This window comes from Phocoena sinus, chromosome 13, assembly GCF_008692025.1.
Source record: "Phocoena sinus isolate mPhoSin1 chromosome 13, mPhoSin1.pri, whole genome shotgun sequence".
Classification (NCBI taxonomy): domain Eukaryota; kingdom Metazoa; phylum Chordata; class Mammalia; order Artiodactyla; family Phocoenidae; genus Phocoena; species Phocoena sinus.
Genome location: NC_045775.1, coordinates 59,228,696 through 59,517,053, shown reverse-complemented (window position 1 = coordinate 59,517,053; position 288,358 = coordinate 59,228,696). Strand labels below are relative to the sequence as shown.

General features: G+C 41.2%; 2 protein-coding genes, 1 long non-coding RNA gene and 1 pseudogene across 9 annotated transcripts; 2 read left to right on the top strand and 2 right to left on the bottom strand.

Moving 5' to 3' along the window:
• Nucleotides 1–30,714: 30,714 nt before the first annotated feature.
• LOC116764342 lies at nt 30,715–57,557 on the top strand (annotated as a pseudogene).
• Nucleotides 57,558–96,997: 39,440 nt separating this feature from the next.
• Nucleotides 96,998–113,191, bottom strand: LOC116764355. Of its 2 annotated transcripts, XR_004352854.1 has the most exons (4): nt 112,442–113,191; nt 112,116–112,267; nt 110,501–110,638; nt 96,998–97,253 (listed from the first exon to the last, which is right to left on the bottom strand). It is a non-coding gene; the product is annotated as an uncharacterized LOC116764355 (long non-coding RNA). The 2 variants fall into 2 exon arrangements; XR_004352853.1 differs by having other exon boundaries at nt 112,116–113,191.
• A 91-nt stretch (nt 113,192–113,282) lies between these two features.
• On the top strand, nt 113,283–284,684 carry AAK1 (AP2 associated kinase 1). Of its 6 annotated transcripts, none has more exons than XM_032652898.1 (19): nt 113,283–113,456; nt 113,752–114,143; nt 184,551–184,669; nt 199,947–200,055; nt 201,765–201,907; nt 211,951–212,072; nt 213,431–213,512; nt 214,020–214,152; nt 217,100–217,203; nt 219,524–219,603; nt 223,474–223,628; nt 224,602–224,900; nt 229,570–229,818; nt 234,315–234,544; nt 235,762–235,919; nt 237,222–237,326; nt 244,362–244,457; nt 267,444–267,554; nt 278,446–284,684. In XM_032652898.1, the coding sequence occupies exons 2-19, from the start codon at nt 113,981–113,983 to the stop codon at nt 279,573–279,575; spliced, it is 3,588 nt and encodes a 1,195-aa protein (XP_032508789.1). In that variant the 5' UTR covers nt 113,283–113,456; nt 113,752–113,980; the 3' UTR covers nt 279,576–284,684. The 6 variants fall into 6 exon arrangements, with proteins under 6 accessions (XP_032508789.1, XP_032508788.1, XP_032508790.1 ...); XM_032652897.1 differs by having other exon boundaries at nt 234,312–234,544; XM_032652899.1 differs by lacking the exon at nt 267,444–267,554 and having other exon boundaries at nt 234,312–234,544; nt 235,744–235,919.
• LOC116764351 (60S ribosomal protein L36-like) lies at nt 237,342–243,538 on the bottom strand. The gene has a single exon (XM_032652919.1). The coding sequence runs from the start codon at nt 238,120–238,122 to the stop codon at nt 237,805–237,807; it is 318 nt and encodes a 105-aa protein (XP_032508810.1). The 5' UTR covers nt 238,123–243,538; the 3' UTR covers nt 237,342–237,804.
• Nucleotides 284,685–288,358: the final 3,674 nt, after the last annotated feature.

The window sequence follows — 288,358 nt, the reverse complement described above, 5'->3', positions numbered from 1 at the left end:
TTCAATCCCTGGTCAGGGAACTAAGTTCCCACATGACTCTCGGCCAAAAATCCAAAACATAAAACAGAAGCAATATTGTAACAAATTCAATAAAGACTTTTTAAAAAAGTACCTCATCCAAAAGAAAATCTTAAAAAAAAAGAAAGTAAACAAATCAACAGCCTCTGAGCAGTTTAAAAAAATAAATAAATAATTAATGTAACAGTTGAAATTAAAGATTCAAAGGAGACTTTAAATTAAAGATAGCAGAATGAACACATGCATTTGCCTTGCTCCCTCTTGAAATCTCACTAAAGCAATAGTAGATTTTTTTAAAGAATGAAATAGGGCAAATTTGTAGCAACATGATGGACCTAGAGATTATCGTACAAAGCGAAGTAAGTCAGAAAGTGAAAGATCAAATACCATATAATATCACTTATATGCAGAATCTAAAATATGATGCAAATGAATATATCTACAAAACAGAAACACTCACAGACAGAGAACAGACTTGTGAACTTGTGGTTGCCATGGGGGAGGGGGTGGGAGAGGGAAGGATTGGGAGTTTGGGATTAGCAGATGCAAACTATTATATATAAATACGATGGATAAACAACAAGGTCCTACTGTCTAGCACAAGGAACTATACTCAATATCCTGTGATAAACCATAATGAAAAAAATATGAAAAAGAATATACGTATGTGTAACTGAATCACTTTGCTTTACATCAGAAATTAATATAACATTGTAAATCAACTATACTTCAGTAAAAAAAAAATTTTAAATAGTAGATTAAAAAAAACTCTCAAGAGGGACTTCCTGGGTGGTCCAGCAGTTAAGACTCCACGCTCCCAATGCAGGGGGCCAGGGGTCAGGGAACTAGATCCTGCATGCCTCAGCTAAGAGCCTGCATGCCACAACTAAAAGATCCTGCATGCCGCAACTGAAGATCCTACATGCTGCAGATCCCGTATGCCTCAACAAAAATCCCGCATGCCGCAACTAATACCTGACACAGCCAAAAAACAAACAAACAAACAACAAGAAACTAACCCCCTCTCCCCAAGAAAACCTCACAAGAACAAGAGAGGAAAAATAACAAAATTTTGGAATCCCGAAAGCAGATAGGTGATAATTGACATAGCAGACGTGAGAAAACTGACTCCTAAGCCAGGAGTAGGGAAAGCCAAGAAGCAACATGATATTGTAGAATTTCCCAGGGTAATGCAGGTATTGCGTGCTGTACCAAGTGCTTCTAAGAGTGGGTATATAATTAAAACTAAAAACAGGAGGATTTTTTGTAGGTCTGTACTGGAAGCAGCCAGTCTCCTCCATCTCCTTCCCAATAGTACACAGCTGCCACTGCCCTCTCCCACCTGGGCAGCAAATCAGAAACATAGTCTCTGAAGGGGATAAAGCAGAGGATCTCTGGAATGGGGCATACCAAGTGTAGTCAAGATGTTCTGGTTATCTAAGGCTGACTAACAAACTAGCCCAGAACTTGGTGAATAAAAACAATGACCATTTTATTATATCTCCTGATTTTTTAGGTCTGAATTTGGACAGGGCTTGGCTGGGCATTTCTTCTGTTCCACGTGACATCAACAGAAATCACTTGGTCTCACACAGGTCAGGATATCTATTATCAGAAAGACAACCGATAACAAGTTGTTCGTGAAGGTGTGGAGAAAAGGGACCCCCTCGTGCACCGTGGGAGGGAATGTAAATCGGTGCGGCCACTATGGAGAGCCGTATGGAGATTCCTCAAAAAATTAAAAATAGAACTACCATACAATCCAGCAATTCCACTTCTGGCTATTTATCCAAAGAAAACGAAAGCACTAATTAGAAAAGATATATGCACCCCTATGTTCATTGAAGTGTTATTTACAATAGCCAAGATTTGGAAGCAACCCAAGTGCCCATCAATAGATGAATGGACAAATAAGATATATATATATATCACTCAGCCATAGTAAAGAATGAAATTTTGCCATTTGAGACAACATGGATGGACCTAGAGTATATTCTGCCAAGTAAAATAAGTCAGACAGAGAAAGACAAATACTGTATGATTTCACTCACATGTAGAATCTAAATGACAAAACAAATGAAAAAACATAACCAAACAGAAACAGAGCCATAGATACAGAGAACAAACAGGTGGTTGCCTGAGGGGAGGGAGGGGAGGGAAGGAGAGAAATAGGTGAAGGAGATTAAAAGGTAGAACTTCCAGTTACAAAATAAATAAGTCACAGGTATGAAATGTGCAGTGTGTGGAATATAGTCAATAATATGTAATAATATGTAATAATGTGTAGTATGTATGGTGACAGAGGACAACTAGACTTATGGTGATTATTTTGAAATGTATAGAAATATCAAATCACTATGTTGTATACCAGGAACTAATATATATATATACATATATATGTACATATATACACATATATATATATACACACACACATATATGTATATATATACATATATACATATATGTGTGTGTGTATATATATATATATGTATGTATGTTAAAAATATACACCAGACAAAACTTTTTTAAACAAGTCACTTGATGGTATTCAGCTGGCAGATGGGCCAGTCTGGAGGATTCACTCACATGTCTGCCACCATGATAAGGTGAGCTAGAAGGCTGATCTCAGCAGGCACTGTCCACAGGAGCACCTACACATGCCCTCTCCACATGGCAGTTTCAGGGTAGTCAGATTTCCTGTGGAGGCTCAGGGCATGCGAAAAGGATACTCCAAGAGATCCAAGCAAAAGTTACTAGGTTTCTTATTATCTAGGCTTGGCAGCCCCTGGACGTTATTTCTGTTGCATTCTATAGGTCATGGAAGTCACTAAGGCCAGCCCAGACTCAAGGAAGGGGCATTAGGCTCCATCCCTCAATTGGGAGACTAGCAAAAAATTTGCAGCCACCTTTAATCTACCACACAAGGCTGGGGGAGTGGCTCTGAAATTGATGATCTATATGAAACTTAATATAATGAATGTTGAGCTGCTCAGTATTCCTCCTTCACTTGACTCCTACAACCCTGGCAACCAAGATGAGGAGTTTGGAATACTCTCCTCTGGGGAAGAGAAAAGACCTAAAGAGACTGTCATCGGTTACTCAATGAAAGCAGAGCAATCCTTTAGTGACTTCACCATAGTCAAGCCCCACCCCTTACCCAGGCATACAGAGCTTCCAGGCAGCATTTTATTTTAATTTTTAAATGTTTGTATGTTATTTTATTTTTTCTTCCAGTTTTATTAAGATATAATTGACATACAACACTGTGTAAGTTTAAGGTGTACAGCATAATGATTTGACTCACATACATCATGAAATGATTATCACAATAAGTTTAGTGAGCCTCCATCATCTCATATAGATACAAAATTAAAGAAATAGAAAAAAATTTCGCACGTGATGAGACCACTTAGGATTTACTCTCTTAACAACTTTCCTGTATAACATACAGCAGTGTCAATTATATTTATCATGGTGTACATTACATCCTTACTATTTATTTAACCTTATAACTGGAAGTTTGTAGTACCTTTTTTTTTTTTTTTTTCGGTACGCGGGCCTCTCACTGTTGTGGCCTCTCCCGTTGGCGCACGGGCCCAGCCGCTCCGCGGCATGTGGGATCTTCCCGGACCGGGGCACGAACCCGCGTCCCCTACATCGGCAGGCGGACTCTCAACCACTGCGCCAACAGGGAAGCCCTGTAGTACCTTTTGACTGCCTTCATCCAATTACCCCTCCCGGCCCACTGCCCAACCTCTGGTAACCACAAATCTGATCTTTTTTCTTATGAATTTGTTTGTTGGTTTGTTTTTGAAGTATAATTGACCTACAACACTATGTTAGTTCCTGTTACTCAACACTGATTTTTTCCATACGTTTCAAAATGATCACCATGATAAATCTAGTTACATGTTGCTATACAAAGCTATTACTTAGTTATTGACTATATTCCCCAAGCCTTCATACCCATGACTCATTTATTTTGCAACTGGAAGTTTGTACCTTTTAATCTCCCTCATCTATTTCTTTCTTCTCCCCAGCCCCCTTCCTTTTGTTAACCACCTGTTTGTTCTCTATATCTATAACTGTGTTTCCATTTTGTTATGTTTGTTCATTTGTTGTTTTTTAGATTCCACATATAAGTGAAATCATACAGTATTTGTCTTTCTCTGTCTGACTTATTTCACTTAGCATAATATCTTCTAGGTCCATCCATGTTGTCCCAAATGGCAAGATTTCATTCTTTTTTTTTAATTTTATTTTTTTTAACATAGCAAGTTTTTATTAGTTATCTATTTTATACATATTAGCGTATATAAGTTGATCCCAATCTCCCAATTCATCCCACTCTTTTTTATTCCAGGCAGCATTTTAGACCTCAGTCTTAGGGCTGCTAGATAAAATACAAGACACTTAAAGTGGAATTTCAAATAAATAACAAATAATTTTTTACTAAATTATAAAATTCTTGTATACAGTATGTCCTAAATATAGCATGAGTGTATTTATACTAAAAATTATTTATTGTTTATCTACAATGAAAAGTTAACTAAGTGTCCTGTTTTGTTTGTTTTACTAAGTTTGACACTACTAAGAACAAACATCCAAAGGTCATCAGAATTTAAGGGAAGGATCTGTTATGAAACAGAGCAGAAAAAAAGAAACTTGGAAGAAACAGACTATATGGAGAGTTGAAAACTTTGAAAAATCTTTCATTGATCTCCTTTGAGAAACAAAAATAGAATAAAATAGAATAGAAATACAATAGATTCTCTAAAAAATGAACACTCAGAGAACCAAACAGAGCTCTTTTAAATTAAAACTATGATAGCAAAAATGAAAAACTCAGTAGAATGGCAGGAAGATAAAGTGAGGAAATATCCTAGAATGTGTAGATAAGAGACCAAAAAAAGAGAAAGATGTAAGAAAGAATAAGAAAATTCAAAAGTCAGCCCAGGATATCTGGGAAACAGAGTGGAAGAAATCAATTAAATAATTCAATCATATATTTTTAGAACTAAAGGACATGAGTTTCCACATTGAAAGGGCTCACTGAGCCCAACAAAATGGACAAAAACAGAACCACACCAAGGCACATCATGATAAAATTTCAGAACACTGGGGACATAGAATAGATCGTAAGCACTCAGAGGGAAAAATGAGGTTTCACACAAAGGATCAGGAAGGATCAGAGTGGCATCACTTCTCCATAGCAACACATGAAGCTGGAAGACAATGGAATAATGTCTTTACAATTCTGGGAGAAAATTATTTCCAATACAGGTTCTTATACCCAGCCAAACTATCAGTCAAGTGTGGGGGTAAATAAAGATATTTTCAGACATGCAAGATTAAAAATATTTTTTTATCTTCCAAGAATCTTTTCTTAAGAAGCTTTCAGATGGTATGTTCCACCAAAACAAGGAAGTAAACCAAGAATGTTTAAAAAAAAAAAGTGACTAGTGGAATGGACAACTGAAAATTGAATGGCAGGGAAGGGTGGTTAGTTAACACTATAGTTATTGAGTCTAATTTACTTAACTGTAGAGTATAGCTAACATTTATATAAGCACTTATCATGCGCCAGTCACTATTCTAAGTACTTTAGATATGCTGTTTTAATCAGTTAATCCTCACAAGAGTTCTATGAGTTAGATACTTGCATGGAGTATGTGTCAGTAAGTATTACTATTGATGGTATACAATCACTTACTAATTGAACAAAATTGTATTAAACTTCCTGTGGCAGATTGTATTTTTCAGAATTGGTTGTAATAATATATTCAGTCTCTCATGCTGTTCCAACACCACCCTCCTCACCCCAGTCAAGAGATAGCATCTGTGTCCCTACTCTTTGGACCTGAGTGGACTTCTTGGGTGAACTTCCGTGATTGCATAACAATAGTAATGCTTTTGAAGCTGGGTCTTAAAAGATGATATAGCTTCTGTCTAGTTCTCTCACTCAGAGCATATGCCTGTGGAGCCCTGAAGTACAGCTTCCCTGAAGCCACCATGCTGTGGAGACTACGCGGACAGACCACATGAAGACAAAGAGAGTCGGAGGAGTCCCAGCTGTTTCAGCCCCAGCAGTCTGAACTTTCCCAGACCCAGTGGCAGACAAGCTAATGAAGAAGCCAGATGACCCCAGCATCATCCCTGTCTCACAGCAGCCAGATGAGAGACACTGAGTGAGAACCATTTAGCTGAGCTCAGCCAATCCCCAGACTCCTGAGAGATGACAATAGTAAATGATTATCATTGTTTCATACTGTGAACTTTGGGATGTTATTTTATGGCACAACAGATTACCAGAACACTTCTAGATAGGAGTGGGGGTGTCTAACCCAGACTTCTGAATCTCCCTTCCCAGTACTCACTGAAATGGCCCAGAGCCTTTGGAGGGGGGGGCGGAATTTTTACCCTGAGTGGCAAGCTCCTCTCTGATATTCATTCTGGCTGCTGGCCGAGAAGGAGGTGAGGACAAAGGCCAGATAACCTTCAGCCCTTTGGGACAGTGGCTTTGCAAAAACATTGAGAAGAAGCCTTACAGGGGTGACCTTCCTTGCCAGATGGCTCTCTTCACAATCCTTACAGGCTACCGGAAGGTAATCAATCCTTCAGCCTAAGATATGAAGAAGATTCTAACAGCATCCAAATAGACAGGCAGGGAGCCAAGAAGCATTAGCTCATCCTGTTTGGGAACAAGTGCAAAGCATGGTTAAATTCAAGGATGAGTAAGCGTAAAAAAGGTTATAAAACCATGAAAAAATTTTGGAACAAAGAAAAGAAAACAGCATCTAAGAGGCAGAAGAAGAAACTAGTTTTCCAAGTTTTACAATATGAAACAGAAGTAAGTTTTAAACTGTCTCTGCTATGACTTTGATAGAACAAACACCAAAAAACATACAAGTGATTGGAATAATATTATTTATGAGGTAGAATAAATAGTTATGAACTGGACTGGACTCCATGTTCTACAGAGAAAGCAGCTTCCTTTCAATCATCTACTGAATATTCACAAAAACTGACAAAATATTTATTGCAAAGAAAACCTCATAAAATTCCAAAATAAAAATAGAGTTTGAATCCCAGCTATACCATTTCTTAGTTGATGACCTTAAGAGAGTCACTTATCTTTTCTGTGCCTTAGTTTTCTCATTTGTAGAATGGGAATAATGATAGTACCTACATTATAGGTGCTATGTTATAATAATTAAATGGCATATTTTTTGAAGAGTTTGTTGTAACTCTATGTTAGTGTTAGCTATTTTTCTGATCACAGTTAATAAAATTAAAATTCAATAACAAAACTATTAACCAATCTTTCCCTTTTAAAATCAATAGTATTTGCTACCACCTAATTATATTAAATGCCATGTTTGGGGGCTTATAAGGAAACTAAATTTGACACCGTCCTTCAAGATATCTCTCCATTGTCTCCTAGAATCCACTGGTATCAAAGAAAAATTTGATACCCAACTGGTTCTTGTTCCTTAGTTGATAATCTAGTTTTTCTCACAAGAAAAACTTAAGATTTCCTTTTTCCCTTGAAGAATGTGTTTAGGAGTGGACCTGTTTTGCTTGTCCTGGTTGGCACTCTTAGGTTGTTCACTAAGACTGAAATATTTTCCAAACTCAGAAAAGTTCACCTATATTATATCTCTCTTCCATTATTTCCATTCTTTTGTTCTGGAATTTCTATTTGATGCTGTGGGAACTTTTGACTTTATCCTCCATGTCACTTAACCTTTCTTTCATTGGCTGTTTTTGTTTTATTTTGGCTTTGTTTTCATCCTTTAGCTCTGAGTTTGAGAGAATTCTTAGTATTAATCTTAACTCAGTTCATTAATTCTATTTTTAGTTGTGTCCATTTTATTCAGCCCATCTACCAACATTTTTTAATATACAGCTTTGATTTTTATCATAGTTGCAAATGCACATTGTTTTTTGTTTTGCGGTACACAGGCCTCTCACTGTTGTGGCCCCTCCCGTTGCGGAGCACAGGCTCCAGACGTGCAGGCTCAGCGGCCATGGCTCACGGGCCCAGCTGCTACACAGCATGTGGGATCTTCCTGGACCGGGGCACGAACCCGTGTCCCCTGCATTGGCAGGTGGACTCTCAACCACTGCGCCACCAGGGAAGCCCAATGTACATCGTTTTAAAAGACAAATAGTTCTACAAGATTTGTTACAAAAAGAACAGCAGTTTTCCATCTCCTCTCTCTCTCCATCTTTCTGCCAGGGAACTAGTACTGCTTTAGGCACAAACCCATCTGGGGCCATAGAATCCATTGATTCCTGAGATTATATAATAGGTATCCCAATCACAAGTCACAGCAGTGTATAAGGCTTGCTAAAATAAAGTCTGTGAAAGGTTTGCAAGAGGGATTCTCATGAAGAAAACCTGTGTTTCCCAATTTGAAAAGATACATTCACCACCACATTCCTTGTAGCATTATTTACAATTGCCAAGATATGGAAACAACCTAAGTGTTCATTAGTGGATGAAGAGATAAAGAAGATGTATATATACACAATGGAATATTACTCCGCCATAAAAAAGAATGATATCTTGCCATTTGCTACAACATAGATGGACCTCAAAGGCATTAAGCTAAGTGAAATAAATCAGACAAAGATAAATACCATATGATCTCACTTGTAAGTGGAATCTGAAAAACAAAACAAACAAACAACAGCAACAAAAACCAAGCTCATAGATACAGAGAACAGATTGGTGGTTGCCAGAGGGAAGTGTGTGTGTGTCGGGTGGGTCAAAATGGGCGAAGGGTGTCAAAAGCTACAAATATCCAGCTATAAAATAAAATCATGGGCATGTAATGTACAGCATGGTGATTGTAGTTAATAATACTACAGTACATATTGGAAAGCTGCTAAGAGAGTAGATCTTAAAAGTCCTCATCACAAGAAAAAAAGAAAAGAAAAGAAAATTTCTGTAACTCTGTGGTGATGGATGTTAACTAGACTTATTGTGGTGATTATGTCACAATGTATATAAATACTGAATCATTATGCTGTATGCCTGAAAGTATTGATAATATAATGTCATATGTCAATTATACCTCACTTTAAAAATAAAATTAAAAAAATTAAGAAGATCTCTGTTTCCAACCTGCTAAATTGAAAGTAAGGGAAAGAACAGTGGTAAGAAAACAGACAGGAAAACAAGTCTGCTTGGCGACACCCCTGCCCAATGGTAGTGACAGTTCTACCTTCAGTGATTAGCATTGGACTTCCCTTTTCCCCACCTCCTCAAACCTGAGCCAGCAGATCACTGCCTCCATGGAGAAGGTGACACTGCAACTTGCTTCACTTCCAGCCTGGGCTCCTTCGAGAAATTTAAGGCATAACATGGCAGCAGATGAGCAACATGCCTACATTAGTACAAACTTTGGATTAGGTCCTCTTTTGGTACTGTAATAATATTTATTCAATGAATTGGTGTTTGGAAAGAGGTATTGCCCAACTTATCTCATTTTTAGATATTAGGATCTCAGAAATTTATGTTTGCCTAACAGACAGACTCGTAAGCAGTGGTGATGAATCCTCTATGAACCCCATTCCCCATCAGGAGATAGTCTAATTCTACCAGAAATGTATCAAAGAAAAACGTGCAGCACTTGCTCTTTTCCTTTTTCAATGACCCAAAAGAGGAATGCCTTTTTTCTCTTCTTCTCCAAAACCTATTTTGGCTACCATAAGATGCTGCAGCTCAACAAAAAGAGAAAGCTGATGTGAACTCAGAGAGGTTAATCACTTGCATTACAACAGTATAAACTTTAGCAAAGTTTGACAAGCAAATAACAATGCATTTGTAGATCATTGGCTCCAGGGAAGTGCCCATTTCCACGTTTCACCCCACTCAGAAGCCTGGCAGCTGATGAGGAAGGTAATTTTCTTTCAAGATTGTTGACCTTTTTTTTTTTTTTTAAGCATCTGCTCTTCTAGCTTGTACTTTTCCTGCTGCTGTCCTGCAGCTCACATATATGCCTCATAAAATCAAACCATCATTATGAAAATTAGCTCTGATCATAGGAGTCATCATGGTCTCATTTGTTTTTGCAAATACTCCAGATGAACGTGGACAGCCCTGAAGTGATTGCAGGTAAGTCAGCTATCACAAAAACACAGCAGCTGCAAATAGTATAGGGTGAGAGCTAGCATGATAATCCATTTTTCTATACAGCTGTCCCTTGGTATCCATGGGGAATTGGTACCAAGACCCCCCCCCCCCACCGACACCAGAATCCCTGGGTGCTTAAGTTCCTTACATAAAATGGCATAGTACAACATACAAGACTCAGAGCGGCCAAGATGGCAGAGTAAGAAGACCCTGAGCTCACTTCCTCCTATGGGCACACCAAAATTATTATTTACAGAGCACCTGTTGATGAGAAAGACTGGAATCTACCAGAAAAGATCTTCTACAACTAAAGATATAAAGAAGGAACCACAACAAGATGAGTAGGAGGGGTGGAAACACGGTATAGTCAAGCCCCACACCCCCGGGTGGGCAACCCACAAATGGGAAGATAATTACAATTGCAGAGGTTCTCCCCAAGAAGTGAGTGGTCTGAGCTCCACATAGGGCTCCCCAGCCTGGGGGTCCTGCACCAGCAAGATGAGCCCCCAGAACATTTGGCTTTGAAAGCCAGCGGGGCTCACTTTCAGGAGAGACAGAGGGCTGTGGGAAATAGAGTCCATTCTTAAAGGATGCATACAAAATCTCACATGCTCTGGGACCCAGGGCAGAAGCAGTAATTCAAAACGAGCCTGGGTCAGGCTTACCTACTGATCTTGGAGAGCCTCCCAGAGAGGCAGGAAGCAACTGGGGCTCACCCTGGGGTCATAGACATTGGTGACAGCCATTTTTGAGAACTCCTTCTACCAGGTGGACACTGGTGTTAGTAAGCACCATTTTAGAATCCTCATTGTTAATTAGCACCAGGACCAGGCCTCACCCACTAGCCTGCTGGCACAAGTACTGGGACACCTAGGACCAAGCAACTAGCAGTGTGGAGAGACAGCCCCATCCACCAGCAAGCCTGCTGCCTTAAGACTCCATGAGCCCACAGTACCACCTGGCCCTGGCCATGAACGCCAGTGCACCAGCACTACCCCCTGGACCCATGGGGACTTGTAGCCAGGGACCCTGGGACAGGCTCTGCCCACCAGTGAGCGGACACTAGCCCCAGGACCCAGCCCTGACCATCAGCAGGCAGACACCAGCTCCAAGACACCTTGGACCCCACAGCCAGCCATGTCAGGAAGCCATCCCAACCACCAGCAGGCTGACACTAGGTCTGGGACTCCTGGCCTTGCAACCGCCCACTCACGAGCCTGGCTATGCCCAACCGTGGGCCAGCACTATACCCCTAGGGCCCACAGTCAGCAGGCTTGTAACCCAGCCCCCACCCACCAATGGTCAGCAGGCTCCACACAAGGCCGGGCCTGAAAGCCAACTAGACCAGTGGCCAGTCACACCTACCAGGCTGCCCACAGTAGTCAGCTCATCACAAGAGAAGGACACACACAGCCCAAATAGGGGACACTCTTAGAGTAACAATTCTGGTGACCAGAAGGGAGTGCCCTCCTGGGATGCATAGGATGTCTTCTACAAAAGGGCACTTCTCCAAGGTCAGGAAAAATAACCAACCCACCAAATACATAGAAATAAAAACAGCAAATTAGGCAAAATGAGGTGACAGAGAAATATTTTCCAAAGGAACAAAATTAATTCCCTGAAGAAGAACTAAGTGAGGTGGAGATAGGCAATCTACCTGATAAAGGGTTCAAGGTTATGATAAAAAAGATGTCCAAAGAACTCAGGAAAAGATTGGGTGATCAGAGTGAGAAGTTATAAGCTTTTAACCAAGAGTTAGAAAATATAAAGAACAACCAAACAGAGATGAAGAATACAATAACTGAAATGGAGAAAACACATGAAAGAATCAATAGTAGATTCAATGATACAGAGGAATGGATCAGTGGGCTGGAAGACAGAGTGGTGGAAATCACTGAAGCTGAACAGGAAAAAGAAAAAAGAATAAAAATAAATGAGGAGATCAATGAGATTTAAGAGATCTCTGAGACAATATTAGGCCTACTAACATTCGCACTGTAGAGGTCTCAGAAGGAGAAGAGACAGAGAAAGGGGGCAAATAATATATTTGAGGACATAACAGCTGAAAACTTCCCTAACTTGGGAAAGGAAACAGACAACCAGGTGCAGGAAGAACAGAGTCCCAAACAGGATCAACGCAAAGAGGACCACACCAATATACATTGTAATTAAAATGACAAAAGTTAAAAATAAATAGAGAATATTAAAAGTAACAGGGGAAAAGCAACAAGTTATACACAAGAGAATGCCCATAAGGCTATGATCTGACTTTTCAGCAGAAACTTTGCAGACCAGAAAGGAGTGGGATGATATATTTCAAGTGATGAAGGAGAAAAGCCTACAACCAAGAATACCTGGCAAGGCTTTCATTCAGATTTGATTTAGAAATCAAAAGTTTTACATAAAGGCAAAAGATTTCAACACCACCAAACCAGCTTTACAAGAAATGTTAAAGGGACCTCGCTATGAGAAAATGAAAAGACAGGCCACACAAAAGGAAAAAGCTCATTGTTAAAGACAAATATACAGTAAACACAGTAAATCAGACACAGCTAACATCACACTCAATGGTGAAAAGCTGAAAGCATTTCCTTTAAGATTAGGAACAAGACAAAGATGCCACTCTCACCACTTTTATTCAACATAGTATTGGAAGTCCTAGCCACAGCAATCAGACAAGAAAAAATAAATAAAAGGAATCAAACTTGGAAAGGAAGAAATAAAACTGTCACTGTTTGCAGATGATATGATACTATATATAGAAAATCCTCGAGACACCACCAGAAAACTGGTAGAGCTCATCAATGAATTTGGTAAAGCCACAGGATACAAAATTAATATACAGAAATCTGTTTTGTTTCTATACATTAACAATGAAATATTGAAAGAGAAATTAAGGAAACAATCCCATTTACAATCAATATCAAATAAATAAAATACCTAGGAATAAATCTAACTAAGGAGGTAAAAGACCTGTACTCAGAAAACTATAAGACATTGATGAAAGAAATTGAGGATGACACAAACAGATGGAAAGATACATCGTGTTCTTGGATTGGAAGAATTAATATTCTTAAAATGTCCATACTACCCAAGGCAATATACAGATTCAATGCAATCCCTGTTAAAATACCAATGACATTTTTGACAGATCTGGAACAAAATAATTCTAAACTTTGTATGAAAGCACAAAAGACCACAAATAGTCAAAACAATCTTGAGAAAGGAGAACAAAGCTGGAGGTGTCATGTTCCCTGATTTCAGACTATACTGTATTACAAAGCTACTGTCATCAAAACGGCACAAAAACATACACATAGATCCATGGAACTGAATAGAAAGCCCAGAAACGAACCCACACTTATATGGGCAATTAATCTATGACAAAAGAGGCAAGAATATACAATGGGGAAAAGACAGCTTCTTCAATAAGTGGTGCTGGGAAAACTGGACAGCTATATGCAAAAGAATCAAACTGGACTACTCTCTCACACCATGCACAAAAATAAATTCAAAATGAATTAAGGGGGCTTCCCAGGTGGCTCAGTGGTTAAGAATCCGCCTGCCAATGCGGGGGACACGGGTTCGAGCCCTGGTCCGGGAAGATCCCACATGCCGGGGAGCAACTATGCCCGTGTGCTACAACTGAGCCTGTGCTCTAGAGCCCAAGAGCCACAACTACTAAAGCCCTCGAGCCTAGAGCCCATGCTCTGCAACGAGAGAAGCCACTGCAATGAGAAGTCCCTGTAACCCAACGAAGACCCAATGCAGCCAAAAGTAAATTAATTAATTAATTTAAAAAAATAAATTAAGGACTTAATGTAAAACCTGAAACCAGAAAACATCTACAAGGAAACATAGGCAGTGCACTCTTTGACATCAGTCTTAGTAATATTTGTTTGGATATGTCTCCTCATGCAAGGGAAACAAAAGCAAAAATAAACAAATGGGACTATATCAAACTAAAATCTTTTGCACAATGAAGGAAACTATCAACAAAATGAAAAGGCCACATGCTAAATAGGAGAAGATATTTGCAAGCAATATATCTGATAAGGGTTAATACGCAAAATATACAACGAACTCATACAACTCAATATCAAAACAACAGCAACAACAACAGCAATCCAATTAAAAAATAGGCAGAGGATCTGAACAGACATTTTTCTGAAGAAGAAATACAGATGGCCAACGAGCACATGAAATGATGCTCAATGTGGCTAATCACCAGGGAAATGCATATCAAAACCACAGTGGGAAATCACCTCACACCTGTCAGAATGGTTATTATCAAGAGGACAACAAATAACAAGTAACAAGTGTTGCCGAGAATGTGGAGAAAAAGGATTCCTCATGTACTATTGGTGGGAATGTCAATTGGTGCAGCCACTACGGAAAATAGTATGGAGAGTCCTCAAAAAATTAAAACTAGAACCACCATATGACCCAGTAATTCCACTCCTGGGTATTTATCCAAAGAAAACAAAAACACTAATTAGAAAGCAAAGTCTATGCTGAAGAAGATGAAATCTAGAAGTATAAAGATATCAAGACTTAATAATAAGGTCTTGTGACTTCCCTGGTGGCACAGTGGTTAAGAATTCACCTGCCAATGCAGGGGACACGGGTTCGATCCCTGGTCTGGGAAGATCACACATGCCGTGGAACAACTAAGCCCGTGAGCCACAACTACTGAGCCCGTGTGCCTAGAGCCTGTGTTCCACAACAGGAGAAGCCACTGCAATGAGAGGGCCGCGCACCCCTGCTCACTGCAACTAGAGAAAGCCTGCGCGCGGCAACAAAGACCCAACGCTGCCAAAAATAAATAATAAATTTATTTAAAAATTAAAAAAATAATAATATGGTCCTTAAGTCAGTGTGGTACTCACACAAAGATAGACAAATAGATAACTGGAACAGAAGAGAGAGGGCAAAAATAGACCTTCACCCACACAGTCACCTAATTTATAACCAAGGTAGCAGTGCAGTGGGGAAAGTGCACCATTCATTTTCCATGAATGGTGATGGGCCAATTTACAGCATATGAAAAAATAATGAATCTTGGTAGTTACCTAAAAGAGAATCAATTGCAGATGGACTGTAGATCCAAACATGAAAGAAAAAAAACAATAAAGCTTTTAGAAGAAGACAAGTCAATGTTTTAGAATAGGTGAAGATTTCTTAAGTAGGATACAAATAATTCTAATCATACAGGGAAAATGATCAATTTAATAATATTAATCTTAAGAACTTCTGTTCATCAAAAGACATGAAGAGCATGAAAAGGCAAGTCTTAGAGTAGGGTATGATATTTACAATACACATATCAAAAAGAGGACTAATAACAAGTATATATATATAATGCTATAAATTTAAAGCATTTTAGAGTAAAAGAATGGCCAGAAACAGAATATTTATGTACTACCTTACTAGATATTTACTAACTACAAAGGGAAAAATGGTAACTTTATGGTAGAGACACCTGACAGATATCACCTTAAACCAAGTGATCAAAGTTGACATCACTCCGGAGAAGACAATTGACATCATGTTCCTCCTGCTCTCATGCACTGAGAAGGATACAACATCACTCCTCCAAAGATGCATGACCTGAATTTAATCATGAGGGAACATTAGACAAATACACATTGAGGGCATTTTACAGAATAACTGACCAGTACTCGTCGAAAGTGTTAAGGTCATAAAAGACAAAGTAAGACTGAAGAATGATCCCAGATTAATTGGCACTAAGGAGACATGTCAGCTAAAGGCTATGGGTAATCCTGGATTGAATCCTGGTCCAGAAAAAATCATTAGTGAGACAATTGATGAAATTGTAATAAGGTCTGTAGTTGAGTACCAATGTTAAATTATTGGTTTTGATAACCAGACCATAGTTATGCAAGATATCAAGATATGAAGCTGGGTGAAGGGAAAATGGGATTTGGGGGTACTATTTTGAAATTATTTCAAAATAAAAAGTTAAAAATAAAGAAAAAAATAACAACTTTGGTAAAACACCTGTTCAAGTGTTTTGCAGAAAATTGACACTTTACAAAAAGGGATATTCAAATAGCCAATATAACATAAGAAGTGCTCATCTTTATTAGTCATAAGAGCAATGCAAATTAAAGCCCTGGTGAGATACCACTGCACACACCAGAATGTCTAAAATGAAAAAGACTAGTTCTATCAAATGTTGTCAGATCAGAGCAACTACTACTCTCCTACACTGCTGATGGGAGTGTAATTAGTACACCCACACTGAGAAACAGTTTGGCAGCATCAATTTAAGCTGAACAAATGTAGATCCTATGACCCAGCAATGTGTAGGTAATGTGCATCAATAGATATTTTCAAAAAATTTTATAACAGCATTATTTGTAACAGACAGTAACTGGGAACAATATGTATGTCCATCAATGGTGGAATAGATAAATAAATTGTGGTATGGTGACACAACACAACACTCTACAGCAAGAGCAAGAACAAATTACAGCACAACAGTATGAATATCTTCTCAAATAAAACATTGAGTGGGACCAAATGTAAAATAGATAGCTAGTGGGAAGCAGCCACATTGCACAGGGAGATCAGCTCAGTGCTTTGTGTCCACCTAGAGAGGTGGGATAGGGAGGGTGAAAGGGAGATGCAAGAGGGAGGAGATATGGGGATATATGTATATGTATGGCTGATTCACTTGGTTATACAGCAGAAACTAACACACCATTTTAAAGCAATTATACTACAATAAAGATGTTAAAGAAATATTGAGTGAGGACATCCCTGGCGGTGCAGTGGTTGAGAATTCTCCTGCCAATGCAGGGGACACTAGTTCAATGCCTGGTCCAGGAAGAGCCCACATGCCGTGGAGCAACTAAGCCCGTATGCCACAACTCCTGAGCCTGGATGCCACAACTACTGAAGCCTGAGTACCCTAGAGCCCACACGCTGAAACTACTGAAGCCACCGCAACAAGAAGCCCGCGCACCACAACAAAGAGTGGCCCCTGCTTGCCGCAACTAGAGAAAGCCCGCATGCAGCAATGAAGACCCAATGCAGCCAAATATAAAGAGAAAAAAATTGAGTGATACAGATAGAGAACAGACCGTGGTTGTCAAAGGGGTGGGGGTTGGGGGAGGGATGGATTGGGAACTTGGGGTTAGCACCTGCAAACTATTATATATAGAATGGATAAACAACAGTGTCCTACCCTATAGCACAGAGAACTATATGCAATATCCTATGATAAACTATAATGGAAAAGAATAAGAAAAACTATATATATATATATATATATATATATATATATATATATAATTAAAAATAAAACATTCGGTAATAGAAGCCGGGCACAAAGCAGCACCTAATATATGATTCTATTTAGGTGGAAAGTCCAAAAGCAGGTAAAATCCATTTATGTTCTTAAAAGTCAGGGTAAAGGTTACCTTTGTAGAGACTAGAAGGGCTTGTGGGGTTCTGGTAACTGTTAATTGATCTGGGTGCTGATTACATGGTGTGTTTACTTTGTATAAATTCATTGAACTGTGCACTTTCCCATATGTATGCTTTGAATTTCTCTAGCAGAGCAAAAAAGGCACAGCCAGTGCAGACTGACAAGTGAATCAAAACTCTTGGGCTGACGAATGCTTTGATTGGTTCTTCAGGAAAACTTAATTTCAAAACAAATCAGTTGTCTCACTAAACAGTTTTGATAATTTTCTCAGCTGCAGCCCAACAATTGCATAGTAAAAGAACTTTATAAGAACCAATGACTTTACAAAGCAAGGACTAAACATATTTTAGAGAATTTCATATTTTCCATGTCATATCTGGAAGAAAATTACATTACTAAAATGCTGGGTAAAATGAAATGGTTCTTAAATGCCATTTCTTTCTTAACAATAAACGGTTGTTTGAAAACCAGAAAACATAAGATTGTGAGTAATTAAGAATTTTATTTAGTTTCTTCCATAGCAAACATCAATAAAACTAAAAGCTGGTTCTTTGAAAAGATAAACAAAATTGATAAATAATTAGCCAGACTCATCAAGAAAAAAAGGGAGAAGACTCAAATCAATAGAATTAGAAAAGAAAAAGGAGAAGTAACAACTGACACTGCAGAAATACAAAGGATCATGAGAGATTACTACAAGCAACTATATGCCAATAAAATGGACAACCTGGAAGAAATGGACAAATTCTTAGAAAAGCACAACCTTACAAGACTGAACCAAAAAGAAATAGAAAATATAAACAGACCAATCACAAGCACTGAAATAGAAACTGTGATTAAAAATCTTCCAACAAACAAAAGCCGAGGACCAGATGGCTTCACAGGCGAATTCTATCAAACATTTAGAGAAGAGCTAACACTTATTCTTCTCAAACTCTTCCAAAATAAGCAGAGGGAGGAACACTCCCAACCTCATTGTATGAGGCCACCATCACCCTGATACCAAAACAAGACAAAGATGTCACAAAAAAAAGAAAACTACAGGTCAATATCACTGACGAACATAGATGCAAAAATCCTGAACAAAATACTAGCAAATAGAATCCAACAGCACATTAAAAGGATCATACACCATGATCAGGTGGGGTTTATCCCAGGAATGCAAGGATTCTTCAGTATACCCAAATCAATCAACGTGATACACCATATTAACAAACTGACGAATAAAAACCATATGATCATCTCAATAGCTGCAGGAAACGTTTTCTACAAAATTCAACACCCATTTATGATAAAAACCCTCCAGAAAGTAGGCATAGAGGGAACTTACCTCAACATAATAAAGGCCATATATGACAAACACACAGCCAACATTGTCCTCAGTGGTGAAAAACTAAAACCATTTCTACTAAGATCAGGAACAAGACAAGGTTGCCCACTCTCACCACTATTATTCAACATAGTTTTGGAAGTTTTAGCCACAGCAATCAGAGAAGAAAAAGGAATCCAAATCAGAAAAGAAGAAGTAAAACTGACACTGTTTGCAGACGACATGATATTATACATACAGAATACTAAAGATGTTACCAGAAAACTACTAGAGCTAATCAATGAATTTGGTAAAGTAGCAGGATACAAAATTAATGCACAGAAATGTCTTGCATTTTTATACAATAATGATGAAAAATCTGAAAGAGAAATTAAGGAAACACTCCCATTTACCACTGCAACAAAAAGAATAAAATACCTAGGAATAAACCTACCCAAGGAAACAAAAGACCTGTATGTAGAAAACTATAAGACACTGATGAAAAAAATGAAAGATGATACAAACAAATGGAGAGATATACCATGTTCCTGGATTGGAAGAATCAACATTGTGAAAATGACTCTACTACCCAAAGCAATCTACAGATTCAGTGCAATCCCTATCAAACTACCACTGACATTTTTCACAGAACTATAACAAAAAATTTCACAAATTGTATGCAAATGCAAAAGACCCTGAATAGCGAAAGCAATTGTGAGAAAGAAAAACAGAGCTGGAGGAATCAGACTCCCTGACTTCAGAATATACTACAAAGCTACAGTAATCAAGACAATATGGTACTGGCACAAAAACAGAAAAATAGATCAATGGAACAAGATAAAAAGCCCAGAGATAAACCCACACACCTATGGTCAACTAATCTATGACAAAGGAGGCAAGAATATACAATGGAGACAAGAGAGTCTCTTCAATAAGTGGTACTGGGAAAACTGGACAGCTACATGTAAAAGAATGAAATTAGAACAGTCCCTAACACCATACACAAAAATGAACTCAAAATGGATTAAAGACCTAAATGTAAGGCCAGACACTATAAAACTCTTAGAGGGAAACATAGGCAGAACACTCTATGACATAAATCACAGCAAGATCCTTTCTGACCCACCTCCTAGAGAGTGGAAATAAAAACAGAAATTAAGAAATGGGACCAAATGAAATTTAAAAGCTTTTGCACAGCACAAGAAACCATAAACAAGACAAAAAGACAACCCTCAGAATGGGAGAAAATATTTGCAAATAAAGCAACTGACAAAGGATTAATCCTCAAAATATACAAGCAGCTCATGCAGCTCAATATCAAAAAACAAACAACCCAATCCAAAAATGGGCAGAAGATCTAAATAAGCATTTCTCCAAAGAAGATATACAGATTGCCAGGAAGCACATGAAAAGCTGCTCAACATCACTAATTATTAGAGAAATGCAAATCAAAACTACAATGAGGTATCACCTCACACCGGTCAGAATGGCCATCATCAAAAAATCTACAAACAATAAATGCTGGAGAGGATGTGGAGAAAAGGGAACCCTCCTACACTGTTGGTGGGAATGTAAATTGACACAGCCACTATGGAGAACAGTATGGAGGTTCCCTAAAAAACTAAAAATAGAACTACCATGCGACCCAGCAATCCCACTACTGGGCATATACCCTGAGAAAACCATAATTCAAAAAGAGTCATGTACCACAATGTTCACTGCAACGCCATTTACAATATCCAGGACATGGAAGCAAGCTAAGTGTCCATTGACAGATGAATGGATAAAGATGTTGCCCGTATATACAATGGAGTATTACTCAGCCATAAAAAGAAATGAAATTGAGTTATTGTAATGTGGTGGATGGACCTCGAAACTGTCATCCAGAGTGAAGTAAGTCAGAAAGAGAAAAACAAATACTTATGCTAACACATATATATGGGATCAAAACAAACAAACAAACAAACAAAAAGGTTCTGAAGAACCTAGGGCCAGGACAGAAATGAAGATGCAGACGTAGAGAATGGACCTGAAAACACGGGGAGGGGGAAGCTGGGAAGAAGTGAGAGAGTAGCATGGACATATACACGCTACCAAATGTAAAATATATAGCTAGTGGGAAGCAGCCGCATAGCACAGGGATATCAGCTCGGTGCTTTGTGACCACCTAGAGGGGTGGGATAGGGAGGGTGGGAGGGAGACGCAAGACGGAGGGGATATGGGGATATATGTATATGTATAGCTGAATCACTTTGCTATATAACAGAAACTAACACAACATTGTAAAACAATTATACTCCAATAAAGATTTTTTTTAAAAAGAATTCTTTTTAATTTCTTATAATGCACGTTATCCTCAAGGCCACACACTCCCTGCTCAACCCACTGTTTGCACTCCCCTGGGCCTTAAGTCTTCTTCAGGTCTTGGGGGTTGACTTTGAAGGCAGGCAAGAGACCTTACCATCATGATGGATACGTTCTATATCCTAATTGGGGTGGTGGTCACACTGGCATATATATTTATTAAAACACACTGAACATTACACTTAAAAATTTTGCCTTTAAGCAGGGATGGGGGAGATAAATTAGGAGTTTAGGATTAACATATACACACTACTTTATATAAAATAGGTAAACAAGCACAGGGAACTATATTCAATGTCTTATAATAACTTATAGCAGAAAAGAATCTGAAATATATATATATATGTATAACTGAATCACTTTGCTGTACACTTGAAACTAACACAAATTAACTATAAATTAACTATAGTTCAATGAAAAATCATAATCAAAATTTGACTAAAAAAATCTTCTCCTTAAAAAAATTATACTTTTAAATATAATGTAAATTATGCCCCAATTAAAAAAGAAGAATGCTAAAATGATTAATAGATATTGGTTGCCTGGAATCAGAATTTATGAAACCAACACCCCATGATGTTATCAATAAGGCCTTGTAGTATTTCCTAGAAATACTAGTTTTCAGGGAACTGGGTTCCCTGTGGCTTGACCTGTGTCTCGTGGATTTAAACATCTGTGGATTGAAACATATCCAGACGAACAAGAAAAAGAGGCTCTATATGAGCTTGGTGAGTGCTGTGAAACTTTTATTCCATTTAATAAAATTACATGACAGGATGATAAGGTATTTTCCAAATCACATAATAAAAAAAAAGCTGGTATCAAACTAAAGTCCTTTCTACACAGGCAGCCCCTGCATCCCCACTTCCTCTGTCTCCCCACTTTAGTCCTCAGTGAAGTCTCTTTATAGTACCTGGGGGAGGTTGCCATCTGGTGGCAGGAGAAGCAACTGCAGGGCTACAAGAAGCATGGGGGAAATGAGCTTATCTTTGCCTTTTTACAGAACTCAGAAGGTCTCCTGGCAGAGGATAATTCTCCATCTGTGGATTGCCAGTGATGCGTTAGTCATCCACCAAAGGGCTTGCGAAGATCCTCTGAAAAGATACTTTGAAGTTGAAGAGAATTGAGGGAGCTCTTTTGAAAGGAAGACTCTCAGGGACAGGGAAAACCTCAGGCATGACTCTTCTCCCAGCTAGAACAGCACAGTGATGACAGCCAAGGACACAGGGCTGCAAGTAGCCCCTACTCATTGATGCATTTGTGCCAGATTAAAAAAGCGTTCTTTCATCTGGGTGGACAAAGCCCCAGGGTGCACAGCTTGGTAAGTGGAATACAGGCTGTATCTCATCCCTCCTCACCACCTCTGCCAGGAGCTCTTGTGCAGTGGACAACCTGCACAACCGTGACTGCAGCCCCGATGCAGCTATAAAACCTTCTCTTGGCACCTAAAATGCCTACAGCAAACACCAATGCCCAAAAGCTGGGGCAGAAGATGGGCACATCCCACCCTCATATGTATGCATAAGGTAGTTGGGCAGCCACTGTTACACGTGAATTTCAGTTTTCTTTCCAACAGGCACTACCATTTCTATTCAGGCCAAGGTGTTTCCAGGTGAAACAGAAAAAATGTTGTGAGCTTCTAACGTAGGGTCTTTAGGAAAATAGCATCACACTGCTTTGCCATGAAAGACTGTAGAATGGACAAATTTGAAAGTTATAGGTAAGGGGCTAAGGAAATTTTACATTCTAAAAATCCCTGGACAGGGGCTTCCCTGGTGGCGCAGTGGTTGAGAGTCCGCCTGCCGATGCAGGGGACACGGGTTCGTGCTCCGGTCCGGGAGGATCCCACATGCCGCGGAGCGGCTGGGCCCGTGAGCCATGGCCGCTGAGCCTGCGCGTCCGGAGCCTGTGCTCCGCAATGGGAGAGGCCGCAGCAGTGAGAGGCCCGCGTACAGAAAAAAAAAAAAAAATCCCTGGACAGACAAAAGACACATTGGAGAAAAAGACAGAGAAGATGTTTATTCATTTAGCAAACATTCCTTAAGCACCCTGATTTGAGACGCTGGGCTAGGAAGGCGTTACAGTGATGTTTAGAACAAGAGTCTCTCTGCCTGGCAGACACACACACACACACACACACAGACACACACATACACACTCTGTGCCCTAGAAAACTTCTCTCCCAAGTTCACAGTTCAAAAAGCATGTCTTTGTGAAGACCTCTACTTCCCTTTGCATTTAGGAGTTTCTTCATAGCATTTTTATGAGTGTATCACTTTTAGTACTTATCACATTTTGTTATAATTACTTCTTTTTATTTGGTTGTTTATATTTATTGTTTTATTAGCTTTCCTCTTCCACCGAATCGGCTTTTGGCTGATTTGATTTTCTCTATTGTTTCTTTGTTTTCTATTTCATTAATTTCTGCTTTTATTCTTACTATTTTTATTATACTTTCTTTAGGTTTGCTCTGTTGTTCTTTTTCTGCTGTCTTTCGTTGAACTCGAACCAATTTGTTTATTTATTTTATTTTATTTTTATTTATTTATTTTTGGTTGCGTTGGGTCCTCGTTGCTGCATGCGGGCTTTCTCTAGTTGCGTTGATTGGGGTCTACTTTTTGTTGCAGTGCGCAGGCTTCTCATTGCGGTGGCTTCTCTTATTTATTTTCTATTTTTTTTAATGTGGTCCAATTTTTAAAGTCTTTATTGAATTTGTTACAATATTGCTTCTGTTTTATGGCCACGAGGCATGTGGAATCTTAGATCCCTGACCAGAGATCGAACCCGCACCCCCTGCATTGAAAGGCGAAGTCTTCACCACTGGACTGCCAGGGAAGTCCTATGGTGGCTTCTCTTGTTGCGGAGCACAGGCTCTAGGAGCATGGGCTTCAGTAGTTGTGGCACACAGGCTCAGTAGTTGTGGCTTCTAGGCTTAGTTGCTCCGTGACACGTGGATCCCGGACGAGGGATCGAACCCAAGTCCCCTGCACTGGCAGGCGGATTCTTAACCACTGCACCTCCAGGGGAGCCACCTATTTATTTATTTATTCATTTTTATTATGGTCAAATATATAAAACAAAACTTGCCATCTTAACCATTTTTAAGTGTACAATTCAGTGGCATAAATTAAGTACACAGTGTTGTGCAATCATCACCACTATTTCCAAAATTTTTCACCACCCCATTAAGCAACAACTCCCTGATTTCAACCTCATCTCCAGCCTCTGGTGCCCTCTAACTTACTTTCTGTCTCTATGAATTTGTCTATTTTAGAAGTTTCATGTAAGCAGAATGATAGTTTTTGTCTTTTTGTGTCTGGCTGATTTCACTTAGCATAATGTTTTCAAAGTTTATCCATGTATCAGAACTTCATTCCTCTTCTTGGCAGAATAATGTTCCATTGTATGTACATACCACATTTTGATCATCCATTCATCTGTGGATGGACACTTGAGTTGTTTCCACCTCTTGGCTGCTGTGAATAATGCTTCTATGAACATTGGCATACAAGAATGTGTTCAAGTCTCTGTTTATAATTACACTATTCTGTGTATATACCTTATAATAATCTCTTTATACCACTGGTACTTGGAATAGACTATAGACCCCTAGGGCTTGTTTTACTCATTTTATATCCCCAAGCCAAACACAGTAGGAATGGGTATGAGGGGGGGAAATAATTGAATAATGATAGTTCTTTACATCTATGAATCACTTTGAAGTTTATAAAGCATTTATCATATATATATATCTTTAACATATTTATTGGAGTATAATTGCTTTACAATGGTGTGTTAGTTTCTGCTTTATAACAAAGTGAATCAGCTATACATGTACATATGTTCCCGTATCTCTTCTCTCTTGCATCTCCCTCCCTCCCACCCTCCCTATCCCACCCCTCCAGATGGTCGCAAAGCACTGAGCTGATCTCCCTGTGCTATGCGGCTGCTTCCCACTAGCTAGCTGTTTTACGTTTGGTAGTGTATATATGTCCATGCCACTCTCTCACTTTGTCCCAGCTTACCCTTCCCCCTCCCCCTCCCCATGTCCTCGAGTCCATTCTCTAGTATTCTTGATTCCCGTCCAGGCCCTAGGTTCTTCAGAACCATTTTTTTTTTCTTAGATACCATATATATGTGTTAGCATAAAGTAATTGTTTTTCTCTTCTGACTTACTTCACTCTGTATGACAGACTCTAGGTCCATCCAGCTCACTACAAATAACTCAATTTCGTTTCTTTTTATGGCTGAGTAATATTCCATTGTATATATGTGCCACATCTTCTTTATCCATTCATCTGTTGATGGGCACTTAGGTTGCTTCCATGTCCTGGCTATTGTAAATAGAGTTGCAGTAAACATTGTGGTACATGACTCTTTTTGAATTATGGTTTTCTATGGGTATATGCCCAGTAGTGAGATTGCTGGGTCGCATGGTAGTTCTATTTGTAGTTTTTAAGGAACCTCCATACTGTTCTCCATAGTGGTTGCATCAATTTATATTCCCACCAACAGTGCAAGAGGGTTCCCTTTTTTCCACACCCTCTCCAGCATTTATTGTTTCTAGATTTTTTGATGATGGCCATTCTGACTAGTGTGAGATGATATCTCATTGTAGTTTTGATTTGCATTTCTCTAATGAATTATGATGTTGAGCATTCTTTCATGTGTTTGTTGGCAATCTGTATATCTTCTTTAAAGAAATGTCTATTTAGGTCTTCTTCCCATTTTTGGATTAGGTTGTTTGTTTTTTTGATATTGAGCTGCATGAGCTGCTTATAAATTTTGGAGATTAATCCTCTGTCAGTTGCTTCATTTGCAAATATTGTCTCCCATTCAGAGGGTTGCAAATATTTTCTCCCATTCAGAGGGTCTTTTGGTCTTGTTTATGGCTCCCTTTGTTGTGCAAAAGCTTTGAAGTTTCATTAGGTCACTTTTGTTTTTATTTCCATTCTCTAGGAGGTGGGTCAAAAAGGATCTTGCTGTGACTTATGTCATAGAGTGTTCTGCCTATGTTTTCCTCTAAGAGTTTGATAGTTTCTGGCCTTACATTTAGGTCTTTAATTCATTTGGAGTTTATTTTTGTGTATGGTGTCAGAGAGTGTTCTGATTTTATACTTTCACATGTACCTGTCCAGTTTTCCCAGCACCACTTATTGAAGAGACTGTCTTTTCTCCACTGTATATTCTTGCCTCCTTTATCAAAGATAAGGTGACCATATGTGTGTGGGTTTATCTCTGGGTTTTCTATCCTGTTCCATTGATCTATATGTCTGTTTTTGTGCCAGTACCATACTGTCTTGATTACCGTAGCTTTGTAGTATAGTCTGAAGTCAGGAAGCCTGATTCCTCCAGCTCCGTTTTTCGTTCTCAAGATTGCTTTGGCTATTCAGGGTCTTTTGCGTTTGCATACAAATTGTGAATTTTTTGTTCTAGTTCTCTGAAAAATGCCAGTGGTAGTTTGACAGGGATTGCACTGAATCTGTAGATTGCTTTGGGTAGTAGAGTCATTTTCACAATGTTGATTCTTCCAATCCAAGAACATAGTATATCTCTCCATCTATTTGTATCATCTTTAATTTCTTTCATCAGTGTCTGATAATTTTCTGCGTATAGGTCTTTTGTCTCCTTAGGTAGATTTATTCCTAGATTTCTTTTTTTTTTTTTTGCAGTAAGTGGGCCTCTCACTGCCATGGTCTCTCCTGCTGCAGAGCAACAGGCTCCGGAGGTGCAGGCCCAGCGGCCATGGCTCATGGGCCCAGCCGCTTCATGGCACATGGGATCCTCCCAGACCAGGGCACAAACCCATTTCCCCTGCATCGGCAAGCAGACTCTCAACCACTGCGCCACCAGGGAAGCCTGATATTTTATTCTTTTTGTTGCAATGGTAAATGGGAGTGTTTTCTTGATTTCACTTTGAGATTTTTCATCATTAGTGTATAGGAATGCTAGAGATTTCTGTGCATTAATTTTGTATCCTGCTACTTTACCAAATTCATTGATTAGCTCTAGTAGTTTTCTGGTAGCATCTTTAGGATTCTCTGCGTATAGTATCATGTCATCTGCAAACAGTGACAGGTTTACTTCTTCTTTTCCGATTTGGATTCCTTTTATTTCTTTTTCTTCTCTGATAGCTGTGGCTAAAACTTCCAAAACTATGTTGAATAACAGTGGTGAGAGTGGGCAACCTTGTCTTGTTCCTGATCTTAGTGGAATAGGTCTCAGTTTTTAACCATTGAGGACGATGTTGGCTGCGGGTTTGTCATATATGGCCTTTATTATGTTGAGGAAAGTTCCCTCTATGCCTACTTTCTGCAGGGTTTTTATCATAAATGGGTGTTGAATTTTGTCGGAAGCTTTCTCTGCATCTTTTGAGATGATCATATGGTTTTTCTCCTTCAATTTCTTAATATGGTGTATTACATTGATTGATTTGCATATATTGAAGAATCCTTGCATTCCTGGGATAAACCCCACTTGATCATGGTGTATGATCCTTTTAATGTCCTGTTCGATTCTGTTTGCTAGTATTTTGTTGAGGAGTTTTGCATCTATGTTCATCAGTGATATTGGCCTCTAGTTTTCTATCTTTGTGACATCCTTGTCTGGTTTTGGTATCAGGGTGATGGTGGCCTCGTAGAATGAGTTTGGGAGTGTTCCTCCCTCTGCTATATTTTGGAAGAGTTTGAGAAGGATAGGTGTTAGTTCTTCTCCAAATGTTTGATAGAATTCGCCTGTGAGGCCATCTGATCCTGTGCTTTTGTTTGTTGGAAGATTTTTAATCACAGTTTCAATTTCAGTGCTTGTGATTGGCCTGTTCATATTTTCTATTTCTTCCTGGTTCAGTCTCGGAAGGTTGTGCTTTTCTAAGAATTTGTCCACTTCTTCCAGGTTGTCCATTTTATTGGTATACAGTTTCTTGTAGTAATCTCTCATGATCCTTTGTATTTCTGCAATGTCAGTTGTTACGTCTCCTTTTTCACTTGTAATTCTATTGATTTGAGTCTTCTCCCTTTTTTTCTTGATGAGTCTGGCTAATTAGTTATCAATTTTGTTTATCTTCTCAAAGAACCAGCTTTTAGTTTTATTGATCTTTGTTATTGTTTCCTTCATTTCTTTTTCATTTATTTCTTATTTTACCTTTATGATTTCTTTCCTTCTGCTAACTTGGGGGTTTTTTTGTTCTTCTTTCTCTAATTGCTTTAGGTGTAAGGTTAGGTTTTTATTAGAGATGTTTCTTGTTTCTTAAGGTAGGATTGTATTGCTATAAACTTCCCTCTTAGAACTGCTTTTGCTGCATCCCATAAGTTTTGGGTCTTCGCGTTTTCATTGTCATTTGTTTCTAGGTATTTTTTGATTTCTTCAGTGATATCTTGGTTATTAGTGTATTGTTTAGCCTCCATGTGTTTGTATTTTTTACAGGTTTTTTCCTGTAACTGATATCTAGTTTCATAGCATTGTGGTCAGAAAAGATACTTGATATGAGTTCAATTTTCCTAAATTTACCAAGGCTTGATTTGACCCAAGGTATAATCTATCCTGGAGAATGTTCCATGAGCACTTGAGAAAAATGCGTATTCTGTTGTTTTTGGGTTGAATGTCCTATAAGTATCGACTAAGTCCATCTTGCTTAATGTATCATTTAAAACTTGTGTTTCCTTATTTATTTTCATTTTGGATCATCTGTCTATTGGTGAAAGTGGGGTGTTAAAGTCCCCTACTATGATTGTGTTACTGTCGATTTCCCCTTTTATGGCTGTTAGTATTTGCCTTATGTATTGAGGTGCTCCTACGTTGGGTGCATAAATATTTACAATTGTTATATCTTCTCCTTGGATCGATCCCTTGATCATTATGTAGTGTCCTTCTTTGTCTCTTGTAATAGTCTTTATTTTAAAGTCTATTTTGTCTGATATGAGAATTGCTACTCCAACTTTCTTCTGATTTCCATTTGCATGGAATATCTTTTTCCATCCCCTCACTTTCAGTCTCTATGTGTCTCTAGGTCTGAAGTGGGTCTCTTGTAGACAGCGTATGTATGGGTCTTGTTTTTGTATCCATTCAACCAGTCTATGTCTTTTGTTTGGAGCATTTAATCTATTTACATTTAAGGTTATTATTGATATGTATGTTCCTATTCCCATTTTCTTAATTGTTTTGGGTTTGTTATTGTAGGTCTTTTCCTTTTCTTGTGTTTCCTGCCTAGAGAAGTTCCTTTAGCAGTTGTTGTAAAGCTGGTTTGGTGGTGCTGAACTCTCTCAGCTTTTGCTTGTCTGTAAAGGTTTTAATTTCTCCATCAAATCTGAATGAGATCCTTGCTGGATAGAGTAATCTTGGTTGTAGGTTTTTCTCCTTCATCACTTTAAATATGTCCTGCCACTCCCTTCTGGCTTGAAGAGTTTCTGCTGAATGATCAGCTGTTAACATTATGGGGATTCCCTTGTATGTTATTTGTTGTTTTTCCCTTGCTACTTTTAATATTTTTTCTTTGTATTTAATTTTTGATAGTTTGATTAATATGTGTCTTGGCACGTTTCTCCTTGGATTTATCCTGTATGGGACTCTCTGCACTTCCTGGACTTGATTTCCTTTCCCATATTAGGGAAGTTTTCAACTATAATATCTTCAAATATTCTCAGTCTCTTTCTTTTTCTCTTCTTCTTCTGGGACCCCTATAATTCGAATATTGGTGCATTTAATCTTGTCTCAGAGGTCTCTGAGACTGTCCTCAATTCTTCTGATTCTTTTTTCCTTATTCTGCTCTACAGTAGTTATTTCCACTATTTTATCTTCCAGGTCACTTATCTGTTCTTCTACCTCGGTTATTCTGCTATTGATCCCTTCTAGAGAATTTTTAATTTCATTTATTGTGTTGTTTATCATTGTTTGTTTGCTCTTTAGTTCTTCTAGGTCCTTGTTAAATGTTTCTTGTATTTTCTCTATTCTATTTCCAAGTTTTTGGATCATCTTTTCTCTCATTATTATGAATTCTTTTTCAGGTAGACTGTCTATTTCTTCTTCATTTCTTAGGTCTGGTGGGTCTTTACCTTGCTCCTTCATGTGCTCTGTGTTTTTCTGTCTTCTCATTTTGCTTAACTTACTGTGTTTGGGGTCTCCTTTTCACAGGCTGCATACTCGTAGTTCCCATTATTTTTGGTGTCTGTCCCCAGTGGCTAAGGTTGGTTCAGTGGGTTGTGTAGGCTTCCTGGTGGAGGGGACTAGTGCCTGTGTTCTGGTGAATGAGGCTGGATCTTGCCTTTCTGGTGGGCAGGTCCACGTCTGGTGGTGTGTTTGGGGGTGTCTGTGGCCTTATTATGATTTTAGGCAGCCTCTCTGCTAATGGATGGGGTTGTGGTCCTGTCTTCCTAGTTGTTTGGCGTAGGGTGTCCAGCACTGTAACTTGCTGGTTTTTGAGTGAAGCTGGGTCTTGGTGTTGAGATGGAGATCTCTGGGAGATCTTCGCCGTTTGATATTATGTGCAGCTCGGAGGTCTCTGGTGGACCAGTGTCCTGAAGTTGGCTCTCCCACCTCAGAGTCACAGCACTGACACCTGGCTGGAGCACCAAAAGCCTTTCATCCACATGGCTCAGAATAAAGGGAGAAAAAATAAAAAGAAAGAAGATAAAATAAAGTAAAATAAAAGAAAATAAAATTATTAAAATAAAAAATATTATTAAGAAAAAAATTTTAAAAAGTAAAAAAAAAAAAAAAAAACAGACGGACAGAACCCTAGGACAAATGGTAAAAGCAAAGCTATACAGACAAAATCACACACAGAAGCATACACATACACACTCACAAAAAGAGAAAAAGGGGAAAAAAATATATCTTTGCTCCCAAAGTTCACCTCCTCAGTTTGGGATGATTCGTTGTCTATTCAGGTATTCCACAGATGCAGGGTACATCAAGTTGATTGTGGAGATTAAATCCGCTGCTCCTGAGGCTGCTGGGAGGAATTTCCCTTTCTCTTCTTTGTTCGCACAGCTTCCGGGTTCAGCTTTGGATTTGGACCCGCCTCTGCGTGTAGGTCGCCTGAGGGCGTCTGTTCTTCGCTCAGACAGGACGGGGTTAAAGGAGCAGCGGATTCGGGGGCTCTGGCTCACTCAGGCCGGGGGAGGGAGGGGCACAGAGTGCGGGGCGAGCCTGCGGCGGCAGAGGCTGGCATGACGTTGCACCAGCCTGAGGCGCACCTTGTGTTCTTCCGGGGAAGTTGTCCCTGGATCACGGGACCCTGGCAGTGGCGGGCTGCACAGGCTCCCCGGAAGAGGGGTGTGGATAGTGACCTGTGCTCGCACACAGGCTTCTTGGTGGCGGCAGCAACAGCCTTAGCGTCCCATGCCCGTCTCTGGGGTCCGCGCTGATAGCCGTGGCTCGCGCCTGTGTCTGGAGCTCCTTTAAGCGGCGCTCTTAATCCCCTCTCCTCGCGCACCAGGAAACAAAGAGGGAAGAAAAAGTCTCTTGCCTCTTCGGCAGCTCCAGACTTTTCCCCGGACTCCCTCCCGGCTAGCCGTGGTGCACTTACCCCCTTCAGGCTGTGTTCACGCCGCCAACCCCAGTCCTCTCCCTGGGATCTGACCAAAGCCCGAGCCTCAGCTCCCAGCCCCTGCCCGCCCCAGGGTTTGGACATTCCAAACCAAACATCTGCAATGAAATGCACAAGCCTCTCGGGCTGGGGAGTGCTGGTCGGCACCGAGTCTGTGTGCGGGAATCTCTCCGCTTTGCCCTCCGCACCCCTGTTGCTGCGCTCTCATCCGTGGCTCCGAAGCTTCCCCCCTCCGCCACCCGCAGTCTCCGCCCGAGAAGGGGCTTCTAGCGTGTGGAAGCCTTTCCTCCTTCACAGCTCCCTCCCTGAGGTGCAGGTCCCGTCCCTATTCCTTTGTCTCTTTTTATTCTTTTTTCTTTTGCCCTACCCAGGTACGTGGGGAGTTTCTAGCCTTTTGGGAGGTCTGAGGTCTTCTGCCAGCGTTCAGTAGGTGTTCTATAGGAGCTGTTCCACATGTAGATGTATTTCTGATGTATTTGTGGAGAGGAAGGTGATCTCCCCGTCTTACTCTTCTGCCATCTTGAAGCTCCTCCTATCATATATTTTATTTGGTCTTCACAATGACCCTGTGAGGCATGTAGGAGAATCTGATATTATTTCCACTTTACAAAGGAGGGCAGCAAAGGTAAGGGGATCAGAGTCAAAGTCACTTAAAATTTCCAGATATTTTGCCTTCTAATTCAATTCTATTGTCATCCTGTTATTTTGCTATTATTTCTGAAAAATTACTGGTGAAAAGTATCCATTCTTAAAAAATTGATTACACGAATGTAATTGATTACAGGAATGTAAGAGAGCTGCAGGAGGCTGAGGGGTCTTAATTTGTCTTCGTTATCTCGTACAGTAGTTCCTGTACTTGGAATATAAACAATCCAGGCTGATCATTTAACAGCACAGATTTCATTATATTATTGCTCTGTATGAAACCTTTCAATGGCTTCACACTGCTTCCAAGGTCAAAAACAAAATCCTTAACAAGTCTCCCACCCTGTAGAGTTTAGCTCTTGACTTCCAAACTCTAATCCAGATAAGGACCAGGCAATTGAGTTAAAATTTGAGTGAGCTGGCTGGGTGTAAGATGCAATAGCAACTGGCCTTAGCTGCAGTGGTGGAAACTGATAGCCAGTGGTGGGGACTGCGATGGCCCGGGGAGTGTTGACAGTGGACAGTCAGTGTTTGGTTTGTTGCCGTGGAGTCATGCAGACCCAGTGTGGCCAGATCTTACAACTTTCTTAGAGAAGCAGAAATTTGGATATTTTGTGTGAATTTTGCGTATTTTTTAATATTGGCAATTATTCACACTTTTAATAGGCTATTTTTTAGAGCGGTTTTAGGTTCACAACAAAATTGAGAGGAAAGTACAGAGATTTCTCATATACCTACTGTCCCCAGTCATGCATAGCCTTGCCCCACTATCAACATCAGTCACCAGAGTGGTGTATTTGTTACAATCCATGAACCTACATTGACAGGTCATAATCACCCAAAGCGCATAGTTTACATAGGAGTCCACTCTTGGCGTTTTACATTGTATGGGTTTGGACAAATGTATGATGACATGTATCCACCATTATAGTATCATACAGGATGGTTTCACTGGCCTAAAACCCTCTGCACAACGAATTAAAATTTAAAAACCATTTGGGCCAAAAGTAGTGTGAATCAGAGAAAACAGAACAGGTTGATCACTAGCCTAGTGAACCGGGACTCTCTGCGTGTTTCTCCTGCCTTACCCTATGTCCCTCTATACTCCAGCTGTACTGAACATCTTCCAGTACCTCTAACGGCATGGCTCTCAACCCTGGTTGCACGTGAGAATTACTGGTGAATTGGAAGAAAAGAAAAATGATGTGTGGTTTCCACCTCTACATGTTTCTTCATGGGTCCCCAGGTGATTCTCATGTGCAGCCAGGATTGAGAACATGTAATTGCCAACTGAACGTCCTGCCTCCAGCTTTGCCCTCCTCTGGGCAATTTTCCACACTATTACAAGAGGAAGCTTCTAAAAACATAAATCTGATCAAGTCGCTCCCCTGTTCAAATCGTCCTTTGGCTGCTCCTTGGCATAAGGATACATTCTTTTGCATAATCGGAAAGTCCTTCAAGAGCTGGCTCCCGTCAAGAGCCTTCCAGCCTCATCCCTTCCCATCACTGCCTCTGCTCCTTTCCACATGAATGCACTTTGTTTCAGCTACCCTTGATTTCTTGAGTCTGGATTTTCCGTGGATTTCCATGCATGCTCTATACTCTTTCACCCATGAGCCTTTGAACACGTGCAACTGGAGGGGCTTGAATGAAAGTGGTCACCAGGGCACTGCTGGAGAGGGAGTCGGGGCTTGAGAGGGTCTGACGCCGTGCAGGGAGGTGACCAACACTAGTACCATCCGCAAAAAGATGGAAAACTCCTTAAAGGCAGAGATTACAGTTAGTATTGCCAGTTTCCTTTTCTCCTATCCCTCAGGGCCAAGCCTTGAGGATATGAAGCAAATTCTAATTAGAATTACATTCTCTGGAAATACTCCCTAGTTTGTTTAGTTATTTTGGAAGCGAGCAGCAGGTCTAAAGTATTAGAGTTAAAGGAAAACGTGGCAGGTTCTGGAAAGTACAAGTAATTCTACAAGTCTGAACCTGAATGATTCTGTGACCTCTTCCAGGGATCTCGGGTTCTGGCTTCACATAGCTGAAACAGTATCTAACTGAGAAGGTTAAATATAATTTTGTTTATGGTTAGTGAATTACATCCCCTAAGTATCTCTTAAGAGACTGTAGGAAAGAGAAGAAGGAAGGCTGAAATGACAAACATCCAGAGGATGGGGGTGACCTTTATATTGCAATTTATAGCCTTCTTTGGGAATTCTAACCATCAGGGAGGCCCTTTGCCCAACAGTTCAAGCTTTTATCCAGCAAATGTGGAGTCCTTGCTTCTGTTATGTAGATGAAAAGCAAGGTTCTCCTGGGGTCACACAGCAGGAGCTTGACATTTGGGGAATGTGATTGATGAGTTCTGTCCTCCCACAGAGGAGTTCCATGGTGAGAGAGGACTCCAGAAGCCAAAGAGCCAAGGGACATTCCAAACCAAACATCTGCAATGAAATGCAGAAACTGTTGAGCTGTGCCAGACCCAGCTAGACACACAGCCCTGTGTTCCCATGAGAACATCTCCCAGCCAGACTTTCCACCATTAAAACAGCTGTTTTTAATTCCAGCTTTCTCCCGAGAAGACTCCTTTGATAACATCCGAGGGGGAAGGGATCACATAAATTGTGTAAGTTTCTCAGCTTTCCTGTCACCTGATAGAAATCCAATCCCCAAGAGCATACACTGTAGAAGTCCAGGCAAATTCAGAGTTTAGGCATCACCTGAGATGAGTGAATCAGATGAGGTACCATTCCAGGGCATCATGAGGGCCCAGGCTACCTGATGTTGAGGCAAGTCTTTGGCGGGGAGGGGCCACAGGGAATAAGATATTCCAAAGAAGAAAAGAGCACGGGCCGGGGAGTTCCTTAAAGGCACCTAGCCTACTTCCCAATTTTCTCTAGGACTGGCCAACACTCAGAGTCATTATCAAATCCATTATCTTTGTCCCTCCTCTATTCTTCTCTTAGGACCCTATAGAAAAAAACATTAACAGCAAAGATTAGGCCCAACAGACATCAGCAGAACACTAAATTTCACCCTGATTTCTTTTTCATCAGTGAATTGTTTAGATTGTCTAAATTGTTAAATTTTTGCCTTAAACCTTTAAAAATTAAAGTATGACATGTATACAGTAAAGGGAATAAATTGTAAGTTTGAGAAATATATATAAGGGCACAAATTAAATGAACCCATCCAAATAACCACCTACCACCCAGGCCAAGAAAAAGAATATTACCTTTATCCCAAAGCTTCCTTGTGCACATTTCTTTTTTGGCCACACTACATGGCATGTGGGATCTTAGTTCCCCAACCAGGGATCCAACTTGTGCCCCCTGCAGTGGAAGCACAGAGTCCTAACCACTGGATGGCCAGGGAAATCCCTCTTTGTTTGTTTTTTTAATTTGTTTTTGTTTCTTGTCAACAGTTCATTGATTTTAAGTACATGTATACTGTTGTGCAACCTTCACCACAATCCAGTTTTAGAACACTCCTATTGTGACAAAATGTCCCCTCCTGCCCGTCCATAATCATGGTCTACTCTTGCCTTCAACCCAGGCAACCACTGATCTGCTCTCTCTTTATGGTTCTGCCATTTCTAGAAATTTCATATAAATGGAATAATATAATACATAGTCTCCTTTCCTTAGCATAATACTTTTGAAGTTCATCCTTTTTTCTTTGCATGCACCAATAATTTGTTCCTTTTATTGCTAATAAATACTACATTGTATAGATATACCACAACCATTTATCTCTTCACTAGTTGGTGGACATTTGGATTGTTTCCAATTTGGGGCTCTTAAGGATAATGCCAGGACTTCTCTGGTAGTGCAGTGGTTAAGAATCCACCTCCCAGCGCAGGGGACACAGGTTCGATCCCTGGTCCAGGAAGATCCCACATGCCGCAGAGCAACCAAGCCCGTGCACCACAACTACTCAGCCCACGTGCCACAACTACTGAAGCCGGCACGCCTAGAGCCCGTGCTCTGCAACAACGGAAGCCACCGCAATGAGAAGCCCACGCACAGCAACGAAGAGTAGCCCCCGCTCGCCACAACTAGGGCAAGCCCACGCGCAGCAACGAAGACCCAACACAGCCAATAAATAAATACATTAAAAAAAAAAAAGGAATAATACCATTTGGAATACTTGTGAGCAAGTATTTGTGTAGACGTATATTTTCATTTCTCATGGATACATAGGTAGGAGTGGAATTGCTAGGTTGTAAAGTATATTTAGCTTAAGAAACTGCTAAGCTTTTCCAAAGTAACTATCATTATACACTTTCACCAGCAATGTATGAGGGTTCCAATTTCCCCATAACCTCAACAACACTTGTTATATTCTGTCTCTTTGATTATAGGCATTCTAGTGAGTCTGTTGTGGATTCTCTGTAGTATTAACTTGCATTTTCCTAATGATTAATGATGTTGAGCATCTCTGAGTGTGATTATTAGCCACTTGAATATTTTCTTTGATGAAATGTTTACTCAAGTCTTTTGCCTATTTTTTTAATAGATGTGTTTGTCTGATTAAGTTGTAAGAGTTCTTTTTGTGCTCTGGATACAAGTCCTTTATCAGATATATGATTTAAAAATATTTTGTCCTAATCTATACCTTAATCATTTTCTTAATGATACCTTTTGAAGTGAAAAACTTGAATTTTTATTGATATATAATTCACAGACCATAAAATTTACCATCTTAAAGTGTAAAATGAAGTGGTTTTTAGTATAGTCACAGGTTGTGCAACCACTCCCACTATCCAATTCCAGAACATTTCTATCATCCCTCAGAAGAAACCCTGTTCTCATTAGCAGTCACCCCCATTCCTACCTCTTCCCACCCCCTGAACCACTAATTTATATTCTGTCTCCATGGATTTGCTCATTCTAGACATTTCATATAAATGGAATGGTATAATATGTGGCCTTCTGTTTCTGGCTTCTTTCATTTAGCATAATGTTTTCAAGGTTGTAGCATGTATCATTACTTCATTTCTTTTTATGGCTGAATAATACTCCATTGTATGGGTATGCCACATTTTATTTATCCATTCCTCAAAGTATAAGTATTTGTGTTGTTTCCACTTTTTGACTACTGTGAATGCTTCCATGAACACTTATGAGCAAGTTTTTGCATGGACATATGTTTTCAGTTCTTTTGGATCTATACCCAGAATTACAAAGCCATGTTGTAATTCTAACTTTTTTGAGAAGTGCCAATTTTTTTTCACAGCAGATGCAACATTTTATAGTAATAACAGCAATGTACAGGGGTTCCAATTTCTCCACATCCTAGCCAACATTTTTCATTTTCCATTTTTTGATTCTAGCTATTCTAATGGGTGTGTGGTTGTATCTCATGTGGTTTTGATTTGCATTTCCCTAAAGAGTAATGATGTTGAGTTTATTGGCCATTTTTTTGTCTTCTTTGAAAAAATGTTTTTTAAAATCCTTTGCCCATTTAAAAATTAGATTATTTGTCTTTTTATTATTGAGTTGTAAGAATTCTTTATATATTCTGGATACTAGACTTTTATCAGATGTATGATTGCAAATATTTTCTCTCCTGTAAGTTGTCTTTTCACTGTCTTGATGGTGTCTTTTGAAGTGCAAAAGTGTTTAATTTTGTTGAAGTCCAACTTATCAATTATCTCTTTTATAGATACTTTTTCTGTCTGAAGAAATCTGTGCCTAACCCAAGGTCATAAATATTTTCTCTTATGTTTTCTTCCAGTTGTTTTTTATAGTTTTAGTTCTTACCTGTAGGTCTATGATCCATTTTAAATTGGTTTTTGTGTATGGTATGAGGTAAGGGTCTAAATTCTTACTCTAATTCTCCTCCCCTTTCTACTCCTCCTTTTCTTTCTTTTTCTTCTTTTTTCTCCTTCTCCCTCATCTTCTTCTTCCACCCCTTCTCCTTCTCCTTCTCCTCCTCCTTCTTCTTCTCCTTCATGCGTATGTGTGTGTATAGATATCCAATCAGCATTACTTGTTGAAAAGAATATCCTTTCTGCATTGAATTGCCTTGGTACATTTATCAAAGATCAACTGACCATAAAGGAGGGTTTTTTTCTGCACTGTATTCTGTTCCATTGATCTACATGTTTATCCTTATGCATTGTCATGATTATTGTAGATTTAGAATAGCTGCCTTAAAATCAGGTAATGTAAGTCTTCCAACATATTCTTTTCAAAATTGTTTTGGCTAGATGTGTTGAATACAACTGAATTGTACACTTTAAAATGGTTAAGTGTTGCATCCAAATTGGAAGGGAAGAAGTAAAACTGTCACTGTTTGCAGATGACATAATATTATATATAGAAAACCCTAAAGTCTCCACCAAAAAACTATTAGAACCAATAAATGAATTCAGGAAAATTTCAGGATACAAAATTAATATACAGAAATTTGTTGGTTTCCTTATACACTAATAATGTACTATCAGAAAGAGAAAGCAAGAAAACAATCCCATTTAAAATCACATCAAAGAGAATAAAATACCTAGGAATAAACTTAACCAAGAGGTGAATCACTTATCCTCTGAAAACTACGAAACATTGATGAGAGAAACTGAAGATGATACAAGGAAATGGAAGGAAGTTCCATGTTCATGGATTGGCAGAATTGATCTTGTTAAAATGTCCAAACTACCCAAAGCAACCTACAGATTTAATGCAATCTCTATCAAAATAGCCATAACATTTTTCACAGAACTAGAACAAATAATCTTAAAATTTATATGGAACCACAAAAGACCCTGAATAGCCAAAGAAATCTGAGATAAAAGAGCAAAACTGGAGGTATCACATGCCCTGACTTCAGAATATACTACAAAGCTACAGTAATCAAAACAGTATGGTACTGGCACAAAAACAGACACATTGGTCGGTGGAACAGAATAAAGAGCCAAGAAATAAATCCACACAGAAATGGTCAACTAATCTATAACAAAGGAGGCAAAAATATACAATGCGGGAAAGATAATCTCTTCAATAAGTGGTGCTGGAAAAACAAGACAGCTACATGTAAAAGAATGAAATTAGAACACTTTCTCACACCATATACCAAAGTAAACTCAAAATGGGTTAAAGAACTAAATGTAATACCTGAAACCATAAAACTCATAGAAGCAAACATAGGCAGAACACTCTTTGACATAAGTCATAGCAATATTTTTTTTGGATCTGTCTCCTAAGGTAAAGGAAACAAAAGCAAAAATAAATAAATGAAAAAAAAGAAAAAGAAATGGGACCTGATTAAACTTAAAAGCTTTTGCACAACAAAGGAAACCATCAACAAAATAAAAAGACAATCTATTGAATGGGAAAAAATATTTGCAAATGATATGTCATATATCCAAAATATATAAATAGGTCATACAACTCAATATCCAAAAAGCAAACAACCCAATTAAAAATGGGCAGAAGACCTGAAGAGACATTTTTCCAAAGAGGACATACAGATGGCCAACAGGCACATGAAAAGATGCTCAACATCAGAGAAAGACCAATACTCTATGTTATCACTTACATGTAGAATCTAAAAATTAAACAAACAAATAAATATAATAAAAACAGACTGTGATGGGAGGAGGGGCAAGATGGGGTAGGGAACTAAGAGGTACATACTACTATGTATAAAATAAGACACAAGGATATATTGTGCAGCACAAGGAATATAGTAAATATTTTTACTTTAAATAGAATATAATTTATAAAAACATTGAATTGCTATGTTGTATACCTGAAACTAAAATAATATTGGAAATCAACTGTACATTAAATAAATAAATAAATATTTTAACAACAACAACAAAATAAAATGGTTAAGGGTTAATTTTATGTTATGTGAATCTTATCTCAATACAAAAAAAAAAAATTAGGAAGACATTCGGGGGATGTAACCAGTACAGAGGCAGAATTAAAGTGCTTGGGACTTTTGACTAGCAAAAATGCCTTCTAAGCTACTCTTGAGTTGAACTAGGCTGCATATGTTGGTTTACAAGTGTGTTTTGCTTAAACCAGGAGGTAAATTGTTAAATTCTTTGATGTTTCTAAACACAGATCAGAATTTTATTTCTCTAAAAATGTTGAATAATTAGTAAAATTTATATCTTGAAAAAAAAAAAAGACTGCAGCTTTCATCTTGGGTTCTCCCTTTCTTCCTCTCTCAAATCACTCTCTCTGGGGTAAGCCAGGTGCCATGAGGTTAGGCAACCCTATGGAGAACTTCATGTGGTGAGGAAAGGCCTCCAGCCAATGACCAGCAAGGAACTGAAGCCAGCCAGCTGCCACCTGAGTAAGCTTGAAAGCAGATCCTCTCTTAGTTGAGTCTTCAGGTAAGACTGCAGCCCTACCAACAGCTTGACTACAGCCACATGAGAGACCTTGAACCAGAGGTACCCAGCTATACCACTCCTGGATTCCCGATGCACAAAAACTGTGAGATGATAAATGCTTGCTGTTTTAAGCAGCTACATTTTGGAGTAATCTGTTACACAGCAGTAGATAACTATTACAGCTATAGATTTCCACGGTTCCTATCTGAAGGTCTAGTAATTTTTCAAGAATAAATGTTTCCTAATTTGTTTTCTGCCTGTGGTCAATTTCCAGAGCCCTAACACTTTATTTTATTTTTTAAATAATTTAATCCAGTTTTATACTTGTTTTGTTTTTGCCAAGAAGATTCACCAACCTCTTCACACAGCCATAGCCAGAAGCCCCTAAGGCTGCCTGATTTTTATCTTATGCATAAACTCCATGAGATTATTCAAAATGATCTCATGGCAGTCCTCTTTAGTTTGCATAAACATTTCCTCAAGAAAGAGAAATTGTTTATTACACTGACCAGGCTTCCAAGGTAATACCATCATTTCAACACAGCCCCAAACAATCAGCCCCCTAGATGGTGACCTGAACTTCCCAGCTTTTGAGGAAACCACCCAAACCAAAACCCCTGCCCAGGCAATCTAAAAACACAGGAATTCACCTTAACTACTTCATGAATTTTGTGCCATTATACAAGAGCCCCTAAAAAAAGAAACAAATTGTAATGTATTTTGAATTTTAAGTAACACTTCAATTTAAAGAATGTTCTGGGAGAAACACTGATTGGCTTGAGTAGCAGACCTGGAGTAGGTGGGATAAAGCAACATGACTTCAGGGTCCTTGAAGAGAAACCAAGTTTTTAGATGCTTGGGTTCAAAGAGGAAACAATTATAATAGAAAGATATGGGGATGGAGATTCCAGAAAAAGAAAGGACCAGACAGCAAGTATTTCTGGTTCAACTCAAAATAAGATCCTTTGACTCACAAAATAATTTTGTCTGATTCCCTGTAATCCTTGGCTTTTGTTGCCCTTATTTATGATGCAGGGATAATGATCAGATACCACCTGCTTGTGCCAATGAGCCAGGCCTGCCAATCGCAGAGCAGATGCCAGGATGGGCGTTGGGAATGTGGGATGAAAGCCGCTGGATAAACAAAGAGGAATTGATGGGAGTTTCCCAAGCACTAGCCTCAGTTTTCTGCCCTGAAGCCTCTTGTCACATCATGGCCAACCTTGAGGGCATAGCCAGGTAAAGAAGGCAACTTTACCAAATGGATGGATTTTTTACCAGACATGTTCATATTTGCATGAATTTGGGAACATTCATTTTGTGGCAGCCTCCTGCACCCTTGGGGCTTCTGCATTTCCTAGCAGCCAATCACCTAAGCTAATGAAGCCCCTGCTCTATGTCCATCTCTATCACACGATGATGCTTTATTGTTTACCAGGCACTTACCTATTTCTTTGTCTGTTTATGATCTGTTTTGCCTTTGCTGGAGTGTAATCCTGGGGCAGCATAAATCTGACTGTATTCTTCTCAGCACAGTGCTTGACCAGTAGTAAGCATGTAGTAAATAGTTGAGTTGATGACTCAGAACTCTAAAAAATTTTCCAACTCAGGCATCTCTTTTAATATACATACTGGACAACTCCATTTCAAAGTCTGGCACATACTTCAACCTTGCAGTGATGAAAATGCAATTCTTTTTGTCCCTGCCCTTCCCTCCAGCCAATGGCAAAGCCAAGAACTTGGGAGTCATTTTCCATCCTGACCTCTCTCCTGGATTCCTGGAGCAGCCTCCTGTTGAAACTGCCTACTGCTGTGTTCTCTCTTACGTTTATCTCCCGAGTGACCTTCTGAAACAAGTTTGATCACAGCATACCACTGCTGAAAACTCCAGGGTGGGCCTTTAGGTTGCTTCCATGACCTAGCTATTGTAAATTGTGCTGCAGTGAACATTGGGATGCATGTGTCTTTTTGAATTATGGTTTTCTCTGGGTATATGCCCAGTAGTGAGACTGCTGGGTCATATGGTAATTCTAATTTTAGTTTTTAAAGGAACCTCCACACTCTTCCCCATAGTGCCTGTATCAATAAATATTCCCACCCGCAGGGCAAGAGGGTTCCCTTTTCTCCACACCCTCTCCAGCATTTGTTGTTTGTAGATTTTCTGAAGATGCCCATTCTAACCGGTGTGAGGTGATACCCTATTGTAGTTCTGATTTGCATTTCTCTAATAATTAGTGATGTTGAGCAGCTTTTCATGTGCTTCTTGGCCATCTGTATGTCTTCTTTGGAGAAATGTGTATTTAGGTCTTCTGCCCATTTTTGGATTGGGTTGTTTGTTTTTTTAATATTGAGCTGCATGAGCTGTTTATATATTTTGGAGATTAATCCTTTGTCCATTGATCCGTTTGCAAATATTTTCTCCCATTCTGAGTGTTGTCTTTTGGTCTTGGTTGTGGTTTCTTTTGTTGTGCAAGAGCTTTTACGTTTCATTAGGTCCCATTTGTTTATTTTTGTGTTTATTTCCATTACTCTAGGAGGTGGATGAAAAAAGATCTTGCTGTGATTTATGTCAAGGAGTGTTCTTCCTGTTTTCCTTTAAGAGTTTTATAGTGTCTGGTCTTACATTTAGGTCTTTAATCCATTTTGAGTTCATTTTTGTGTATGGTGTTAGGGATTGTTTTGATTTCATTCTTTTACATGTAGCTGTCCAGTTTTCCCAGCACCACTTATTGAAGAGACTTTCTTTTCTCCATTGTATATCCTTACCTCCTTTGTCATAGATTAGTTGACCATAGGTGTGTGGGTTTATCTTTGGGCTTTCTATCCTGTTCCATTGACCTATATTTCTGTTTTTGTGCCAGTACCATATTGTCTTGATTACTGTAGCTTTGTAGTATAGTCTGAAGTCAGGGAGTCTTATTCCTCCAGCTCCATTTTTCTTTCTCAAGATTGCTTTGGCTATTTGGGGTCTTTTGTGTCTCCATAAAAAAAGATTTTTTGTTCTAGTTCTGTAAAAAATGCCACTGGTGATTTGATAGGGATTGCATTGAAGCTGTAGATTGCTTTGGGTAGTAATTGTCATTTGCACAATATTGATTCTTCCAATCCAAGAACATGGTATATCTCTCCAACTGTTTGTGTCATCTTTGATTTCTTTCATCGGTGTCTTATAGTTTTCTGAGTACAGGTCTTGGATAAAGAAGATGTGGTACATATATACAATGGAACATTACTCAGCCATAAAAAGGAATGAAATTGGGTCATATGTAGAGATGTGGATGGATCTAGAGACTGTCATACAGAGTGAAGTAAGTCAGAAAGAGAAAAACAAATATTGCATATTAACGCATATATGTGGAATCTAAAAAAATTGTACAGATGAACCAGTTTGCAAGGCAGAAATAGAGACACAGATGTAGAGAACAAACATATGGACACCAAGGTGGGAATGTGGTGGGATGAATTGGGAGATTGGGATTGACATATATACACTAATATGTATAAAATAGATAACTAATAAGAACCTGCTGTATAATAAATAAATAAATAAAATAAAGTTCAAAAATTCAAAAAAAAAAAAAAACACCAAAAAAGAACTCCAGCATGGCTCCACATTGACCTCATATAAAAACCAAATCACCTCAGCAGGGCACTAAGGCCTTGTCTATCTCTCCACCCCTCCACATGTCTCAGCTCTAGCCATACTGAGCTGTCTGCAGTTCCCCAAATGTAGCTGTTAGTACGCATCTCGGCCTCTGTCTCTCTTCTCTTCTTGTCTTTCTTGTCCCTTCTTTCTTCGGTTATCTCATCTATGAAGATTTTTTTTTTTAACCAATATTATATTTCTCAAAACTTGCTTTTAAGTGACAGAAACCCACCACAAACTTCAGTTTAAAAGGGGGGATGTATTAACTTATATACGTGACGACTGGTTGGAGTCAGCCTCAGGAATGGCTGGATCCAAACACTTGAATGGTGCTGTTAGCTCTGTCTCTGTCTCTGTCTCTGTCTACACACACACACACACACAAACTTTGGTTTCTTGTTATGAGTTTATCTCATTTTCTCTTGCTTGGGGAAAATGTGCTCCAGGCTTATATACAGTTCAGACATCTCAGGGGAGAGCAAAAATTTCTTTCTCCTAGTTTTAGCTTATAAAAATTATGGGAAAAACTAAGGTTAGCATGGCTGCAGACATATGCACAGTCATTGACCTCTGGATGGAGGGATAAAGTTATGATTGGCCAGGCCTTGGACCATCCCTCTGGACCTGGGGAGGGAAGATGGGTACTCCCTTTGTTGAGGAGCCATTCTCCAATAAAAGAGAAGGTGCTGTTACCAGGAAAAGAAAGTAGACCACCAATGTCTACCACGATCATCTTCTCACCCTCCCTACCGCTCCGTTCATGTTCCCACTGCCTTCTGTGCAGAGACAGCGGGCCTAGTGGGGGATAAAACAGATTTTTGAGTCAGATGAACATAGATTCAATTATTGTCTTAATAATAACTCTATGACCTTGAGCAAGTTCTAAGCCTCTCTGTGCCTTTACTTTCTCATCTGTACAATATTTTAGGATTCTTGTGAGGATTAAAGACAACATAGGTAAAGTATCTGGCATACAGTAGGTAGCATTATTAATAACACCCATAATAATTAATTGTATTTGCCTATCTCTTCCTTCTAGGTCATGAATTCCTGAGGCAGGGCCTTGTTTTAGGTACAGTAAAACTTAGTTATAATAGCTGGGTTCAAATATATCATAGACTGATGATGTATCAGTTTGCTAGAGCTGCCTTAACAATTACCGCTGTAAGGTTGGGCCACCCAAGATGGCTGTTCTCTTGCTCTCTGTACATCCCCTGCTTGACAAGTCCCTGCTTCACCCACACCCTACTCACATGACTGACCTTCCCCCTTAATCATAGAGCCTAATCAGTAAGTGCCTATGCACTTGCCTCTGGCCCCAGCTAGTGATTATTCTAATCTTTAAATCAGAACTATCTCCACTATGATAGTTTGTCAAAGGGGTTGTGAGGGGTGCACCACTCTGCTGGTTTCCCTGGCAACCAGTGAGTGAACCAGATGTCAATTCCTCCTGTAATTGGTAATCTCCCTCTTCCCCTGGGAGCGAAGACTGCCGCCACGTCCTGCCCGCCATCTGCCACAGACGCAGGGGTGTCGCTCCAGGACCTTGCTTCATATGTGTAAGCTCCCCCATCCATTAAACCATTGATGTCTCAGCCATTAACTCCAGGCTCTTCTTCAGTTTTGAGGCTGGGCGAGTACAGGGCTTACAGGCCTGTGGGGTGCAGCCCAACACCCACAGACTAGGTGGCTTCAACAATAGAAATTTTTCTTACAGTTCTGGAGGCTCAAAGTCTGAGATCCAGACATGAGCAAGATTGGTTTCACCTGAGGCCTTTCTCTTCAGCATGTAGATGGCTGCCTTCTCTCTGTGTCTTCTCATGGTCTTCCCTCTGTTTGTGTCTACATCTTAATTTCTTCTTCTTGTAAGGATACCAGTCACACTGAATCAGAGCCCACCCTAATGACCCCATTTTACTTCACTACCACTTTAAAGGTCCTGTCTTCAAATACAGTCACATTATGAAGAAATGGGGGTTAGTACTTCAACATACAAATTTTGGGGAAAAACAATTCAGTCCATTACAATTGATTTCTTTCCACTGAAATAATATGCTACTGAAAAGGTATACAGGAGAAGGCAAGTTTTGAAGACAAGGGAAGTGTTTACTTCTGTCCACCTCAATCTTGGCTTTACAATAATGATCCATTGCATTTATATAGACTTCCTTTTTCAGTTCTCCAAAGCATCTTCACATCTATTATTTGACTTCACCGTGTCACTCTAGAGGGTCCTGGATTAGTTTCATGAACCAAATTGACCAGAGATCCAGAAGACACAAGGTTAACCAGAAATGGTCAGCAGGGGGCATTGTGAATAAGCCCCAGAAACTCCAAGGAGAAAACTGTTGTGGTTTTGAACTCAGACCTGGAGCAGGCCCAGCGTCCTACCAACTGACTCAAGCACCTCTGGACTTGGGTGCCTGGCTATTGGTTGGGCTCAGGTTGCCTTCCAGGGCATCTCAGCACAAATTAGGTCCCAGCCCAGGGATCTGGCCCAACATAAGTACTTTTCCCATGCTCAGGAACTGAGTGGACAACATAAGTTCGATGGGAGCCCAGCCAGCCTTTCAACCCTGCCTGGGTCCCAGGAAATAAAGTGCTGATGTCTGGGAAAGCCTGTATCTCCAGGAGTAGCAGTGGGCCCAGCGGTGGACACACTGTGGACAGTAGGCTGGCTGAACTGGGTTTGTACCTGGATGCAGGCTCTGAAGAAGGCTTTAGTGCTTTGAGAGGTCTCAGTCACTTTCCCTCACTGAAGCCCCACTGTCTGATTTTCTTGTGCTTCCCTGGCTTTGATTATTGGGAGTAGATGCTTATATTCTATCAACTCATTTATGCCTGAAGTCCTGTGGTGGATGCCTTTGGTCCTCACGTCATCCTTCTTTCCTTCTGGAAACAGTATACTCCCCTCCTTCGGAGAAAGTCAACCCCCATTCCATGGGATCTGGATGGGGCTGTCAATCATGATGCTCTCACATATCTGCCCTGACCCCCCAGCCCAGGGCCCAGCCTCAACAGACAAGAAGGAACCAGGGCTTGTGGGATGGTAAACCTGGCAGGAGAAGAGCCTCCAAAAGGGGGAGGTCAGAAATGTGCTCAGAGTCCAGGCTGGAGTCTTACAAAGATGTCACCCAGCACTGGGAACTCATTTAGGACAGGGACGCAGACTGAAGACTGTCCTTGTCCCTTCCTTGTGGAGGACAGAGCAGCAGAGAGTGAAGTTTCTATGAACTGGGTTTTGTTCATGCTATATTAGATTTTTCCTTCTTTTCAAGGCAGGTAGCCTGGCCTTGGTGTTCCTTCATCAGGTGAAGTCTGTGTTGTAAGGTAGAAAGCAGAAAATGCTAAAAAAAGACATTTCTTTCTTTTCTTTTCTTTAATTGTGTGTATGTATGTGTGTGGGTGAGAGAGAGAGAGAGAGAGAGAGAGAGAGAGAGAGAGAGAGCGAGAAGGAGAGAGAGAAAGGCTGAACTTCCCCAAGTCCCAAACTCATTAAAGAGTTAGGTGCCCCAAGGAAACAGGTGATGCTTTTTGGGAAGAAGTGGAAGCAATGGAGCAACAGAGGAGGAGATCTGGGGTCTGTTAACAGCACGGAGCTGAGGCCCACATAACCATGTTACGTGGGTGTTGGTGTGCTGGTGCCCCACATAACAGCTCATGGGAGCTGAGTGTTCAATTTTCAGGAATTTTGCAAACTAGTTGGCCTTACTTCAGTAGCTTGAAATCAGCCATGGTGGAGGTGTTTACACCATGGGAACTGGCCTGTGCTGCAAGTCAGGGCTCTTCCCCCATCCCAAAGCCAATTACTAAACATTTGCTGCCGCATGTAAGAGTGACCTTTCTCCTAATCTCATCATTCTGGCAAATGGCTCCTTCCTTGGGGAGAATGAGTGGCAGGGGTGGGAGATAGTGCTCTCCTCTAAAAAGCAGACTGGAAGGTTCTTTATGAAAACATATGGAAACAGAAGTAGAGGACATCCCCCTCCCTCCCTTCCCTCTCTCCCTTCTTTTCTTCCTTTTTCTTTTTTACCTATAATAATACCTATACTGGAGATTTTCGAGAAGGATAGGAGGCAGCAGAGTATGACGGCTGAGAGCAAGGCTTTGCAGTTAGACAGAATCTGGGCTCACCCCCCGGCTCGCACACTCTCTAGCCATGTGATATTGTATTAAGTGGAGTAAAGTTGGAGTGAGAAGCATCTTGATATGTGTTTGGGGCAGAAGCCAAGCCGCTCTGTTCATCGGCTCTCTCAGAAGATCTTGATGACCCCAAATAGTCCTACCCTGTCCTTCTCTGAGCCATGGCTACTAATGTGATAGCAGTCCACAAACCTGGTCCAGAGAAGGTGGATAGGATCTCAGCGCTCTCCTGACAACTCGTGGAGAACCCAAGCCTCAACAGCCTGAGAAGCTCTGGTCTGCCTTTCCTAAAAACAAAATGCCAAACTGCCCCGAACATCTGTCCTTTGGTCCCTTTTATGAGGGAGTGGGTAGATTCCATTGCTTTTCTAAATTTTAATTTCCTCAACTGTAGGATGGAAATAAAAATAAAGCTTCATTGCCTTTCGTGGATACAGAATGAAAGGCCCAGAACCATGGCAAATTTGTTATTGAAAATTTTTGGAGTTTCCCAGTTGGATTCAATTAGGATCATGACTGGTGTGGTTGCCACCCCCAGGTTGAAAGAAAAATGCCATCATTAACCTTTAATTATTCACAACAAACCCATAGGAAAAGTCCTTGGCCCAGGTCCTAATGGAGTTATTAAAGCTCTTTTCCTATTCCACTGTTTAAACTCAAGGCAAATAACCTGGTACTTTTCTGTGGCTTCTCCCTGTAGAATGTGAAGGACCAATAGTGAACCCTCCCTACCAATGCATGTTAGGGCAGGAGCTAAACATCTTTAGCTTCTTGGAGTTTTTTGCTTTACTTTGTCCACCTATTGTTCTCATTTGGTTGTGTTATTGTTGATGTGTGTGTGGTCTGTTTAGAGGGAGACTTTGGAAGCACAGAATGGTCACACATGGTGTGTAAGAACCCCTGAGAAAAGGAAACACCAAGATAATAAAGAGGGAAAAAAAGAAATTAAATTAAGACAAGAACAGGCAACACAGAAAAGCCTATGTACAATAATCATCTGTCCTTTTCTCAATTTTATGCTTTCTTTCTTACTGCATATGAGTTTTTTTTCCTTCTCATTTCTATATGTCTCTTTTCTCTCTCTGTGCCCTCATTAACTCAACCTCATTAACACGTCCAAAACCAGAAGTCATTATCCTGATACCATCCTCCGCATCCCTCAAGTCCCACTTCTCTTTCTGAATTTCCCCATGTGTTCTCGGGTTCTACTTCAGGTCAGCTGCCCAAGTGGAAAACAACAACAACTCAGAATCATTCCTTATTTTAAAAATCTGCTTATTGAGATGCAATTTACATACAAGAAAAATTCACTCATTTTAAGCACACAAATTTAATGTGTTTTAACAAATGTACAGTCATGTAACCATCACAACAATCAAGACATTCCCACTACCTCAAAAAGTTTCTTTCTGTCACTACAGTTTTGCCTTTTCTAGAATGTCATATAAATGAAATCATATAGTAGTCTTTTGTGTCTGGCTTCTTAGCTTATTGCATTTGAGATTTATCTATATTGTTGCAGGTATCAATAACTCACTCATTTTTATTGCTGAGAAATATTGCATTGTATAGATATATCACAATTGTTTGTTTACCCATTTACCAGTTGATGAACATTTGCATTGTTTTGTTTTGGGTTATTATGAATTAAGTGCTATGAATATTCACATATAGGTCTTTGTGTGGACATATATTTTCCTTTTTGGGGGGAGTAGAATTTTATTTCCTTTCTAGGAAGACAATTGCTGAGTTGTATGGTAAGTGTAATTTAACTTTATAAAACACTGATAAACTATTTTCCAAAGGGACTGCATCATTTTCATTCCCATCAGCAAAATATGAGAATTCCAGTTGCTCCTTATCATTGCCAACACTTTGCATTGTCAGTTAAAAAAATTTTAGCCATTCAAGTAGATGTGTAGTATTACTTCATTGTCCTTTTAATTTGTGTTTCCCAGATGACTAACATTGTTAAGTATATTTTCATGTGCTTATTTGTCTTGAGTATATCTTCTTTGGTGAATTGTCCACTTTCTTTCCCATTTAAAAATTGGGTTGTTTGCCTGTCAGAAAGGCTATCCTCAAAAAGAATGCAAATAAACACAGCAAAGGAAATCATAAACCAATAGAAAAGACAACCTACAGAATGGGAGAAAATGCTTGCAAATGATATGACTGACAAGGGATTAAATTCCAAAATATAGAAAGAGCTCATACAACTCAATATCAAAAAAACAAACAACTCAGTCAAAAAATGGGCACAAGATCTAAACAGACATTTTTCCAAAGAAGACATACAGATGGCCAACAGGCACATGAAAAAAAAGTTCAGCATTGCTAATTAGAGAAATGCAAATCAAAACTACAATGAGGTATCACCTCACTCCAGTCAGAATGACCATCACCAAAAAGTCTATAAATAATAAATGCTGGAGTGGGTGTGGAGAAAAAGGAGCCCTCCTACACTGTTAGTGGGAAAGTAATTTGGTGTAGACAATATGGAGAATAGTATGGAGGTTCCTTAAAAAGCTAAAAATAGAGTTGCCATGTGATCCTGCAATCTCACTCCTGGGCATATATCCAGAGAAAACCATAATTCAAAAAGATACATGCACCCAGTGTTCACTGCAGCACTATTTACAATAGCCAAGACACGGAAGCAACCTAAATGTCCATTGACAGAGGGATGGATAAAGATGTGGTATATATATATACAATGGAATATTACTCAACCAAAAAAAGAATGAAATAATGCCATCTGCAGCAACATGGATAGACTTAGAGATTATCATACTAAGTGAAATAAGCCAGACAGAGAAAGACAGATATCATATGACATCACTTACATATGGAATCTTAAATATGCTATAAGTGAACTTATTTACAAAATAGAAAGAGACTCAGAGACATAGAAAACAAACTTATGGTTACCAAAGGGGGAGGGATAAATTAGGAGTTTGGGATTAACGTACACACACTACTATATATAAAATACATAACCAACAAGGACCTACTGTATAGCACAGGGAACTATATATTTGTAATAACCTGTAAGGGAAAAGAATCTGAAAAAGTATATATATGAATCACTGTGCTGTAAACCTGAAACTAATACGACATTGTAAATCAACTATATTTCAATTAAAAAAAAAGAACACAAGTAACAAATGTTGGCAAGTATGTGGAGAAAAGGGAGCCCTTGTACACCGTTGGTAGGAATGTAAATTGGTGCAGTCAGTGTGGAAGACAGTATGGAGGTTTCTCAAGAAACTGAAAACAGAACTACTGTATGATCCAGCAATTCCATTCCAAGGGTATACATCTGAGGAAACAAAAACATTAATTCGAAAAGATACATGCACCCCAAAGTTCATAGCAGCATTACTTACAATTGACAAGATATGGAAGCAACCTAAGTATCCATTGACAGTTAAATGGATGAAAAAGATGTGGTATACGTACACAATGGAATACTACTCAGTCATAAAAAGAACGAAATTTTGCCATTTGTAGCAACATGGACGGACTTGGAGGGTATTATGCTAAGTCAAATAAGTCAGACAGAGAAAGACAAATATTGTATGGTGTCATTTACATGTGGGATCTAAAAAATACAACAGGGACTTCCCTGGTGGTGCAGTGGTCGAGAATCCGCCTGCCAATGCAGGGGACACGGGTTCGATCCCTGGTCCGGGAAGATCCCACATGCTGCGGAGCAACTAAGCCCATGCCCCACAACTACTGAGCCTGCCCTCTAGAGCCTGAGAGCCATAGTTACTGAAGCCCACGCACCTAGAGCCCTGCAACAAGAGAAGCCACCACAAATGAGAAGCCTGTGCACCACAACGAAGAGTAGCCCCCACTCTCCACAACTAGAGAAAGCCTGCGCGCAGCAACGAAGACCCAATGCAGCCTCCCAAAATAAAATTAAATAAAGTTTATTTAAAAAAATACAACAAACTAGTGAATATAACAAAAAAGAAGCAGACTCACGGATACAGAGAATGAATTAGTGGCTACCAGTAGGGACAGGGAAGGGGGAAGGGGGAAGGGGCAATATAGGGGTAGGGGATTAAGAGGTACAAACTACTAGGTATAAAATAAGCTATACGTGTTTATATTGTGCAACATGGGGAACATAGCCAATATTTTATAATAATATAAATGGGATATAACCTTTTAAAAGTGTGACTATTGTACACCAGTAACTTATATAATATTGTACATCAACCATACTTCGATTTTTTAAAAAATGGGTTGTTTGGTCTTTATTATTGGTTTGTAAGGGTTTTAAAAAATATTCTGGATAGGGAATTCCCTGGAGATCCAGTGGTTAGGACTCGGCGCTTTCACTGCCAGGGCCTGGGTTCAATCCCTGGTCGGGGAAGTAAGATCCCGCAAGCTGCGTGGCGTGACCAAAAATAAAAAATTCTAGATACAAGTTCTTTATCAGATACATATTTTGCCTATGGAAATAACCCAAAATACAGACAAAGAGTCATTCATGAGGTTTTTCACATCAATGTTATTTACAATTGTGATGAAATTGGAAATAAGTTACAATCTAATAAAAGGGAAACTGTTCACTTCTTTACGATTCAAAGGAATATTTTACAGCTATTTATTAATATTAAAAATGTAAAGACATAGAAACCTGCTTTTGATATAATTTTAGGCAGAAAATAAAATTATGTATAATATCAGCTATGCATTAAGAAAGCCTGGAAGTATATGCCAAAGCAATGAGGGTAACACTGTCTAACTGGTAAGATTATGGCTGGTGTTGAGATTCTCGATACTTTTCCAAACTTTTCAAGATTGATATGGAAAGCCTTAGTTAAACAAGAAAAAACATCTCATAAAGAGGTAAATGGTTAACACAGTGGTTGGTGCTTCCTTTACATGCTCACCTAGACTGAGGCATGACTTGTGATACCATTAATAACCAGGTGGGTTAGTCAATAGCATAGCAGACCAGCCAAAAGCTTTGAGCTGTAATTCCAGCTCTGCCCTTGAACTTCAGGCTGTTTTTCACTCCTGTTTAAAATGGGACTCAGAACTGTGAAGTACTTAGCAAGACTGCCATGTAGCTTTCTGGGGAACTGCTTCCCAGGTATGTACTCTCAAATATGCAACAGCTCTTGAGATTTGTTCAGTGACTTGGGAAGATAATCTTGAGAAGTCAGGCATGCCTTTAATATTTAGAAAAGAGAGCCTCTGTGCTTCTGCCGATACACAGATACAAAGAGCTGGAGGGCAAGCAATAGGGGTAGTTAAGGAGAAAAGCCTTGGGTTGAAGAAAATATTGGAGGCAAGAAGAGAAAGACAAGGGTGAAAAGAGGAAATGGATGAAAGAATTGAGAACCCAAGAAAATAAGTCTCTGGACTGAGAACTGTCATACTTTGAATAAGAATTTTGTAGCTACATTTTGCACCTGTAAAGTCTTACTCTGTAAACGATTTGTATCCTTTTACTCATTTTCCTTTCTAGTTCTACAGCTATTTATGTCATCCTCTGGAGACTGGAAAGAGAGGACAATTACTACTGGGTTTACTGAGAGGAAGGAATTTAAGGTGCTTCTATAGGAATGACTCTCATAAGAAGGCAGTTTCCTAAGGCAACATATTTTGTCAAGATGAGTGATTCAGCTCATATCAGAGATATTTTTGAACCTGGTCAATTACTTTACCTAAGGCAGCCACACTATATATGTTTGCTGATGTGTAACTCATGAAACCAAGAAATAATATTCAAATGATTATTTAGAAGATCAAATAGAGGGTTTTAAAAAAAATTGGTAGCCAACAAAATCTAGCCAAAATTCTTTTTTGAAACTTGATAATATGGAAATGCAAAGGGCCTAGAATAACGCACACAATCTTGAAGAAATACAAAGTGGGAGGACTTACTCTACTGTACATTACATATATTATAAATAATTGTGTCACAAGGATGGACATACCGACCAATGAAATAGAGTATAAATCCATAAGAAGATCCATGCCTATGTGGATATTTTATTTATGACAAAAGAGACACTGCAAAGCATTAAAGAAAAGATAATCTTTTCAATAAATGGTGCTGGGAGCATTGAATAAATTATGTGGAGAAACTTGACACCTACCTCATACTATACATGAAAATTCATTCCATCCCCATGCACTTGGAGTCCATGAGCCAAAGGGATATGCAAAGATGCTTAAACATTTCAGGGCTGGTTTCTCTGTTCATATCCAGTTCTGGTGCTTAGGAACAGGGACCCATGCTGATGCCCAAGGGCAAAAAGCCCCACTTCCTTTAAGGAAGGGGGCAAGCCTGACCCTGATGCCCAGTAAGGGGCAACCCTGGGCTTTTTGTTTTTCATGCTTTTCTTTTTGTTGGCCTTGTGCTGAGTTTGTTTACAAAAGATGTATTTTGTTTAACCAAATATTAAAAATGGAAAACTCGGTACATTAAAAAATTCATTCTAGATGTATCATAGACTTAAATGTAAAAGGCTAAATAAAGCTTCTAAAGGAAGAAGAGCTTCATGACTTCAAGATAAGAAAAGATTTTTAATAAGTACTAATCATAAAGAAAAAGATCATTTGAGTACATTAAAATTTAAAACCTCATTAAAGGCAAGGAAAGACATTTAAAATAGGAGACAAAAAGAACTGATCATAAAGAAAAAGACTGACAAAGTTGAGATTCATTTAACATTGGTATAAATACTTTCCATTTATTAAATGATACAGAATATGCAGAAAATATTTGCAAACCTGTAACCTACAAAGAGCTCATGTATGAAATACATAAAGAAATCCTATAAACCAATAAGAAAATGACAGTCAACCCAGAAGAAAAATGGGCAAAAGATTTGAACAGATGCTTCTGGGGAAAAAAAAGGATATCCAATGGACAATAAACATATGAAAAGATACTTAACATCCCTAATAATTAGAGAAATGCAAATAAAAACTGTAACCAGACATCATTATATACCCACCAGAATGGCTAAAATTAAAAGACCAGCACTACCAGGTGTTGGTGAGGATGTGGACAGCAGATACTCTTATATGGTGCTGGAAGACTGCAGATTGATGCAACACTTTGGAAAATTTTTTATAGTATTTAATAAAGTTGAAGGTACATATAAATTTTTACCCAGCAATGCCATTTATAAGAATATACCCAATAAAAATATGATTACATGTTCTTTTTTTTTTTGGTACATGGGCCTCTCACTGTTGTGGCCTCTCCCGTTGCAGAGCACAGGCTCCGGATGCGCAGGCTCAGCGGCCATGGCTCACGGGCCCAGCCGCTCCGTGGCATGCGGGATCTTCCCGGACCGGGGCACGAACCCATGTCCCCTGCATCGGCAGGCGGACTCTCAACCACTGCGTCACCAGGGAAGCCCCTGGGTGAATCTTAAAAACATATTGTTGAGTAGAAGAGGCCAGATCCATAAGAATATATATTAGCTTTTTTCCCAACGGGTTTGCCACCAGGACACGAGTGTCCTAAAAACCTAAGCAAAACCTAAGCAAAAATGGGAAAGGAGAAGACCCACATCAACATCGTTGTCATTGGACACGTAGATTAGGGGAAGTCTACCACTACTGGCCATCTGCTCTACACGTGTGATGGGATAGACAAGAGAACCATTGAAAAGTTCGAGAAGGAGGCTGCTGAGATGGGAAAGGGCTCCTTCAAGTATGCTTGGGTCTTGGACAAACTGAAAGCTGAACGCGAGAGTGGTATCAGCATTGATATCTCCCTACGGAAATTCAAGACCAGCAAGTACTATGTGACCATCATTGATGTCCCAGAACACAGAGACTTCATCAAAAACATGATTACAGGCACATGCCAGGCTGACTGTGCTGTCTTGATTGTTGCTGCTGGTGTTGGTGAATTTGAAGCAGGTATTTCCAAGAATGCGCAGACCTGTGAGGATGCCCTTCTGGCCTACATTCTGGCCACACCCTGGGTGTGAAACAACTAATTGTTGGAGTTAACAAAATGCATTACACTGAGCCATCCTACAGCCAGAAGAGATAGGAGGAAATTGTTAAGGAAGTCAGCACCTACATTAAGAAAATTGGCTACAAACCCGACACAGTAGCATTTGTGCTAATTTCTGGCTGGAATGGTGTCAACATACAACCATTCCAACATGCTGGAGCCAAGTGCTAACATGCCTTGGTTCAAGGGGTGGAAAGTCACCCGTAAAGATGGCAAGGCCAGTAGAACCACACTGCTTGAAGCTCTGGATTGCATCCTGCCACCAACTCGCCCAACTGACAAGCCCTTGTGTTTGCCCCTCCAGAACGTCTACAAAATTGGTGGTATTGGCACTGTCCCTGTGGGTCAAGTGGAGACTGGTGTTCTCAAACATGGCATGGTGGTCACCTTTGCTCCAGTCAAAGTGACAACTGAAGTGAAGTCTGTTGAAATGCACCATGAAGTTTTGGGTGAAGCCCTTCCTGGGGACAATGTGGGCTTCAATGTCAAGAATGTGTCTGTCAAAGATGTTCGTCATGACAATGTGGCTGGTGACAGCAAAAATGACCCACCAATGGAAGCAGCTGTCTTCACAGTTCAGGTGATTATCTTGAACCATCCAGGCCAAATCAGTGCTGGATGTGCACGTGTGCTGGATTGTCACACAGCTCACACTGCTTGCAAGTTCGCTGAGTTGAAGGAGAAGATTGATGGCCATTCTGGGAAAAAGCTGGAAGATGGCCCCAAATTCTTGAAATCTGATAATGCTGCCATCGTTGATATGGTTCCTGGCAAACCCATGTGTTTTGAGAGCTTCTCTGACTATCCTCCTCTGGGCTGTTGTGCTGTTCGTGACATGAGACAGACGGTTGCTGTGGGTGTCATCAAAGCAGTGGACAAGAAGGGAGCTGGAGCTGGCAAGGTCATCAAGTCTACGCAGAAAGCTCAGAAGGCTAAATGAATATTATCCTCAATACCTGCCACCACAGTCTTAATCAGTGGTGGAAGAACGGTCTCAGAACTGTTTGTCTCAATTGGACATTTAAGTTTAATAGCAAAAGACTGGTTAATGATAACAATGCATTGTAAAACCTTCAGAAGGAAAGGAGAATGTTTTGTGGACCATTTGTTTTGTTTGTGGCAGTTTTAAGTTATTAGTTTTTAAAATCAGTACTTTTTAATGGAAACAACTTGACCAAAAATCTCTCACAGAGGGCTTCCCTGGTGGCGCAGTGGTTGAGAGTCCGCCTGCCGATGCAGGGGACACGGGTTCGTGCCCCGGTCCGGGAAGATCCCACATGCCACGGAGCGGCTAGGCTCGTGAGCCGTGGCCGCTGAGCCTGCGCATCCGGAGCTTGTGCTCCACAACGGGACAGACCACAACAGTGAGAGGCCCGTGTACCGCAAAAAAAGAAAAAAAAAAATCTCTCACAGAATTTGAGACCCATTAAAAAAGTTTAATGAGAAAAAAAAGAATACATGTTATATAATTCCATTTATATAAAGTTTAAATACAGGTCAAACCAAACTATACTGCTTAGGGTTCCATGCTTAGGAGAAAAACTACAATGAGAAACAAGGAAATAATTATCACAGAAGTTAAGGTAATAATTATCTTTCAAAACAAAAAGAGTAGTGATTAGGGGGAATCACTTTTGGGATTTCTGGAATATTGGCAATTTTGTATTTCTTGACCTGTGTGTTGCTTTGTGAAATGTCATCAAGCTGTTTCGTAAACTTCACTGTTTGTCTGTTAGACTGGCCCAAGAAGAAATACAAAAATTGAATAAACCAATATCCATAGAAGAAACTGAAATGGTAGCCAAAGATCTACTTCCTAAAAGAAATCAGATCCTATAACTCTATGATTAGATTCTATGAAACTTTTAAGGAACAAATATTTCCTACCTTATCCAACTCTTCCCGTGCTAGCATAACTCACATCAGAACTAAATTTAAAAGCAGAAGAAATTTAAAATAATAAGCTCATTTATAAAAAGATACCAAGATTCTAAATAAAATACTAGCAAATTGAATCTTGCAATTCATTAAAAGAATAATTATCATGACCCAGGATTGAAAGGATATTTTAACACCAGAATATCAAGAATTCTACTAACTAGAAGGATGATGTAAGCATGAACTTAGTAGATGCCACAAGATCATTTATGTGTGGTATAGCCATGCAATGGGATATCATTCAGCCATAAAAAAGGAATGATGTACTGATACATGATACAACGTGGAGGAATCTTGAAAACATGCTTAGTGAAAGAAGCCATGCACAAAAGTCCACATACAGGCATACCTTGGAGATACTGCAGGTTCAGTTGCAGACTACCTCAATAAAGCGAGTCACAGGAATTTTTTGGTTTCCCAGTACACATAAAAATTATGTTTACACAGTACTGTAGTCTAATAAGTGTGCAATAGCATTATGTCTAAAAAAAATTAAACATTGAGAAAACAGCCTTAATTAAGAAATAGTGCTGTTGGAAAAATGGCATCAATAGACTTGCTCGATGCAGGGTTGGCAGAGACCTTCAATTTATAAAAAACACAATATCTGTGAAGCACAATAAAGTGAGGTATGCCTGTATCGCACAATTCCATTTGTATGAAATGTCCAGATTAGGCAGATCCATAGAGACATAATTTTTCTACCAGCTGTAACAAAAAACACACCCCGGTCAAATCAGACTCATGCCAGAAATGTAAGTAGGTACTGGGCATATACCCTGAGAAAACCATAATTCAAAAAGATACATGTACCACAGTGTTCATTGCAGCACTGTTTACAATAGCCAGGGCATGGAAGCAACCTAAATCAGCAAATGAATGGATAAAGAAGATGAGGCACATATACACAATGGAATATTACTTAGCCATAAAAAGGAATGAAATTGAGTTATTTGTAATGAGGTGGATGGACCGAGAGTCTGTCATACAGAGTGAAGTAAGTCAGAAAGAGAAAAACAAATACCGTATGCTAACGCATATACATGGAATCTAAAAAAATGGAACTGATGAACCTAGTGGCAGGGCAGGAATAAAGACACAGATGTAGAGAACGGACTTGAGGACATGGTGGGGGAGGGGAAGCTGGGATGAAGTGAGAGAGTAGCACTGACATATATATACTACCAAATGTAAAATGGATGACTAGTGGGAAGCTGCTGCATAGTACAGGGAGATCAGCTTGATGCTTTGTGACGATCGAGAGGGGTGGGATAGGGAAGGTGGGAGGGAGGCTTAAGAGGGAGGGGATATGGGGATATATGTATACGTATAGCTGATTCACTTTGATTCACTTTCTTATACAGCAGAAATTAACACAACATTGTAAAGCAATTATATTCCAATAAAAAAATGCAAGTATGGTTCATTATTTGGATTTGTATTAATATGACACTATATTAATAAATCAAAGGAGAAAAACAATATAATCATCTCAATAGATACTTAAATACCATTTAGCAAAATTGATTTCTGACTAAACAAAACAAAATCAGGACTTCCCTGGTGGCACAGTGGTTAAGAATTTGCCTGCCAATGCAGGGAACACAGGTTCGAGCCCTTGTCTGGGAAGATCCCACATGCTGCAGAGCAACTAAGCCCATGTGCCACAACTGAGCCTGTGCTCTAGAGCCCGCAAGCCACAACTACTGAAGCCTGCATGCCTGGAGCCCTGCTCTGCAACAAGAGAAGCCACTGCAGTGAGAAGCCCGTACACCACGACAAAGAATAGTCCCCAGTCACCACAACTAGAGAAAGCCCACGCACAGCAACAAAGACCCAATGCAGCCAAAAAAACAAAACAAAACAAAATCAAAACAAAAACCAGAAAGGCTTACTATCATGAATAGCTAGATTTTTTTTTTGCCATTATAGACATCCAGTATCATACTTTAATTACCATTAAAGTAAGGAAGAAGACATTATACCTTAATAATGTTCTGGAAATCCTAACCAGTACAGTTAAATAAGAAAACAATTTAAGAGATATCTCTTAAGGTAAGAGATACCTTTCATACCTTAAGTAAGACACTCTTAAGGTAAGAAAGGTTTACTATTTGTAATTGTATCAAAGGATAACGAGAAACCTGAAGAGTAAAAAGAACTGTTAGGAAGTTGTGGGAAATGCAAGAATGGCTACGATATTTTGAAGCTCTTCTCAGGAGTGGAGTATATTTCTTCACACTTTGAATTCGAGTTGAACTATAAGACTTTCTTTAGAACATTGGGAAATTAGCAAGTTTGAAAAGTGCTTGTGCATTGGAACTTGCCCTCTTTTATGTTTTAAGGAAATCTGAGACCACTACTCTGTGAATTAAGCCTAGGTTAGCTTGCTGGATGGTGAGACACATGTGTCAAGTCATTGACATTACCCAAACTGACACAGAACAAACTCCCAGACCCATGAGGCCATCCCAGACTACTTAGGCCAGTTGAGGTTCCAGTTGACTGCAGAGATAAACTGAACTGGCCTAGACGAGGACACCAGTTGATCTGCAGAGTCTTGAGGAATAACACATGCTTGTTGTTTTGAGCCAGTATGTTTTGGGGTGTTTTGTTATGCAGCAAAAGCTGACTGATACAGAAATTATAAGTGAACTTATTAAAGTGGTCAGCTACTTTTTTACAATTAGTGTACAAAATTGACAAATGGTTAGAAAATATAATGGAGGAAAGATCCCATTTATAACAGCAACACTACCACCAATATACCTGAAAATAAACGTAACCAGAAATAGACAAGACCTATATAAAGAAAATGTAAAATCTCTATTAAGGAATATTAATTCTTGCTAAATTAATCCGTAAACTCAATGTGATCTCAATCAAAATGTCAAAAAATGTAAACATTAGAAAATCTTAATGGGTTCATTAGTAGAAATAAACAAGAAAACTATCTGAATGGAAAGATATTTGGGGGGGCAGTCAGATTAGATATTTTATTGCATTTTGAAGTTACAAGAATTAAAAACAGTTTCATTCCAGAAAAATGTAGAGAGACCAACAGAATCAAATAGAGAATCCAGAGCAGACTAAAATACACATGATTTTAGTAAATGGTAATGGTGACATTTCCAATTCATGAGAGGAAAGATAGATTATTTTTAAAAGTGTTGGGACTAGTTGGGAGAATAAATTCAAGCTGTATAACCCCACTTCTTTTATCAAAGTAAATTCCAGAAGGAATGTAATGTAAAATGTTAAAATGAAACTATAAAAGTACTAGTAGTAAAGAAGCCAGATACAAAAGGTCACATTTTCTATGGTTACATTTATGTGAAATGTCCTGGGAATCCATAGAGAAAGAAAGTAGATTAGTTGTTGCCGGGGGTGGGGGGCGGACAGGGAAATGGGGAGTGACTGCTTAATGAATATGAGGTTCATTTCAGGGTGATGAAAAATTTGTAAAATTAAATCGTGGCAATGGTTGCACAACTGTGAAAATACTAAAAATCACCGAATTGTATACTTTAAAAGGATCAATTTTATGGTATGTGAATTATATTTCAGTAACACTCTTCCTTAAGAAAAAAAGAGGAAGAAGAAAATGAAAAGCCCAGAGACTGGAGAGTCCAGGGGAGGCTCTGACCCAAGTAATGAGGTCAGGTACAGCAGAGCTGGGTCTGGAAGGGTATTTTTCGGAAGTAGATGTTTTATACGAAGAAAGGGGGCAAAAGAAATTACCTCTCTTCGCTCTGATTACTGCATCACTCAGCCTCTTCCCAGGACTTATGGACTCTGCATGCCCTGGATAATTATTTTAAACTTAATAAATGGTCTTCAGTAAAAAAAAAAAAAAATTACTAGAAGAAAACATAAGTGAATTCATTTATAATCTTGTAATGAATACCTTTCTAAGCATGACACAAAACCCAGAAGTCAAATGGAAAATGATTGATCCATCTGCAGTTTTTATATTAAAACACCACATACAGGTAATAATAGTATTATAGTTATGTTTTTAAAAGATTTTTTGTCTTTAGAGATACGTACTGAAACACGTGTGGATGAAATGATATGATGTCTGGGATTTGCTTCAAAATAACTTGGGATGGGAGTGAAGTTTGGTAATGAGTCCATGGGATACTCTTCTCTCTAATTTTTTTAAGTTTGATTTTTCCATGACAAAAAATTAAACAATAAATAGTAAGAAAAATGTATGTACAACATAAAAAGATAAACTGGGAACAAATATTTGCAGCATAAAACATTAAAAGGGCTTGGGACTTCCCTGGCAGTGCAGTGGTTAAGACTCCATGATCCCAATGCAGGGGACATGGGTTCAAGCCCTGGTCTGGGAAGATCCCACATGCCGCTGAGCAACTAAGCCCGTGCACCACATCTACTGAGCCTACACCCTAGAGCCCGTGCTCCACAACGAGAGAAGCCACCCCAATGAGAAGCCCATGCCCTGCAAAGAAGAGTAGCCCCTACTTGCCGCAACTAGAGAAAGCCTGCATGCAGCAGCAAAGACCCAATGTAGCCAAAAATAAAATATAAATAAATTAAAAAAAAAAAAGTATGGCATTTATTGCCAAGCAAGAAGAACAGGTAGCTTGTGCTCAAAAGACCCAAACTCCCACGTGGCTTTCGGGGAAGGGTTTTTAAAGACAATGTGAGGGAGAGGGTCACAGGTTTGCGTGATCAGCCCATGCATATTTCTCTGATTTGTTGACAGTGAGATAACAGGGTGCTGTTTTGGGAATCTCAATTATCAACCTTCTGTGTCCAACTGGTCTGGGGTCTATGTGCTAATGGTCAGCATGCAGTTAACTTCCTCCACCTGGTGGGGGTTTTAAGTATCTGCAAAACAACTCAAGGATATGGCTCAGGATATTATCTATAGCCCTTGAGGAGGAACTAAAGGTCCTTGACTTTGTTTTATGGCTAAACTATTATTATTTTGTCTTGCTTGACTGCTTTTCTTTGTTTCTGCATTTTCTCACTTCTCTGATTAAATTTGTTCTTTGGAACGAGGGGAAGGCCTAGGAGGTTAAAACTTTTCTACAAATAAGAGGCAGGGGACACGGGGGTGTGTCCCCGAGAAAGCCTTGCAGGATCCTGCTCATTTTCAGGTTCATCTCTAAGATACATTATTACGAAATCAAGGCAGTAGAGTTTCACAGAGTGTGTATTGTATGGCCCATATGTACACAGAAATGTGTGTGTTGTATGTGCATGTGATATGTTTATTATTTTTATATAACCATAACACATTTTTCTAGAGTTATAAATAAATTATTAATAGTGGGGAAAGGAGTAGTGATGTTGGTGGTGAAAGTAAGATTTAATTTTAAAACTTTTTGTAGTGCTTGGATTCCCCTCCCCCCATTTGCATGTCTTCATTTTAACTTTTTCTAAGTTTAAAGGAAATGGAAGCTTTTGCACTCAAAGGCTGTGAACCTTGGCATATGGTTTACAAGATAAAGTTCCATTTGTATGTAGTAGCTAACCATCCCTTTTTTTTTTGTCATTTTTCCCTTGCTGCTTTCAATAATTTTTCTTTGTCTTTAATTTTTGCCAGTTTGATTACTATGTGTCTTGGCGTGTTTCTCCTTGGGTTTATCCTATATGGGACTCACTGTGCTTCCTGGACTTGGGTGGCTATTTCCTTTCCTTTGTTAGGGAAGTTTTCGACTATAATCTCTTCAAATATTTTCTCTGGTCCTTTCTCTCTCTCTTCTCCTTCTGGGACCCCTATAATGCGAATGTTGTTGCGTTTAATGTTGTCCCAGAGGTCTCTTAGGCTGTCTTCATTTCCTTTCATTCTTTATTCTGTTCTGCAGCAGTGAATTGCACCATTCTGTCTTCCAGGTCACTTATCTGTTCTTCTGCCTCAGTTATTCTGCTATTGATTCCTTCTAGTGTAGTTTTCATTCCAGTTATTGTATTGTTCATCTCTGTTTGTTTGTTCTTTAATTCTTCTAGGTCTTTGTTAGACATCTCTTGCATCTTCTCGATCTTTGCCTCCATTCTTTTTCTGAGGTCCTGGATCATCTTCACTATCATTATTCTGAATTCTTTTTCTGAAAGGTTGCCTATCTCCACTTCATTTAGTTGTCTTTCTGGGGTTTTATCTTGTTCCTTCATCTGGTACATAGCCCTCTGCCTTTTCATCTTGTCTATCTTTCTGTGAATGTGGTTTTTGTTCCACAGGCTGCAGGATTGTAGTTCTTCTTGCTTCTGCTGTCTGCCCTCTGGTGGATGAGGCTATCTAAGAGGCTTGTGCAAGTTTCCTGATGGGAGGGACTGGTGGTGGGTAGAGCTGGCTGTTGCTCTGGTGGACAGAGCTTAGTAAAACTTTAATCTGCTTGACTGCTGATGGGTGGGGCTGGGTTCCCTCCCTGTTGGTTGTTTGGCCTGAGGCGACCCAATACTGGAGGCTACCTGGGCTCTTTTGTGGGGCTAATAGCAGACTCTGGGAGGGCTCATGCCAAGGAGTACTTCCCAGAACTTCTGCTGCCAGTGTCCTTGTCCTCACAGTGAGACAGAGCCACATCCCGCCCCTGTAGGAGACCCTCCAACACTAGCAGGTATGTCTGGTTCAGTCTCCTATGGGGTCACTGCTCCTTCCCCTGGGTCCCGATGCACACACTACTTTGTGTGTGCCCTCCAAGAGTGGAGTCTCTGTTTCCCACAGTCCTGTCAAAGTCCTGCAATCAAATCCCGCTAGGCTTCAAAGTCTGATTCTCTAGGAATTCCTCCTCCCGTTGCCGGACCCCCAGGTTGGGAAGCGTGACGTAGGGCTCAGAACCTTCACTCCAGTGGGTGGACTTCTGGGGTATAAGTGTTCTCCAGTCTGTGAGTCACCCACCCAGCAGTTATGGGATTTGATTTTATTGTGATTGCGCCCTTCCTACTGTCTCACTGTGGCTTCTCCTTTGTCTTTGGATGTGGGGTATCTTTTTTGGTGAGTTTCAGTGTCTTCCTGTCGATGATTGTCCAGCAGCTAGTTGTGATTCCAGTGTTCTCGCAAGAGGGAGTGAGAGCACGTCCTTCTACCCCGCCATCTTGGTTCCTAATCTGCTACCCATCCTTTTTAATAGGTAAAATTTCAAAATCGTAACATTAAATCTTATTTTTGCCTTTCTATGCCTTTCTTCCATTCCTCCTTCTCTCCTTCTGTTCCCCCTAGGTGTTCCCTTCCCTGTCTAAGCCCAAAACTACTGAGCATGTAGCTGTTACACAAGGCATTGGGATGTCTTTGGAAGTGCTGCCTCATACTTTTTCACAGCTCTCCTTGCATCTGGTACACTCGCAGCACGAACTGAAAACTCAATACCTATTTGAAAACAAAAATTTTCTTAGGCACGATTGATACCCTTGCTTTGAAAGTCGCAAAGCTGTAGTGCTGAATCCTTCATTTCCAGCACGTCAATCATGCACTTCTTTTCACTCAGGACCCCTCACTTTTTAGGGATATCACGTCCACTGCAAGTGCCAAGCCCAAGCCTCTCACTATGTGGGCATCCACTAACTTTTCACAGATGGTTTTCCATGTCTTTATAAAGGATCTTTTCGCTTCCTTCTCAGGGTGGGCCAAGTACAGAGAAGAGCCCTGGACCCTTGAGCCAATAGAACAAAGTTTAGCCCCAGCTTGGCCACCAACTCTAGACCCAATGTCCTCGTCTACAAAATGCAGATGAACTCTAGAAACCCTCCCACCCCTGATCCCCGCATTCTCACTTCCGGTGCTAATGCTCTGCAAAGAGCATCACGCCCTCCTCTTCCCTCATCATGTATATCTTAGTTATCCCCTGCCCAGAATCTTTCCTTCAATTTACTAGCTCTTTAAGATATTAGCATAGTATATTTTCCAGGCTTTGTTGTTTAACTTTTTCCCCTGTTTTCTCTCCTTATCCTCTTATTTTCTTCTGAAGGATAATGACTCCTTCACTCAATAATTCAAATCATAAATATCAATCTAGTTTGATTGCGTCTAGGTAGACACCTCTTCTTCTCCCTCTTAAATGAAATCACAACTCAAAACCACTCCCTTGTAGAGCATTTGTAGTTTATATCACAGCCTTGAGAAGCAAGGGATAAAGATTGAAAGGGCAGAAAGCATGTGAGTCTTAGAGCAACAAGGACGAGAATCAACTCCTAGCACCACTACTCCTTCTCTTAACCTGCCTCACCCTCAGTTTTTTCATCTGTATTATAGAGGCAATAATAGTTCACTCTTGCCCACCTCCCAGTCCCTCTGCCCCACCTGGTCAGAGCTGACAACTCAGTCTGTCCTCAGGATCCGTTGTCTCTATAGGTGGCACCCCCAGTGCCCAGGCCTTCCAGGAATCCTTCTCTGCTGCCGTCGTTCCCCACTCACTGCCCTCATGGCTTGCCTCACTCAGCCTATCCTCCTCAGGGAACCGGAGCTCCCTGTGTAGAAACAGTGGGGAGAGGCAGGTGGAAGGAGGCCACAGAGGAGACAGATGAGTGGAGAGGGCTGAAGGGCAGTTCTCCAGCTCCAAAAAAATTCAGTGTGAACAGACTCCTCATGTAGTCACTGTTCCCCCAAATGGACATTTAGAATTATCTCAGAGGTAGGACTGCTTTTTGTTTGGAGATAAATCTTAACAAGGTGAGGTGACTCATGCTTTCATTCCATTGTTTGGGAGGCCTGAAAGCAGATACCATCTCTCCCTGCATGGTTTCTCCTTCACTCGGTTGCTTCCATCTAAGCATCAAGAAGAGCTTGCAGGTGTTGTTTTATTTCACACTCATGGTGCGCTGTTCTGTGTTGTTTGTTACAACGCTTCCCACAACTTTCTTTTTCTCCCCCATCTCCAAAAATAGCAAATGACATTGCTGACCCGGATTTTCCACCTGAGTCTGTTTTTCATTTTGAGAGAGCTCAACATGGGTGCTGAGTGTTGCCTCAGCACCAACTAAATACTGGTATTTAACTCTAGGACAAAGTCAGAGGTTATCCCTTTCTGCTATGCAGCTGCAAATCTGTCTTTATTCTTGGCATGAGAAGAAAGGATGTTATTTGTGATGGAAGAACTACATATGGGAAAAGCTTGGACGTGCCTGGATTTCTGCACAAAATATGTTCCTGAAACTTAATGTGTACATAGATTTATCTTAGAGCAAAGTCAAGCTTACCACAAATGACTGGTAAACACAGTTTCCATGATAACAAGTATCTTGAGAGTAGACCTACCCTTTATATGACACGTGTAACTTGGTTTCTGCAGGCCACACCACCCAGGGCATTCAAGGGGGGCCAAAGGACCAGTGATAACTCCCTGGCAGGACCAACTTCATGGGTGGGCACCCTATGTAGCTGTCCGGGCTCCACCCTCCGGAAGGTCCTGTGCTGTAACGTGCTGCTGTCACCATCATGAAATCCTGAAAATTTAAAACAAAGGGTCCACATTTTAATTTTGCCCTGGGCTCTGAAAATCATGTAGCCAACCTTGTTCCCTGACTCTTGGTCCATCTACTTTTGTTCCCCATTGCTACAGCCTCTGAAATCCAACCCCAGTGATGTCCAGGAGCCCTCTGCGGGTGGGTTTCGCAGAGGTTGATGAAGCCATCTGGTCACCTACTTTGTGCCTACTTCATTTCCTTCCTCTCCTGCGCTCACAGGCACTGTGACCAGGATTTGTGGCAGCCCTCGGGGAGCTACAGACAGGGTGCCGTGTCCTCTGGACTCCCCAGAGGGCTGCGTATTCCGGCAGAAGTGTTCTCCACTCTCTTGGTAAATACATTTTACCTTTCGCCCCATCTGCTTGCGCCCCAAATGCCTCACACAGCTTAGTGAGAAAATGTCCCTCCAAGGTCTGCTTGTGGCCCCCTCCCTTGTCTCAGCCCCTAGACAGCAACCTTCTACCTTCCCCGTCTCCCGGTCAATGCCTCTCCTCCAAACCTTCCCTTTTCCCCTTCCAGCCACCTTCCTCCCACCTAGAGCTTCACCATCCACCCTTTGGTTCCTGTTTTCCTCGGAAGCCGTCACGAAACATGGATGAGCACTTTTCAAAGAACCATTGCATTTACCAACTCTCTGGGTGTTTTTCAGAACGCCTTTTCTGGCATATGTTAATAAATGCAACAAAACAGAGGGAGGTTCACTTATCATATGAATTGGGAAACACTGCATATTAGATGCTTTTCTCGGAGATTTAACCAATCACTGTTAAGTACGTTGAAAGTTCAGGGAAGAAACTATTTAACTTAACACAGTGTTTACCAAATTGAATTGGGCATTCAACACTTACTGCAAACACACACACACACACAATTAAGTTAGCATTCTGCAGACAGTATACTTGGGGGATGCTCACTAAGAGTGTAATAAACTTAATTTATGTAAATTCATTCTTAGCATAATTTAATCTTTTCTTGAGGACTCATAAGGTACCGGTATTTATCATTTGATCTCTGGACAAATGGAAATTAAACACACTCTGAATCACACTTAAAACACGCTAAGGACATTTAGCCTTACATAGAGCTAGGTACATAGATAGCAAAGACTTGCTGCATTACTGAATTTAAAGAAACTCTTTGAGCCTCAGTTTCTTATAGGGGTTGGGTAGTTGGTCTCTAAGACCACTTAATAAATGTTGAGTCTTGTATGCCAGGCACTGAGATGTGCAGAATAGGCTCCTCCTCCAACAGAACTCACAGCTCAGTAGAAAACAAGCAAGAAACAAATAACGATACTACAACATGATATTGTTACGAGAGATATATACTTAGTGATATGGGACACTGAGTTGGGTCTTAAAGTGAGCAGGTATTTGTTAGGACGAGAACATACGGGGAAAGGGACTTCCAAGCTAAGTGTACAGCACATATAAATGCATGGAGGCTTAAAGCACTAAAACTTTTAGAGACACTCTAGGTCTAAATTCCTTGACTTTAAAAAGTTTTAATAAATATTAATAAATTCCATAATGCAAAACATCATGCCCCAAATCAGAGTTTGATATGTTAAGTCTCCTTACAGTGGAATATTTTGAGCTTTCCAGAATTCAGGTAATATTCTGAGGTTTTCTTAACATGAATTACTGGATAGTAACTAATCCCACACCCCTTCAAAGTCTGCATATGCCAGGAAGCCCAGCAACAGTGGCCAAATAGCTCTGGTCCTGCTAGTGATTCCCATTCTGCAGACTTTTGTCCTGCCCGAGTGACATCTGGACGGCTCACGACGGTCAGTCCAGAGCCTCACGTCCCAGGCGTTTTCCAGTTGTGCTCCACAGCTCTCTGGGTTTCAACAGCAGCTTCTACGGTTCTGTGGCTCGTTCCAATGAAATAATGTGTGCGTGTGTGTGTATGCCCATGCACGTGTGTGTGTAAAATTACTGAGGCTTCTCATATTTGACCTTTGAGCCTATAATTTTGAATCTGGTTCCTTTTTCTCTTCTGTCTCCAGAAGAGAATGCAGAGCAACTAAGCCCGTGTGCAACAACTACTGAGCCCACGTGCCACAACTACTGAAGACCGCGCGCCTAGAGCCAGTGCTCTGCAACAAGAGAAGCCACCACAATGAGAAGCCCGCGCGCCGCAAGGAAGAGTAGCCCCCGCTCGCCGCAACTAGAGAAAGCCCACGCGCAGCAACAAAGACGCAACACAGCCAAATATAAATAAATAAACATTAAAAAATTAAAAGGAAGATTAAAATATAAAGCACATCATGATAATGCTTTCAGAAAAATCTATTGGAAAAACTGCTGCCACAGCCTCCATTCCTAGCATTCATGTGTACCTATGACTTATCATTATTCTTTTATTTATTTTTATTATTATTTTTTTTTTGTGGTATGCAGGCCTCTCACTGTTGTGGCCTCTCCTGTTGCAGAGCACAGGCTCCGGACGCGCAGGATCAGTGGCCATGGCTCACGGGCCCAGCCGCTCCGCGGCATGTGGGATCTTCCCGGACCGGGGTACGGACCCGCGTCCCCTGCCTTGGCAGGTGGACACTCAACCACTGCACCACCAGGGAAGCCCTCATTATTCTTATTTATCAGTCATTTCAGGGTGTTTCTTCCCAGCAAGGTCCCAGGATACATTTTGATTATGAGTTTCTTTGTTTGCTTTATAAACAATACTAAACCACTATCAACTAAAATATGGTGCTTAATAAAGCAACCAGTGATGCCCTGATATACGTGCATTTTAAGTCAAGGCCTCGTTACTTAGGAGAGGTGACTCATTAGGTGGGTAAAGCTTCTGCAGGAGTTATTTTTAAATGAACTCCTGAGCATGCATTGTCACCTAAAAAAAAGAAGGGTTTTTAGAGGATGGACAAAAAAAAGGGCTAATTTAGATGTCTGAGAAAATAGCTTGAAAAATATAGGCCATTTGCTCAGGCTAGAGAGGGTGCCTCAGGGGTAAGGACATAGGAACTGGACAAACAGAGCAGAGCCACTAAATAGAAGGGAGAGAGGAACTGAGGGAAAATTTTGAGAAGTGCCTAAATTTTACCTTGGTTGACCATGCTTAATGTTATAATGCTTTAAATTTTTATTTTGATTAGATGTGTCTAATGTTAGACTTGGAAGTCTAACATCCAAGTAACAGTATGTTCAATCCACACAACAGAGTACTACACAGCTGTAAACACCAATGAGTACTATATGGAACAATCCTGCAAATATAGGGTTAAAGAAAACAAAGTAAGGTAGGAAAAGTGTCTATGCAAAACCACTGTTTTATTTAAGAAGGGAGATTAAATACACAAAAATATTTTCTTTTCTTTTTTTTTTCTTTTTTTTAAAACATTTTCATTGGAGTATAATTGCTTTACAATGGTGTGTTAGTTTCTGCTTTATAACAAAGTGAATCAGTTATACATATACATCTGTTCCCATATCTCTTCCCTCTTGCGTCTCCCTCCCTCCCACCCTCCCCATCCCACCCCTCCAGGCGGTCACAAAGCACCAAACTGACCTCCTTGTGCTATGCGGCTGCTTCCCACTAGCTATCTACCTTACGTTTGGTAGTGTATATATGTCCATGCCTCTCTCTCGCTTTGTCACAGCTTACCCTTCCCCCTCCCCATATCCTCAAGTTCATTCCCTAGTAGGTCTGTGTCTTTATTCCTGTCTTACCCATAGGTTCTTCATGACATTTTTTTCTTAACTACCATATATATGTGTTAGCATACAGTATTTGTCTTTCCCCTTCTGATTACTTCACTCTGTATGACAGACTCTAGGTCTATCCACCTCATTACAAATAGCTCAATTTCGTTTCTTTTTATGGCTGAGTAATATTCCATTGTATATATGTGCCACGTGTTCTTTATCCATTCATCCGATGATAGACACTTAAGTTGGTTCCAACTTGAGCCTATTGTAAAAAGAGCTGCATTGAACATTTTGGTACATGACTCTTTTTGAATTACGGTTTTCTCAGGGTATATGCTCAGTAGTGGCATTGCTGGGTCATATGGTAGTTCTATTTGTAGTTTTTTAAGGAAACTCCATACTGTTCTCCATAGTGGCTGTATCAATTTACACTCCCACCAACAGTGCAAGAGGGTTCCCTTTTCTCCACACCCTCTCCAGCAGTTATTGTTTCTAGATTTTTTGATGATGGCCATTCTGACTGGTGTGAGATGATATCTCATTGTAGTTTTGATTTGCATTTCTCTAATGATTAGTGATGTTGAGCATTCTTTCATGTGTTTGTTGGCAGTCTGTATATCTTCTTTGGAGAAATGTCTATTTAGGTCTGCCCATTTTTGGATTGGGTTGTTTGTTTTTTTGTTATTGAGCTGCATGAGCTGCTTATAAATTTTGGAGATTAATCCTTTGTCAGTTGCTTAATTTCAAAATATTTTCTCCCATTCTGAAGGTTGTCTTTTGGTCTTGTTTATGGTTTCCTTTGCTGTGCAAAAGGTTTGAAGTTTCATTAGGTCCCATTTTTGTTTTTATTTCCATTTCTCTTGGAGGTGGGTCAAAAAGGATCTTGCTGTGCTTTATGTCATAGAGTGTTCTGCCTATGTTTTCCTCTAAGAGTTTGATAGTTTCTGGCCTTACATTTAGGTCTTTAATCCATTTTGAGCTTATTTTTGTGTATGGTGTTAGGGAGTGATCTAATCTCATACTTTTACATGTACCTGTCCAATTTTCCCAGCACCACTTATTGAAGAGGCTGTCCTTTCTTCACTGTACAAAAGATAAGGTGACCACTTATCAAAGGTAAGGTGACCATATGTGCGTGGGTTTATCTCTGGGATTTCTATCCTGTTCCATTGATCTATATTTCTGTTTTTGTGCCAGTACCATACTGTCTTGATTACCGTAGCTTTGTAGTATAGTCTGAAGTCAGGGAGCCTGATTCCTCCAGCTCCATTTTTCGTTCTCAAGATTGCTTTGGCTATACGGGGTCTTTTGTGTTTCCATACAAATTGTGAAATTTTTTGTTCTAGTTCTGTGAAAAATTCCAGTGGTAGTTTGATAGGGATTAGATTGAATCTGTAGATTGCTTTGGGTAGTAGAGTCATTTTCACAATGTTGATTCTTCCAATCCAAGAACATGGTATATCTCTCCATCTATTTGTATCATCTCTAATTTCTTTCATCAGTGTCTTATAATTTTCTGCATACAGGTCTTTTGTCTCCTTAGGTAGGTTTATTCCTAGATATTTTGTTCTTTTTGTTGCAATGGTAAATGGGAGTGTTTTCTTGATTTCACTTTGAGATTTTTCATCGTTAGTGTATAGGAATGCTAGAGATTTCTGTGCATTAATTTTGTATCCTGCTACTTTACCAAATTCATTGATTAGCTCTAGTAGTGTTCTGGTAGTATCTTTAGGATTCCCTATGTATAGTATCATGTCATCTGCAAACAGTGACAGCTTTACTTCTTCTTTTCTGATTTGGATTCCTTTTATTTCCTTTTCTTCTCTGATTGTTGTGGCTAAAACTTCCAAAACTATGTTGAATAAGAGTGGTGAGAGTGGGCAACCTTGTCTTGATCCTGATCTTAGTTGAAATGCTTTCAGTTTTTCACCATTGAGGATGATGTTGGCTGTGGGTTTGTCATATATGGCCCTTATTATGTTGAGGAAAGTTCCCTCTATGCCTACTTTCTGCAGGGTTTTTATCACAAATGGGTGTTGAATTTTGTCGAAAGCTTTCTCTGCATCTATTGAGATGATCATATGGTTTTTCTCCTTTAATTTGTTAATATGGTGTATCACGTTGATTGATTTGCGTATATTGAAGAATCCTTGCATTCCTGGAATAAACCCCACTTGATCATGGTGTATGATCCGTTTAATGTGCTGCTGGATTCTGTTCGCTAGTATTTTGTTGAGGATTTTTGCATCTATGTTCATCAGTGATATTGGCCTGCAGTTTTCTTTCTTTGTGACATCCTTGTCTGGTGTTGGTGATGGTGGCCTCGTAGAATGAGTTTGGGAGTGTTCCTCCCTCTGCTATATTTTGGAAGAGTTTGAGAAGAATAGGTGTTAGCTGTTCTCTAAATGTTTGATAGAATTCGCCTGTGAAGCCATCTGGTCCTGGGATTTTGTTTGTTGGAAGGTTTTTAATCACAGTTTCAATTTCAGTGCTTATGATTGGTCTGTTCATATTTTCTATTTCTTCCTGATTCAGTCTTGGCAGGTTGTGCATTTCTAAGAATTTGTCCATTTCTTCCAGGTTGTCCATTTTATTGGCATAGAGTTGCTTGTAGTAATATCTCATGATCTTTTGTATTTCTGCAGTGTCAGTTGTTACTTCTGCTTTCTCATTTCTAATTCTATTGATTTGAGTCTTCTCCCTTTTTTTCTTGATGAGTCTGGCTAATTGTTTATCAATTTTGTTTACCTTCTCAAAGAAACAGCTTTTAGTTTTATTGATCTTTGCCATCGCTTCCTTCATTTCTTTTTCATTTATTTCTGATCTGATCTTTATGATTTCTTTCCTTCTGCTAACTTTGGGGTTTTTTGTTCTTCTTTCTCATATTGCTTTAGGTGCAAGGTTAGGTTGTTTATTCAAGATGATTCCTGTTTCTTAAGGTAGGATTGTATTGCTATAAACTTCCCTCTTAGAACTGCTTTTGCTGCATCCCATAGATTTTGGGTCGTCGTGTCTCCATTGTCATTTTTTTATTTCTTTTTAAAAATTTCCTCTTTTTTTTTTTTTTTTTTTAATTTATCTTTTTCTTTTTTTTTTTTTTTTTTTTTAAACATCTTTATTGGGGTATAATTGCTTTACTATGGTGTGTTAGTTTCTGCTTTACAACAAAGTGAATCAGCTATACATATACATATGTTCCCATATGTCTTCCCTCTTGCGTCTCCCTCCCTCCCACTCTCCCCATCCCACCCTTCCAGGCTGTCACAAAGCACCGAGCTAATATCCCTGTGCCTTGCGGCTGCTTCCCCCCAGCTATCTACCTTACTACGTTTGTTAGTGTGTATATGTCCATGACTCTCTCTCGCCCTGTCAAAACTCACCCTTCCCCCTCCCCATATCCTTAAGTCCGTTCTCCAGTAGGTCTGCGTCTTTATTCCTATCTTACCCCTAGGTTCTTCATGACATTTTTTTCCCTTAAATTCCATATATATGTGTTAGCATACGGTATTTGTCTTTTTCTTTCTGACTTACTTCACTCTGTATGACAGATTCTAGGTCTATCCATCTCATTACAAATAGCTCAATTTCATTTCTTTTTAAGGCTGAGTAATATTCCATTGTGTATATGTGCCACATCTTCTTTATCCATTCATCCGATGATGGGCGCTTAGGTTGTTTCCATGTCCTGGCTATTGTAAATAGAGCTGCAATGAACATTTTGGTACATGACTCTCTTTGAATTTTGGTTTTCTCAGGGTATATGCCAAGTAGTGGGATTGCTGGGTCATATGGTAATTCTATTTGTAGTTTTTTAAGGAACCTCCATACTGTTCTCCACAGTGGCTGAACCAATTCACATTCCCACCAGCAGTGCAAGAGTGTCCCCTTTTCTCCACACCCTCTCCAGCATTTATTGTTTCTTGATTTTTTGATGATGGCCATTCTGACTGGTGTGAGATGATATCTCATTGTAGTTTTGATTTGCATTTCTCTAATGATTAATGATGTTGAGCATTCTTTCATGTGTTTGTTGGCATTCTGTATATCTTCTTTGGAGAAATGTCTATTTAGGTCTTCTGCCCATTTTTGGATGGGGTTGTTTGTTTTTTTGTTATTGAGCTGCATGAGCTGCTTGTAAATTTTGGAGATTAATCCTTTGTCAGTTGCTTCATTTGCAAATGTTTTCTCCCATTCTGAGGGTTGTCTTTTGGTCTTGGTTATGGTTTCCTTTGCTGTGCAAAAGCTTTGAAGTTTCATTAGGTCCCATTTGTTTATTTTTGTTTTTATTTCCATTACTCTAGGAGGTGGGTCAGAAAGGATCTTACTGTGATTTATGTCATAGAGTGTTCTTCCTATGTTTTCTTCTAAGAGTTTGATAGTTTCTGGCCTTACATTTAGGTCTTTAATCCATTCTGAGCTTATTTTTGTGTATGGTGTTAGGGAGTGATCTAATCTCATACTTTTACATGTACCTGTCCAGTTTTCCCAGCACCATTTATTGAAGAGGCTGTCCTTTCTCCACTGTACATTCCTGCCACCTTTATCAAAGATAAGGTGTCCATATGTGCGTGGGTTTATCTCTGGGCTTTCTATCCTGTTCCACTGATCTATCTTTCTGTTTTTGTGCCAGTACCATACTGTCTTGATTACTGTTGCTTTGTAATATAGTCTGAAGTCAGGGAGCCTTATTCCTCCAGCTCCTTTTTTCGTTCTAAAGATTGCTTTGGCTATTCGGGGTCTTTTGTGTTTCCATACAAATTGCAAACTTTTTTGTTCAAGTTCTGTGAAAAATGCCAGTGGTAGTTTGATAGGGATTGCATTGAATCTGTAGATTGCTTTGGGTAGTAGAGTCATTTTCACAATGTTGATTCTTCCCATCCAAGAACATGGTATATCTCTCCATCTATTTGTATCATCTTTAATTTCTTTCATCAGTGTCTTATAATTTTCTGCATACAGGTCTTTCGTATCCTTAGGTAGGTTTATTCCTAGATATTTTATTCTTTTTGTTGCAATGGTAAATGGGAGTGTTTTCTTGATTTCACTTTCAGATTTTTCATCATTAGTATATAGGAATGCCAGAGATTTCTGTGCATTAATTTTGTATCCTGCTACTTTACCAAATTCATTGATTAGCTCTAGTAGTTTTCTGGTAGCATCTTTAGGATTCTCTATGTATAGTATCATGTCATCTGCAAACAGTGACAGCTTTACTTCTTCTTTTCCGATTTGGATTCCTTTTATTTCCTTTTCTTCTCTGATTGCTGTGGCTAAAACTTCCAAAACTATGTTGAATAAGAGTGGTGAGAGTGGGCAACCTTGTCTTGTTCCTGATCTTAGTGGAAATGCTTTCAGTTTTTCACCATTGAGGATGATGTTTGCTGTGGGCTTGTCATATATGGCTTTTATTATGTTGAGGAAAGTTCCCTCTATGCCTACTTTCTGGAGGGTTTTTATCATAAATGGGTGTTGAATTTTGTCGAAAGCTTTCTCTGCATCTATTGAGATGATCATATGGTTTTTCTCCTTCGATTTGTTAATATGGTTTATCACATTGATAGATTTGCGTATATTGAAGAATCCTTGCATTCCTGGAATAAACCCCACTTGATCATGGTGTATGATCCTTTTAATGTGCTGTTGGATTCTGTTTGCTAGTATTTTGTTGAGGATTTTTGCATCTATGTTCATCAGTGATATTGGCCTGTAGTTTTCTTTCTTTGTGACATCCTTGTCTGGTTTTGGTATCAAGGTGATGGTGGCTTCGTAGAAGGAATTTGGGAGTGTTCCTCCCTCTGCTATATTTTGGAAGAGTTTGAGAAGGATAGGTGTTAGCTCTTCTCTAAACGTTTGATAGAATTCACCTGTGAAGCCATCTGGTCCTGGACTTTTGTTTGTTGGAAGGTTTTTAATCACAGTTTCAATTTCAGTGCTTGTGATTGGTCTGTTCATATTTTCTATTTCTTCCTGATTCAGTCTTGGCAGGTTGTGCATTTCTAAGAATTTGTCCATTTCTTCCAGATTGTCCATTTTATTGGCATAGAGTTGCTTGTAGTAATCTCTCATGATTTTTTTTATTTCTGCAGTGTCAGTTGTTACTTCTCCTTTTTCATTTCTAATTCTATTGATTTGAGTCTTCTCCCTTTTTTTCTTGATGAGTCTGGCTAGTGGTTTATCTATTTTGTTTATCTTCTCAAAGAACCAGCTTTTAGTTTTATTGATCTTTGCTATTGTTTCCTTCATTTCTTTTTCATTTATTTCTGATCTGATTTTTATGATTTCTTTCCTTCTGCTAGCTTTGGGGTTTTTTTGTTCTTCTTTCTCTAATTGCTTGAGGTGCAAGGTTAGGTTGTTTATTCGAGATGTTTCCTGCTTCTTAAGGTGGGCTTGTATTGCTATAAACTTCCCCCTTAGAACTGCTTTTGCTGCATCCCATAGGTTTTGGGTCGTTGTGTCTCCATTGTCATTTGTTTCTAGGTATTTTTTTATTTCCTCTTTGATTTCTTCAGTGATCACTTCATTATTAAGTAGTGTATTGTTTAGCCTCCATGTGTTTGTATTTTTTAAAGATCTTTTCCTGTAACTGATATCTAGTCTCATAGCATTGTGGTCAGAAAAGATACTTGATACAATTTCAATTTTCTTAAATTTACCAAGGCTTGATTTGTGACCCAAGATATGATTTATCCTGGAGAATGTTCCATGAGCACTTGAGAAAAATATGTATTCTGTTGTTTTTGGATGGAATGTCCTATAAATATTAACTAAGTCCATCTTGTTTAATGTATCAGGTAAAGCTTGTGTTTCCTTATTTATTTTCATTTTGGATGATCTGTCCGTTGGTAAAAGTGGGGTGTTAAAGTCCCCTACTGTGAACGTGTTACTGTTGATTTCCCCTTTTATGGCTGTTAGTATTTGCCTTATGTATTGAGGTGCTCCTATGTTGGGTGCATAAATATTTACAATTGTTATATCTTCGTCTTGGATCAATCCCTTGATCATTATGTAGTGTCCTTCTTTGTCTCTTCTAATAGTCTTTATTTTAAAGTCTATTTTGTCTCATATGAGAATTGCTACTCCAGCTTTCTTTTGGTTTCCATTTGCATGAAATATCTTTTTCCATCCCCTTACTTTCAGTCTGTATGTGTCTCTAGGTCTGAAGTGGGTCTCTTGTAGACAGGAAATATATGGGTCTTGTTTTTGTATCCATTCAGCCAATCTGTGTGTTTTGGTGGGAGCATTTAGTCCATTTACATTTAAGGCAATTATCAATATGTATGTTCCTATTCCCATTTTCTTAATTGTTTTGGGTTCGTTATTGTAGGTCTTTTCCTTCTCTTGTGTTTCTTGCCTAGAGAAGTTCCTTTAGCAGTTGTTGTAAAGCTGGTTTGGTGGTGCTGAACTCTCTCAGCTTTTGCTTGTCTGTAAAGGTTTTAATTTCTCCATTGAATCTGAATGAGATCCTTGCTGGGTAGAGTAATCTTGGTTGCAGGTTCTTCTCTTTCATCACTTTAAATATGTCCTGCCAGTCCCTTCTGGCTTGAAGAGTTTCTGCTGAAAGATTAGCTGTTAACCTTATGGGGATTCCCTTGTGTGTTATTTGTTGTTTTTCCTTTGCTGCTTTTAATATGTTTTCTTTGTATTTAATTTTTGATAGTTTGATTAATGTGTGTCTTGGCATATTTCTCCTTGGATTTATCCTGTATGGGACTCTCTGCACTTCCTGGACTTGATTAACTATTTCCTTTCCCATATTAGAGAAGTTTACAACTATAATATCTTCAAATATTTTCTCAGTCCCTTTCTTTTTCCCTTGTTCTTCTGGAACCACTGTAATTCGAATGTTGGTGCGTTTAATGTTGTCCCAGGGGTCTCTGAGACTGTCCTCAGTTCTTTTCATTCTTTTCTTTATTCTGCTCTGCAGTAGTTATTTCCACTATTTTATCTTCCAGGTCACTTATCCGTTCTTCTGCCTCAGTTATTCTGCTATTGATCCCATCTAGAGTATTTTTAATTTCATTTATTGTGTTGTTCATCACTGCTTGTTTCATCTTTAGTTCTTCTAGGTCCTTGTTAAGTGTTTCTTGCATTTTGTCTATTCTATTTCCAAGATTTTAGATCATCTTGACTGTCATTATTCTGAATTCTTTTTCAGGTAGACTGCCTATTTCCTCTTCATTTGTTAGGTCTGGTGGGTTTTTATCTTGCTCCTTCATCTGCTGTGTGTTTTTCTGTCTTCTCATTTTGCCTATCTCTCTGTGTTTGGGGTCTCCTTTTTACAGGCTGCAGGTTCGTAGTTCCCGTTGTTTTTGGTGTCTGTCCCCAGTGGCTAAGGTTGGTTCAGTGGGTTGTGTAGGCTTCCTGGTGGAGGGGACTAGTGCCTGTGTTCTGGTGGATGAGGCTCGATCTTGTCTTTGTGGTGGGCAGGTCCATGTCTGCTGGTGTGTTTTGGGGTATCTGTGGACTTATTATGATTTTAGGCAGCCTCTCTGCTAATGGGTGGGGTTCTGTTCCTGTCTTGCTAGTTGTTTGGCATAGGATGTCCAGCACTGTAGCTTGCTGGTCGTTGAGTGAAGCTGGGTCTTGGTGTTGAGATGGAGATCTCTGGGAGATTTTCGCCGTTTGCTATTACGTGGAGCTGGGAGGTCTCTTGTGGACCAGTGTCCTGAAGTTGGCTCTCCCACCTCAGAGGCACAGTACTGACTCCTGGCTGCAGCACCAAGAGCCTTTCATCCACACAGCTCAGAATAAAAGGAAGAAAAAGTAGAAAGAAAGAATTAGTAGAAGTAGAAAGAAAGAAAGGAGGGAGGGAGGGAGGGAGGAAAGAAGGAAGGAAGGAGGGAAGGAAGGAAAAAGAGAAAGAAAGAAGACAAAGTACAATAAAATAAAGTAAGATAAAATATAATAAAGTTATTAAAATAAAAAAATAATTACTAAGAGAAAAAAAATTTAAAAAATAAAAAACGGACGGATAGAACCCTAGGACAAATGGTGGAAGCAAAGCTATACCGACAAAACCTCACACAGAAGAATACACATACACAGTCACAAAAAGAGGAAAAGGGGGAAAAATCATAAATCTTGCTCTCAAAGTCCACTTCCTTAACTTGGGATGATTCGTTGTCTAAGTTGATTGTGGAGCTTTAATTCCCTGCTTCTGAGGCTGCTGGGAGAGATTTCCCTTTCTCTTCTTTGTTCTCACAGCCCCCAGGGGCTCAGCTTTGGATTTGGCCCCGCCTCTGCGTGTAGGTTACAGGAGGGTGTCTGTTCTTCGCTCAGACAGGACGGGGTTAAAGGAGGCGCTGCTTCGGGGGCTCTGGCGCACTCAGGCAGCGGGGAGGGAGGGGCACGGAGTGCAGGGCAGGCCTGCGGCGGCAGAGGCCGGCGTGACGTTGCACCAGCCTGAGGCGCGCCCTGCGTTCTCCCGGGGAAGTTGTCCCTGGATCCGGGGACCCTGGCAATGGCGAGCTGCACAGGCTCCCCGGAAGAGGGGTGTGGACAGTGACCTGTGCTCGCACACAGGCTTCTTGGTGGCGGCAGCAGCAGCCTTAGCGTCTCCTGCCCGTCTCTGGGGCCCACGCTTTTAGCCGCGGCTCGCGCCCGTCTGTGGAGCTCCTTTAAGCGGCGCTCTTAATCCCCTCTCCTCGCGCACCAGGAAACAAAGAGGGAAGAAAAAGTCTCTTGCCTCTTCGGCAGCTCCAGACTTTTCCCCGGACTCCCTCCCGGCTAGCCGTGGTGCACTAACCCCCTGCAGGCTGTGTTCACGCCGCCAACCCCAGTCCTCTCCCGGTGCTCCGACCGAAGCCCGAGCCTCAACTCCCAGCCCCGCCCGCCCCGGCGGGTGAGCAGACAAGCCTCTTGGCCTGGTGAGTGCCGGTCCGCCCTGATCCTCTGTGCGGGAATCTCTCCTCTTCGCCCTCTGCACCCCTGTGGCTGCGGTCTCCTCCGCGGCTCCGAAGCTTTCCCCCTCAGCCACCCGCAGTCTCCGCCCGCGAAGAGGCTGCCTAGTGTGTGGAAACATTTCCTCCTTCACAGATCCCTCCCACTGGTGCAGGTCCCGTCCCTATCCTTTTGTCTCTGTTTATTCTTTTTTCTTTTGCCGTACCCAGTTACATGGGGAGTTTCTTGCCTTTTGGGAGGTCTGAGGTCTTTTGCCAGCGTTCAGTAGGTGTTCTGTAGGAGTTGTTCCACGTGTAGATGTATTTCTGGTGTATCTGTGGGGAGGAAGGTGATCTCCACGTCTTACTCTTCCGCCATCTTCCCAGAAGCCCCCGCTCAAGTTCAGATTTTGTTGCCGCTTGATCTTCCACTCAGTCTTGAATTGTATCTGCTAGTTTAGGAGGGTCTCCTGTGGAGGCAGGGGTGGCTGTGGCTCAGTGCAGCGGCAAGCACACAGGCAGCAGAAGTTATGCTTTTCTTTTTTAAAATGGAAGAATAAACCATAAAACTTTGTTTTTTAAAAAAGATTATCTTGGAGCTTCCCTTGTGGTCCAGTGTTTAAGAATCTGCCTTCCAATGCAGGGGACACGGGTTCGATCCTTGGTCGGGGAACTAGGATCCCACATGCCACGGGGCAAGTAAGCCCGTTCACTGCAACCACTGAGCCCGTGCGTCACAACTAGAGAGACTGTGTGCCACAACTAAGACCTGATGCAGCCAAAAAAAAAAAAAAGATTATCTCTGTTGGGGGGAGGGGTCAGGTGGAGGGGACTGGAGAAGAAACCACTGTCATATGAATATGCCTGGTTTGAGGACTTGACTTCAGAAGCTGGTAAACATTTTACATACTTTCATTAAAAAATATTTTTCATAAATTTTTAAAAAACTAAAATAAAAAATCAAAATGAAACAAATGAACTATAATGTACTTGGAGAAGTAGCAACACAGAAAGGCACTATTTCAAGGAACTATTTCAAGTGACTAATTTGATTTTGTTATTATATACCTTAAAAACAAAAGTAACTACACAGCAATCTTAAATGGATTCCAGTAATCATATTATGGGTGGAAGTGTTAGAACAGGTTTTCTAAGACAGCTGCATGTTTATTGTAAAATAAAACAAATAAATAATGGTGTTGATGTCTTTGAGGACTGGGATTTTTGGTAAGAGAGAAAGAAAATACAAATGTAACATTGGTGAAGTTAGGAAACATCCTGTGACTTCTCTGGCCATCTAGTGGTTAAGACTCCGTCTTGTTTGAAAATGTCATATAAACTCATGACAGATCTTCTCTTAAAGAAGAGGAGTATTTCCTAACTTTCTACTGAAATGACCCAGAAACCATGATCAACCCTGTAGCCTGACAACCCTAGAGCTCAGAGTATTGTCTCTAAATCTCATTGCCCCTTAAAAGGAATCAGGGCCCTTGGAGTAATGGCTGATTCCAGATCTGAGGCCGAAAATTCATGAGCTGAGACCGGAATGTAAAGAATCCTGTTATACTAGAAATCAAGAAAATTACTAGGATCATATTTAAAAGACTCAGAAGCCAACCTGAATAAACTCCCACTGGCCAAATATGGCACAAATGAATAGTAATAATAATAATAACGGCAATGGATTGAAATACATTAAAAACCATGAGTTCATGATGATACTTAAAACAAAAAATCAAACACTCACTGGCCAGCTTTGGCAGATGCTAGGGAACAAATTCATTATTTTGAAAATTAGTGAATAATCATTTCCTGTATAATCTGTACTTCAGGGTACAAATAATTGATGAGGGGTACTTGTTTAGAGAAGTATTTCGGCTAATAAATGGGGAAAGAATGATAGAATATCACCATTTGCAACTCTTAATTAATTAACGGACCTAGACACTTATCAGTGGCTGCTGACACAGCAAAAAGAGAGCCAGACTTTCTTTGCTTCCTAATGAGAAATATACAATACCACCCATGAAGTATTCTGCCCCCTAAAGTCAAACATAGATCTGATCACAGGAAATATAGGGGACGGAGGAACATGTTAAAGACATCCTAATAATATAGTCGGAAAAATACAGTCTGAGAAATTCTACAAGACAGATGACTCAGCACCTTCAGCAAATAAATTGCCAGGGAGAAAAAATAATGAAAAGGGAAACCTATAGATTAAAAGAAACTTAAGAAACACATCAACCAATTGCAATGGGTGGACCTTAGACTTATCCTGATTTGACCAAATTCAAATTAAAAAATGTATGAGACAAATGGGAAAGTTTAAACATTGACTGGATATTAGATGATATTAGGGAATCAATATTAATTTCTTAAGTGTGATAAAAGTACTGTGGGTATAGTTTCAAAGAGTACTTGTATTTTACATTTTTTGTTGTTGTTGTTACCCTGGGCTGGAGCCTGGATGCACAAATTTCCAAGAGCTAGGTGTTACATTTTCAAGAATTCTGTAGGCCAATTGTTAAAGGCAGTCATAATTAAAATTTAAATTACATAAACTTACAATTATGTGTTATATTAAAAGGTAAAAAATACTTAAAATGTATCACTTCCTTATTAGTTTACTACATATTACTATTATCTCTTCCTTTGAGGTTATTTTCTTTGACTGCATTTGTGTAGTGGAAATACTGTAATGTACTGGTATGCTACTGCAAATCTTCCAAACTGGATTCAGTGACATCATTGGTAACTTGAAACTGGCCATTGTGGGAGTATTTACACTACAGAAATTGGCAGGGGCCATGAATCAAGGTGTTTTCTTCCTGCAGAGAGCTAGTTGTTAAACATTTTACCACCACACCCCTAGACACAGCCTGAAGTTTTAGGGTTTTTTTGGCAGCCACGTTACACTTCTGACTCAAATTAGGCTAAGGCGCTTAGCTTCTGCTAAAGCAAGTATGACCCATTCTTACTGATACAAATTAGTTCGTCAGACCTCATATTAATAATTTTCAAATTGCTTCCTTTTAGATTCAACTCACTAATTCTGATTTTGTCATCCAAGTATTCATTAGACCTCCAACTTCAGGTTACCAATAAATTTAATGAGCACACCTTCTGTATATTTATTCTGAAAGCATTCATGAGGGGAAGAGGGACACAGCCCTTGGACTCATCATTATATATTGTACTTTCTTACAGTTTGATATCAATTTGTTAGTCGGCACCTTGTGCATATAATCAACTGGTTACTAATTCATCAAGAATGCCAGAGTCCAGTTCGTTATTTCCCCATCTGGTCCAAAAGAAAATCATGAAAAACCTCATTAAATGTCCAACCAATGATGAAATACTCTCTCCATAAGGGCTTTCCTCGAGCTGCTGGGCAGGTAACCTTGTCAAAGAGGAAAGGAGATAATCAGCCTTGGCTGATTCTGAATGAGCTCATTCTGAGTCAACCATCACTTCACCTAGAACCTGAAACTGTTCGTCTAGTCACACATTCTAGAGTTTTGCCTGAGATTGAAGTTACAGACAATGGTCTACAAATTTTCTGGTTCTGCCTTCTCTCTCGTTCTGGAAAATTAAGATATCCCACTGTCTCCAGTCTTCTGATAACTCGCCTACTTTCAGTGATGTCCCCCAAATCACTGACAATTGGTGATCCCATACTAAGTTTTCCTCGGGGCCCTAAGATGTTATTTTTCAAAGCTGGGGATTTGAACTCACCTGGAGCAGTTCTGGGCTTTTTCACATTCTATCACTCCATCTTGGGCTTCCATCTTCCCCTACTAAGGTTCATTCTTTTCTCTATTCCTCTTCATCTTACTCCTTCCATGTGGAGAAGAAATGTCTCTGCCATGAAAGTCAGAAACAAAAGAAGATGGAAAAGCTCTATTTTCTTTGTATCGCCCACTGGCAGTGGTCCCAAGCTGAAGATCCTATCCTTTACTTGATGTTAGTGGTCAAACTTTACTAAAATGACAGCAATAACAGAACCTTGTAGTTTTAGAATAACTTGAGCGTATTGGGAGCTTTAGCTTTTCTGATACTTATGACTGTGTCCACGAATATTCCAGCACAAAGAATGACAATTTGATGGTAGGATAGATATATGATGAGATTCCTGACCTTTCAGAAGTTGTGGCATCACATCCTTGTTCGAATTTGCAACAAGCTCCCTACCGTAGAGCATGGTATATATTAATTTTAAAATTTTCAATTAATTTGGTCTTCAGAATTTTTCACCTTGAAGTGTTTTAATAAAACACTGTAGATTGTTCTGATAATTACAAAATTACAATCAAGGGGAACGGCAAATATGGAAGAACTCAGTATACTTAGGAGCTTTTTTCTTTAATTTTACTTAGCTGATATTTAATATAAAAACACCTCTTAATATAACCAACTCTTGTTATTCAGCATTTTTTACCTGGAAGTCTGTAAGTTGCCCTTATACACAGTTCCAAAAAATGTTAACGAAGTTTATGGGTTTTAACTTGGAGGCCCTGAACTAAGAGATATGAAACCTAGGTTTTCCACTTTCTTCTGCTACTAATCAGTTGTGCCATCTTGAAAAATCCCTTTGCCTTTTTTGTTCACATCTAAATATTGTTGTAAGTCCCTTCCAGATCTAAGAGCAGAGAGCAGTAAAATGCCCAGCTATCCCGTCTGCGGGTTCTTGGCTGTGTCCACTCACTCTCTGTAGTTGATGTGAGTATGTGGGTATGTATGGGGGGACAGGGAGGAAAGGTTTGAGTTGGGAGCCTTGGTAGGGAAGGGGGGAAGAGGAGGAGGAAAATAGCCCATATCATTCCTCTGAGGTTTTTCACAAGAGGTAATTTCAAAACAAAACTAAGTCAACCTATCAAAACAAGATAATGACAAGGGAGAAAGTAAAAGTTATTGGCCAAATCCATCTCACAATCATTCTTTCCTGTCCCCACAAAGCTATCTGAACTGAGATCTTGTTAGTGGACCTCCATTTCCAGTAAACATCACTCACTTAGAACAAAAACTGGAAGCTCCCACATGTAGCCACTGGAAACAGTCCCAGATGCAGGAAGAGGTTTGTATGACATCATCCAGAAATTTATGCAGTGGGAAGGTCTGCAGATTAGAAGACTAGCTCACCTAAGGGTTCTTTTCACTAGGAATTTTTATCCAGTTTTAGAAGTCCCAAGTTTCCTGGAAAATATATTTATTGGTAAGTGTGTATATTTCACCCATATGTTGAAATGTATATACCTTACTGGAAATTGCTCAAATGCTAAAGAAATGTTATTCATGTGTGTAAACATTTAATAGTAGGAAAAAAAGACAAATATTATTGTTCCTCTGTATGTGAAAAATTTTGTTCATGCCTTTAAAAATAACTCGGTTGTTTTAGTAAAAATGATATGTGCTTATTGCAAAATATTGAAACAAATCAGAAAAGCACAAAGAAGATAACAAAAATCTGCTGAAGCTTCATTAGCCACAAATAAACATTGACAGAATTTTGGTAGACTCTCCAGACATTTTTCTGTGCATATGCACGTTTAATTTTACAGGAGTGGCATGTTTTTTATTTGCTGCGTTGTATTATTCCTTCCTCCTCAATAATGTCACTAACATCTTTATGTGTAACCAAATATAGGTATGTGGTGTGACTTTTGAGGACTCCATAATTTTTCATTTTATTTTGTTTGTTCCATATAGTTAGTCGATTCCATGTGGATGGAAATATAGGTTGTTGAGAAAGAGCTTTTTTAAGCTTCAAAAGAACAGTTATGTAAAGAATATAAAGTTATGTTAAGTAACATATTTGCACAAGAATCTGGTTTGGTTATTCCTCCTGCAAAAGCTTGAAATATAGTAAATGAACAGTGAGTGTTATAGACATGTAAGATGTATCTGAGCCGTTAATACAATTAAGTGTTTTAAAAAGCAAGAATGAATCACAAAGTAAAACTCAACATATTTAACAACACATTGAATAAAAGAGGCTGCACAAAGCTCCCTACCCACTTCTGCCATTTGAAGATACAGGAGACCTGCGACCAGTAACAGGGTCCTCACCCGACCACCCTGGCACCCTGATCTCTGACTTCGAGTCTCCAGGACTGTGAGAAATAAATGTCTGTTGTTTGTAAGCCATCCAGTCTCTGGTATTTTGTTATAGTAGCCCAAATGGACTAAGACGGACTTTGAACAAGTTAACTAGTTACCAATTCTGGGTCTCCCACAATTCCAAAGTCTTCTTCATTTCCCATGAATCTACAAACCACATCTGTTAATTTTAGTTTTAATTTCCTTTTGAGGCAAAATTCCTTGATTCATTTGTTTCTGAACCTACAATTCTGAAACCCAGTGAATTTTAACATTAATGTATTTATGATTTACATATTGTCACATTTCAAAACAAATTTGAGGCAGTAAATGTTATTACTTAGTAATTAACTGTTTAGGTTTTTTTTTGTTTTTTTTTTGTGGTATGCGGGCCTCTCCCGCCGCGGTGCACAGGCTCCGGACGCGCAGGCTCAGTGGCCGTGGCTCACGGGCCCAGCCTCTCCGTGGCATGTGGGATCCTCCCGGACCGGGGAAAGAACCCGCGTCCCCTGCATCGGCAGGCAGACTCTCAACCACTGTGCCACCAGGGAAGCCCCATTTTAATGATTTTTAAGTTCAGTGGCATTAAGTACATTCACATTTTTATACAACCATCACCACCATACATCTCCAGAACTTTTTCATCTTCCCCAACTGAAATTCCCATTAAACAATGACTCCCCAGTCCCCCTTACTCCCAGCTCCTGGTAACCACCATTCTACTTTCTGTCTTTGTGATTTGACTATTATAGGTAACTCAACTTTGTTCGGTTTTAAGCCTTAAATAAATCTCTTCTCTATCTTGGTTGAGAACGCTGCTAGTTTGAAAGAGCCAACTTTAAAAAATCCAAATGTTTTTTACGTGGAGGTGACATTTACATACCACAAAATGCTTACAGATACTTTAAAACATACAAAATTTTACCTATCTTTATGTGAATGTATATGTGACAATGTATTATCAACATGATTATAAAGTCATGAGACTCGTGTGCCATTTTATTTTGAAGTCACATCATACCCCTAAACGAAATAGCAGAATACAAATCTATATGCTGTGATTCCACCATGTAAAAAAGAATATCTTTGTATAGAATAAGACTGGAAAGTAAGAACATGGGAAAATAAAAATGGCTTATTTTTAGAGTGGTGCAGTTTTTGCAATGTGATTTTAAAAAAAATTATCAATAGTGTTATCAAGTTGGAGAACAGTTTTTTTTAAAATAAATTTATTTATTTATTTATTTTATTTATTTTTGGCTGCATTCGATCTTTGCTGTGCGCCGGCTTTCTCTTGTTGCAGCAAGCGGGGTTACTCTTTGTTGCCACGCGCGGGCTTCTCATTGCGGTGGCTTCTCTTACTGGGGAGCACGGGCTCCAGGCGCAGGCTTCAGTAGTTGTGGTTCGCAGGCTCTAGAGCGCAGGCTCAGTAGCTGTGGCGCACCGCTCCGTGGCACGTAGGATCTTCCCGGACCAGGGCTCGACCCATGTCTCCTGCATTGGCAGGCGGATTCTTAACCACTGCGTCACCAGGGAAGCCCCTAGTTTTTTTTATTATAAGAGGATAGCAGAAAATAGATATTAAATTCACAGATTAATAAATGAGAAGAGAAAGGGCTGATGTTGTCTTATATCTCAAAGTTTCTAGAAAATCATTTCCATGAAAACTTTTCCCAGGTCCACCCAATTTGAATGTGGAAAGCATTTTTTTTTCCCTCTCTGAAAATAGACACAGAAATTATTGAGTACACCTATAGAAAGGCTGACCCACAAAATGTCCATTATACTTCTACACATTAGGCATAAATTATAAGCCAAGGGGAATGTGGGCATATAATTTTAGGAAAATTAACTCAAGATTTTTTTCCCTTTTTAAAAGGAATTGTGTCCTAAAATTGACCTAAAAGGTATGTGCTGACTCTTTCCCACCTTTCCTTTCACAATAGTCTTTCTCCCACTTTACAAAAGGAAGGCATACCTGTCACCATTTACCTCACTGTGCAAAACCCTCCAGACAGACAAACAAAAAGACTATGCAAAATAATTGGTCTCTGGGAAGCATCTTAATCACAAATCAAGTCACTAAATGCACACACTAAGGCTTATACTTATTTCTGTTAAAGGAGAAGCTAGGGGTTCGAAATGGAATATTTGGTTCTTGTTGAGGTGTATCTAACTCAGTGTGAATCTAGGACTTTTATTTAATGACTTTGCCTCTTCTATTCCTTAACTATTGTCAAAGGATGCAGCATTTTTTAGGAGAAGTTCCATGAGGGGAAAGCAAAGACAGCATTGGTGAAAAGTATTGAAGTGTGTAAGCAGCTTTTTAAATACAAGCGATTCTTTTAGGCTATTCTTAACACTCATCCTTAGGCCATATCATTAGCTGGAAAGAAAAGCACGTTCAAACTGAATAAGCAGAACAAGCCTGTGGCACTGACTCTTCAACATAATTTGAGGGTTTTCTGGGACTACTGTATATGATTTTAGATGAAAATTTTACTTAATTTGTTTAAAATTCAGCGTGAATCAATACGCTACAATCTGTTTTATAAAGCATATAATGAAAATTTTATTCCAGCTATAGTCAACCTTCATCTTATTTCAACTAATTAAATATTTAGTATTTTCTAAATCCTAATAAAAACAAAAAATAAAAGTAGATGCCAGCTGCGAGGCCAACTAGTTTTAGTAGTATCTTTCTTTTTTATTAGATACACAAGGAAAGTTTGAACATAATATCTAAGGAGTTAACAGGGCTATTTCTGATTTTTATACATGATTCTTATTCTGAAAAGCCAAACACTTGTATTTGATACATGGCACACATATTTAACAAAAAGCATGCAGTGACTTTTATCACACTCCTTGCTTAATAAGTAACTTACCTGTAACTTCAGCTACACATGCTAGTTCATTATTTCAAAATAGTAATAAAGAAATACCGTATTCCTTTCATCTGGTTTTATAACATAAAAAGGAAAAACACCAATTATATTAGATATACATTATTTTAATCTCAAATTCTTTCAGTAATGTTGCCAGATACTATCTATAATTTACTTCACAATGCTTTATAATCTTTCTTGAAACATATAAATACATACTGTATATGTATTAAATAAAGTTGGGGGAGGAAAGAAGCCAGACTTTTCTCACAAACTAAGTCTGATTTACATGGTTTCTCTGACCAAGAGGACTGATTTTACCAATTAGATTACATGATGTACTCATAAATTAAATGTATTCACAAATTAAATGAGTAAAATCTATCTCCACAATTTTGGCAAAAATATATTTAAATCACGTTATAAAAATAGCATATTATTAATAAATATTATATTGAAAAGGGTGCTTTGAAATTTACATTATTTCTATTACCTCAACCCTTTTTTTCTTTTATTTTTTTATACAGCAGGTTCTTATTAGTTATCCATTTTATACATATCAGTGTATATATGTCAATCCCAATCTCCCAATTCATCACACCACCACCAACACCACCACCACTTTCCCCCCTTGGTGTCCATATGTTAGTTCTCTGCACCTGTGTCTCTATTTCTGCCCTGCAAACCGGTTCATCTGTACCATTTTTCTAGGTTCCACATATATGCGTTAATATATGATATTTTTGTTTTTCTCTTTCTTACTTCACTATGTATGACAGTCTCTAGGTCCATCCACGTCTCTACAAATGACCCAATTTCATTCCTTTTTATGGCTGAGTAATATTCCATTGTATATATGTACCACATCTTCTTTATCCATTCATCTGTCGATGGGCACTTAGGTTGCTTCCATGACCTGGCTATTGTAAATAGTGCTGCAATGAACATTGGGGTGCATGTGTCTTTTTGAATTATGGTTTTCTTTGGGTATATGCCCAGTAGTGGGATTGCTGGGTCATATGGTAATTCTATTTTTAGTTTTTTAAGGAACCTCCATACTCTTCTCCATAGTGCCTGTATCAATAAATATTCCCACCCACAGGGCAAGAGGGTTCCCTTTTCTCCACACCCTCTCCAGCATTTGTTGTTTGTAGATTTTCTGATGATGCCCATTCTAACTGGTGTGAGGTGAGACCTCATTGTAGTTTTGATTTGCATTTCTCTAATAATTAGTGATGTTGAGCAGCTTTTCATGCGCTTCTTGGCTATCTGTATGTCTTCTTTGGAGAAAAGTCTATTTAGGTCTTCTGCCCATTTTTGGATTAGGTTGTTTGTTTTTCTAATAATGAGCTGCATGAGCTGTTTCTATATTTTAGAGATTAATCCTTTGTCAGTTGATTCGTTTGCAAATATTTTCTCCCATTCTGAGGGTAGTCTTTTCCTCTTGTTTATGGTTTCATTTGTTGTGCAAAAGCTCTGAAGTTTCATTAGGTCCCATTTCTTTATTTTTGTTTTTATTTCCATTACTCTAGGAGGTGGATCAAAGGAGATCTTATGTGATTTATGTCAAAGAGTGTTCTTCCTATGTTTTCCTCTAAGAGTTTTATAGTGTCTGGTCTTACATTTAGGTCTCTACTCCATTTTGAGTTTATTTTTGTGTATGGTGTTAGGGAGTGTTCTAATTTCACTCTTTTACATGTACCTGTCCAGTTTTCCCAGCACCACTTATTGAAGAGACTGTCTTTTCTCCATTGTATATACTTGCCTCCTTTGTCATAGATTAGTTGACCATAGGTGTGTGGGTTTATCTCTGGGCTTTCTACCTTGTTCCATTGATCTATATTTCTGTTTTTGTGCCAGTACCATATTGTATTGATTACTGTAGCTTTGTACTATAGTCTGAGGTCAGGGAGTCTGATTCCTCCAGCTCCGTTCTTTTCCCTCAAGACTGCTTTGGCTATTTGGGGTCTTTTGTGTCTCCATATAAATTTTAAGATTTTTTGTTCTAGTTCTGTAAAAAATGCCATTGGTAATTTGATAGGGATTGCATTGAATCTGTACATTGCTTTGGGTAGTATAGTCATTTTCACAATATTGATTCTTCCAATCCAAGAACATGGTATATCTCTCCATCTGTTTGCTTCATCTTTAATTTCTTTCATAATTGTCTTATAGTTTTCTGCATAAAGGTCTTTTGTCTCCCTAGGTAGGTTTATTTCTAGGTATTTTATTCTTTTTGTTGCAATGGTAAATGGGAGCGTTTCCTTAATTTCTCTTTCAGATTTTTCATCATTAGTGTATAGGAATGCAAGAGACTTCTGGGCATTAATTTTGTATCCTGCTACTTTACCAAATTCATTGATTAGCTCTAGTAGTTTTCTGGTGGCATCTTTAGGATTCTCTATGTATAGTATCATGTCATCTGCAAACAGTGACAGCTTTACTTCTTGTTTTCCAAATTGTATTCCTTTTATTTCTTTTTCTTCTCTGATTGCTGTGGCTAGGACTTCCAAAACTATGTTGAATAATAGTGGGGAGAGTGGACATCCTTGTGTTGTTCCTGATCTTAGAGGAAATGCTTTCAGTTTTTCACCATTGAGAATGATGTTTGTTGTGGATTTGTCATATATGGCCTTTATTATGTTGAGATAGGTTCCCTCTATGCCCACTTTCTGGAGAGTTTTTGTCATAAATGTCTGTTGAATTTTGTCAAAAGCATTTTCTGCATCTATTGAGAGGATCATATGGTTTTTATTCTTCAATTTGTTAATGTGGTTTATCACATTGATTGATTTGTGTATATTGAATAATCCTTGCATCCCTGGGATAAATCCCACTTGATCATGGTGTATGATCCTTGTAATGTGTTGTTGGATTCTGTTTGCTAGTATTTTGTTGAGGATTTTTGTATCTATATTCATCAGTGATATTCGTCTGTAATTTTCTATTTTTTAGTATCTCTGTCTGGTTTTGGTATCAGGGTGACGGTGGTTTCATAGAATGAATTTGGGAGTGTTCCTTTCTCTGCAATTTTTTGGAAGAGTTTGAGAAGGATGGGTGTTAGCTCTTCTCTAAATGTTTGATAGAATTCACCTGTGAAGCCATCTGATCCTGGACTTTTGTTTGTTGGAAGATTTTAAATCACAGTTTGTTTCATTATTTGTGATTGGTCTGTTCATAGTTTTTATTTCTTCCTGGTTCTGTCTTGGAAGGTTATACCTTTCTAAGAATTTGTTAATTTCTTCCAAGTTGTCCATTTTATTGGCATAGAGTTGCTTGTAGTAGTCTCTTAGGATACTTTGTATTTCTGCGCTGTCTCTTGTAACTTCTTCTTTTTCATTTCTAATTTTATTGATTTGAGTCCTCTCCCTCTTTTTCTTGATGAATCTGGTTAATGGTTTTTCAATTTTGTTTATCTTCTCAAAGAACCAGCTTTTAGTTTTATTGATCTTTGCTATTGCTTTCTTTGTTTGTTTTTCATTTATTTCTCCTCTGATCTTTATGATTTCTCTCCCTCTGCTAACTTTGCGTTTTGTTTGTTCTTCTTTCTCTAGTTCCTTTAGGTGTAAGGTTAGATTGTTTATTTGAGATTTTTCTTGTTTCTTGAGGTAGGCTTGTATAGCTATAAACTTCCCTCTTGGAACTGCTTTTGCTGCATCCCATAGGTTTTCAGTCATCGTGTTTTCATTGTCATTTGTCTCTAGGTATTTTTTGATTTCCTCAGTGATTTCTTGGTTATTTAGTAATGTATTGTTTAGCCTCCATGTGTCTGTGTTTCTTAAGTTTTTTTCCATGTAATTGGTTTCTAATCTCATAGTGTTGTGGTCAGAAAAGATGCTTGATATGATTTCAATTTTCTTAAATTTACTGAGGCTTGATTTGTGACCCAAGGTGTGATCTATCCTGGAGAATGTTCTGTGCGCACTTGAGAAGAAAGTGTAATCTGCTGTTTTGGGATGGAATGTCCTATAAACATCAATTAAATCTATCTGGTCTATTGTGTCATTTAAAGCTTGTGTTTCCTTATTAATTTTCATTTTCGATGATTTGTCCATTGTTGTAAGTGAGCTGTTAAAGTCCCCCACTATTATTGTGTTACTGTTGATTTCCTCTTTCATAGCTGTTAGCAGTTGCCTTATGTATTGTGGTGCTCCTATGTTGGGTGCATATATATTTATAATTGTTATATCTTCTTGGTTTGATCCCTTGATCATTATGCAGCGTCCTTCCTTGTCTCTTGTAACATTCTTTATTTTAAAGTCTATTTTATATAATATGAGTATTGCTACTCCATATTTCTTTTGATTTCCATTTGCATGGAATATCTTTTTCCATCCCCTCATTTTCAGTCTTTATGTGTCCCTAGGTCTGAAGTGGGTCTCTTGCAGACAGCATATATATGGGTCTTGCTGTATCCATTCAGCAAGCCTGTGTCTTTTGGTTGGAGTATTTAATCCTTTCATGTTTAAGGTAATTATCGATATGTATGTTCCTATGACTATTTTCTTAATTGTTTTGGGTTTGGTTTTGTAGGTCCTTTTCTTTTCTTGTGCTTCCCACTTAGAGGAGTACCTTTAGCATTTGTTGTAGAGCTGGTTTGGTGGTGCTGAATTCTCTTAGCTTTTGCTTGTCTGTAAAGCTTTTGATTTCTCCATTGAATCTGAATGAGATCCTTGCTGGGTAGAGTAATCTTGGTTGTAGGTTCTTCCCTTTCATCACTTTAAGTATATCATGCCACTCCCTTCTGGCTTGTAGAGTTTCTGCTGAGAAATCAGCTGGCAACCTTATGGGAGTTCCCTTGTATATTATTTGTCACTTTTCCCTGCTGCTTTCAAAAATTTTTGTCTTTAATTTTTGCCAGTTTGATTACTATGTGTCTCAGCATGTTTCTCCTTGGGTTTATCCTGTATGGGACTCACTGTGCTTCCTGGACTTGGGTGGCTATTTCCTTTCCTTTGTTAGGGAAGTTTTCGACTATAATCTCTTCAAATATCTTCTCTGGTCCTTTCTCTCTCTCTTTTCCTTCTGGGACTGCTATAATGCAAATGTTGTTGCGTTTAACGTTGTCCCAGACGTCTCTTAGGCTGTCTTCATTTCTTTTCATCCTTTTTTCTTTAATCTGTTCTGTAGCAGTGAATTCCACCATACTGTCTTCCAGGTCACTTATCCGTTCTTCTGCCTCAGTTATTCTGCTATTGATTCCTTCTAGTATATTTTTCATTTCAGTTATTGTATTGTTCATCTTTGTTTGTTCTTTAATTCTTCTAGGTCTTTGTTAGACATTTCTTGGATCTTCTCGATCTTTGCCTCCATTCCTTTTCTGAGGTCCTGGATCATCTTCACTATCATTGTTCTGAATTCTTTTTCTGGAAGGTTGCCTATCTCCACTTCATTTAGTTGTCTTTCTGGGGTTTTATCTTGTTCCTTCATCTGGTACATAGCCCTCTGCCTTTTCATCTTGTCTGTCTTTCTGTGAATGTGGTTTTTGTTCCACAGGCTGCAGGATTGTATTTCTTCTTGCTTCTGCTGTCTGCCCTCTGGTGGATGAGGCTATCTAAGAGGCTTGTGCAAGTTTCCTGATGGGAGGGACTGGTGGTGGGTAGAGCTGGCTGTTGCTCTGGTGGGCAGAGCTCAGCAAAACTTTAATCTGCTTGTCTGCTGATGGGTGGGGCTGAGTTCCCTCCCGTTTGGTTGTTTGGCCTGAGGTGACCCAACACTGGAGGCTACCTGGGCTCTTTGGTGGGGCTAATGGCAGACTCTGGGAGGGCTCATGCCAAGGACTACTTCCCAGAATTTCTGCTGCCAGTGTCCTTGTCCTCACAGTGAGACATAGCCACCCCCCGCCTCTGCAGGAGACCCTCCAACACTAACAGGTAGGTCTGGTTCAGTCTCCTATGGGGTCACTGCTCCTTCCCCTGGGTCCCGATGCACATACTACTTTGTGTGTGCCCTCCAAGAGTGGAGTCTCTGTTTCCCACAGTCCTGTCAAAGTCCTGCAATCAAATCTCGCTAGGCTTCAAAGTCTGATTTTCTAGAAATTCCTCCTCCCGTTGCCGGACCCCTAGGTTGGGAAGCATGACGTGGGGCTCAGAACCTTCACTCCAGTGGGTGGACTTCTGTGGAGTAAGTGTTCTCCAGTTGGTGAGTCACCCACCCAGCAGTTATGGGATTTGATTTTATTGTGATTGTGCCCCTCCTACCATCTCATTGTGGCTTCTCCTTTGTCTTTGGGTGTGGGGTATATTTTTTGGTGAGTTTCAGTGTCTTCCTGTCGATGATTGTCCAGCTGCTAGTTGTGATTCCAGTGTTCTCGCAAGAGGGAGTGAGAGCATGTCCTTCTACTGTGCCATCTTTCTACCTCAACCCTTTTTGGAAATATTGGGTTGAAAAAGGTGCCACTAAGGAAAGGAATAGCAATGATATGTTAAATTTTGGTAAGACCTTTTTTATATATTTCCCAGAAACTGAGGAAGTAAATGGCTCTAATGACTGGGTAATACATTTCTGCAAGTGGTAATTTTCTTTTTTTTTTGCCTTTGATAGAATTTTAAACGGATCAATCAAGTTAAAGTTGATATATTGTTAAAAGTAATTTTTGAGACTAGATCCCTTTGTTTTTGTGTGTCTTTGGCTTATATTTCAGTCATGCAAAGAAATAAGTGATGTTGCCAAAAGAAGACTTCTTCAAGTCCGTTCCGTGTATGTATTGAACAATTTTCCCCAGTGCTTACATCTATAAAAATAAAAAGTAGACATAGAATTGATGGAATTAATGAACTGAATTGTTAAAAGCCCCATTCATCTTGTAAAGAAATGCATTTCCTGTAAATTGGTGCAGCCACTATGGAGAACAGTATGGAGGTTCCTTAAAACACTAAAAGTAGAGTTACCATATGATCTAGCAATCCCAGTCCTAGGCATATATCCAGAAAAGATGAAAACTCTAATTTTAAAAGATACATGCACCCCGATGTTCATAGCAGCACTATTTATAATAGCTAAGACTTGGAAGCAACCTAAGTGTCCATCCACAGATTAATGGATAAAGAAGATGTGGTATATATGTACAATGGAATATTACTCAGCCACAAAAAAGAATGAAATAATGCCATCTGCAGCAACGTGGATGGACCTAGAGATTATCATACTAAGTGAAATAAGTCAGATGGAGAAAGACAAATATCATATGATATCACATATGGGGAATTTAAAAAAATGATACAAATGAACTTATTTACAAAACAGAAACAGACTCAGACATAGAAAACAAACTTAGCTTACTAAAGGGAAAGGTTGGGGGGAGGGATAAATTAGGAGTTCAGGGTTAACAGATAAAAAGAACTACATATAAAATAGATAAACAACAAGGACCTACTGTATAACACAGGGAACTATATTCAATATCTGGTGATAACTTATGGAAAGAATCTGAAAAAGAATATATACAGGGCTTCCCTGGTGGTGCAGTGGTTAAGAATCTGCCTGCCATTGCAAGGGATATGGGTTCGAGCCCTGGCCTCGGAAGATCCCACGTGCCGTGGAGCAACTAAGCCCGTGCACCACAACTACTGAGCCTGAGCTCTAGAGCCCACAAGCCACAACTACTGAGCCCACGTGCCACAACTACTGAAGCCTGTGTGCCTAGAGCCCATGCTCTGCAACAAGAGAAGCCACGACAATGAGAAGCCTGCACACCACAACGAAGAGTAGCCCCCACTCACCACAAGTAAAGAAAGCTCGTGCACAGCTACGAAGACCCAACACAGCCAAAAATAAATAAATAAATATTTTAAAAGTATGTGTATATATATATACAGCAAATTGATTCATCATATATATATATGAATCACTTGGCTGTACACCTGAAACTAACACAACATTGTAAATCAACTATACTTCAATTTTTAAAAATTCAGTCCCAATATAGTTTTACTTTTTGTCAATTTATCAAAATTGTGTTATTATTTATGTTGTTTTAATTAATTGTATAAAGCTAATAATTGTCAACAAGAAGAAAATTTTTAAACACTTAGAGACTTATAGGAAATTAAAAACTAAAAATCAATTTTGTAGTGTAGAAATAAAATGATCCAATCAATGAAAGAAAATCCAAGCATATCATTATATTACTTTGGGATAAACTTCTATGGGGAAATTAGAAATATGTGTTCTAGAAGAAAAAAGAACAGTGTGAAATTCCTAGCTGTTGGAGAAGAATTTAAGTATTTTTAAATGGATGATGGTATTTATATTTCATCAAATATATGGTATTTAGTCTCCATTCCATACATTGAAAAGAGTGATGGAACACTTTTATTTTTAAATGACAGTATTTATGAGATGCCATAAAATATATCCTTTGCAATTATTTAGACTTATGATGAAAATTTTTATATGTCAACTTTAAAACATATGAGGGAACATGGGGTTTTTAAAAATGAACTTAGTGATTATGTCAGTGAAAACACTTGAAGACCACTGTAATAATTCCCAAGTAACGCATGATATTTCACAGATGCTCCCAGCTGAAAGACTGTTGTTGATTTCTACTGTGGTCTAATCTCTGCCCTCTTGTTAAACGAAATCCACCAGGACTATTTGGAAAATACTTGCCAAGAAGCACTTAAACTCTGAAGTTTCTAATGAATTGAGGTCACTGCTGCCTTCAGTAGTTTATTTAATAGTCATGACCCTGGGCTTCCCTGGTGGCGCAGTGGTTAAGAATCCGCCTGCCAATGCAGGGGACACAGGTTTGATCCCTGGTCTGGGAAGATCTCACATGCTGCGGAGCAACTAAGCCCGTGTGCCACAACTACTGAACCTGCGCTCTGGAACCCGCGAGCCACAACTTCTGAGCCTGCATGCCACAACTACTGAAGCCCACGCACCTAGAGCCCATGCTCCTCAACGAGAGGAGCCACCGCAATGAGAAGCCCGCACGACAACCAAGAGTAGCCCCTGATCACCGCAACTAGAGATAGCCTGCACGCAGCAACGAAGACCCAATGTAGCCAAAAATAAATATAAGTAAATACGTAAATTAAAAAAAAAAAAAAGAAGCTCATGGGCAAGAATGTTAATTTTGAATGCCCAGAGTTTCAGCTGTAAACAGAAATGACTAAATAAAATATCATTCACAATTTTAAAAAAAGAATACATGGGGCTTCCCTGGTAGCACAGTGGTTAAGAATCCGCCTGCCAATGCAGGGGACACGGGTTCAATCCCAGGTCCGGGAAGATCCCGCATGCCGCGGGGCAACTAAGCCCGTGCACCACAACTACTGAGCCTGCGCTCTAGACCCCGTGGGCCACAACTACTGAAGCCCGTGGGCTTAGAGCCCGGGCTCTGCAACAAGAGAAACCACCGCAGTGAGAAGCCCACGCACCGCAACGAAAACCCAACGCAGCCCAAAAAATAAATTAATTAATTAAAAAAAAAGAAGAATACATGACTCACTAAGGTTGGGACAGGGATATTTCGGGAACCCCAATTTATATTTTATGTCAATTATAGCAAGTACATCTTAGTTCAATACTTTAATGTGTCAATTTCAGTGAATACAACAGATTTCCAAAATGAAATGGTTGAGTCGCAGTTTAAGAAGGCATCTGGCTAGGTGTCCATTAGCTTCTCCCAACAACCCATTAAAATTCCTTAAATGACTTAGGAAAAGATTAAGACTGTTAACAACAGGTGGATAAGGTAAATGGCATCTGTAAGGAAACTAAAACACAGAATTTAAAACTACATTAGAAGCAAGAAAAAGCTGAATGGTATGGAGGGCAAACTTTAGAAGCTTATCTTCTCTATCATTTTTTAAAAGCAACAGAAGACGTTCACAGATAATCTTTAAAAGCATATCAGCCTCATATCTCTATCTAAGAGATGACTCAAAAAAACCCTCAAAGATCATGTTATAAAAGAACTCTCTGGTGGTATTAAAATAAGGTGAACAAAGAATTTCATCAATGTATTTTTATAATTGTGGTTTCAAAACAATTCAACTGTGAAAAATTACTGAAAGACGAAACAATAATTTCATAATAGTAGCAACTAACATAAAGTGTTAGTCTCTGGTCTAAATGCTTTACATGAATTACCTCATTTAACCCTCCGAACAGCCCAATGATGGTAGATACCATAATTATGTCTATTTTACAGATGAAGAAACTGAAGCACAGGGGAGTTTAGTAATTTGCCTAAAGTCACACAACTAGTGTACTTGCTATTTAACTATGTCTCTATGCTGTGACCCTGAGATTGGAACTCTGCTAATCATACTTCCTAGACTTCCTTGCGAACTGGCTCCCTGTGTCTGCTAATAAGAGGCACTGGAAGAAAACTGTAGGGAGAGAGTAGGAAAGAAGGCTTGTGCTTTCTGTTTTCTAGTACTGTCAATATTGTTCCACCATTAGCAGCAGACAGTTGGCTCTCGCTCCCAACTTTTTGGGCACTCCTAGCATGAATCTTGCTTTGCCCCTCAGAGGAATCTTCAGCAGGGGTGGGGCAGGGAACCCTCTCCTCCTCTGAAATCCAAGCACCAGATCTGAGCACCAAACCTACAGGGCCTCTCCTCTGAGCTCCTAGGTTCTAGAAACTTGATTTCTTCCTTTTGTTCTCACAGTCCTAAAGGTTGAAGCTTCTTCCTGCAGTTACTAATCTCTGGTTACCTTAGCTTCTTGTTTTTTCCTTTTAGTCTTCTAACTCCTCTGTAACCAATTCCCTGTATTTAATATCTTCTGTTTGAAATACTTAGTGTGTTTCTGTTTTTCTAATTGGACCTTGACTTAAACAGTTAGTAAATGACAGGGCTGGGATTCAGATCCAGTAGCCTGACTCCAGAGCTCATACTCTTAATTGCTATTCATATTATTCTAAGTGCTTAAAAACAAAACAAAAATAAGACAAAAAAGTAAACATGACTTTAAATAACCCTTGGGACAAAGAGGGACCAAAAATTGTAAAATGTAATTGGAGTATTTAGGTCTTAAATAATGATTAGAGAAAAATTAAAACACCGTGACACACAAAAGCTATATTTATTGAGGGTGAAGCTCTTAGCTTTAAATGGTTTTATTTTTAAACAAGAAAGAAAAAAGCAAATACACCAAATATTTATCTAAATAATTAGAAACATAATAAAATAAACCAAGGTAGGGAATTCCCTGCCTGGCAGTCCAGTGGTTAAGACTCGGTGCTTTTACTGCCATGGGCCTGGGTTCCATCCCTGATTGGGGAACTAAGATCCCAAAAGCCACATGGTGCAGAAAAAAAGATAAAATAAAATATACCAAGGTAAAACCAAAGGAAAAACAAAATATAAACAAAAGTAGAAAATATGCAAGTCTCATGTCTACTTTTGCTTGTCATTTTACCATTTTTTAAAATCCTCAGTGCCTGTCAGACCTCAGAGCTCCTTGCACGTAGTGGAAGAAGTCGGTTTTAATGCAATATTTTCTCTATCAACTAAAACTATTCACACACACATACATAGGTAATATACATGCATACTGAAAATGACAGGGAGGATATCCATCTAACTGTCGTAGGGTTTACTTATGAGTAATGAGATCAATTATTTTTATTCTTCTTCCTTCTGCTTTTCTTCTTCCTGCTTTTCTATATTTCCAAATTTTACAAAATGATTATGCATTATCATAACTAGAAAAAATGTTTTTAAAATAACCTTTCATCAAAAAGTTTTAGAGTCCTTTGTTATAAAGCAGAAACTAACACAGCATTGTAAAGCAATTTTATGCTAATAAAGATGTTTAAAAAAATTTTTTTTAAAGGCCTAAGGTCAAATTGGGGAAAAGTGTTTTCCATTTATGTGACAAGGGTGTTTTTTTCTTTTAATTAATTTATTTTTTATTTATTTATTTTTTTGGCTGCATTGGATCTTCGTTGCTGCACGTGGGCTTTCTATAGTTGCTGTGAGCGGGGGCCACTCTTCGTTGCGGTGCATGAGCTTCTCATTGCTGTGGCTTCTCTTGTTGCAGAGCACGGGCTCTAGGCACGTGGGCTTCAGTAGTTGCGGCATGCAGGCTCAGTAGTTGTGGCCTACGGGCTCTAGAACACAGGCTCAGTAGTTGTGGCGCACGGGCTTAATTACTCCGTGGCATGTGGGATCTTCCTGGGCCAGGGATCAAACCTGTGTCCCCTGCATTGGCAAGTGGATTCTCAACCACTGCACCACCAGGGAACCCCAAGGGGTTTTAATTAATAACATTAATATATAAAGACCGGCACATCTAATCTAAAGTAGTCACTCAGACAATTTCTATCATATCACTCTAGTCTAATTATATTATGGTATTTACCATTATCCAACATTTTTCTTGACTTGTTTGTTCATTTACTGTGTTTTCCTTACCCTGACCCTAACATAGGCTCTCTTACAAGGAGAAACCTTGTTTATCTTGTTCCACATCAAATTGCCTATTCCTAGAACAGTGCCTAGTACATGCGAGGAACTCAGTATATACCAACTGAATAAATAAAAGAGTACTTTCAATCAATTCTTAAAAATGAATGCTCCAACAGAAAAACTGTATAACAATGTGATTTTAAAATGAAGAAATATACATATCCAATAAGTTTTAGACTATAAACTCTGTAAGGAAAGGAATATGTCTACCTATTTATCATTATATTTCCAGTTCCTAACACAGTTTTGACATGAAATAGATACTTAATAAAACAATCAATGAATAAATGATTGAACATAATGTTAAAGAAAAAAATTTCATGACACTTGTCAAAGACAGTAAAGAAGACTTTATTCAGGAGGGACTATTGCAATGAGGATTTGGTGGTAGGGAAGAGAGACCAAGCTCAAATCCAAATCCAATCAGGATAAGTAGAGATCTATAGCCAAAGAGCAGGGTGGATGGAAAATTACTAAGAGGAAACATCAAGGCTAGGGGGAGTCTTGCTGGTCAGACTCAACAGGATTCTTGCCTTAAGGCAGCCCAAGGTGATAAGATATTGAGAGTGAAGGATAGGAATGTGACCAGATTTCCAGAGTGATCATCTATCAGGGATGAGGGATGTTCACGCAACTGGCCCAGCAGAATTCTTGCTAAAACTGGACTAACTGGGCCAAGAACCGAGCCCAAGGTCAAAGTCTAGTCAAAAAGAGGACTCAGGGCTTCCCTGGTGGCACAGTGGTTGAGAGTCCGCCGGCCGATGCAGAGGACACGGGTTCGTGCCCCGGTCCGGGAAGATCCCACATGCCGTGGAGCGGCTGGGCCCGTGAGCCATGGCCACTGAGCCTGTGCGTCCGGAGCCTGTGCTCCACAATGGGAGAGGCCACAACAGTGAGAGGCCCGCCGTACCGGGAAAAAAAAAAAAAAAAACAACAGGACTCAGAGGAGCTGATTCAAGTTTGGTCAAGGAGAGTCTTTCTCAATGAGTCTTTGAAAAATGTTCACTAACTTAAACAATGACAATTAAAGCGACGAGCACCATCTCTACTTATCAAAATGTAATAGAGGGGCTTCCCTGGTGGCGCAGTGGTTGGGAGTCTGCCTGCCGATGCAGGGGACGCGGGTTCGTGCCCCGGTCTGGGAAGATCCCACATGCCGTGGAGCGGTTGAGCCTGTGAGCCATGGCCGCTGAGCCTGCGCGTCCGGAGCCTGTGCTCCGCAACGGGAGAGGCCACAACAGTGAGAGGCCCGCGTACCGCAAAAAAAAAAAAAAAAAAAAAAAAAAAAAAATGTAATAGAGGGGACTTCCCTGGTGGCGCAGTGGTTAAGAATCCACCTGCCAATGCAGCGGACATGGGTTTGAGCCCTGGTCCAGGAAGATCCCACATGCTGCAGAGCAACTAAGCCCTGTGCGCCACAACTACTGAGGCTGCGCTCTAGAGCCCACGAGCCACAACTACTGAAGCCCGTGTGCCTAGAAGCCTGTGCTCCACAACAGGAGAAGCCACCACAATGAGAAGCCCACACACCACAAGGAAGAGTAGCTCCCTGCTCTCCACAACTAGAGAAAGCCCGCGCGCAGCAACGAAGACCCAATGCAGCCAAAAATAAATTAATTAATTTAAAAAAATGTAATAGATCTCTCTTTTTTTTTTTCTTTTTTTTTTTAAAGACAGGTCACCAGTAGAAAGTGACTGGGGGCTATTTTTTTTTTTTTTTTTTTTGCGGTACGCAGGCCTCTCACCATTGTGGCCTCTCCCGTTGTGGAGCACAGGCTCCGGACGTGCAGGCTCAGCGGCCATGGCTCACAGGCCCAGGCACTCCGTGGCATGTGGGATCTTCCCAGACCAGGGCACGAACCCGTGTCCCCTGCATCGGCAGGCGGACTCTCAACCACTGCACCACCAGGGAAGCCTGGGGGCTATTTTATTTATCTATTTATTTTGACCATGCTGTGTGGCATAAGGGATCTTAGCTCCCTGACCAGGGATTGAACCCATGCTCCCTTCATTGGGAGTGCAGAGTCTTAACCATTGGACCACCAGGGAAATCCTAGATTTCTCTTTACACTGTACAAACTCAGTGTTCACAAGGGTACAGAAATACTTAGGATTTAACGTCTTCTTTTAAGACCAAAAACTTCTTGAGTTACAAGGAGTGTATCTATTTTGTTCATTGTAATAAACTTTCAAAGGCATAGCCCAGGGCCTCCCTGATGGCACAGTGGTTGAGAGTCCGCCTGCCGATGCTGGGGACACGGGTTCGTGCCCCGGTCCTGGAGGATCCCACATGCCGCGGAGCGGCTAGGCTCAGAGAAGATCCCACATGCCGCGGAGCGGCAAGGCGTAGCCCACGGTGGGCGCTTTAACATTTGTTAACTGCATCACTGAGTGGGGAGCAAATTAGTATTAACTTTCCTAGAGGGTACTTTGGCTCTATAGCTGTAAAAACATTCATACCTTTTGACCCAGTTATTCCATTAAAAAAAAAAATCATAGGCTTAGGAAAAAAGTCAAAGAAGCACAAATAAGGATATTCATTCTAATCATATACAGTAAGTCCCCTGCATACAAACCTTCAAGTTGTGAACTTTCAAAGATGCAAACATGCAGCCCATCAACATCAGGCATGAGTGAAATTGAAGCTTGCCCTCTATCTCCTATTGCTGACGATCCTTCAGCTCTACCATCTCCCACCTCCTCTCCCTCCTCCAGTCAGTAACTCTTCTTGCCTCTTCACTTGATGCCAGCCCCTGTATGCCAGCTGTTGTACTGCACTACTCTACTTTTTAAGGTACAGTAGTACAGTACAGTAAGATTAAAAATGTTTTCTTTATTTTTTGTGTTTGTTTGTTTTTTATGTATTATTTGTGTGAAAACTATTGTAAACCTATTACAGTACAGTACTACGTAGCCAATTGTGTTAGTTGGGTGCCTAGGCTAACTTTGTTGGACTTAACGAACAAATTGGACTTACGTATGTGCTCTCAGAATGAAACTCATTTGGATGCAGGGGACTTACTGTATGTATAACAGTAAAATTTTAAAATAAAACAATACAGAACGTATTGTATTGTTTTATTTTAAAATTTTAACAGGTGTAAGGTGATATCTCATTGTGGTTCAAAGAACGTATTATTAAGAGCAGCCATTAAAAATAATGCTTCTGAAAAACATGTAATGAAATGGGAAACTATTAAATGAAAAAAAAAGTACCAAATATGTATTGTGATTCAATATGGTAAAAAAACAAAACAAAACAAAACAATTTATATATGGAAAAATGCTAACAGGAAATTGATCAAAATGTCAATAGCACAAATAAATGGAAAGATATTCCATACTCATGGATTGGAAGAATTAATATTATTAAAATGTCCATACTACCCAAAGCAATATACAGATTCAGTGCAATCCCTATCAAAATTCCAATGGCATATTTCACAGAAACAGAACAAAAAAATCCTAAAATTTGTATGGAACCATAGAAGACCCTTTATAGGCAAAACAATCTTGCGAAAGACGAACAAAGCTGGAGGCCTCATGCTCCTTGATTTTGAACTATATTACAAAGCTATAATAATTAAAACAGTATAGTATTGGAATACATACACATAGATCAATGAAATAGAATACAGGGCCCAGAAATAAACACATGCATGTATGAAAAGGAGCCAAGAACATACAATGGGGAAAGAACAGTCTTTTCAATAAAATGTTGGGAAAATGGACAGCCACTTGCAAAAGAATGAAACTGGACCCCTATCTTATACCATATACAAAACTCATCTCAAAATGGATTAAAGATTTGAAAGTAAGACATGAAATCATAAGACTCCTAGAAGAAAACATAAGCTACTTGACATAGGTCTTGGCCATGATTTTCTTGAATCTGACTCCAAAAGCAAAAGCAACAAAAGTAAAAATAAACAAGTGGGGCTACATTAAACTAAAAAGCTTCCGTACAGCCAAGGAAACCATCAACAAAACAAAAAGGCAACATACTGAATGGGAGAAAATATTTGCAAATCATCTATCTAATAAGGGCCTAATATCCAAAAATATAAAGAACTCATATGACTCAATAGCATAAAACAATCTGATTTAAAAATGGGCAGAAGATATGAAGACGTATTTTTCCAAAGAAGACATATGGATGGCCAATAGGTACATGAAAAGATGTTCTACACCATCAACCATCAGGGAAAGGCAAATCAAAACCACAATGAGATATCACCTTACACCTGTTAAAATGGCTATTATCAAAAAGACTAGAAATAACAAGTGTTGGTAAGGATGTGGAGAAAAGGGTATCTTTGTGCACTGTTGGCAGGAGTGTAAATTGGCATAGCCACTATGGAAAACAGAAGGAGTTTCCTCAAAGAAATAAAAAATAGAACTACCATATGATCCAGCAATTCCACTTCCTGGTATTTATCTGTAGAAAACGAAAACACTAATTTGAAAAGATATATGCACCTCCCTGTTCATTGTAACATTATTTACAATAGCCAAGGTATGTTAACAACCTAAGTGTTCACTGATGGATAAATGGATAAAGAAATTATGATATATATACACAATGGAATATTATTCAGCCATAAAAAAGGAAATCTTGCCACATGTGACAATATGAATGGACCTCAAGGGCATTATGCTAAGTGAAATAAGTCAGAGAAAGACAAATAGCATGTGATCTCTGTTATACATATATGTACGTATCTCTTAGATGCAGAGAAGAGATTGGTGATTTCCAAAGGTGGGGGTGGGGTGAGGGGGGCATGGTGGGAGAAACAGGTGAACTGTTTTCTTCCTGTTGTTTTTAAATAAATTGAGTTTTAATAAAAGATGAGGACGGAGAGCTGCCTATTGGACATATTAATGTGGAGAATTGTTGGAGACAGCAAGAATAGACAATCGTATTGAGGTGTTTTTGCAGGAAAGAGGTACAGAAAAATGGGTAGTTGCTGGAGAAGGATGAAAATTCAAGGTAAATTGATGTTTAACTAATGACATCAAAATGAACTGCAGGAGAAGGTGGAAATATGAGAGACCTAGAATGTTTCACCTGCCTTTCATGTTATCCAAGAGGACTGAATATCCTATACACTTTATTCATCCATTGAGATTTACTAGTCTCTAACTTGGACTTTTAGGTCTAGCAACAGTTTTGATAAAGGAATTCTGCTAAGAGAACATTTCTATGGTTAATCAGACTATTAGAATTCTATCTAATTAGGGCCCTGATAAGAAGCATTGAATATGTTTCAGCAATTTTGTTTGATTTTTCGTTAAATTACTAATTCATTTGTTCAAAGTATTTATTGAGCACTCACTACGTATGTGTGAGTCAGTTGCTAAGGACAGAAAGATGAATTGTGGTGTAATCCTGAAGGGATAAACATGTAAACCAGTAACGACAGTACAAATTGATATGGGCTATAAATGAAGGTATAGTCGTCCCTCAGGATCTGAGGGGGATTTGTTCCAGGACCCTTCTCAGATACCAAAATCTGCTGATGCTCGAGTCCCTTACATAAAATGGCGCAGTATTTGCACATAACTTATGCACAAGAGATGATACTTTAAATCATCTCTAAATTATTATAAAACCTAATACAATGTAAATGCTATGTAAATAGTTGCTGGCTAAGGTAAATTCAAGTTTTGCTTTCTGGAACTTTCTGGAATTTTTTTTCCTGAATATTTTCCATCTGTACTTGGTTTAATCCTCAGATGTGCAACTGTCAGATACAGAGGGCCAACTGTACATTCAAAGTGCTGTAGTAACAGTAAATAGCAGAACACAGCAGAAGGGGTAGTTGAAAGATTTATAGGGCAACTAAAGGGAGAAAGGGGATTTAGAGTTACAATAGGGCATTGGACTGGAAAATGTTGAGAGGTCCTTGAAAATTTGAGCTTCATGAAAACAGTGAATGCAAAAAAAAAAAAAGTCAATAGCAATTATCTCTGAGTGATTTTTATTCTGAGTTGACTTCTTCATACTTTCTTCAAAGATTATATAATTACTTTTCTAACCAGAAAACAAAACAAAACCAAAAAAATCCAAGAAATCTTTTTAAAGAAAAGAAATGGTTGTTACTATGTCCCTTCTGCTAAACAGGGGCTCTCAAACTTGAAAATGCATCAGAATCACCTGGATGGTTGGTGAAAAGAGATTGTCACCTCTGCCCCTCCCTCCTATTCAACAGATCTAGGTGGGGCCTGATAATTTGCATTTCTAATAAGTTCCACTGGACTAAAAGATTGCAATATAGAATGGCTATATGGTACAGTGAAAATGAGTGGGTTTTGAGGTCAGGTTGTGACTCTGGTTCTGCCCTTTGCAGGCTGTGTGTAGCAACAGTTGACATACTTTAACCACACTCAGCCTGTTTCCACATTGATAAAATAAAAGTAACACACACGTCAGAAGTGTATTGTGAAGGCTGAATGATATGATTAAATATCCAATGCAGTGCAGGCCTTAGTTAAGGTCCTTAAATAATGTTGGTCCCCTTCCCTTTGATTTCCTCTACGGATGAACCAGACATTTGCCATAACTGGGTTTACTGTGACATGGTTTAGTCACATCACAGGTCAAATCATTTCCTCCGAACCTAACAAACCATGCACATCCCTCTGCTACTAACAAAATCTTCATTGTTCATTTATAAAATTGGGGATAATAGTATAATAGTGTCTACTTTGCACAGGTGCATCCGTGAGGGTTAAACAAGATCCTATGTTAAGTGCCTAAATCAGTAATTGGCATGTGGAAGATGTATAGTAACTTTCCTTTCCCTTTCCCTTTAATTGGATATTTCTCCATAGTATCTCCTTGACCAAGTTCAAAATGGTCTAGAATAACTCAAAACAACTTTTCCACCCTAATCAGACTGTTTTCTGTGTCACATTTAATTTTATTTTTTTTATTTTTTTATTTATTTTTTTTATTTATTTTTTTTTTTTTGCGGTATGCGGGCCTCTCACTGTTGTGGCCTCTCCCATTGCGGAGCACAGGCTCCGGACGCGCAGGCTCAGCGGCCATGGCGCATGGGCCCAGCAGCTCCGCGGCATGTGGGATCTTCCCGGACCGGGACACGAACCAGTGCCCCCTGCATCGGCAGGCGGACTCTCAACCACTGCACCACCAGGGAAGCCCTCACATTTAATTTTAAGTCAATTATTTGGTTTATTTAAATACTGGTAAGGACAGACTATGTAAACTATTGTACTGGATTTTCAAGGAGATTAGTAGAAGACTGTTACCTGATTCTGAGTAGTTGGTTGAGGTGACAATATACTTGAAAAGCTGCAAGGCCAGGGAGGACAAATCATACAGAAATAAGTGTGGTAGGAGTTTTGAGATTACAGTGGTTGATCTGATTATCTTACACTAAGATCTAGAGAATTACTGAGCTGTAAGAGAGCTATGGCTTTATGGCTGAGAAAGTAGGTCCAGAGAGCTAAGTGGTCTAGGGGCACAGCTATGGAGTGGCAGGGGTCTCCCGTCTCCCAGTCCTGTGCTGCTTATAGATATGTTTCTTACCTTAAGGAGGCAGTTTGGTGTAGCTAGTTAAGCACTGGGTTCTGAAGTTAAAATGCTTGGATTTGAGTCCTGGTTTTTCCAGTTACTATCTGTGTGACTTTGGGCAAGTCACTTATCTCTATGCTTCAGTTCCTCCATCTATAAAGTGAAAATAATAATAGTACCTTATTTCATAGGGTTGTTGTGAGGATTCACTAACTTAATATATGTAAAGCATTAAAAACTGTAGTTTTGACATTATAACTGCCATTAGTCTCTAAGAGAATGGAAGACAAGAAGTCCAGTCTTCTGTTTTTTCCTTCTTTTTCTTCTTCTTTTTAAAACTTCCTCCCTCAGATTCTGATCAAAGCATCCACATGAGTGCTCAATAAATACATGTTAGCTACCTTAATCTTATAGGATAAAAACACATTTTTGTATCTCAGAAGTAAGACTTAGGATTTGCATAAGTCAGGCCTAGTCTGGTAACAGGAAAGTCTAGAGAAGTAAAAACTGAGATAGCAACAGATTCCAGGATCCAACAGGGCTTCTTTTAAAAAGCCAGGCAAGGGACTTCCCTGGTGGCGCAGTGGTTAAGAATCCACCTGCCAGTGCAGGGGACACGGGTTCGATCCCTGGTCCGGGAAGATCCCACATGACATGCCGAGACGCAACTAAACCCATCTGCCACAACTACTTAGCCTGCGCTCTAGAGCCTGTGCGCTGCAACTACTGAGCCCCTGCGCTGCAACTACTGAGCCCCTGCGCTGCAACTACTGAAGCCCACGCGCCTAGAGCCCGTGCTCTGTAACAAGAGAAGCCACTGCAATGAGAAGCCCATGCACTGCAGCGAAGAGTAGCCCCCGCTCTCCACAACTAGAGAAAGCCCACGCGCAGCAACGAAGACCCAACGCAGCCACAAAAATAAAAGAAATTTAAAAAAGAAAATAAAAAAGCCAGGCAAGATCAATAGATGCAGAGAAAGATGGAGGTCAATGAATCTAATTTCAAATATGCTTTCCCATCTATTTTAAGATTTATTCCAAACTTCCTTGGAGAAAATCTAGACTTTTAAGGAAAGTGCAGAGAACATGCCTCCCATGGGCTTGCTTTGAGGGAATGTTTCAGCAGGTGCTGCATTCCGCCCTGGAGGTGGCTGCTTGGATTTGTGAATTGAGGTGACAACACTGACTCCCTGAAAAGATGCTGTCTCTACACAGGAACTTTAACTGATAGTTTAACTACAGTGATACTACTTGAAACACAAGGAGGAAAGAGGAAGAGGAGAAGGAGAAAAGGGAGAAGGAAAAGAGGGAGGAGAAAAAAGAGAAGGAGGAGGAAGAAGAGTTAGAAGCAGTAGAAACTGCTGTCAAGCCAGTCACAACTCAGTTCAATAGTCATTTTAGAAAAAGAACCATCCCCCCCCCCCCCGACCCCCGCTCCGCCCTGGAGCAGCTTTCTCTACGCTCCTCAAATGCCTGCTGAAAAAATTCTGGGACTAACTTACTGTCTGTAAATTCTGCGACTGGCTGTCGCAGAATTAGGGAGAGCAGGTGGAGGTGAGAAATAACCTATATTGAGGGACTTGAAACATCATGGATTTGGGGAGGGGGGATGGGCAGGGATTTGGCACTACCTTCAGCATCATCTATCAGGAAATCTAGGGATGGAAGAAGATTCCAAGAGGGGTCCCAAATCTTCTGCATTTTGCAGATGCAAATCACATCGTCCACCTCCACTCTCGGCACTCGGGCGGTATAAGGATAAAATAAGCATCAAAAGGGGAATCTTGAAGTGAAAACAAATAGCAGAAGGTCAGCCTAGAGTTCTTGTGTGGGAGTGGCTTAACAAAGGTCAGCACAGCCACAGCATCAGAAAAGGTGGAAAAGGTAACCGACAGACGAGCCCCAAAGTTTGGGGTTTGGGTCTCCTGGTACCCTACGATTTGCCCCGCACACACACCCTTTAAGTTTCTCAGTTTGAGTCTCGCCTGTAGACTTCCTGAAAAGATACGGTCTTATTAAGCGTTCTCACAGCGCCTAGCTCAGAGTTGACCCGTGAGCCGGTTCTCAATAACATCTGGGAGCAAAAGCGGCTTTTGAAGTTGGAGGAGGAAGGGCTCTGGGTTTATTTATGTTAGGGTTGGCTTTCGGGTGTGGCCTGGCACCAACTGCCAGCAAAAATTTCCCGATCACCTCCGGTCTTCCACCTCTGCCCAGGTGACGTCGGTAAGTCCCGCAGGACCAGCTAGAGGCTAAGCGGCTAAGCCGCGTCCTTCAGGTGTCAGTCTCCATCCGTTCGGAAACCACAGGCCCCAGAATCCCTTGGGCACGGAGGTCAAGTCGCAAATAAGATGGCTCCAGAAGGGTGGGACATGCAGCAGGGTGGAAACCCTGGTCCCTGGCAGTTTCTTTACCGGATGTGTTTAAATAACTGAATCCCTACAAATGCACCACTCCACTAACCACCTCCGTGGCCGAGGAGGCCACCGCAGCCGCCTCTCTCGGTCGTCCAGGGGCATCCTGGGAATTGCAGTCCAGTCGCTGGGCTGCGCTGAACAACCTTTCCCATAGTGCCCTACGGGTCGGGCAATTTCAACGTTCTTTTCCAAAACTCTCTCCACACTGAGATCCCCTTTCCCCGGTCCCCTTCTCTCCGACAACTCCTTCCAGTCTGTGGCGACAGAGCGCCGGCCGCCGGTGGCCTGGGCCCCTGGTCGGGTCGCCCCGAGAGGCACTTCCGGCGGCGGTTCACTTCCTGGTTGGGTGGATGGAGCCGAGCGGGAGCGCGCGCGGGGGAGGGGCGGTGGGTTAGTCTCCGCCGGGCGCTCCGGGGATCAGCTGGCGGGCGGGCGGGCGCCGAACGCGGCCCCGGCTCTCGCTGCAGCGCCGCCTCCTCTTCTTGTCGCAGGCCGGCCCGGCGGCCGTGACAATGTTGCGGCGCTGGTAGCTGGGCGCCGGCCGCCAAGCCATCTCAAGTGGGTGCCGCTGGGATGCTGCCTCGCGGGGCGGCGGGGAGACCGGGGAGGAGGGGGAGCAGTGCCGGGTTGGGTCAGTGCTGCCCGAGGCGGCCCGAATCCCTCGTTTTTCAGACCCCGGGGCACAGGGTCCCGGGTTCTGGGGCCGGGGACGCGTTTTCAGCCCCAGGGTTCTTCTAAGAAAATGCATGAAGCGTTTCCCCAGGACGGTGGCTTTTGCTCCCCCTAGGACTCAGCAGTTGAATTTTTAAGTGTGTTACTGATTCATCCTCTCTCTCTTCCTCTGTCATCACAGGTTTAAACTTACACGAATCGCTCTCTTGAGGAGGAGGGGATCGCCGCGCGATTGACACGCATATTCCTATAGGCATCCTCCCTCAGCCCCCACCCCCTCGGCCGGATTCGGGTGGCTCCTCTCCTAGCTGAAATCCGAGAAGAAATCCTTGGATCTCTTGTTAAAAAAAAAAAAAAAAAAAAAATCTAGAAACCGTCGGTATTTTGCTTTACTGCTTCCTTTTCGCAAGATGAAGAAGTTTTTCGACTCCCGGCGAGAGCAGGGCGGCTCTGGCCTGGGCTCCGGCTCCAGCGGAGGAGGGGGCAGCACCTCGGGCCTGGGCAGTGGCTACATCGGAAGGGTCTTTGGCATTGGGCGACAGCAGGTCACTGTGGACGAGGTGTTGGCGGAAGGTATGGTGGGACTCGTCCAGTGCGCCGTAAATTAAAATCTTGTCCTGTTGCAGCGAGACGTTGAATGTATGAATGGGTTTTGACCAGTTGACCCTCCCTTCCCCCTCCCCTTGCCCTGTGAATCATTGTCCTTGAGAAATTTGAAACTGAGATTTCAAAGTGACAGGGCTTTATGGCGTGGGGGGAATTTGCCAGAAATTGTTTACCTCGGTGGCCTTTTATTTAAAAAAAAATGTTGACAAGCCAATTCTTGCCTGCCTCACCGAATTATGAGGATCAGACGAGAAAACGTATGTGTGAAAGTGTAAAGCTTTACATCAGATGTAGGGTGTGGGGCTTGTCATCCTCCTAAAACTTGAAATACGGATGTGAGGGCTGAGCGGTGGAGATGGAGGACCTTTAAGAGGGGTTTCTTCTCCTACCCAACTTTCCCACTCCCTTGAGCAGGCACTGGAAGGAAGAGAGGATTTTCAGAGAATCAGAGTGTGTTTTTCTAAGATCCAAGGCTCTTGTTGGATTTGACTAGGTTTGTTTCCTGACCCAACTGTAATCAGGTCCCCAGGATGCAGCTAAGATAACAAATTACATGAAATGAATGTGGTTATTTTGAAATCAGTCCAGTAGGCCCCTCTTTCTCCTGTTCTTGTTTTTCGGTTTTTGGTGTGTGTGTGTGTGTGTGTTTGTGGTTGTGTTTTGCCAAAAGAATTACTTGAGAGTGGCCTCCGATTTTTTCTTTTTCTCTTTTGGAGAGGATGTTAATGTTATTTAGATCTGCTGTGTAAATTCCCTACACACGTGTTCATCTGTGTATCTATAGACATGTAGATATATATCTTTATCCCCCAGGCTGTCCTGTAATCTTTGCATGTCTCTTTTGGTAACCTTAACGTCGACCTTCATCATTATGCCAGACTCATAATTTTCACAGCCCATTGCCTGCCTAGTGAGCTTTTATTTTTAATAAAAGCAGCAATTTCCTTGGCATGAAGCTATTCCAACTAATTGGATGGGGCCAACCTGCTGTAGGTTTTTTTATCAGCCGAGAGGGGATGGGGGAAGGGGAGGCCTCTATTACTGCAGCATGGTGGGGGAACAGTTTATTAGCAGGAGAAGAAGTCTTCTTGCAAGCTAAGGTTGGAGCAAGGGCCCCAACCTGGGCTTGGGGCATGCCTGACACGGTGAGTGTTGCTCGTGGTGGGTTTAGAGGAGGAGCTGTTTGACTGTCAGCTTGTGTCAGCATGGGATTCAGCTGGGCCCAGTTTTCTGGGGTTACGGTTGAAGACTTTTTAAAAACACTCGTTTAAAAAAGACCTGGCAGTTGATGTCCTTATGAAATTGTTGCTCTTTTCCATTTTCAGTACTGCTCTAGCTGGACTTAATCCGGGGCCTGAGTCACTGTCCCTCTGGATCCTTCCTTGTGGGCTTTGGTGCAGGATGGGAGATGCTTCTGTGCCCGCTGCCAGATCCACACCCTTGAGTCTGGTCTGTCTGTTTCATACCTGTGCCAAAGCCCTTGACTGCAGTGGGATGGAGAAATGGAGAAGGAGTGAGTGTGAGAGAGAAATCAAGAGGAAGGAGGGGGCCCAGAGCTCTTTCCTTCCCTCTCAACGGCCTCTGCTGAACTTAGAGCCCAGAAACATTTTGTTCAGCTAGGATATTGTCTCATTAGAGGTGATGCTACCCTAAGCAGTGCCTTTTCTCGGAGTCTGAGTTGACGGGGAGGAGAAGAGGCAAAATTGGTCTTTTTTATCTAGGCTGCCTTTCTCTTCCCCAGAATTCATCCCTGAGAACTGCACATCATGCATGATGGTATTTTTAAATGGAACTGAGGGCTTGCAGCTCTGTATTCATTCATTTATTCATTCAACAAACAGTTATGGAGTGTCTGTGATGTGCCAGGAACTGTGCTGGGCTCTGGGGAATATGATTTAAAACTAGATGCTGGAATTTACAAACTACTTTGAGAGATGGAAAACAGCCACTTAAAACAGAGCAATCTGTGCTATCATGGAGATAAGCTTAGGGTGCAGTGGCCTGCAATTTTAGAGAGCCAAGAACTGCCCTCTTTATGTTCTTTGACTATAACTGAATTTGAGTGTGTGGTTCTTAGAAGTATGTAGCTGTGTAGGAGCCAGTATACAAAGTACTTGTGAAGAACCCACCAAGTACAAAGGCACTGCTAGGTTCTGGGAAGGATATAGGGAGGTTTAAAGTGTGATGCCTGCGTTTAAGGAGCTGTCAGTGAATTTATGAAAACAAGGCAAACATTCACCCCTACAGCAGCACGGTTACCAGGGCTGTCTGTGGAATCAGGTAGATCTAGGTTCAAATTCTGGATCTGTTCTTTACTAGCTGTGAAACCTTGGGTAAGACATTTCAGAACTCTCTTGAATCTCTGTTTCCCTCTGGCACTCTCAAAGTGTGGAGCCTCGGTCCGGAGCATCAGCATCACGTGGGAGCTTGTTAGAAATGCAGATTCAGGCCTCACCCCATAAATTTGGTTGTGGGGATTTAACAAGTTCCTGGAGAGATTCTGCTGCAAGCTAAAGTTTCAGAACCACTGCCCTACAGAGCGGTCTTGAATATTAACTGAGGCAATGTATGTAAATTATTTAACATTTTTCAGATGTTCAATAATTGGTAGCCATTATTTCTCAGCCAGGAGGAATGGGGGGCAATGTGAAGGCTAGTTTGACTGCAGCAATCTGCAGCTTTCCTTTCCCCCAGTGTGGGTAGACACAGCCAAATGTTCTTTGCAGAGGCATCAGCAGCTCCTTAAAGGGTCAACAGATGTTTTGGGTAGCCATGCTCCTTCCTGAACCCTCTTCGCTTTGAGTCCCCAGGTGCTGACCTAGCCACCAGTCCCAGCCAGTGTTGTCTTAGGATGATGAGAGTCATGCGTCAAAGTGCCCAGGGCAGTGGCCAGGCAGTTCAGGGAGGGATGATGTGCTGGGCTTCCAGCTCAGACCCTGTTACCACCTCATCTCACTGACCGTCCCTTTTTCCCTCATGTGGGTTTGGTCTGTACTTTACAGTGAGGAATCGCAGGAACCCCAAGGAGGAGGTGCTGGAGTGTAAGGCAGGAGAGTGCCTGGGCTGCCATCTTTCCATCAGCGGCATCAGCCCCAGTCACCCAGTTTCCCTAACTAGTCCAGTGAGGGTTTGTCTGTCTGGGGGAAGTGAAGGTTCTAAGTCACGAGGGGTCTGGCTTTGTGTAGGCTGGTACAGGGGAGGATATTTTCTCTCTAGCTTCCTCAGTGAAGATGCCATGATGAGATGCTAAATCATGTGTGAGGTAACAGGCGTGTGATGTCAAGGGAAGATCTGGTTTAAGCTTCCAGAATGAGCTCAATGGGAAAAGTGGAGCAATGCTCAAAGGAGGACTGAGAGGCTACGCTTTTGTCATATCCCCTTAGCTATATGAGGCCTTACATCTAAGCTCCAGACAATACGTAAATGTTGACTACCTGCTGTGTCCAAGACAGCATTCCTGAACATTCTGTATAAGGTGGAACAGGGGGCCCTTCAGGAAAGTTTTCTGACCTACACTAAAGGAATTCAGGTCTAGGGCTCATGAGAACTACTCAGTAAGTCTCCATGTCAGTAAACTTTGACAGTTTCTCCTACCTACAGTGCAAAGTAGTGAGGCTTAAAAAATATGTGTGAAATCACCTAAACCTAACAGATGTGTGCGTGTGTGTGTGTGTGTGTGTGTGTGTATGGCATAAATATGTATTGGTGGTATCAGTATGACGCATGCATGTATTCGTTTAGTGAACGTTCGTTGGTGCCTTCGCTGTGGCAGGTGCTGTATTAGGCTCCAGAGCCACTGGGATGAATGGGACTTGGGCCCGGCTCTTAAGAAGCTCATAGACCAGCAAATAATGCTACGAGAAGTGTGTAGCACTTAGCATGGTCCTGGGTGTGGAGTAGGTGGTAAAAAGATGTTATGAGATGATAAAGGGCCTGGGGCTGAGGGTTTCCAGATGAAGTGTCATTTGAACAGGAATGGAAATTACCCAGCATATGTTCCGGATGAGGGTTACTCAAGCCTTTCTAAGCAGAAAGAATAGCACATGCAAAAGTGCGGAGCAGGGAGACAGTATGGTGAGTTCTGGGAAAACTGGCTGGTCTGGTGTTATCATTTTGGTTAGTAGAAGTTTCCCTTCCAGAGTCAAGGAAAGAAGGACATGGCATGGTAGAAGGAAGTTGTTTTACTCCCTGGCTGTGCTGGCTGCTTGCTTTCCCCAGTGGCCCTGGGCCTTCTGAGTAACCATTGGCTAGCTGTCCAGTGTGCACTGCTTCCCTCTGTGCCTCAGCCCTTTGCCAGTAGTGCGGGCGAGGAGGTGGCTGGTGTCTGGGAAGGAGTGGTCCCGAAGGTTCGAGGAGAGGCAAGAAGCTTGAAGCAGAAGCAGCCAGGGGAGTGAGAAGACCAGTGTTACAGGAAGGAGTGGACAGGGGAGATAATGAGGGTGTTTGGCCCAAGCAGAAGGTATGTTGGAGAGAAAAGAAAAGGAAATAAGGCCACAGAGAGCTTCAGCGCCAGGCAGGGAGGTTGGCTATAAGCATGTGAGGTCTTCCCTTGATGCAAACAACCAATTTGACCCCTCCCACTTCAGATGTCTTTGCCTGCTGGGAAGTCTGGTTTTTTAGTGGCAACTGCAGATTTTCAGGGGGTGGCTTGTGAATGGTGTCTTCTTCCTGGCTTCGGGCATGATGACGGTTATAGCTTTGCTAAATATAGCCAAATCTCGAATTCAGAAATGAAATCTAGAATAAGTCATTGCGTGGTCAAAGCCTTTCCTTTGGTCTTTCTAACAAAGTCACACTCATTTAATGAGAGGTCATGATGAGAGAGAAACAGTTTCATATGGGTTTCGAGAGGGAGGGTATGGGGGGAGGCATACACTTGTACCTCGGTAGCTAAAACAGGAAAATCTTGGTAAATATTAATAAAGAGCACATGAAAACATACTACTGCATCAGAGCAGTCATTTTACCTTGCAGTATTTGAAAGTTGACACTTGAGACAGAGAGGGGACTCACCCCACTGTCCACCTTCATCTTGTCCTCTTCAAAGGATAGATGCTTTCTGAGCTGCTTAAGAAATCCCTGTGCCATCTGCATCTTTAAGAGCCAAACAATGATAATCATAGAAATAAAATTGTCTATAGAAGTAGCAACCAGCACTTGAAGTAGCAGAGCATAGCCTTCAGCCTACTTTTCTGGAGCCATCTTTTGGTGTGTTTGGTGTGGTGGCGGTAGCACTGCATTGTGGTTGGAAGACCCAGGTTTGTTCGTTCATTCTTTGCCGTGTTCAGTAACTGTGTCTGTGCTGGATGTCATGCAGTGATTAAATAAGACACGGCTCTGCCTTGAGGAGCTCACTATCATAGAACTTCAGACATACGAGCAAATAGCTCTATGTGCTGTGATTAGGGATGTACAAGGGCTAGGGGACAGACGTGAGGGAGCCATTAATCTCGTCGGGTGAGTAGTCAGGGAAAGCTAAAGAAAGTGATACTTGAAATGTGTCTTCAAAAATAAGAACTTAGTACTAGATGGACAGGGTCAAGAGAACATTCTAGGCAGAGAGAATAACCAAAGCCACAAAAGCAGGAAAGTGCACTGCTTGCTAAGAGCTGTATGTTTTGAGACAGTAGTGATCTACTAGTGTCCAGTGCTGTGCAGGCCAATAAAGTAGCCACTAGCCACATACGGGTATTTAAATTTAAATTATCTGATATAAGATAAAAATTTAATTCGTGAGATACAGTAGCCACATTTCAGTTGATTAATAGCCACGTGTGGCTAAGGCCTACAATTTTGGACAACAAGACGGAGAAAATTTCATCATCAGAGAAAGTTCTTTGGGCAGTGTTGGTTTAGAACAATAGTCTTTTAAACTTTTTAGGTAGAATAACACTCAGTTTACAGACACGCTCTCCCTTGTTTATTTACATTATATTCATGGCCTGCTGTCATTAGCTAATAATCTGAAGGCGTAGTGTGTACTTATAGTGAAGTTCACCATTTATGATAGTGGTTGCACATCCATACTTGAATCTCAGCAAGCTTTCGGTGAACTTCTTGTCATATCTTATTAGACTGTGATTGTTTCTGTGTTGTAGTGTGACTGTTGAAGAGGACACCGGGATAGAAATCAGGCCCTGCCATTCTCTTGTTGCTCACGTATGCTTGTGTTATCTGTATCCAAGCTTTCTTTGCAGGAATCTTTTTAATCCCCTTGTTTGTTTTATGAGAGCTAATCCATTTAAAACAAATGTAATGAGTAAACGCACTTAACCAAGCACGAGGACTGCAGTACCTCTCAGTACATCTCAGCCTTTGCTACGGAGCTTCCGCTCTTCCCCCAGGATTCCATCAGATTTGTCTGAGACGTGACTGACATTTGGACTTGATGGAAACATTAGAGATGGACCGTATATTAAATATTAGTAAAGATAAAAATCTTATTTTTTAAGATGACAGTTAATAAAAATAGTCTCATATTTTCTTTCTAAACCCAGTGGATTGCTTTGTGTACCTCTGTTTGGAGACCACTGGTCTAGAGCAGTGGTTCTCAACCAGGGGCGATTATCCCCAGGTGACATTTAGCAACATCTGGAGACATTTTTGATCGTCACAGGATGGGGTAACACTGGCAGCTAGTGAGTTTAGGCCAGGGCTCCTGCTAAACGTCCTACAGTGTACACGATTTCCCCACCCCCGACAGAGAATCATCTAGACCCAAATGTCAGCAGTGCCAGTGTGGTACAGCATGATGTGTCAGCCAGTATGGGGACAGAGAGGAGTCGGGTGGCTCAGAAGGGTCTAATTTGCTGTGTGACTTCAGGCAAATCACTTAATTTTAAAATTTATTTTCTCAGAATCGGCAAGCCAGCAATCTTTCTTAACCTATTATGGTTAAAAACCTCTACGTCATTTTCTGTGTAAAACAGCTACTTGCAGAGTAAACCGGTAAACCAACGGAGATAGAACGGCGAGTCTGTGTGGGTCCTGGCTGAGAGGAGTTATAGCAGGACTCTCCACTGACTGCATGTGAATTATGAGCTTTAAAAAATTCTCCCCATATTCCCATATCTGAGCAACCCCAAAATGTGGTGGAAACATTTTCTGACTTGAATTACTCAGAGCGAGGTTCAGTTGGGGAGGGATATTAAAGGTCAGAATGTTATGAGAGAAGATGTTGGTAATCCTTTGTGTAAGAAAGAGTCTAGCACTTGCAGCTAAGGGTCTTGGGTTCAAGTTCTTTCATATCTGCTGCTTGTCGGCTTTGGGGAAGTCATTTAACTATTGTGAGCCTTTGCTTCCTCGCTGTAGTAAACGTCCTTCCTACCTCTGTAGGGATGCTGTGATCATGAAGTGAGAGGCTGGAGTTATAATGCAGAGAGCGTAAGAGACAACTTGCCCCTCCAGCCAGGAGGAGCAAGGTTTACTGAGCATCTAGCATATTCTTTACCAGCTCTGTTTGAGGTGCTATGGCAGAGAGAAGTAATGGAAAGCTTGGCTTCTGCCCTCTCAGTTGACGTGACGTGACCAACACGCAGGAAGCAAGTGCACCCCACAAGACAATAGCTATTGAAATGCTGGCATGTATGGTGTACTCTCTAAATTGTGGAGGGGTTGAGGGGAAGGAGGGCAATGAGGACTGAGATGGTTAGGGAAGATTTCCTGGAGTGGGATTGTTCTCAACTGTGAGTCTTTTCTCTGGAACCCCTTCTTCGAGGAACCTTGTTTTAGGGAACATACCTAGTTCAGCACCTTTGCACATGTTGTATTCTTAGTAAAGTTGAAGTATTGCAACATTTTTAGTCTCTTTCAAGGAACAGCGTTGCCTGCATAAATAAATCGTATGTTCTGTGTTTATGCCCAAAGCAAAAAAGCTTTTTCATTCTATGTGATTTTGAATCAGGAATAATGAGTATCAGCACATTAAGGCAATACTGGCTGCAAGATTTTGTGCTTACTTTCTTCCTCCATTGTTATCTTTATTATTATTAGTCTGTTATTTTTATTATCATTTAGTCTATTATGTATAAACAATCTCAGTTCTTCTATTGAGTTATGGACAGTTGTTAGAAGGAGGAGCTCTTCTTATGAGTGAGACTTCTACCTTGGCAGAGGGTGAGTTACCCAAGTTGGAACAAAGTTAAAAGAGTAAAAATTTGGAGTTTCATTTGAGATGTGCTGTGAGTGAATCAGCTTGAGCTGATCAGTTTTCTCCTTGGGCTCTGAGTGAACCTTGGCAGACAATGGAAGGCAATGCCAATTACACATTGACATAGCCACACGGGGGGTTCAAGAGAGTAAGGAAGCGTTGTTATTTATGATTTCTGAAGAGCCAAGAGATTGTTGGATGAAAGAGTTTATGGCATCCCTATATTATTATAATAGAAGGCCAAGTGAAGCATTGATGTTGGATTATCATTTGTAATTATAATGATCTTAAATAATGATGCCTTTCATCTAGGACTTGAATCCTGGGGAAAGCAGTATAATGCCATGTAATTTGCTTGGCGCCTGTTTTTAAGGACTTATAGCTATTGTACTGGGACCTTTAGAGTAAGAGAAAGATTGTTGTCCCTCTGGTACTGAGCATGAATTTGAGAACAAAATGGAGACTTTATTACCCGGGGACAGGAAGAGAGAAGAGGACTCAGACCTCATCAGTTGGGCCCTTCCAGCTTTACAGAGGTGGCATGTCTCCCACTAGTACCCTCGACTCATCATTTTCCCTGGTCAGTGAATTTTGTTGGTTCCTGAAGTGCTGATTATCTTACAGGTTTGTTAGACTCGTTTAATTTCCCCTGGGGATAGACTAGCCCTGTTCCTCAGACCTTTGTCCTTTACTATTTTTAGAAGCCTGGGAATCTTGGTGGTGGGGGAGTGGGCAGTGTTGGAAGAAATAATTCCGTCTGGCTTTTTGGCTATGGGAAAATCTCGGTTTGACCGGAAGGTGTAACTCAGTAATGATTGGGGAAAACTTGATGTTCAGTACTGTCTTTCCTCCCTGACTCCCTAGGTCAAAGGGAACACGATGATGTTCTCCTTAGGAGAGGATTTTCAAGGTTAGCATCACACGTGGTGGTTTAAAAGCATGCGACTTGGAGGTGGGCAGCCCTTGGCTTGAATCCTGGCCTGGTCCCTGTGATGTTGGGCAACTTACTAAGATACTGGCTTATCATTGGTAAAATACAGAGGATACTCTGGGTGGTTGTGAGGCTGGATGAAATTATGCAAAGCACTTAACTTAGTGCCTAGCGTGTAGTTAGTAGTCTGCAAACAGTAACTCTTAGTATTTAGGTGCCTGAATTTTGTTTTTATCAGGCAGTATTTGGTTTGCTGTATGTAAAACCTGGTGGAGCTAGAGTCTTGCAGATAGATGAATAGATAATATTTATAGATAGATATCTACATCTATATCTTTCACAGTATCTATTACAAACCCCAGGATGAATAAGGAGGAGAGAGAATTCAGATTTTATTTTATCTTATTTTTCCCTGCCTGAAAGCCACCTGTGTTAGGATAATTGCCCCAGCCTGCCAAGTCACTGTTAGTGTGATGGCCCTCTCTGCCGGAGGAACTCCTGCCTCCAGCCGTGTATCCACCTTCAAATCCTTGTGCTCTAACACAGGTCTCCTGTTTCATTCAGGCCTGTGCCCCCCTCATCTCCTGTGAACTGTGGATTTAGCTCTTTCCCATGCTCTCCTGATAGTGTTCCCCGCATCTGGGATCCCTTCCCCCTCCCCACCCACCTACCTTAATCCCACCTAAGCTTTGTCCTATCTAGCCTCAGTACTCACCACAGCTGTCAAAGTGACCAGTCCTTTGGATGCCTCCTCACTCTGACCTGCAAACTGCTACCAAAACTTGCATCTCCCTTAACCTCAGCCAGCATGCTTTTTAGTCACAGCAGTGATTCCTCTTTACCTTTTCTGAGCATTTAACAGTGTCTCCTCTTTATTGTCTTAGGCATGGCTGGTCACTTTGCTTGGAATGTTTTTCCTGATCTTTCCACGGCTGGCTGTTTCTTGCCATTCAGATCTCACTGAAATCCCACCTCAGAGAGGCCTTTTTTGACTATCTAATATAAGGAACCCACCATGTTTTATTTTGCCACGTAGCACGTGTCAACTGATTCTTCTTGCTCATTGTTTATCTCCCCCCACTAGAATTTCACGTCCATGAAAGCGGAGCCTTGGCTGACTTGTTCGTTGCTCTATCCCCAGTGCCCGTGTCGTGCCCAGCACATCTGCGGAGCTCAGTGAAAGCCAGTTGAATGAATGAGTGAGCACATGAAGGAGGCAGAAGGAATGGCTGAAGATGGGGATGGAGGATCAGGAGAGAGTGAGTGGGGAAAGTGAATACTAAGTAGCTTTAAAAGAAGGAGGGTGTGGCTGTGTCAAGGTGTAAGAAATCAGAAAGGTCACGATGAGGGTGGAAGAGTGTTTCTTGGATGTGGGAATGTGGAGTTCGTTCATGAGCTTTGTTAAGAGCATTGGAAGTGGAGCCATGGAGTGGAGTCCAGGTGGCAGTGAAATGAGTGAATGGGAAGTGAGGTGGGTGCTGAGTCAGGGAGGAATTTATTATTTTTTTTAAATGGTGGAAGAGTCTTGAGTACATTAAGCAGAAAAGAAGTGGCCAGTCGGGAGGAAGTTGGAAATGAAGTACAGGGAGATTACTGTTAGAATGGGGCTGAGGAGGTGATGGCAGGTCATGGGTGGAATCATCAACTCAGGTGGGAGAGATGACCTTGGACAGGAGAAAGGGCACTTTATGCACTGACCTGGAAGGAAGAGGAGTAAGAATGGGAACAGAGGAGAAGAAATTGGTAAGGTTTGGCAAGTTGAGGAAGTTCTTGCCTCATGTCTTCTGTTTTCTATTGAATGCTGTGGGGTGGGAGTTGAGTTGGGGGGTTCAAGAGAGTAAGGAAGGAGGTGGAGGAATTCCCTAGGTTTATGGAGAGAAGGAATGACAAAGAATGAGTAGAAGAATGGCCTGGTCATATGGAGAGCCCATTCGAGATGACTCATCATAGGAACACATGCTTTCCTGACCCTTGGGGATCTATCTGTTTTGAAAAATGTACTATTTTGGATTGGGCATTTTCTGAAATACATTATTTCCTGTCTTCTAAATTACATGCCACAGAGGCAGCATAATATAGGTGGAAAGTACTCCTGATCTGAATCTGTCTGGTGACCACCAGGCCCTGTACTCTGGACAAAAGCCTTCCCAGCTCTGTCCATCATCAGGTTCTTGTCTGTAAAATGAGGATGAGATGACGGTGAAGTTGCTTTTCAACTCTAACCTCTTACCGTTCTCTTATTTCTCAAATGCACTATTAGAATGTTACTGTTTTGTTACAGATCTGTTAGGGTCTTTGCTTGCTGTGGGGGAGAGAGTTTGCTCCTGAATAACATGGCCCTGGGTTGCTATGCTTTTTGAATTTCATGTTGTGCATTATGGTTCCCTTCTTTTGAGATTGTCAGCCATTGCTTCTTACCGCTACCTGCATGTCTTCCTGAATTAGCGCCTCTCTAATTTGCTGCTTTTAATCTGCCGTGGACTTGGAAACTAGATGACTAAGCTTGTCAGACCCATGTCTAACAATAAAGAGGCTCTTAGTGAGCATTTGAGGGTCTTGTCGTGATTAAAGTGCATGAACTGCTGAGCATGGGCTTCACGTCTCTTGTTGGCACAGAAACCAGTTTTTTATGCCTCTTCTGCTAGAAACGTTGAGTTCTGAAGACATAACGAGTTACCATTTGGTATTTATTATTAATTAAATGTGTTTAAAGCCTTTTGTCTGTAAAGTTGAGTGTCAGTGCCGTGCCTTAACCCATTTCCATTTTCCTTTTCACTTACTATCCCTTCTCCTGCTGTCTCCTCAGTCCCTTCTCCACACGTTCAGTGTAAGGCAATGTTCTAGGCACCGTTATAATATTATTTTAGTCATTCAGTTTTGATTTCTTTGAAACCACAGAGAAGTTTCCAGGATTATAATCCACTGTTCAATGCTGTATCTGTTTATATCTCAATAAGTGCCCTGCTGGAGACCCTCAGATGGTATTTGGGGTTGGACCTGGAAGACGGGAAAGAATGAAATGAATGCTAGCTCCATGTATAATCTTTGGGAGATATGGAAGAAAGCAATCCAGAAGTCTTAAAAAATGTTATGACAAAAATTAATCCATAGTATAGTAGAATAATTAGAAGATAAAGCCAGACAAAAAGAGAAAATATTATCCATAATCCCATAAATTACCTTTGTTAACATTTTGGTGTGTACCTTCCAGACTTGTGCATTCTTTAAGAATAAGAATACGCTTTGTCTATAGTTTGCTTTCTCACATAGCAGTATATCTTAGCTATCTTTTTGTGTTAAGCATCTACATCAACAGTTTCAGTCCATTGTGTGAACGTTTTGTGATTTGTTTAACCAATCTCCTATTAGTCATTTAGGTTATTTATAGCTATTACAAAACAACCGCGAGGAGTATTTTTTAAAGCCTTTGGGTACTTGTTCTATTACTTCCTTAGAATAAATTTCTGAATGTGAAATGGCTGGATCAAAAGATATGCATATTTTAGCTTTCAGTACATATTATAAAATAGCCTCCAGAAAGATAAAACCAATATATACTTTCACCAGAAGTGTTATCTTTTTATGAGGTTGGACATGTTTTCTTTCTTTTTCTTTCTCCTTCCTCTGTTTCTTTCTTCCTTCCTCCTTTTCTCTTTCTTTCTTTCTTTCTTTCCTTCCTTTCTTCCTTTCTAACTTTCTTTTCTTTTTTCCTTCTTCCTTCCTTCCTTCCTTTCTTTCTTTCTTTCTTTCTTTCCTTTATATTTCTTCTGTGGTGAATTTTTGTTTCTTTATTCATTTCTGTTAGGGCATTCATCTTAATGATTTATAGAAGTGCTTTACCTATTTAACATATTAATACTTTGTGGGTGTGTGTGTACACATATCAGTTTTTTTTTTTTCTATTTTGTCATTTACCTTCTGTTAAGATGGGGCTTTTGCAGATGTTTAAAATTTTTGTGCAACCAAGTATGTAAATCTTTTTCTTTATGATTTTTGTCTGCAGTCATACTTGGAAAGGCCTGAGAAGAAAGATACGGCCTAGATCACAGAGATCTTGTGAGTTTGAACTTTATCTTTGAGCAATAAGGAAGCCATTCAGACTTTTAAGAGGGGGATAGCATGATCAGATTTGCAGTGTAGTTAGATTTGTAGAGGATAACACGAGGTAGCGGAGTCTAGAGCATTTAGGAGGCTGTTGCCATGATCCAGGTGAAAGTCAGTGAGGGCTCAAGTGGCAGAGTGAGGATAGAAACAAAGAAGAGTACAGATGAATATTAAGAGGTCATATCATCAAGACTTGGTGCTTGACTGGATTTAGAGGTTGAAGGAGAGAGATGGAATCAAGAATGATTCTATGTTTCCAGTTTGAGAGCCCAGGTACGTGAGATAGAAGTGACACTAACTGGGACTTCCCTGGTGGTCCAGTGGTTCAGAGTCCATGCTTCCACTGCAGGGGGCGCAGGTTTGATCCCTGGTTGGAGAACTAAGATCCTGCATGCCACACGGTGCAGCCAAGAAATTAAAAAAGAAGTGACACTAACTGAGCTGTATTATTCAGGAAGAGAGGAAAGACTGAAAGAGGGAAGACCCAGGTTTAATGAGGGAGGATAATGAGTTTAACCTGATCAGTTTGTAGTGTGTTTGGGTTACCTATTGCTGTGGAACAAACTACCCTACAGCCCAGTGGCTTAAAACAACAAGTTTATTATTTCTCATGATTCTGTAGGTTGACTGGGGGCTAAGCTAGACTTCTTGCTAGGGCTTCAGCTCATCTCATTTAGGGTCTGTTAAAATTGTCTTTCCTCCTTCCACTCTATTATATACCTGAATTCAGAACACCCCAACATGCACCAATATATCACATTTCTAACACCGTGCTTTATTCTTAGCAGAAATATATATGTCAGAGAAATATAGGAAACCCTATGGGTTTATACACAGAACTTTGGTGTTTTTTACACCCTGGGGGGTGCAGTGAGAATTGGGTGAAGGGTGTGCCTTTTACAAAATTTACTTATTTATTTATGGGAAAGTGAGATAAGGGCTTGGGGGAACTCGGGCAAGTCATTTTTAGGAAAGAGTACCTAGGGAAGTTGAATGTTGCGGAATTGATTTGTTTGGGGCTGTCCACGAAGAGATGCTTGTACTCGAGTTTGAGAAGTCAAGAGTCAGAAGAGCAATGGACTGAGGATGGAGTTGAGTTTTAGCAACATTTAAGGGCTAGTTTAGTAAGGAAAGCCGTTAAAGGAGACAGGGGAAGACTATCCAGAGGTATGAGGAGAATCAGTAGACTGCAGTGTCTCACACACGTGGTGCTCTGCAGAGTTAGTAAGTCGGAGTAAAGAGGGTCAGATGCCTCTGACTGGTCAAGTAGGATAAAGACTGGAAAAAGGCCTCTGGTTTGGGCAATGGGATGGCCCTGGCTTCTGCAAGAGCAGTTTCAGAAGAGTCGTGAGCTGGTGAATGGGAGAACCAAGACTCGACTATTTCTTTAAGGAATGTGAAAAGAAAAGAAAAGGAGAGATGGTAGCTGATAAGAAGACAGACAGAGAAAAAAAGAGATTTAAAACAAGAATGAGGGCAGTTGTAAGGCTCCTGAGGAGACCGGAGGAGATGGACCCTTCGTCTTTTTGAATTGCAGCTCGGTTCTTTCAGTTACTCAGGCCAAAAACCTTTCCTCCAGTCATCCGATTGGGAAAATCCTCTTTGCTCTACATTCACAATAGATCCAAAATCCAGCCACTTCTAACTTCCTCCTCTGCTGTCTCCCTGGGCCCAGCTGTTGTTGGCCTGGATTACACTGGCTGTTTCTTCACTGGTCTCTCTACTTCTGTCCAAGCTTCCTCAGTCTTCCCTCAATGCAGTGGCCACAGGGATCCTTTTAAATGCAGCTCATTTCCTGTTACTTCTCTGTTGGGAACCATCCAGTGACTCCCCATCTCCCTGAAAGTTAAACTGCAAACTCTGGTGTGGGCCTAGAAAGTACTATGCTCTGGCTCGCAATGACTTCTCTTTTGTCCTGTGTTACTAGGTTCCTCTTTGGTTATTGCACTCTCTCCACACTGGCCTCCTTGGGGTTCCTTAAAGCAGGGGAGGTTCACACCTCCCCCTTGGGGTTTTTGGGCTTTCCCCTCTGTCTGCAGTACTCTTCTCTAGGTAGCCCCAAAGCTTGCTCTCCCTCGCCTGTTTTGCTTAAATGTCACCTTCTCAGAGAGTCCTTCTCTGACCATTCTGATAAACATTGCAAGCTCTCCTTCCCACAGTCTCCCTTTGTCTCCTCCCTGCTTCTGATATTCTCTATAATTAACCTATTTGTTTATGTATTGTCTCCCTTCTTTAGAATGTAAGCTTCCTGAGCTTGTCTGTTTTGTTCACAGGCCTAGACCACTTAGTAAATATTTGTTGATTAAATGGGTAAATGAATGAATGAATGGGATCAAGGCTGATCCTTGGAGAAGAAGAAGGAAATTTCACCCTCTGAGGTAGGAGGAGAAAAATGAATCAGTATGGATAGAGTTAAGCTTGTATTGGGAGGGCTGGAGGTGTGGGGGAGATAGGAATTTGAAGGTAGACAGGGAAGATGCCCTCGTTTTTCCGGAATGAGGAAGCAAGGTTGTCTGCTGAGGGTAGTGGTGAGTATGGGGCTGAGGAGACTCCTGAGGGTTTAGGTTAATCACTGAGAGGGATGGGAGAGGGAGCCGTCCAAGGACAGGTATAGGACTCAGGCAGGATGAACACCATGAATTGATAGTGATGCAGTTTTGCAAGCCTGTGTGATTTTTTCCTCTGGTAGAACTCAGGAACCTGGGACTTGGAGCAGAATAGGTGGACTTAGCATTGATCCAGCGTTTAGATGTTTTGGGAGGCCAGGGGTACAGAGGAATCAAAGGAGTGGTCCAGGTTGTCAGCCGTGGGGCCGGAATGGGGGAGAGAGGACTGTTTAAGGAGAGGTCGTTTGATTGGGAGAAAATGGAAAAGAGTCAGAGCTAGGAGATGCATGAATTTGAAGAACAGTTCAGCCCAGAGTGAAGACCTGAGAGGCTGGAGACTTGGAAGGTGTGTCAGAAAGTGAACAGTTGTCATTCAGGGTTTGTGTTGACAAGGTCCAAGGTGTGGCCGTGTGTGTAGGTGGTTGAGAAGACCAAAGGTCACTGTAATGAAGGCATTTGGAGGCTGAAGTATAGGAATAAATCATCCTCATGGATCCTGAAACCTCCCAGGATGATGGCAGGAGTTGTGGAGAGGAAGCCAGGTGCCAGAGCCTTCAGTGAGTGTTGGGAAATGAGTCAGAGGGTGGAGGGACAAAGGCAAGGCAGGGTGGAAGCCACCCGAGCCAGGTGGCTCAAGCTCAGAGGGGCAGGAACCTTTACATGAGGGTGGAAGGTGGAAGGAGTAATGCTCTGGAATCCGCTTAGGAGAACGAGGAAAAATCTGACCTCCTGCCCTGAAGTTCTTGAGGTGTAGGAAGATCTGGCATCAGCGGGCTGGTGATGCAAGCCATGTTGGCTGGCTCAGGAGCAGGCCAGGGCAATTTGGATGACACATCTTTGGCCAGATTTTGGAGCTAAATTGTTGTTATTGTTATTGTTACATTTATATAATTTACGGTATTTGACAGCTTTGTGTTTCCTCTTATTAGAAGGAAGAAACTTTCCTTTTACTTATATTTACCTATATATTTACATATCATGTTTATTTATGTTTAAATACATAAATATACATATTATTTATTTATTTTTAAAATTTATTTTATTTATTTATTTTTGGCTGCATTGGGTCTTTGTTGCTGTGCACGGGCTTTCTTTAGTTGCGGCGAGCGGGGGCTGCTCTTGGTTGCGGTGCACAGGCTTCTCATTGCGGTGGCTTCTCTTGTTGTGGAGCACGGGCTTCAGTAGTTGTGGCGCACGGGCTCAGTAGTTGTGGCTCACAGGCTCTATAGCACAGGCTCGGTAGTTGTGGTGCTCAGGCTTAGTTGCTCCGCGGCATGTGGGATCTTCCGGGACCAGGGATCAAATCTGTGTCCCCTGCATTGGCAGGCGGATTCTTAACCACTGCGCCACCAGGGAAGCCCTAAATATATATTTTAAATTCTCCCTTGGGGCTTGGCTTTGAGAAGAAAGAGGCAAGAGACCTTGCATGGTCACTGTACAGACATTCTCAGTACGTGGTTTTGAATTTGCCTTTTGCATTTTGTTGCTGGGGGTTTCTGCTCACCTTTAACTTTTAGGCCCTCCTGGTCAGGTTGGTTGCCTCTTGGCTGTCTTTTGTCACACTGAACTAGTGATTAACTCTTATGGAAGCCCTTTACCTCAGGGGTTACTGAGAGATGAAGGACCACTTCTCTGAGTTTTTACTCAGCCTTTAGATAAAGGAAAAGGTCTGACTGTGTCAGCAAAATTGCTCAATCTGTGAGTTAGAAATGGCATCTTGCATATTTCCAGTTATTCAAGAACCCACATAGTTAGCTGGGAAGTCTCCATTAAACACTGTCTCCTCCAGCAGCCCTAATACTTCAAACTCGTCGCTTCCCCTGCTGCACAGATATAGGGTGCTGTGGGCAGTATCTGTTGACTTGCTTTACGTGCGATTGGTTGTTCCTGACGTTTGTTCTCTCACATACTCAGAAGCACTTGGCACATACCTCTTTAGTTTTTGTTCCATCTTACTGTCTCTCTCTCTCTCTCTCTCTCTCTCTCTCTCTCTCTCTCTGTCTTCTAAGCTACTCTTCACCTACCTCTGACCCAACCTGTACTCCTTGAGGGCATGGATAGGTTTCTGCTTATCTTTCTCCATGGTCTTAATAAGTAGATACTTAGGAAGTAGGTACTGAATGAATGCATTAAATTTAGAATTCAAACAGCCTAAACCACACATCTTGCAAAGGAGAAAACTATGGCCAGAGGATTCAGTGACCTGCCCAAGGCTACATAGGTTCAGATGGGAATAGAGTCCATTTGTCTTCTCAAGGTTTGAGGGCTTTTTGAAAGATTAATGTCAAAACAACGAAGCCTGAATTGACTGTGTTCCCCAAAGTTAGAGATCACTGAAGTTCTTGAAAGTTTAGTCATATCTTCTAGGAATAGGGACCTTGTGCCTCTCATTTCAGCTGTCACCCTGTTTGGGGATGAACTGATGGAGGGGGGAACTTTTGTTTTTCTTTAATTAACTACTGAGGTCGGGGAACGAGGGCCTAGGTACAGGAAGGGTCTGCCCTACTTGTAAAACTGGTAGGTTGGGTTTTTCCTTGACCTGTACCTTGAGGATGTCCTTCCGTCTCTTGGGTGCTAATGGAGACATGGAGCCATGCGCTGGGGACCAGGTGAATGGTACTGAGTAATCTCTAGCCTGGCAGGCAGAAAGCAGCCTATCCAGGGCACTTGTGAGTGGTTTGGGGGAATTGGGAGTAGAAGAAAGGACATTATAACCGGGTGCCAGAAGTCATAAATAGGTCATTTGTGGCTGGTGGGGTTGGCAGGACACAGTGAGTCACACTGCCAGGTTGACAAGGGATTGAAAAAGAACAAATTCTTAGTAATTGCTGGGAGAGCCCTTTTTTCATTTAGACCAGCAGCTCTTAATTGGGGGCGATTTCACCCACCAGGGTATGTTTGGCAGTGTCTGGAGATAGTGTTAGTTGCCACAACTCAGTGAGGAGTGTGTGTGTGGGTTTGTTAGTGGCATCAAACTGGTATTGGCCAGGGATGCTGCTGAACACCCTACAGTGCACAGGACAGCCCCTCACTACAGACAATGAATTATCCAGCTCGAAGTCAATAATGCTCAGGTTGAGAAACCCTGATTTAGACCCTGATGATTAGTTAAGTCATTAAAAATGTTTTATATGTATTCTTTGAATTCTAATGGCAAAGTTGGATTTATTTTACCTTTTTCAATTGAGGTGGAATTCACATAGTTGTTTTAAAGTGAACAGTCCAGTTGCATTTAGTACATTCATAATGTGCAGCCATCACCTCTATCTTGTTCTAAAACATTTTCATCATTCCCAAGAGGAAACCTGTACTTGTTAAGCAGTTACTCCCCACTTCCTCCTTCCCCAGCCCCTGGAACTACCAATTTGCTTTCTGTCTCTATGGATTTACCTATTCTGGATATTTCATATAAATGGAATCATATAGTATATGATTGCCTTTTGTGACTGGTTTGTTTCACTTAGCTTAATATTTTTGAGGTTTATTCATGTTGTGGCATATGTCAGTACTCCATCCCTTTTTATGGCTGAATAATATTCCATCGTATAGATATACCACAGTTTGTTTATCCATTCATCCATTGATGGATATTTGGGTTGTTTTCCACCTTTGGCTATTGTGACTAATGTAGTTATGAACATTTGTGTACAAGTTTTGGTTTGAAAAACAAAATTCTTTTTGAGTTTTTTTGAGTGTATTCCCAGGAGTGTAATTGCTGGGTTATATGGTAATTCTGTGTTTAGCTTTCTGAGGAACTGCCAAACTGTTTTCCACTGTACTGTAGAAAACAGCACTGTGTATTGTGTACTGTGGCTGTACTATTTTTACATTCCCACCAGCAAGGTATGAAGGTTCCAGTTTCTCCACATCCTTGGCAACACTTATTTTTATTTGTGATAATAGCCATCCTAGTAGGTTCAAAGTAGTATCTCATTGTGGTTTTTAACAAAATGAAAACTTTTTTTTCATTGTGGTAAAAAATGTACATAACATAAAATTTACCACTGTAGTATTTTACCTTTTGATATACAGACTGGTCCTTCAGCAAGTATATTTTGAGACCCTACTCATGAGGTCACGGTTGAAAGCACTGTGTAGACTGTGATGAGCAGAACAGGTATAGGCACTGAGGAGGTGAACACCCACCACTCAGTTGTCAAGTCCTAGAAGTGATTTAGCAGAAAGTATAGGGGGTGTAGCTGTTGCAGCAGAGTTGACTGTCACAATTTCTTGATTTCTGTGTGTGTGTATGTGTATGTGTGTGTGTAGTTCCTTTCATATAAGGGCAAATTCATAGTTTAAAAGTCACAGGGTAAAAGTAAGTGAAGAGAGGGGCTTCCCTGGTGGCACAGTGGTTGAGAGTCCGCCTGCTGATGCAGGGGACGCCGGTTTGTGCCCCGGTCCGGGAGGATCCCACATGCCGCGGAGCAGCTGGGCCTGTGAGCCATGGCTGCTGAGCCTGTGTGACTGGAGCCTGTTCTCTGCAACAGGAGAGGCCACAACAGTGAGAGGCCCACGTACCACAGAAAAAAAAAAAAAAAAAAAAAAAAAAAAGAAATATAAGACACAGCAGTGAGGAGGAGAGGACTGGTGCTGTGGCATCTGTCCCTGCCCCATAGTCCACTGAGGAAATCCTGTGTTTCAGGTTCCTTCAGAAACTCCTGGGACTTCCCTGGTGGCACAGTGGTTAAGAATCTGCCTGCCAACGCGGGAGACACAGGTTTGAGCCCTGGTCCGGGAAGATCCCACATGCTGCAGAGCGACTAAGGCCGTGTACCACAGCTACTGAGCCTGTGCTCTAGAGCCCACGAGCCACAACTCCTGAGCCCATGTGCCACAACTGCTGAAGCCCGCACACCTAGATCCCTTGCCCTGCAACAAAGAGAAGCCACCACAATGAGAAGCCTGCACGCTGCAACAAAGAATAGCCCTTGATCACTGCAACTAGAGAAAGTCCGCGTGCAGCAACGGAGACCCAACGCAGCCCAAAAATAAACAAATAAATAAATTTATTAAAAAAAAAAAAAAGAAACTCCCCAAGCAACTCCCCTAGCTGGTTCTTAAAATATCTTCTATTGTGATCTGTCCTTATCTTTTGAGCCATGTAGGTGGGACAGTTGTATTTCCTTTCGAATTGGTTTAAAAGCAGAATGACATACCTAGCTGCTCACTGTGTCTTCCGTAAGGATCAGAGCGTGAGATGAGGTGGGGTAGGTGGGCTGCGTGCCCGGCAGGACTGAACTGTTCTGGCCTGCAGAGCCCCTTTCTCTGTGAAGCCCCTGAAACGTGGGCTAAGCCAAGGTCCAGGTCCCCATGAAAAGCACAACACCAGTGGATGTGAAGTTTCCTTGGTAGACTATGTAAGTGGTGATTCCCCAGAAGGAAGGTCTTTGAAAGTGCCCATGAAGGAGTACAGCAAAGTGTTTGTTTTTTTTCCTGCCATGGTGGTGGTCGTATTATTTTCTTAGGTCTGGTCTGACAAATGACCATAAACTGGGTGGCTTACAATGACAGATTTATCTGCTCACAGTTTGGGAGGCCAGGAGTCTGAAACTAGGGTGTCAACAGGGCCACACTCCCTTCAATGGCTCTTGGGGAGAATCCCTCTTTGCCTCTTGCAGCCTCTGGTGGCTTCAAGGGTTCCTTGGTTTGTGCCTACATCACTCCAGTCTCTGCCCTCATCTTCATGTGACCTTCTCGTCTTCTTTTTGTGTCTCTCCTGTGAGTGTCATTGGATTTAGGGCCTACTAGTATGTTATTGGATTTACGGCCTACTAGTATAATGCAGGATGACCTCATTTTGAGATCCTTAACTTAATTACATCTGCAAAGACCCTTTTTCCAAATAAGGTCACATTTACAGGTTTCTGAGGTTATGACATGGACTACCATTCAGGTCATTACAGGGGTGGAGGAGACAAGGTGCTGGGGTTACAGGAAAACCTTTTTTCTCCTGGCAGGGAAAGGAAGTGAGGTGCTGTGGAGAAAAGCCTGGCTAAAACCCTTACCTGGGCACCTGCAATATTGCTGTCACCCTCCCTGGTAGCTCTTAGCTTGAAATGCTAGCTCCACAGGGAAAGGACTGAGGTGGCCTGACCAGGCCTGGCTTTACCAGAGGTAGTTGACTAAACCTCATCTCACACCTGTCAAATGCGTCCCTGTGTGACGCCATGTATGTTTTCCTCCCATGAGCCCCTCCTCTTCCCTCTCTCCTTCCTTGCCAGCTGTTTTCTCTCCAGCGCCTTGCTTTCCTTTGGTACTGTTCTGTCCCCATCACAGACAGTAAATGAAGCAGAAGTGTGTATTTTAGTAATCTTAATGTTTATCAGTAACTCTCTGCTGCTTGTCTCCTGAGCTGACTCAGCAGGTGCTGCTGCTGGAGCCCTGCAGTGACACTCCCCCTTCCTAGGCTCTTGATCTTTGGCCACATGTTTTGGGATGTGATTCTGGGAGCTGTTGGGACTGCACAAAGCATGTGTCTTCAAATGCTTGCATCTCCTTTTCCTTGACAAGAGCACCTGTCTTGCAGGGGGCCGTTGGACTTGGGGAGAAGATAGGCCTCCTGAGACCTTGAATCACCCACTTTCATTGGATTTTCCTGGTTTCCACCCAGATTTAGAGCTTGAGCCATCATAAGTGGTTAAATTACTTTGTTAAAATGCAAATCTCCCCTAAGGATAAGAACACTTCTGAAGGACCAGAAGCCTAGTCAGCACTTCTCAAATAACACTTTGAGATTGACAGACACCTCGGCACATCTATACAGTTGACATCATAGGTAGGGTGGAGGACAGAAAGGCTCTGGAAGCTTCGCTGAGCTTGGAGATCATCCTTGAGATGCTTTTTATCAGCTGGGTCATATCTTCTACCTTGGTATGAATATAGTAGTTCTTAATTTTTCCAAGGAATGTCCTGTCTCCTTGGACATCATTGAGACTTGCTGGGTAAAAATTACACAGCATGTAGTTCAGTCCTAGAAGTGTTGAATGGTGAACCGGCAAGGGCCATTAAGAGAATAGAAAGGACTTTATCAATAAAATACCAAACAAAAATGATAGTGATTCAAAAATACAATTACAGTCCTTTCCTGATCCAATGCCTGATAGTCGGCTGTGCCATTCTTATAGTCATCTTCATCATAATATTAAGAGCTAACTTTTAGTGCTTATGTGGTGAGTGCTTTACTGGAATCATCTCGTTTATCCCAACAGCCCTCAACAGTGAAGTAGGTATGTACTGTTATTACCTCATTTTACAGCTGAGAGAGTTTAAGCAACTTGCCAGAGGCCACAGAGTTATCTAATAGTGGGTAGAGGGACTGCTGACCCTAAACCCAAGCCTTTTTTCCTGATTGTGGTGAAAAATACATACCGTAAAATTAACCATTTAAACCATTTTTAAGTGTACATACACTTCTGTGGCATTAGGTACATTCACATTGTTATATAATCATGACTAGCATCCAGCTCCACAACTTTTCATTTTCCTCAACTGAAACTCTCTACCCATTAAATACTAACTTCCTATTTCCCTCCCCAGCTCCTGGCAACCACTTTCTGTCTCTATGAAATTGGCCTTTTTGTCCATTTGTGATTGGCTTATTTTACTTAGCCAAGATTCATCCAAGTTGTAGCAGATGTCAGATTTTCCTTTTTAAAGCTGAGTAATATTTAATTGTATGTGTATATACCACATTTTGTTTATCCATTAACCTGTTGATGGACACTTAGCTTGCTTCTGCCTTTTGGCTATTATGAATTGCCAAAATAATAGCTGTTACGAAAATGAGTACACAAATACCTATACAGCTTCCTGCTTTCACTTCTTTTGGGTAAACACTCAAAAGTGGGATTGCTGAATCAAATGATAATTCTGTGTTTAATTTTATGAGAGATCACCATACCATTTTCCACAGCAGCTGCATCATTTTGCATTCCTACCAGCAATGCACAAGGGTTCCAGTTTCTCCACATCCTTGCCAATACTTTCTCTGTGTGTGTGTGTTTTATAATGGCCATCCTACTGAGTGTGAAGTGGTATGTCATTGTGGTTTTGATTTGCATTTCCCAAAAGACTAGTGATGTTGAGGATCTTTCCATGTGCTTGTTAGCCATTTGTGTATCTTCTTTGGAGAGAGAGCTATTCAAGCCTTGTGTCCATTTTTAAATAGGGTTGTTTTTTTTCCTGTTGTTGAATTGTAGGAGTACTTTATATATTCTGGATTTTAACGTCTTATCAGTTATATGATTTACAAATATTTTCTCCCATTCTTTGGGTTGCCTTTTGGTTTTAGCCTTTGGCTTTAGCTCTTATGTTTAGATCTTTGTTCCATTTTAAGTTAATTTTTGTATATGTTGTAAGGTGAGGGTCCTCATTTTTTGTCATGTGGATACCACTTTTCCCAGCACCATTTGTTGAAAAGACTGCCCTTTCCCCCTTGAATTGTCTTGACACCCTTGTTGAAAAATTATTTGACTATATATGTGAGGGTTTATTTCTGGGTTGTCTATTCTATCCACTGGTCTATATATCTGTCTTTATGCCAGTACCACATTGTTTTGATTACCATAGTTTTGTAGTAAATTTGAAATCAGAAAGTGAGACCTCCAACTTCGTTCTTTTTTTTTTTTTTTTTTTTTTTTTGCGGTACGCAGGCCGCTCACTGCCGTGGCCTCCCGTTGCAGAGCACAGGCTCCGGACATGCAGGCTCAGCTTCCATGGCTCACGGGCCCAGCCGCTCCACAGCACGTGGGATCCTCCCGGACTGGGGCACGAACCCGTGTCCCCTGCATCGGCAGGCAGACTCCCAACCACTGCACCACCAGGGAAGCCCCAACTTTGTTCTTTTTGAAGACTGTGTTGTCTATTCAGGATCTCTTGAGATTTCATATAAATTGTAGGATGGATATTTCTATTTTATTGGGATTTTGATAGAGATTGCATTAAATCTGTAGGTTGCTTTGGGTAGTATTGACATCTTAAGAAGATGTCCAATTATTAAGCCTTCCAATCCACATACACGGATGTCTTTCCATTTATTTGTGTCTTCTCTGATTTCTTTTAGAGTTGTTTTGTACTCTAGTTTTCGCCATCCAAGTCTCTCACCCCCTTGGTTTAGTTTATGCCTAATTATTTTATTCTTTTTGACGCTATCTTAAATGGGATTGTTTTAATATACTTTTGGGATTGTTTATTATTAGTGTATAGATATGTGACTGATTTTTGTGTGTTGATTTTGTGTCCTGCAACTTTGCTGACTTCACTGCTTCTGGCAGTTTTTTGGTAAGCCCAAGCTATAAACGTGGTATACTTTTTCCTCTATCCTGTACTTTAAAAATTAATCCCTACTTCATTTTTATCTATTTTAACTTCTCCTCTGAGTTCTTGAGGATTTTAAGTTTTACTTTACTAATCTGATTTCTATAACCCTCGATTTAGTATTCCTTTTGTCCATTACTATTTCAGTCGGCATTCAGAGTTTTAATTTCCATTCAGTCTTTCCTGGTTTAGAAATCCCTTTTTAAATAACATGAGTATCATAGTTACATTGATTTCTTAAATCTTATTCTGAACAGAGTTTTGCAGCCTTCACTATAATCTCATGAGAGATGGATTCTTACAGAGGTAACTGTGAGTATCTGCCTTAACTTTTCCATATCCAAGTAAAGGAACAAGGGGAAATGTTAGGTTGACTGAATTTACATTGGGGCTGCCCGTGCCGGGACCCAGCCCTTCGGTGCCACTCCCTCTGCCAGGCATGGTGGCCTGGGCGAAGGGTTGGGTGGGATAATGCCTGTCCAAGGCTCTGAGGGAGGCCCTTCGTTGTGGGCCTTGACCTATGGTATAGAAGTTCTGTGTGTGCCCTCTCCCTCTTGTGTGTTCTGCTGGTCCTACATTTATTGTAAGAGCACATTGCTTCTTTAGAGAAAGAATATCTAGCAGAAATTCCTCAAAGTTCTGGGCAGGTGGGATGGCATCCTTCTTAGTTTTCAGCTCAGATGCAGATTTTTCTCTATTTGTGTGTTCCTTTAGTTTATTTTAAAGGAAACTGGGGGCAGGAGACACATATCCTCTTGTTACCATCTTACCCAGATGTCATATAAGATAGACATTCTCTTAACCAAGTCCACGTGATGAGATTCACAGGCTCCCTGTGCCTTCTGTAAAACACTCAGGCTGAGTGGTCATGGCTAGGCTCTGCTGTACCCACACCCTTGATGATTCCAACCACTGGCCTGATTGATTGGGTTGAAGAAAAGAGAGCTTCTCCTATGTTACTCTTATCATTCAAGGAAAAATCAAACTTTTTTTCTTTAAAGTGTAAGTAATTTTTTAAATTTTATTTATTTATTTTTGGCTGTGGTGGGTCTTTGTTGCTCAATTTTTTTAAAAAAAGAATTACTTAGTTTAGAAATGGGTTGATTTAGTGTGAGTCTAATGATGATCCGTTCCCACTTCTTGACGGCCATGCCCAGTAGGTTTTGTATCCTAGCTGGCAGTAGTTGTTATCTGTACTTGATAAATTATTTTACTCCTGAACGCTATTTTGGGCACTGTGGGAGTGGGAAAGAGTAGCCAAATAACATGGTAAAGACAGATCGGTGGAAAAGCATAAAGAGTTAAAGTGTCGACAGTAATCAAGGCAAAGTCCTTCTTGTGTCCCTCAAGGCCATATATGATTCACCCCCAACCCTACCCCCCCCCCACAACACTCCACCTTTCTGAGCTCATTTCTTTTTTTTTTTTTTAACTTTAAAAAATTAATTAATTTATTTTTGGCTGCGTTGGGTCTTCGTTGCTGCGCGCAGGCTTTCTCTAGTTGTGGCGAGTTGGGGCTACTCTTCATTGTGGTGTGAGGGCTTCTCATTGCGGTGGCTTCTCTTGTTGTGGAGCACGGGCTCTAGGTGCACGGGCTTCAGTAGTTATGGTGCACAGGCTGTAGAGCGCAGGCTCAGTAGTTGTGGCGCATGGGCTTAGTTGCTCCGCAGCATGTGGGATCTTCCTGGACGGATCGAACTCATGTCCCCTGCATTGGCAGGCAGATTCTTAACCACTGCGCCACCAGGGAAGTCCTCTGAGCTCATTTCTTAACATTCACCAGCCTTCTTGCTAGTCCTTGAATACGTCTGATGTGCTCCTGCCTACTTTTCCCTCTGCCTCAGACAGTCTTCCTCCAGCTAACCCCATGGCATGATCCTTCACCTCCTTCATGATTTTGTTCAAATGTCACCTTCTCCCTAACATATATAACTCCCTATCACCCTTCTTGATTTTTTTTTTAACTCCACAGCACTTAATCTAACTTACTTTTAAATCTATGTATATATTTTCTTATCTCCCTGCACTTGAACAAAAGCTCCATGACAGCAGGGATTTTTGTCAGTGTTGTTCACTGCTGTGTCCGAGTACCTAGAAAATGACCTGACATTTAGTAGTTACTCAGTGAGCATTCGTTGAATAATCAAAGATTGATGTCACTCAGCAGCATGAGGATCATGGATGGTGGATGTGTACCCTAGATCATTGAGTCTTAAAAATGTTCTCAGGGAATCCACAGATTTTCCGGATTCCTTCCTTCATTCAAGAAGTTTCTGTTGTGTATCTTCAGTGAGACAGGCACTGAGGTACCAGCTCATAAGCCCCTTATGAGCATATTTATTTTTGCATTTCCAGCACTAAGTGCAGCTAGTGAGAGGTAACACAGAGGAAGGATTTGTGAAAGGCTATTGAACCAAACCACTGGGTCTTGTGAAGACAGAAGTGAATAATACATATCCCTGTGTTCAGTTGGATCATGGTAAAATGGAGAAGACCTGGGTACATGACAGTTCTGTGATCTGAGTGGTGTAAGAAAGGGATCACAGACGAGGGAAAAACCAATTGCTTGGGGATGTTAGAGGTCAGGAAGAGCTTTTCATAAATATGACATTTGAGCTGAGCCTTTTGAAGATGGTTTTTCTGAGTAAAAAAAAACAGGGAGGGAATATAATAGTCATAGGAACAATGCAAGTAAAGATGCAAAGGCAGGAAAGTGCAAAGTACGTTCCTAGAGCACTGAGTTGTCTCGTATTTCTGGAATAGTGAGTTAATGGGCGTGGAGGTGAGGAATGAGCTGGAGCAGTAGATCCAGACCACATCACAAAGGCCTTGAATGCCATGCTGAAATCTGTGAACTTTATTCTGTTGGTGGCAGTGGGACACTGTTAAACGTGTCTGTTATAGAGGCAGAAAACACATTAGTGGTTGCCAAGAGTTAAGGATGGTGGGGGGGTAGGGAAGAGGTAGGGAAGAGGATGAGTTAACTGTAAAGAGGCAGTACAAGGGCTGTTTGTGGTGATGGAACAATTCTATATTTTGATTGTGGTGGTGTACACAAGTCTGTACATGTGATAAGTTTGCATAGAACTATACCTGCCTACACATGCATACAAGTGCATATAAAATAGGTAAAATCTGAATAAGGTCTGAAGATTGTGCCAATGTCAGTTTCCTGGGCTTTTTTTTTTTTTTGCGGTACGCGGGCCTCTCACTGTTATGGCCTCTCCCATTGCGGAGCATAGGCTCCAGACGCGCAGGCTCAGCGGCCATGGCTCATGGGCCTAGTCGCTCCGTGGCATGTGGGATCTTCCCAGACCGGGGCACGAACTCGTGTCCCCTGCATCGGCAGGCGGACTCTCAACCACTGCGCCACCAGGGAAGCCCAGTTTCCTGGTTTTGATATTGTACTAGAGTTATGTAAGATGTTACCATTGAGGGAAACTGGATGAAGGGTACGTGGGTCCTCTCTGTACTATTTTTCAAACTTCCTATGAATCTATAATTATTTCAAAATAAAAAGTTAGAAAAAAAAAGCATAAGAAGGAAAACTTGGTGAAGGAGAAGCTGGAGCAGGCCACTTATTAGGATTTTCATTTATTTAACAATATTTTAGGGACCTCCCTGGTGGCACAATGGTTAAGAATCTGCCTGTCAATGCAGGGGACATGGGTTCAATCCCTGGTCCAGGAAGATCCCACATGCCACGGAGCAACTAAGCCCGTGCACCACAGCTACTGAGCCTGTGCTCTAGAGCCCGTGAACCACAATTACTGAACCCATGTGCCACAACTACTGAAGCCTGCGCACCTAGAGCCTGTGCTCCGCAACAAGAGAAGCCACCGCAGTGAGAAGCCCGCGGAAGCCACTGCAGTGGGAAGCCTGCACACTGTAATGAAGAGTAGACCACGCACGCGGCAACTGGAGAAAGCCTGAGCCCAGCAATGAAGACCCAACACAGCCAAAAAAAAAAAAAAAAACAAAACAAAAAACCCCAACATTTTATTGTGAAATGTTATGTTCAGATACTGTATAAGATGCTTGGAAAGTTATCAAATATGGTTCCTATTCTTGAGAATTTTGTTTTTAAGTGGAGGAGACAGACATGTTTTAAATAATGGTCGTACTGTGTGTGGGTTTTGTACTGGTAAAGATAGGTACATAGCACTATGAGAGCAAGGAATGGGGGGGACAAACTTCAGGGGGTGGGGAAGGCTTCATAATGATGCAGTGATTAAGCTGACTCTGAGGGAAGAGTGGGAGTTTGGGTCACATACACCAGGGTTCTGCAATAGTCCAGGTGAAAGATAACAGCTAAAATTAGTGGTAGTAGGAATGGAGAGTGGGGAATGGATTCGGGACCATTTTGGAATAGTATTGATGCAAATTCTTGATGTGTTTGGACAAAGAGTTTAGACAGAGAGGGAAGAGTGTGAGATGACAGAGGTTTTAAGCTTGACTGACTGCATGGTGGCTCTGTTAGCCAAAATTTAGGGTGTAGGAGGAGAAAGGTTTTGGCCATAATGTTAGGTTTCAGGTATCCGAAGAACGCCATGTGGGGAGACTAGTGTGCAGTCGGTGTGTGGAGCTCGGCAGAGGCAGAACGTAGATACAGAGACATGTTGGAAAGCTGCACCCACACTGGACCACTTGCCCCTTCCTCAGGCATCCATCTTCAGCATGCTTTTTGAGTCTGTGCCTTAGTCTGGAATGTCCCTCTCTTCCTCCCCTGTCTAGTGAAATCCCACTCCTGTCAATGTCTATTTCAGAATAGAGGTGATGGCTGGGGCTTTGCTAGTATGTGAATTTTGTCCATGGGTACTGGAGTAAGGCAGGAAGCGAAGAAGTGGGTTATCAACCTGTGTTCGGAGGTGGCAGGCCCTGGGGAAGAAGGTGAAGAGTAGAAGAACCAAGAAAGTAGTGAGGCCAAATGGAAGTTGGTCGCTCAGCCATAGCAGAGCTGACCAACCAGAATTAGACATATTAGGAAAAGAAATAGTTCATGATCTAGATTGTAGAAGTTCATGGCTACAGAAGATGAGCATTCAGTTTAAGTCCTCCCAGAGCTCCATCTCATACATAGAGCTGCCCGACACTGAATGGTCCTTGCCAGCCTGATTAATTTTTTTTCCAGTAAATTTATTTATTTATTTTTGGCTGTGTTGGGCCTTCATTGCTGCGTGCGGGCTTTCTCTAGTTGTGGCAAGTGGGGGCTACTCTTTGTTGTAGTGTGCAGGCTTGTTGCAGAGCACAGGCTCTAGGCGCACAGGCTACAGTAGTTGTGGCACGTGGGCTCAGTAGTTGTGGCTCTCGAGCTCTAGAGTGCAGGCTCATTAGTTGTGGTGCAAGCCGCTTAGTTGCTCCACAGCATGTGGGATCTTCCTGGGCCAGGGATTGAACCCATGTCCCTTCCATTGGCAGGCAGATTCTTAACCACTGTGCCACCAGAGAAGTCTCCTGATTAATTTTTAATATACGATTCTCTGTTGAAGTGGCTGGGCATTGAAGTGCATCAAAGGCAGCTTTTGTTTTTATGAAGTTGGTCAAAATAATACTGGGGAGTCAGGTTACTGTAACCTTGAGCTCTGGTTGTTCTGAAGGGATGACATCAGACTCTGTAACTTCCCTGGTTTCAGAAGGCTCTTTACCTTTTGCAGGGCAAGTTCTGTGGAATCGGGAGAGGGTGTGCTTCCTGTTGGATTCTGTGCCCTTTTTTATTGGAAAATGCCTTAGTTTCCTGCCACAGATAGAGAGTAGCATCAGTGAGTAAGGCTCCCACTTCCGTGCTGGCTTTCTCTTCTGTCCATTTCTTGAGTGATATTGTCTGTTGTCTGAGTTCTGAAAAACTATTGCTAACCCCCTAAACCACCAGAGATTTTAAATACAAGTGTACAGTAAATAATATGCTTTTTAGTCCTCAAAGCAGGTGGTGATGATGATGATTTTAACCTGCGTTCTTCTTCATGTGATCTCCTTAATTCTTCTAATTTCCCCATCTTTAAAATTTTATTCTTAAATGCTTTCTCTTTTACAGTGTCTTCTTTTTATCCTCATATTTTTGTACACAGAAACCATTGATAACTGAGGATAGATAGTATCTGAGTGGCAAGGAGAGCTTCTTTATATGTAATGAGAACTTCTTTGAAGTGACTCACAGGTAGATGTGCTACCTTCTGGATGAATGATGACTGGTTAGGCAGAAAAGGGGGAGGATAATAGAAAGGGAAACTCCTATGTGGATCCATTTTATCAGTGGTGTATGTTTTGAGAGCCCTCAGTTCTAATAGTGTAATTGGTGGGGCAGAGCCCTCCTTTTGTTCTTAGAATGGGATTTTCTCTCTTTTCTGCTCGCTGGCTGGCTATCTTTCTACCTAAAATATACTTTCACAAACTGGAAAGACTTATTCCACATTTCATGGGCTATTGAGGAAACTTTCCACTCTATCCAATTTTGCATTATTTGAAAAATTTCTCAATAATCATAATTAGTTTTATAATAGAAAAGTTATAAATATCCCACTGGAAAAATAAACACCTAAAAATCAGGAAAAGATGTTCAGCTATTGAAAATCTCTCTTTATTGAATTTATAATTTTTTTCTTTTTTGACTTCCATAACTGATGAATTATTTTAATCAATTTCTTGATATTCATCCATCCTTACCGTTCTGAACTAACTTGAGTTTGCAGTGGTCTGTTATTCCTTTAACATACTGCCAGATTCAATTTGCTAGTATTTTATTGAGTATCTCTGCATCTTTATTCCTAAATGGAAAAATCTGTAGTTTTCTTTTTTTCCTGTATTGAATGGTGTTAGGGCTGTACTTTCTCGCTCTATAAAATTGCTTACTTGCTCTCATAAAATAAATATGAAAGCCTTCCATACTTTTGATTTCTTAAAATTTTGGACTAATAAATATCATTTATTGTGAGCTTAGTTTGATCAAAGGTCAGTGATTAGAACCCAGATCTGCATGGCTCCTGAGTCCACGCTTATCATTGCAGGCCACATCAAAGGAGAAAGGCCAATCTTAGAATCCTGGGTCTCCACAGTTAGCAGGCCTGGGCTTTAACTCACCTTGTCTTTTTTTTTTTTAACATTTTAAATTTTGAAATAATTCAGAGTTACAGAAACAGTTCAAAAACAGTACAAAAATTCCTGTAAACCCTTTCCCAGAGTCACCAAAGGCTAACATTTTGCTACATTTGCTTTTCATTCTTTCTATATATACATATTTTTTTTCCTGAACCATTTGACAGTTACAGATATAATGTCCCTTTTCCTCTAAGTACTTCAATGTCTGTTTCCTTTGAAAAAAAAAAAAAAAAACCCAAAACCACTGTACAGTTTTCAAAATCAGGGGATTAACTTTGATGTAATACTGTGATGTGTTTATTCACATTTTACCAGTTGTCCCACCAGTGCCCTTTATTGCAAAAGAAAAACATTTTTTCCCAGCCCAGGATCTAATCCAGTGTCAAACATTGTATTTACTTGTCATGTCTCTTAAATCTCCTTTAATCTGGAACAGCTTCTTAATCTTGCTCTGCCTTTCATGACCTTGACATGTTAAAGAGTACAGACCAGTTCCTTTTTGTAAGATGTCCCTTAATTTAGTGACTCTGATTTTCCTATGATTAGATACAGGTCATGTGTTTTGGCTGGACTACCACAGTGATGTTGTGTTCTTCTCAGTGGATGTATCAAGAGGCATGTGACATCTGTTTGTCCTGTCACTGGTGATTAACTTTAACCACCTAGTTAAATGGTATCTGCCAGGCTTCTCCACTGTGAAGTTACTATTTTTGACTTTGTAATTAATAAGTATTTTGTAGGAAAATACTTGGAGACTCTATAAATATCCTGTTCCTCATCAAACTTGCACTCACTAATTTTAGTACCCATCATGTCTTTTGAGGCAACAAGCAAGGATGCTTAAAGTGAATACAGATTTTTGCTCCCCTTGGGGCTAAAGTGAAGGCAAGAGAAAGTGAGACAGTCTATTAGGCAGATCAGCCACATTTTTTTTTACACTGCCTATGGTCTTTGAGTTTGTTTTTAAGTATGTTAATTTAACTTTAGTCACACTGTTGAGAATAGTGATTGGCTGTAACCTGTAACCTTTGGGCTCCTGGATTGGTCACCCAGGGCCAAAGATCCAGCCAGCCAGTTTATTCTGGTCACAAGTGCCCTTTTGGGTCTTTGGCCTATGGCTCCTTTTTTTCTTTGACCCCTTATCTTTGCTTCTGATTAAGGTTCTGTCAGTTGGAGGCCAGAGTAAACTGCCTCTGTGTTGAATCACTTGTGAACAAGCATTGCTTCTGGCTACCAGGCCCATCTAATCAGACAGCCGTCCCCTGAGCCCCAGTTTACGTATCCTGTGCTGCGCTAAGGCTGCAGTTGTATGAGTCACAGAAGCCAGTTTTTATATGTTAGAGTCCAGAATTATGCATAATTGAAGAAATTTTTAAAATACCACGTGGAATATAATCAATTGCCAGTTCTTACAATTAGATGCTATAGAAGTTAAAGGAGAAATGAGTGAAGCAAAAAAAATCAAGGAAGACTTTTTGGGGCAAATGAGCCTTGACTGATAGGTTGGTAGGGATGCCATGAGAAAAGGCACGCAGGTAAGAATGTGCAGAGAGTAGGAAGGTGAGGCAGAATGGTGGGACTTCCCTCTGGATGACTTCTCATCTAACACCAGGAGCGTTAGGTAAGCTACATGCTAGCTGTCTCTGTGCTAGTCTGCAGGCATTCTTAAAAGCGATGTGTCTGCTTCTGGTCTCTGGTTACAGTGATTCCCAGTTTTTTAGTTGAACTAGAGGTTAGATGGCAAGTTGGAACAAAGAAAGTTGGTCTCTTTGGGTCAGTATGGGTACGGGGAAGCTGCTCTCCCCTCCCCCTTATTAAACAAGTTACCTTATCCTTTTTTAGAGCACAGTTTCTCAACATTTCTAAGTTTCTGACCTCACCAGCATCCTTCTGGGGAAAGCTGGTGACTTCTGTTTATGAGACATCAGGAGGTCAGATATGATAGTAATTGGACATGGTAATGTCCCTCTTACTCAGCACATTCCTGATAGCCATAACCCTGAAAGCACAGCTCTTTGCTATGGTGTCATGCTGTTAAATAAAAAACACTGAATTTTATTTTATTTTATTATTATTATTTTTGAACATCTTTATTGTAGTAAGATTGCTTTACAGTGGTGTGTTAGTTTCTGCTTTATAACAAAGTGAGTCAGCTGTACATATACATATATCCCCATATCTCCTTCCTCTTGCGTCTCCCTCCCACCCTCCTTATCCCACCCCTCTAGGTGGTCACAAAGCACCAAGCTGATCTCCCTGTGCTATGCAGCTGCTTCCCACTAGCTGTCTATTTTACATTTGGTAGTGTATATATGTCCATGCCACTCTCTCACTTGGTCCCAGCTTACCCTTCCCTCTCCCTGTGTTCTCAAGTCCATTCCCTACATCTGTGTCTTTATTCCTATCCTGCCCGTAGGTTCTTCAGAACCATTTTTTGTTTTATTTTGTTTTTTTTTTTGTTTTAGATTTCATATATATGTGTTAACATATGGTATTTATTTTTCTCTTTCTGACTTACTTCACTCTGTACGACAGACTCTAGGTCCATCTCCCTCACTACAAATAACTCAATTTCGTTTCTTTTTATGGCTGAGTAATAATCCATTGTATATATGTGCCACATCTTCTTTGTCCATTCATCTGTTGATGGATGCTTAGGTTGCTTCCATGTCCGGGCTATTGTAAATAGAGCTGCAACGAACATTGTGGTACATGACTCTTTTTGAGTTATGAAAAACAGTGAATTTTAAATCAATTATTTTGATATACATCCATATGTAAACACATGAATAAGTTCAAATTTATCTCCACAATAACCTGACTGTCCCTCAGATTTGGACTTTTCTTGGTTGCCAAGCGATGTTGTGGAGGTACAGCTCTTACCCCTCAGGAGTTACGCAGCCAACAGGATGCTCCTGCTTGAACTAGCTCTTGTGTGAGCCCCCTGAATGTCCAGGGGCGTGTGTCTGTTCTGTGGATGTCATTGGGCATGTGTGTCATGGTGGTGGCTTAGACTGGAATTTAGAAATATACCACTGTCCCACCTCCCTTTCCCAGAGAAAAGCTTTTGGGTGGCAGAAATCTCTCACAGAAAAGCCCCCTCTCATCTGTACCTTAGGACAGACTCTATGACCTCCCTCAGTCGTTTTATTTTTTCTCTTTTTTAAATTAATGAGTTCCTAATACTTTTGGCTTACTACTCCTGTAAAACCAATAAATTAAAATGGAGAAAGACACCATCCCGACAGTAGTGAGAGATGACCGGAGCCACTGAATAAAAGACAAAAGCATGAAAGCTGACAGAGAGTAAAAGCATTTCAGTCTGGAGCTGCTTAGTGAGTGAGGGAAGTAGCCGTACACAGGCCCCGTAGCTTCCGAGGGCATCCCAGTGTTGAGTACGGAACAAGTGGTTAGTATTTGTAATGATTTCTCTAGTTAAGGCTAAAAGGTAAAATTTTATCTAGCGTACAATTTGGGAACAGCAAGATGTGAATAATAGCTTATCTTGAAAACTTTTACTACAACTAATCCATATTAATTGTAAATATTCAGAAACGAAAGAAAAAATATAGAAAACAGCCCATATCTTAGGACCCATAGATTTAACTACTGTTGGTGTGTTAGTATTTAGTGCTCTGGCCTTTTCCTATGTATAACCAGAAATATATAAAATATATATTTCCATAATATAAGAAATATATATTATGTGATATGTATTTATGCCAGATTTGTGTGTGAGAACATGAAGCCTGCTTTTCCCCCCTTTTTTTCAATTAAAAAAATTCTAGTAAAAAACATAAAATTTACCCTCTTAACTGTTTGAAGTATACAGTTCAGTAGTCTTAACTATATTCACTATGAAGGCTGCTTTTTTTATGCAGCAATATAGTGTGAATATTTTCCCATATATGAGTATAGATATTCATTTTTGAGGGTGCATGGATATACCATATTCTAGTTAATCAGTTCCCTATTGTTGGATATATAGTTTTCCAATTTTGGTTGTTATTAGCACTGCATAAAGCCTCTTTAAATATACATACCTCCACATTTCATGAGGATGCATTTCCGGAAGAATTGTTAGATTAATGGGCGTGTACTTTCTAAAGGCTTCCAGTGTATATTGTCAAATTCTATCACTTCTGTCACCATATTTTAGTGCCCCTTTTACTGTATTCTGGCCAGTATTTGACGTTATAATTCTTTTAAATCAACATTTATGTAATTCAATCCTTAATGCAAAAAAAAAGTAAACAGCAGTAAAAGCTAAAGCAGTCGATGAGAAAAAAATGCATTTTAGGGAATGTGATGCATGAGATTATTATGGTTTAAAACTAGCAAACTATTGGTTCTTTATGAGAAGAATGTCAGCACATTAACTATTCAGTGCACAAGCATGGTAACTCTTGTCCTAAGACATTCAGTCCTCATAATTTGAAGAAGAGGTGTTACATGAGTCTGATTCTCATAACCCAAATGGGTGAATCTCAGGATAGGACTGTACTGACTTTTGTGTAACTTTTTTTGTGGTAAAACTTTTTTCAGTTGTCTTTAACTTTTTTGTGGGTTTTGTTCACCACACAGAAGTTTCAAATTTTTAAAATTTTAATTTTATATTGGCACATAGGTTATTAACAATTCAACTTTTAATGAAGGAAAATCAGTAAAATTTTTGGTTACTCCTTTCATTTTTGTAGAAAACCCTCCTTACCTTAATTTTCCTTTAGTAGTTTTATAGTTTTAGTTTCTACATTGAACTCAGAAATTGCAAACATTTTTATCTCATAGGCTACATTCCACCTGCTAGAAGAGGCGGGTTTTTTGGGGTTTTTTTCCCCAGTATGGTGTTTTTAACAATTGGAATATAAATGCCTTTTAGGAAAGGCATGTATCCTCTAATTTGTCTCATTCCTCACAACTCCCAATTGTCTCATGCCTCACATATTTAGATGTGAACATTTAATTTTACCTACATGATCCTTACGGGCATTTGAGTTTGTGACCCCTAATTAGCCAACCTGGAGTTGATTTTGGTATTTGGATGATAGAGGGAATTGATGTGAGTTTTTTTCCCCCCAAATGACTTAGTTAGCAGTACCAACAATTTTTATTGGATAATTCCAATACAGGCATACCTCACAGATAAACGCGGGTTCAATTCCAGAACACCACAATAAAGCAAACATTGCAACAAAGGGAGTCACGCCAATTTTTTGGTTTCCTAACGCATGTAAAAGTTATGTTTACAACTATACTGTAGTCTATTGAGCGTGCGGTAGTAGCATTATGTCTTAAAAAATGTATATACCTTAATTAAAAAACACTTCATGACTAAAAAAAATGCTAACCATCATCTGAGCCTTCAGTAAGTCATAGTAGTCACATCAAAGATCACTGATAACAGATCACCGTAACAAATATAATAATGAAAAAGCTTGAAACATTGCGAGATTTACCAAAATGTGACTTAGACACATGAAGTGAGCAAATGCTGTTGTAAAAATGGCGCCGATAGATTTGCTTGACGCAGGGTTGCCACAAACCTTCAATTTTTATAAAAAGGCAATATTTGTTAAGTACAGTAAAGCAAAGTATGACCATGGATATTGAATTCTTACATGTTCTTGAGGTCTTTGCATTTTACTCTTTGTTTTTATAACAAAACATTTTATAATTTTATGTCTAAATTATATGTTTTTAAATTTTGGTGTCTGGTAGAACTGGCTTCTCCATCACCCCTTCAAACCGCCCCCACCCTCATCTTGACTGTTCCAGTACGCCAGTGCATCTTTTTTTTCCTTGATGAAATTGGGAATAATTTCATCCAAAACCAAAAGCAACCTATTGAAATTTTAGCAGCATGTTATGTTTTCATTCTCATTGGGTTCAAAATACTTTCTAATTTCCCTTTTGATTTTGCATTTGACCAGTGGGTTATTTAGAAGTGTTTCATTTAGTTTCCAAATATTTGCACATTTCCCCAGAGAGCTTTCTGTTACTGATTTCTAATGTAGGTCCATTTAAGATCATTATAGTCAGAGAACATACTTTGATTTAAATCCTTTTAATTTTATTAAGAATTGTTTTATGGCCTAGAACATGGCATATCTTGGTCTTCTGTGGACACTTGAAAAGAATGTATTCTGCTGTTGTTAAATGGAGTGTTCTATAAATGTCAATTAAGTCAAGTTGGTTGGTGGTGTTCAAGTCTTCTATTTCTTTATTGATTTTCTGTTTACTTGTTCTATCAATTATTGAGAAAGGAGTGTTAAAATCATCAATAATTACTATGGGTTTGTCCATTTCTCCTTGCAGCTCTATCAGTTTTTGCCTCATGTATTTCAAAGCTCTGTTATTATGTATATAGACATTTAAGAGTGTTATGTCGTCTTGATGAATTGACCCCTTTATTTATTTATTTGACCCCTTTATTGAAATGACCCTGTAATATTCTTTGCTCTGAAGTCTACTTTGTCTTATATTAATATAGTCACTTTGACTTTCTTTTGATTAGTATTAGCATGATATATCTTTTTTCCATCTTTTAACTTGAAGCTATTTGTATCTTTACAGTTCAAGTGGCTTTCTTATAGGCAACATATAGTTGGATCTGTATTTTTTGTCCGGTCTGACAATCTCTGCATTTTAATTGGGGTGTTTAGTATGTACTGTTTTTTTTTTTCCTCTCTCCCTGGCCGCTTTTACACAACATTATATTTTTGAGATTCATCCATGTTGATTGTATCAGTATGAAGGTAGTTCATACCTTCTTATTTCTGCATAGTATTCCATTTTATGGATAGCCCATAATTTGTTTATCCATTCATCTTTTAAAGGACAGTTGAATTTTTCTGGTTTTGGCTGTTAACATTCTCGTGCAAGTCTGCATGTAGATATTTGCTTCACTTCTCTAGCAGTAGAATTGCTGGTTCATATGGTAAGTGTATGTTTAACTCTGGAAAATTAGTTTCTTATAAATTTGTTGAGCAATTTTACATTCCTGCCATCATTGTATGAAAGTTTTTGTTGCTCTACATTCCTGTCAAGCTTTTGGATTGTCAGCCTTTTAATTTCGGAAAACTTTCAATTTTTGTGCGTTGACTTTATAACTAGCTTTCTTACTGAACTTTTATTAGTTATTTTTTGGCTAATTATCTTGAGTTTTCTAAGTAGACAATTACATCATCTGTAAGTAATGTAAATTTGATCTGAACATTTTCAGTATTTCTCTCTTTATTTTGTTTTCTGGCTGAACTTCATTGGCTTAAACTTCCAAAATAGAATACATTTGAAAAAGAATTTCATCAAAATAATTAAAATATGTTGACATTCTTTGAAAGGGCCAAGTGAAAAACTCAAAACAACTCATTCTTAGTGATGTAGTATGAATGAGCTGTTACTAAGTTAAGTACCTGTATGCTCATTATTAATCAGACGGTATCATAATTTATTAATGTTTTTCATTATAAACAGTTCACAATTTGTTTTCACACACACCACTTTATGAATACAGTATTCCAACTCTTTTTTTTTAATTTAATTTTTTTTAACTTTTGGCTGCATTGGGTCTTAGTTGCGGGATCTTCATTGCGGCACGCAGGCTTCTCTCTAGTTACAGTGTGTGGGCTCTCTAGTTGTGGCACGCAGGCTCAGTAGTTGTGGCACATAGACTTAGTTGCCCCCACAGCATGTGGTATCTTAGTTCCCCTGCCAGGGATTGAACCTGCGTCCCCTGCATTGGAAGGCGGATTCTTAACCACTGGACCAGCAGGGATGTCCCCAGTGCTCCAACTCTTGAGAGAGCAATACACAGCTATCCATAATTAAATATAAACTTTTGAAGAATAAATTCTGTCAAGTGTGTCCCCATGACACGTTCAGAAGTGCATATAATCTTTAAAAGCACTTTAATACACCTATTTATGTTACATGTTGTAGAAATTCTATGGTGGATTTTTTAAAAAGGTATATGTTCAGTTCTTTTTTAAAAATTTTATTAGATTATAGTTGATTTACAATATTGTGTTTCAGGTGTACAGCAAAGTGATTCAATTATACATATACACATATTCATTCTTTTTCAGATTCTTTTCTCATATAGGTTATCACAGAATATTGAGTAATGTTCCCTGTGCTATAGTAGGTCCTTGTTGGTTATCTGTCTTATATATAATAGTGTGTGTATGTTCATCCCAAGCTCCTGATTTGTCCCTGCTTGCCATGCCATGTTTCCCCTTTGGTAACCATAAGTTTGTTTTCGATATCTGTAAGTCTGTTTCTGTTTTGTAAATAAGTTCATTTGTATCATTTTTAAAAATCAGATTCCACATATGAGTGATATGTGATATTTGTCTTTCTCTGACTTAACTTCAGTTAATATAATCTCTAGGTCCATCCATGTTGCTGCAAATAGCATTATTTCATTCTCTTTTACAGCTAATATCCCATTGTATATATGTACCACATCTTCTTTATCCATTCCTCTGTCGCTGGACATTTAGGTTGCTTCCCTGTTTTGGCTATTGTAAATAGTGCTGCAATGAACATTGGGGTGCATGTATCTTTTCTAATTAGGGTTTTCTCTGGATATATGCCCAGGAGTGGGATTGCTGGATCATATGGTAGTTCTATTTTTAGTTTTTTAAGGAATCTCCATACTGTTCTCCATGGTGGCTGTATCAATTTACATTCCCACCAACAGTGCAAGAGGGTTCCCTTTTCTCCACACCCTCTCCAACATTTATTGTTTGTAGATTTTTTGATGGTGGCCATTCTGACTGGTGTGAAGTGATACCTCATTGTAGGTTTGATTTGCATTTCTCTGATAATTAGTGATGTTGAACATCTTTTCATGTGTTTGTTGGCCATCTGTATGTCGTCTTCGGAGAAATGTCTATTTAGATCTTCTGGCAATTTTTTGACTGGGTTGCTTGTATTTTTGACATAGAGCTGCATGAGCTGTTTACATATTTTGGAGATTAATCCCCTGTCGGTTGCTTCATTTGCAAATATTTTCTCACATTCTATGGGTTTTTCATTTTGTTTATGGTTTCCTGTGCTGTGTCCATTTCTTATAAATAGGTACCACATGCCTGTCACAGTCATTGTCAACATTTGTGAGTTAGCAGGTATGGCTGTGTGTGATCCTGGGGCTATGTGATAGATCATTGTCTAGAGCAGGGTTTTTCAACCTTGACACTATTGACATATAGGGCTGGATAATTTTTGTTGTGGGGATGCTGTCCTGTGCGTTGTAGGATATTAGCAATATCCCTGGCCTGTACCCAGCTGATGCCAGGAGGCATTAAGTTGTGACAACCAAAAATGTCTCCACATCTCTGGGGGGCAACATCACCCTATCTTAAGAAGCAGTGGTGTGACAGATCCTGAAGTGGGTTTAGGTACTACCCAATAGGAACTAGTGGCAGGACACAAGACCAATTCATTGGTGGAATACCCTGGTGGATTGTTTCTTGAGAATTGGATCCTAGTCTAGAGATTGGAGAAACTGGGAATTTGAAGAAAGTTCTCGTTCGTGTGTGTGTGTGTGTGTGTGTGTGTGTGTGTGTGTGTGTGTGTGTATTCCAGGAATCAGTTTCTCTGCCTTACTTCCTCATCTTCTCTTTTTGACCCCTCTCTGGAATAGGAGAACCAGGGGCAGGTAACTGGGAGTTATTAATAAAATGTTAGGAAAATTGTCAGCAGATCCCTTGATGACATCTTGCCCCAACTTTCCTATTTAAGCTCCATGAGACTTCTGGTCGTTGTGGTTTGAAATATAGAACTGACTCTAATGCTCTTGGTTTCAGGAAAAAGGGATTTATAAGTTATTTACAGAGACTTCTTTATTATAAACATGGTCTTACTTCTCTTGTCTTGATTCACTGTGAGTTGTAGGAATGATACTCTGTACCTTGGTGGCATGTGACAGAACCTCTTAGGTGGGATCAAAGTGTGCTGTGGATGATCAGTAGACCTTACTAGTTTTGACTGATTTTCAATTATTTCATGCCCTAATTGAGCCAGGTAACATAGGGTGCTACATTGGATTTCATTTTTTGCTTTGCTGCTGTGACCTTTTGAATTGAGTTCTTTATCCACTTTATGCTTTAAATCTACCTATTTCTCAAAGTCATTGAGAGTAATAAAATTGCAGTGATATTAATAATGTTAACTTCCTAACCATAAATATACTAACTACAGCTTAAGTAAATGCTCTATAAAATCTAGACCTGCAAAATGGATTTGCCTTTCCAAATCACCAGTCGTTTGGAATCTATCCAAAGTTCCATTTGTCTCAAGAAACTTTTCCTACCAATTTCAGCTAACATTTGTTTTTCCATAGACTTACATTTTTTCCTTATTGTTTCATGTCTTATCTCTCCAACAAAATTCTAAGTGTTTTTGTCAGGGAGGTAGGTGTAGGGATTGCAAAGGATGTCACATTTTTTATACTGTGTTAAATCTCTTATGCTTTATCTCATTTGATCTTCCCACTAACTATAAGGTTGTTAGGATAGATATAATTATTCCCATTTTATAACTGTGAAAACGGAGCTTTAGAGAAGTCAAAACTTGTCAGTATTATCCTGTTAATGGGTGGTTAAGCATAGGACCCATTAGGTATTGGGATTTCTAAATAGAGAAATCATGCAAACCTAAAAACTGTTTTTGATTTGCCATTGTATTTGCAACGTGCAGTATCTTAGTGTTGCCAGTTAAAGTATTGAGACCTCTAAGCCTGCTGTGTTAAGTAGGCTGTGTGCAAGGTTAGTGGGGATGGCTTATGCTGAATCACTCCTGCCCTGGTTCTGTCCTCCAGGAAGGACAGGCACTGCGGAATAGCAACCTGGGGGTGGGTATACAGACTCTGAGCATACAGCAGTTTCTCTATATAGTCTTCTTGGAATGTGTGCTCTTTCCTGTTCTAAGACTCTAATGTCCTCTGCTTTAATCCTTAGCATTTCTGCTGCTACTGATAGAGCTTTATGATAAGACCATCTAAAACTGAGTGTTTGAGAGAGAGGCTCCAGTATGCCCTGAAGTGACCAGGAAGTTAGTATACCTTGTCCAGCATGGAAACTGCAGAGAATGACTCTCTGGTATAGGAGGACAGAGCCTTGTTTTTGGCTCAGTTCAGAGAATGCGGAATGAAGCTCCCAGCTCATGTGCATGGCTGACCTTTGTTGTTGGTTGTCCCACGCATTGGGCAGAGTTGTAGAGAGGTTTTTGACTCACTCCCCTGGCCTGGCAGAGCTAGCTTCTGTAGATTATTTTATTAGAACCATTTGGAGCATGTTTTCTTTTAATCATGTTGCTTGGCTTTCTTCGGTGGGGTAAAATGGAAGCTTCCTTGAAACAGACCAGGAGCTGCTATAACTTCCTGTGCTCGAACAGCCCAGTCCGGAGCTGTTACCTGTACCTGAGTGCTTGGGGCAGGTCATGCCTAGGGATTGCTCTCTGCTTCAAGGACGCTTATCTCAGCTTCTCAGACCCAATAGGACTTTGCATTCTTTTAGTTGGAATATTTATTGCATCTCTCCTGTTCATATCCCCTAGGTCTCTTTTTTCTTCTGACCTTCTTTCTAAGCCTTGACTTTGTATCTCTTTAACGACTAGCCAGTTTCACAGTCCAATAATTGTATTCTCCACTCTGTCCAGTGTACAGTCCGCTGTTTGTCTGGGCTCTATTTGGTTTATTTCCTGATTCTGATGCACCTCTGCCTAGTGTTAACTTGTTGCCTGGTCTAAGGACTAGTCAAGTCCTGTCCAGTCTGACGCATCTGTGCTCCCCGACCCCCTCCCCGGCTCTGACCGAGCTTTCTCAGTGAAAACCCTGGTTTCTCATCTGTACTCTGACCCTTAACCCCATATGACGCTAGTGATGGTTTTGTGATGAGGCTACGAAAGAAGACTGCCTTCACGTGTGCCATATGAGCATATTGTTTATATGGCTGTCAAGATTGAGTCCACCTTTTCTAAAAGACATCTAAAAAGCAATGAAAGTGCTTTTGAAAATCAGAGGCTGCCTTTTTGGTAGCAGTTCTTTCATTTATTCTGCTGGAGGATCTAGATCTAGCTCTTTATGAAATATTCTCCCACATAATGTACTAGGGTAGTCCTAACAATAGTAAACCTTGATCCAGAGATCAGATGTGCCAGTTGATAAAAATAATGTAGAAGAACTAAATAAAACCAGCCTGTTTAATGGAAGCATCATAAAAACCTACATGGAAAAAAAAAGCACATAGCCGTGGCAGCAAGTATAAAACAAATGGCAGAACTGAGGAGTCACAAAATGACACGGTTGAGCACCAAGGATGGTTTCATATTTGCTCAGGTGCCACAGGCACCCAGGACTAGGTCTCACTTTGACCATCCAGAAGGCAGGATTTCTGGACACCTGCATCATCTGAAACCATCCTGCTGACAGCAAACCCTTAGAATATAGAGAGAGTCATTAGTTAAGAAGAGGGTGGGTTTAGTCTCCCCTCTTAATTTAAGGGATGGAGAAGCTCTTGCTCATGACAAACACTGAAAACGGAGTAAATTTTACATCAGCAGAAGTTCCTGTAGCCAGTGTTGCTGAGGGCTGCAGGTGGTGTCAGACACCCACCTAATGGACATTAGTTAGGAAGGAAGGGGTGAGGGGAGATGGGGGTGAAGTTTGTTGACTGTCTCTGAGGTTAGACGTGTGCCAGGTGCTACAGGATGCTGTCTTATGTAATATTCAGGACACTCTGTGCAGCAGCCCATGGTTCCTCATTTCATAAATGACCTGAGGTTGCATGACTATGGAGTGTTTGACCTGGGCTTTGAACTCAGATCTAACTCCAAAGCCTTGCAAATCTTTAGAATGAGGTAGGCTTGCTTTAGAAAATGGAAACTGCTGATTTTGGCAGAAAGGCAGGAGATATGGAAGGACTCAGCCTCAATTCCCTCGTCTCATAAAGATTGCTGCATTTGAAAGTATGGTGCATTGGGTCTCACCACCAGCTGTCAACCTGTGGAGATTAAAAAAAAAAAAAAAGAAAGAAAATACAAACCTACCATCCCAAGGATTTTGAATCTTAGTGGGTTCCAGATGTGGGGTCTGGGACTTCCAAGATGATTGTAATGTGCCACTAGAATTGAGAAACTGTCTGTGTATGAGAATGATGGAGTGGATGCGAGCCCCGAGTGGCCCTAGATATAATATTTCCCACCCTCTTGGAGAGGAAACTGAGGCCCAGCGAGCTCAAAGCCAGATGGTCCTTCATTTAGTCCAGCACTTACCCTGCACTGACTATTTGTTATCCTAGGTGAGTCAGAAAACGCAAAGAAAAAATACTTTCCCTGCCTTTGAAGAGATTTTAGGTAAAGGCTACATAGTTGGTTAATGCAAAACCATGGCTGGAACCCAGGTTTCTCGACTTCATTGGCGTTATAAAGCCTTGTGAATATTATCATTGCCAGGCCCTCTTTCAGATCCTCCAAGCTGTGTAAACGGTTCCTGTTAACACTGCGGTGAGTGGCTTTCAAAGCCCCTGGCTTCCAGAAGTCTCCTGCCTGCCTTTCTGCCTCATTACCAGCCTGGTATTCAGCCACACATTTTGCCTTAGGTTCATAGACCCACAGCTTTTCAGTTGACTGCTTTGTTCTCAGTTCATTTTCAAGTGTCTCACCTGGAAAAGGCCTGAAAAGCTGCAGAGTGATTATTTTGGAAACGCAGTGCTTGGACAAAACCTGCCCTTCTGGTGGTCACCCTGATCTCTTTGCTGTGCTTCCTAATTAGTTCGCAGTCCTCTGATTCATCTTACAGTGTTTTTGTGGGCTGCATATTTTCTGGAGTTTTTCTCAGACCCCTCAGGGCGGTGAATGCAGCAGAGGGCAGGGAGCACATCCCTCCGATCACCGAGAAGGGAAGGAGGAGGACCGTGTGTGCACCCAGCTCTGTACTAGGCCCTTTTTCAAATATTTTTTTCTTTAATGCTTCCTAATAGCCTCGGGGGAGAAAGATTCCAGGTCTGCAAAATATGAATAATGACTTTCTCGAGGTTACATAAACACATAAGTTTCGTTGCTAGAAATTCAGTCACAAAACCTTCTGACCTGAAGGCCATGCCCTTTTCCTTGTACCACATGCCACATCCTATGTAAAGCTTTTGATCTAATCCAAACCTACTTTTTGAATTAGTGACGCTTAAATTTGATTTCTGATCTTCTCATTAGGGTTTGAAAATCAAGGCTTTGATATAACAATCCAGGAGAGATATAGGACTTGGGACATGGCTCTAGAGAGGGAGCATAAGGTGTCACAGTCTGAGATGTGTGGTGAGGGTGCACACTGAGCCCCTAGGCCAGCCCAATAGGACCAGGGGCCAACACAGCCGGTGTCCCAGGCCAGTGTCAGAACTTGGAAAACTCAGGGTGACCAAAGCATAAGTGCTAAGCTAAGGTCCTTGGGGAGCCAGAAGTGGGAGGGAGGGAGGGAGGGAGGGAGGGATGGACCTCCAGCTCAGAAATATCTCCCATTGTACATCATGTCAATTGGAGATCACTAGTCTCTTCTTTTAATAGAATAGTCTTTTCTTTTAAAATTAAGAGATAGCTTGAATTTTTATGTACTTTCCTTTTTTGGTAATACTTATCTGGGCTTCAGTTTTTGAATGCACGAATGATAATTCAGGTTTATTGTAATGAGGAAATGAGAAACATATGCGAATTACTTTTGCAAACTGTAGACTATCCATACAAATACCAGGCATGAGACCCCAGCTTCCCCCCAAACTAACAGATTGGTAAGAATGGCAGTTTTGTTGTTGGGTGAAGGCAGCAGTGATTTTTGGAGCGTAGATAAATCCAGGAGTGGGAAACTGCATTGGGAGTGGGGTGGAGGGGCTGTAAATGAGATCTCTGGGTGCCTGGAGGTGGAGGTCGAGGGAGATGCAAGACCAGACCTGATTTCTCGCCAACCTGGGATCTTACTGAGAGCAGGAGCTGCCTGCGTGCATGTGGACACCACCTTGTGCAATCTTTAGCTCAGTGAGGAGTTGTTGAGAGCCTGACATGACAGCTAAATGTGATGGAGTATCCTATAGAAATTGAATCACGTGAGGGACTTCCCTGGTGGTCCAGTGGTTAAGACTCTGTGCTTCCACCGCAGTGGGCACGGATTGATCCCTGGTCAGGGAGCTAAGATCCCGCATCCCGTGCGGTATAGTTAAAAAAAAAAAAAAGTCTTCACATGATATAACATTTATATGTGAGGCCTGTAATGGAACCGATGCAACCAGGGATTGGCATGCGTCTACGTGACAGGGTGGGAAACCAAGGCACCAAGAGAGAAGGTTGCTTGTTCAAGTCCACGCTACTCAAAACTGAAGCTAACAGCAACCTCCTGACTCTTACTTCTCCCTCTCTCTCCCACCCTCTTTCTTTGCTTCTATCAAAACGTGGCATTAGTGTGTTTTCAAGAGCGAATTACAATGGAAGTTACCACAGTGTAAAACTCATCAGCGCAGGGTCTTTGAGGGAAGTGTGGAGAAGCTGGCTAGAGAAGAGGTATTATGTAATGACCCAATTATGAGGCCTGCCATCTGCTTAGGAGTCATGCCTGCTTGGTTAGGATTCCCCGATTGTGTTTTTCAAGGAGCATGCTAGATCGTTAAGGGAGCTGCGTGTGCGTGTGTGTGTGTGTGTGTGGTAGGTAAATGACATTAGAAACACTAGTGCCTTTCTTGAAGGAGGTTGGTACATTGTGGGAGGAGGGAGATGAAGCAGCTTTTGAGGGTTCCTAAGCAGATGTTACCCACTGGCATAGAGAGCAGTTGTAGAAGGTGAATTATTCTGTAGAAGAGGCTCCGTGTGTTAGGGGAGGAGTGGTCAGGTGAAGGTGGCTGTCAGAACATGGCCAGAAACTCCAAGTCTACCTGGAGATGCAAGTGAGACATTTTTTTCCATTAGGACAAAGAGTGAAAAATCCATTTTGTTTTTTTAGTGCCTAGATTGTACTACGGATGAAAACATTAAATCCAGGAACCATGACAAAATGGGCCTAGGTCAATGTCGAACTGAAACGTAAGCCACTATGCTTAGGGACCGGATGCTTAGTTGCCTCTGAAGGGACTCAGGGCTGGGAATCAGATGAAAAAATCCTGCAGCTGGCAGGCAAGTGGCAGGTGAGGGGAGTGTGTCTTTGGAACTGTTGTGGGTATTGTGCTCAGCTGGAAAGGGGTCTTCGCACTGTGAGCCATGAGGCTGAGACCCAGGAGGATGCTGACACACTGTGCACTAAACATACAAGGAGTGACTCTCAAGGAAAATATCAACCTTTCTAAGCAGTTTTTAGGAGAATCTTTAACAGAAAATCTTTGTCTTCAGGTTTTGAAAATGTGCCTGTATCAGGAAAATGAGCAAGTGATTGGAGTGAACATCCCAGAAGAAATGATGTTTGGCCAATTCTTACTCCTCCCACCTGTCAGCTCTTTTAATTTATTTCCTTCTGCTGCTCATCCCCTACCCTCCAGTATGAAAGCAGTGTTGTCTTTTAAAGACTCGATCATTCAAATCCCTGCATAGAATTTAGGAAGTTGTTTGGTGTGTTTCGTGTCCCTAAAGCATCACCAAAATGTGGCAGACACCCAGCTCCAAAGGTCAGAAGTTCCTCTGATCCTTTAATCCAGCGCCACACTTACTTTACAGATAAGGAAATGGAGGCCCAGAGAAGTGTAGCGACTTACTCAAGGTCATAGCTTGTCCTTTGTGGAACTTGGACCAGACTTGATCTCCTGACTCCTGGCTGCTTGTTCTTTCTGTGGCCCCTTGCTATCTCTCACGTGGAGATTTATTTGAAATGTTGTCAGGAGTTCTGTGGCAGGGGCAGTGACACGTGATTAGGTGGGTGTGTAACTGCACAACTCATGGACATAAGCCTTTGGGCATTGTGTGGTGCTCTCACTGGTGTCTTAACTTCCAGCAGAGTCCTCAGTCAGGAAGAGCTTTAAGGATCTAGACATCAGCATTCTTTTTCCATGAGTTTGCAAAGGCTTCGGAACAGGAAGTTTTGTTTCCACGCTGAGCCTGCGTCTTCTTTTCCCTTTGGCCACCACTTCTCGTTGGACCCTGTTTCTGAAACAACCTTGGGATAGCCTTTGTCTCTTTCCCAACCTTCCTACCATTCACACTTGAGATTCAGCTGACATCTGGCAAAGAGGTTTCTGTGTAAGATCTTGAATAGCCATTTAAAATTTGGAATATGGTATATTTTGTTTTCCCCAGTGGCAGATCTTTTCAGAGAATAGGAATTTGCAAAGTCATTAGCTTCCTCCCCTAGACAAAGACAGCCAGCATGGTCAAACTTCCTGAGCACCTCTCTTACCCCTAAGCCACTGGTAGGGTTTACTTAATTTAGTCACACACACAGGTTTTCATATAAAGAGATACTCTGATTCTGTTATAAGTGTTCTCAGTATACTGCTATTTTTACTTTTTACTTCAAAAAGATTTGAAATGTCCCTGATCCTGGGACAGTGGTCCCCAAACTGGCAGATGATCTGTACTGACCGGGAAACTTAAAAAAAAAAAAGATCCCAGGACCCCACCCGTGACTACTGAATCAGACTCTTTATCAGCATTTAGCTTATATTTACCAACTACTTTATCAGCGATGTAATATGTACTTGGTATATTGGATACTTAATAAGTGGCATATGAATTTATCCAGAGCCTGCCGAGAGGACAAAAGGTTTCGTTTTTTTAAAACACTTAGTGCCTTACGTTCAGTGCAGCATTGTAAAGCGAATCTGTTTTTTTCTGCAATAATATAAGAATGAATATTGAAAGTCATTCTCTAAACATGTTCAGAAACGGTTTGTTTGAAAATGGACCGGCCCACCTGCGCAGTGCCAAATGGGGTCTCCTAAACTGCAGCGAAATGTTTTAATCAGGGCTTTAACAAAGGAAGTAATTAAAAAATGTACACTTGTGGTAAATGGGTTGAGAACTGACACGCATAAAACACTTTGAGTAAAAAATAGGTTATTTTGTTAATTTGTTTTGAAACTCAGCACCTTTTAAAAAGTTAATTATTAAAAAGCACAATCCTAAAATATACATTTGGCCGTCCTTATCCTCGGGCAGGTGGAGACTGTCGTTTTGCATGTAGACTGAATACAGCAATAGCACATACGCTGCTTGAAAGCTGTTGCGTATTAATACTTACTGCCTTCACAGAGTTGGTCTCATTCAGTCTTCCAGTTTTACAGATGGGGAAGCTGAGACCCAGTGAGGAGAAGTGAGTTGCTCCAAATGTGTTGATCAAGACTTTCTATAGGCACATAATAGTTACCTACTTAAAGTAGCTGAAATGCAAAAGGAAAATGTTCCAAAGATAAGGTGGGGCATCTCTCAAGGAACCTGGGAGCAGGAGTGCTGCTGACCCTGGGCAGGGTCTGAGATGAGGAACAACAAGCCTCTGGGGGGTGGGCTGGGGGGCCTCTGTCTCTGTCTCTCTTGTATCTCTGCTTTTTTTCTGCTCCTGCTTTGGTTTTCTCTTCCTCTCTGCATGTGGACTTCTCTGTTCATCCATGTCGCCCAACATGGCTACCGTACCACTCCCACTTGCACTCGTTACAGCTTAAGTTGCATGCACAGACTTCCACCAAATTCCACTTTTCCGAGGGAGAGAAACTGATTGGCCCAAGCTTGAGCCAGATATCCTTACTGATCCCATCAATTCCAGCAAGGATGAGGGTGAGGGTATTAGTTAATCAAACATGACTGGTAGGGGAAAGGGAGTGTCCAGAGAGAGGTGAATCGCTGAGGTGAGCAGACACCCTGAAGTTGTATTCTGAAAGTACACTAAGAAATTGTTGTATTCCAGGAGGAAAATGAGGAGGACTTGAATGAAGGCAATGGCAGTGAGTATGGGAAGAAGTAAGCAGATTTGAGAGAGATGGAGAAAGATCAATGAGCTCTGGTAGTTAGTTGGGTTTTGGGGAGAAGGAGTTGTTGAAGATAGGGAGTGGGGGAGGTGATGGTCACATTCACCATAATAGGCAACATGGGAAAGGTGTCTTGAGACAGGTGGGGGGGACACACAGGGCTTGATTTCAATTTAAACATGTTGAGTTTGGAGTGCATGTGAAAATTACAAGTGGAAATGTCTATCGAGTTAATTGAGAAAGTCCAATATATGGGTCTGGACCTCTGGGGAGAGTTGACAATCTTGTGAATGTAATTAAAGGATGCTGAAATGCTTAATGGGTGAACTTGCTTAGGGAGCATTTATAGAGTGAACAGATGCAAAAGGAAAATGTTCGAAAGGTAAGGTGGAGGGTGACTCAGGACTGAACCCTGAAGAAACACTAGCATTTAAGGAGCAGGGAGAGGATGAAGAACTCTAAAGGAGATCAAGAAATAGACAGAGAGTAGGAGAACTGAGCATGCAGTGTCCTTTTCTTTGGAAGCCCAAAGGGAAAGCTTTGGATTCAAGACTGTCACCAGTGAAAAGTATGCATGGCAGTCAGGTGGGATAACGTCTGAAAAATAGTGTACTGGACTGAGGTGCAGAGCAGGCGTTGGAGAGGGCAGAAACCAGATTACAGGAGGTTTCTGAATGACTGGGAGGTAAACTGTGGAGGGAGAGAAGAATATAGGCAATTAACAATATCTGGTTGTGGAGAAGAGGAAAGGGGTGGTAGCCAGTTGGATCAAGAAAAGGGTGAAGAGTTGTTTTTCCTCTTTTTTCTTTCTAAGATCAGAGAGACTTGGAGCATGTTTAAATACTGGAGGGAGTGAGGTGGTAGAGAGAAACAACTGAAAATACAAGAGAGGAGGGATAGTTTCTGGAATAAAGTTCTTAAAGGGGGAGTGGCTGTCTCCAGAGACGGGAAGGGGGATGGAGGCAAAGATGGGGCTGATATAGAGAACTTAGAAAGAGAGGGGTGCGAAAGTTGAGGGACACAGGGTGGATTCAGGACTTTTCAGGACTTGGGAACTGTTGGTAGGTTGGGGTGGTGGAAGAGGGGAGGTGACGGCTTTTGGTGTTGAGATTTTCCTTAAAGATGCTTTTGACCCTGAGAATAATTTTAGAAACAAAAGTGGGTAGTTGTGCTATACAGATCCGTGGGCATTTGGGGGGAAGGTGTTACACCCGGGAACAGGATCTCAGCGCATTTGTACTCTTGTCTGAGCCAGGTTGTTGATGTGCTTATTAGCATTGGACTCTCAGGTTTCTTTAGGATTGAATCACTAATTGCAGTGAAGCAGGCTCACACCAGACAGCATCTCTTAATATTCAGCATCCAGAGAAAAGCCTAAAGGCATCTTTGTGTTCAAAATTTCACTGAAAACTGAAAAGTTCCCACACTTCCATCACATACTCTTGCTAACATAGCCTGTATGGTCTGATTTTGTCTAATGCTAACTAGTTTTCACTTCATCCAAAACCCTTGACTTGCCATAATTAATTACTGCTAGAAAGCCAAGAGGTAAGCTTCCGTGTTCCCTTTTACAGCCCTGGGAGTGGGATGCAAGTGCAGTGAGTTCTCCTTCCTCCTCCTCCACACAGGCTTTCCCCTCCGGCTGAGACCCATTTCCCCGGTTCCCCTTAGTGAAGATGAAGGTGAAAGAGATAACCAAGGACGGTGACAAGAATTTGAATTTAAGAATAAGAATTCCCGTCTCCTCCATCCCCACTGCCTCCCTGACCTAAAGTGTAAGCCCCATTGAAATGTGCGGCTACTTGGTCTGGGTCCTTTACACCTCCTGTGGGGACAGATGTGGTGGGGATCAGTACCTGCCCTCGTTTCTGCCGCAGTGTAGATTGCAGCCTGCCTCCTACTGTTCGGGTGACTGCAGAGGGCAAGAGAATACGGGTTAGGGCCAGCAAGGAGGAACTGTAACTCAAGCTTTGTAGCTGAAATTCCTCCCACAGTCTGGTCCTGCAGGCAGGTCTGGGAAATGATCTCCTCCACTTTGCTGGAAGGTAGAAGATGTGCTGAAAACTGATGCCCCAGTAGTTACTTGGCGCTCTCCCATATTGTCACTCAGCTCTCCCTGTCACGGGGTGGTGAGGGGGGGTTACCTAGAATGGAACCCGGTAGGAAGAGTGTTGGGGCACCATTTTGCCCCCTCGTGGTGGGGGAGTACATTTTACAGCGTAGCCTGGTTCCTCAGGACAGCACAGCAGCCCACTCCTAAATGCGTGGTGCCAGAGGTCAGTGATGGAAAGTTCAGTGAATTCTTTGCTTTGCTCTGGCTCACTTTTCTTATTGGTAAAATGGGACTTGAGTCTCTGAATGGACGATGGGTAATTCGATGAGAAAATCACAGTAGAATGTGCTAGAGGAGCCTTAGAAGAATATTGTGTAGGTGGGCTTTAGGAAATGAGCCTGCTAGGCACAGATCCAGGGCACTGGACACGGACCCAGGTTATTGGGGTTCTGCTGCTTATGGAGTGAACCAGTGGTTTCCCCATCGGATGACGGGTATACTAATACTTGCCTCACAGGATTGTCACGAGGATGCAGTTAGAGGATGCATGTGAAAATGCTCGGCACAGAGCTGAATCTTGATAGTGCTATTTTTGGATGTATCCTAAACAGATGTGCTATCAAGTAGCTGGAAGAAGTGAAGGTGGATGGAGCACAGGCCACGTGGCCCTAATATTGTGGAGCGTTATATTGTATGTTTCTTTCTCTTTGTATTCTGATTACTTGAGTGTTAACAACAGAGCACTTTTTCAGCGTGCAGTCCAGGGTGGTGATGCTTCTGTGATCATTGACTTGACCTCTTAAGCTCAGAGGCCTTTGTTTTCTAGGCATATGTGCCTATGTCAGTCACCACGTGAACTCAGGCCTTGAAGAACGTCTCATAAGCATGGTTAATTGAGCTCATTATTATAATTCAACTGGTATCCACTTGCTTTTGTGTTTGTATCGTGTTTATACTGCCGTGAAACTCAAGCATAGTTGTTAACATATAAATATTTAAAAATAGTATTCTAGGGCTTCCCTGGTGGCGCAGTGGTTGAGAGTCCGCCTGCCGATGCAGGGGACGTGGGCTCGTGCCCCGGACTGGGAAGATCCCACATGCCGCGGAGCGGCTGGGCCCGTGAGCCATGGCCGCTGGGCCTGCGCGTCCGGAGCCTGTGCTCCGCAACGGGAGAGGCCACAACAGTGAGAGGCCCGCGTACCACAAAAATAAAAATAAAAGGAGTATTCTATTAAGGACTAATGCTCCTTTTATAGTTGGTGGGTGTCAGTCATTGTATATCATATATTTTAATCATGGAAAGTCACTGAAAAGAGAGGTTGGGCTAGAGTCATGGTCTGGGGAAACCTGGGAGTGTACGTGGGGCTTTCTAGACCCCTCTCAGGACCACTTACCTCTCAAGACCATCGTCTTTCTCCTTTTGGACCTGCTTAGTGCTGCCATCAGGCTGCACAGGCACTGCTCCACCTCACTGCCCTGACCGTGTTGGAGGGTCGGGAAAATTTCCCAGGAAATTAGCCAGTCAGGATTACAGTAAGCATAGAAACAAATTAATGCAAAAAACCCACAATGAACAAAATATCAGAATTTTAAATAAAGACAAGATCAGCCATATTGGAACCTGAGGCAAAACGAAAAACCAGTACTGATCCTGTCTTTATTTTATTTTATTTATTTTTATTTATTTTTTTGCTGTACGCGGGCCTCTCACCACCGCGGCCTCTCCCATTGCGGAGCACAGGCTCTGGACGCGCAGGCCCAGCGGCCACGGCCCACGGGCCCAGCCGCTCCGCGGCACGCGGGATCATCGCGGACCGGGGCACGAACCCGTGTCCCCTGCATCGGCAGGCGGACTCGCAACCACTGCGCCACCAGGGAAGCCCTGTCTTTATTTTAAAAATGAAATTTGTTCATCATGGATTTTTTGTATTAATTTTCATTTTAAAATACATTAAAATATTATTTATCTTGATTACTGAGTTTTGGGGCACTCCCATAAATTTTGTGCTCCAGACATGTGCCTTACTCCCCTCACCCCAGTCCCAGCCCTGGTTTTACACCAAAGGCAGGGGAAATTTTCTCTGCATGGAATTTTGTGCATTGGTCCACCTTGCTGTGCTCCTTCCTGGTCCTTTTTGCAGACTTACCTTCTCAATACGCCTCCCAGGGTTTGGAGGACAGGTTTTTCTTTAAAAATAAACAACAAAAGGAGGGGTTTTTTTGTTTGTCTGTTTTTTATAATTTAAGAAAGATAATATATGGTCATTATAGAAAATTTGGAAAATAAAGAAAAGGATAAGGAAGAAAGTAATCAACTGAAATCCCATCATCCTCAGGTAAATCAGTCCTTAGATCTTCCTTAGATCTTTGTATATTAATGCAGGTTCTATTTTAATGTAAATCTAATTTTTAACTTAAAAATTCCCACTCTTCAAGTGCAATTTTTAATATGCTATTTTAACACTGTTCTGGATGCTTTCTGTTAAACGAGGCTTATGGTTAAAACTATTAAAATTTAGATCATATCAGAGCTCATGTATTTTATAAACATACTGGTGCAAGGTGTCTTAGGGTCATCGGGTTTCAAGGAACAGAAATTTAATTCAAATTAGAGTAAGTCAAAAGGAATGCACTGAATAAATGTAGGGGAACCTTCCAGAACCCAACAGCAGGAGGTGAAGCTAGATTTTGTGAGTCTTGCAAAGTCATCAGGTATCTCTTCTGTCCGTCTCTCTCCCCTTGGAGCCTCATAGTCTCAAATTGCAGCTTCTTCCAGGTGTCTGCTCTGATATCTTGCCTTTTTTTGCAAAACACTCTTCTCTGCTTTTTTGTGAGCATGGATGTGACTGACAGTAGCTACCAGCCTGGTCTGCATGGCTGTCCAACACTGTCTGACTCCGGTTCCTGAGTTGTTACTAGGATTCTCAAGAGAGAATGTGTGCCAGCTACCCACTCCTGGTCCCGGTAGCAATGCCAGGAGAAGGGAGCCACTTGATGTAATGCATCTAATCATTATTTCAGCATGGGGTGAAGGGTAAGGTAAGCTTGACCAATGTGTTTCCTACAAAGAATAAAAATAAAGTAAAATCTTTGCCCTCTGAGAGAATATAGTCCTCAGGAAAGACTGCTATGCAGACAAGTGGGATAATCATCAGGGTTAGAAAATAAAGTAGGGATGGGCATTCTGTTAGGTCAGAGTTCACATAGGAGGCCTGGTTTGAGCTACACTTGGACTTACAGTTACTCATTTACTATTTAAAGAGAAGGCAGCCATTCCAGATAGAGAATACAAGCAAAAAGCACCGAGGCGCCGAATGACACTGGCCGGGCCAGTGTGGGCTCCAGATTCTGTTGGGACTTGCCTGCCACATTAGGGGTGGGATTTTATCTTGTAGGTGGTCGGGGCAAGAGGAGTATTCTGAGCAGGGGAGCAACATTACTGGATTGCTATTAGTTTAAGAAACATCTATTAATCATCTACTATGTACCAAACACCGTCCTAGCCCTGAGGACTCCAAGAGAAATAAGAAGCTCCTCTTGCCATTTTAATTTTCTTTGGTGACTCAGAGAGCAATGTAGAATGTTGTCCTTATGGTTTCATAGTATTCAAAGTCCTTAAACTGGTGTTTAATGATAACATCAAAGTATACGTCGTATACTTTATGCAAAAAATATAAAGTATCATATAGTATATAATAAAGTATTATGATAACATAACAAGTATTTCTACCAAGGCAGAAAAAAGTGGTTTCCTCTTTCCTTTAGCCTGTGTAGCAGGGGGAGATGAACATATTGCGGGGGGGGGAGTCACAGTGCACTGTGATAAGTGCAACAATAGAGGTGCAGGCCAAATGTGTGATAATGTGAAAGCCTGGCAGCGATTATCAGGGAAAGAGAAGAAAGACTTCATGAAAGAGATGTTATTTTAACAATCTTCAACTCCTTTTATCTAGCAGAGGATTGGGTCAGGGTCTTCAAGGCAGAGGGAATGAAATGCAGCAAAAAGGTTAAAGTTCTGAAAGCTTGGTGGTAGAGGAGGGAGCATGGGGAGATAGAGCTGGGCGAGGACAGGGAAGTATTCGGATGATAAAGGCCTAGAGCAGGGCTTCCCTGGTGGCGCAGTGGTTGAGAGTCCGCCTGCCGATGCAGGGGACACGGGTTCGTGCCCCATTCCGGGAGGATCCCACATACCGCGGAGCGGCTGGGCCCGTGGGCCATGGCCGCTGAGCCTGCGCGTCCGGAGCCTGTGCTCCACAGTGGGAGAGGCCACAACAGTGAGAGGCCCGCGTACTGCAATAAATAAAAATAAAGGTCTAGAGCATATGTTGTTGGTGGGAGTATAAAATGATACAGTCACCTTGGGGAAAGGTCTGGCAGTTTCTTGTAAAATTAAACGTACACCTATACAGTGGCCTAGCACTCACACTCTTGAGTATTAGGTATTTACCCAAGAGAAATAAAAACATGGAACACAAAAAGACTTGTACAAGAACGCGTAGAGAGCTTTGTTCATAATAGTTCCAAATTTGAAATAACCCAAATGTCTTATCTGTAAGAGAGAGGATAAACAGGTCAGCAGTAAAAGTGACAAACTACTGACACACTCCACAGTATAAACTATTATGATGAGGGAAAGATCCTTACACAAAAAAGCACATACTGTATGGTTCCATTTATATGAAGTTTTAAAGTTGGCAAAATTAGGAATAGATTTAAAAAATCAAAACAGAGGTTGTCTCTAGGGGGGGATATGAGAGTGGGATTGTCTGGAAAGGGGTATGAGGGAACTTTCTGGGTTATGGAAAGGTTTTATATCTTGATGGGGTTTGGGTTACACGAGTGTATGCGTTTATCAAAACTCATCCAATAATACACTTGAGATTTATACATTTCACTGTAACTAGATTTTATTTCTACTCGACCTCCACAAAAGAACCATGAATTCTGAATACGAGTTAAAGAGATGCATGCTGACGTGTTTAGGGTGAAGTGCACCGAGGTCTGCACCTTACTTGGAAATGCATCAAAAATAAGATGAGTTGATGTTTGTGTAGATGGATGATAAATATGTGATAAAACAAGTGTAGCAAAATGTTAATAATTGTAGACTCTAGGTGGTGAGTATATGGATGTTTGCAGTATGGTCTTTTCAATTTTGCTATGTGTTTGAAATTTCTCACAATAAAATGGGGGAAAATATAAAGGTTCTTAACGTACTGCTGTGTTAAGGAATTTGGTCTTTATTCTGGCTTTGGGGAGTTAATGAATGCTTTTAAGAGGCGTTTTTAGATATGAATTTTAGAATGGAAAGAGATCCAAGGCATGGAAACTTAAGATTCTATTTTAGTTCCAGTAAAAAAAGAGAAGTATATGAAGGAGCATCAGGGATGGAAGAGAAGTGTGGATTCCAGAGAGGTTTAGGGGATAGAATTGTTAAGACTTGGGGAAATCAACTTGGGTGATGGTGAGAGTTGGGGTGGAGAGGAGATTGTGAACTGGTGCACAAGTACTGGGTAAGGAGCCACAACCTAGGGGTGGGTGCATGACGGTGATGGGTAGTACAGTCAGATATCCTGAACCTCAGAGGAAAGGCTTTAGTGTGAAGTTAGGTTGGAATGCTCTGTGATTAACTGTTGGGAGCTGAGAAAACATCACCCTGCTTCCCAGGATGAGGGCTCATCTCCCTCATAACTAGGAGGGTCGAGGCAGATTAGGATGACCTGGATAAAGCAGATGTGTCTGGAGATCAGTTCTAGTGAAACATAAAGAATTGAAAACTTTTATGTCATGTACCCTTGATGTCAGTGCATGTCCCAGGAGAACAGAAGACACAGCTTAACCTGGCTTCTGAGCTCAAATCACCACAGTAGAAAACGCTCTTTCTGGAACAGGATGCTTTTTCCGGAACTGGATGCTGTTTCTGGAACAGAGCTAGTTAACCTGATCTTACTACAAAAGCACAAAGTGCAGAACATGAAGTACGCTTTGAAGCATGAAGTTAAAGTGGAATGTTCTGGAATTAGCACTTGGAACCTGAGAGACTGTCAGCCAAACTTTGGCTTTGCCGGAACCCCAGTTCTCCTTTGGAGACTGTGGACCAGTAACACACATCAAATGTTGGTGGAAATGATTCGAGCCGGAGCTTGAGTGTCTGTGGCGGGCGGTGACGAACCCGGGCACGGACGTCGTGCCCTCTGGCTGACCCCAGCTGCTCTCTTGGTTTGCACACCACTTACTAGAAGATTGCTGGCACCCGTGGCTTGGGCTGGGGGTGGGGTTGAGACAGTTCACGCCCGAGAGGCTCTCTGCTTCTTCACGTGAGGGATGAGGCAGCACCGAGCAAGGGGGAGTTTGATTTCTTTTCCTTCTCAACTGAAGAGGGTTTCATTTCCAGCTCAAGTGTTCTTTTTAAAAGACGGGGTCACAGGCAGAACAAGTACCACTCTGCGACAGCACAGAGATTTCTGTGAAGATGCAGCTCGTGCGTGTTGCCCCAGTACGCTGTCCAGTTGGCTTAGTCTCAGACGACCCTCTGCTGTACTGAGCCACACACTCAGGGTTTTTCTCTGTGGGGTGGGCTGCCTCTTCAATTAGTGTCCCTTCTAGCCCATACTAGATTCTAACCTTCTGAAAAGCTGGCACTGTATATAGTGTGGTTTGGTTTGGTTTGGTTTGGTTTGATGTGATGTGGGAATTTTTTTTTTTTTTTTGGTTTCCTTAGGGTGCTAGGCAAGCACTTGAGGGTCTTTTATGCAGGGGCCACTGTGCTGCGTGACACAGGCCACAGTGAGTTATTCGTTGTCCTTGTCCTTGTGCGGTTTACAGGGTTCAGGGAAAGAAGGCATCAAACCAGGAATTACCTACCTAAGTATTTAATTATACTCCTGCTACATTCCGAAGGAAAAGAGGAGGGTGCTGTGCGAAACAAGGATGTAACCTGATTGGAAGAGGGGGTGGGGGCCAGGGGCAGTCAGGGGAGGCTCAACCAAGGTGGTAACACGTAGCCTGCAACTTGGGGGCTGACTCGTAGAAGCTGGTCAGGCCAAGAATGAGGTGAATAGGGCAAAGGGAGAGGCATGCACAGCAATCTTTAGGTAGTGTGGGGCACAAGCAACATCAAGAAGAAAGAAGGCGATTGTGGCTGGAACAGAGTGAGCAGTGAGAGGCTGTGGTGAGAATGAGGTTGGAGAGAGAGAGAGATCACATCCTATCATGCGGTGCCTTGCAGGCCGTGCCAGCATTTGGAGTTTCCTTCTAAGGAGCCAGAAGCCACTGAGGAGTTTCAGACAGGAGAATGATATTCAATTTCTGTTTTTATAAGATCACCCTGGCTTGTAATAATAGAGAAGAGACAGTTGGCTCAGTGTGATCTGGGGATGTCAGTGAACAAAGGATATGGCCCTGCTGATGTCTCTCATCATTTCTCTCTATGTTTGCTAGACAGCCAAGCCCTTGGAAACAGTTCAGACAAGGTGGGCCCGGTGGCTCTGGGAAAGGCCCTCTTCTGGTCGGTCTCAGCTGATGACAGGCCAGGTCCAATGTGCTCTGGTTCTATGTGCAGTAATTCACAAGCCTCTGGTGTGTGTGACCAACTTGATTTCTTAAACGCTAACCTTTGTTCCAGGTAGGCAGGTGCCTTCTCTGGAAATGTCTATTATTATTATTATTATTATTATTATTTTTAAAGACTCATGCCAAAAGAGAATGGAGATGAACTGGAGATGTTCCCTAGTTGTTGCAGTCCTAGAAAGGAAGAGCCACCTGCCAGCTGTCCCGTGTTCAGCCAGGGCTGTGGCCTTCATTGGGTTCCGTTGATGTTTCTGTATCACTGCCAGAGTTTGCCAGTGGCTGACTCTGTGCCCACAGCTCCCGATGGAGAGGGAGGAAGTTGAGTACCTCAAGTCATCTCCCATCTGGGTGTTCTTCCTGCCTGGGGACAGGACTGCTTTGACGTGTTCCCCAGAAAGAGTTGGCACATGGTGATTTTTAATTTGAGGCAAGTGAGGAGAGATTGATGTTAAAAAACAAACCCCAAGTCCCCACTGAAATGTGTTGACAAATGCTTCAAATTGACCTTTTCTCCTGCAGAATCTTTGCTGTGCTCCTTGCCATCTGTTCTAGAGTTTAGAACGTTTTTGTTCCTTCTGAAACTTCTGGCCAAGTTGTCTTGAATAAATTGTGGATGGATGTTTGTCAGCCTCTTCGTCGTCACTCCCCGTGGGAGCTGACAGTGCACTCAAGTTCTCCCTCTCACTGGGCCAGTGAGGGAGGCCAAGCTTTGGACAGGCCCCTTGGCTTTCACCATGTCTTTTCCCTAACCTTCCCTGATAATGGAGGTGTCTTGTAGGGTCCGCTGCAGGGAGGGAGGGAGGGACGGCAGCATGGGAGAGTGAACCAAGGTCAGGGCCAGGAATTGGTATGCCTGTTTTTCAGTCCTGGCCCTGCCTCTAGGTGGCGGTACTAGGGAGGCCACTTGGGCTTTTCTCCATGCCTCAGTTTCCCAGCTAGTCAAGTAGAGATTGTCGTACATGTCCTGCTACTTCACAAGGCTCTCATAAAGGTTGAGGCAGGGCTGTCTCATTCAGTCCAGGCCTGGAAATAGGTGTCCTTAACTTGCACAGGGGTGAAGAGCTTTTCTAAAGTTGTAGCTGGGATTTAAAAAGTGGGAGATTTCTCCTAAAAGTCTAGCTTCTCTTGGAAATCAAAAAACTTGGCAACCCTCAGCCCACGTTCCTCCATGGCAGCAACTGGCCTTCACTGAGGAGCGGCTGCCCCGTGAGCAGGGCGTGCACTTTCTGGTTTGCACGGTCTCACTACTCCCCGTGATCTCCCATCATTAGACTCCCTCTGTACACTTTGTTATACCTGCACTGTTTCCCTCCCTTAGATGATCTGTCTGGCCCCTGTAGGTATTTGAGTTTATGCCCTTTATCTCAAGAAGATACGCCAGATTTAGAACTTTATGGTAAGTCAGATATCTATCACACAAATACAAAGAACTTTGGTGGGGGGGGAGGTAAGGAGGGAACCTATATTCATCGCATACCACCTATGTGCTCGGTGCTTTGCCTGTCGTTTAATCCTCCCCAAAGCTAAGAGGTAGCTCTCAGCTGCCTTTGACAGGTGAGAGGACAGGGCCTCAGTGAGATCATGGCTTTCCTGAGCTGGGGTTTGAACCTCATCTGTTGGACTCTAAAGGAATACTCCACGGTCTCAGTGTAAAGTGGATGTGGTGGCCCCGCCTCCCCCCACCCCCCAGGCTGCCTGTGCACATTTGTGTCTGTGGTAGGCTAGTAGGTAAGGGCCGTCTGCGTGACTTTCAGTGCTGTAGTCCTTTTTTCTTTATAAAATACTTTTACATAGGGCTACAGAATATTCTTGGGGTTTTTTCCTCCTTTAAAGCAGAGTTTCTCCCCTTTTTTCTAGCATCTTTTTCAGAATGAATAATAAGCAGATAAAAGGAAGCTGTGTGCAGAGCCCTACTCTTAAGTGGAGCCACTTTCCCTCGTGGGACCACTGCAGCACCTCCTGTAATCCTATGTCTCTGAGGAAACCGTTCTTTTAAATACCACTCATTTTGCCTTAATTTCTGCAGTTGAGGAAATGGAGACCAAAGAGATCCAGTAACTCGTCCAGTGTTGCCCTTTCTTTTACATCTCCCAGATACATCCCACTTTAACTGGGTTCTGTCTCTGATTCTTTAGTTAAGATTCAGGAGGCTGTTTTATTCTAGTTTTCTCTTCCTCAAGTAATTCCAAGAGAAACTGCATTAAGTAAACAGCATTCATCAGGGTAAACCTTATTTTGAAAGAGAAACGCAGAATTTGTAGGGTGGAGAAGTGGAGGACACGAACAGAGTGTGAAGTTTTCCTCACTTCGTTTTGTTTCCTCACTTTAGTTTGTCTGCTTTCATCTCACACAAGTGGAAGCCATTCCTAAAGGTGTAGATGGGGCTTATGATAGGAAATGAAGTTCCTTTTACCTGCAGGAAATAAGCAAGCAGCAGGTTTTAGTGCCCCGACTCTAGGCCCGATTTTTAAATATCCACCAAAAACCTCTTTGGCAGCAAATCCAGAAACGCTGTTTCAGCACCAGGATGGGCTTTGTCTCATGGTCTCATCATTCTCATTGTCTGCCCACCTGTTTCCCATCTCCGTGCATGTCACTGCTCAGATCATCAGTTTGGTGTTTTCCTTCTCTTCCTTATCACCTTCCCTCCCCCCGATCCCTCACTCGTCCTTGCTAAGTGGAGGCACTGGTGTCTTGATTCATTCAGAACAGCCCCCAAGGCCTGGTACCAGCTAGCATGATTCCGTATTTGAGATTAAGCCAGGAGAGGTACTACACTTACTTCAAAAGCCCCATTGCCAGTGTTGAATATTCATGGCCAGGCTCCTTGAAGACGTTGTGTTTAAAAGATCTCAGTCAAGATAATGATGTTGATGACCATGATCTCTTGCTGATGTCAGAGTTGAGATTTTAGAAATTATATAACACCCGCCTCTATGTATTACAAATTCTTACCTGCCTTTTTCTCCCAGGATAGAACTAGGCATTTCTGTCATCTTTGCTTGAGAGGTAGAAGTCCAAGTTATCTCAGTAATTTCATTGGTGACTCCATGATCCTATGCTTACTAAAGCCTTTTATCAGTAAAGTGGAAAGCAGGTAATCCTAAGAGTTTAAACGATGAAGGATCTATTGGGAAATGCAAATTAAAACCACAATTAAAAACTACCACTGGCATTTTTCACAGACCTAGAACCAAAAATTTCACAATTTGTATGGAAACACAAAAGACCCCGAATAGCCAAAGCAATCTTGAGAATGAAAAACAGAGCTGGAGAAATCAGGCTCCCTGACTTCAGACTATACTACAAAGCTACAGTAATCAAGACAGTATGGTACTGGCACAAAAACAGAAACATAGATCAATGGAACAGGATAGAAAGCCCAGAGAGAAACCCACGCACATATGGTCACCTTATCTTTGATAAAGGAGGCAAGAGTGTACAGTGGAGAAAGGACAGCCTCTTCAATAAGTGGTGCTGGGAAAACTGGACAGGTACATGTAAAAGTATGAGATTAGAACACTCCCTAACACCATACACAAAAATAAGCTCAAAATGGATTAAAGACCTAAATGTAAGGCCAGAAACAATCAAACTCTTAGAGGAAAAACATAGGCAGAACACTCTATGACATAAATCACAGCAAGATCCTTTTTGACCCACCTCCTAGAGAAATGGAAATAAAAGCAAAAATAAACAAATGGGACCTAATGAAACTTCAAAGCTTTTGCACAGCAAAGGAAACCATAAACAAGACCAAAAGACAACCCTCAGAATGGGAGAAAATATTTGCAAATGAAGCAAGTGACAAAGGATTAATCTCCAAAATTTACAAGCAGCTCAATAACAAAAAAACAACCCAATCCAAAAATGGGCAGAAGACCTAAATAGACATTTCTCCAAAGAAGATATACAGTCTGCCAACAAACACATGAAAGAATGCTCAACATCATTAATCATTAGAGAAATGCAAATCAAAACTACAATAAGGGGCTTCCCTGGTGGCACAGTGGTTGAGAGTCCGCCTGCCGATGCAGGGGACACAGGTTCGTGCCCCAGTCCGGGAAGATCCCACATGCCGCGGAGTGGCTGGGCCTGTGAGCCATGGCTGCTGGGCCTGCGTGTCCAGAGCCTGTGCTCCACAACGGGAGAGGCCACAACAGTGAGAGGCCCGTGTACCGCAGGAAAAAAAAAAAAAAAAAATACAGTGAGATATCATCTCACACCAGTCAGAATGGCCATCATCAAAAAATCTACAAACAATAGATGCTGGAGAGGATGTGGAGAAAAAGGAACACTCTTGCACTGCTGGTGAGAATGTGAATTGGTACAGCCACTATGGAGAACAGTATGGAGGATCCTTAAAAAACTACAAGTAGAACTACCGTATGACCCAGCAATCCCAGTACTGGGCATATACCCTGAGAAAACCATAATTCAAAAAGAGTCATGTACCAAAATGTTCATTGCAGCTCTATTTACAATAGCCAGGAGATGGAAACAACCTAAGTGTCCATCATCGGATGAACAGATAAAGAAGATGTGGCACATATATACAATGGAATATTACTCAGCCATATAAAGAAACGAAATTGAGTTACTTGTAGTGAGGTGGATGGACCTAGAGTCTGTCATACAGAGTGAAGTAAGTCAGAAAGAGAAAGACAAATACCATATGCTGACACATATGTATGGAATCTAAGAAAAAAAAAATGTCATGCAGAACCCAGGGGTAAGACAGGAATAAAGACACAGACCTACTAGAGAATGGACTTGAGGATATGGGGAGGGGGAAGGGTAAGCTGTGACAAAGTGAGAGAGTGGCGTGGACATATATACACTACCAAACGTAAAATAGCTAGTGGGAAGCAGCCGCATAGCACGGGGAGATCAGCTCGGTGCTTTGTGACCACCTAGAGGGGTGGGATAGGGAGGGTGGGAGGGAGGGAGACGCGAGGGGGAAGGGATATGGGAACATATGTGTGTGTGTGACTGATCCACTTTGTTATGAAGCAGAAACTAGCACATCATTGTAAAGCAATTATATTCCAATAAAGACGTAAAAAAAAATAGATATGGGAACATAAAAAAAACACAATTAAATATCACTACACACTTACTAGAATGGCTAAAATAAGAAGACCAGTAATACCAAGTGTTGATGATAAAACGGATTCTGTATCCCTATGTGGCAGTAATTACCTTGAGTTGTACGGTAGCTGTTCCTTTCCATGGGCCATGTGCTTGGGTTTGCCACAGTCTCCACTAGTCTCTGTAGCCTTTCCTGTAGTAACATTAAGAGGAGAGTTAGTTCATTTTTGAGGCCTCGTTATGTGTCAGGCACTACTCTAGGGCACGAAGATATAGAGGGGAACCGAGCAGACAAAATCTCTAAATTCACAGTGAGTGGTAAGTACCCATCCACATCATCAAAAATTAGAGGGAGAAAGTTAGACCAAGAGTGCTATGTATTTTAGGGAAAGTGGGAGAAAGCATGTCTCTTTGTGGAAGTAAATAAAATTTATTTATTTATTTATTTATTTTTGGCTGCGTTGGGTCTTCGTTGCTGCACGTGGGCTTTTCTAGTTGTGGCGAGCAGGGGCTACTCTTTGTTGCGGTGCACGGGCTTCTCATTGCGGTGACTTCTCTTGTTGTGCAGCACGGGCTCTAGGCGTGTGGGCTTCAGTAGTTGTGGCGCGTGGGCTCTAGAGCGCAGGCTCAGTAGTTGTGGCGCATGGGCTTAGTTGCTCCGTGGCATGTGAGATCTTCCCGGAGCAGGGCTTGAACCCGTGTCCCCTGAATTGGCAGGTGGTTTCTTAACCACTGCGCCACCAGGAAAGCCCAAAAAATATTTCTGTATTTAAAGTTAATAGGTAAAAGTGTGTCTGTGTCAAAATTATCCTGCCTCTTTCACTTACCTCACATAATGGATCAGATCCTTTTTCCCTTTATGATTCAATAAATTCATGAATTTTCCCACAAATGGATTTCAGTGTAATCATGGAGATTATCTTAGTTTCAGACAGTGCCAGTAGGCAGCGAGATTGGCACAGGCTCCCGTGGGCAGACTGGCACAGGCTCTGCTGAATGTTAGCTTTTCTTACCTCTGTCCAACCTCTCCCCAGCTCAGCTTTAGATTTTTCCATTTAATCAAGATCTAGGGATGCACCTCAACCTAAGGTAAGCACCTCGGGCTTCCCTGGTGGCGCAGTGGTTGAGAGTCCACCTGCCGATGCAGGGGACACGGGTTCGTGCCCCGGTCCGGGACGATCCGACATGCCGCGGAGCGGCTGGGCCCATGAGCCATGGCCGCTGAGCCTGCGCGTCCGGAGCCTGTGCTCGCAACGGGAGAGGCCAAAACAGTGAGAGGCCTGCATACCGCAAATTAAAAGAAAAAACAAACAAACAAAAAAGCCATTAAGGTATGCACCTCTCTTGAAGTCTTATAGCTGCCTTCTGTAATCCCTGCACCCTCTTTAGCTGCGGCTGAGAATCTTATTACCCTAATCTGTGTGGTGGATGTGGGCCTGTGGTGGAGAAGTGTCTCGAGTCGTGCTCTGTGCCCTCTACCTTAAATTTACACTCTGTTTGGTCAACTACACGGTGTAAGTGGTTAACATCTTTAAAGGGACAAATCCTTTCAGGCTTCAATTTTTGATCTCATGATCAAGAAGCCCTGATTTAAATGCTTCTCACCTGCAAATAAGCCCTTTTATAGGCATAGATGCCTAAAACGTGGTTCTGTCTATGTAAAGCATAGTGGTTCATTGCGTTGCCTTTAGATTTATGTTGGTCATAGGCTTTGAGGGTCTGGGCTGGCTCTTCTCAACCAGTTGTCCTTGACTGGATCATGTGGTAGGCCTCTGACCCGTTTCTTCAGTCTGGTCTGGAAAGGTCATCTTGCTACCTGGCAAAGAAAGCTGACTGCTCCCATCTGGTGGCAGTTATCTCAAGTTGCCGCATCACCAACCTGCTTCTAAAGACTTGCCTCATTCTTTAGTGGTGCCATGCATCACAGAACTGCAGGAACTAGTCATTCCCAGCTTTTGTTCTGCAGGACTGTCAGGTGTGTCCTTATTCTCTAAATGAGTATTGCATAGTTTTCACTAAGGTAAGTGAAGTGGAAAGAACATTTTTTAGATAATCAGGACGGTGAAACTGGTCCAGGTTCTGCCCATAACTAGCCATGGGATCCTAAGCCTCACTTGTTTCCTCCCCCCACAAAGCAAACTGCTTGGACTAAGGCTCTCTCGAAACACTACTGGTGCGTAGTCTGTAGTTCTGTGATTTTTTTTAAAATTCAAACTGTCTGTAAAATGAAAACCCTCTTGTATTATTCACAAAACAATTATGACTATACGTAGAAATTTTAAAATTTATACTATCATTTTCCCCAATTTTATTTTATTTTTTTTCATTTTCCCCAATTTTAATTGCTAAGACACATCATGAATTTAATGGCTTTTGGCGGGGGGGAAAGGAAGACAAATGCTTCTGCATTAAATGTACATATTTATTACAAGAAAATTCTGATATCCTAAAAATTAAAATGTAAAAAATATGCATCTTAGAATTGAGGAGGGTTTTTTTGCATGTGTAATTAGACCTCTAGTTGTCAATGCATGCTAGGATTTTAAAAATCTTCTATAGTAAATACTCAAAATTGTAGAGTTAAATTGAGAGTTGAGCAGTATGAGTGGACTTTAAAGTATTACAAGAAAATGTTATTGAGGTACAAAACTTAGAGACATGACAGCTGAAGTGAAAGATTGTATGGTGAACTTTACTGTTTATCTGAGTACTGAAGAGCACAAGGACAGGAAGTATACAAGCATGCAGTCTTTGATAAATCATTATCAAAATGCACTTTTGGAACATTTGAGCCCATGAAACAATTTTTTTAACACAGAATTATGTGTGTATTTTATGAAAACATGCAACAGTGCTTTATGATTAAAGCTGTCTTTGGTTGCATGGTACAGAATCTGACTCAAGTTAATTTGAAAAAGAACAGTTATTTTAAAGATACAACAGGAAATATCTTGAACATCAACAGATAGGTACTGGAGGGCTGCTGGGTCTCAGAGGATTTAGAGTGGAATGATTGGGACCCAAGTCTTATATCTCAGGTCTGAGGTCTCTATAATCACTGCTAATTACCTTGTATCAATTTTGCACGTGGCTGCTTGCCCCAGTACTATGCCATGACCTCAGCTCAACTTCCTGTACTGCTGACTTGTCTCTGTGTTCGGCTCCATCCAATTAGACATCATCTCCGTGCAAAGAATAGCCTAGCAATTTTTTTCACTACCCAGGGTCAGTGTGCAGGATAGTTCAAGCTAAATTATACAGGTGTGTGAGCAGGCACATGGACTAAGTGTCTGATATAACCGCTGCTTATCCCAAAGCCTTCAACTTCGATAGCTTTGCTGCACATTATCTACCCAAACCCCTCTTAACAGTGGCACTGAACGCCTCATACAGTGTTTGGGGAGTGAGGTCAAGGTTAGGAGCTCTAAGAATTTGTGGAACGCTAAGGCATAACCAATTCAGAGCACTGAAGAATTTCTTTTGGAGTTATAGTAACTTCTTTTAATGAATTATGAACTGTCTTTTAGAGAAGGGTTAGTGCAGACATTAAAAACTCTGCCCAGTAATCGTCATACTTGCCTGGTGTCTGCTGTGTTGTAGAATAGTACTTTCCTAACTATGTCTGTGTCTTCTCAACAGCCCATGAGGTAGGGAGGGCAGGAGGAATCCTCAGAGTGTATTGTTGATTTGAGTTGGGGGATGGGGTGAGGAAGGATGAGAAAAAAGGAAGAGAAGGAGATTCTTGAAATTAATTGCCAACTATTCATAGAGCAATTATTGAAATAATTTCCGAGCCTCTCTTAAGTTGGACTTATGTTTTCTTAAAGAAGTCCTTGGTTGAATCTAATCTCTTTGAGCCTCTGTTTTCTTCAGCTAGTAATTGTTGTCTTAAGGGAAAAAATATCACCCAGCTTCACAGGATTGTGGTATGAATTAAACAAGAGCTCAAAGTGCCTAGGATAGCAGTTGGAATGTAGTTGGTTCTTTTTTTTCATCCGTTCATTCATCTGTTTATCTGTAGTTTCTTTGGAAGATAATTACTGTTCTTCCTGTTTTTTTTAGATAGATGTTTAGGAACGATTTTTCTCTCTTTTTTTTTTTTTTTTTTACTTAAATGACCTCATATCCTTTTTTTTTGAATTTTATTTATTTATTTTTTATACAGCAGGTTCTTATTAGTTATCTACTTTATACATATTAGTGTATATATGTCAATCCCAATCTCCCAATTCATTCCATCACCACCTCCCCCGCCCATTTCCCCCCTGGTGTCCATACATTTGTTCTCTACATGTGCCTCTATTTCTGCCTTGCAAGCTGGAGGAACAATTTTTCTGACTTGCTACCCAATCCCACATGTGATACCTTTGAGTCCCCAGAATCTTAAGAATGCTTTCTATGCCAGGCCAGCCCTAGGCCTAGCTGATGATGACATCAGTACCATTAACAGTGACATCAGCAAACTGCAGCTACCATGGTCATTTGATTGACTTTTTAAACATGACTCAAAAGAGCTTGTATGTGTGTTTCTCTCACAGGTGGATTTGCTATCGTGTTTCTGGTGAGGACAAGCAATGGGATGAAATGTGCCTTGAAACGCATGTTTGTCAACAATGAGCATGATCTCCAGGTGTGCAAGAGAGAAATACAGATAATGGTAAGGCTGCCCCTCAGACTTGGGACTGCTTGTTTAAAATGGGGAGAGGGACTGTGCCCTCTCATAAGAAAGCCAGTGGGGGGCTTCTTCCCTTCCCTGAGATGGCAGAGAGGCCTTGCACAAAATGGGAGGGAACAGCCATGGGGTGTAGGGCGCTGCTCCTGCCTTGGTCACTCTTAGCTAGAGGGTTGAGGAGAAAGGAGCATAGTGAGAGAACCGACCAATTTTCAGGTCAGAGAAATAGTTTGAGGCACTGGGAAAAATTTACTTAACAACTTCGTTCCCAGAATTAACTATGGAGATCCTAGCTTCCCAACAAACCTCCTCTTTCCATCTTATCATCTATCAGCTACCAGTCCTAGTTTTCAACCCTCTCAAGCCCTTCAGCATTCCATGAACATATCCTTCCATACCTTTATATTACGTAAACGTAGTTCTTTCCCCCAGAATGCTTTTCCCTTTTTTTTTTTTGCCTAGAAACTGCTTACTCATACAATACTCTGTGATCCCATTTATAAAAGTCTAAGAACAAGCAAAAGTGATCTGTGGTAATAGAGATCAGAAAGTGGTCGTCTGGGTGTGGAAAATTCACTAGAAAGGGGTATGTGGGAACTTCCTAGGCCATGGAAATTGTTCTGTATCTTGTTTTGGGTAGTGGTTATGGCTACACCATTGTCTGAACTCAGTTGGACACTTTCAGATCTGTGCATTTTATTATATATTAATTATATCTCACATCTTAAAAACTTAATAAGTTTTCAAGATTTAGGTTCATATTGTGTTTAAAGAAAGAGACCCTATCTGTTAGATATATGATGAAATATTTGTGGATGAAATAATATGATTTCTTGAAATTAAACGAGTGGATTTAGAAGAGAAACAAGATTGGCGATGAGTTGATTACTGTATAAGCAGGGTGATGGGTATATGGGAATTTGTTGGAGTTGTCTCTTTCTTTCACTTCTGTTTGACATTATACATTTAAGAAATTTGGATAGTCTTTGTGTCTCCACAGTACTTTTCTTTATGCCAATTATATTGCTTACCTTGTTACTATATAAGTGATGCTGCCTTTAGAAAGTAAGTTATTTAAAATCAGAAACTTTGTATTCCAGTACACTACCTGACATAAAGTAAATAAACTTTGGATGAAATGAATGTATGAATAATGGTCATAGCAGATGCAGATGTTCACCTAGAGGTGATGACTCCTTTGTGCCCTACATTTTAATACTCTTGGTTTTTTTTTGGTTTTTTTTTTTTTTTTGCGGTACGCGGGCCTCTCACTGTTGTGGCCTCTGCCATCGCAGAGCACAGGCTCCGGACGCGCAGGCTCACGGGCCCAGCCGCTCCGCGGCATGTGGGATCCTCCCAGACCGGGACACGAACCCGTGTCCCCTGCATCGGCAGGTGGACTCTCAACCACTGCGCCACCAGGGAAGCCCCGCTCTTGTTTTAATTTAATTTAATTTATTTATACAGTAGGTTCTTATGAGTTATCTATTTTATACATATTAGCATATATGTATGTCAATTCCAATCTCCCAATTCATCTCCCTCCCCGCCCCCTCTTTCCCAGTGCTCCTGCTAAGAGCAGAGAGAGGCCCCAAAAATGGTGAGGGTGGCATTGTAGGGATTCCACCAGGCTTTGCTTGCCCTGGTGGGGTTGCCCTTTCAGTGGCTACTTAGAGTAACAAGTTGTACAACTTAGGATTTTAGAGAGCCTGGTACTATGTAGATTCCAGAAGGCTGCAACTATTTGGGAAGGAACTGTTGGTAGAAATAAGTGTTGCTGTCATCATTGCAAAACAGACACAAAACCCCCAAGGCTTATATACATACAGCCAGGGCCACGTGGAACTGTGCAAGGCACCAGCGTCCTCCCTCTCCCCTGCCATTCAGCTGCAAACAGCTGTGCTCACTGTATTTCCCTTCCTCCACCCAGTGTTTTCGGGATGCTATTCCTCCTTCTCCTCCCACCTTGCCTCTTCCTTGCTCAGCTCTCGCACTCCATTTGCTCTCTTTGCTTCTGCTCTTTCCTCTGCCTGGAATGCGTTTCTCATTCATTTTCTGGTGTTAGAAGAGTAATCCCACTCTTTAACTTTCTCCCACTCATTCAGAAACGTTTTTGGAGGGCTTTCTTTGTGCTGGGCAGGTGCTGGAGTAAAGGAGCTAAGAAGATGCGGGCCCCTTTGGACCTCACAAATTAATGGACCTGATTAGGAATTAAATTACATGATTCAAGTTCTGGCCCAGCCATGTATTAGCTGTGAGAGTTTTGTTTTTTAATTTGTTTTTTCAAAACTTAAATACCCAAATAGTTGAACTAAGCTTATTACAAAAAACATCAAGCAATTCCCTGAGGGGGCCTCCTATGCCATTGCAAGGTCCCAGAGGCCACCACTTTTAGTGGATTCATTTGATATATTTCTAAATAGCAGGCTGATATTGCTAATTCTTTTTTCCCTCCTCCATTTTAGGCGTTACATACTATGGAAAGTAAAAAGTTAACTCTTTCATCGCCTGCATGCCCTTCACTCTAAATACTTGCATTCTTCTCATCTCTCATTCTGCCACAATAGCAGTATGTTTGGCAGTATGTTAGTTATATTAGTATTAGTTTTTACATTATTATGTAAGAAAACGTTATTTTTGCTAAATCTTCTAAGTGGACTCTGATTACTATTCGTTTCTTACATAATTTTCTTTTCACTGGAATTAATAATCATCTTGTCTTTTAGGTTTTTTAAATCTTAGTTTTCTGTGTACTTTTGTGCAACTGAATTTCAAACTCTCCCCAAGTTGTTTAAATCATTTAAAAAATACTTTTGAACACAGTTAGTATTCTGTCTGTTTTATCTTCTTGAAGAAATCTCTCTCAGTCTTTGGACTTGAGGGAATATAGGTTGGTTGCTCTCTAGGCCTCATTTACTTCTTATCGTGGAATTTTCTAGCTATTCTCTTTGCTTCTCTTTCTCGTTAGATTTGTTGACTCCTCTTTTTGCTCTGCTTTCTCCTTTTGGTGGAACTTGTCCTCCAGGAGCTTCCTGATGTGCAGTAGGTAAATTTTTGAGAACTTGCAGGTCTGGAAATGTCTTCGTTTTACATTCACACATGTGATAGTTTGCATATAAAATTCTGGGTTGGAAATCAGTTCATTAGATACGTGAAAGCGTTGCTCTACTGTATTTTAGCTTTCATTGTTGAGCTTTGGGAAGTCTGAAGTCATTCTAATACCTGGTCCTTTGGCTGCGACCCATTTTTTCTCCCCAGAAGTTTATAAATTCTTCTTTGTTTACAGTGTTATGAAATTTGTTGATGATATATACCTTGGTGTGTGCATTTCTTATTTATTTTAGTTGTTTGGTGGTCTCATTTAATCTAGAAACTCGTATCCTTATGTGGGGGGAATTTTAGTTTGTCTCATTTGATGATTTCCTTTTCTGTCTTCCTTCACTATCAGTATTTGGATGTTAGTTATCCTGAACTGATTTTCTAATTTTTTGTTTTCTTCCTTTTTTTTTCATGTCTTTGTCTTTTCCCTCTACATTCTAGCAGATTTTCTCAGCTTTATATTCAACCATCCTGTTGAATTTTTTATATATCAGGTTAATTTCTAAGACCTTCTTGTGGGTTTGGTTTTGTTTTGGATTTTGATGAAATCCAGTTTATTAGTTTTTCCTTTTCTGAATTGTGGTTTTGGTGTCATTTCTAAGAACTCTTTGCCTAGCTCTCCATTCCAAAGATTTTCTCTTATTTTTTTTTTTCTATAAGTTTTACATTTTGCATTTAAGTCTGTGACCCATTTTGAGTTAACTTTATATAAGGCATGAGACTTCGGTTGAAGAACATTTTGTTTCTTGTTGGCGTCCATTTGTTGAAAAGGCTATCTTTCCTCCGTTGAATATTTTTGTCAAAAATCAGTTGGACCTATTTGTGACGGTTGATCTCCAGACCTCTCTCTATTCTCTGTTCTATCCCATTAATCTATGTGTCTATCCCTCTACCAACACCACACAGCCTTGATTACTGTAGCTTTATAATGTCTTGAAATCAGGCTGATTCCTCCTGCTTCTTTTTTTCCCAAAATTTTTTTTAACTATTCTAGTTCTTTTGTCTTTTCATATAAATTTTAGAATAATCTTATCTATATCTACAGAAGGTCTTGCTATAATTTTGGTAGGAATTTCATTAAACTGTTATATCAGTTTGGGGAGAAATGGCCTCTTTTCTCTGTTTAGTCTTCCAATAAATGAACATGGCACCTCTCTGCATTTATTTACATCTTTGATTTCTTTCATCAGCATTGTGTAGTTTTCAGCATAGTGTCCTTGTACATGTTCTCAGATTTATATCTAGGTTTTTGTTTTTGTTTTGAGTGATTATAAATGGTATTGGGTAATTAATTTTGATGCCCATATTTTTATTGCTGGGATGTAGAAAATCACTTGATTTTTCTGTGTTTATTTTGTATCTTATAACCTTGCTGACCTTGTTTACTAGTTCTGGGAATTTTTTTCTCGATTCTTTAAGATGTTCTATATAGACCACCATGTCATCTGCAAATAGAGGCAGTTTTATTTTTTCCTTTCTGATCTGTTTGCCTTTAACTTCCTTCTCTAACGTGATTGCACTTCTCCCTCACTTATTTATTTATTCAATCATTTATTTATATCAGTATGGACTTATGCATATTAATTTTGTCCTTTTTTTTTCCCTTTAACCTATTTGCTATCTTTGGTTCATACTGGGTAATTCCTATTGTTTTATCTTTCAGTTCACTGGTTCTTTCCTTTGTCCCTTCCATTCTGCTGATGAGCCCATCCATTGTACTTTTTACTTCCGTTATTGTATTTTCAGTTCAAAAATTTCCATTTGGTTCTTCTTTAGGTTTTCTGGGTTTTTGATGACACTTCCTGTTTCTTTGCTGAGGCTTTCTATTTGTTCATTTATTTCAAGCATCACCGTAATTGCTGGTTTAAGCATTTTTTGTCACGACTGCTTTAAAATCATAGCTGGATGATTCTGTCTTTTTCGTCATCTTCATTTTGGCATCTATCAATTGCTGGGGGTTTTTCCATGTAGTTTGAGTTCTTCCTAGTTCTTGGTCTGATGAACTATATCAACACTTTCATATTGTGTTATAGATTCTGGATCTTATGTAAACCTTCCATTTTAACTGTTTTCTGCTCTGGCAGGGGATTGATGGGTTTGGGGAATGCCCTCTTGTTACTACTGCTAGGTGGGGATAGACGTTCAGGTTTCCATAGGGCCTCTGTTTTTACCCCAGAAGGTGAAAGTTCACCTTCTCATTATTACTGGATTGGGGTGAAAATTCCAGTTTCCCGTTAGGCTTCCACTGATCCTTCCCTGGCTGGGAAGTAGGAGTGCCTTGCTACTGCTCCCCACATGGCTTCCGTTGACACCATGGTGGTGGGAGTTGGCCTTGTTACCACTTGGTGGTTGTGGAAGTCTTGACTCTCCACTTGACCTCCTCTCATGGCACCTCAGAGATGAAGGTCTTGACTCCCTACTCAGCCGTCTCTGACGTTCCCCACCCTGAAGGGTAGGTTGGAGTGATTTGTTGCAGACTCATGAGAATGGAAGTCTAGGCTCTCCACTTGGCCTTTGCTGCCGTGACTGGGGTGGAGCTGCAGGTTTTTTCTGTGGTTTTTGGCTGGAATAGAGCAGTTATTTTCTATGGGCTCTGTCTTACTGGGTTGCCCCTTTTCTGCATCTGACTGGAGAGAGCAGGCTTTCATTGGGCTTTTCTGTGTTTTTATCTGCACCCATTGGTGTTTTCAGTTTGCTGGCTTCTTCAGTTTTCGGTCTGGGAAACATGAGGCAAAAAGAAAACCCAGACAGCTCACCACCATGTTGTTCCTTGGGTCCTAAAGTTCCTAGCCAGTCTGCCTTCTTCTACTCACATTTCAGATACTCATTATTATGTCTCTTTTATGTATAATGTACAAAGTATTCAGGTGTACTTAGCAGGAGGAATAGGGAAAAGTACATCTATTTCATCTTCCCGGAAGCAGAAGTTTTCTGTTTATGCCTTTTAAAAAATAAACACTTTACATCATTTAGTAAGGCTTTTGAAGGAAGCAGAGATAAATGCATGTATTCAACTTACTTTTTTTTTTTTTTTTTTTTTGCGGTACGCGGGCCTCTCACTGTTGTGGCCTCTCCCGTTGCGGAGCACAGACTCCGGACGCGCAGGCTCAGCGGCCATGGCTCACGGGCCCAGCGGCTCCGCAGCATGTGGGATCTTCCCAGACCGGGGCACGAACCCGTGTCCCCTGCATCGGCAGGCGGACTCTGAACCACTGCGCCACCAGGGAAGCCCTCGACTTACTTTTTAAAAACAATTTGCTACTATTTTTAATCAGAAGTCCCTGTGCAATGTTTTTAACCCGTGCTAGGCTCAGACTTCTGTCAAATAGAGGCCATAACCCCAGCCCTACCTCTCAGAGATTGTAAGAGTTATGTGTATATAATACATATTATTTGAATTTGCTTGAAGAAGCATTGGCAGGATGAGAGAGAGAAAGAGGAAAGGCAGAAGGGGAAGAAAGAGGGAGGGTTCCCTATAGGTGATGAGGACTGGAGTTGAAAATACTTGTCTACTATGTTTTGCTTTTTGAATGTTAATATGTTACTTATTTTTTTAATTAAATTTTAAGCTGTTTTATAGTCACTTAGATGAGTGAGCAGGGATCCAAAGAGACTTCTGGTTGAGTAGGAACAAGCCATGTCCTATCAACATCATGTCCTCTCTTGGGCAGGTTTGTGGATAGGGAGCTCAGGGGAGTGCCATAGATCCAGTGACTGTGGACTGTAGATCCAGTGACTATGGACTGTATCATTTGGGTAAGGGCACTCACCAGAGATCTGTGAGCAAGATGGAGAGTCTAGGCTGGATGCTAGGTATAATTGCTACTGTTTATAATGGTTTCTGATCAATGAATTGCCTTTAATTTGGAGGGAACTTTCTAAGAAAAAAGCACTGCCGCTTACTGTTAACTTTATGTTATTTTACATTTAATAAGCAACTTGGTTAAAGAAATAGAAGACACATTTATCTCTTATGTGCATAATATAAAGTTGGAAGGTATAACAACTGCATTGGATGATAGAATCAGGATCCAAAATGATCCTTAAAATTAGAGCAATGGACTGATTCTAATGAGACGAAATAGCAAGGTAAGGTCACATGCTTGGATTTTTATTTTCTTCTAATCAACTTTACAAGCACAGTTCTGGGAAGGTAGAGATTAAAAGCAGCACAAGTAGAAAAAGACTTAAGCATTTTAGGGGTCAGTTAACTTGATATGAGTGTGTAGTATGATGTGGCTGCCAAAAGAAGAAAGAATGTAATTTTTAGCTGAATTAATAGAGGGTGATAGTGCTGATCTACTTTGCAGGAGTCAGACCGGGCCTAGAGTATTTCATTCATTCTCTGGGGCCATTCTTACAAAAAGGACATCGACAAAGCAAAGCGTTTAAACGTGGGAGCAACCAGAATGGTGGTGTGACTAAAAACCATGTCAAAGAAAGTGGGTATGTTTAGAGAGAAGAAAGAACTTAGAGTCTAAATAATAATATTTCAGTTGTTTGGAAAGTGAAAAAATAGACTAGGCTTATTTTTTTCTGAAGAGGGCAGTCTAGAATCAGGAGGTGGAAGTTTTTAGCTGGATGGAAAGGAGATCAACAGAAAGGGCTGCCTGCAGATGGGCTGAGGGCCCAAGGGAATGACATTAATCTAAGCAAACTTCTTGTCAAAAGGCTATAGCAGGGACTCACCATGGGCTGCCTGGCTGCTCTAGATCAGTGCTACTCAAAGGATCTTGTTTTCTTTTTCTTTTTCCCCCTTGTGTGTTTGTTTATGTTATTTTCCCCCCAGCTTGTCTTACTACTTTTCTTCATAAATTGAGATAAGGTTCATCCTTTTAAATATAAATATAATTTAAACATAATTCAGTGATTTTTTTTATTCACAAGGTCATCCACCCATCATCATTTATCAAATTCCAGAATATTTCTTTCATCACCCCAAAATGAAACCTCACACCCATTAGCAGTCACTCCCCCTTCTCCCTTGCCCCAGTCCCTGGCAACCATTAATCTGCTTTCTGTTGCCTGTTCTGGACATCTCTTATAAATGGGCTCATACAGTAAGCTCTTGTGTCTGACATCTTTCACTTAACATAATATTTTCGAGGTTTATCCATGTTGTAGCATGTATGAGTACTTATTCCTTTTCATGGCTGCATAATGTTCCATTGTCTGGATATACCGCATTTTGTTTATCCTCATGGACATTTGGGGTTTTTTTTTCACTCTTTGGCTACTATGAATAATGCTGTTATAGACATCTGTGTACAAGCTTCTGTGAACATAATGTTTCATTTCTCTTGGGTATATATTTAGGGGTGAAATTGCAAGGTAAGATGGTAACTACTTTTTGAGAAAATGCCGAACTATTTTCTATAGAAGCTGCACTATTTACATTTCTACCAGCAGTGTATGAAGGTTCCAATCTGTATACTTGCTGACATTTTTTATTGTTTATTTTTTTGATTATAGCCATTCCAGTGGTTATGAAGTGATAATCTCATTATGGTTTTGATTTGCATTTTCCTGGTGATTAATGGTGTTGAGCATCTTTCCATGTGTTTATCATATGCTCTTTGGAAAAATGTCTATTCTGATCCTTTACCAATTTTTACATTGGGTTGTCTTTTTATTGTTGAGTTTTAAGAGTTCTTTATATAGACTGGACGTTGGATTCTTTTTTTTTTGGCCATGCCACGTGGCTTGTGGGATTTTGGTTCCCTGACCAGGGATCGAACCCATGCCCCCTGCAGTGGAAGCACGGAATCCTAACCACTGGACCTCCAGGGAATTCCCATGGATACTGGATTCTTATCAGATGTATGATTTGCAGATCATTCTTTGCAGTTTCTTTTCACTTTCTTGATAGTGTCCTTTGAAGCACAGAAGTTTTTAATTTTGATGAAGTGAAGTTTATTTTTTCTTTGACTGCTTGTGCTTTAGGTGTCATATCTAAGAACCATTGCCTAATCCAACATCATGAAGATTTGCATATGTATTTTCTTTGAGGAGTTTTTAGATTTGTGGTCCATTTTTGTTACTGAACTCAAGTTCAGCTGCTCACTGCTCAAAAGCCAATAATCAAGAGGCAAGTGTCAATAGAAAGGGAAGGTGCTTTAATCAGAAAAGGGCAGCAATCTGGGGAGAAGGTGGACTCATGTCCCGAGGGCAACTCCGAAGATTCTGCTCAGCCATGGCAGTTTTTTTTTTGGCTGCATTGGGTCTTTGTTGCTGAGCGCGGGCTTTCTCTTGTTGCAGTGAGCGGGGGCTACTCTTCATTGCGGTGCATGGGCTTCTCATTGCGGTGGCTTCTTTTGTTGCGGAGCATGGGCTCTAGGCACATGGGCTTCAGTAGTTGCAGCACGCAGGCTCAGTAGTTGTGGCTCGCGGACTCTAGAGCACAGGCTCAGAAGTTGTGGCACGTGGGCTTAGTTGCTCCACAGCATGTGGGATCGTCCCGGTCCAGGGCTCGAACCCGTGTCCCCTGCACTGGCAGGTGGATTCTTAACCACTGCGCCACCAGGGAAGTCCCCATGAGGGTTTTTAAAGAGAAAATGGTGAGGGGAAGAATCTCAGCGAATCATCGAGGCAGGAGGTTGGATTCTGCATCATTCTCCATTGCATGCAGGCTGGCTGACTCTCTCTTCAGATGTTATCTTGCCCATATGATCTGCCTGCAGGATTGCTAAGGGGACTGTTGGGGGTAAAGAGCTGGTCATTCTTTACTTAATTCTTCATTCTTACTTCTTTTTATCTAGGAAAAGAATCAACAGGTTAATTAGGTTCTTTCAAGGTTGGAGGGGAACAGAAATGGACAAACAGGAAACGGGCAAAAGAGCTGCTTTCAAATCCCCACTGTCTAACATCATTCCATTTCTATGGGATTAGGGGTGAAGGTCTATCTTCTGTAACTTCTTCATGCTGACATAGGGTGCCATATTCTCAGAGTGGAAGATGTCAACGTGGGTCTGTAGCATCTCTTTGCTGACAATTTTAGTTGGCCGCTTACATATTACAGGCAGAACAAGCTACAATTATTTTGATGCCCACAGAGATATAGATTATTATGAGCAGTAATGTTAATCCCATTCTCTTTGAGGCCAGTTCTCGGAAGTGTGCTAGCCGCAGATTCAGTACTGCTCAAGATGGTACAGCTTATGTCATGGCTACGGTCTGGTTATCATGCAGTTAGCTTTGTTCCTCTGGTGGCAGTTGTAGTATCTGTAAACAACTCAGGAATGTGCATCAGACACGGACTCTGTGACTCTGTTGTCCTACTCATTAACTGCTCAGTTTTGTAGTTGGTGGGGCCTACAGGGTTCTGCTCGGTTCCATTTTGAGTTAATTTCAGTTTGTGATGTGAGGTAGGAATCCAACTTCATTCTTTTGCATATAGATATCCAGTTGTCCCAGCACCATTTTTTGAAAAGAGTCTTCTCTTCCTCATTGAATTGTCTTGGCACCCTTGTCAAAAATCAATTGGCTATAAATGTACAGGTGCTACACTAAAGATCTTGTGCCAGAATGTAAGTCAGTGAACTACTTCCCCCATAGGTAAAGTCTCACTAGGAAAAGGAAAAAGTCATCTTAGTGACCTGATTGATTTACATCCCGGAGTAAGCTCCTTATTTCCTTGTGGACTGGCTTCTACCTAGAAAATGTTTGTGGAACACATTTTGAGTAGCGCTCCTCTAAATCTTTGGTACGTTAACTGCCACTGCCCAGGAGTACCCCAGGCTCTATCCCAGAGCTACTAGATTAGAATCTGTTTTTAAACAGAATCCCTAGGTGATTCAATGCTTATTAAAGTTTGAGCAACATGCCTCTAGAATCAGACTCTAAATGACTTTAAAGATCTGTTCAGTAAGTAGAGGATTAATTAATGAGTAAGACTTAGAAAAGGGAGAATAAATGTGATTGTAGGCAGGATTATATCTGGGACTTATGTAACAGAAACCCATAAGGGGCCCAGATACGTTGCCTTCGGTAGAACTCCAGGGCCAGTCCAGATCTCAAAGCGTTTCTCTTCACTACTGCACTGGACTTGATATCGTTTTTGTTTGTTTGTGAATTATAAAGAGTTACAGAGGAAATGTAGACTTACAAAGGAGAGTTACAAAGGAAATTTTCCTAAAATTTAGGCAATTTTAGAGAAGGCAGGTGGGGAATAGTAAGGCCAAAGACTTCTACAAAGCAACTTTGGGAGAGAGAAACTAATTCCAGGCCTTAGAACTGCTTTCCTTCATCCTTAAGTTAATAAGAAGCTGCACTTTGGGTAAAAGTGTCTGTGGAATCATAGTGTGATTCTAGAAGTTGGCAACAATAGTGCCGAGTCATAAACTCAGAAACCATCGACTATTCGGAGGGTCAAAACAGGTAAATATACCTCTTTGGAAGCTTACTGTATGCAAATGCAGACACTGTCAGCATCAGGAATTTGCAGGAATTTGTCATGCTGACGTTCCAAGGAAGGGTGACCTGAGCAAAAGATACATAAGAAAATTAGTTACATACTATAACTCATTTTACTATTTTAAGGTGAGTGACATTATTGATGTGCTACTTAGAACGCTATCTTCTTTGTTTTCTTGAACATAAATATAAAGGCTTTTATAGATGTACTTAAGAATTGAGTCCTCTGCTTTCTTATAAGTCTTTAAGATTCTTAGGTAGGAATTTCCTGCTGCAGGAATTTTGAAGCTCGGGATAGAATACTGTTCTGTGCCACAAGCACCATTAATTAGGACCACAGATAAACTTGAAATGTGTGGTCATCTATAGAATCTGGGTAGAAGGCCTCATTTTCAAATGGTACTTTTTGTATGTGTTTGTGAAAAAAGTTTTTCATCACTTCAAGCATTTGACTATGAAAGTTAATAAGCTAACTACAAACACGTTAAATATCTATTCAGTAAAGCAGGTCTTCTAATAACATGTTTATCCATGTGGTTTAATGTTAATTTTAAAATAAAGTTTAAAATGACAATACAAGTCTTTAGACTTATCACTGCTTCCATGATTTAATGTAATATAAACTGATCTAATCCATAGTTTAACTGAACATTCCCCACTCCCCTGAAAATCAGAGTTTGACTTATACTCATCATGTAGACTTTTATCTCAATTCTCCAAATAATACTTGTAGCCGAGGGCATCAGAGCATCTTCCTTATATCCTGCCTTTTCCTGAGTAAACCGGTAGTAACTCAGGTGCCTCTATGCGGGTTCCATCCCAGACCTCTACGTCCATTCATTCTGTTCTGTAAGCCTGGGGCTGGTCTTTTAACTAAAGCCAGGGAAAGCTTGGACATCCTTCGGTATGTTGCTGCTGAGAAGTGCTGTCACACTGCCCATGAATGTGAGTCTATCTCAGCTTGTAGTAAGATTTTCTCTTGACCTTTTCTACATTTCACAGCCATTCAAACAGATCTTCTCTATCAGTTCTAAACCAGTGGCATCCTAAAATCAGAGACGTTGCTGTGTCATCAAGTTGTTAAAAGTAAAATGCCATCGTCTCCCTCCAAAGAGGCGGTCTTTTCTGCTTGGACATATCTCAGGATCTCTGCAGAAGACACAATGAACAGGAATTTGGGCGTGGACTGATCAACCAGCATCTTGGCAGAGTGTTCTAGGATGCCATCTGCAGATGTTAATTATCCAGTTTGGGTCCTCTAATAGCTCTTGACCTCCTCTTGGCTCTATCAGTTGCTTCTTATTTTCCTTCCAGATTCTTATTTATTCCTCTTGGGATGAGACAAACTCAGAGGCAACATTGCTGATTCTTTTACAAACAGCTAAATGTAGAAACATTAGCCTTTCATTCCTTCTTGTGGACATTTGGAGGACATGATCTGCTGCTGCATTTTGGTTTCAAAGAAATTCTCTCCACTTCCTCCTACTTCTACGACTGTGTGAATGGAAACATTCTAGAAGAGCTGATAAGACTGAAAAGCAGAAGGATAGTCCTCTAAAACATGAGCCCTGAAGTCACTTTCTGTTTAGAGAAACTTGAATTCTAGAGGCTGCTTTTCTGCCTCATCATCTCCCTTGTCTGTTATCCAAAACAGTTGCTCTAAGCCTTTTATTTCTCTCATCAAGCTTCTTTCTCATTCCCTAACACTTTGAAGATGATCTTGTACTCTACCAAAAACAGAACAATAGATCTGAACTTCCTCAAATTCCCTTTTTTTCCCCCCAGCCTTAAACCAGTATGCATGTCCATCCTTATTTCCTTCCTGCTTGCCAGGAAAGAAATGTCTTTGAAAGATCAGTCCCTTTAACAGTGCTCCTAATTCCTTCCCTTCTCTACCTGCAGGACTTGGTTCGCTCAGTTATCCTCATCCTCTCCTGTATCTTAAAGCACCTTTTTGCCCTGGCTCCTTTCACTCTCCAGTGCTCAATCCTCTCCCATCCTAAAACTTCTTTCCCTCAGTGCTTCTCCTCTTTTAAGCTCAAAATGTCCTGAAAGAATCTCCCGTAGCCACTGGCTCTGCGTATTCCACTCCCATTCTTCGCAAGTCCAGCTCTGTTCTTACTTCACTTTATTCCTTTTACAAAACTGTTCTTGCCTAGATCTCCAGTGACTTCCCAGTCGCCAGTAGAAGCAATCACGTCTTTACCTTTGGTCTACCTTTCTGAGGCAACAGTCATTCTTAATCCTTCACTCAGAGGAAAGTTCTAAGGAATTTTAACTTGGATGCTCAGAGTTCAGGTGTGTTGGTTTGATACTCTGAGGCTTCCTCTTGTTTGGGTATGTACTTTGAGATTAAAAGAGACCGTATCCGTATCACTTTGAACACTGAGTCTCCAGTTAGTGTGGTGGTGGCTCAAGTTGCCGCATTTGTGTGCTGACTCTTACAGAACCACGTTTCCCAACTCCGTCCTCCCATTTCTTTTATTAAACAAAGTAAAACAATTTATTAAAACTAGTTAAAAAATAAAACCTTGGGACTTCCCTGGTGACGCAGTGGTTGAGAATCCGCCTGCCAATGCAGGGGACACGGGTTCGAGGCCTGGTCTGGGAAGATCCCACCTGCCGTGGAGCAACTGAGCCCGTGTGCCACAACTACTGAGCCCACGTACTCTAGGGCCCACGTGCTGCAACTACTGAGCCCGCGTGCTACAGCTACTGAAGCCCGCGCGCCTAGAGCCAGTGCTCTGCAACAAGAGAAGCCACCGCAGTGAGAAGCCCATGCACCGCAACGAAGAGTAGCCCCTGCTCGCCCCAACTAGAGAAAGCCCACGCGCAGCAACAAAGCCAAACGCAGCCAAAAATAAATAAATAAATGTATTTAAAAAATAAAATAAAACCTTACTTTGTGCATAAATCCCATTGCCCAACTTGCTTGGTTTTTGCTCACTAATGACCTTAGATTTTGAACATCATCATTACAAAGATTTGCCTCAATGGATGTTGAAATAACCAGACTGAGGGATGAGGCAGCTTCCAGTGTCTAAATGGGTCCTGACACATGGGAGGTGCTCAATAAGTATTTGTTGGAAAATTAATTCCACAAGCAGCTCTGAGAGATGCAGTTCCAACTGGAGAGCTGGAAACATAACCCATCTTATATCCCAGTTGGTTGGCTTGAAAGACTTAATTGTGAGCAAAATGCTTAGGTCTGGATGCCATTGTAGTCCCTTCAAAACTTTAAAAAGCAGTTATTCTTTTCATATATTTCCTAGAGGGAGAAAAACAGTACGAATAGTTTAAAAGTCAAGTTGAGTTCACTTGTGTTCCTACAACCAGGAAAAAAATCAGTTTCATTTTTCTGAATTAAAAATTCACATATTTAAATAGTTCATGCTGTCGCTCTCCTGTTAGCCCCTCTGCAGTGTTTCCGGAGATGGGAGTCTTTGCTTCTGGTTTATATGGAGCGCTGATGCCGTGAGCAAGTAGGCACCGTGTGTGCATTTGGTTCTAGAATTTAGTTCAGGAGAGCGTTATGGTTTAGAAGGGTTGCAGAATTGTTATTGAAGAGCTGACTGTGAATCTCATAGACCAGCGGGAACCTGCTCTTGACCCTGCCCCTTAGTCTTGTCTCTCTTCACTGTTAGTGTTGTCTCTGTGTATTTAAGTTATCTGGGCTAATGGAAAAGCCTGGCTCGTTCTATCTCTACCGGTGTCTGTAACGGATAATTTATTTCTCAACTCTTCTTTACAGAGGGACCTGTCGGGGCACAAGAACATCGTGGGTTACATTGACTCCAGTATCAACAATGTGAGTAGCGGTGACGTGTGGGAAGTGCTCATTCTGATGGACTTCTGCAGGGGTAAGTAGATGCGCCATACGTTAAGCTGTCATTTCTCTAGCACTTTGATTGTCAAGGGTGTGGGGTCATTTCAGTTAACGTGCACCGTACTCTAACATATGTTGTTCCGGTTTTAAAGATTGGAAAACGAAGAGGCTAAAAGGCACAGAGCCTTCTGTCACTTCTTGGTTATCCTTACAACGGCGAGTATCAGTGGCCCAAATAATTCGGAGTGGTAGATAATACAAAACTCTACTTTTGTTAGGTTTGGGAAGGTTTGGTGCTTGTATATGAATGCGAATGTATGAGAATGAGAATGAATATGTTCTTGTGATGCTTTAAAACAAATGATGAAGGCACATGATAAAGACCCAACTCCAGACAGACTAAGGGGACAGTCCAGCTTCCCTCACTCGTGTGTTCTCTTCTCCACCCACACCACCATCCTTGCATTAGGGGGTCAAAGAATCCTTTTCGTCTAATGGAAATGACCCTGCTCTTCTTGCTGGAGATCTGTGATTGCCAGGAAGGCTACATTCAAATGTTGCTGCCATTAACAGTAGAGTCAAGTAGTTGAAAGCTCAGAGTTTCAAGCAGTATTTATCTTGGGAAACCCAGGCTGTAGCATGAATTTCTTTGGAGTTGACTGCATTTCATACAGCTATTGTTCGGAGGTTTGGCTTTTTTGGTCTCAGCAGCTGTCACTTACATTCTTGGGTCATTGTCTCACTGTTTGGTGCCCAGTTTTGTAAGCACCCTCAGTTCCACTAACACGTTCCTTGCCTTTACAGATACTGTCCATAAATTAAATATGTTAGTAATGCTTAAAATGTGATGTTAACCGATAGTTTCAGCCTTCGCGGTAACAGCTGCTACCCTGATTTTGTAAAATACTACCACATTTCGGGGCTTCCCTGGTGGTGCAGTGGTTGAGAGTCGGCCTGCCAATGCAGGGGACGTGGGTTCGTGACCCGGTCCGGGAAGACCCCACATGCCGCGGAGCGGCTGGGCCCGTGAGCCATGGCCGCTGAGCCTGTGCATCCGGAGCCTGTGCTCCGCAACGGGAGAGGCCGCAGCAGTGAGAGGCCCGCGTACCGCAAAAAAAAAAAAAATAATACTACCACATTTGAACTTGACAGTTTGTCTCCTCCTCCTCTTCCTTTTTGGACGTAAAATGTTTAGAGACGAGGCAGTAGGAGAGTCCAGGGAGCTGGATAATTTTCTAAGCGAGGTCGTCAGTCTTTCGGTCCTAGAGATTAAATGTTGGTGTAGCATTTCTGCAGACCAGGCAGCAAGCAGTAAAGCCAGAGAGACCAAGCTGTTTCTAAAATACAGACTGTCAAACTGCCTTCTTCCTCCACCCGCGGTCTATTGTGCAATCTGATTCTTACTGAAAGATACAGCAGATTGAACCTGTGGCCTCGTCCAATGCACAACAGGGACAGTATAACCGGGCAACTAGAGCCAGGACCATGTTGTCAGTTCTGCTACTAATCTTGAAGACAGAATGAGGGCAGCTCACATCTGGGCTGCTTTATATAATGAAGAAACTGTTTTGACGCCATAGAAAACAAGTCCCAGGCTGGGAATCAAGATACCGGGGTTTAGTCGTGGCTCAGCCAGTGATGGGCTGAGTCCAGGTTGCTCCTCTGTGGACAGCCTTTCATTCTCGTGGATAAGTGATGGGTCTGAATGTTAATAACCTTTCCTCTGCTCTGCACCCCTCTCAGGAGGCCAGGTGGTCAACCTGATGAATCAGCGCCTGCAAACAGGTTTTACAGAGAACGAAGTACTCCAGATATTTTGTGACACCTGTGAAGCTGTTGCCCGCCTGCATCAGTGCAAAACTCCTATTATCCACCGTGACCTGAAGGTAACAGATCACCATTAAGTGCATTCTTATGGAGTATTTTCTGTCTGCCCCAGGAATGGGGTAGATGTTATGGGGATGTGAGAAAAGCGTAAGGCATGGTACCAGATTCTAAGCTTACATTCTGCTTGGGGAGAGAAAGTACAAAGAAAAAAATAGCAGAACAGTACAGTACAATATAGCTCTCAATTTTATTAAGTAGCTTTCAGAAATTCTTTATAATCGTCAAATGCCTGAACACATCTTTTTTGTTTTTCCTGATAAACTCCCAAATTCACTTTTCCAGGGTCAGAAAAAGTAATATGCTAATTTGAAATTTATAAACAGTGGTGCTTGATCTTTAAAGTCTATTTCATACTTTGTAAAATCCATTAATTGGTGATTTTAAAAATTTGTCCTACTAATTACCATCCCCTTGCACTGGGCCTTTCGTACTGTAGTCACTTGACAATGTTCGTTGAATGGAACTGGCACCCAGTTAGGATTCACTAGCATCTCTGGAGCACTGACAATGTGCCAGGTATTCTGTTAGACACTTTATGTGCACTGTCTCTTGGGAGGGAGACATTCTTCTTTGCATTTTTTTTTTTTTTTTTTTTTTGCGATACGCGGGCCTCTGGCCTCTCCCATTGCGGAGCACAGGCTCCGGACGCGCAGGCTCAGCGGCCATGGCTCACGGGCCCAGCTGCTCCGCGGCATGTGGGATCTTCCCGGACTGGGGCACGAACCCGCGTCCCCTGCATCGGCAGGCGGACTCTCAACCACTGCGCCACCAGGGAAGCCCTCTTCTTTGCATTTTATGTTTGGGGAAACTCAGGAGCTGAGAGGTTATGTGATTTGACTAAGGTCATATAACTAGGAAGAAGCAGTACCAGAATTTGAATCCAGCTCTTCTGATTCTAAGTTACAGTTTCTTTTCATTATACTTATGTTTCGAGAAACATGCTTCACGGCTAATATTTGCATCACTGTCCCCTAGTGTGCTTGTTAAATGCAGGCTACTGGGTTCCCCGCTGAATCTTTTGGGCTATAATTTTTGTGATGGTACCAGGGAAGCCCAGGAGTTTTTATCTCAGGCACCCCAGGTGGTTTTTGTATATTCTAAAGTTTGAGGGTCATAGCTACATACTAGCATTTCTGTTCTGAGGGTGTTCTTTAGTTTGTTTGTTTCTTTAATTAAGATACCATAAAATTCACTCTTTTAAAATACACAATTTGGTGGATTTTAGTATATTTACAAGGCTGTGCAACCATAACCACTGTCTAATTCCAGAAAATTTCATCATCCCCCCCAAAAATCCTGTATTCATTAGGGGTCACTCCTCATTCTCCCCTTGTCCCAGCCCCTGGCAACTACTAATCTACTTTCTGTTGCTTATTCTGGACATTTCATCTAAATGGGCTTGTATAGTATGTGACCTCTTTCACAAGCATAGTGTTTTCAGGGTTCATCTATGTTGTAGCGTATATCAGTACTTCATTCCTTTTTGTTATAACATTCCATTTTGTGGATATATCACATTTTGTTTATTCAGCAGTTGGTGGACGTTTGAGTTGTTTCTACTTTGGCTGTTATGAATAAGGCTACTATGAACATTCATATGCTAGTTTTCATGTGGGCATATGTTTTCAGTTCGCTTGGGTACATACTTAGGAGTGGAATCGCTGGGTCATACGGTAACTCTAATTTTTTGAGGAACTGCCACACCGTTTTCCAAACTGGCTGCCTTATTTTACATCCCACCAGCAACATATGCGGTTTCCGATTTCTTCACACTAACCTAACACTTGTCATTGTCCTGTTTTATTTTCCCACCCTAGTGAGTGTGAAGGCTCCAACAGCCTTAGACAGCCTTCTCCAGTGTGCCTCTGCGCACAGTCAGCCCCTTTTCTGAGTGGAGCGAGGAGGATACATCTCAGTGAATATTACGAGCCTCACATCATACAAGTACATAGTTCTGTGGGGACAGTGCCGACACAACGTGGTTCCTATGCTCATCACGTTAAAGGATTGGTGAGAGAATATAAATGAAAGATTTGGAATTGAAACCTAAATAAGTGAAATACAAAACTTTATAGAACAAAGTGATGAGTGGAAGAGATTCAAGTGGCTTAATATGTGGTCAGATAGTGGGATCTGGCAGTGGTGATTGGAGCCTTCTGGAAAAGTCGGATTTTGAAGGACTGGTGGGATATAGGTGGACACAGAGAGGATGAAAGGCATTTCAGGCAGAGAGCAGAGCCCGAGAACTGCCGAGAGAAGGGAACAAGAAGGCATTTGAAGATGAGGAGATAGGTAAGGGCTTGGTACCTGGCCAGTTACAGACCAGGCCAGGGTGACTGCAGGCCACTGCTCTAAGAATATAATGACACTTTATTTTTTTTATTGAAATATAGTTGATTTACAATGTTGTATTAGTTTCAGGTTTTGACAGTTTATTTCTGGTTGCCTTAACCATGAGTGAAATTCTTGGGCATGTTAGGATGTATTTCAAAATAGGCAGTGGTACCAACATTTTAGGACCTGACCTTTCTCCCTGCCACCTGCCTTGGAGAAGAGTTCATGAGGGGCAAAGAAAAAGGGGAGAAGTGTGGCCCAGCTGCACCAGCACTGCTTCTGTGACCCGTATGAGCTCAGGTTTCTCCAGAACCCCATCCTCCCCCCGGCTCAGATGGGGTTCGATTTCATATTGGAACTCAGATTGTATAGCACAGTAACTTGTACCGACTGAATCGTAAGCTCTGTGAGTGAGGAGCGCCCTTCACGTTGCCAGACGCGCAGGGCACGTTGCTCTCCCTGTCTCGTTCTCCTGCCTATGGCATTTGCCTCCTCTGTGACTGTCTCTTCCCATGACCCCTGTGCAGCGTGTTCTCCGGGCCCCTCAGGCTCCTTGGTTGCTCCTCTTATCACTTAGCCTCAGAGCCTCAGCTTCCTCGTCTGTAAGGTGGAGACAACAACGCCAGCCTTGTTAGTGTCAGGGTGAGGCTAAAGGAGAGCGTGCATGTCAGCGTGCAGGCGCATCCTTGGCCTAGAAAGTCCTGAGCGGGCACCCAGGGAGGTGAGAGCAAGGGAAGAGACCAAGAGGGCCGTTGAGCATCCTTTTAGAGAGTGCTACTCCCATGGTAAACAAAATCTTCCTTTATTGTAACTTTTGTCAACATTTGTTGGATTAAACGAGGCCTAAATGATAATCATTTCATACCTGTAAATAGCACCTGCCCAGTTTACCCATTCCCAGCTTATTAGTGCTGCTGTGAGGTGGTGGAGAAGCGTCACCCATGATGGGAACCTGAGGCACAGAGCTCAGTGTCTTGCCTGGGGACACGGTCGGGGGTTGGTCTCAAGCAGCCAGAGCCTAGACTCTTCTTTCACTGCTCTGAACAGCCTGTGAGATGTCTCAGCAGAGGAACTCGGAACAAACTGGAATCTCAGGGTAAGGCTGGGGCACAAGCAAGTGGCTGCCACGCTCTTCCTCAGCCCCTGCCCTTTGCCCCTCCATCACCCAGGGCTGGGCGCACAGTAGTTGTGTTCAGTCAGTATTGAAGACCATCGGGTGTGCTGCTGGTTCGCCAGTAGTGGTTCAGGAGACTTTGTTTCCCTTCCTCCTTGACCTTGGAAATAAGGAGTGTAAATAGGGGCCCCTGGGAGGAGGCCTTGATTGTGATTGTTCTAGAGGAGTCCTGTTGCTGTTGATTTTCGTCGTTGACTCCCGGTTGTTTTGCTAAAGCTTTCCCAAATTCCCCAAGTCTTACGCTCATTGCCATCTGGAGGCTTTTGTTAGCATGTTAGATCCTGTTGACTTCTACTACTGTGTGCTTGGTGGGCAGTCACATCGCCTGCTGCACTGCCAACTTCCTAGGCAGGCGTGAAAAGTCCCCCTGTGCTTCCTGTTTGCCCTGGCTCTGTCATTGCGTCACAGGGCCTTGGCCGCTCTGCGCTCCCTGTCATGGCTGGAACCAGCCAGCACAGTCCTAGCAGTAGCCACAGCCAAGAAGTCCTTTGTTGTCCTCTTGGCCAGAGAACGTGCTGGTGGCTGGTCTCCCGGTTGCTCCCCTGTGAGCGAGGTCTCCCTTGGCGACCAGGCGCCTCGGGAGTCGTCTGTGGGGCACAGGAGGGAGCACAGGCCAGGCCAGCTGTAGGGCCCCGTGTTGAGCCAGTGTCACCCTCTGCAGCGGCCAGCTTGGTCACACGCAGACCTGAGAAAGGACCCTCTTGCCCTGCCTACCACGTGTGTGGTCTTTCTTGCAAGTTCCAGAGGGGAAATAAGCTGAAAGCGGTCCCTGTCCTTAAGCAGCTTATGTTCTAAAAATAACCACGACAGAAGTTCTGGTCTTTATTGCAAGTCTCTCCTCCAGTACATAGTTTTAACATTTTCATTATTTCCCCCATTGTTTAATTGCCGTCTCTCTGAAGAATGATAGAGGTCATTCCTGCAGATCATGGGCTGTTGTAGACCTGGGACAGTCACGTTAGGCAGCCCTTTCTTTTTACCAATGGCGAAGCCTCTGCCCAGAAAGGCCGTGGCCTGAACAGTGATTTCAGTGATCAAACCAGAACAAAGGCCAAGGTTGTTTACTCTCAGTTTGGTTTCTGTTTGTTTGGTTTTGCTGTATTTTACCATGATGTTTGTCCTAACATTTAAGAAAGAGGAAGAAAGGGTTAAGACTTAATAAGTACATTCTAGATTGAAAAAGTCCTGAATGTCTCCTCAGTTGTCAGAAAGGAGATGTAGATCTCATGAAGTAGAATAGGATGAAGATTCTTGTCCTGTTTTTGGAGCCACAGGTTGGAAAACCTGCATGCATCTAATCCTCCACAATTTCCAGTGGTAAAAAATTAAACTCTGTGGCTAAAATGCCTGGATGCCGTATCTGCTTGGAATATTGTCAAGATGAAGAGGTCAGGAGGACGTGGCTTTCCAGACCTCTTAGCTAAAGCTGTGAGCAGAATTTGGGAGTGACGACTTTAGTAACGCTCTTAGGCTGACAGGTTGGGAATAAGGTCAGCAATGTTAAACTCTCAATGAGCTGAAAGGTGGGCGGTTGTAAGTGATGGTGACCAGCGTCAGGCTGACTTCCTGAAGGGCTTGGCCAAAAACGAAGTCACCGTGCAGATTCTCTGAAGCTTCCAGAAGCTGGTGTATGAAGAGCCAGTTGGTTCTCGACCTTCCTGAGCTCTTTGAATCCCTCTCGGCCCTGGTCATCTCACAGGTGGACGATGGTACCTGCCCTCATTGTTTTCTTTCTCTCACATTAGTGCAACAGGGGAGGGTGAAGTCCCAGCGGTGTGGCAGCCTGAGCCCGAATCCCACCCTCGCAGCCTTGTGACCTCAGACGTGTTAGGTAACTGGACTCTGTTCTCTCGTGTGTTAAGAGGGACAGTGAGGCTGTGTAAGAATTTCGTTCAATACTGTAGGTAGAAGTGTACATGGGGCAGGGTTGAGCCTATATTAAGCTCTGTTAGTTGCTGATACCATTGTTGTTTATATCATCCTGCCCCTGTGCCTTCCTGTTCCTAGTTCCACTTATCTAAGTTCTGCACTTCCTCCAAGGCCCAGCATTATCTCGTCTCCTCATTCATAACAGTGCTAGCCCATAATATGTCCGGTCCCATGTTTTCAGTTTTCCGGTGCCCACGATGGTGCTGCCCCAGCCACAAAGGCCTGCCTCTGTGCCTCAGACACCTCATGTGTGCTCCCACCTCTGCGCCTTTATGCTGGCCGCTCTCTACTGGGAATGCTTGTCCACCACGTGGTCCATGGCTGCTCCCCTCATCAGGGTGACTGTGCTGTTTATAGTATCATCCTTCTTTACTTTACATACATTTAATCTGCTGGAGTTTTTTCCACAACATTTATCACTACCGGGCAGTTATACTTAATATTACTTTTTTAAAAAAATCATCAACTGGACTCTAAGCTCCATGAGAGGGACTTCCCTGGTGGTCCAGTGATTAAGACTGTGCTTCCACTGCAGGGGACACGGGTTCGATCCCTGGTCAGCAAACTAAGATCCCCCAAGCCCTGTAGCATGGCCACAGATAAAATTAAATTAAAATTAAAAAATAAAATAAGGGACCTCCTGGCGGTCCAGTGGTTAAGAATCCATGTTTCCACTGCAGGGCCACAGACAGGTTTGATCCCGCATGCCATGAAATGTGGCCAAAAAAAACCAACAAAAAGCCCTAAGCTCCACAAGAGGATGAACTTTGATTTGTTCACCAAGAAGAGTACTTGGCACGTAATAGGAGGTAGTAGGAGTGCAAATGTATTTCTTTAATAAAGGAATGATAACAATACCTATCTTGCATGTGTACAGGGAGATTTACAGTTCATTCTCTTACTTGCTTCATAAGAACAGTGATAGAATTATTATCAGCTTTACTTCACAGATGAGAAACAAGCCCAAAGACATTGGTCCAAGGCCAGACATCTAAAATAGTCCCTGAGGTCTTCTGAACCCCAGGTGCAGTGTGGTTGCCACATGTCATGCTCTGTGTTAAGTGTTTTGTTGATGATGGTGCTGGTGGTGATGCAGGCAGCAGCCAGCAGGAGCTCGGAGGTCTTCACTGGTGTTACACAGGGACGGATGGAGAGAGGGCGGAGCTTGCAGCTACTGCTAAAGTGGCTGCTGCCAAGCGGATCTCACCTTCGTAATCTCAACTGATCCTCCCAGTAGACTTGCACGGTAACCAAAGCAGGGATTATGGTTCTTCTTTGCATTGATAGTTCTTTGATATTGCTCAGGCTTTCCCTACATTGATATCTCTGGCTCTCTTGTCTATTTTTGTACACACGCTTAATTTTTAACTGGTTTTCCTGTAAATATAGTTTTGTACAATGCTATCTTTGTGGGAGGGAGGGAGGCCAACTGGGGACCAGGTTAGATATAGTATAATTCCTGAGTTCTGTCAGTCTGGAACTAACCAGAAGTACAAACCTAGTTTTCAAGGGGGGCGGGGAACAAAACCAAAAACCCCAATGTGCATCATCTTTTATTCTGTCCTTTGTCTACTTAGTTTTCCTCCCTTCCCCAACAGTGATTTTGGTCCCTAGAACTACCTTGTTTGTGTTTTGATATGAATTCGCTTTTCAGTTTTCTAGATTGTACATTCCAACGTTAGAAGGAGAGAATCTGATTCAGGAAGGGACTGCACACATACAACAGGAGAAGCATGGTTTCACAGGCGCCCTGTAGGATATATGAGGCCAGCAGGGAAGATTGTTGCTGAAAGATACTTAATAAGGGATTTAGGGGTCCCTTATGTGTGTGAAATACTGGCCAGGTATTGTAGGGGACACATGAGCATAATATAATTATAGACCAGAGGCTGGCAAACTTCTCTGCCAAGGGCCAAAGAATAAATATTTTAGGCTTGTCAGCTATATAGGCTCTGTTTCAACTGCTTGAGTCTGCTGTTGGAGCTTAAAAAGCAGCCATAGACTAGAGGGTAAGTAACCAGTGGGCATGGCTTGGTTTGGACAGAAGGTCTTTGTCAACCCTTCCTAGCAGTGGTAAGTTCTGTAGATTTTTGTAGGGTGGCCATGGAAAGTTTTACTGAGGAGTTATGGCTTGAGCAAGGCCTTGAAGACTGGTTAGGAGTTGACTAGTGGAGGGAGCAATAATTGAATAAAAAAACTAGTCAATATGGGGAATGCTTAGCAGACATTGAGCAAATCAGCCTGACTAGTATTTAGACACTTGGTTCCTCATTGACTAGGTTCCTATTATAGGGACATTTCTGAACATAAAGAACTAAGATACCCCTGGCCTTAAGCTTGTATCCAGTACATTGGGTGAGTGTAGTCATCCCTACCAGGGTAGGAGGATGGGGATGGGGGGCTTGGAGTAATTGTCCTGCTTCTAACCTGCTTCCTGCCCTGGCAGAAAGACAATTCCCTGTCCTTCTCTAGAGCTGGATTGCCTAGGTTCACTTCCTTCCTTAATCACTGTGAGCCTCACTCTCTCTGTCTGTATAACAGGGATTATTATTACATTGTTACTATGAGGATTGAATGAGATAATCCATGTAAAGTGCTGAGACAGTAGTACTTGTATTAGTAAAAGCTCAGTAAATGGTAGCAGTTCTTTTTATAACCTCTAAATTCGATTGGAAATATTAGTGTTGCCTCGTTAGAATTATTTTAGATTCCTAAAGTGAGTATACGTTCAGGATAGCTTGACTGTTTCACTTGGTGTACATAGATTAAACTCATGAGCATTGTAAAAAGCTGTAGATGGTGGAAATATTTACCTGACTCAGGCTTGTCTTTGGGGAACAAGTCTCCCGTAAGAATTCTTATTCACAAGAGCATATCCACGCAAGTTTACGGTCATAGTTCACACTGCCTGTGTGGCTGAAACTCCGAAGGTCAGAATTGTAAATTAAAGTGATTATAGGTTATTAGTGCCCCAGGTGCATAAGTGGATATCTCTGGAAGAATAATAGACTTTAAACTCAGGCCTCCAAGGCTTCCCACAGATAAATTCCAAGGAACACGAGTTAACAACAACAATGGCAAAACCCCTCACAACAATACCATGAGTGACACTCAGTAGGAGTAAGAAACAATAAACTACAGAGTCAGTTTGCAACAAAGACTTTAGGTATTGGATTTAGCAGATACAGACTATAAAATAAACATTTTTATAATTTTAAAAGAATTAAAGTGTAGAAACAAGAGACATCATAATTGACAAGATATTTTTTAAAGGACTAGCAGTAATAGTAGGGGCCTGGGTATTTGGTGGCTCCTGTCTTATTTCTGACAGACTGACACACACACACACACACACACACACACACACACACACAGGGTGTTGTATGCGTTTCTCTTTTTTAGTTTATTCCATTTAACCAACATTTTCTGTTCTAAGCACTATGTTAGGCATTGGTAGAGAAGACTACAAATACCTGTGCTTGTCCTTAAGGAGTTTATAGTCTACTCTTATCTTTGTTTTCCGAAGGTGATCAGTCTTTGGAAGGCTGAAGACAAAAGACAATGGAGACTACAGACTTACTGACCTAACAAGATCTTTACTGCCCATGCATAGCCAGGTCTGTCCTCCAGCAAAGCAGTCAGCTCAATTCACCTATACCAAAAATTAATACATCTTGAGTACAGTAGTGCCCACTGTTTTGGAGTTGTTATTTCTTTGGCAGTGTCCTTTGATACGAAGGATTTCACTAGGTTCTGGTCTTCAGAAGCTCCCTCTAACCCAGAACTCCTAACTCACTGCCCAAAGAATTCATCTATAAAAATATAAGGATGGGCTTCCCTGGTGGCGCAGTGGTTGTGAGTCCGCCTGCCAATGCAGGGGACGCGGGTTCGTGCCCCAGTCTGGGAAGATCCCACATGCCGCGGAGTGGCTAGGCCCGTGAGCCTGCGTGTCCGGAGCCTGTGCTCCGCAATGGGAGAGGCCACAACAGTGAGAAGCCCACATACTGGGAAAAAAAAAAAAAAAAAAAAAAAAAATATATATATATATATACACACACATATATATATGTATATAAGGATGATACTTTAACAGGAGAACTGTGCATTTGCCCACAGGCCTTTAATCACTTTGAGAAGTAAGCAAAATATAGCAAATATTTATTAATTCAGAAAATCCTAACCTGTCGTAGTAAAGAAATTGATATATGTGTTTATAAGGCCCAAATGAAATCCCTGACATCAGGAAGAACAGAGTACTGAAGGAATGTAGGGAAGAAGTGATATTTGTCTGAGTGGGGGCCTGAGGAAAGCTTTGACAGTATAAGGACCATTTCTGCAGAGCTGAGAAATGTGACGAGAAATCTGGGAAAATGGGACTCTTGCTTCCCCACCGTGGAATTTCCTTTTTTCACCCTATTGCCATGCATCTTTTTTTTGTTCCACTTGGAATGACCCTTGTTGACATACTTAGAGGAGAATAACTTTCCTATGCACATTAATGAGATTATCAGAAATAAAGTATCTTATTGATGTGTATGCAAACCAAATTTTCAAACACATTACTAAACGGTATCTTGGAATGGGCGGCTGGGCAATGTTTTTCAGGTTGAAAATATTCTCTTGCATGACCGAGGCCATTACGTCCTGTGTGACTTTGGAAGTGCTACCAACAAATTCCAGAATCCACAAACTGAAGGAGTCAATGCAGTAGAAGATGAGATTAAGAAGTAAGCTTTTCCTCCTTTCTTGGAATTTTATCCATTATCGGATCAGCAGTTTTACCTTCAGCTTATGATTGAGAAGGTCAGGGTGAGAAGACAGTGGTGCTTGTCAGTTGCCCCTCATTGGCAGTTGGGCTGTTGGATTTTAAGTGGAGGATGGGGAAGGGGTTCATGAGCATTGAGCAGTGGAGTAAAGTGAAGGAATCTTACAGCACTTTATCAATGGTCCTATGGTCATTATGCATAGATCTTTTGAGTTACATCACATAGCCCTTAAAAAGGCGCACACACCTTAGAAGTACTGTGATGTTTTTAAGTGGGATCACGACAGCTGTGGCATTACCAGTCGGTTGTGCTTTTGACTGAAACCTAAATGGCTGTGTATTCCTTCCTGCTCATAAGGAGCTCACCTGCAATCTAGTGGAATTAGTGGTGCATAGGGCTGTTAAAGTCTCTACAGATAGTGAATCACTGACTTCCATGAGAAAAAAGCTTCTTTAGATTTGTGATTCCAGTAAGAACCTGACCCATTTTCCCCTGTTGTCCAGAGTGTTGGATTTTTCACAGGCACCAGCACTCACTATCACTGTTCATAAATCAGCAGTCCAGAGTGCACACATATCCTGATCCTCTCTCTCCGTTCCTGCTTCACGCCTGGCAACCGAGCCTGGGGCAGGAAGACTTACGGTCCAAGGCCCTGATGGGCACCTAAACCGCAGAGCCTTCTGGGCGCTAGAGACTCCAGCAGCACAAATCACAGGCTTGGTAACACTAAGACTCTCACTTTGAAGATGAGCTTATCCTTCTCTTTTCTTGAGCCAGAGATAAGAGGAAAACTGTTGTTTCAGCCTTATGCTGGCAGCAAAGATCCGTCCACCTCCCAGCCTAGCCAGGGCCCACTTTATCCTCCTGAGTGTTCCAGCCAGTATTACATCTCTGTGTCGAGCCACATCTAAAGGGATTACTATTTAAAAAAAAAAAAATCAGCTAAATATACTATCAGACAACAGGGATTTACAGGAGAAGATTTTGTTATTTGAGGAGCAAGAAAAGGTGCTTTTAGAGTTTATTTAATGCCTTAGTGTCTGCGTCCCCACCTGCTCTTAGATTGGAAGGACTGCAGCCAGAGGGCCGTGGGTGTGTGCCAAGGACCGCTCTTCATTTCACCTGCACTAATATTCCGTACTGTCTTCTCCAGGGTGCTCCCAGGGAACTAGACTCTACTAATATATATATATATATATATATATATATATATATATATATATATATATATACGTATATTTTTTAAAGTAATTCTGCTACCCCTGGTTTTTAATTATAGCATTGACATATTTAACAAAAAATGAATCTCTTGATTGTAGATACACAACGCTGTCCTATCGAGCACCAGAAATGGTTAACCTGTACAGTGGCAAAATCATCACTACGAAGGCAGACATTTGGGTAGGTGTCAACTAACCTATCCACATCTCAGATGTCAGCAGTCTTGGCCGTAAACTCCCAAGTTTAATATAGACAGTGCCATAGCAAGAGTGGCCACTGTACCATATCATTGTCTACTTATCCCTCAGGGTTATTCTTGACTCGAGGTGATGAGCCACTGCTTCTCGAAGCATGTCAAAGAAAATGAGTTTAGACCTCTGTGAAAGTTATTCAGGTGACCTGCCCATTATATAAGTGGTTCTCACATATGTGTTACTAGTTCTTAAGAGCAAAACCAGCTGAATACTTGTTCTTTATTGGAGCACAATTTGGTAATGAGGATAGAAATATTATAACTTAGCAGATATATAGTGATGTTGGGTTCTAAATTCAAGTTTCTAATGGGTTAATAGTACAGAGTGTTTAGATTTGCTGTAAATGTGGATGGTGCCAGTATCTCTCAGCAGACCCATTTGCAGTTATGATAAATAAATCACTAGTAGCAATCTGCTTTTTTTACTTTTTTAGGCTCTTGGATGTTTGTTGTATAAATTATGCTACTTCACTCTGCCATTTGGAGAGAGTCAAGTGGCAATTTGTGATGGAAACTTCACAATTCCTGATAACTCTCGATATTCCCAAGATATGCATTGCCTAATTCGTAAGTATTTAAAGTTTCTAGTTTCACATTTTTATTTCTAATCTCCAGGAATGGATTGGAGGATAAAGGGATTAGATCCCAGGAGTGATGAGTGGGATGCAAAAATGAAGAAATCAGTTGATAACTGTTGGTCACTCAAAGACCATGTAACGGTGTCTAGTTAGAGTGGTGAGTCTTTTTGCCAGAAATCTAAACTTGGTTTCACACCTGGGCTGGCCACCCAAGCAGCAATCTTAACTGGGCTTTGAGCATTACAGTACTGCCCTGTTCTCTTGCAGTCTGCATGAAAGCTCCGGTACCAAAGGAGTCCAGCTGACTCGTATCAAGCGATAAGAAATTCATCTTTGCAAAACTGGAAGCAACTCAAATTAAAATAATTGCAGTGCGTTGGCTGAAGTGAATACATAATTAAGACTACATAACTCTATGGAGCTAGGTTTTTTCCTCTCATTTAGGTTAATCACTAGATTTTGATAAAAAGCATTTAAACTCAATGCATTAAAATGTTTTTAAGATTCCCCACTCTTTTGTATCATCATAGTAAGCATATGTACTAATGTTTATTAACCAGATGGCAGAATAAGTAATTTTTGCTCAGCCCGCTGTATTGGAATGCTAAAGAAACAGATTTTTATTATCTTTTTACTTTGGTCAAGATGTTTAGTATCCACATTTTAACAATCACAGATTGTAAATCCTGAGTAACGCACTTTGGGTCCTAGGTGGGGATACACTTGGAGAAAATAGAAGAAGCACATGTGGTGCGGAGCATCTGACATTTGTTGAAGGCCTACGTGTACCTCATTTAATTCTTAAAACCCTATATAGCAGGGGCCCCCAACCCCCTGGGCCGTGGACCGGTACCCATCCATGGCCTCTTAGGAACCCGGCCTCACAGCAGGTGAGCGGCGGGCAAGCGAGCCAAGCTTCATCTGCAGCTCCCCGTCGCTCACATTACCACCTGAACCATTCCCCCCCAACCCCGCCCCCCGTCCGTGGAAAAGTTGTGTTCCATGAAACCGGTCCCTGGTGCCAAAAAGGTTAGGGACCACTGCTATATAGTAAATATAATTATCCCTATTATACAAATGAGGAAACGGAGCCTCAAAAAGTATAGGTAATGCACCCAAGTTAACATAGTAGTAGCTTTTAAGTGACTACCCATTCCATTATACTAGTTTACACGAGTTTTATCAATCTGCCTCTTCCGTTTATTAATACAGAAGCGGGAGCAGTATTTAAAGGAATGGAATATCGTGTTTAATGGTTGTTGGATGTTTTCAGAGGTAAAGCATTATATTGATATCTGTACTAAAATTACAGCTATGTAAATGAGATTGCAAGGAAATATGGGGAAATTGCCAAATTTATTGCTAGAATGGTAGGAATTTTTGCAAAAAAATTTTTTTTTTTTTTTACTTTTGTGCAGCAAATTCGTATTACGAAAAACAGCTCTTTATGAATGTGTGTAACATGGCATCTTTCCTAAACTCTGATCTGTTTCACTTTACAAACTGTTGGAAGAGTCCACTGTCACCCTAACTCACAGGTCTGAAAATGCATTTCTTGTTATCCCCCCACGCGCGCGCACACACACACACACACACACACACACACACACACACACACACACATGCCCCTTTCACTCCCAGTACAAGGTTCCCCTCTCCTCTTTTCAGTTTCTATCAGTGGTGTCGCCATTCAAGCCCAGATGACTGAAATTTAACGTTTTCTTTGGATCTGGCTAGCAAGACAGAATAGAGTCAGTCATTTCCTAAGCAGCATTAACGCTTTCTTTGAAGTTTCTCCTGTTTGCTTGACATTTCTCTCTGTTCTCATCACTGTCACCATAATATATACCGACCCTGTCGGCTCATGCCTGTACTGGTGGATTGGCCTGAATGTCCAACACACCCTCACTATGAGATTAATCTTACAAAATACCACCCTATCATGTCCCTATTCAGTAAACCTCATGGCTTGCCAATGGTCCCATATATTCTGGATTCATCCTCCCCACCTTATTTCCCTTTATTCTCTGACAAGGAGACCTCTGCCCTGTCCTCTTGGTTCCTCTATTCCTTGCAACAAAGCGTTCTGTTGCCTTTCTCCAAGTCCGTCTTTGCTCAGACTGTTTTCTTACCTGGAATGTCTTTTTCTCTGCTTTTGCCCTGACTGACTAAGTTTTTTCCTGCCTTCAAGGACCAGCTCCGCTCCTGCCTCTTCTGCAAAGGGCTTCATAAGGCTGCAGCCTCATCAGTCTTTTCTCAACTTAGGGTCCGAACCATTCATTTGATTACTTAAGCAATAAATTGCCTTACATTGCTGTTTACATGTATATGTGTATGTGTTTGTGTGTATTCTCAAGGATTTTTTCCCCTGGGGATTTTTCCAGCTTCAGAAAGAGCAGAAGCTTAAAGGACCTGGAAACAGACACATGATCTGTAGATCACAGTAAAAGTAGAGATGTATTTGTTATCTTGTCATTTCTTTTAGATTGGAAACCAGCTAGTACCTCCAACAAAAGAATAAAATAAGTAAATTCATGAAATTTGAGTTTTGGTTATAATTATCAAGAATAATCATTTGTCTAGCTGATAGTATGAAAGAAGGAGGCCAGAACTTCCTAGGTACCAGAAAATGAATGTGTTAAGTTCCACACTGAGAACTTGAGTCCCTGCTGTGCAGGTCACAGAATGTGAACTTAAAGTATCTTTGTTACAATTCAAAAACTTTGTTATTTTCTTGCAGATATTTAAAATTTTAGGAAAGTTAGAGCTTCCCTTTCTGAGAGGGGAAGAAAAGGGCTAATCGTACTGTCTGACTTTTATGAGAAATAAAAATTTTAAAGAGACAGAATTTTGGTAATAGAGAAATTATGCTTCTTAGCTAATGTAATAACTCTTTGGGTATTATTAAATAATTCATATATGTTTGTTTATCTTAGGGTATATGTTGGAACCAGACCCTGACAAAAGGCCAGATATTTACCAGGTCTCCTACTTCTCATTTAAACTACTCAAGAAAGAATGCCCAATTCCAAATGTACAGGTATGTGAAAGGTGCTTTTTAGGGGAAGTAAACATGATTGAATTGTCATTTAGCATTCCTGGGGTATTAATCAGCTGTTTAAATGAATAAGGCGTCCCTTGCTTTATCTAGTAGGGGGCATTCAAACAAGGCTAACTATGAAGGAGTTGCTATAAAGGGAATCCAATTTTTCCATAGAATTTAATTATAAAACTGAGGCAATTTTACACACACACACACACACACACACACACACACACACACACACACACCCTGGGGATTGAGTTGAACGCTTTGGGTAAAGATTGACCAACTTTACCTTGTCAGCTGTCCTAGTTCCCTGAGAGCCAACGTGCCTGTTGTATTTACCGAGAGGAGGTTGGGCAGGCCGTTTCCCTAAGTCAAGGCCCTGGACTTGCCACTGTGCCTAGTGGAACATAAGCCCCTTGTCCCTTTCCTCCTTTGCTGTAGCAGACCTTTCTTGATTTTGCTTCCGTTGCTGGCCAGTCTGGAACGCACACTCCTTTTCTTCTACCCTCCCCACATATGTCAGGCCATCAGAATGTTTTCTACACATAGTCATCCTAAACTCTACAGACAGTTTTCAGAGTATGGTGCTTGCAAACACCCTTCTTGTAGCCTTGGCATATTTCTCATGTCATAGTATGATTCAACTTTCTTGAATATTTTACTAATGGATGCTGGAGTAAAAAATTTCTAATTGCGAATTGTCTTATAGTTTCTCCAGTAATGAACTTCTGATGTCACTACTGGAGCTTGAGGGTGCTGATAAGTAACACTTCTCTTTCACTCCCACATTTGGAATCAGATGTGGGAATCGTTCAGGTGGAGCTCAGCATATTGGCTTTATTACTAAGAAGACTGAGTCAGGGAATGTGGCTTGACCAGTCAGGCTCCCTAACATTAGCTCCACATGACTGAGCAGCGAACGCCTGGTTCCTGAGGGACAGGCTCGTCCATAGAGGAGGGGGGCCGAGGGCAAGCCAGACCAGCTCACTTTTCTCTCCCAGTCTTATCAGTCAAGTGAGTTCCCCCTTTCCCTTGGGAGAGGAATGCTTGGGGGGTGGGAGAGAAGCTAGGAGAAATTTTCTAGCCAAAATCCCCTCCCCCCCCCACCTGAAAACATGAGGGAAATGGAGGTGCCTCCTAAAAGCCACTTTCATTATTAGTGTTCCATGGTTCGGGTTTCCCAGATTAAAACGAAGGATACTGTGCGGTAACCTAAGACAACGTGATCGCTTTTGCTGTCCCACTTTCCCATTCATGAAGTTAAATAACGTGCAATAGGATTGGAAGCATTCAGGTTGGTAACTCATTTTTAAAAAGTAAGCGTCACCAGTCTCAAGCCGTTTGGCACTTGCTCAGTGGTGGTCGGCCGTTGTCTTGTGGCTCCCTAACCACAGGAGGCGCTGTTAGACGGATGGTGCAGAATCCAAGCCCGAGGAGCTCCGCCTGCCTTGTGGGTTGAGCAGTGCCTCACATGCTGGGAAGAGGGGCTGGCTCAGCAACCACACACACCGCGGCTGTGGGTTTCCCCCAGCGTTCTCACTGAAGGCTAGCTGCACCCTGGCTTGGCCCACTAGTCAGCACCAACGTCTCTAAGATCTAGCTGAGAGCTTAAGTATAGCTTACAGACCTCTTTTCATTCCTTTCATAACATCACTTCTAAGCTGTGCTGTAGGAGGGGGAGGGAGCTGAGATCAAGCCCCAGTGCTCTTGCCTGGCCCAGAGGTTGAGAATGACAGGGGTGGAGTGTGCTGTACTCAGGCTGCTCTGTCCCCTTCTCAGATCCTTTGCCTCCCTGACTGGGGCTGAGTCCAGTGGGATATACTTAGGTTAACTTCTTCCCTTCCCAGACCGGAGATCAGGGTCTGAAAGCCACTCCGGAAGACCCTAATGTGTATTTCCATTGGCCCAATCATGCTGGTTATTCTTTTTCAAAGAAATCTGTGGGGTGAGTTTTGGGAATTGGGTGAAATGGGAGAAGGGAGTCAAAAGGTACAGATCTCTAGGTATAAAATGAATAAGTCATGGGGATGTAATATACAGCATGGTGACTATACTTAGTAATACTGCATTGCATATTTGAAGGTTGCTGAGAGAGTAGATCTTAAAAGTTCTCATCACAAGAGAAAAAATTCTATAACTGCATATGGTGATAGATGTTAACTAGACTCATTGTGGTGATCATTTTGCAATATTTACAAATATCAAATCAATTATATTGTACACCTGAAACTAATATAATGTATGTCAGTTACATGTCAATTATTTTAAAAAATCTCTGGTGTCCTATTAAAATTTTCTTTCAATTCTATAGAACTCTCCCATTCCTGCAAAGCTCCCTGAACCAGTGAAAGCCAGTGAGGCAGCTGCAAAAAAGACCCAGCCAAAGGCCAGGTAAGAAAGTTGCTGTAGTAGCAGGGGAGGGCACCTTATGGTTCTTGATTCTTAACGCTGCCATGGCCAGAGGCTGCACAGAACAGGAAAGGAAGCTCTGTCTCCCCCAGGCAGAAACTGTTCTTTGGGAGTGCAAGTTGGAATATAGTAAGATACAGAGATCTACATCTGAAAGAGAATCGAGAACCCCACAGCTACTCCCTTTGCTTGGGAATAGGTGCAGGGCATTCAAAGGTGCGGTGACAGCAGACCTTAAGTATTGCTAGTACAATATTGCTAAACATGTGTCCTGGCCTTTGCATAGCCTAGTCCACCACATTAATCTCCAGGAAATCCTACTTTCTGGGGCTCCAGCCACATTAGGAAAGTACAGGTCAAAGCATTGAGTCCATGAACAGCGGAAGAGCGTATGGATCTTCGGTAATCACATTCTAAATAACGGAGGTTCTTCCAAGTAGCAGGTCAAGAGAGGAGTCAAGAAGCTAGGGTTTTATTTGGGGAAATGCCCCTGTGCGAGAAAATAGAGTGGGTGCTGAGGAAGCTGGGAGAGCCATCAGAAAGCACGGAAGTCTGACCCAGAGCAGGGAGGAGAAGGTTGGCTCCAAGTGACCTGGACTGCCTGCCACACAAGGTAAGGAAGGTGCATTGTCCAGGAGTCCTGTCTTTTAGGAACCGGCCTACCTTAATATCCTTGTGGCTGGGACATTATGGCTGAGAGCAGCCTCTGGGAAGCGTGGCCTCGGGGCACACAGGGCAATGGATTTCAGGAGCACAATAGCTGGGCCACTTGGTCTTTTACACCCTGGTAGTCGAAGGTCTGCAAGGCACATCCTCATGGCTGCCATGTCTTCCAAATGGCAAATTCTCAGGGTAGTCCCAGAGTTGTTTATACCCTACTTTTCTACCACACTCCCATGTCAAGGAAGCCTTAGTGCAAATTTTATCAACAAAGCACCCTAGATGGGAATATATGAATTTTAATAGAATAGTAAAATAACTTCTGTTTACGAAAATTCTTGAATATTTACAGAATGCCTGTTGTGTGTCTATTCCAGATGTGGCTCTAAAGTAATAAGACTTTGGTTTTTAACAAACTTAGCAAACTACGTCCATGATGTTACTTTGCATTCTGTTTATATGTTAGTAAGTCTGCCATGCTCACCTCTAGGAATTGCTTTTGGGGCTGATTTAATTAGCTTAATCTTTTGGGCTTATGGCCATCTTGTACTAGGCCCAGACTTGGTATGTATAGAGGCTAAGCAAAGATCCATTCCCACAAAGCGTAAACATTTATAAAAATTATAATACCTGCTGACGTTTGAGTGGTACCGTGTTGTGTAAAGTGGAGAAAATGATACCTACATCATGAGGCAGATGAGGACATCAAACACTCCTGTGACTGTGTAACTTATAAGCTCTGTGGTGCCCAAACTGTTAGTTTGTGTGGACCTCAGTAATGCTGCAAGAATATGCAGACCTTACAGCCAAGAGATTTGGATCTAAGCTGTCCTGTATATAACCTGCAGTGATTTCATTTGCGTGATCACATTTGCTCCCCAGTCCTGAGAGGTAGGTTTTTCTTTCAAACTCCTTTTTTTTTTTTTTCTTGGCCCCGTCACGCGTCTTGTGGGATCTTAGCTCCCCAACCAGGGATTGAACCCTCACCCTCTGTGAAAGTGCAGAGTCCTAACCACTGGATCACCAGGGAATTGTCCTCAAACTCTATTTTTAAAGTAGCCGCTATTCATTGAGGCGTCACATATACCAGCTACCATACTAGGTACTTTACATAAATAAGATGACCTTTTCCCCCCCTTAAAACAAATCTGTGAGGTTGTTGCTGTTCTCACTTCACAGATGAGGAAACAGAGACTCAGAATTGTAAGTCAGCTGCTCAGGGTAGTTAGTCAGTATGTGATTAGCAGAAGAACCAGAACTCCAGCATCCTCACTCTTTCTACTCTGCACATTAAGTGGTTTGCCCAGGATCACACAGATAGGGCAACTTAGAGCCAGATCTCCTGGCTTCAAGATCTGTATTTTCTTACAATATACTGAGGTCCATACAAACTAACATTTTGAGCACGCTTCAGTTTATAAAATGGTTTTACAGTTATTGATACATTTGATGTTCACATCTGCCTCATAAAGTAGGTATTATTGTCTCCATTTTATACATAAGGGACCCCAGGCTAAAAGAGGTTCAGTGGCATGCCTGTTATCACAGTTAGTTACTGGGGAGCTAGAGTTCAAGTACGGTTTTCTTTGACTTCAAATCCCATTGATTCTAAAAAATGTTACCCTTAGGAGACCAGTGTGGAAGTTCTTGGCGTTTGGTTTTCTACAGAAGTCTGTTTACCTCCCTCACCCTTGGCTTGATCTTTCTTACCCCTTTCTCCTCTTTCCCAGCATCTGTCCTGTTTTCCTTCCCACCTCCCTTCCCCAGGTCACAGCCTCTCCGATGTGATAGCTTTTACATTACCAGCTTTCCACCCAGCATGAGAGCAGGATGCCAGTGAAAAGCCTCAGGGTCCAGAATGGGCTTGCCTTGGAGACATGTCATGAGGAAGGACATGGGGCCAGCTGCTCTGCTTCCTATTTTGCATTTTATGGAGGCTGTGCCAGATATATTTTGGAAATATTCACGAAGCTTGTTTATTTTGGCCTTCACCTCAGCTATTACTCCCTAAAGTGTGTTTTCAAAGGATAGCCACTCTGATCTAAGTTAGCTAGTAGCCAGCTTCCTGCACTGCTCTAAATCAAGGGAAGCTACCACCTGGGCTGTAGCACCATCACAAGGAGCAAGCAGACTACACTCTGTACTCATTTAGATTAGATTTGGCTGTGAGTTCTAGAAAGTGCAAATGACAGTGGCTTATGTAAGATAGATTTTTTTTTTCTCTCAAGTAAACAACATCTGGAGGCAAGTAATCCAGGGCTGATATGGAGTTCTGTTCCACAAAGCCCTCAGGTACCCAGGCTGCTTTAAGCTCATCACTCCACCATCCCTATGGTTGTGGCCATGCCCTCATGGACCGATATGGCAGCATCCCTCTTCCAAGCAGCAGGATCAAGGAATTGCCAAAGAAGAAGAGAGACAAAGAGCATGCACAGAGTTTCTTAAGGTTTCTAGAAACTGCTACATAACAATCTGTTTATATCCCACGTAGGCCAGAACTTAGACGCATGACCATACCTGATTACAAGCGAGACTGGGCAATGTGATTTTTACTCTGAGTGACCCTATGTCCAGCTAAAAATTGTTATTACCATGGAAAAAAGCAAATATGTGTATTGGAGGAAATAGAGTTCCTGTCACACTCCCCAAATCCTTTATCTTGAGTTGTTTACTTATTCCTTCTAGTTGCATTATTGGATTAACTCATTTGATGCTTCTCATTATAGAGAGACCATTTTGACAGCTAGTTCGAATCAAGTTTGAGTCCCTGTACATCTGAAAACCACCTGCTTTAAACCCCTCTTTGCATTATCATCAAAGTATATTCTAGGAAATCCTAAGAAGTATTAGGCAAAATGGTCCCAAGATCAAAAAAGTTTGAGAAACGTTGCATTCTATATAATGCTGTCTTTGAGGTATTCCTTGCACGTTCACAAGTGAAAAGTTTTTCTAGAAAGGAATCTGATATTTTGATCAGTGTGTTAAAACTTATTTGCCCACCTTTTCTTTTTCATAACATCTAGTAACACGTAACATCCTGTGGAATACCCTCTGGGAAATGTTGATTAAGTGGATATGGAAGGTTTGGATGAATGTGGAGGTGAAAGCTTATCCATCATGTACTCTGTCTACCCCCTCTTCATTTTCTCACCCTTTAACAGGCAGTTTCTTTTTCACCTTTTCTCTTTCTAGACTGACAGATCCCATTCCCACCACAGAGACTTCAATAGCACCCCGCCAGAGGCCTAAAGCTGGGCAGACTCAGCCCAACCCAGGAATCCTTCCCATCCAGCCAGCCCTGACACCTCGAAAGAGGGCCACAGTTCAGCCCCCACCGCAGGCCACAGGTCAGTAACTAGGTTGGTTTGAAACTTGGTACACCTCTTTGTCATCCTGGACTGTAGAGAAGTCTTGGAAAGCCTGGCTTTTCCTGGAATGGAATCTAGAGACATGTAAAGAGTAATGGTTTTCCTCAAGGAACTGGAGATGAGCTGCCTTTGAAGTTGTATGGGTAATGGCTGGCCAAAAGGAAGGCCTCACATTGAATTCTCCAGTGGATCTCCAAGGCCACTGAAGCCTGTTGTCTCTATTTTTTCTAGTCTTGGCCCTGATTTTACGACGTGGTCCATTCATCCCCTGCCTCCCTCTCTATTTCATATACTTCTCTTTGCATTAAAAAAAAAAATCTTTTTGGACACAGAGGAATTATTTCTTTAATGCTCTGTCTCTTGAAGTATCTGTCACGTCTTCATGTTTTGTTTTTCCATTTCTAATGAGCGGACTGAGTTTCCTTTCGTAAAGAGGATTGATCCAAATTATCAAGTAACTGAACACAGCCATCACTCCCCCTACCAGGAAGCTGCTGTTGGTGAAGTTGGTGGTCATTTACTTACAATCAGGCATCCAGACTGGGCTTGTGTAACATACATGTAAACCATCAAAGAATGCTTTTGTCCTGCAGTGTGCCACAAATGCAAAGACTGTGTTTATGTACAGTAGCGTCAAAGTCCAGTTGAATATGTAGATCCTCAGGGTGCTGACTCAAGGAGTAATTGACTAAATGGGGTGGTGAGCAAGGGAGGACTTTTTGAAGGAGACAAGCATTGAACACTGTTATTGGACCCATGTTTTGAAAAATATGAAGCACGTAGTATGGCAAGAAGAAGGAAGGGCCTTCCAGGTGCAAGGACAGTGAGAAGCCCATGGATCTTGGGATTATCTGTCCACTGATCACCCCCTCTTTATTGCTTTGGCAAGAAAGAAAGCCGCGTTCGTTTGGGAGAGTTTTGAGCCCTTATATGGAGTTTATTCTCCTTGCAGGATCCAGCAATCAGCCTGGCCTTTTAGCCAGCGTTCCTCAACCAAAACCCCAGCCTCCACCCAGCCAACCCCTACCGCAGTCTCAGCCCAAGCAGCCCCAGGCTCCGCCCACCCCACAGCAGCCGCCTTCCACGCAGGCCCAGGGTCTGCCCACCCAGGCCCAGGCCACACCCCAGCACCAGCAGCAGCTCTTCCTTCAGCAGCAGCAGCAGCAGCAGCAGCAGGCGGCACCGCCTCCTGCACAGCAGCCAGCGGGCACGTTCTACCAGCAGCAGCAGCAGCAGGCCCAGGCTCAGCAGGTAAGGCGGTGAATGTGACCCTCGCTTGGCATATGGGAGTCATCCCTGTGAAGAGGTCCACTACGTGCAGGTGTCTTCCTTGGGAAGCCCTGGGAAGTCAGAGAGCCATGACCCAGCACAGCGTTGTACTCACAGATGGCAGACACTAAACCTGACACGGTGGAGCCCTCACTGCATCACTCACAGCCCTCCCCTGCTTCTTCTCAGGCCATGGGGAATTCTGCACCTCACCAGGGAACCTCAGCAAGGAAGCTGGTTTTTAAGGACTCATTTTTAAATTTTTATTTATTTATTTATTTATTTATAACATCTTTATTGGAGTATATTTGCTTTACAATAGTGTGTTAGTTTCTGCTGTATAACAAAGTGAATCAGTTATACATATCTCTTTCCCCATATCTCTTTCCTCTTGCATCTCCCTCCCTCCCACCCTCCGTATCCCACCCCTCTAGATGGTCACAAAGCACCGAGCTGATCTCCCTGTGCTATGCGGCTGCTTCCCACTAGCTATCTATTTTACGTTTGGTAGTGTATATATGTCCATGCCACTCTCTCACTTTGTCACAGCTTACCCTTCCCCCTCCCCATATCCTCAAGTCCATTCTCTAATAGGTCTGTGTCTTTATTCCCATCTTACCCCTAGGTTCTTCATGACCTTTTTTTTTTTTCTTAGATTCCATATATATGTGTTAGCATATGGTATTTGTTTTTCTCTTTCTGACTTATTTCACTCTGTATGACAAACTCCAGGTCCATCCACCTCACTACAAATAACTCAATTTTGTTTCTTTTTATGGCTGAGTAATATTCCATTGTATATATGTGCCACATCTTCTTTATCCATTCATCTGTCGATGGACACTTAGGTTGCTTCCACGTCCTGGCTATTGTAAATAGAGCTGCAATGAACATTTTGGTACATGACTCTTTTTCGTTTTTCTTTTTTTATTTCTGACATGACACCATCATCAAATTGAAGCAGAAAAACAATTATTTCTTATTATCATCAAATATCCAGTAGTGTTTAACTCTTTCTGGTGTGTCATAATTTAAATTGCTTTGTATATTTTTTCACATTTTTTTGCTCTGAATATATTCATTTTATAATGATCGATATATCTTTTAAGTCCCCCTTTTAGCCAGAGGTGGCTTCCTCCTCTTTTTTTCCCCTTTGCCACTTTTTTTTTTTTTTTTTTAAAGAAACTGGGTCGTTTGTCCTGTAGAATTTCCCACATTCTGGATTTGGTTGATTGCATCCCTGTGGTGTTGTTTAATATGTTCCACCACCCCCTGTGTAAACGGGTAGTTTCTTGAGGCCTCTCAATGTTTGATTCAGGTTGATAGTCCTTTGTTCTTCCAGTTGCATCACATCAGGAGACATACAGTAGTCTCAACATCACAAGACGTAGAGTAGTCTCACCTTATCTGTGGGGGATATGTTCCAAGACCCCCAGTGGATGTCTGAAACCACAGCTAGTACCGGACCCTATATATACCATGTTTTTTCCTATACATACATACCTATGGTAAAGTTTAATTTATAAATTAGGCACAGTAAGAGAGTAACAAGAATAGCTAATAATAAAATACATCAATTATAGCAATATACTGTAATAAAACCTATGTGAATGTAGTGTCTCTCACAAAATATTCTTGTGATGATGTGAGATGATAAAATGCCTACTTGATGAGATGAAGTAAGGTGAATGTCATGAGCATTGTGACATAGCGTTAGGCTACTATTGACCTTCTAACCATACGTCAGAAGGAGGATCATCTGCTTCTTGGGATCCAGAATCATGGAGCCATGACAGTGTCAATGGTTGCATGTCAGGAGCAGATGGTGTCAATGGTTGGGGATCCCAGCCAGGACGAAATGGGACGGTGCAAGGTTTCGTCACACTGCTCAGAACAACATGCAGTTTAAAACTTATGAATTGTTTATTTCTGGACTTTCCCATTTAATATTTTCTTTTTTTTTTTTTTGCGGTACGCGGGCCTCTCACTGTTGTGGCCTCTCCCGTTGCGGAGCACAGGCTCCGGACGCGCAGGCTCAGCGGCCATGGCTCACGGGCCCAGCCGCTCCGCGGCATGTGGGATCTTCCCGGACTGGGGCACGAACCCGTGTCCCCTGCATCAGTAGGCGGACTCTCAACCACTGCACCACCAGGGAAGCCCCCCATTTAATATTTTCATATCAGTGTTCATCACGGGTAACTGAAACTGCAGCAAGCGAAACTGTGCATAAAGTCTGCTTGTCCCCTCTTTTATTAATGTTAAGATCAATCTGTGGGTTTGGTGTTGTCTGTCTGATCCAGTCACTTAATATTCCCCTTCAGTTTGTTTCCTAAGTCCATTAATTCATTAGGGGTGGCAAAGCGGTGATATTCTAGCATTCCATCTTCATTTAGGGGCTGGATTTTTCTGTAAAGAACTTGGGGTTGAACTCGCGCCCCCTGCATTGGAAGCACGGAGTCTTAACCACTAGACCACCAGGGAAGTCCCCTGTAAAGAACTTTTTCAGCAAGTATTTGATTACCCTGAGGTACTGTTTGTACAGAAAAGGCAGAAATAATGCATGACTCTTTCCCTGTGTTTACCAGTTTTCAGAATAATGAGTTTGTTCATAGTACCATCCAGAAGTGAACAATGAAGATTTTGTTTTGTTCTTAGTATCATTATGAGTTTATGCATCTTAATATATTTGATATGTTTCCACACATTGCTGTTAAAAAAATTTGTCCCAGTTGTCTCAGTTTTGGCCAGTGGAAGTCTCTTCAGATTGGCTCCTGGGTCCTTTGGCTGTGACTCCAGTAGCCTTTAATGTGTCCTTGCTATTTGGTGTAACAAGCTGTTCCGGAATCATTCTGCCCTTGACCTGGAATCAGCCATTTCTCCAAGGAGCTGTTTCCCTTTAATGGAAATGATATTTAGAGACCACAGTCTTGCTACTAGGGATACCCATTTGCTAATGGGTTGGTTATTATTTTTAGGCCTTTTCAGTGAATAGTTAGGACACATATATATATATATATTTAATAGAATATACACCATGAATTCAAGTTTATATTTCTAAAGCAGATTTGTAATTATAGGATTTTTGTTTAACTTCTTGGATTTTATATTTGTATCTTTCTCATCTGGAAATCTTGATTCCTAACGACATTAACATAATTCTTAATTGATTTATAGTTTCAAGATAACAATACCAATATGATTACCGAAAACAGTTTAAGATTTCTTTGCCATTCTTGTTTTTTGGGTTATTTTATTTTGTTTTTTTGCGGTATGCGGGCCTCTCACTGCTGTGGCCTCTCCCATTGTGGAGCACAGGCTCTGGACAAGCAGCCTCAGCGGCCATGGCTCACGGGCCCAGCCGCTCCGCGTCATGTGGGATCTTCCCGGACTGGGGCATGAAACTGTGTCCCCTGCATCAGCAGGCGGACTCTCAACCACTGCGCCACCAGGGAAGCCCTTTTTTGACATTCTTACACCTAGAATGTTTAGCACATTATTTTCTAGGAGTTTGGCTATTAATCTGATACACAGGTTTATTTGCTTTGTTTTGCTGTTTAGTTATTGCTTTTTAAATTTCGGTTTAATTTTGTTTTGTGAAAATGTAAAACATTTACATAATTTCAAACTTAAATCTGCAAAATTCTATTCCCTCCATCCCATATATGAAGGTATCCTTCATTCCTATTTACAACTTGAGAGTATTCCCTTAAAGGATATATAGCATAGTTTATTCCAATCAGTCCCCTGTTGACAGACATTTGGTTGTTTCTAGCTTTTTGCTATTATAAGTAGGCAGCTATTTATTGATATCTGCTTTTTTTGCTAACGCTTTAACTTTGCCCCAGTAAGCAAACAATATCCTCCCAGTTAACTTCATAACTAAGTAACAGTATTTGGAATTTCACAGACAAGATCTTGACTTCTGTTCATCAGTAGGCCCTTTTTTCAGCTGTTTTTTTGTGCCTTACACAGAGTCCTTAGCAGTGAGGAGCAGAGAAGTATTCCTGTCTTCAGGAAGTTTATAAAAGAATATAACTTGAAACCATGCTACCAGTATAAGATAAAATATCATTAAGTGGTAGAGTATATTGAATATTTTGAATGTTTAAAGATGGGAGTTTAATAAAGAGAGCTATTGGGAAATGGTTTTCAGAAAGGCTTGAGAGGACTTAATAACTGAGTTAACATTTAGGTTATTCTCCTTAGTGTCATCATTGCTTCATCCTGTTCATGTAGGGAAGAATTTTAATCCTGGTTATTTCCAAATCCCTTTACGAGAGGGATAACTTCTGCGGTTAGCAGATCATTTAGTAGCTTCTGTTACGCTCCAGCGTGTGGAGTCACAAGATGTACAGTCAGATGGATGCCCTCAGGCCAGGCACAGAAACCCCTCGGAAGCCAGTCTGCACTGCAGGAGGCAGATAGTGCAGTGGCTGGAGCCTGTCAGTGTAACGTGCTGCTGTGTTTATGTCATGGCCTGAGGTTCCCCTCGTGAGTTTTCAGGCCAAGGTAAAAGACGCCCTATACCTGCCCTTGCCTTTGGCTTCAGCACCGGTCTTAGTTGTTACTGAGACATTCATCCTTTGTGGAATATGGTTCTGAGACAGGCTTTTATTCACCTCTTCATTCCTTGCCACTTTCTCCTGCTCAGTTTCAGGCAGTACACCCTGCAGCCCAGCAACCAGCGATCGCTCAGTTCCCCGTGGTAGCCCAAGGAAGCTCTCAACAGCAGCTGATACAGAGCTTCTACCAGCAGCAGCAGCTGGCCACAACCCTGCATCAACAACAGCTGCTGACTCAGCAGGCTGCCTTGCAGCAGAAGACCGCAGTGGTAGCCCTACAGCAGGCCCAGGCACAGCCAGCCACAGCCCCCCAGCCAGCCCCTGCCCAGGAGCCAGCGGTGAGAATCAACCAGAAGAGGAGCACGCAGTGAGGCCTAGGGAAAGGGTGGGAAAGAGGCCGCAGCAGCTGGTGTGGCACGGCTGCTCCCCGCCCTGGTGGTGAAGATATTTGATCTTTTCCCGATATATCGAGGAAAAGGATGAGGTATACTCTAGAAGCTTAAGGTTTTAGAAGAATGATTCTAGGTTGCTGATGGACAAATGAACTTGTTTACAAGACACAAATAGACTCACAGCCATAGAAAACAAACTTATGGTTACCGAAGGGGAAGGGAGCGGGGAGGCATAAATTAGGAGTATGGGATTAATAGACGATGAACTTTCTTATTTCTCACTCTAATATTAGGCTGGCAGAAAGAGCTGTTCATTGTCTCTGTCAGTGCCAGTGTCAAGCAGTCAAAGCCCTAGGTAGGGTTAGAGCTAATCCCTTTCCCGTCTTCAGGGGGCAGTTTGACCACTGTGGCCTTCCCAGTCTCGGGAGGTTCATGTAGGCCTCCACCTGTACCCTGAGTCCTGACAGTCTTGTGTTTATTCTTTGTCTTGGATAATATTACTGGCCACCTTAAATAAGTCTACTATGCAGCACCCTTCCAGGGCCCGCTTGCTGAGACCATTTGTCATGGCCTGATCCCCCTCTGGGCACCAGAGCATCTGACTGTTGTTTGAGCCATCTTGTCAGTTTAGAAATTTGGCATGTTCATTTCTAGATACTGGCTGAGTATAGAATCAAGACCTCTACATGCTCTTCTGATTGACCTCTACAGGTACATCCTCAGGCACATCATACTTTGACCTTTAATGAGTGCCTTTAATGAGTACTCACAGAGTGACAGTAATAGAAAATTTTATAATGATAGAAAAGCGCATTTTACATACCCAGCTGACAGAGTATCACAGCTACTCTCTTATTCCCAGGGAAGCCCAACCACTAGAAGAACGAAGGAAAAGTAAGAAACTATCTTTCTGAGGATTGATTTCCAATAGAGTTTTGTCACTCATCTTAAACCAGAAAACCTACATCCCTTCAAAAGGAAGCAGTGCCGTAAATAGATTGTCTTCTTTAAGTCTCAGCTAAATGTGTGTTCAGTGTCTTTACACCTTCGTTTCTGAAACAGCTTGGTCTTCCTGCAGGCGTTTGGTAGACAGCTACTCTCTGTATTTTTAACAAGCGACAAAGTTCCTCTTGTTAATGGAAAAAGAGTTTTTAAAAAATTATTGTATCATGTAGCTAGTTGAAATCTTATTTTGTCCAGTCCTCATTTAATGGAATTAGAAACTGAGGCCCAGGCTAGAAAGGGATCACCCAAGACACAGACTGATAGCACCAGAGCTGGGGCATGAACTGAAGAATCCTGATCTGTGTTCAAGGAAATAACAATGCTCGTTCAGGGTGAGGACGCGATCATCTACCACTGACTATACACTTCTTATGGGGTCCCCCTCTGCTGACCCTGGACAAAAGTATCCACTTCCTTGGGAATGAACTGTGATCCTTCTCCATGTTCCTTGAGTGAAAAAATACTTTGAGCACTTTGTTCAGGGGTAGGTGGTTGAGGGCACAGAGAAGGAACGAGAACAGAACGTGCTTCAGCCAGGAGCCAGAGAACCTCCCAGCTTTGACCCTTCCCTTTCTTCCGTGACCCTTTGTAGGACTTTGCTAGAGAAGCAAGTAATTGAATGTAAAGTATACCCTGCAGCCATCTCACAGCAATAATCTGCAAAGGGAGGATGGCCATCCCCCACAGATGTTTATTGCAGTCTTAATAATAGCCACAAGCATGGAAGCAACCTAACTCGTTCCAACAACTCACCTGTGCAGCCATTAAAAATCATGGTTATAGGGACTTCCCTGGTGGGCCAGTGGTTAACAATCCACCTTCCAATGCAGAGGACGCGGGTTCAATCCCTGGTCGGGGAACTAAGATCCCACATGCTGCGGGGCAACTAACCCTGCGTGCCACAACTACTGAGCCAGCACGCCACAACTAGAGAGCCTGCAAGCTCTGGAGCCCACACGCCATAACTAGAGAGCCTGCGTGCCGCAACTACTGAGCCCATGCACCCTGAAGCCCATGCGCCACAACTAGAGAGAAGCCTGCACGCTACAACTAGAGAGAAACCTGCACGCCACAACAAAGAGCCCGTGCACCACAATGAAAAATCCCGCATGCCGCAACTAAGACCTGACACAGCCAAAAATAAATAAATATTAAAAGAAAACAAAAACAATCAACTGTATTTCAATAAAAATTAATTAATTTTAAAAAATCATGGTCATAAAAGTCTGTACAATAGTATGGAAACTCTCATGAGGTAGTATTAGAGGAGAGATGAGATTATGGGACGAGTATGTACTTGAAATAGACTTAAATATAAGATACCAGAAAGATAAGAACAGTTGTATTAGAGTAGTGGAATGGAAGTCCGGGTGGTTTTTCTCCCCTAGTCTATATCCTTACATTTCTTGATGTTATTATACTCCTTTTATAGTTATATATTTTGTTTTTTAAAAAATCTTTGGCAAGATAGGCATCTGAGTCTACCTTGCTTCTCCTCCCCCTGTGGTCTGTTTCTCCCTCCTCCCCCTTCCCAATCCCATTTTTGGATGAGGAGGCATCATGGTGCAGAAAAGGGTCCTGGGCAGTAGTCAAGAGACATGGATTCTGCCCTCAATTGACCCTGTGACCTTGAGCGAGCACTTAGCCTTAGGGGGCCTTGGTCTGGTCTCTTCTAAAATGAGGGAGTTGGAATCCATGTTCTCTAAGGTCTTTTTTGACTCTTCATTCTGAGTTTCTGATTGGAAATAAAACTGCTTGACAGGGTTGTTGTGGGGAGTGGCTGAATGGGTGGCAGCCAGTTTGAATTGGTAGCTGTGATAAAACAAGGTGTCCTCATGATGGAAGCTTCCGTTCTTCGGTGTGCTGCATACAGAGAATAGGCAGAAGGAAGGGAAAATGTTCTCCAGGTAGTCTGGACTCTTCAAAACAAAGGGCCTCAACAGTTAAGTACCCTTTTCAGTGTAGTGAATGTCTTAAACTGCAAGAAATAAGCAAATCTAGTTCTGTCCTTAAAGCCCTTCTCGCCCCTATGGGTACTGGCTTTAGGCTGGCTGTTGTAGATGCACTTCTGGACCCCCGAGGAATTGTGGAGCTGGAACTCTGGTCTTCTTCACAGAGCACTTTGCTTCTCACTCAGAGATGCAGTCAGCTGCTTTACCCTTTGACTTTAATTTGATTGGAATTAGAACCTTATATTTTATCATTCATTCGATTGGTGAGTGGTTGTGTACTCTCACATGTACGTAGCCTGCCTCAATAAAATTAAAGTCTGAGTCAATATAGGTACAGAAACTCCCAGGCTGTCAGCATCCTGACCCAAGTAGCTGGACACTCTAGTTTCCTAAATCTCTTTATCTTTGAAGACACAGAATGTGAGAACCAATTTGCAGCATGGAGGGGCAGCTCCAATCTGAGATGAAGGACTGGAGGGAAGGGATAGTTCAGTACCTGACGCATTTAATATTCTAAGTTCCTTTATTTCTGGATTGACAGTTAAGAAAAGGGTTAGGTGGCCTTCTTAATTTTTGTTCGTTTTCTTGACATAGAACTTTGTAGATCAAGACTTATGCTTAAAGACTCACTATGTGGCCACGAGGATGTTCCCACCAGTTTGTTTTTCTGTGGTGACAGTGTGTCCTGCCCTCCTTCTGAAAAAGACCTATACGTCAAGAGGCCTCGTATTATTAGATCAATCATCATCAAGGGCTTTTACATTTTTTTCTTCTTTCTTACTGTATTCTCTACATGGTTCTTCAGTGCCATTTCCAAACTGAAGATGGGAACAGGATAATCCCACTGCTCCCATGCTGTACATTTTCTCAGGGGTTGCCACAGAAACAGAATCCTGTAAGACCCATCCTATGAATGAAATAGAGTGTTAACAACAAAAGCAAAAAAGTGCTGCCATTTATTAATCACAGTGAGATTCTGTCTAGTAGCTAGTAGTCTGAGCTCTGTCAGAAAGGGGTCTCTTAGCAGAAATCACTTAACTCAAATGTGTTTTAGCTAGAGGTGTGCCTTCATTGGCTTGTGACTGTGCCAGTAGAATGCTTAAAGGCTGCCCTTTGGAGGCATTCTGAATGAGTTCCTAGAGCAGAAAGTGGTCCTTTAGGAAACTTTCTAGGTCTTTAAAGCTAGGAATAGCTTCTGCAGTCTTTGATCTGGGTCGAGTTACATATGGTTACCCTGTATATTATTGCTGATGAAGATTGAAATTTATATATAAGCACCAGGTAAGTACCATGCTGCTATCAGTCTCAAGGCTGCAGCTCAGATTGTCAAAGCCTTGTTTTTCTTCTTTCTGGGTGTTCTCGATAAACTGAGCCATTTGAGCCATATGTTAGCTCTCACATGGCATTTTTGTTATGCTTGTCTGCTTATTTGTTTTTCCTTTCCCTTTTTTTTTTTTTTAACGCTTTTGTCTCTCTTCCTAGCAGATTCAAGCCCCCATAAGACAACAGCCAAAGGTTCAGACAACCCCACCTCCTACCATCCAGGGGCAGAAACTCGGATCTCTCACTCCTCCATCGTCCCCCAAGGCCCAGCGTGCTGGGCACAGGCGGATTCTCAGCGACGTGACCCATAGCGCAGTCTTTGGGGTCCCTGCCAGCAAATCAACCCAGCTGCTCCAGGCAGCTGCAGCTGAGGCCAGTCTCAATAAGTCCAAGTATGTACTGCTTTTGTGGGCAAGGGCTGCCGGGGAACATTGCTGTGTGATTTTTGCACGTGTATGTAGTTGTGTGTAGATGTATATGTAGGGGTGAGTGTCTGTGTTTACTGAGAAACTGAATTTTCCTGTAGATCAGACTGATGTTAAGAAATAATTTCCTACTTGCCTCACAGTTTCCAGTCTGTCTTCCATCCCATACTGTATCATGTGTTTTCGAAATTCTTGATCTGATCAAATCTCTCCATGCTGATAACATTTCATTGGCTCCCCATTGCCTGTAGAATAATATCTGAACCGACTGGTTAACAGACCAAGGACTATTATATCACATTGGTGGAACTGCCACTCTCCTCCTGGTCCACTTAGGAAATGCTTATTTATTCATCAAGATCCATGTTGGAGGTTTTATTTTCTTTGACCCTTCCTCTGGTGTCATATATAATTTTGTCTGAACCCTTTTTTGAGCATGTATCACACTGTATTATCATTATTTATTTGTATGTTTAGCTGACCTAGCCTGCAAGTTCATCCACAGCAAGCACCGTGGCTTAATCAACCTTTGTAAATCCGGTGACAGGCTCTGTGCCTGACATCAAGTAGATTGCAGTGAGTGTTTGTTGCGTAAATGCAGTGTCAGGCTCTCAGCTTTCTTGGAACCATATACGGAAGTTAAAAATCTTTAAATTGAGTCATTAGCTAAATGCAAAGGGCATCAAGAGGGACTTTAGAAGAAAATTGGGTGATGATACCCAGGGGCTCAAGATGGTGGTAAATGTCTTTGTTGCTCTTTAACTGTGATGGTGTCCACTGATGCTGGATCCTGACAGATGCGAGGCAGCCGGAATAGGCGGCAGCCCCTCTGGAGCTGTTGTGAATGTTACAGTGGTCACCACAGGATGCACGAGCCTAAGAACAGGTGGCTTTGGGATCCTGAATTGAAAGAACTTGCAGATGAGACCAAAAATCTAAGCAAGAGGTTAAAGATGTAGTGGGAGACAGTGAATCACAAAAGAAAGTGAGATGTTTGTTTCACACAGTGGAAAGGGCATCTTTGGAAACTGTTCCATTGCTATGGGAAGCCCTTTTAGAAACATACTGTGGAAAATAGTGGTTTGACTTATAAAATAATTTGCTCTTGAAACAAAGAGAAAATAGGTTGACCCTTTTCAACCTTTATATGTCTTTTTATTTCGTGGGGGTGGGAACCTACCTAGGTCTGCAACCACCACTCCTTCAGGCTCCCCTCGGGCCTCCCAGCAAAACGTTTATAATCCTTCAGAAGGTTCTACATGGAATCCCTTTGACGACGACAATTTCTCCAAACTCACAGCTGAAGAACTGCTGAACAAGGACTTTGCCAAGCTGGGGGAAGGTGAGTAATTGGTGCCTTTTTGTGATTAACTCTAGAGGGGTAGCATGTGAAAATGTAGACTTGGGTCTTTCTTTCCTTCAAAGACTTGATTTTGAAGTATATGCACAAAATCAGCTTGTATTTTTACTAGGGCACCGAAGTCTCTTCATCCTCAGGAAATCCTGGTCTGTTGTGGGTGGCAGCAAGGAGAGTGGGAAACTTTTAGGAAAGATTAGGTAGCATAGATCAGGATGATAGTGTCAAGCACGTTCACTCCTTGGAGGAATGTGATGGTACCTTGTCCTAAGTGGGTTTATTATCCCAGAAAGTCGTAGCTGCTTACCCATGAGAGTGTGCCCTCATGTAGACACTGAATCTTCATGATCAGAATTCTCTATTACTGTTGACTGACCCTGGAGCGGAGATCAAATAAACAGAAGGTACCATTTCTACTCTCAAATCCACAGTCTAATTTGGAAGGCAAGATACCCACTCACAGACACACATACACCTTGGAAAACAACAGCACACACCCTGGGAAAATTCTACAGTATGATACAGTTCAAAAAAAGTACCTCAGTGTAGACAAAAGCACAGGGAAAGGAATGATCAGAACGGAGTGAATGATACGAACTTTGGCCAAACATTTTAGCTTTATAATTTTATAGACATCTTTTTAAAATCCATACACTTCTTGCCTTTTTTTTTCTTCATAGGGCATAGGATTTAACTTTCTTTGACATTTATTGTCAATTTGTTTCATTGTTACGTATGCCAGTTATTGTTCTAGACTGTAAACAGAAACACCTTCATGTGCTATTGAAAACTAGTATTTTGCACCTGATTAAGTGACTCCCAAGTTTTAAAATTCCTGTATCTATTTTTAGTAATTTCCTGTCCCTGTTCTTGTTGTTCAACTGTTGGCTTTTACATTAAGCCATTGTCATTGTGCCTGTCCCTCATAGCATCTCACTACTGCCATCTGTCTTCTCTTTTGCTCTCATAACTACTTTCAACGTGGAAAACAGATCATCAAACTCATTAGAATGATGTAGAGATAAATCGATTCAGAGTGAAGGCTGGAGGCATTGTGCTTTGAGTAATGTGCTCAAGCTTTAGAGCTTTAGACTTCCTTTCTTTCCTCAGCTGTTTCTCAGTTACTGCAGTGACCAGACAAGGACCTTTGAATAGCCAAGGTGTTGCCATAATGCAGTAAAATGAGTCAAGTCTAGATGTCGGTTTGGAGGGTGCCCTTCACCCCTGGCCTGTGTGTGCATCATGGGATTCTGCTGGGATGAACCGAGTGGTATTTTGTCCCTCCAGGCAAACATCCTGAGAAGCTTGGAGGCTCAGCTGAGAGTTTGATCCCAGGCTTTCAACCAACCCAAGGTGATACTTTTGCCGCTTCCTCATTTTCTGCTGGAACTGGTTAGTATGGCGAACACCTGAAACTCAAGACTCACTGTTGTGACCTTCCCACTGGTTTCCAGTCCACAGATAACCCTAGCATGGCAGTGAGCCCCAGATCCTGGTGGTAACATAATTTTCTTCATTCTGAAGATTTCCTATAAAAAGATCGGGATAAAAAAAGATCTAGAATCACTTTGAATTAGAATGGCAGGGTGATCTGGCAGTAATATACAGGATTTGTTCTCTCAAGTCCACATACATGTTTTTAAGCAAATATTTCTAAATTTCAGGAACATCACTCTGTTAATCTCTTGTAATTGCTTAGGTTCTTTGGAATGACTTGAAGAGTTCTAAGAATTAGGTGCTCTATCCTATATCTGAGTCTCTTCTATGCTGTGTTTTTGTGCATGTGTGTGTGTGCTTATGGGGACAGGGAGATATCTTTTTATTTTTATTTTTTTCTGAAAAAGTTTTATTGTGCACAGAGGGGAAGGGCTCAGTCCTTCTTGGCTGCTGCCTTCCTCATGGCGGCCAGGACATTGCTCAGCTCCTCTCTCTTCCTCTTGGCACAGATGTGTCCCCCCACCCTTTTCTTGATGAACTTGAAGGCCCGCTTGTCCTTGGAGACCTTGAGCAGCTCCATGGCCGGCCGTTCATAAGAGGCGAAGCCGCACACCTCCTGGATCACGTCCCGCACAAACTTGGTGTGCTTGGTGAGGCGCCCGTGGCGGCGGCTGTGCCTCGGCTTGCTCACGTTCTCGGTCACCTTGTGGCTCCTGTTGAGGCCCACAGCCATGGGGTAGCACAGAGCCATGGCTGCTGCTCTTTAATGGCTGCTGTGGCGGAAGCGAGATATCTTTTTAAATGAGACGTTTAAAAAAATTCTACTAGTAATTATAAAAACCTAATTTTCCCTTTTATTAATAAATAATGTACATATTTAGTAATTTATAGAAGAGCATAGAGAAGAAAGTTAAAAGCCCCATGATCTCACCCCTGAGAAATTAGCATAGCGATACCATTTAGATGTCTGTTAGTGGCATTTAACCTTTTTAGGGTCACAGATATCTTTGTGAATCTAAGGGAAGTTACAGATCTTCTCTTTCACAAAAATACATGTGTCCACAATTTTGTGCACAATTTTCAGCCTCAGTTTATGACTCTAAGGTACATTTTTATAGTCATATTTTAAAGCCTAATTTTTTTTGCTTACAAAATTTGGCATGTTTCCCCCATATCATTAAAGAAGCTCCTCGAATATAACTTTTAAAATATCTACATTAAATTCCTTTATGTGGATACATCCTAATGTATTTAACCAGGTACCTCTTTTTTAAACATTAATTTGATGTCAATGTTTTACTGTTTTAAATTCCTCAGCAATAGATGTGAGGTTTTGAATATGTTCTTTGTAGGATATGGAATTTGATATCCTTCAAAATTCATCTTTTTAATTACATTGATTAATTTCTGCTTTTAACTTTTCATATTCTTTCTTCCTGCTTTCTTTGGGTGTATCAGTATTTTTCTAACCTCGTAAATTTATTTCTGATTAGAACTTTGGCTGTTATTCCATGACATTTGCTATGTAACGCTCTCTTTATTTATTTATTTTATTTTATTTAATTTTTGGCTGCGTCGGGTCTTAGTTGTGGTACTCAGAATCTTCCTCGCGGCATGTGGGATCCTCCGCTGCGGTGCGTGGGCTCTTGGCTGTGGTGCGCGGGTTTCTCTCTAGTTGTGGCACGTGGGCTCAGTAGTTGCTGCGTGTGGGCTCTTTAGTTGTGGAGCAGGGCTCCAGAGCGCATGGGCTCTATAGTTTCAGCATGCGGGCCCTGTAGTTGTGGCCCACGTGCTCAGTAGTTGCGGCTCGTGGGCTTCGTTACCCCACGGCATGTGGGATCTTAGTTCCCCGACCGGGGATCCAACCCGTGTCCCCTGTATTGGGAGGTGGATTCTTAACCACTGGACCACCAGGGAAGCCCCTGTAATGCTCTCTTATTCTCATTCTTTTCTGTTTTTAAATTTTAAAGTTTTGATTTCTTTAGCCTAGAGTTATTTAGGATATATTTTCATTGCATTGTGATAATATGGCCTCTGCAGTTTTTTCTCCTGGGTATTATGGAGGACTTCATTATTAATTTTGTAAACGTTCTATGGGAGTTAGTAGTTTCCATTTCAATAAATACTAATCTACAACATGATTTTTAATGGAAGAACAATAACATTGTATTTAACATCCTCTTTGATGAATACTTAGGTTGTTACTAATTTTCACCACATAAACATTCTTGAAGCCCAATTTTTATTCATATCCTTTAAAATTTCTTTAAGATAGCTTTTAGGGGATTATGTGCTAAATCAAAAGATATGTGTAATTAAGGCTTTTGGTGCATATTTCCAAATTGCCCTCCAAGAATGCTATACAGATTTTATTTCAGTCAACAGTGAATGAGTAATCTTCACCTCTTTTTCCCAGCCAGACCAGCTCAGAGGCTGTAGACAGAGGACATTGTTTACTGGCCGTTTTTATTTCTTTGGGGATTTGTGTTGTTCATGTCCTTTTTTTTTTTTTATGTGCTTTGTTTATTTTGTTCTTATTAATATGTAAGAGCTCTTCATGTGTCATATTATAAACTTTTCCCCCAGTTTGTCATTTGTCCTATGCAAGTATTATCTCATCTGACCCTCTCAACAACCCTCCGAGGTTACCCCATCATCCCCACATCAGTTATGGTTGAGGTAACTGAGCACAGGCTAGTCTCTTTCCCAGGGTCACATAGCTAGTAAGTGGCAGAGCTGGGACACCGACCCTCTGGCTCTAGAACTTCCTCTCTCAGGTTTTCTGCCTCATAATAAGGCAAATTTAATAATAGTGTCCTAGAACATCATCTATAGTTTCAAAATTTTTTTAATAAAATAGAATACATTTAAATCTTTTATAGTATTTTCTTTGCATACATCAATTTTATTGTATGTATTTGTGCTTCTCTTGGTAACTCTAGCTAGAGATTTGCTGTTTTATTACCTTTCAAAGACAACTCTATAGAACTACTCTTTTTCTGTCTTCTAATTCTCTATATTTTGCCTTTGTCTTTTTGATTACAGTTCCCTATTTTTCTTAGGTTCACTTTTGCTGATTTCAAGAAGAACACATAGTAAAATTTTTTTTAATTCTTTAAAAAAAAGTATTTAGAGTTTTTCTCTCAATATAACAGTGATTTTCATCTGGCATGAGAGTGGGGAGGGAGGCTAATTATAATTTCTAATTATAATTTCTCTGTGAAGACTTTTTCACAGAGAATCTACTATTCTCTTGCCTCTTTCTTGCTCCAGTTGCCCACCCCACCCCAGCCTTTGAGGATTACACTGTTATTGAGAGTGCTTTCTAATAGCTGTGTGTTTCCCTTGTAAGAAAAAACTCATGTTTTAACCATATCCCATAAGTCTTATGGGATATAAGTCAATGATGTTCTCATTGTTAATATTTTGGAACAGGCATTGGAATTATTTGGAAGGTCTGTTTTTTAATATTAAATAGTGAAAATTTTTTGTGTGTTATTTTTTATTTTTAGCTTTGTTGTCTGGTCTATATACTTTTTAAATTTTTTTTTTTTTTTTTGCGGTACACGGGCCTCTCACTGTTGTGGCCTCTCCCACTGCAGAGCACAGGCTCTGGACGTGCAGGCTCAGCGGCCATGGCTTACGGGCCCAGCCACTCTGCGGCATGTGGGATCTTCCCGGACTGGGGCATGAACCCATGTCCCCTGCATCGGCAGGTGGACTCTCAACCACTGCGCCACCAGGGAAGCCCTAATTTTTTAATTTATTAGTATTTTGGTCTGGTTGAAAGTGCTTAAAGTTGGATATGCCAAATAGTTGACTAAATATACCAAATGTATAAAGCATTGGTCATTGTCCTTGAGATAAAATGTCACAATGATGACTAGTTATGGTGCTGGGTAGGATATAGTTTCCCTGGAAAGGGGGTCATGGAATAAGCCCTAGGAAGGTCTTCTTTGATGCTGAATCCCAGCATTTAGTACAGTGCTTGGCTCAGTACACATTTGTTAAATGAAGGAAAGGAGTCGCTTTTTGCCAAAGGATAGGAGCTTGGATTCACCAGTGTTAATAACAGATGTCCCTAATCATTGTCCATCCACTTCCAGTTTTAATGCCTGATTCTTTATTATCATACATTTTATGTTTTGTTTTTTGTCTGTATGAAATGTTTTTTAAAGTGTTGTTTTTTGCTTTTATTTTTGCCTCTTCTCTGCTTAACTTTGAAGGTTGTAAATGGCAGTATTTTTTTTAACGGCCCAGCCATTAGAAAACACATATTTGAGTAGAATTAGGACAGTAATACCTGCGAACATATGTTGAGTACATGCTGCATGCTAAGCCCACTGGGTAAGTGCTTTTATGCACATTATCTCCAGTGATCCCTCACAACAGCCCACGAGAGGCTAAGTGACCTGCCCAAGGTCATAGGTGGAGAATGACAGAGTAGAAATTTGTACCTGGGCAGCCCAGCGCAGAAGCTGTAGTTATAACCACATCTCAGAAATTTTATAAATCAGTGACACTAAGCTTTTACAGGCATTACAAAACATCTTCATATTTTCCTCAATTTATCCAGCGCTATTCTATGAACGTTTGGTATTTTCCCTTCGTTTGCATTTGTGGTATGAATGAAGAAGAATCTTCATTCTTTGCAAATGAAGTAAAATTATACCTAGATCCCAGAAATTAGTGTGTCCTCACTGTATGAAGTTCAGGGTGGCACCATTTTCTCCAAGTTTTCTAATCAAGCTCAGACCGTTCACTGATTTGAAACCGTCTAACCAACCAAGAGAGGAGAGAAGCAGGAAATTTGGTAATGAGCTGGGGAGGATGACACAAGGGTTATCCTTAACATTTTTATGGTAAAAGCTGCAAAAATGTTGCTAAACTGTGTTCTTAGATTAGAGGAGGAACAGGCAGACAATTAAAACTTGACATTGTGCCTCTTTATTTAAAATACAGTAAGTCCCCTACATATGAACGAGTTCCGTTCCAAGAGCACATTCGTAAGTCCGGTTTGTTCATAAGTCCGATTTGTTCGTAAGTCCAACAAAGTTGGCCTAGGTACCCAACTAGCACAGTCAGCTATATAATACTGTACTATAATAGGTTTATAATACTTTTCACACAAATAATACATTAAAAAAACAAAAAATAAAGAAAACGTTTTTAATCTTACAGCACAGTACCTTGAAAAGTACAGTAGTGCAGTACAACAGCTGGCGTACAGGGGCTGGCATCTAGTGAACAGGCAAGAAGAGTTACTGACTGGAGGAGGGAGAGGAGGGGGGAGATGGTAGAGCTGAAGGATCATCAGCAATAGGAGATGAGGGCAAGCTGCATGTGACAACGTACACCAGACGCGTGAACTAACTTACGTGACTGGACATAAGAACGCATGTTCACATCTTTGAAAGTTCTCAACTTGAAGGTCGTATGTAGGGGACTTACTGTATTTTTCTGTTGATAAATTATATACATTCATTTGCTAAAACCCCAAGGAAGCAAGATTGAAAAACTCATGACCGCATTCCAAGAGGAAAGCATTGCTAACATTTAACAATATTTATGTCCATAGTTTTATTTCTTTGTACATACTTTTTTCAAACATGAATTATACTATACATTCAATTTCATAATTTGTTCTTTTTCTTTTAATATATTTCATTGTATCTCATTTTAAAATATTTCAGAGACTAAGAGCAGTGATTTTAACCCTTCTCTTCCTCCACAGACCTTTAAAGAAGCTTAGTTAAAAGCCCACTTGAATGATATTCTTAAAATGACAAAATTATAGAGACTGGGACAGGAGTAAGGAGTGGGTGTGACTATAAAGGAGTACAAGGAAGTTCTTTTGTTTGATGGAATAGTTGTGTATCATTGTTTTGGTGCTTAGGCTAATTTATACGTACTATCAAATGGCGAGGAACTATAAACACACACACACACAAGTGTGAGTACATGTGAAAACTGAATAGAGTTTAGTTAACAGAATTGCCCTGATGTCAGTGATATTGAACTATGGTTGTATAAGAACTCACCACTGGGGGAAGCTGGTTGAAGGGTTCAGAGGGTTCTCTATGTACTGCAACTTCCTATGATTCTACAATTACTTGAAAATTAAAAGTTTTTTTTAATCCATTTTATAAAAGGCTAAATTAGATTTTAATTCAGGAACTAACTCATTATTAAAATGCAAGGTAAAGAATGGTAAAGTAGGAGCCAGGAGACCTGTGTTTTGATCCTGGGTCTGCTGGTGGACCTCTGTCTAGTCTCTTAACTTCTGGGCTTCATTTTTTTTTTCTGGAAAATAAGAAAATTATGGTAGAAAATGCTGAGATCCCTTCAGGCTCTGATATTCCATAGGGTATATAGATTTCTGTAAATCTATAAGTTTGCCAAATATAGGATGAATGCCAATAGTATGGTAGATGTAGTCCAAAGGTTAGGGTTTATCTAACCTTCCAATAGGGAAGAAATCTGTTTCTGTCTCTTTCTGTCTACCTAGCACTACATTAGATATATGGTGATAGAATAGGACTCAGTCCCTAAAGGACCTCAAGAGGGAAATGGGCACATAGGAAGTACCTATACACATATTCTAAGGTACAAAATAGACAAAGTTTGTTTACCTACCAAAATATGTGATAAGGATAGTAGTAATTGCAGTAGGAATTCTGAAAGAGATCACTATAGACTGCAGTATCCAAGGAAGATGTGGAATTTCAGATGTACGACTATCCTACTTTTACCATTAATTGCATCTCAGACTACGTTGCAAGGACCAGATTGTACATCTCAGACATACTTTGCTATTACATTGAATTATATCCACTCATATTTCTTTATTCTGCCTCTAAATTTAGACTTACTCTATAATTTGAGTTGGGTTAATAGATGGTAAGTACATCTGGATTTACTTGATGTTTTCTGCTTTTCTCTTTTTTTCTCTCTCTTCTTGACCCTTCCTTCCCCTGCAACCAATTCCAGCTGAAAAAAGGAAGGGTGGGCAGACTGTGGATTCTAGCCTTCCTCTTCTAAGTGTATCTGATCCTTTCATTCCTCTTCAAGTACCTGATGCACCAGGTAGGTAAATAAAACTGATCTGAAGTTAAGTTACATCCCAGGGCTTCTTGAGAGTTCTGTTTTAAACACTCCAGGAAAAGGACTTGAATTCCTATACCTGTTAATAGGTGCTGTTATATATTTTTACTGTCTCAATAAGAGGGGCAAAATTCTTTTGTGGAGTCACTAGTCCTTAGCAAAGATAATAAATTCAGCTCAGATTATACCAAGTTGTATTCCACATCATATCAGTCTCAAGTTTCATATCCTTGACTGTGTTAATGGTAATATAAAGGGCCTGTGTATCGCAAAGAGCATTATTAGTTCAGTGTGATTATAACAATTTGGGGGGAAACCTATAAGCCTATGATAGAAGGAACAAAATGCTAATGGTGTAGTATAATGATTGGATTATGAGTGACTTCCTGTTCCTATTTTGCTATAATGTGCTTTTATTTTTAAAAGATACAAATACATAATAAAATTTGATAGGAAGTGTGAGTCAGGAGACCTCGGTTCCACTCCCTTCCACTATCTGGGCTTGACTCTTCGTCATCGAAATAAGTAATTCTAATCTCCCCTACTGTCTGCTCTGTACCGATTTTTAAGTGAGCAGTCTAAAAAAGTAAGAAACGGTTAGTGTGGTCTGATTGAAATAGCTTTTGAAACAATATCATTGGATGCTTTCCATTTGGAGTTCGTGAATGCCAAAGATTTCTCTTTGCGCTCCCCTCCCCATCCTTTTGGGGGAAGGGGAGCAGAATGTGAGGAACAGAAGCCACCCTTTCTCTTCTTTTTCAGTCTCTTTGAAAAAGCAAATAGATCCAGCTCCTTAGAAACAGCTGACAGTCATTTTGCTGCTGATAGTTTTTTCTTTTCTCCCATTCTTACCCCTGTCGATTTCTTAAACTGAAAGTCTTAAACTAAAAGAATCTGCTTGGTTTTTCTTCTCTCCCAAAATGTCAGAGGGATTTATTTGATTGATTGCCTCAGGATCGGAAGTGATTGTGATGTGCATATCCTCTACTCACTAAGACAGACCACAGCTAGGTTCCCAAGACGGTTTTTATTTCTTTAAGTAGTTTGTTGACCCTTCTAAGAGGAAGAAGAAATTTGCCCTGATCGGGTAGTATTGTGTAACTTTATAGCTTGCTGGACCTGGAGGTAGGTCAAAAATATCTAAAGTCACTAGAGAATGATTCAGGATAGGGTAGTTAAAGAAAAGAGAAGAAAGAATCAAAAGAGGTCCTTTTCTCTGTTGCATTCATCAGGCATGCCCGGCAGGGCCGAAACAGGCCAGTTTCAAGCAGAAGACTAGAAGGGATGGGCTGTAAACTCGAGCTGGGGCCCACTGGCTTCTTTTTCCTCCCTTTTGTGGCAGTCATAATATCAGACAAGGAAAAAGGGATTATTGAGGCCTTCTCCCTCTGGTACCCCTTTGGGTCCATGCCTTGCTCTTACCCAGATAGCCCATGGACTGCAGAACTGGAAGGGTGACCTCTTGGCACAAGCCAGAGGATGAAAGCATAAATCAGACATGTCACTCCTTTGCAGTCCAGTGAATTCTCAAATCACTGAGCAAAAAATCCAGGCTTCTTACCATACCTACGAGACCCTGACTAGTCTGGCCCTTGGCTACCCTTCTAACCTGAGCTCATAGCATTCTTCCCTTCAGTCTTTCCTCCAATAAGCTAAGCTAAGCTTATTCCCACATCAGGGCCTTTGCACTTTCTGGTACTCTGCCTGGAAAGCTTTTCCTTCTTGTTATTCGACATTTGGGTCTCTGCTTAATTGCTGTCTTCTCGGAGAGGCCCGACGTGGTCCCAAGGGCACTGTCACTCACACCCCCTGGCTTTTTTCTTCCTAGCATTTATCATGACATTGTCTGTTTCTACTTGTTCATTCCTCTTTCTCCACCAGAATGCCAGTGTCCTGAGGGAGGGACCTTGTCTGTCTTATTTACCAGTGTACCGTTAATGCTGAGAACACTGCCGGGTGTAGCTGGCACTCAATGAGTATTTGCAGATTAGATGAATGAAGTAAACGAAACCTGAGGCCGAAAGGCTTTTGGCAGCCCCATTACTCTCCATTTCCGTCCCCAGCTACCAAACACCAGAATACTATCTCCATAGCCTTCCGTCTCTGAGTCCACCAACCCCTAGCCAGGCCTCCTTCCCACTCTTGAGGAGGCATAAACAGAGGCACAGCCCACATGTCAGGAAGCTGCCAAACCCTGGGATGAAAGTAGTAGCTAAACTCAGCAGATCGTTCAGCTCCTCCTTTCATGATGCTCTCCAGAATCTGGGCTAAGTATGGCATGTGACCACTGTGTCTTTGATTACCTTATTTACTGTTATATGCCCAGCCTGTAGCACATTCAGTTATGTAGCTCCTTTATCCCTGTATCCTTCCTCAGCATCTTGAAATGCCCGAGTGAGGAAAGGGCCGAGAGTTTACGGTCTCTGGTACCTTGGCAGACTACAGGTTTGTCTCCTGCCCCTCAAAGCAAGCAGTTTGTCACTCCCTCCACCGGTGGTGGACACCGGTCAGGTGTGTTGGTTGGTTGGTTGGTTGGTTGGGTTTACATACATGCTTCCCTCCCACACTCAGCCTTCCTGATGGTGAGAATCATGGAACCTTAGTCTCCTGACAACTATGCCTTTTGTGACTTAACATTTTATTTTATGCTTTTTAAATGTTTTCACATATGATTTCCTTTGAGCCAGAAATAATACTGACCGGTGGGTATGTCCAGTAATCTCTCTCTTCGTGAGTAAGGAAGTGAGGCCTTAGTGCTGCTGTGACCGTGCTCCTTCCTCTTGGTGGCTCACAGCACCCACACAGTGAGGGGTCGTTTGGGGACAGATCCCAGCTCAATAAATCCTTTGACTATAGAGCTAAATTTAAGGGTTAGGGAGATACAAGAATGGATTTGAACTTGTAAGAGCTTGGTTCTAGCCACTTAGTAGCTAAGTGATTTTGGTCAAATCACTCAAACTCTGTGTTCTCCCCCTCCTCAGCATTGGCCATAGTAGAACCTACCTGCGGACTGGCTTGTGTGTCTCAGATGAAATCATGTATTTGAAATTGCTTTGAGAACTCTGAATTAGTATAAAGATAGGAAGTGCTATAACAGCTTTGGTTCCAGGCTCTTATTCCCAGGGGCGCAGTCCTAGTTATCAAGAAGTCTTAGCAATGGTATTTTTGTCTTACAGAAATGAAACTTGCTCTTATGACCTATGACCTTTGCACAGCTCAGAGCCATCAAAGTAGAACTCCTTGATATTAGCAATTGTTAAACTCTAAGTGAAGGGACACTGGATAATTGGAGGTGTTTTTCTTTCTTTTTTAAGGAGTATTTTTATTTTCCAAAGCATTGTAAAACAAATTTTCTTAGAAAATCTGGCATAAAAAAATCACAGCCGAGCACTTGTGTGCTCATAAAGCTGCCACATGAAGCCTAGCTCTAGTGAGCCTCAAAGTGTTTCACTGACGCTCATATGCTGTGTGTTCATTTATTTTGCCTTTTATTTGTATTAGGGAACAGATAGGCTATAGGTGGTATCAAAGGTTTAAAAAAATGGTAGAGAAGATTGAGGAATTTTCTCTGAAAATTGGTGGAAAGATTTAATCATTTTTAAAAATTGTGGTAAAGTATATGTAACGCAAAATTTCCCATTTTAAAGTGGACAGTTCAGTGGCATCAAGTACATTTATATTGTTTACAGCCATCACCACCATCCATCCACAGAACTTCTTTTCATTTTGCAAAATCGAAACTCTGCCTATTAAACAGTACCTCTCTGTACCTCTCTCCCCCCAACCCCTGGCAACCACCATTCTACTTTCTGTCTCTGTGAATTTGACTACTGTAGGTGCCTCATATAAGTGGAATTACACAATATTTGTTCCTTTGTGACTGGCTCTTTTCACTTAACATAATGTCCTCATGGTTCGTACATGTTGTAGCATATGTCAGAATTTCTTTTTAAAGCTGAATAATATTCTGTTGTGTTTTGTTTATCCATCTGTCAGTTAACACATGGGTTGCTGCTATCTTTTGGGTACTGTGAATAATGCTTCTTTGAACGTGAGTGTGCAAATATCTCTTCAAAACTCAAGACTCTTTGAGGTACATACCCAGAAATAGAATTACTAGAACCTAACACTATTTTTAATTTTTTGAGGAACTGCCATACTGTTTTCCACAGTGACTATACCCTTTTACATTCCCGCCAGCAGTGCTCAGAGTTTGAGGAAAAGATTTTTATAGCAACCCCTTTAATACTGACCTTTCAACATCAGTGTTCCACAAGACTGAGCAAGAATGCATTAGTTGCCCCGTAAGTGCCACTTACTAGAATTAACAACTGTTTTTAAAAAAGTACTTCTTGGCTTATGGCACTCCGTGTTCTCTTGAAAAGTAAGCAAGAGGAGCTGTGTTTTCTCAGTGCTTTGTTGTCAAGATAGGCATTCCTCTCAGAGCTATTTGCTTGGCATCTCCCTCACTTCCAATTGCTGTCTTGTGATATTTTAAAAGCCCAAGGTTGATCAGAGTATGTGTCTTTACTCTGGAAAGTTTTTCCTCCCACAGATTCAGTTCTCTAACATGGACTCGGAATGGGTCATGGTGGTTGACTTTTGATTCCAGCTTGCAGATGTCACAGATGGTTTAGTGTCTGGTTTCTCAGTGATAGGAGCTAGAGCGACAAAATTCTAAAAACAGCATCTCTCATTACAAGACATCAGGGCTTACACCCCAAGCTAGACAAGACGTAAATTTCCAAAACCACAAAGCTGTAGCAGCCAAATCATCTTTTTCGATGGGGCTTGCATCTGGCTCTTCCATGTCTGTAAGTTCAGTCCGCTTTAGTCCTCATAGCCGTAGTCCTAACTAGGGTTGCAATGGGCCTTGAGCAAGCCCTTAGTCCTACTAGCCTGTATAAATAGATATCTACCCTCATCTTTGATATTTTAAAAGAGAAAAAGCTCACAACTTGCAGTATATCCTGGTCTCCTGCCAGGAAGTGGTTCTGACTGTCTGGCCTTCGACTGGTTTATGAAGGATTTGTACCCTTTTCTGTGATTTATATTTTCAGTTACTAAGTCTTGAGAGGAGCGGTATGAGAATCTGAAATGGATTAATCCCTGTCTCCAACTCTAGCAGCTGCCCCCTCCTCTCTTCCCCTAATCCCTCACGCCATTTGACTTATGTTTAAGGAGAGGGGAGGTGCTCAGAAGAGAAGACCCTTTCATTCCCCCCTTCATTTCAAAGTACTAACAATCCTCTCCTTTAAAAGCACTCTCGGTTTCCACGGTCCAGGCTAACTAATTCTGCATCCATTTTTCTTCAGGGGTCCACCTTCTCAGTCTTTTAACCATGATTTCAGTGCTTTTCCAAGCTCTTAACCTGACTCAGTTTTATTTGGGAACCCTAGAGACTTGAGAAAGAACTGATTATAGTACTGGGAACGTGATAAGAAAATCACACCAACAGAAAAATAGGAGCAGACAATTCACAAAGGACAAAAGATGAATTATCAGGAAATAATATTTTTCTAAGGGTTCACCATCATGATGAATCCAAGAAGTACCAGTTATAAAGCAGGGAGGTTCTGCAGCTTCTGCTGTCAGATTGGTAAAGATGAAAAAAAGCTACCACCTCAGGCTTGGTGAAGGTATCAGAAAATGGACACACTCAGATCCTGCTAGTGGCAGTAGCAGTTAGTACAGCTTTCAGGGAGGACAGCGTGGCCTTTAAGATTTTACTTCCTTATTGACTTAGCAATTCTTTTCTAATACATTGTCTGAAGAGCACATGAGTATGCTTAAATATTTATTGAACGTTCAGAGTTTATAGGAAAAGGTTGGAAGAGCATTTGATAAAAACTCAATAGTGGCTGTCTCTACAAGGGAAATTATGGGTAGTTTTTTTTTTTTTTTTTTTTTTTTGTGGTACGCGGGCCTCTCACTGTTGCGGCCTCTCCCGTTGCGGAGCACAGGCTCCGGACGCGCAGGCCCAGCGGCCATGGGTCACGGGCCCAGCCGCTCCGCGGCATGTGGGATTCTCCCGGACCGGGGCACGAACCCGCATCCCCTGCATCGCCAGGCGGACTCTCAACCACTGCGCCACCAGGGAAGCCCGGTAGTTTTATTTTTATCCTTTTTTTTATTTTTTAACATCTTTATTGGAGTATAATTTTTTAACATCTTTATTGCAGTATAATTGCTTTACAATGGTGTATTAGTTTCTGCTTTATAACAAAGTGAATCAGTTATACATATACATATGTCCCCATATCCCTTGCATCTCCCTCCCTCCCACCCTCCCTATCCCACCCCTGTAGGTGGTCACGAAGTACCGAGCTGATCTCCCTCTGCTATGCGGCTGCTTCCCACTAGCTACCTATTTTACGTTTGGTAGTGTGTATGTGTCCATGCCACTCTCTCACTTTGTCCCAGCTTACCCTTCCCCCTCCTCGTATCCTCAAGTCCATTCTCTAGTAGGTCTGCATCTTTATTCCCATCTTGCCCCTAGGTTCTTCTGACCATTTTTTTTTTTTTAGATTCCATATATATGTATTAGCATACGGTATTTGTTTTTCTCTTTCTGACTTACTTCACTCTGTATGACAATCTCTAGGTCCATCCACCTCACTACAAATAACTCAATTTCATTCCTTTTTATGGCTGAGTAATATTCCATTGTATATAGTGCCCACACCTTCTTTATCCATTCATCTGTTGATGGACACTTAGGTTGCTTCCATGTCCTGGCTATTGTAAATAGAGCTGCAGTGAACATTTTGGTACATGTCTCTTTTTGAATTATGGTTTTCTCAGGGTATATGCCCAGTAGTGGGATTGCTGGGTCATATGGTAGTTCTATTTTTAGTTTTTTAAGGAACCTCCATACTGTTCTCCATAGTGGCTGTACCAGTTCACATTCCCACCAACAGTGTAGGAGGGTTCCCTTTTCTCCACACCCACTCCAGCATTTATTGTTAGTAGATTTTTGATGATGGCCATTCTGACTGGTGTGAGATGATACCTCATTTTGCTTTGCATTTCTCTAATGATTAGTGATGTTGAGCATCCTTTCATGTGTTTGTTGGCAATCTGCATATCTTCTTTGGAGAAATGTCTTTTTAGGTCTTCTGCCCATTTTTGGATTGGGTTGCTTGCTTCTTTAATATTGAGCTGCATGAGCTGCTTGTATATTTTGGAGATTAATCCTTTGTCAGTTGCTTCGTTTGCAAATATTTTCTCCCATTTGAAGGGTTGTCTTTTTGTGTTGTTTATGGTTTCCTTTGCTGTGCAAAAGCTTTTAAGTTTCATTAGGTCCCATTTGTTTATTTTTATTTCGATTTCTCTAGGAGGTGGGTCAAAAAGGATCTTGCTGTGATTTATGTCACAGAGTGTTCTGCCTATGTTTTCCTCTAAGAGTTTTATAGTGTCTGGCCTTACATTTAGGTCTTTAATCCATTTTGAGTTTATTTTTGTGTATGGTGTTAGGGAGTGTTCTAATTTCATACTTTTACATGTACCTGTCCAGTTTTCCCGGCACCACTTATTGAAGAGGCTGTCCTTTCTCCACTGTACATTCCTGCCTCCTTTATCAAAGATAAGGTGACCATATGTACGTGGGTTTATCTCTGGGCTTTCTATCCTGTTCCATTGATCTATATTTATTTTTTTGTGCCTGTACCATACTGTCTTGATTACTGTAGCTTTGTAGTATAGTCTGAAGTCAGGGAGCCTGCTTCCTCCAGCTCCATTTTTCCTTCTCAAGATGGCTTTAGCTATTTGGGGTCTTTTGTGTTTCCATATAAACTGTGAAATGTTTTGTTCTAGTTCTGTGAAAAATGCCACTTGTAGTTTGATAGGGATTGCATTGAATCTGTAGATTGCTTTGGGTAGTAGAGTCATTTTCACAATGTTGATTCTTTCAATCCAAGAACATGGTCTATCTCTCCATCTATTTGTATCATCTTTACTTTCTTTCATCAGTGTCTTACAATTTTCTGCATACAGGTCTTTTCTCTCCTTAGGTAGGTATATCCCTAGATATTTTATTCTTTTTGTTGCAGTGGTAAATGGGAGTGTTTTCTTAATTTCATTTTCAGAGTTTTCAGCATTAGTGTATAGGAATGCTAGAGATTTCTGTGCATTAATTTTGTATCCTGCTACTTTACCAAATTCATTGATTAGCTCTAGGAGTTTTCTGGTAGCATCTTTAGGATTCTTTATGTATAGTATCCTGTCATCTGCAAACAGTGACAGCTTTACTTCTTCTTTTCTGATTTGGATTTCTTTTATTTCTTTTTCTTATCTGATTGCTGTGGCTAAAACTTCCAAAATGATGTGGAATAATAGTGGTGAGAGTGGGCAACCTTGTCTTGTTCCTGATCTTAGTGGAAATGGTTTCAGTTTTTCACCATTGAGGACGATGTTGGCTGTGGGTTTGTCATATATGGCCTTTATTATGTTGAGGGAGTTTCTGTCTGTGCCTACGTTCTGGAGGGCTTTTATCATAAATGGGTGTTGAATTTTGTCAAAAGCTTTCTCTGCATCTACTGAGACGATCATATGGTTTTTCTCCTTCAGTTTGTTAATATGGTGTATCACATTGATTGATTTGCGTATATTGAAGAATCCTTGCATTCCTGGGATAAACCCCACTTGATCATGGTGTATGATCCTTTTAATGTGCTGTTGGATTCTGTTTGCTAGTATTTTGTTGAGGATTTTTGCATCTTTGTCATCAGTGATTGACATCTTTGTCTGGTTTTGGTATCTGGGTGATGGTAGTTTCATAGCATGAATTTGGGAGTGTTCCTCCCTCTGCTATATTTTGGAAGAGTTTGAGAAGGATAGGTGTTAGCTATTCCGTAATGTTCAATAGAATTCGCCTCTGAAGCCATCTGGTCCTGGGCTTTTGTTTGTTGGAAGATTTTAAATCACGGTTTCAATTTCAGTGCTTGTGATTGGTTTGTTCATATTTTCTGTTTCTTCCTGGCTCAGTCTTGGCAGGTTGTGCATTTCTAAGAATTTGTCCATTTCTTCCAGGTTGTCCATTTTATTGGCATAGAGTTGCTTGTAGTAATCTCTCATGATCCTTTGTATTTCTGCAGTGTCAGTTGTTACTTCTCCTTTTTCATTTCTAGTTCTATTGATTTGACTCTTCTCCCTTTTTTTCTTGATGAGTCTGGCTAATGGTTTATCGATTTTGTTTATCTTCTCAAATGACCAGCTTTTAGTTTTATTGATCTTTGCTATTGTTTCCTTCATTTCTTTTTCATTTATTTCTGATCTGATCTTTATGATTTCTTTCCTTCTGCTAACTTTGGGGTTTTTTTGTTCTTCTTTCTCTAATTGCTTTAGGTGTAAGGTTAGGTGGTTTATTTGAGATGTTTTCTTGTTTCTTAAGGTAGGATTGTATTGCTATAAACTTCCCTCTTAGAACTGCTTTTGCTGCATCTGATAGGTTTTGGGTCGTCGTGTTTTCATTGTTATTTGTTCCTAGGTTTTTTGTTTTTGTTTTTTTTTTTTTTGAGGTACACGGGCCTCTCACTATTGTGGCCTCTCCCGTTGCGGAGCACAAGCTCCGGACGCACAGGCCCAGCGGCCATGGCTCATGGGCCCAGCCGCTCCACGGCATGCGGGATCTTCCCGGACCGGGGCACGAACCCGTGTCCCCTGCATCGGCAGGCGGACTCTCAACCACTGCGCCACCAGGGAAGCCCTCTAGGTATTTTTTGATTTCCTCTTTGATTTCTTAAGTTATCTCTTGGTTATTAAGTAGTGTATTGTTTATCTTCCATGTGTTTGTATTTTTTACAGATTTTTTCCTGTAATTGATATCTAGTCTCATAGCATTGTGGTCAGAAAAGATACTTGATACGATTTCATTTTTCTTAAATTTACCAAGGCTTGATTTGTGACCCAAGATATGATCTATCCTGGAGAATGTTCCATGAGCACTTGAGAAGAATGTGTACTTGGATGTTGTTTTTGTATGGAATGTCCTATAAATATCAATTAAGTCTATCTTGTTTAATGTATCATTTAAAGCTTGTGTTTCCTTATTTATTTTCATTTTAGATGATCTGTCCATTGGTGAAAGTGGGGTGTTAAAGTCCCCTACTATGATTGTGTTACTGTCGATTTCCCCTTTTATGGCTGTTAGTATTTGCCTTATGTATTGAGGTGCTCCTATGTTGGGTGTGTAAATATTTACAATTGTTATATCTTCTTGGATTGATCCCTTGACCATTATGTAGTGTCCTTCTTTGTCTCTTGTAATAGTCTTTATTTTAAAGTCTATTTTGTCTGTTACGAAAATTGCTACTCCAGCTTTCTTTTGATTTCTATTTGCATGGAATACCTTTTTCCATCCCCTTACTTTCAGTCTGTATGTGTCCCTAGGTCTACGTGGGTCTCTTGTAGACAGCATATATACAGGTCTTGTTTTTGTATCCATTCAGCCAGTCTATGTCTTTTGGTGGGAGCATTTAATCCATGTACATTTAAGGTAATTATCGATATGTATGTTCCTATTCCCATTTTCTTAATTGTTTTGGGTTTGTTATTGTAGGTCTTTTCCTTCTCTTGTGTTTCTTGCCTAGAGAAGTTCCTTTAGCATTTGTTGTAAAGCTGGTTTGGTGGTGCTGAACTCTCTCAGCTTTTGCTTGTCTGTAAAGGTTTTAATTTCTCCATCAAATCTGAATGATATCCTTGCTGGGTAGAGTAATCTTGGTTGCAGGTTTTTGTCCTTCATCTCTTTAAATATAGACATATGCCAGTCCCTTCTGGCTTGAAGAGTTTCTGCTGAAAGATCCGCTGTTAACCTTATGGGGATTCCCGTGTGTGTTATTTGTTTCTTTTCCCTTGCTGCTTTTAATATGTTGTTTTTGTATTTAATTTTTGATAGTTTGATTAATATGTGTATTTGCATGTTTCTCCTTGGATTTATCCTGTATGGGACTCTCTGTGCTTCCTGGACTTGATTAACTATTTCCTTTCCCATATTAGGGAAGTTTTGAACTATAATCTCTTCAAATATTGTCTCAGTCCCTTTCTTTTTCTCTTCCTCTTCTGGGACCCCTATAATTCGAAGGTTGTTGCGTTTAATGTTGTTTCAGAGGTCTGTGAGACTGTCCTCAATTCTCTTCATTCTTTTTTCTTTATTCTGCTCTGCAGTAGTTATTTCCACTATTTTTTTGTTTGTTTGTTTGTTTGTTTTGCGGTACGTGGGCCTCTCACTGTTGTGGCCTCTCCAGTTGTGGAGCACAGGCTCCGGATGCGCAGGCTCAGTGGCCATGGCTCACAGGCCCAGCCACTCCGCTGCATGTGGGATCTTCCCAGACCAGGGCACAAACCCACATCCCCTGCATCAGCAGGCAGACTCTCAACCACTGTGCCACCAGGGAAGCCCTATTTCCACTATTTTATCTTCCAGGTCACTTATCCGTTCTTCTGCCTCAGTTATTCTGCTATTGATCCCTTCTGGAGAATTTTTAATTTCATTTATTGTGTTGTTCATCGCTGTTTGTTTGCTCTTTAGTTCTTCTAGGTCCTTGTTAAACGTTTCTTGTATTTTCTCTCTTCTATTTCCAAGATTTTGGATCATCTTTATTATCATTATTCTGAATTCTTTTTCAGGAAAACTGCCTATTTCCTCTTCATTTGTTAGGTCTGGTGGGTTTTTGCCTTACTCCTTCACCTGCTGTGTGTTTCTCTGTCTTCGCATTTTGCTTAACTTACTGTTTTTGGGGTCTCCTTTTCACAGGCTGCAGGTTTGTAGTTCCTCTTGTTTTTGGTGTCTGTCCGCAGTGGCTAAGGTTGGATCAGTGGGTTGTGTAGGCTTCCTGGTGGAGGGGACTAGTGCCTCCATTCTGGTGGATGCGGCTGGATCTTGTCTTTCTGGTGAGCAGGTCCATGTCTGGTGGTGTGTTTTGGGGTGTCTGTGGCCTTATTATGATTTTAGGCAGCCTCTCTGCTAATGGATGGGGTTGTGTTCCTGTCTTGCTATTCGTTTGGCATAGGGTGTCCAGCACTGTAACTTGCTGGTTGGTGAGTGGAGCTGGGTCTTGGTGTTGAGATGGAGATCTCTGGGAGATTTTTGCCATTTGATATTACATGGAGCTGGGAGGTCTCTTGTGGACCAGTGTCCTGAACTTGGTTCTGCCACCTCAGTGGCACATCCCTGATGCCTGGCTGGAGCACCAAGAGCCTTTCATCCACACGGCTCAGAATAAAAGGGAGAAAAAAATAGAAAGAAAGAAAGAAAGAGAGAGAGAGAGAAAGAGAGAAACAGGTAAAATAAAATAAAATAATGTTATTAAAATAAAAAATAATTATTAAGCAAAAAAATTTTAAACAGTAAAAAAAAAAAAAAAAAATCGGACAGACAGAACCCTAGGATAAATGGTAAAAGCAAAGCTATACAGACAAAATCACACACAGAAGCATACACAGAGACACTCCCGAAAAGAGAAAAAGGGAAAAAAATGTATATATCTTTGCTCCCAAAATCTACCTCCTCAATTTGGGATGATTCATTGTCTATTCAGGTATTCCATAGATGCAGGGTACATCAAGCTGACTGTGGAGATTTAATCCGCTGCTCTTTTGGCTGCTGGGAGAGATTTCCCTTTCTCTTCTTTGTTCGCACAGCTCCTGGGGTTCAGCTTTGGATTTGGACCCGCCTCTGTGTGTAGGTCGCCTGAGGGCGTCTGTTCTTCGCTCAGACAGGACGGGGTTAAGGAAGCAATTGATTCGGGGGCTCTGGCTCACTCAGGCCAGGGGGAGGGAGGGGCACGGAGTGCGGGGTGAGCCTGCGGCGGCAGCGGCCGGCGGTACGTTGCACCAGCCTGAGGCGTGCTGTGCGTTCTCCCCGGGAAGTTGTCCCTGGATCCCGGGACCCTGGCAGTGGCGGGCTGCACAGTCTCCTGGGAGGGGAGGTGTGTAGAGTGACCTGTGCTTGCACACAGGCTTCTTGGTGGCTGCAGCAGCAGCAGCCTTAGCGTCCCATGCCCGTCTCTGGGGTCTGCGCTTTTAGCCTCGGCTCACGCCCGTCTCTGGAGCTCCTTTAAGTAGCGGTCTTAATCCCCTCTCCTCGCGCACCAGGAAACACAGAGGCAAGAAAAAGTCTCTTGTCTCTTCGGCAGCTCCAGACTTTTTCCCGGACTCCCTCCCGGCCAGCCATGGCGCACTAACCCCCTTCAGGCTGTGTTCACACCGCCAACCCCATTCCTCTCCCTGCGATCCGACTGTAGCCCGAGCCTCAGCTCCCAGCCCCCGCCCGCCCCGGCGGGTGAGCAGACACGCCTCTCGGGCTGGTGAGTGCTGGTCAGCACTGATCCTGTGTTTGGGAATCTCTCTGCTTTGCCCTCCGCACCCCTGTTGCTGTGCTCTCCTCCGCGGCTCCGAAGCTTCCCCACTCCGCCACCCGCAGTCTCCACCCGCGAAGGGGCTTCTAGTGTGTGGAAACCTTTCCTCCTTCACAGCTCCCTCCCACTGGTGCAGGTCTCGTTCCTATTCTTTTGTCTCTGTTTTTTCTTTTTTCTTTCGCCCTACCCAGGTATATGGGGAGTTTTTTGCCTTTTGGGAGGTCTGAGGTCTTCTGCCAGCATTCAGTGGGTGTTTTGTAGGAGCTGTTCCACGTGTAGATGTATTACTGATGTATTTGTGGGGAGGAAGGTGATCTCTGCGTCTTACTCTTCCGCCATCTTGAAGCTCTTCCTACTTTTATCCTTTAGCTCATCTGTATTTCCCAGATTTTATACAATAAACATGTATTATTTTTACACTAAGGTAGAAAACAATTGCAGTTTGTTCTTTTCTCAAATGAGGAGCAAGCTTCGATATTCCCCCACCTCCTCACCCTGTTCTCCTGACCACTCATGTCTGGGCTGAGTTTGCACGTTGAACAGCTCTCTGCATTTCCCAAAACCTGTCACCTTGACGCCACGCATTTTAGCTCCTGCCCATGTCACTGAGTAGCCCTCCAGGTGTTCTTCCCTGCCATCAGTACCAGTTCAGAGTTCCAGTGTCATCATAAAGCAGTCCGTCTTCTAAGCCACCAGTTTGTACTTCCTGTTTTTCCCCTCACACTGGATGATTGAACTTTTAGAGGTGGACAGCACCTTTACATTTATCTTCATTTTATCAATAAGAAAACTTAGATACAGAGAGAAACAGTGATTTGCCCAAAGTGCCACATAGACTTAGTGCAGAACCCAGGTCCCCTGGCTTTCAGTACCTTTTCTTCCTCTACTAGACCACGCTGCCTCCACCTCCCTCTTGACTTTATTCAAGAATTTTGCTTATTCTGTTCTCATACCGAGGCATTTGAGTAAAATCTAGAACTTCACCTGCCTTCACTACCTAGTCTCAAGAATCTGTGTCCGGCTGACCTATCTAGTCCTCTTACTTAAAGGAGATGTTAATCCTCTTTTATGGGCTAAGTACTTCAATTTATATGCACATGTACACACATTAATTCTGATAAATATGCCCATTTAATCCTAAAAGCCCTTTAAAGTAGTTCCTATCCTCTGTTTACAGGTGAGAAACTGATGCTTAGAAAAGTTAGGTAACTTAACTAACTTATAAACTCAGGCCCTTTGACTCTTTCATGTTGCTTATTCATTTGGGAGGATTTTGCAGACCCCAAATGAAAATGTATAGCATCACAATAAAAGATTAAATGTTTCTCAGGAGGATTAAATCATTGCAAAATACAATTTATGAATTATTTCTGGTTTTCGTTCGTCTGTCACTCTGTATAATTGAGAATTAGTGTGTGTCTTTGTACATTTCAGGTATGAACTGTCCTAGAAGATATGTTTTGTTTTTGCATCCAGAGAAGCCATTTCACGTGATTCAAGTAAAATTTAAAAAGTCTTTGTTCATTATGTAGCAACAAGTCTCGTCATACGTGTAGAACTTGATCAAGGTTTTGGATCGTAAAGAACACTTCCTGCATAGTTTCCTAAATTCACCACCTCTTCTCTGCTCTTTCCCACCCCGGCATCATGATACATGGCCTCAGAGAGTTTTTATAAAAATGTGAGAGAGAGGCCAGAATTCATAAAAGGAAGGATATCAAAGCCAGACCTTGATGCACCTGGGAGGCCTCCAGGCTGTGATTTAGAGACTGTCAGCCTCCTGTACCTCCCATTACAATCTTTCCCTCCCATTACAATCTGTCCTCACATTCTTCATTTACAGTGACCAAAAATGACCAGTAATAGCTTAAAATTTATCTTCTAAGAGTCTGTATACTTTAAAGCAATCAAAGCCTGAGTTAAACCAGGAGATTGAATCTCTATACATAAAGCTCTGGGTCCTAGTCCTAGCTACCTCTGTGGCTTACTTGCTGTAAGATCTTAGGCAAGTTACTTCACCTCTCTGGAGCTGTTTCCTCATCTGCAAATGAGAAGGCTAATTGGATAAGATCTAAAGTTCCTTCCAGCGTTAACATATCTTTTATAACTTGACCATTGTGCATGGTACCATGTCTGTGTGAAAACACTTTCTCCTCTGGTTATGGAGCTAAGCACACCCTGTAGGCAGCATGTGGAGGAAACGCTGAAGTCAAGTCCAGGCTCTACCATGTCCCATCTGTGACTTTGGGCAAGTCACGCATTCTCACGTTTTCTGATGTCCACTCTCAACTGTATCAGTATTCCCAAACCCAGGTTTTTTTGTGAATAATGAAAATGTTTGACACTGAACTCTACAAATGCAAGTGACACCCATTGTTATAATAGCACCTGGGGGTCAGTACTGAGTAACCGACAGTCGCAAGAGCCCCGGGAGTGAAAGAAACCGTTTTTGCACAGGCTGCCGACGTGACTTATGCAGCGGCCCTGGACTCCCACTTCTGTTTTACTGCCTGATGTTACTCTGACCCCTGGCTCCTCCCTCCCACAGTTCTAAGATTTGAATATTCCTAAGCAGCACTGACCATCCAGATTATCTGTTTGAGCAGCCTGTTACTTCGAGGTTTGGTCAGAAAAGAATGTGGCAGTTTACCCCAACCCCACCCCATTCCATCTTGCGATACAACACAGGTACCCACGCATGCACACACATACCCTTTTACCCTCATGCTTTCTGCTAATGGCTAATTTTAAAAATCAGATTCTTGTTGAAGGACCTGAAGAAGGACCTGCTTTTTTGCCATTGATCCCCTGTTCTCCCCACCTCCCCAGTGAAGCCAAAAGGCAGAGATTGACAGAGGACGAGAAGGAACCAGGAACTGGGGACACAGAAATTAAGAAGAGACCTTCCCTGCCTTCAGGGCTGCTGGAGAAGCGAAAGCACAGTGTTCCAGAAAGTTCCTAATGTGGCAGGGAGGGTGGAGAAAGGCTTAGATGATGTTTGAGTGACTAATACAAAAAGGTTAGGGGGAGGTGACTGTATTTTACAGATAAGGAGATCTGTTTCAGGAACTGCCCCAGGGTCACACCCAGTCACTGGAAAGGCCAAGACAAACTGCTGTATGAAAAACAAGTAATGTTGGGGCCTTTACTTTTTATCCATTGCTTCACAAGATTGCATATATCTTGAGTGCTAAAAGGATAGAAGATCATTACTTTTTTTTTTTTTTTTTTTTAAGTGAGAGAACCTTTCGGGGTGGGGGGAATAAAACAAAAGCTAGTGTTCAGAATAATGAAAAATCAGACTTTTGGGGAAAACCATCTTACTTTTGCCAGTATGCTGAAAATTGTCCAAGATATTTTAAACATCTTTTCTTATAATGTCATGTACAGTTCAAGATTAGTGCTGATGTTATTACACTTGTGTACTTGGTTAGAACGCTGTTTTTTTTCCCTGCTGATGAGAGGCTGCTTTCTTCCTTCCTTCCTTCTTTCCTTCCTTCCTTCAATAAAAATTAGGTATAAATGAGATATGTAGCATATTGGTATTTAATTCAAAGATAGCCACATGTTATACATTTCAAAGATGGTAAATTGGTTTCACGTATAAAAATGGCTTTTTGTGCAGTATGTTAATCGTACCAAAGCAAATTATCTTGCCAAGATGCTAAAATCCATTATTTTGTTTCATCTGTGTAGTTATAGATCACCTAGATTACAGATCACCTAAAATTTGGTTTCTGTCCCTCAGTGAATATCTATTTCATCTTTGCTTATCTTGATTCCTGATAGCCTAGAAGAATACAGATTCATTAAAATGTTATACACACATACTTGAACTTTGCATTTCTTTTTCTCAGACATTTTAATTCTAGCTTTATCTTAAAGGCAGTTTATTTTTGTGATAGAAGAAACATTGTTGACAGGCCTTTAACTGGGCAAATTATAGAATGTATGTGGTCTCAGTCTCTTTGTAAGTAAAAGGAAGTATGAGCTCTTAATTCCCTTCTTTCTGTAAGAGTCTATGATTCATTACTTTGTGTCAAGTTAAGGCTCTGCTTTTTTTTTTTAATTACTTGAGAAACTTTATTTTAATGCTCTACTTTTAATAGGTTACAGGTAGAGAGTTGTTGATGGATCGGGCTAAAGAGTTGTCTTGGAAGGCTCCTTAATGTGTCCATGTTATCACACATTAAGTTATCAGGTGTGACAAATCTGGTGGCTTCTCATGTCCTTTTGTTTTTTTAGCCAGAAGACATCAAAAGTAATCCATCTGCAGGCTTAGGTGAATTTTGTGAGATTTGACAGTTTAATAATAAGAGTATACCAGGGGTGTCACAAGCTCTCGGTTGGCAGACAATAAATGATTGTTAAAGTTAACTTAGGTGTGGTTTCATTGCTTCTCTTGGTGAGTCATAAACCATTTCTAAATGCAAGACAAAAAAAAAAAAAAGAGAGAGAGAGATTCAAAACTAAGCCCAGGAAGAGATATGAATACACAAAGACTTATATGCATATGTTTATGGAAGCTTTATTTTTAATAGCTAAAAGCTGGAAATAACCAAATATCCGTCAGCTGATGAATGAGTCAACAAAATGTGGTCCATTCATACAGTGAAACACTACTCAGCAATAAAACAAACTACTGATGTATGCCACAACATGGAGGAATCTCAGGAACGTTATGCTAAATGAAGGACATCAGAAAAGACTACATACTATGTAGGAAATGGTAGAAAAAGCAAAGCTATAAGGACAGAAAGCAGATGAGTTGCTGCCAGCATCTAGGGGTAAGAGGAAGGCATTGACTAGAGAGGGGCACAAGGGTCCTTTTTGGGGTGATGGAAATGTTCTACCTCATTATTTCCGTAGTGCTTATGTGTACATTTGTCAAAATACATCAAATTGTACACTTAAAATTGGTGGCTTTTATTCAGTGTAAATTATACCACAAATTTAAAAACAAACTTAGGGCAGCATCTTGAATGCCTTACAAAGTGACTACTTCATCTGGGGAAATAATCATTTTTAAACTTTGAGAGCCTATTTTTAACAAAATACTAGCAGCGTTTGTTTTTATGCTGAATCTATGTAAAATTTTGACCCCTAAAATGTGTTTGTATAGAAAATGGTAAACGATCGGCTTACTTGAATATCTCATTGCATTTTTGCTTTCTCTTTACTTCTCTGCCCAACCTAGAAAAACTAATCGAGGGACTCAAATCTCCTGACACTTCTCTTCTGCTCCCTGACCTCTTGCCTATGACAGATCCTTTTGGTAGCACTTCTGATGCTGTAATTGGTAAAGTCATCATCTCTGTTTCTTCAGTCATGCATGATATGTGTGTCTGTTTCAAAAATGGCAACTAACTGGTTAACAGATCCCTACTGAGTATAGCCCTGCTGTGGAGCGGAAATGCCACGAAGCCTCCTGGTGTTGGAGTGATGCTTTGTGCTAACCCAGAAGCCAGGGCTGTTTAATCTCCCTTGTTATCGCCCCAAACGAAGTGTTATCTCTGCCTTTCAGCAGCACAGCGCCGTTATTTATTCTTGAAACACTGAGATTTCTAGAGTGAATCTCTTGTGAACTAAGGGGAATGTGGAAAAATTCACATTTCGTTACAAAAGCTTCATGAAAAAAGTTGGTTTCCAGGTGGACTTCACCTTTAGCAGATTCTTCTTTAGAAGGCCTCTGTATGTGCCAAGTGTCAGTAACTGAGAAAACATTTGCCCCACGTTGAGGCCCTATGAGTAGAATCCAGGGCAGGGGCTTGATCTGCTTGCTTTTACATTTTCTTGTGCTCCAGCCGCAAGGCAGGCAAGACCTATAAAATGTCCGGGGCCCCTGTACTACAGGAGCACAAAGTCCTAGAACTCAGAAATGCTATGACCCTTCAGAGAGATGTTCCTCCAGCTGGGGCATGTCACATGGTAAAGAGTACCTCCAGCTACAGCATGGCATGGGATTTGAGGTGGACTAGTGGCCTTTGCAAGGCACAGAGCATGTTTGGCCCCAAGTTTATCCCTTAAGCAAAGCACAGTTACCAGAAGACATTAAGGTGCCTTTGAGCCTATGTCTTCTGACACGTAAGAGGTCTGCTTGAATAGCTCGCATTCAGCATTTATCTGTAAAAACTGAGAATCACCGAGACTAGCCACCGTGGTTCACCTTGCACGTGCCTGCTCTGTCAGTGAAGCCCAGACACTCGAAGCAGCAGAAAGCAAGCAACTTACTGTGCTTTCCATCTTACCTGAGGTGGGCATTTTAGAGACAAGCAGAAGAAAGCCTTCACAGAATCATCCAAGGAACCTTCTGATTACCTTTCCCTTACCCTTTCCTCTCCTCTCTTAATGCTCTGTTACAAAAGAAAAAGCTGATGTTGCTGTTGAGAGTCTGATACCAGGACTGGAGCCCCCGGCGGCCCAGCGCCTCCCCTCTCAGACGGAATCTGTGACCTCAAACCGCACAGGTCAGTCAGGAGTCTCTGGGGCTGCAGGAACTGGTCAGTTCGGGGAGCCCTCTGAGTCAGGCTTTCCACCTGCGGCAGATGGTCCTGGGCTTATTTCACAGCCTGGTTAGTTCCTCCTGGAATGGATGCTCTGCATCATTACAGCCCCAGCTTTAGATGTTGAGCGATGTGTTTCCTCACTAAAGAGTAGAGTACCTTTTTGGAGCCATGTTCTTTGTAGAGTGATACCTGGGCTTTCTTTGATTTCAGTCTGTCTTTATTGAAGATTTTTGTCACTGGTGGCGGGTTCCCTCTACTTCCTTAATTAAAGAACTCTGCTGAGTTGTAAGGATGCCCTTAACTCCTCCTGGGTACTGAGCAGTCTTTTGGATCTAACAATGTCAGTGATGTCCATGGGGGCTCGTGTTATGTGTGTTAACATTCTATTCCCAGCACAGAGCTTTAATCAAATCTAGGTGATTTGCTATTAAATTGTAGGCAAAGTTGAAATCTTCCCTGGATCCATTCCTTAACTACAATTCCTTAAATACAGATTTGATAACCTTCATTTTTATTGAGTCCATAATTACCTTGATAAAAGTGTCCACTTTGCTTACTTGGAACAGAAACAATTAGAAGTCTAGGAAATATGAGAATAAACTCATCCAGGTTAAAAAAAAAAAATGACACAGAAGACAATATGGTTCTTTTTCCTTGTGCTTACTTGGCTGTTTTCTCCTAGAAAACTCCCCCAGAAAACAATTTATGTGTTGAAATACTTGAACTCTGAATTTAATCTTCCTTCTGTTCCTTAACTAAAAGCAAAATCATGTGTTCCAAGGAGCAATTCAGATTTAAAGAATACTAATAAGAGACAAGATCATTCTATTTTGAATGGGGATTGGGTTGAGTTCTAAAACAGTACTGCCTAATCATGCCATATTCTGCTAATAAGAAGCCAGGGACAACCCCCTTCTTTGTCAGCTTGGATACCTCATCTTATAGCAACTTTTTTCAGTGAATGTTTAGGGAAAGTTTAAGTGAAACTCTTTAGTTGCGAAGTCCTTTTTCCCAAATGACATTTGCTGAGAACTGAGTTGCCAAAGTTTTATTGACATCCAAACCATTTACTTGCTTAACCAGCAACCTCTGGGCAAAAAAATTCTTCCATATTTATATATATCTGTTAAGAGAAGTTTAGAAATACATGTTTCTCTAGATGAAAATACAGGGTGCTTAACGGGTTTCTTTTGGTTTTCCTTCTCCCGCCTTGGCTTGTATGTATAATGTATTGGGTTGGCCAAAAAGTTCGTTCGGGTTTTTGTACGCGCTTACGGAAAAACCCGAACGAACTTTTTGGCCAACGCAATAAATGCAGTAACTTAAAGGCTAAGACCTAACCTCATGATATCGTTGTGTGTGCCATTTAATGCCATCACTGACCTGGGATGCTGTTAATCTGGACTCAGATTCTCTCACCGGGGAAGATTCCCTGATTGATTGCTCTCTGCTTTCTAACCCTACTACTGACCTTCTGGAAGAATTTGCCCCCATAGCGATCTCTGCTCCGGCCCATAAAGGTAAATGCTTTCCTCTTCTTGGGCCCACATGTATCCTTAGAGGAGAAGAACTGAGCAACTCCCGAGAATTTTCCTTGACAAAAGTCTTTGCTAGTGAAGTTTTTTAACCACCTCCTTAAGTGGAAAACTTGAGTTTGTACCCTTAGCCCCTGTGTTAAAGTTCCTCTCAGTAAGAATATTGAATAAGGCTGGGACAACAGACTGTGGAGATGTTGCTTTCTGGCAGTCACCTGGAATGCAGATATTCCATGCTTTCTATTAAAGACAGAGCTACATACCTTTGCAGTCAGCTCAGGGTTGAGTTGACTGTCCACTAACTGACTATAATTAGATACTTGTTGGCCTTAGAACTTAAAACTGTTTCATTAAATCAGATTTAAAGTTTTTTGATAGTGATCACTACAATAAAGAAAAAAGCATCAGTCTTCAAAAGTCAGTCTCAAAGATTGAACTCGTAAAAGTTTTGAATTTTAGTTAACCTTTGAGTCATGATTAATTACTGGGTTTCTCTTTCTAATCTACTGTTTCCATTTATTAGTCTTGGGTTAATACTGGTTTGAAATTCTGAGGGACAGAGGTAGCTTGAATTGAGTGCTATTCAGTGAGTAGTTCATGAGAGTGACAGGCACTATGCCTGGCTTACCGTACGCAGGCATTCACTAAACTTTCTGGGCTTAGATAGTGAACGTGGTTTTCTGGAAGGAGCAAATACATATTAAAGGAACAGCTTGTAAGTCCTTTCTGAAGGAAATTTAGGAAGGAAGCCTCCCTGAGATGACTAAAAAATAATTAGCCTTTGGTTTGCAATGGTAATAGCTGAGTTTTTGTTTTTACCCTTAATAGCATTAAAATAACCATGTTTTTATAGAGCGTGTAGAGAGAAGTTACCTATTTAGCCAATTATGTCTGACAGGAGTGTGTCAGCAGCAATGAGTAATTACAGAGAAACATCACTTGCAAAATAGGTGCTCAGCTAGCACTTGCTTGTAGAATGGAGAAGAACTTCTAGTACACTTCAGCTTGAAATCTCAGTGCATGTGATCTTCTGCCCCAACGTTACTGGGGCATCAGTGTTTGAATGTCTTTTTTCCCAATCACAGGGCAGTGAGTTCTTTCAGAAGTATTCTGTTTGCCTTGTATACACTGGTTACTTCTTAAAGGGTGACTGATTATCTCCACGCTGCCCTTGTTTTTTGAGTGTTTCTGAATATTGTTAGTCCGGCCTCTGTTTGCTCAATAAAGAAGATAAATGACTAAATCCCGTGCCTTTGTGAATTACTGACGGTGAAGAGATATCTCACAATAGCTACATTTAATGACCTTATAAAGGTAGGGAGAATTCTTCCTATAACACTTCTCCCTTCTCATTTATGGAAGTCTTAACACGGCCAGCTCTGAAGCATTTTTTCCTATTTCCCCAAGTTTTCCAGCTTTACTACTTTTATTTCAACTCAGGAAAATAAGCATTTTCATCTTTAAAAACAACAGTGATTGTACAGTTGGGAACTGTGTGCCTCTTATGTATTCTCTCATTTGCTAATCTCTACCTCTGTTGTTTCTGCTTGTGTACTTGCATTCTGTATTAAGCTGCGGAAGATAGTAATCTCATCTCAGGTTTTGATGTCCCTGAGGGCTCGGACAAGGTGGCAGAAGATGAGTTTGACCCTATTCCTGTATTGATAACCAAAAACCCACAAGGTAAGAAAGAGAGGATGGGGAAAAGAGAAGAGTTTGACATCAGCTCTCTTCAAAATAGTAATGTACCTAATCTACAAGGTGTGTGTGGGGGAGGAAGCATCAACATTTAATGAAGGAAATTGAGGGTAATAACAATCATTATGGGCTGGACCAGTGTAGATAGATGGAGACACAGGTAAAGGTACTAATATAGGTAACTTAAAGCATGACCATGGTGTTTATTTAGAGAGAAGAAAAATAATATTTGACTAAAAGTAATAATTTGACTAAAAGCTGGTTTTTACGAAGTGTCAGGCTAAAAATAAAGTGATCTTCAGTCAATGGAAACCTGAAGATATATATATAAAAAAAAAATGCATAGGATATTTCTTATCATAATTAGAACAATCTGTAATAAATATTCTTCCCAAAGAGATTAACAATGGTACTTTGATATCATTTGCATCTTTTGGACATTTGTGGAGCATGCTTTTTCTTCTTTGTTGTTTTAAAATCATTTGACCATGCCATAAAACACTGAATTGCCCTAAGACCATATATATATACATATATATATGTATATATATATACACACACACATATATATATACACACATATACACACATATATATACATATATATATAGGTGTTATTTACATTTATTTATTTTCTACGCTCAAAAACCCAAAGCTGTTTTGTTTTTTTTTTAACATCTTTATTGTAGTATAATTGCTTTACAGTGTTGTGTTAGTTACTGCTGTATAACAAAGTGAATCAGCTATACATATACACATATTCCCATATCCCCTCCCTCTTGCATCTCCCTCCCACCCTCCCTATCCCATCCCCCATCTATATATTTTTAAACCATGTTTTTATTACAGTAGTCTTAATAACCAATTCCTCCCCAAATCAAAAATCACGGATTTTTACTTTACAGGGAAATGAGTTGATGTTACCAGGAAGTTAGTGTACAGCCAGCAGTTCTCAGGCAAAATAGCTATTCATTTGAAAATAGCATCCTCTTTGCAAGGTCTCCTGCCTACAGTAGGGTATGCACACAGTGCTTGAACGTTTGGTGGGAGGTGGTGGATCGCTAATTTATATGTTTAAAAATTAACATCTAAGAGTTTGAAAAATGTAAATTGTTGTTTCTCTAGGGTGTTTTGGTTTGTTTTGTTTCTCCTTTGCTTGTTCTGCACATCTAAACCCTAACCCTCTGTGTTTTGTACTGAATTCCTATCTCTCCACTTCCAGGTGGGCACTCTAGAAACAGCAGTGGGAGCTCTGAGTCCAGTCTTCCCAACCTAGCCAGGTCTTTACTGCTGGTGGATCAGCTCATAGACCTGTAGCCGTGACCCAGTAGCAGATGCAGTTCTGTAACCTTCATACCGTACTATACGTTTTCATTACAGAGTTAAAAGAAAATGATTTTTTTTTTAAATCTGCAAATAAGGGGCCTTCTAGCCCTAATCTCCTACTACCCCTTGCCTTCTCCCATAGAGATGATAAGGAAAGAAAATCACTTTGGCCCTCCAGATACTCCTTGGCCAGCTCCTCTCTGTTAGTTTGCTGTGTTTTCTCATTACCCTTCTTCAATAGCATTATCTTAAATCAAACGCTAGATGCCATGAGCTTCACCTCTGCTGGAATTGACTCCACCAAAAGCTTAACTGTAACTGAAACTAGTGAATTGACACCTTTGTCTCATTCTTGCTAGGAATGGCCTCCCAAATCAATCCTCCCAACCCCATCTCCTTTGGCCCGTTGCTGATGAATGTGTTTCTCTGTTTTTGCTTTTTATGCTGCTGCATTATCATGAGGACATGGCTTCTTCAGTTGGTCTTAACTCGAGGTAGTAACCTGGAGATGGGTGTGTGGTTTAAGAGAGGGTAAAACTGACTGATGGTATATGTTTGGAAAGAGAAATTGAGCCCAGCTCTAGCCAACCAGCTTTGACCTTGTTTGATCGTAGACTTAGCCAAGGGATTTCACACCCCATGCAACCTGCCCAGCATTCGTCCAGCACTCTGGCTTCCATTGAACCGTGATTTCTCAGATCTGGAGACATGACTGCAAGTACTTGAGATCCTTGGATAAAATGTGTACATTATATAAATTCCAAGTATTGCCATTCCTTTTCGTGTTAACTGTCCCAAGCCGGGATCTCAGAATTAGACCAAAACCAGACAGTGGTGGTAATATGATACCTTTTATTAGAAGACTTTTCATGGGGGGGGTGGATGGGGGAGGGGAAGGAATTGTAGCAGAAACAGATGTATTTTTCTTGTGATTTTTATTTTGAATCAAATATTGTAAATTGTGTATAAATGAAGACGCTGAATAGTTCTGTTTCCACTTGGCGTTTCAAGTCCGATATCAGGTGTCTGTACAGGGTTTTGATCTCTTTCCCTTGTATAACTAACTACGCAGCAATCCTACAGTGTAACATATGGAATCATTTTGAGTAGACTTGTGTGTTGCTATAAGCTTTCAGCAGGTCCTCTGTCTTTGTAGAATAAGCATGTTGTTTATTTTCAGATAATCAGAAATAAGTATGCTGACACACTAGGCACAGTTTGACTCGGGCTACTTACCTTTCTTTCTCTCTGATGTTTGAATTGAAGGATGCAGCCAATGAAATATGTTCAGTTGGTTTTCCTTGGCATCCTAGATTTAAAAAAACAAAACAAACCATAGTTTCTCACTAACCTTAGAATATTGTTCATAAAATAAATAAAGGCCCCTGCACTAATGTGACAACATGACTCATGGTCACCCTCTGTATATGTCCTTACTCACCGAAGTATATTTTTTTCCTTCCATGCAAAGCAGTTTTATAAAATCACCCTTTTGAAAGAGGTAGGCACAGAGAACCCCATTTGGTTCTCTTCCTTGAGTGCCATTTTTATGGTCAGAAGGGAACTTCTTAGTTGATCAGATTTGTACCAATAAAATTCCAGGTCCATTGCTTATTTCCCTGTCTAGCACTTTTGTTCTTCTTCTTCACGTTTGCTCTTTAAGGGGGAAAAAAAGAAAGCTGAACAGCAACAACCGCCTGCAAAACCTTGTACCCTGGAGGTCAAGCTTTGACCCCAGCAATGTGAGAACAGCCTTTGAAAGGTATCAGAGGAAAAATTGGAACCTTTCAGTCTTTCTTCTGACTTTAAGTACTTCCGTGTCAGCTGAAACTAGACACACTAAGTACAGGCCTCTGTTAGGATAATGGGTCATTTCCGAAATTGAGGGAGGCACAACCTACCTGCTGAGGGTTAAAAAAGATCCTCGGGCTTCCCTGGTGGCGCAGTGGTTGAGAGTCCGCCTGCCGATGCAGTGGACACGGGTTCGTGCCCCGGTCTGGGAAGATCCCACATGCCGCGGAGCGGCTGGGCCCGTGAGCCATGGCCGCTGAGCCTGCGCGTCCGGAGCCTGTGCTCCGCAACGGGAGAGGCCACAACAGTTAGAGGCCCGCGTACCGCAAAAAAAAAAAAGATATCCTCGAAGAGCTCTCCATGATTGGAGAGCAGTGAAAATGAGACTTGGTTTGCCCCTTTATGGACAGGAATATTACTGAAGATCAAAATGGTATTCTTTTTCCCAGATATAGAAAGAATATATAAACTAATGAAAGAGATGTTTATTTTTAAATAAGAATAATGTTTTATGCCTATGTTTTCCAGTTTGATTTTTTTTCATACATACATGTTAGAAATATAATGAAATATCTAGTTTCTCAATTTAATTGAAACCACGAAGAGTACAGTTTAGAAATTAGGTAAGTGTCTCTAAATTATTCCTTTCATGTATTACCCGTAATCACATTGAGATATATTATCTAGTCATTTGGCTCAATAAAGCTTAATGGAGAATGTTAATGAAAATGAATAGACTAGAAACGAGAGAGACTGGGTGGAGGAAGCCTGAGGGGGATAATGACATGAAATTATCTTGAGTTTATTCTTTAGGAGTAGGGCTTCAAAGGAGAGAACTATTTTTCTGCTAAAGAAGACATGTGAGTGACTTGATTAAAGGGACCTCTTTAGTTTATAGCATCATCCTTGAGCTAAAAGGGGTTTATTTGAGATGAGTATAGTATGCTAATAATTGATAGAACTTTGAAACTGTAGACTGAGCTACAATAGGGACCTTAGAGATTATTCTAGTCCATCCACTTCGTTTCACAGATGTGGGACCTAAAGCAGGTGGTGGGAGAAGAGACCCGGGCAGGACAGGCCACCTGGGAGCTTGTCCTGACCTTTGCCAGTCCCTGGCCTAGTGGGGCTTCAGCAGGGGCTTCACTTCTTAGGGCTGCTCCTTACTGACAATGATGGGTTTGGACTAGATGGTTTTTAAGGTTATAGGATTCTAGGGTTCTAAGTATTTATTATGATGCCTCAGGAGGACTATGAAGGATTTATATAATCCTGATGTTCTTCAGTTATCTTCTGTAGCTCTTACTATTACTGTAGCAGTATTTACATTTTAGAGAGTTACAGTGGGCTTTCACTAACCCGGGTTGCTCTCTCTCTTAGTTATCTGAAGAGACCCATAAATCATCACAGAGTTTTAGACATAGATTTTCCTTTTTTTTAATATTACACACACGTATCTACCTATTCCAACAAAACAGTATCAGAAGATTTCAATTCTTTTAAACTGTATAATCGAGGACCTGCCATTTAAAAATGGACAAATAACTGTAAGCATATGTTTCTGATTTGCTCTTATTCCGACTGTGCAAAAGTAGTACCTGTACCAGAAAACATCACAAATTGGATTTTTTTCCCTTTACAGCATTCAGATAACTAGATCACCAAATTCAAGTCCCAGTGTTTTTAAAAGCACAGCCCTCAGAGGAGATAAGCTTTAAATGGACACTTCTAAATGTGATTATAATTAATGATTTCTTTAGCAGACGTATCAGAGTTGCGATACCTAATTGAGTGTTCCCTTCAAAGGCATCTGGTTTTACTTGGGAAACATACTTATTCTAATGATGCTGCCACCATTTATGTTATTTTTGAAACTTCTCTCCTTAGAAATATTCAATACTATCAAGAAAGATAATAAAATATAAGAAAATCAGTTGTATTATCTAATTAGTATCGCTTTCAGCATCTGAAAGTAGTATGCTCTCTTTCTTGATCTTTTCCTACCGCTCTTGGTTCTAAGTAACATTTAGATGTTTCCAAAAAGCAAAATCACTCGCCTAAGCTGAAGAGTGGTTACTGTTGAAGAGGGTAAGAAGAATGAGTAATTCACCGAAGATTCCCAGAGAGGACCTTATGATGGAATGCGACGACAAGCAGTCTTAACTTCCTTAATATTCTGAATAAGGGAACTTATACGATTTCACCTGTCTTTAGTATGGTTTGGAAAATTGAAAGATAGGGGTTCTGAAATACCTCTGAAAGAGGTTGTCACTTTGTTCAGTGTCATTTGATACTGGACTTGGCTCTTCCCAAATTAGAATTATAGAACTCGGATTGCTAATAATTACAGGAGAACAAATCCAGGAAAATAACCTGTTTTACTCAAGATGAAATATTAGCTTTGTTTCTAATCCTTTTTTCGGGGTCTCCTGAGATAAATGATTCAAACCAACACAACCTCTCCCCACCGACCGCCCAGGTCAGGAACAGTTCTGCCTTCAGTAGTGCTGGGGGAAGGAGGAGACTTTTGGGGTTGACCTCAGCCCAGAGGTGTGGAGGCATATGAATGCAGCTGAACAGATGCAGATTGTAGAGAACTTCGGCCAAAATAAAGTCTCCCATGCCGTTGTTTGTCTATAGTTCCAGGAGTCTTAGCTTTCTCAGTCTGTAAGATTCAGGATTCTGTAGCCATGAACTTAGAGTTTGGGGATAAAAATGACAGGATTGCCCAAACTACTGAATTAAGCAGATTAGAGGCTGCCAGGCAGAACAGAGAAACTATTAGATGGATACTTAAAATGGTACCTTTACTGAAACACTCCAGATATTACAAAGCCATCTTTTATTCCTCTCAAGAGACTGTAATTTTACCAGCACAAAGTTATTAGCCTTTTCCTTTTCCCCACTAGTAATGTTCCTAGAGTTGGATGTGCTTGGATTTCTTGAGTCAGAATGAATCCCAGATGGCCTCCATTTCAAATAATCTGTAACAAGATACTATTTTGTTTCTCTTGGGTTTCCTTTCACTGTGATGGGGGAGAGAGGTTCTTTGGACAATGCTGATCTGTGCAGCAGCATGGTAGTTGCTAGAATGGAAGATATCTTCCTGGTTCCCACTCTGATGTAGCCTTGCCCTAGGAGTATTCTCTGCCCTGTCGCACACGCCCTCATCACATGGATGTGTATTCACCACAGACCTTTATCCTGTCCTCCCAAGAAGACAAAGCAAACAGAGGTACATGAAGCTATCTTATACAGAAAAATGTGAAATTTGAACTTTGCTACACAAGTACTGTATAAAAAACAAGTCTGTAAACAAGTTTCTTATGTAAACATACAGGAAAATAAAGACTTTTATCTGTTAAAACAGGAGCATGACGTTCAGAGCTATAACTAAATAACTTACAGTAGCTGCTCTTCTCCTGATCTGAAAACCCACTTTTGCGAGAAGGATTTAAACATATTGTTGAGTGACCATAAGCACCTGTGCACAAGGAAAGTGCAGACACGTATGAGAGACGTGCAGAGGACATTTTAATGAGTCATGGCTACCCCGGCTTCATCTGCAGTCATAGAGAATAAACCCCTGTGAGCCTGCATTTGATATGACCAGACATGGAGCTGTAAAAGCGAGCACAGATTTGCAGCTACCTTCCTCTAATTTAATCTTTAATGTACCCAGGCCAATTTAATTAAACATTTTATGTTGGCAACGGCAGTTTCATGCCCAGGGAGAAATCTCTCTCGTTTAATTGCTCTATTGGCTTGAGAGACCCAGCGTCTCTAGCCAGTGTTGTCCCCCATCAAATATCTTATTCTCCAGGCGTGGGTTTTAATGCAACTCCACAGCATATGGTAGAACCCAGTGCTTAATTTTATTATCTAAGCAAAAGGTCATGGAAATTATTAGTTTGAGGTACATCTCCTGATTCCCTGATTCAGCTCTGAGAGTGTGAATTTCATTTGGTGCTACACTTCTGAAGTTCTTGTAAAGGGTATTTTGCTTTCTATTTGCTAACTATACGAGAAGGTTTCTCAATACTCCCAAGACTTCACCTTCAGTTTTGGGCAAGAACTATGTCTTTGACACTCCCTATAACTGTTATTTCTCTTTATAGTATGGGAGAAAGTAAAATTCTGGTCACGCATGATATATTGCACTCAGGAATATCCAGCCTGCAATTTAAGACTTCAGATTTTCATTCTTTTTTAGGAAACACTGGCCCTCACTGTCCATCAGATAAAATTTCCAGGGTAAACCTATTCTAAATTATTCAGCACTTTGGGTTGCTTTGGAAATTAATAGGGAATTGGTGAGGATAGTTGCCAAAGCATCAGATACTTTTGAGGATGCCTTCTTTCTGAAGCATATACGCTCTTACTGAAATCGACATTAATTTGCAGCCTCAAAATAGACTAAAATGGAGTTATTCCTAGTGGAAGTGTCAAAAAGTGTGCTTAACCTCAACCTGGCACGCAGTCCTACATCAGAGCAAGAAAAAGAAGTGTGTTTTGACTTCTTGCTTAATTTAATGTGCTAAAGCAAAATGAAAAGAGACATGACTTAATTTGAGGAAATTAGAACAAAATGCCCTACCTTAAGCTTCCTGATAAGGAAGACCCTTATGCTTGATAAGGGAGACCCTGACCCTGTGAGGCCAGGTCCCAGGTTTAAGCCCAAAGCCCCCGCCCATCACTCCCCACCCCTACCCCAAGAACAACTGGCTAGCTTTATTGAGTTTTCTGGTCACAGGGCATCTGCTCTGCATGCCATTGGTTTCCAAAGGAACTGGGCCAAGGCACTGAGGTTAAATTAGTATAAGTCTTTCATTGCTAGTAGGCAGACTGCTTCCAACATGTTTTTCTGACAGTACAAGGCTATATTCATATACAAGGACTGTTCACCCTGAAAATACATGCTTTCCCTCCCTGCAATAACACACGCATATTCAAAAAAAAAAAAAACCCTCTAACTACCAACAAGATTTAATGCCTACCTTCTGTTTACAATTATTTAGAATCTGTCCTTCTCTTGACTGCTTTGTTTCTTGTGCTGCCACCACCAAAATTCCCTGAGGGAATGTGGATGTCTGCGTGCCCCATACCCACTGCGTGTCTTTGTTCTCCAGAACGCCAGGCTTGGAGGGTTACGAAGGGTGGTTGCTCTCAGCCTTGGTCATACTGCACCTCCTCTAAAAAGAATGGAAAGGTTAAGAGATCTGGCCTTCAAGGGAAAATCCTTTAAAGGTGCTTTTCCAATCCTATAGAGCAGATTCATGTTCAAAGAGAGAGATGAAATAGGTCTGGCCTTGTTTTGAAGGACTGGAGACTAGTTCTCCTTTCAAACTTGATGTTATAGTATTTTTGTGACTATATAAGTTTTTAAAAGTTGTCGCAATTTTAGGTGTGATTTTTCCTATTCAGCATGAAGGTCATGGAATATGCTCTGAGTTGGCAGGTTTACAGTTGACTTGACCAAGAACTCACTTTTAACGTAAGTAATTTAGATAGGTTAGGAATGCCCTTCTAGCCTGTCTGACCCTGCACATGGGTACCCCTACTTGGTACTTTACAGCTCTCACAATGTACTCTAACACTGCAGGCATCCGAGATGCCCTGCGTTCTATAGGTAGCTGCTTTTTGGAGGTCTGTGCACACAATTTGATTTGACTACATGCCATTTAAATTTCCCCAGAACACTAGCTTCAGTCAAACTAGTGCTCATTTTCATTATTGGTTCCCATGGTGGCCGGAGTTGGTCATGACTAAATTTGCCAGTTTTCTCCTGAGAGATATTTTGCTCTCCCATAGAAGCACATCAGCTTTTAGGGTGGTTTTGGAAGATGAGAAGTCATGACTTAATTTTGGGAACTAAAAACTGTCCAACTGATAACTGTGTTAGAAAGCGGTTCAAGGAGTTTTGGGGGCCATTCGTACCACTTTGCTCAGCAAATCTTATCTTGGAAAACTTCTCTGCCCCATTTCATTTGAATTTCCCCACAGACATCATCATCTGGGAATCACTGTGACAGATCTCACATCGATATACTCGCCTGAGAGATTAGAATTATGTCTTTCCACATATATTGCAAAGGAGAAGGTGTTCCGTTTATCTCCTGTCCCCTGACTAACGCTTTCCTATCACCATATGGGTGCACATACTAAAGTTATAATGCAAGGAAACATTTATCCTCTTCATATACTATTCAGAAAGCCATTTGGCACCAGTACAGAATTTAACTTAAAGACCCTGTAATTTGGAATTCACCAAATACATTCAGAGTTCTAGAAAGAGAAATAAAAATGGTGGCGGGGTGAGGGGGGGACCCACCTTTTTTGTTTCTGAAAACAATATTTAAGGTCAGAACTGTTTAAAAAGAAGCACTGCTAAAAAGTTACAGGATTCAGAGAAACATAGTATTTTTGTACAGTATCTTCTAAAATGTTCAGATCTCTCTCTACATCTCTTTACAATGTAATGCCTCTAAGTAACTGGTTTCCCAATAAATTGATTTTGATGCCGCTTCTGCTGTGTTCTGTGTGATTAATTCAAGCAGAAACTTTAGCAGGGGAAAATTGTTAGCAGAAGTTTCTACTACCTAATGGTTTGCTTAGAAGGGGAGAGGGTAACGTGGGGAGGGGATGATTGAATTTCCGCTGTACAGAGGTTCTGAGTCATCTATAAGAGTCCAAATCATGGTACCTATAATTTCTTACCCTGGTGGGTTGGGAAACCCATGATGACATGATATCTCTACCCCCAGCCACGCTTTTCTCTGGATTCTTCTTGCTTAGTTACATATGCCTTTTTCCTGCCCTCTTGCTAACATGTGCCCAATGACATACTTCCAACCTGCTAATATTTCTTGGAAGGTAAGCTCTCTTGCATTCTGATAATTGTCTATTTGATTTTAAAAGCCAGAGCACCCTGAGGCACCTCTACCTAGATAGAAATAGATTGGTTTATTAGAGTTTGCAAATACTTCTGTAATTACCTGTGCATTTTACTCCTTCTGCTTAAAGAACTTTATGATGGATTCATTTAAGCAGAGGAGATCTTTGCTAACTTAGAAGACTGAAAACAAAATTCCAGGGCAACTCTAGCTGAAGGTGATTGATTTAATATGATTTTGATTATGTCTCCTCCCCTTAGAAAGTGCCTTCAGTATTCATATTTGAGGCACTCTTGTGCTCTTTGAATAGTGCTTATGATGTAAATCATCAAGTAATTTTGCATTTATCAAGCAGCCACGTTCTCCTGCTTTGGCGGGGTGGGGGGGGGGGAGGTTCCATCCTCAGTTACAGGCAGTGTGGAGCAGATGACCACATGTCGCATCTGATTTGAGTTTGTCCCCAGACAGTATTTCTGCATCAGCCAGAACTGTCATGGTGGATGTGGAGATGAGTGACTGGGTTTGTTTTCATTCCATCCTTAGCCAGCACCAGGTAGAGCAGGTGTCAGTGCCTGGCCCCGTGCGTAGGAGCATTGCATAGTTACGCTGAATGTCTTTGTGCCTAACATCTTCATCTGCTTTCCTGCACATCGTGCCTATCGTGTTCCGAAATGTGAGACCGTGATTGGTTGTGTTCCAGTTTGTGTGCAGTTTCCTTGCCTGACTTTTCTTTTTCTGTTTTTCCTTTTCCATTTTCAACATCTATTATTTGGTTCCACAATGTTTCTGCCACGGGTTGACCATTAAATGTTCCAAGGAGAGTTGAATGGACCTGTGCATTAATTCTGCGTTTTGTGCTTTTCTAGGTATCCAGAGAGAGCCCAATCCCTATCCTGTAATAACTGTAGAGCACTTTAAAGAATCAACGGGTTTTAAAGACCTTCCCCTGTATCCAGACCCCTCCAGAGTACCTGGAATGAAAACTCAGAACAGTTTAGAATATGACTACTTGGCCCGAGATGGCCCTTCCAGCAACAGCTCGTTCCACAGCAGTGAAGAGGAGGGGACCGACCTCGAGGGGGACATGCTGGACTGCAGTGGGTCTCGACCTCTCCTCTTGGAGTCGTCAGAAGAGGATGAGAGCTGCAGGCCTCCGCAGGGGAAGCTGGGAGGAGCCACTCCTTTCGCTCAGCCAGAAGTCTCTCCTGAGCAAGCCAAGGCAGCGCAAGGTGGAAGAAAGAACCAGTTCGGAGCCCTCACGCAGCCAACCGCTGACGGACTCGGTGAGCCAGATGTTTTCGCCACTGCTCCCTTCAGGAGCTCGAGGGTTCCCGCTGATGACGTGGACATTTTCACCAAAGCCCCATTTGTCTGCAAGGGCAGCGTGGCTCCTTCCCAGCCAGAGGAGGCGGACGTGTTCTTGAGAGCTCCTTTCACTAAGAAGAAAAGCATGGAGGAGTTAACCATTGCCCAGAGCGCCTCCCCGGAGTCTCCTGCGCAGCCCGGTCTCCTCCGTCAGACCAATGACATCCCTCTGCTCCCGGGCCTTGATCGAGCCGTGCATCCCTCTGTCCGAGCTCAGTATTCCATGGCTGGTTTTGCCCAACCGTCTAACCACCCCTCCCATTCTGTACAAGCAGCAGACCATCTTGACAGCGTCTCTCCCAGGGGCACCTCTCTGGAATCTGGCGCCCATCCTAATGACAGAAACAAAGGACCTCAGCCCCAGAAAGAATCTGTCTCAGGCCCCGTGGCTGGCAAACCATTCCGCCCCCAGTCTTTATCCAAATATTCCCGTCACTATAGCCCAGAAGATGAGCCAAGTCCAGAAGCCCAGCCCATCGCTGCCTACAAAATTGTTTCGCAAACCAATAAGCAGTCGATAGCGGGCTCTGTTTCCATCACATCCCTTTCCTCCAGGACTACGGAGCTGACAGCTGCTGATCCTTTTGCTTTAGCGCCCTTTCCTTCGAAATCAGGCAAGCAGAAACCTTAGGAGCCATACCTGAGCCTTAGGCCTCTGTCTCTACCCCACCCTTAATACCCACCACATCACTCCCAGCTGAGCCTTCCTAAGAAGAAATATGGACATATCAATTATTATCTTCCAGTTCCATGAGTCAGCAGGAATTCTTCAGTCAGCAAACTCAGTCGAGGTGATAACTTAGTTGAAACTCCTTTAAGTTATGCTCAATTCTTTTGTTTATATTGATTTCTGGACTTCCAGGCATTTCCATCTCCACCTCCACCCAGAGCTCTGCTTTTTGTTGTTTGCCTAGAAACTGTTTAAGTCTAGAACTACTTCCCAGTAAATCCAGAAATAACTTCCCAAAGGGGCCATGTTATTGCTAGTTTGACTCCTGTAGTTCCTGTTCTGAGTCATGTCTATCAAGGAATCAAGATGAGTTCCTCCCGGACTTGGTTTCATACTCTTGAAGAGGGTATATTTCAGGAAAGAAAACCAGATAAAAATTCTGCACGTCAAAAGGAAGTGTAATCCCGCAGATACTAATCATTCCTGTGAAGCCGGCAGCTCTAGAAGGATTCTCTGGATCTGAGTCTGTGCAAGCCACACGGGTCCTCGTGCATGAGTGTCTGTGGGTGTGTGACGTGTGTCAGATCCTTTCCTTTGTAGAAATGCAAACAGATATCTATGCTCGTGTCTAATAGTGTTGAGCCTTCCCCATGTGCACACTTTAAAAATTCGTGTGAGTGCACAGCTATGTGTGTGCATGTCTGTGTGCACAGGAAACATTCTTCCTTTAGCTAAACCCTGTCCCACCTCGCGTACCTCCACAATCACTCATTTGCTGACATTGGTCTCCTGACCTAACTGACTTGAACCCTGTTTTTATTGAGTTCTTTTCTCATGGCATAATTGAATTCATTGGAATATATAGGAAAATCCTGTTGGAACTGAAGTTTCTAGGTAGATTTTTTTTTTCCCCTCTAGAATTTGCCATGAACAAATTCCATTTACACAGGCTTGAGAAATTAATTATCCTTATACAGTTCCCCCTCAGAACAATAGAAAAGAGCACAATGTTACAGTTCCAAACGCTGGGTTTGTGGTCTAAGTAATTTTAAAAAGTACTTAAAAACCTTAGGTCTGAGCACTCCATGCTGTCAGTAGGAAATTAATTAATCACGAGACTAGGCTACAAACTAGATTTGCTTGTTTTTCCACATCCTTGTCACCTTTGTCTATTGCTTCTTGAGGAAATAGAAATCTGAGACATGTAAGTAAGTTAGGGAGAAAGGAAAAGAGCTGAACCAGCCAGCCATGAAAACCTTTCAATTCTCTGTCCCCTTGGATGCTAAAGTAGGTCAGATAGGTGCCTCACTTGTGTTTTTGAAATGTCTTGTATTTCTGGAAAGATCTGACTTATTCTTGGCTGTTTTCATACCCTTTATTATTAGTGCCTTAAAATGAAACTTACGTCTCAGTGGGAAGATTTCTGCTGAAGATGTTCAATTTCCTATTTCAACTTGAAAGCTTCCTGTGACTTGTAGTAAATGTTAGTGATTTCTCCATTAGCTGGAGATGTTGGGAGAGTTGCTTACCAACCCAGATTAATGATTTAAGGATTATGGGAAATTTGTCCAAGAATCAAGCCTGAATGCCAAACTCCACTGCAGTTAAGTGTCACACTTTTAAATTTGAAGTTCAGGGATCTTGGCAGTAAAATATGAACAGATACTTTTCAAGGCTTTTCGTAGTTTAGTCTCCACCTATTTCAGCTGTCCAGGTTAAAAGATAAATTTAAATAATAGGCACTGGATCAGGGCTCCTAGCAATGATTTTCCAACTGAGGTTTCAGCAGTGCTGGTCCTTCACTTTTATGGATGTTAAATGTTCATTGGGCTTTTCTCCCAATGATCATTTCTGAATTTTCTGTGTAACAGTGGATGTAGAATCATCTTTCCATTTGAATAGTTTTGGCTAACAGGTGTGGAACTTAGCACCCCAAGCTCTTCCCTTGCCTTTATCAATTAAAGCCTTCACGTGCAGGAGTGAAAAGGATGGGAATATTCAAGGAGAGTTCTCACCCCAGAAACTCTTAAAGCAGAAGGTCATTCTAATTCACCAGAGGTGTTCAGGATTACCTCTGTAACAGCCCTGCAAAATGACTTTCCTTTGGTTATTTGATCACTTCCCTTCTGATCATTTTAGTTCTCAAGGTGAAAATCAATAAAATCTTGGTAATTTTATTACATAATTGACTCATTTGTCAAGCTGTGCTTGTAATCCTTTTTTATTCTCACTGGAGACCTATGATGGCTGGAGACTCTAAATACCTTTTTTGAACAAGAAATGAATATAAACACATGCTAGATTACTTTTGTGGTGTTCTTAATGATGCATGAAAATTTTAGGACTATCGGATTGCATTAATTATTAGTTAATAACTAGTGAACTCTGTGCTGATCTTCTTTGGATCATATAGAGTAAATGCATCATTTAAAGACACAGTGTTCTTGGGACTTCCCTGGCGGTCCAGCGGTTAGGACTCCACACTCCCAGTGCAGGGGGCATGGGTTCAATCCCTGGTCAGGGAACTAAGATCCCGCATGCTGCACGGCGTGGCCAAAAAATAATAAAGATAAAATGTTCTTGCCAGAGTCCATCCTGAATCTGGAAATCTGGAAAATTTTCGTTTTAAGGGAATCGGGAGTGCTCAGGGCGCTTTGAATTAGTAGCGGATGCATGTTTCCAACAACTACTGCATTAGGTTAACACTAAGGAGAAAAAGAAAACATATAGTCAACAAAATACTGCATTACTTGTTTTAGTTTGTTTTATGTGTTACTTGCTTTACACATGTATGGAATGCAGGAACCTGTGACCTTTCATTTCAGTGGAGCACAATGAGCCAGGGTACATGTAGACATAAAGCATTGACCCGCAGCACGCACTAATGAACTCTTAAAGGATCCACATTAATGGACTAACAGGCACTATTGAATTCATGAAGTTATCTTATGTGTGGTGAAAAATATTTAGCATGTCTGTTTCTTGAGTTCACACACAGATAACCCTTTAGCTCCAAATCCTGGTTAGATTGGGAAATGGAATGAACAAAATTTGACGCTTGAAGCAGATGCAGGGCAGGACCCAAAGAAATCTAGGTCACAAACTCCATTTCATTTTGGGCCCACTCATTGTTGAGCTGAAAATTTCATATGTGTGGACTGGTGTATATGTATTCACTCGCCCACGTTAGGTCTGAGTTTAACCTGGCAACCTTTGTGAACTGTCAAGAAAAATACCAGTATCTTATTGACCCATTATTTAGTAAGTTTTAGAATACACGTACATCAATGTTTTCAGCTATTTGGTGGACATTTCGCTGACTCAAAAAGTAGCGGATTTCAGTTTTCTTTAAAATAGGTGTAATCACCAGAGTGATTCTGACAATAGAAATTCGATCATGCTGTATTTGCTTCCCTAAGGAAGTTGTCAAAACATAGGTTATATAGTATGTATGCATCCTATCAAATAGGAAATTTTATTATAGGAAACTAGAGAAAGGTGAGATCCAACTCACTCTTTAGCAGGAAGGATACTACCTAAAATGGAGTCCCTTGGGTCCCTTTAATAAAGAAAGATGTTATTCTCTGCTGTGTGTTTGGAATTAAAATTGGAGAACACAGGCCAGTCAAGTTCGGAATTGCTACTGGTCACACAGATGCAGTTTTCTATGAGAAATTTGGAACCCAGATTATTCTGATGAAAGATACATAGGAGAGCCTCTGAAGAGACCACAGCTTGTAAGGAGGCAAGAGCTCCTTGTAAATGCCCACAGCCATCCCTGAGTTGTAATCCTCCAATCCTGCTTTCTGGAGTAAACATGAAGATTTTAAATGTAATCATGTAAATTTAAATTCTTGCTTTTTCCAGTGACTGTCGACTACTTGTTTGTTGGTTGGTTTTGTTTGTTTTAACCACCAGAACACTTGCAAACTTGTGAAGTTCACTTAAGGAAGGATTTCAAAATGCTTGAAAATAAAAAGTAGTATCTGGCTGGGAATTGTTTTTGTGTTCTTTTGCTACAAGATAAATTTGCTAGGCTGTGAAAACAACTAGCTGCTCAGCTTCGATGTGGGAATCCACACTGGCAGTGTCTTGATTGCCAGGACGCCATCTTGCTCTCTGACTTCCTGGTCCTACCAGCCTCATTTGCACCTTGACCTTTATTAGGAAACAGGCCTCCCACATGTGATGCCCAGATCCCATCTTTAAACTGCCAGACACAGGTCTTTCCTGCTTTTTCTCTACCCCTGCAAGTCTTCCTGGCTCACCTTCCTTGTTCATTTCCTCACTTGACATTCCCCTATTATCATCGTACCAATAAGTGGGGAGTGAGAGGTATGACTGAATGAATGATCGTGCTAATTTTTATTTGCCTCCCTTGTTACTGTAAACAGTTTTTCTTAAATTTTAGCCTAGCCTGTGATAATCTCACCACACTGGAATAATTCCAAATACGAGTGAAATGGCTCACCTTCCCCTTTTCTTAGGGACTAGAAGAAAGGATGAAGGAAGGTTGGCAGAAGCCCAGCCTTACTCTGGAGACACAGCCCCAAAACCTCATGCTCTCTACCTTGATCTAACACAGGCCCAGAGTGCCCTAGAATGCAGGGGCAAGTTTATGTTTGAAGGACTCTAGAGTAGCTTGTAAAAATGGCTAAATGGGGAAATTCCCTGGTGGTCCAGTGGTTAAGACTCTGTGCTTTCACTCCCGTGGGCCCAGGTTCGATCCCTGGTCAGGGAACTAAGATCCCACAAGCCAAAAAAAGAGGCTAAATGTTAACCAGCACACTGGTGGCTTAGTCCAGTATTCCTGTAACTTGTAATTCCATAAGAAATTTAGTCCGAGTTACTTCTCTGCAATCTCAGTATGAGTGAAACAGTGTTTTGAGTTTATAATAATGTTTTTTTCTTGAAATTAAGTCAATGTCATCTACATTGCATTTAATAGAACCATATATACATGTTAGAGGGATCTATGTGATTCCTTTTGGTAAGGAATTACAGAAGTGGTTTTTTTTACCAATGTCAGTTAAAGTGGGATTTGGGGAGTGAGAGAAGACAATATCACCTTCCCACTCTGAAATGGCAAGTCAGTTGTATCTGAGTCCACCAAAGACTCCTGTTTGAGGAGTGTGATTGGAGTGTGTGTGTGTATCCTCATGCTTTCTGCCATGGTGTTGAATACCTCCTAATGAAGGCATCCAAAGAATACCAAGAGGTGACAGTAGGTATTTGAAATGAGTAAATTCAGTTCCGTTAGCCTACCGAGTTAGAACTGGAGTTGTACTGGACAAAGGTGAGAGAAAGCAGCCATTGCCTTAGACTCATTTCCACAGTAAGCATGCTCTTCTCATCCACAAGGATAAAACTCAGTAGGGTTTGACCTAAACTCTCATGTGTGGTATTGGGAGGGCAGTAGTGAGCAGAATACTGCAAGGCCTGCAATATGTTACTTTGAAAGAGGGAATATTTAACGTCATTTGTTAGGGGATAGGAATGGAATAAAGGCCAAGGACCATGCTCGTTCCATGCAGAAGAGGTGAACGAACTCCTACTGACTATATTTTGAGTTGACTGAATGAGGAGGTCGACCCAGCTGTAAGGAATGTTGAGGTCATCAGACCTCAGGAAACAATATGTGCATACAATCTCAAGGTCTGTGAACATGAGAAAGGGAAAAAAACATTTATAGAGTTAATCTTAACAGTTCTTGCAATACCTCTTTTTTGCAGACTCTTGGGTTTATGTTATTGCACCCTTTGTGTGAGCTATCTTATGTATCTGATAGTTTTTATGAATACTTGTTTGAGTTGTAAACTCCTGTACACTTTATTAAAATGGACCTAATTAAAATAAATGATTTACACTTTGTATTATTTCTTAAGTCAGATCTTCCTAGGATTGAAGGGCTCCATAAGCACCTTTCACTTAGTACCAAGCCTAGCTCTACATTTTTAAGTTTCAAAGAGCAACTCTTGGTTGGTTGGTTGATTGGTTGGTTGGTTTCCAATGCTGGCATTGTTATTTCCTGAGACCTGCTTTTCATCTAGATGTTTGTGGAGGCATAAATGAAATAATACAAGATAATGGAGCCATAAGGACTGAGCTGGGAAAATCACAGAGCTCCCTGCAAGGTAAAGTTTCCTGTGAACTTCTAAAATGTGTTATCTGAATGTGACCTGCATTAATATGCAGTCTTCCAAAAAAAAAAAAAAATCCCTAAAGAGAGACCATAAGAAACTAAAGAGAGAAATCTTTAGTGGAAGTGGATTATGCCTAAAAATTTTTAAATCCATACTGTGGGGAAAACCTGCCTGCCTACGTCCTTTCCAAATCTGAGAAAATAACAAAGCTTTAATGAGCTGGACATCCGTGATTCAGGGAGAATTGGTAATGGGCTGAGTTCACAGACATGGTGTTCAAAGAAGATCCAGGGATCCAAAGAGCTCTAGTATAAGATGCATCAATAAAGCCAGAGTTGCCTACTTTTTCTGAAGATTTATTTAAGATCTGATTCATCTATCTATCTTTAAATATGTGCCCTACCTAGTTCTACAACGTGAAGTTCTGATGTTTTTTCTATTTCAAGTTCTCATTAGCCAAAAGGAGTCTTCCTTATCGGTGACTCAGACCGTTCTGGGGGAAACCCTTTCAGATGCATCACTCCCATTGAGATGCAGGAGAAGCCTTCTGCAGAGGTGGACAGAGCTTACCTGTGGTGACTTATCTCTGCCTTAATTGTAGAGAGAGCCAGAATTAGAAGCTCCAGCTCCCCTGGGGTGTTCTCTCTGCATACAGCCTTTGATGACTCACTTTTGCCAGCCCTGAGACTGGTTGGTAAGAGACCAGCCAGGGAGGAGGTGCCCTTGGATTGTCCCCTAGGTGAGAACCAAGTGGAAGGAACCAGAGTGAGACCCAGGGAAAAGCCAAGAATAAATGGTTTAGACCTGTTTCTCTGTATTTGAAGATAAAGATCTTTCCCCTTACATCATGTGTTTTTTCCTTGAGTTTATCTTTCCTCATATTGAAGTATGTCAGCCTACAAGGAAGGAGACCAAGTACTTCTTCAACCTGCTTTTATGTAAGCTTAGCCCAGAGGCCCAAAGGACTCCAAGTATTCCCTTCAGAAGGCAGCCCAGTATTCCAGTGCTGAGATTTGGGACCAACGCCATTGCTACATATGGAATTCTTAAAGTCAGATATTGTGAAATTAGTAGTTCTACCAGATCTCCCATGCCTCATCCTGCTTCTGAGCAGGACCTTTTGACCCCAAGGACATATTTTATTTTTCACACTTTAGAGAAACCTTACATTGTCTGAGAGGAATGGATCACAATTTTCTCTTAATCAAAAATTAAATATAAACTGTCAGACTTTTTTCAGTTTATAATGAATATTACTGGTAGAAATATTCAAGTAAAATTCAAAACAGCTAAAACTGCACATCAAAAATTGATGGAAGATTGAAATCTTGACATTTTTAAATCAAAATTTTGATTTGGGAAATTTGAACTTAGTAGGTATAGTGGCCACAAGAGAGCTCAGTAGTAGAAACCATTGGTAAAATTTGAAATGAACTAAAAATTGACGAATAAATCTCCATTGTAAAATGTATATAGAAAAGGATGGATTCCAATGAATATAATTACAATAAAATGGAAATACATTGCATAGGAAATTGATCCCTTGTCCATCATTTCCTAGCTGTGTAATCTTGAAACATTACTGAACTTCTAAGGGACTCAGTTTCTTCATTTGTGAAATGGGAATAACATTAAATGCCCATGATACAGATTGCTATGAGGTGTGCTTAGAAAATGGCCCACTTTAAGTGCTCAATCAATGTTAGCTATTTCTGTTTGGTTCACCAGCTTTAGTGGCACCAACATGTGGTAATATCACAATTCCCTCAGCCCACCTGAAATTGTGCTTTACCTGACAGTTTTTAATATTTGTATTTATTTTATATTTTGCACACAAGTTGAGACTTTACTAATCTTTCATATAGCACTTTCAAATTCATATAAAATGTGACCATGCTAAGAGCTCGAACAGAAATGAAGAGAGAGCTAGGGAGCTTGCCAGTGGGGAGCATGGATAAAGAAGGATTAATGAGGGAAACACTTGAATATGTCTGTATGCCAGTAGCTAAGGAGAAACAATCTGTAGAGAGGGAGCAGATGAAGATGAAGGAATAACAAAATGAAAAGTAAATGGACAGTAAGCACACCTAGCACCCAGATCTTCGTTTCTAAATACCATTCTCTAATGGAATTTCTCCATGGAAGCAGGGCTCCACGGAGAAATTGCAGATTCTAGGGCTGGAGCAGGAAATATACAAAATGAACCAGGAGCATCTGTAGTGCCGGAAAGTAAAGGAGTGCTAAAAATCATAATAAATTAAAAAATAAATAAAAATCACAAGGGCACAGACCCAACCTGAATGAACTTCCAATGCTCAAAGCTGAAACAACTTAAGCAATGGAATAAATAACATAGTATTAGGTTACAACAAAGTATAAATATCCATGAACCCATGCTGATATAAAAAATGACTGAATAAATAAATGAAGAAAAGACATATACAGAAGAATTTCAGTTAATTTATTTAGCTCCCCATCTCCCCAAAGTGGAGCTTAATTCCACAAAATTTAAGTGTGGGTTGTGCGTTCAGAGAGTAGTGTACGGGGCTTCCCTGGTGGCGCAGTGGTTGAGAGTCCGCCTGCCGATGCAGGGGCCGCGGG

What these genes read in the sequence shown, in the direction of transcription:
- AAK1 (XM_032652897.1), top strand. Translation starts at nt 113,981, where the DNA reads ATGAAGAAGTTTTTCGACTCCCGGCGAGAGCAGGGCGGCTCTGGCCTG. An exon ending in AGATATGCATTGCCTAATTC is followed by an intron (nt 214,153 to 217,099) that starts GTAAGTATTTAA and finishes TGTTTATCTTAG; the next exon opens with GGTATATGTTGGAACCAGAC. An exon ending in CTCATTTTCTGCTGGAACTG is followed by an intron (nt 237,327 to 244,361) that starts GTTAGTATGGCG and finishes AACCAATTCCAG; the next exon opens with CTGAAAAAAGGAAGGGTGGG.
- LOC116764351 (XM_032652919.1), bottom strand. Translation starts at nt 238,122, where the DNA reads ATGGCTCTGTGCTACCCCATGGCTGTGGGCCTCAACAGGAGCCACAAG.